This window comes from Vidua chalybeata, chromosome 11 (genome assembly GCF_026979565.1).
Source record: "Vidua chalybeata isolate OUT-0048 chromosome 11, bVidCha1 merged haplotype, whole genome shotgun sequence".
NCBI lineage: Eukaryota > Metazoa > Chordata > Aves > Passeriformes > Viduidae > Vidua > Vidua chalybeata.
In genome coordinates, this window is record NC_071540.1 from 3,762,550 (window position 1) to 4,050,907 (window position 288,358).

At 40.3% G+C, this 288,358-nt stretch overlaps 2 protein-coding genes and 1 pseudogene across 2 annotated transcripts; 1 reads left to right on the forward strand and 2 right to left on the reverse strand.

Annotated features, from left to right (window-relative positions):
• Positions 1-49,094: 49,094 nt before the first annotated feature.
• On the reverse strand, positions 49,095-50,415 carry LOC128793664 (peptidyl-prolyl cis-trans isomerase-like 4; annotated as a pseudogene).
• Positions 50,416-69,054: 18,639 nt separating this feature from the next.
• On the reverse strand, positions 69,055-70,136 carry LOC128793755 (translation initiation factor IF-2-like). The gene is made up of 2 exons (XM_053953168.1): positions 69,657-70,136; positions 69,055-69,196 (listed from the first exon to the last, which is right to left on the reverse strand). The coding sequence occupies exons 1-2, from the start codon at positions 70,134-70,136 to the stop codon at positions 69,146-69,148; spliced, it is 531 nt and encodes a 176-aa protein (XP_053809143.1). The 3' UTR covers positions 69,055-69,145.
• A 15,684-nt stretch (positions 70,137-85,820) lies between these two features.
• On the forward strand, positions 85,821-224,870 carry CDH8 (cadherin 8). The gene is made up of 11 exons (XM_053952997.1): positions 85,821-86,126; positions 125,886-126,180; positions 143,840-143,959; positions 157,155-157,322; positions 161,010-161,197; positions 163,884-164,137; positions 171,704-171,840; positions 190,404-190,525; positions 197,479-197,596; positions 221,026-221,277; positions 222,811-224,870. Exons 1-11 carry the CDS (start codon positions 85,875-85,877, stop codon positions 223,302-223,304), a joined length of 2,400 nt encoding a protein of 799 aa, XP_053808972.1. The 5' UTR covers positions 85,821-85,874; the 3' UTR covers positions 223,305-224,870.
• The last annotated feature ends 63,488 nt before the right edge of the window (positions 224,871-288,358 follow it).

A 288,358-nucleotide genomic window follows, 5' to 3' on the forward strand; every position in this document is an offset into this window, starting at 1 on the left:
TTCATCTGACATTTTTCCTCTCCTTAGTTTTTATGATTCTCTGTTCTTTCCAGGACAGTAAGTAGGAATAATTAATTGCTCAATTTCTTTGCTGGATATTCAAATAATTACTCACTATATATGTGGCAGAACAAATATCTCATCATTAGTACACTTTTTAAATTTTTTTTTGGGGTGTGTGTGCTCATTGTCAAGATAGACAAGAAAGGTGAAAGGGTTTATTTTATTTTATTTTTTACCCCCATCTTGACTTTCATGCAAAAAAAAAAAAAAAAGATTGTGAAACACGGGCAGATTATTTTCTCTGAGAGTTAGAGAGCTAATGACATTTTATGATTTTCAAAATCAAAGTTTCTCGCTCCCATGGTGTTATGGCAACACAAGATAATTGTGACTTGTTATTCAAGGGCCAGAATGTACTTACAGTCTCTTCCTTGGGTTTCCTCCATAAACTAAAACTCTTCTGAAACAGCCACTTCAAAATTTTGATTATTGCTGATACCTTACCAACTGAACCAGAATAAAAATCAAAATTGCCATTAGTACAGTAATTTCAGCCTCTTTTACAATAAGCATTTTTAGTGCTCCAGTTCTGACAAATAAAAACAGCAGTGCAGGTGGATAAAAGCTTTTGATGCAACTCTTCTCACAAAGGGAGATGTTTTTGAACACACTTTTAATCAAATCAGAATCAACAATAATTTTTTTAATGACTTTGTGGTTTGAGTGATATATCAAAGTATGTAAAACAATACTAATCTCTGACATGAATAATAACAATCACTTTAGGGAGGATAATTTACATTCTTTTGGGGAATGTGTAAATCCAGGTGGAAAAATCTACAGAAAAATTAACCAAACAGGTTGTTCTAACATGTCAGATAGTCTGTGTGAATGAAGTACTTGCTTTCAAAGATAATTGTGTCTATAAAGAAAAAAAAATCCCTTTTTTTAGGATTTATAATAGAATTATAGTCCTTATTGAATGCTAAAAGCAGACTTATGTTTGTGAGAATATGTTTAAATATATACTACAGTTCTAGGCTGAAACCTTATATTTTTCTGTTGGGAGCCTGAGAGACTGGCAAACAAAAGGATTGAAATAAGTTTTATTTTCCTATTTCTGCTGCTCCTGAATGGGGTAATGCTGTCAGCAGAGATAATAACACCTTTAAATGAGTTGGAATTTATTTGGTTCACAAAACCATATGGGAAGATTGACAGCATCTCAAACAGCAGCAGTCAGGGAGGATGTGGCTGCAGTATTGACAGAAGTGATTTTTCAGGTAATGACTTCTGTGATTAAGTTCCCTGAAGCACACCCTGCCTGCCGTGGGCATTTACTGGATATTGTCACCCTTCTGTGGCACACAAGAGATTCCCCTTTTCCAGAAGCAGGATCAATAGGATTAGGGGATTTGTGCTCAAAGCTTGCCTGTGGCTCCCTGTTAAGCAGGTCGTGTGCTTTATTGCTGCCTTTGACTGGCTTCCTGCACTGTGCCATGGTATTAATCACCTAAATAATATTCCTCCAGCCTGCTGGCTTGGGCAGGGTTTTTAGTAGTAAAAAAATATTGTATTTAAACAAGAGTCAGAAGTCAGACTCTGAAACTCTTGTTTAGAATTTTAAATAGCCTGCTCCTCAGGATTTCTGAGTCCTCTTCATGTTTCCTAGAAGCTGGAGATACTCACAATTACTTGTTTTCTTGTGAGAAAGAAATTGAGTTCTGTCGGAGTTCTGTGGAGGAGCTGCTGCCTCTGTGTGTCAGTCAGGGTGGGTGTGCACAGCCAGAGGGGTGACCCAGCCAAGCAGAGTCCTCCAGGAATGCTCTTGGCAGCTCCTCCAGCACCCATCCCACCCAACACTCCTTGGGCAAGCCAGGTCTGCTTTGCAAGACACGATTTGCATGAGCTGGTAAAGCCTGACTTGTGTGCTCCAGTTTAATGGGCTTCCACTGAAGTGTGGTGGTTGGATTTTTATCCCTGCTCGTTGTTCTTGCTGGTCCCCTGGGCTGGGATAAAACCACAACAAAAAAAAGGTGATTATGAAGGGGGCTGAGGAATCAAGTCCTTTGCAGAGCCCTACACGAGGCACACAAAATGCCAGCTTTGAATGATGGCACATAACGTTTCACTGCCCCATTCAACAGCTAGCAAAGAATACTGCTGTTTATCCTCCCTACTTGAATCTAATTTATAACTCTTGTTCCATGTGTACCCTTCTTTGGAGGGAGAGACACACAGCTCCATCATCCTGCACATGGAGGGGTTTGTGGAAGGGCAGGGGGGTCAGCTAAACCTGGATCTGGACATACCGGGACACCCCCATCCCTACAGAAAGGAAAAGAGGGGGGAAAGGTAATTTTGTTACTTGTGAGGTAAATTTTTCAAAGGTTTCCTGCTGAGGAGTTAAAAAAAATAAAAAAAGAAAAAAGCAGCTTACCTGTAGCTTTGCAATTGAGTAGTTCATTACAGAGCTAATTAGATTAAGTGCTTGATCAGTGATGGGTAAAATATGTCAGAACTTATCTGAGCACTGGTTTAAGAAAAGGCTTATCCTTCTCCTCCAATGGAACAGAAATAGACTCCAAAGCAGAATGAGCTGTTTCTCAGGAGAATTTGGCTTCAGAAGTTCACTATTAGGGAAAGAAATTTAACTCAAGTTTATTGTTTTGGAGCTGCATTAGTGGGCATGAATTAAGCTTTGCCATGCTACCCATGGAAAGGAAAAAGCACAAAAAGGAGCCCAGGAGGACAAGGACTGCATAGGACAGTTTTGTAGAAACTCAGTGTGTGTAGATTTGAATAGTTGGGACTTGAGCAGAGACAGGTAATAGTGGCTGAAATTGCAATAGGAATGGACATTGGTGCTAGCTCAGTGAAAATAAATGTACTGGAAAAACCGGGCACGAGAAAAATCCTGGGTATATATACATCCTCAGCTATTTTATAGAGGACAAAAGGACAGAGGAGCCATTGAGGGGAGTGAGTTATCTGTCTGCTAAAGGATTAAAGTTTCCCTGATGTTCCTTGTCTAGCAAACTGCAATGACTTTTGCAATGATACTGTTCAACTGCAAAAATGGTCAGCTAAAGAGAGGAAAAACATTTTTCCTAAAATTTTCATTGAGATACTTAATGAGAATCTTTAAGGTTACTTTTTAAAGGACACAATCAACAATTTTGGAAATGAGAGACCATTTTGGAAAAAAATTAAAGAATTTTATATTCACAATTGAGTACAGATATTCATCCAGGGAATTACACAGAATAGATTACAGGTTGCAAATACTTTTCTAATTAATTCTCTGTTAATTACCTGATGCCCAAGTTGAATGGATGATTTCATTTGTGCTACAACACCAGCAGTGATGGTCAAATTAAAATTTAGCACCATGAAATAAGTAATATTGATTGGAAGGTGTAAACAGGAAGTAACACTGATAATAATCAGGTATTTTTAAAGTGATTATTATCTTTGATTGGGAAAAAATTGCTATAAATATTGGGAGAAAAAACAGAACTTGTGGAGCACATGTATGGCTTGACCTGATTCAAAATCTATTCCTAGATCCAGATGTGAATAAATAGAGATATAAAATTTCACTGCATAAATTAGGAGGAAAGATAAGGAGAATATTCATTTTTTATATATGAGTACTAGCTAAGAAAGTTTAAGCTTGGATGCAGCAAAGAAAGTTTGAGTTTGGATACAAAAAGTCATAGCCATGTTTATCAGCTATTATAGTGAGAAAATCTGTGGAACTTATTATTTAATTATGGATCATCTGGACCCATTTATCAAAGAGAAAGCACTGCAAAATATTTTATAAGTTCTTCTTTTGAAGAGCATTAAGTGGGAAATCCCTCACTGAAATTTACCAGAGCATTTACGAAATCACTTTATATATACAACGAAAATATTCCAAAGATTACTGTAATTCAACCCAAAAATACAGAGGACAAATCAGTAAGTTGTAAACTGTGAGCAGCTCTGGATCCCAGTGACAGAGGACAAATATGAGCAGGAAGATTTTGGGAATTAGAGGTCTAAATGCAGGTGCAGGGAAGATCAGGTTCCCTGATTTCCATTAGAAACTATTTGAAAGCAGAAATGTGTTGTAAGGCAAAGAAATACGGTCAGGAAACAAGTCCCAGGCAGGGTGGTCAATGCAAGGAGCAGGACAGAACAACAATCTACCAGAGAGGAGGTTGTGTCCCACTTTATTCATGAATAATGTTGAAAAAGTTGATGTTTTAGTTGAGAGAAGCCTGGAAAAGTTCAGGTGATAGGGCAAAAAGGAACCTAAATATAAATGTCTGCAAAACTTCTTTGGAAATGTAAAAAGACAAACCTTCCTGTGAATTTAATGGGCGCTTTTATTTTCTGCCATAAAGGGTTTTTTAGCTCAAAATCAGAAAATAACTCTTCTTTTTGAAAGATAGTATCCATCTAAAATAGGGAAATGTTTGAAGGGTGTGAATCAAACCCAGAGATTTTTATTCTTTAAACTTGAAAACTCGTTCTCTGAGTTATGCTTGTTGCTTTACAGTATAAGTAACAAAACTAATTCAGAAAAGAAAAATAGATCTCATCTGAGTATAGATTTTTGCCTATCATTAATCTTTATTTAATTTATTAATATATTTTTACAGAAATAAACATCATTACACTTCTGATAAATACTATTTATGTTATTGTGGGAAGAGAGTTAAAAGTAATAAATCGAAAGAAGATAAAGTAAAAATGAAAAATTCTTCTCAAAGTGAAGGCAAAATGTAGTAGCACCAACATTTTTACTCTTAGATTTTTTTCTGTGAGGTGAAGTCACTGATCATTACACACAAGTAACAAAAGGGAGAGATGTGGTTCAAATACCTATTTGAAGCCAATAATTTACAGATGTATTCAGTGCCACTTTCTTGGTAAATCCAAGCACAAAGAGCACGAAGGAAGGTTATTTTTGATTTGCCATTCATTGTTCTCAGATTAACTTCCTCTCTCTTTCCTTGGACAGTCCCATTCCTGTGAAGTTTGTTTTTTTTTGACTGGAATTTTTCCCCATAGTGTCCTGACAGAGGTGTAAGAGAGCAAAAAAGAAATTTAATCTGAGACACTTCTGTCTCCTGTGTTGAGGAGCAGAAATACAACCCTGAATAGTTTTTTCCCCATTGCTGGACCATTAATTGAAAAATTTTGATACATAAACAGAGAGATAACAAAAAGAAAAGAAACTCTGTGATTAATCTTCTTAGAGTAATAATCTTCTGCGTTTCCAGGTCTTTTCTATTTAACATTTGATCAGGGACGCTCCAAACTGCTTTTCTTGTTACTTCTCTACATTTCATATTTATTTTCCATAGCTGTCACCATTTTTTCCACTAATTCTGCTACAGTCTCACATGTGTTATGTTTGTGTCCATGGAAATGACTGTAAAATATTAGACAAAAGGTGGTTTTCTCCTAACAAAAAAAGATGATATTTTTTCTTAAAAGAATATTGTGTCTCTGTCAATTTCATTTACTTATCTTAGTGACTCCAGAATGTTCTAAAAGCTCAAGCACCATTTCACATTGCAAAAGAAATTTGTGTTCCTAAGAGACAATCCTGAAGGAACATGCGGAATGGAAAACAACCAATTTAAACATTAATTCAGTTCCTTCAAAATCCAGTCTTGAAATTCCAGATCTTTTTCTCCATCCCTTCATTAGCAGAGAGGTCACACAGCAGTTGAGTAGGCAGCTTTTGCCTATAGACATTTTACAGCTTTAAATGTGCATGTTACTAAAAGCTCCTTAAATTAATTAATATATGAATGAATTAATTAATAGGATGTTCAAGCTAGATTTCGGTACCCAAGTAATTTAAGAACCTTTTCATCCACTTCCACTTAAATGTTTTAAAATCCAGGACTTGTCAGCTTTGTCCCCAGTCATTTTACTGAAGCTGTTTATCTAAATCTTATTATTCATATTTCTGCAGGGTTGTTTCCTGTCATCCTAAATACATTTTGTCTCCATAGTCATCACTTTTTGCAGCATTCCTGGGACAGACCTTAAGCACTGGGGATGTACCTCTGTGAAGGTTTTGCTCACATTTTCACTAGAAATTGTGCTCAACATCAAACAGAAAAAAAATTTCTCTAATTACCAAGGAGAAGTTGTAGGTACTTTGCTTATAAATTGCAATTCCATGCTTTTAAGTTCTGCTTCTGGTTCTAGGTGAGGACATGAGCCTTAGAAGTTTTAAAATCATAATTATACTAGAAATTCTGTAAGTAACTTCTGTTTGATAAGACACCTTTATATTGGATTTGAAGTGCTTTTTGTGAAGAGTAGTACTAAAAATATGCAAACAAACAAGCAATATCTCCTACCCTTTCATTTTATTTTGTAATTATTTTTGGAGTAGCAAATAACAGGCCTTTTTTTTCCCCTCACAAAAAATCATAGCATTAATCATGGTGTAGAAATTCCTACAAGGTGTGGCACCTGTGAGGAAGATGGGAAATGCAGCAGCAGCTGTGCACAAACCCCCAAAGCCTGTAGAAATTATGCTCTGTTATAAAATACATAAATCTATGAGTAAAAACACCATTTTTTCTCACTAATAAAAACACCATTTTTTCTCAGAAAAAAGCGTTTCAGTGATCCTGCATTTCCCATAGACCTGAGTTTCAGGTGAAAGTAGCAGTGGAAGAGGAGAAATAAATCACCACAACAACCTTTTGCTGAGACAATTAGCAGGCTGGGCATGACTCATTGAATAGTGTGAGATAATTAATTTTTATTAGAGGCAGGGGATTTCATACAAAATAAGAATAACATTGCAGCTGAATGGTTGGACTCAGCGTGTTTCTGTAACTTGTACAAAAGGGTATCCAGTGATTTTTAAATAGTTTTTTTAATGTATATAAGGAAAAGGATCACAGGCAGAGGGAAGAACTGTTGTAAAATCATGGAATGGTCTGGGTTGGAATGAACCTCTTTGATCACACCCTTCCAGTCCCCTGTTGTGGGCAGGGACAGCTTTCCCTGGATCAGGTTGCTCAGAGCTTCATTCAACCTGCCCTTGAACCCTTCCAGGAGTCCATGGTACTCCTTCATTTTATACACATCTAAACACATACGTGTGTATATACATACACACATACAGACACATACATATATATACATACATATACATATAGACACACACACACACATATATATATATACACACACACATACACAAAAGCATTAACAGATACACATGGAGTGAAAAATCACAGGGCTCATGGCCTCACTGACCCCCAGGCAGAAATCCCCTGAGGTTTTTTTGAGCGACAGGATTTCACTCCAGCAATATAATTCTTCCAAATTGCATTTGAGTTTTACTCTTGTGCTTTGCCTCCTTACTGAACGCTGTAAAAGTGCAACAGCAAAGATGAAACACCAGAAATCACCTTTTGCTCTAACATCAGAGTCAGATTTTGTTCAGATGTGTCACAAATACCAATTTCCATCCCCTCCCAGGTCTCAGAAATGGCTCTGGAAGAGCACACAAAGTGTCTTGGAGCCTTCCCACACTTTCCAAGCTGGGCTGGCCCTGGTAAAATACACAGCATTTTAGTAGAACTTAAAAGAATTTTAGAACTAGACTCCATTAATGTTACCTACCTGTTTGAAATATATGCTTTTAGTCTTATCATCAAGAGCTGTACCCAACTGTTTTTGTATTTCTACCAGGGAAAATGTGATTGTCATAGTAATTATGGCATAAAACCTTTAAAATTTATGTACTTTTTACAACTTTTGTAATCATCTAAAAGGGCATTTTCTGCAAGCCAAAGCAGAGTCAAATCTTACCATGTGAATATTCTGGGATACACCTTTATGTTCCAGGGTTTTTTTTTTTTCTTTGTTTGTGTTTTTTTTTTTTTTTAATTTAACGTAGTTACTTTAATATGTTACTTTAATAATCCCACCCACACATTCAGCAGAAGCTCTAAACAAATTAGATTAACATTTATAAAATAATACTTTAAAAGCCCTACTGGAATCTAACACAGTTATAGAATAATTTATGGGAAAGGGAGTAGTTACCAGGCTCTTATGCATTTGAGCAGCTAATTATGAGTTATCTGTAAAACTGGGAAATACTTTTTTTTAATTTGAAGTTATTTAACTTTATGAAGTTATGTTCTTAAATAACATCAAAAGTAGAACTTGTCCAATTTTTGTCATCAGTATTTAATATCTGCAAATCTGTGCAGTGGTCAGAGCTACAGATAAGACTTTCCTGTAGGGATTTAATGTAGTTTCACTAACAGACATTTATCTCTACCATATGTTAGACAAATAGGAAAATGCTGCTATATTTCCATTTCTTTCCCAAGGGTAGCCATTTTAAAGATTTATTCTCCACCACCTACCTCTTTTATTGTGTTCATGCTGAAAAAAAATCTTATTCCTTCTTCTGACTGTGTTCAACCCAATCAGTGTCAGTACACCCATCCCATAAGATCTCAAAAACTGTATAGGATGGACAGAATATCAATTATATCTTAGTTAAGATAATAAAAAAATGAAAATATTCAAATGTTAATATCAAGCCTTAATTATTTAGAGGGAGAAGTTAGGAACAGTACCTCTTTACTTCCATCTAAATACTCCCCTTGAAGAAGACAAAGGATTCTGAAAGCTTTATAAATAATAACAAAGGAAATGGAATATACAGGACTTGTGCATGGTTTCCTCACAGTAATTGCTACAGCTAATTAATCAAATCACATTAGTAGAGCCGTTGCTGATTTCCTCCTAAGGTGGTGGTGAGTGTTCCCCTGGCTCCATGAGTGCTTTTGGCATGGCACGCAGCAGCCAGGGAATGGTGCTCTTGTGTCACAGCTTATCCCTCCTTTGATGCTGTGCTGGGTGACCTGGGGAAGCTGCTCTGAATTCCCTCGAGGAGAAGAGGGAAACATCCCCCAGCAAAGCTAAAGCCAGAGAGATCCCTGACCATTACCTTCACAGGCCAAGCAGCCTCATGGACAATTCATTTATTATTAATTAAAGAAGATGTAGGTGGTAAGAAGCAGAGGCAAACCCAAAAATAGTTTTCCCCACCTCCTTTTCCCAGGCTCTATTTCAGTCCTTCATTCCCAGCTCCTGGAGTGCCTCCAGGCCATTGCCTCAGAGGGGCTGTGGTCTCTCCAGGGCTGCTGCTGCTTCCTCCTGCACCTTCCCCAGCTCCAGCACAGATCCTTCTGCATGCTGCAGTTCCTCCAGGACAAACCTGCTCTGATTTGGGACTGCAGCTCCTCCAGGACACATCCACTTCCCTGGGATGCAGTGTGGGTGTCTCTCCAGTGACTCTTTTCACATGCAGCAGGTAAATGTTGTGCCACAACAATCCTGTGCCCAGGCTGCAGGAAAATCCACTCCAGCACTGGGAACATTCTCTCCTGCACCTTATTCCCACCTCAGTGCCCACAGGATTGTTTATTTCCTTGCTTTTCAAGTGCTTTTTCACTTTTCTTAGCTGGATTTTCCCAGAGACATCACTGCCTTTGTTACTGTCCCAGCTGTGACACCTCAATGGTGTCATCAGATGGATGTCATGGATGGTGCTATTTCTCCTGGGAATGCTGGGGTGGTTTAAACATTTTGGGGAAGCTTAAAATTCCTCTGGTACATCAGCTCAAATAGTCTAGAGCTTCAAGGTTTTTGAAGGCTGTAACTTGTGGTTTAAAAAGGTAAAAATTATCTTTGATTCTTGTGTAATTGTAGTGATTTGAGTCTGTGTTGGTAGCTGGTCTTTCCTGCTGTAGATTTGATTAACAGGAAGAAGTAGGGTTTATTTTATAAGTGGTACTTCATGATTTTATCAATTCACATCTTTTCAATTTCAAAAGGCTTGAAAGCAACATTGTATTGTAGCATCTTATTAAATTGTAGTCCCTTAGCAATGCTTTTATATGAATGCTGATTCCACCTAATAGCTAAAGGCAAGACTGGTAGCCAGGAACCAGCAGTGAGGAGATTCAGGTGTGGGAAAGCTTTGTTAGACAATTTCTCACCTGAGGAGGGGCCTGGGCTGTCAGACAACATCATAGTTGAAGCATTTGCTTATCTGCTTTTAGGAGAGAATATACTTTGTTGGGACCAAAATGACTTTTTTATTATTATTTTTATTCTTACCATTGGCTGTTTCAGTAATAATGCTGTTTTCCACGTAACATTTGCCTTGTTATTCCTCCCCCCCCTCACAAAATTTCCCAGCAGTGTCCCTAATTGCCTCCTGACTTTCCTGGTGTGGCCCTTCACACACTCCTATAGACAGCATGGCTCATGGAGCTTAATGAGACTAAGTTCATTAAATTAATCCTAGTAATTAACAAACTTGCTGCTTACTTCTCAGTTGTCTAATTTGTGACACTCTTGGTAATTGGTTTCCACTGGAAGCAGAATTGCATCCAAAAAACCTATAAAGGTGAAAAATAAATTCATCTTCATTACAATTATAGTATTGAATTTAAAGGCTTTTGCTGATGCCTCTTGACTTAGAAATGTGGGGGGTTTTCCCCCAAGGAAAAGAAACCAATAAGGAGAGAGTTCACTACAGGAGCTTTGCTTCCTATACACCTGTGTCTGGAATAGCTTTTGGATATACTACAATTCCCTGAGTCCTTCTGATCCATTAGAATATCCCTTTGGGCTCTATGGGAAGACCAAGTGGAGAGGATGGGAGGCAGTCCATAACTCCATCAGCAACTTGATCAGTTCTGAAGGTAGCAGTGAAACTCAATCCTGTCACATCTGGAGCTGAGACTAAACTCGTACCAGACTGGCAGCTTTCTCCTCAAAGTAAATGCTGGGAAAACACCTGAGGAAAAAAAAAAACCAAAACACCATCTTCTTTCTCTTCTCACACCATACATGTAATATTGCAGTGGTGGGGCTGACTGTTGCTAAAGCAAATTTCTTGCTGCTGAACTGCAGCTCCTGACCCTGAAGTATCCAAATGTTTGTTCTGTGAGCTGTGGATCTCACCTGGGGTGCCCTGACCAGCTGCTTCTGAAAACCTGGGACTGTGCAGCAGGGATAAATTCATGGAATAGGAAAGCAGTGGGGACCAGGAGTGCACTGCTGAAGGAGCTGATGATGCAGAGACAGGATGGCCTGTCCAGGGCACCAGGCAGGATGAGCAGTTGTGATAACTGCACTTTGTATGGACACCTGACACTAAAAAAAACCAAAAATCAAAAAAAAATCCCCAACCCACTATGTTGTCAAATGAAGTTCAGCTTAAAATAACTTCTCTAAAGTTTAGGTTGCTAAGTGTAAGGTGGTTTTGTCCAATGTCCTGCTCCCAAAATAAAACATAGCTTTAACTGCAGAATAAGGAAGGGTAAGGAGATTTGTCTGATTATACAATGGCAGAGAAGTTAGGGTGATATCTTCTCCTGCAGATGTGAATTTAGTTTTAACTTTCCTATTGGGTGAGTGATATAACCATTTTGTCTGTCCCAGCATTATTGCAATTAGTATTTGTCCACTGAAGAGATTCATGGTGCTTTTAAGGAGGTGGTCTAAATCACCTGATCTAAAATCTTTAGAAGTGGCCATTTCTGCCTGGATTTTCAGCTTTACGGGTTTGCAAATCAGTGGTCTGCATGTGAAACAGAGTGGTTTTGGGGTTTTTTTGAACCTAATTTAATTCAGCTTTCCCAAGGGGATTCTGCTAATGATGATCTAATTCATACTAGGATGCCTGGCTCTAAGGCAGGCTGTTTTTCTGCTTAAAAGCCAACAGGAGGGAATGCTCTATGTGAGGCAGAGAGTGGCTGAAAGCAGCATAGATCAAACTAAAAAGAGAAAACTTCTAGAAAGAAACACTTCTTCCTGAAAAATTGTAATTAATCACAGAATCATTTGGGTTGAAGAGATCTCCAAGGTCATCCAGCCCGATGCCCACCCTGTCCCCAGCCCAGAGCACTGAGTGCCACCTCCAGCCCTTCCTGGGACACCTCCAGGGATGGGCACTCCAAACCTCCCTGGGCAGCCCCTGCCAAGGCCTGAGCACCCTTTCAATAGAGAAATTTTTCTTGAAATTAAAAAACCCAAAACAACAACAAAGTAAAAAACAACAAAAAACTCCAAACAACTGAGACATGTAACCAACTGCCTCTTTTTTTCTCTCAAAGTTTGTAAATCCCCACAGCCTGACTTGTTTGTGCTGCCTGGAGCTGCTGGTCTGTGAGAACTCAAACTGTGGTTCACACTGTTGTGTTATGAGCTCTTCTGCTTCCATCTGGTTTTTATGGCTTTTGATTTCACTAGTTGAGAGGCATCACACCTTTCCAATTTCCTTGATTAGCTGCAGTTAGAAAGTTCTGAATGTGTGTCTATTTGTAATCTTCAATGATTGACTTCAGGCAAAATGTTTATTTTTATTGTGTGAGTAACTGAGATCAAAATTATTCTTCCATTGTTTGCACTCATCCAGGTGCTTTCTTTCATTTAAAAAAATGAAGTGGTTAAAAAAAAAAAAAAAGAACTCAAACCCTTTGTGTGTGAACATGTGCTGCATTTCTGATTTCCTACTTCAGAAAAATCCAGAAGCAATCCTCACATTTAAAGACTTGGAAACCCTTGTTGCAATTTTGCAGCTAAGATTTACCTCAGTGGTTTTGAGAATGTTCTTAGGCATTAAAATTTGCAAATTTGCAATTTCTAAGATTCATGTGGGTTATTTTTGTTTGTTTGTTTTGGTTGGTTTTTTGGTGGTTTTTTTTTTTTTTTCCTTTTTTAAATTTCTAAGTGCTGAAGAAAGGCAGTAAGTACAGTGGTAAATGTAAGGGGAATTGAGATGCGACGGTAATGGAAGCATTTCAGACCCAACTTCAGTTATTCCAGTAGTAGAAATTAAAAAGTTTGTGTAAGTTTTCTAGGCAACTTTGCAATGAAGAGTTGTAAAGTAAATGGTCTGGATCTGCTTGGTATAAACTCTGTTTATGAATCAAAATTGAGATTTTGTATGCAAAGTAAAGAAATCACTGCAGGGACAATAGAAAACTTAGTACTTAATGGTACTTGCTGAAACGTGGTATCAGCTTTGAGTGATATTGGGAAGCAAATAAAAAGTGTCTGGGGAGCAAATAAACAAAAATAAAATTACAAGTAAAGGAAATTGTAATATCCTTGGAAAACTGTGGAGTAGCTACTCCAGGTGGATAACTGCCTTTCTGAAGGGGTGGCTGGATGGACACACCAGGAGTGGGAAGTGCAGTCTCTGTGCTCTCGTAGAGAGCCTGGTTTGCAGTCCAGGGACTGGGATCCGCTCTGCACAATGGGAATGCAAATCCATGCTGACAACAACACAGCCAGGGAAAAGTATGAGCTTGAAATGCTTTTAATTAGAATGCAAGAATTAATTTGCCAGTAGAGGGACCTGTGGAATTTTGCTGTGATCATTGTGCAAGAAAGAAAGAACTGCTGAGGGAGGCTCCTGTTTAGGGAAGCAGAGCAATGTTGTATCTGCTCTGAAAAATGAAATGTCTCTGTTTCCTTTTACCCTATTTTTGTGGCTATTATGTTTTGATTGAACTGAAATCTTAATAACTGATGAATAAACTGTTAAATAGAAGAGTGAAATTAGCATCAGCCTTTTAATCTGGATGATTGGTTTAAGATTAAGTCATTAAAATCGTAGTTGGTAAAAGTAATTTATTCTGCAATGCATTATGTAATCAATAACAATAAGGGATTTTGTGAAGTCATTCTTTTCCTGAGTAAAATGTGTTTAAATCCACTTTTTAAAATTATTATTTAAGATCTATTTATTGCTATTCATGTTCCTTATCCTTGCACAAGGTCCCTACTTTGTGCAAGCTCACAAACAAGAATCCAGCCCTCAGTTAAGTGTCAGATTTAGTAGTCAGAGGAATAAAACTTGCGACTCCAGAATCACCTCTCCTGTAATGATTTACTCATAATTCTGAACAATTTATTTAAAAAACCTACAAAAAACCCCAAAACACACCACCTCTTATATTGTAATTCATTTGCCTGGTATGAAGCAAAAAGATATGAATTGCATTTTCAAGATGAAAGGATTACTTACTGAGATGATTGGGCATATTACTCTCAATTTAAATCAAGTATGTGTTCAATAAGCCTGAATTGCAGCAGGTTCTTGTTCTAGAGAATATGGAAGAGAGACTGGAATTTCCTGAAGGCTGTGCTGGAGTGTGATTGGGTAATGATGATCAGTATTGATCTAAAAGCCTGACACATGTTTATATATTTTTTCAATGACATGAAGACAATTTTGATACTGAGGAGAAGGAAAAATTGAAACTGTACACGTTATATGGTGTTTCTCAGTAAATTAGCAGATAGTTTTGAGTTTTCTATGAACAGAGCTGTACATATCCTGAAAGCTCTTTCAGACATGAAGAAAAGAACTCAGCAAAGTCTCTTTTCTGTTATGTGTTTGTCCCACAAGACCTTTGGCTTCATGTGAAATGAGAGCTGCAGGTCATACACAGAGCTGCTTGCTGACCTAAGATAATTGTCCCTGCCATGCTTGATACTTCTCTGCCAGTATCAAATGCAAAAAAAAAAACCTTGGTGTAGACAGAGTAGTTCTTTTCATAGCAAACTGAGCTGATTTTGTGTTTGCTTGGTATAGGTCAAGAGCAGAGACACAGCTGTTGTGGCTGGGGTGGTGAGAAGCAGCTCACCCATGCTCCTGCAGCACTTTTCTGTGCATTATCTGGCACTTGTTGAATTGCTTGGCATTTTCAAGTCGTTCTATTTGATGGCCAAACAAAAAGAAATTGTGAAAGATAGGTGTTCTTTTTTTTTGTGTTAAACTTGTGGTAGCAGCTTGTGTGCTGCAGTGGTGAAGGAGGTGATGAGAAACAGAGAACCAAAAAGCAACCATTGCTGACCCATTTATTTTGGGTAGAGTTCACAGAATCACAGAATGGCTTGGGTTGGGAGGGACCTTCTAGCCCACCCAGTGCCACCCCAGCCATGGCAGGGACACCTCCCACTGTCCCAGGCTGCTCCCAGCCCCAGTGTCCAGCCTGGCCTTGGGCACTGCCAGGGATCCAGGGGCAGCCCCAGCTGCTCTGGGCACCCTGTGCCAGGGCCTGCCCACCCTGCCAGGGAACAATTCCTAATTCCCAAGATCCCATCCAGCCCTGCCCTCTGGCACTGGGAGCCATTCCCTGGCTCCTGTCCCTCCAGCCCTTGTCCCAAAACCCTTTCCAGCTCTCCTGGATCCCCTTTAGACCCTGGAGACAACTCTAAGGTCTCCCAGGAGCCTTCTCTTGTCCAGACTGTCTTCTGCAGTTGTAAATTTGGAGTAATGCATGAAGTTCTCATACGCTTTCTTAGTGGTTGAAAAGCAGGAATTTATTTCCTATCTCTTATATATTTAACCACTTTCCAAGATACCCCTTTATACTATGTGTGTTTTTTCAGTTCCATGATTCCTAAATCCTGATATTTTCTTGTGCCGTGACCAAGTCACAATATCTACTGGGAGTGCCACTTCTCTGGGGTTAGCACTACAAAACCAAGTTTTATTTAAAGCAACAGAGCCTGGAAGTTGATTCTTTGTGTTGTTTCAAATTTTCCTTGCTCCTTGAAAGAAAATAAATGTTGGTCACAATACTGTTTTGTCTTGGTAGCCTTTGTATTTTCTCTTGTATCTTGAAACCTCACAGGCTCAGCTCTTCCTAGGAAAATGTAATAATTCTGCAGTGTTCCCCACTGCAAAAGCTGTCAAACCAAGACATTTTTTCATGATTCAGATTGTGTGCATGTGTCGACACTGAAAATATGAAAATATTATTCAACACCTTTGTTTATATTGGACCTGTCTTGAAACATATGTTAAGTCATGTTGGTTTAATCCTGCGTTCCCCTTTCCCAATGGATTTAGATAAAACATGAAAGGCAAAATGGTGATGAGGAGAAGTGACAAAAAGCCTGAATTTCTCCTGATTTCTATATTTGTGCTTTTTTCTGTGCCAATTTCAGGTTAAGGCGTGTTGTACCAGCCTTCCATCCCTCTGAGTGTTAAAAGGAAGATCTCCATTATGTGCTGTCACAAAACCTTTTTTTAAAGGCAAATCTTTCAACATATTTGAGATAGGGGAAGAGGATAAAACAGTACAAAAAACTCTCCAAGTTGCAAATGAACCTACCTGCCAAAACAAAGCTGATGACAAAATTGAAGCATTTGAAAAGACAAGGAGCATTGAAAACAACATAAAGCTCCCTCAGAAGGTGGAGATATTTTTAGTTTGGGGTGGTGGGGTAGAGACAGCCTTTGGTTTCTGATATGATTGATCTGAAAATTTCTAATCAGTGGAAAATATTCTACTGAGTTTTGTGCATATTTAATGGCTGCTTACAGAAAATGGAGAACATGAGCATGTGCTTCTCTTTTCTGCTTGTGGATATTTTCAAGCTTTGTTGGGATTTTTGGGTTTTATGATCACTTGGGAGTGATTGAGTTCATGGTTTGATTTCCACCCTCTGCCAGCAGACTAGTTTGTACAGGTTTTGAATGTCCAAACAACTTTCTGAAGCTACTCCATGGGGCTCAGAGTAATTTACCTCATGGCTCAGTCTTGACATAAGAATGCCCATGTGATTTGCTGACCTTTATCTCATACCTCAATGCCAGACCCTTTTTCCCCCCTTATCTTGCTTCATGTCTCTGTGGAGTGAATATTTTCTGGCAAGGTGAATAAGGCTCTGTAGTGCTAAAACACACTAAGATTGCAGTGTGTTCTCTTTTCTCAATAATGATTTCTCTTTGTATACATTTGTATTTTTATATGAAAAAGGCACATAGAGAAAGTATCTTTTATTTCTTGCATTAAAGGATGAACAAAGCAAACAAGTGGAAAAGAAAGTGAGATATAGCCAAGTATTATGTTACTCCTTTCTCTTGTTTACTGAATTGGTGTTTGCTCTGAGAGAAGATGTCTCCCTGCAGAGTCCAGTGCCTTTCTCCAAGTTTGAATTGTTTGAGGCAAACAAGTGGGTTTTTCTTTTTCTTTTGCTTCTTACACAAAGGCAATAACTAATTCAGTTAATCAATGTGTGCTATCCTTTGAGAAGGGCTTGGAGATGAAATTTTTAGATGCATTTTGATGTAAAGACTTGTGCAATTCTTTTTTTTTTTTTTTTTTATTATTTTAATAATAGAAATAGTGTAGGTGAGTTTAAGCAGACTTCATAAGTGCATGGTGAGGCCAGAGGTGTTCCAGGTAGATCTCAGGTTTTGGAGATACTCTTTTCAAAATCAGCCTTCACATACTTGAAACCTTTGATGGTGAGCATTTAGCAGTGATACCATTATTTCAGAATGAGGTTCACAAGGTGCTTGCATATAAACTTCAGTTTGGAAGATTACCTGGCAATATGACATAAGAATAGAATATCTCAGTTCTGTGCTCTGAAACTCAGAAGACTGCAGATACTTTAAGTGGTTATTGCTTAATGATAGCTGTTGACTTACAGGAACAACAGAATTACAGTCAGCTGTAGAATTAAATATAAATTCCTGCATCCTGGAATGCTGTAACTTGTACACTAAGGAGTTACTGCTTCTGTAGTTTTTAGCTGTTCATTTGTTTGAATGGTCTCTTGCTGGTCTGTAACCAATTTCTTCATCTCTTAATGCAGAATGGAAGCAGTAACAGTAATGTTCATGTGATACTTGGGGATAAATTGAAAGAGCAGTGCCAGCAGGAGCTACTCTCTAATCCACTGGTATTCTTTTAGACCCAGAATGTGACAATTTCTTTGTCCTAGATTGCATTTCCAGCAGGAGAGACAACTCCAACTCTGTGGCATGGTTTCCTCTCTCTGAAGAATGTGTGTCCTACCCTGTTTGTGTCTGGGGGGGATGTGATTTATGCAACCAGTAGCTGGTTTCAGCACCACAGAACAACTCTTTTAGAGTGAGTCAGATTATTTATGTGTTGTGGTAACATTGCTTATATCTCTGCCTGGTGACTTCTGCTCCAATTTATGTCACTGCAGAAAGCATCTGGTTGTTCTTTCAGTTCCCTGACAGTTTAGGTTTGGGTTTCACACTCTGCTTGCACTGTTTTCACATTTCTGCCTTCTCTGGCTGACTGTTGTTATAAATCAACGTTTGGTCAATTTGTCTCCCACTCTGTCTCAAGGCTCCCCTAGATGCATGTTGACAGTCCAAAATGGTTTCTTCAGGCTGACCCAAATGGTTGCTGCTTGCATGTAGAACAAATTAACTTCTGCCTCCCCAGGACGAGAAAGGATTAAATGGACAAATTAAACCCAGGCTATATTTATCAGATAAGTGCTACAGGAAATTCCTGCAATCCTTGCAGTGCTTTAGTGCCCTGTGCTTCACTGAACCCCAAAGTCCCTGGTAGTTGTCACAGTGGAAAGTGTCACCACCATGGTTCTGCCAAAGGAATGGTTGCTTCATTAAAAGTTTTGGATCAGGAAACAGAGTCAGCTCACTGGAGATGAACAAATAAAGTACAAATGTCAGAATGACCATTTCTTAGAGAGTAACAGGTTGTGAAACTCCAGTGCTACTTGCGAATTTGACACCTCCCCTATGGAGCTGGGCTGGGAGAGCTGGGGCTGCTCAGCCTGGACAGGAGAAGTTGTGTGGAAACCCCACAGCCCCTTCCAGGGTCTGAGGGGCTGAAGGGAAACCAGAGAGGGACAATTCCTCAGGAACTGCAGTGCCAGGACACAGGGAATGGCTCCCAGTGCCAGAGGGCAGGGCTGGATGGGATGTTGGGAATTAGGAATTGTTCCCTGTGAGGGTGGGCAGGCCCTGGCACAGGGTGCCCAGAGCAGCTGGGGCTGCCCCTGGATCCCTGGCAGTGCCCAAGGCCAGGCTGGACACTGGGGCTGGGAGCAGCCTGGGACAGTGGGAGGTGTCCCTGCCATGGCAGGGGTGGCACTGGATGGGCTTTAAGGTCTCCTCCAACCCACACCATTCCATGATTCTATGACACACCTGGATGCAGTGCAGATTTTTAATAATGGTGAAATGGTTTGTGGGTGACATTGTTCTTACTTCAAGGAAGAAAGCTGCAGAAACACTTTTGAGCCCTACAAACTCTCATGAAGTGAGTGAAGGCTGTGAATGCAATTTGCAAACAAGTGAATTACCTGCTTTGCCAAAAGATGAGCTCTAAGCAAAGCCTTGTGTATTTACTCTCAAGTAAAATGAATGCTTTCATCTGGCACATTGAGCCTATTTTAGTTGCTCTGGCTGTACAAACTCTGTAAGCTGTTTTTAAGTCTGCTTAGGGAGAAGGTAGGAAAAATTCACCACAGTTTTGATGAAATCAAATTAAAAATTCATGGAAGTAAAGCACTGTTCTGCCTGATCCAGTAAGAGACAAGTTTGGGAAATAAAAAAGCATTAGGAGATGCAGAAACCTCTGGTGCATTATTTTATTTAATTTTAAATGTAACTTGTCTATTTTGTGATGATATTATCACTTGCCTCTTGAATACAGTAATTCTCAGAGGAATAATCTTCCCTCCTACACTGCTGATGTAGGAATGTGCTGTATTTGATGATCAACAAGAGTATATTCCATAAAGGGCTTTAAGCCAGTAGTGCTTGGGGGAAAGAGAGATTGTATCAGTAGCAAATCAATACTTTCTTTTTCTATTCGTGGAACATACATATTTGTGCTAGATAAATACAGCACTGCCTAGCTCTGTTTAGTTTGCTTACCTGCACAAATTCCAGACACCACATCTGCATTTTTGGCATCATCATCTCACAAATCTATTCACAAAAGACAGCCATACTACTAGGGTGGGGTTTTTTAACATTCACTTTTGTACCTTGGAAGAAGGCATGGGCTGGAAAAGAATAGAGAACTAATAATAAACCTTTGTTAAATTAGCTGTTAGTGTGGAATTATCAAGGAAAGTTAAATATCCCTCACAGGAAGAATTTAGCTTTTTCAGTGGGATACCTCATGGATGTGTGCTTTAAGCCAGAACAAGGCAGGAGCACTATGAGACTAATTTGCAGCATAGGAACTCAATTAAAATGAGAAAAAATACAACAGTATGAAAATGGAATGGTGTGATGAACAAGTGCAAATTGTATCTCCAGTTTCATGTATTTTGATAATTACAGTTTCTTGACAAAGTCTCTGTACTTCCAGCAGTGTGTCAGGCAATTTACAGCAGGAGAGAAGGTCAAGTTCACTGAAAGTCCAAGTGTGGTCTCACATAATTCCAGCAGAAATAAATCAAGTTCCCAAGAAGTTTGTTGCTGCCCAAACATATGCTGAAGTTTGCAGACGAGAACTGATCATTAGATGGGCAATATTTTGGGAACTGGGCACCTTGGTATGAGATTCACAAGCAGCAGATGCCCTGAGCTGGGAGCTGGAGGGGCAGGAATGTGACCAGGAGTGCTGGGCATGGAGGTCTGCAGAGCATGGCTCAGTCCCAGTTCAGGGCCCCTGGGCTGCAGGGAGGAGAGGAGAGGTTTTGGTCACACAGCACAGGAGTTCAGGGTCTGGTGCTTTGTTCTGCCCATGCTCAGCAGTGCCAACATTTTCATAAAACACACCTGGGATCCAGGACTCCTCTCTTGGAGTGGCTGTCTAAGCAACAGGAGACTTCCAAACTTCTAATTAAAACAGCAACTACCACTCCATGGAGCCATCAGTGGGGAGAGGGGATGCACTGCTGCTGCCACTGCAGAAGGGCACAGAAGGAGGGTGCTGTGGCCTTCTGTGAGTGCAGATTTTTTTCAGTTGCTTAAGTTCTATGTCCCACTTTAAATATTAATGATCTCCATGCAAATGCTTGATATGGCTGTAATTCCTAGGATGTAAATGGTAGCCTAAAGGAATAGATTTTATAAAGTACTGGGAAATTGCTCTGCATTATGTTCAGAGGAGCATTATGTAATGGAAGCAGTACTTTAAAAATTGTGCTTTCCTCTCAAAATGGAGAAGTGTTGGGAAACCTTTATTGTCCAAAGAGTTTAGTGCCTGAGAATTCCAAGAATATCCATTCTGGATCTTGTAATAAGTATTATCCTAGTCTGCCATGGGAATGTGGCAACTTCAGCTACAGTAAATGAAGAGCATTGTCTGAGTGCTGTAAGTGGATTGGATTTAAAATGGTTAGATTGTGGCTTTGTCAGGCAGAGAAAAAGGACAGCTTCTCACTGAGATAGCTGTTGAACTGAATAGTCCTTTGGAGATAAGGCATCAATAACTTTCTCTTAATCTTAGTTGAGCTTAATCAAACACCTCACTTATCAGACTTAGCTGCTCTCAGGTAAAAGCCTCCTTATCTGGCATTCACAGGGTTTTATAGGAAGTTAGTTAACATCAAAAGGTGCAGATTTTGAGCATGACAAAGTCACCTCTACTCCCCAGAACACAAGCAATCACACTGCTCCCAACCAGGAAAAGCAGCTCAATCTGAAACTTAAAAGGTTCCAGTCACAATTGGGAAATTTTTCTTTATTAATAATGATAATGGCTGGGAGTTTTGTTCTTTAGAGCTGTTGTGCTCCTGAACAGAATAGCACCAGGTTATATGAGCAAAGAGAGTTGTAATCCTTCTTGCTTGGGAAAATAAGAAATCTACAGGGCAGCAAAAACGACATAAATTTACATTGTTGAAAGATTATTTTTATAATAATTCAGTACAATAATGGGTGATACTAGAGGGCCTCCAATGCCAATTAAGTTCTATATAGCAAACCAACTGTTCATTTTCTTTGTCTGATGCATCTCTATCTCTGAGTTTTCACTTATTGCACATGCCAGCCCACGAAGCAGAGGAGGGCTGCCTTTGTTCTGATTCTGCTAATTTTGGTTAGAACAGTGTCCTTTTCTTTTGTGAGTAAATACCCTGAGAAGATCCAGAGGCAGGATGTTGTTTGCTAAATGGCAAAAGAGATATGAGAGGAAAGATGAAATCCAGAAAGGGAATTGACTTGGCACTGATGTAAAGTAATAGGGGTGATATGAAAGTCTAGGGGAAATGTTTCATTTCAAAAGATAAAAAGCATTATGAAGATTTCAAAGACCTGGACTGCTACTGAACTGTATCTGGTGAAAGAAGAGTGTGAACTATTAAGCATTTGAAATGTTTTGTTCATATGGGAATTCATTTGAAATTGTTGTTGATTTTATTATGCAGTTCATGTTAATGGATATTTGACTGTAAGGTTGATTATTAATGAAGGACAAATGAAATCTATGCTTAATGTTATGCCATAGTATGTCACCTTGAAACTTTAATTGTAAAAATTCAGTGGGGCCAGACTTGATCAGTATTTCAATTGAGAGCCACGAGGCAGATGAAGTAGGGCTGTGACAGGGCCCTGAACAGTTCATTGCAATTCCTGCCACCTTTAGAAATGCGGGCAGAATGGCTGCAGCCTTTCATGAGAGAATATTATATTAAGATGGAGAAGAAAGTAACCAAACCAACCCACAAACCACTTCGGAGGCTTTGGTTGGCCACCAATCAAAAAAAAACAGTGTAACACCTTCTATAATAAACAGGTTTTTTTGCAGTCTTGCTGGCTGCAATATTTATTTCAATCTATTCTGAGAGTGCTGAATGGTTGTTTTGTTTCATTCTGTGATCTACAAGTACAAATTTTTCAAAATTCTAAGGGTCCCTTAGAAAATATTTTGCAATGGTGCAGAAATACTCATTGGAGTGGGCCAGGACTTTGTGTATATCCATGGGGCTGTTAAGGGTGGAGCTCTTTGGTAATTTGTTTTTTATTTTCTGATAGAAAACATTGGTTTTTCAGAAGTGTTTCACTGAATATAAAATGTTAGCTCTAGGATGGGGTTACTTTGAGAACTAAGGAAAAGCAGCCTTTATTCCCTTTCCACAATCCCAAAGCACAGCTGCTGTCAGTCACTCAGCGCTGGGATTGCCCCCTTGCTCCCACAGGCAATCCTGCACAGTGGGAGCCCAGGAGCCTCTGTTATAGGATCCATGGTTGGAGGTGATGGGGACTGGGGGAGCAGAGCTGCAGAACGCCCCAGCTGCTTTAGGGGCCCTGTCCCCCAGCCCAGGGGCTGTTTTGGGGGCTGTGTCAGGAGCCTGGCTGCAGGGAAATAAACCCAGGTTTGCAGCTGGAATGTCACAGTGCCACGCTGTGGTGGTTTGTAAGATCGATCATAGGCAGGAAACTCATGTGAGGACCCCTGAAACCAGGGGACAGGGCTCTGTACCTCGCTAATCACTGCTGTGACAGCTCTGCACAAGGCTGATACCTGGGAATTTTGCCAGCATGGCTGTTTGCCTCCTGCTTTTCTTCTGCATTTCACTGAAACCAGCACTTGGCTTTGGGAGGTTTTTATTTCCTTGTGAGTAATTTGCTCTGAAGTCAGCAGAGGGGAATATCAGGAGAAACAACATAAATTCAGTAGTCTTCAGTTTGTTCTTGTTTTCATTTTTTTTTCTAAAGAAAAATAAGTATCATTTGCTTTAGTCAGGCTCTAGATGTAACCTGTATATTTAATATAATCTATTATTCATTAAACAATTCTTCAGGTTGATTGTTCAAAAATATATCTGTCATTAGAGCATCAGATGGGTTCTCCTACGTGATCCCTGTGTAACTGTTCATCCTCAGAAATCCTTTTCTGATCTCATCTGTCTCTCAACTCAATGTGCTTGGGAAATTAAAACCCTGCACAAAATCAAAGAAATAAGCAGGGAGGGAAGGACAAACCTTCTATTTTCCTTGTCTGTGCCCCTGAAACAGCACAGGGCTCACCCTGGAAAAAGCAAGAGAAGTCATACTAAAGTCATACATATTTGAACTTCCAAATCTCCAGTCTGATTTCTTCAGCTGCAAGTAAAAAGCAGTGGAAAGCAAGTGCATTGTTGTGTTGTTTGTGGAACAGCTCCTTGGATGTTGGGCATACAAATTTCAAATCTTTTGAATTGTGGCAGTTTGCAGAGTTCTAAAAGGTAGAAAGTAAAAGAAACATAGTCAGGAGTATACAGTGTCTAAAGCAGAGCTAGAATGAGAATTAGGATTTCACCCTTCCACTTCCACACATGAGAAGAGATTTCTTAATAGTGTCGGGCCTGAATATTTTTTCATGAGTTGAGGAGAACCATTTAAATTCATTGAAGTTTTAAATAAGATTTTTAATGAACAAATCAACAGTCCTTTGTGACACGGGCTACTACTGCAACCTTCAGAATTGAGCTATATGGCCTTAACACAGGTTAGGCATCCTGCTTGTAATTAAGATTATAGAAGCCTTCTCAAGTTATAATTACAATGCACCATTGCAGTCACTGTTGTCTTTTTTGCATTCCCTGCTACCAGCAGCACATATGTGACTTGGCATTTAACATGTGCATTGTTCACATTATATCACATTAGTAAGGTCAGTGCACCTGAGGGGGAAGGAGCTCTTGCACAGTTTTCCCCCTCTCTGCTCCTGCCCGTGTCACAGCAAAGGCTCCACAGGTCTCTGTGCTGGTATCTCTGGGCTTTCTTCTGCCAGATGGTTGGGTTGTAAGTGTGAGGTCTCATTTCTTATTCTTCTTTTTTTTTTTTTTTTTTTTCCATCCTTTGGTATATCTTTAATTCTGGAGAGTTTGTTAAATCTGAGTGCAGCAGGTATAATTTTCTCATTAAATCAAAGGACAAGGTCATTATATGTTAAAAGGAGGAAATAACTAGTTCACACATGCTATCTTGACAAAAATATGAGCTGAGCAATTCTGTACTGACCTTTCAATATCATTCAAAATTAAATTCCATATGCACTCTGCTACTGTCTTCTGTTCTGCCGCTATGATGCTAGAATGGATTTTAGAAAAAATATAAATGGGAACTGTTTCTTTATAACTATTCCATTGGAGTCGCTTGGCCCTGATTTCTATTTGTCCATATTTAACATTTTAATGTAACTCACACATGGTCTCACTGTGTCGATCATGGCAACATCAGGTAGTTTCTAACTGCAATAAAAACCACTGTGATCTTTTGCATGCACTACTGTCTCCAGAAATACAGGCCTGGATATGCTTAAGAGTAACAAGTGGAAGGACTTACATCATTAAATACTGTAGAAAAGACATTAATATAGATTTGTAGTCATAAAATGAATTGGTCTGTCTCGGTGGCAGGAAGCAATTTCTGCAGGGTGTAATTCTAAACACAAAAGAACATTGCTACAAAGGTGCTGTGAAGACACAGAGCAGTAACAGATAAGCCCCCAGAGTACACATTTACTAGAGGAGTATTAGAGTGATTTGAGAATGAAGAAAAGGAATAGTAACACTCAGGGCTGCAGTGTTCACATCTGTGAATATGCTTAATTGTTTTATTGCAGCGCTTTAAATGTGGTGCCTGACAAATAGGACTCTGTAAGATGCCTCCTTCTCCTGAGGCCTTAGGATGGAGGTGTTTCTGTTTGCTAGCAGGAGTGTCTTGTGTGAGCCAATAATTTATGAAAAGGCTTGGAAACTGCTAAGAGAGGCAGGTACTTTGTGAGGAAAGCTTTGTCTGGCTCTGCTTTCAGAACGCGGTGCAGCTGGCTTGTAATACTTCCTGTGGTCCTGGAAAACAGCAGAACATTGCTAAATATTTGGGGCTTGGGTAGGGATAATGATGACTGTAAGCTTTCTGTGCCTAAAATGGAAGCATTGAGGCCAGAGAGTGTGTTGGATAAGTGGGTAATATTTTATTGAAGCCTCTTGACCAAGACTTGCTCTGATGGTGATGAAATTAGAGATGGGTAAGAAAGTGCTTCATCTTAATGTGGGTTGGCTTTGGAAACTCCAAATGAAAGGTTTTTACAGAAGGAGAACAAACTTTGCCAAGGTTGAGGGTAAAATATTAAACAGCAACAGGAGTGCCATGTTCAGATGGTTCTGCTCTGTTCCAGATTAATGTCCTGACCTTTGTATTTTATTAGTCTGGGATATCTCCATATCTTTCTGGGCTTGACCAGAGACCTTTTCCAGCACAGTGCTGTAGTTGATCTATTCTCAGCCTTTTGTCTACTGTGGCTAAAAATAGTTGAGTTGAGCTAGTCAGGAGTTTGGCTGTTTCAAATACAGACAAAGAGGGTGACTTGCCAAACTGGAGGGAGCACAATGAAATAGTTTCAGTTTGAAGTTGAGTTCATGCTTTTGCTTTAAGATAAGAAATTCCTGAACTGAGAAGGCAGATACAACTTCCACTTTAAGAAAGAACACAAGGAAAGGTCAAAACAATTTAGAAGAGATTTGTCTCTTCAAATAAGGCAAGTAGTTATGTTGTTTTAAAAAGGGAAATGAAACCGTCATTGTGGAGGACTTATTCATGTAAAACAGATTAAAATATGCATTCATAATATGTAAATATAGAGTCAATTAATATGAAGCTTTTTTACAGTGTAAGTGATTGTAACCTGCCAGTGTCCTCTGGGACGACTTTGAAACTGAAATGCTTCTTCTCTATAGTCCTAGTTAACAACAATCAATAAACAGTAAACATAAAGCAGTCTGTTGCCAAGTGAGCAGTGTCTGAATAGGACAGTTTAATTTTCAACAGATGAGCAGAATTTACCAGGAGCATATAGGCTCAGGAGCCTGGTATGCATTCCAGGACCAATTCCAGTAGGCAACAGAAAGAGTAAAATTCAGAAAGGATTAAAATCTGTGGGTTTGGTCTGACTCCTGTCTGGTTCCCTCAGATTTCAACACTTACACCCCTGTGAAGTCAAGATGAAGAGGGCATAAAAATTCTGAAGCATTTATTTCCCACTTCCAGTTTGATCTTTTCTTTGATCCTTGAAAGATTCTGTCAAAGCAGGACAGCTGGAATCTGTCAGGAGGCCTATTGGAGAAGGAGGTCGTGGTGTGTCAATTTAGCAAAGGTGACATCTCTCCCCTGCAAAAGATGGTTCTGCTCACAGCCTGGGAAAGAGGTGCCGAGGGAAGAGGCCAAACTCATTGCATCTCTCACTGTTGCCACAACTCCCTGTAAGCCTGGTGCTGTCAGGAATGCTCAAGTCATAGTAAAGAGATAACATTATTTTTACTTCAAATTATACAAGGGGATGTCTGAATATTTTTCCCTTGAACAGGTGCAGTGTTACTGGATAATTAAATGATACCATGTGACACAGTGTTTTAAATGGTCATGCTCTGCTCCCCTTTTCTAAAATTCAGTCTTTTGGAAGTCATAGAATCCTAGAATATCCTCAATTTGGAGGGACCCACAGGGATCATCGACCCAGCTCCTGTCCCTGCCCAGACCCCCCAACAATCCCCCCTGTGCATCCCTGGTGTCCAAACACTCCTGGAGTTCTGGCAGCCTCGGGGTCGTGCCCATTCCCTGGGGAGCCTGGGCAGTGCCAGCACCCTCTGGGGAAGCAGAACCTTCCCCTGATGTCCAACCTAACCCTGCCTGGCCCAGCTCCAGCAACAGCAACCCTCTGATCCTGTTTCCAGTGACAGGATCCAAGGGAACAGCTCAAAGCTGTGTCTCCTATATGAAGTCTCCTTATAGGAACACAGATAAGAAGGTATTTGGCCATTTTTACCTGTGATCTGCTTGTGTACAACATCCTGTTCATTTCTCTGATTTTCACTTGGCACATGATCCTTGGAGTATTCATCACTGCATCTTTAATTGCATTAATCCAAGTTGCAAATAGATACGTGTTGCTGGTGGTGCAGAGGTTGGCTCAGCTAAGTACAAAACTTAATTTTAAGTAGATTGCAGAGGGTTTTGCACATTTGGTATGTTCAGCTTTTGAAAGCAGTTTCTGCTGAAAGTCTGGCTACTTAAAATTCAAGCACTCTGCAACTAAGGAACTCCAAAAAGAGGTAATGAACCATAAATTATTGCCGTTAGATATTTAATACTCAATCAGTATGTGCTCTCTCATGCATATCCCACTGGCATTGCATTTATTCTGACAGTGTGGTACTGGTTCAATTACTTTGCTCATTTACAATAAAAGATTAATGAAAAGAGGTATATTTTAGTTCACAGAGATTAATTGCATCCCTTACTTTCCCTACTCTAGAAATATTCAACCCATAATCCTGATAGCTTTTTCGTCAACAAGTACATGGAAAATTAATAGACTTCCTTCTGCTGGAATTCTCAGTAGGCTTGCAGATACAAACATCCAGGGAAAAGCTGACTGAAAGTTGGCTTTCTGGTATGGAGGAATTAATTTACCTCCTCTCCCTCATTCTTTCTCTTTCCTTTGCTCTTGAATCCATTCTGATGACACTTTGAATTAGCCAGATGAAAAACAGGTTTGTGCAGTAAGTGTTGAAACCAGCACATCCTTTGTCTTATGTCATCCAACTAAAACTTGTGGTGTCTTTCACTTCTGATGTGTGCCCAATGACCATTGTGAGGGGGGATGGACATTCCAAGAGCTTACTAGGGTGTTAATGCCTTATCAAATTTAACAGCCTTTATATTTGCAGAGTAACTGCCAAGGTTACTTATAAAACTGATTTTTAATCTTGCTATGAATGTAGTTGCTACTTGTTTTAAAAAAAAGGTGTGCTGTTGACATGTAGGAAGAGAAAAATATTTTGCTTTATTTTAGAGGGTTTCTGTTTACATTAAGGAGAAAGTGAATCTAAGAACAGGCAATAACTGCAATATCACAAGAAAACACATATCACAAGAAAACATACCAGTGGCTATCATTTATAACAATACAAATTGAGGTTTACATGCAAGCTGCAGAGCCCTAAGGTAGATCTTCAGCACTAAAATTATAGCAGGGCAGATTTTAGAAGGGATTGCTTTGAGTTCAGCTTAGATAAACATCCAGAAGTTCAGAACTTATCACAAACTTCTAAGCCTGCTAACCTTACAAAATTAAAAGGGAAATCTGATGAAAGGAATCATTCTTGCAATATTATGGCACTTGTGGATCTGCCCATTACTGGAAACTATTAGTGGTACAAAAAGGGATAAAATATTTAAATATTTTAAACCTTTGACATTGGTATAAAAATAGATGTACACTTTGAATATGTATCTAGTACATGCACATATTTGTCTCTCTATGGTTTTATAGAAAAGGCTCTTGGAACTACTTTTGAAAATGCTTCCTGGAAATCCTTCTCTAAAGCTACAGTAAAATATGTAACAGCCAGCTAAAAGTCTACATCCAGCTCAACCTCAAAATGCAGTTTTATGCATTATTATCCTTTTTAATCTGTACTATTTTCCATCTTATTAAAGCTCAGCATTAATTCAGAGTGAGCCCCGCAGACTGAGGGAGTGGAACAGAAGCTGAACTAGTTTTTGGTGGGGTAGCACAACTTCTGGGGCAGTTGGGACTGAGATGAATGAAGAAGCACAACTTCAGGGAGTCCACATCCTCTGTGGTCACTGCACAGGTAGATTTGCCTCTTCCACGGGCTGAACAAAGATATGGATAAAATATTCAGCTTTAGATCGTTCATATCTTACTAATGAGGACTTTAGAGGTCTGTGGGAATCCATCTGGAGTGGGGCCTGTGCCTCCCTCTTCAAACTTGTCTCACTAGCACTGGGCAGGATCAGGAATTCTGAGCCCTGAGCTTGAAAAGGAGGGTTAAACCACACATGTGTGCAAGTTCTGAAGAGCTGAGTGGAGACGATGTTACTTAATCCACTGTGCTGTCATTCTATGATGCTGTGCTTCATTTTGCTCCCCTTGCTAGGCATGGGGATCTTTCTGGAAAGGGCTTCACTGGGGGATAAACCTTCTTTGGCTGCTCTTCATGACAGGCTGGGTTTATTTCTTTGTTTTAATGAGAACTGAATAGTTTGCTGGTACCTACACCTGATTTAGAAAACCAGCAAAACACTGCTGCTGTATATAGTTATTCCTGTGTGAAAATTGTGTTTTAAATCTGAATAATTTAGCTTATTTCATGTCTGTCTATGCATACTTTTTCTTTGAATGCTGGATGAGTCTATATTTAATTTCTGATCTTTCTACTAGCAGATTTTTTAATTTAATAATACAATAATATGCTTTAGAGCTGTCTGTAATTACTTGGAAGATATGACTTCTCTTTGTGTAAGTTATATGTCTGTAATTAAAAGAAGATCTGGCACATATATCTCCAGTTAATAATACTCATGATAATAGAAAACTTGTGTCGATTTTAATAGGAAACAACTTTTTAATTTGCTTTTATTGAATCCTGTGTAAATTGACACAAAACTATTTCCCTCCCATTGCACAGTATTTCTTAAGGAGAAAATTTGATAAAAAAGACAGTTTTAAGTTCTGCATAGTCCTGCTTTAAGCACCTTAGCAGAATGTCCCAGGGGGCTGTGCCCAGTCGTTGGGTTTCTCTGCAGGAAGATAATGCAGCATCTGAAATCAGAAGTTGGTTGCATGTTTTTGCTCAAGTCAAAACTTGTAATGCTGAAGAATCACTTGTTGCTTAACCTTGCAGACACGAGAGATGCACATACAGCTCAAATTTTGACCTTCAACCTTTTGCACAGAGGTGGATTTTTAGATGTTTGTTATCAGTGTGTCCCTCTCCACAGACTGAGCAATGAGCTGGGAGCCTGAGAGTAAGAGCTGGTGGATTTAAATCCCCTGTGGCAGAGAACAGACCTGAGATAAGGATGGAGATCCAAGTCCAGTGTGAAAGCAGAAACTGCAAGCGGGAAAGCAGATTGTAGAGGCTTTTCTACAACATCACTCATTTTCCTGACAAATATCATAAAATTATAGAATGGCCTGGCTTGGAAGGGACTGTGTAAATCAACTTCCACCCCTGCCATGGCAGGGACACCTCCCACTGTCCCAGGCTGCTCCAGCCCCAGTGTCCAGCCTGGCCTTGGGCACTGCCAGGGATCCAGGGGCAGCCCCAGCTGCTCTGGGCACCCTGTGCCAGGGCCTGCCCACCCTCACAGGGAACAATTCCTAATTCCCAGTGCCCTCTGGCACTGGGAGCCATTCCCTGGGTCCTGTCCCTCCAGCCCTTGGCAATTGTCTCTCTCCATCTTTCCTGCAGCTCCTTCAGGCCCTGCAAGGCCACCCTGAGCTCAGCCCAAAGCTTCTCCTGTGCAGGTGAGCAATGCCAGCTGTGCCAGCCTTTCCTGCCAGCAGAGCTGCTCCATCCCTCTGCTCCTCCTGGAGCCTCCTCTGGGCTCTGTGCAGCAGCCCCAGGTCCCTCCTGTGCTGGCCAGGCTGGGGCAGCTCTGCAGGTGGCTCTCAGCTGAGGGCAGAGGGGCACAATCCCCTCCCCTGCTGCCCGGGCCGGGCCCAGCCCAGGGCAGGGTTGGGCTGGCGGCTCTCGGGGCCGGGCAGGGCCGGCTCTGCCCCGCGGCTCCCCCAGGGCTCTCCCGGGGCTGCTCCGGCTGCTCAGCCCCAGCCTGGATGGATCCCGGGGGCTGCCCCGGCCCAGGTGCAGCCCCAGCGCTCGGCCTTGGCAAAGCTCAGCAGATTCCCAGGGAATTCCCGCTTCTGGAGCTTGTCCAGGTCCCTCAGGAATGTCCCTGCCCCCTCAGCTCTGTGTCACCTGCAAACCTGCTGAGGGTGCAACTCAATCCCCTCATCTTTTCTGCCTTCAAGCCTTTAGGACCATGTGAGGAGAATATTTTGATGAAAATCCTTTTTGTGGCTCCTGCACTACCAAACAGTGAGGAGTTACCCACACAGTGAAACTCCAGTTCATGTGGCTGTCGTGGCCCTTTCCACACTGTTGGAGAGTGGAATGACTGGATCTTGGTTCAATCTAACTCTGCACTTTTGTTCTGCTGCCCCAGTCTGATCCCCAGCTGGTTCTACATGAATATTCATATCTCTGTGCCTCTGTTTCATACCAGAGAAGGACCTGGTGGTCTCTAATTTGAAAATGTAATTATTCTTCAAGCAGTGGTCTTGCAGAGACACCCCTTAAACTAAATTTCACAATTTATCAAGTCTTACAGGCTTGTATAGTTACACAACCAATTAATTCAGTGTGGTATTAAAGATAAGAGCAAAGGATATTTGAGGGGGACAAGACATAATAACTGGGTTTGGTAATCTTGTCTCACTTTTTCTCTACTCTGTCTTTTGTCTTCCATCAGAGACCACATCTTAAATAATAGTATTTTAAATCTCCTTGAAACTCTTCCAAAACTGCTGCAAAACTCTGTATTTTTCTTCATCTTAAATCTTAACTAAATCTTTATCTAAAATTTTGGACAGATAATTTTCCACAGTCCTCATTAAATAAATCAAAGCATCTGTTTCTTTAGCATTTGATTTTCTTTCTGTTGCAGTCAGAGATGGACCAGCCAAGGGAGAATAGAAGAGCATTGATCTCTTTTCTTCCACTTGGCTGAGTAAGATCTCTGGTGATGTTTGTTTCTAGGACATAATTCAAAAGTTCAGGAAAATCAAAAGTCTTCCCATTTGCTTCAGAAAGCTTTGAATATGGCTTATAGAAGATAATTACACATTTATTTTTTGTGCATGTACATAAATATTAAAGCCAGAAAATATCTGTATAGAATCTTGCTTAATTAAAAATTGGCTTATACAGATATTGATTCTTTCGCTCAGTAGAAGCAAAACCAATGCCAAGAGTGAAATGATGACGTGTCTTGGGGGGGGGAATATTCTAGCAGAGCACATTATATCAAGTAAGTAAAAAGTAATGTGGAATAAGAAACAGGGCCTGATGTGCTGAGTTCTTTCAATGAACTAGAATGCTGACTCAGATTGTACAGAATCTTAATTATTTTTTTGGAGTGGGAGGAAGATCAGCTTAGTACTAAAAAGTGTAATCATATGTAGCTCTGCTCTACCTTTAACAAAGTAAGACAAGATAAATTTTAGTCATTTTACTTAAAATTAAATTCTGTTGAAATTTAGTGTCTTATCTTTATTAGTGCAGTATTTTAAGTCGGAGCAACTCTCTGAATGACTTTGTGAGCCAGAACAAGCAGAAATCAATCACTGAATTAATAGCTGTATATAAGAGTGGTTCTTAGTGTTTTCGCAGAACTGTTCTCCTTTTACAATGTCTTTTTTCCCCTGGAGTGAATAGGGAAGGACGTGCTTGAATGCATCTGCATCAAGTCTGTTTTAACATTTTCCTAAATCTGTTGGATCCTCATCCTGCTCCCTCCATACCCTGACACTGCCCAACTCCATGACAATAAATGAAGTAGGTAAGGTTGTAGAAGGGTTTTATGATGGAGGCTGTTGGATCCTCAGGAAATTCTGTCCTGAGAGGGAAGAGCAGGCACAGTCTGAGCTGCAAAGCTTAAAAATACTTAAAATAAATCATAAAGGGGTGAGGGAAAGGTCTAGAAGCTTAAAAGGTAATGTAGGTCAAGCTTAGGTATCTTGTTCCAAAATCAGGCTGCAGTGCTTCCATGACCAGCCTTTCCATGGATGAGATCCTGGAGTTCTCAAAATTGGTCTTATTTGGATTTTAACCAATTTCTTAACTTTTTACTATTGTTTTTTATCCTCCAAAAGTAATAACTAAGGATGGTAAAATGGATTACCATTGGGGAAATTCACAGATGCTTCATTAACTGGATTCTCTTTTACACACAAACAATGCATCTGAATCTCCATATCTTCAGAGATTTTCTTGTGTTCAGTTTCATCTCCTTGTGAGGAAAAGATGGAGTTTTGTTGCCTGAATCTTCTGTTTAAAAATGTTACTGGAAAAGCAGAATATACTGGCTGTTCCATTACCTGTTGTGTATTGCTTTTTATCATCAAAACTGTTGGAAACCATGATTTTAAAAAGCTTACATGAGACAAAACCCCAAAAATATCCCCAAAACAAACCCAAAACCTCAGAATTTTTGGTAGACAGTGTTTATTAGCTGAAGAGTAAGCATTGTTACCAAAATACCAAGCAAGTTGTTATCGGTCACTATCTTAACAAAAATATAATCAGGTGAGAAAGATTATCAGGAATTAATATCTTTTGCCTTTTATCACAAATTATTTAGTATTTGATTATGTGAAAAAAGCTTAACATCTTTTATTAGCTGAACCTTCTGGAAAGAAAGCCAAACACAACAATACTGTTTGGATAACTTGTTCTACATAGCAGCAATTCTTTGTGGATAAATTTAATTATACCTAAAGAGCTGTCATTAACTAGGTGATGATTTCAAGGAAAAGTACACAGCCATCCTCACTACGGGGAATTATATCTGTTTGTTCTTCTTGCAGCAGTAAGAAACACCGAAATATATTAAATTAGGCTCTAAAAGCAGTTCTTTGTGGCATGCCTTACCCTGCTATATGCTCTGGCCTGTCTGAGAGCCCAAACACTGACTCAAATGCTCCTTTGGGAACATTTTCCTCGTGAAGGTAACATGGATGTGATCAGCAGTTCAACTAGACCCCCTGGTTTGTTGTTCAAATTAAGAAAAGGACAAAGCTCTCTGTGTTTGAGGGGGACCCTTTTATAAAAGGTGTCTTATGTGTATCCCATTGCAGCCAAGGCCAATGTTGCTGCTACAAAGCTGACTTGAATGGAGCTTAGTTTGAAAGTAATAAGGACTAAACAAAACTATTTACTGTAAGCCCAGGACATTTGGTAAAAGTGATGGTTCTGTTGGATGAACAGGAGAAAAGCAAAGCTCTTGGAGTTCCTTTTTTTGTTTGGTCTTTGTCAGAATATTATTTTATTCAGTATCTGTTAAATGACCATTTATTAGCCATCAGGTTTTGCACTTAGTCAGCTGCTCAGGTGTTCTATTCAGCCTCTGATCCCACTGACCTTCTTCTTGATCTTCTCAGCACCCGTGTGTGGAAGACAATGCTTTAGAAGGCTTACTGTGTCTTCCTCTAAAGGAGTTCTGCACTGTAATTTATAGTCGTTAGGATTACACTTAGAGGGTAAAAATCCCCAAAGTTCCTGAATAACACTCACTTTGTTTTGTGGCTCTGGGGAGGAGTTAACTGCCAAATACTAGTTAGTCCAAAAACTAGTTGGTTTGAAGCACAAGAATAAAAGCAGCCAGGAGGTGTAGAGGCTTTCCCCTAAAAAATGAAAAGAAAAAAAGGGATGGGGAGTACGTAAGAGAGTGGGGGGGTCTGCAGAGAGGAGAGTCAGGTCACTGTAAATGGGGGATGTGCTTCTGGGCAGAGTGGTCAGAGTCACACCTGGAGAGAGGCAGAACAATTCTATGAAAGCTTATGGCACTATTGACAGTTACCAAATGTATTTCAGCATAGGACATGATGTGAATACAGCTGAAATGACCAGCTGGTGCATTTATAATCCTTGAACCTTTTGGGTTTATCCTCTTCCAAACTCTAGTGATTTCCCTTCTCTGAATTGTTTTTTCTTTGCAATCTCTATCTCACTCTAGGGTTCTCTATTCAAAGCATAAAATGAAAGAGTGGAAAAAAGGAAACTGAATCATTTCACAAGAAATTTATTGCAGATAGCAATTTAGTAGACTCATTATCCTACTGTGAGGAAAATATAGTAGAATCCTAAGAAAACCGACACAATAGAAATGCAGTGAATATACCCAGGGATTGAATAGACAATTTCATAATTTCTCAGTTCAGGTTAATAAAGATCGTAATTCATTTTGCTCTAACAGAATGTATTAAGTAAATGTTAAATGCTAATTAGTATCCTGCTATTGAGAAAGCAAGAAATATATCACAAGAGATAAGTTCAAACTGGTAGAAATTGTTAAGTTTCTGGGTAATTGGGAATGGTATAATGAAGGTCTTGGCAGAAGCCTCAGTAGCAAAAAGGTTAAAAATGCTGGCAAGAATTTTCCAAGCAAGTCTAGTTACAAAATATATCCAGTGCTGAGAGAAAGATGGAGAAAGGATGCTTTTACATTTTCAATATATATTTTAAGACTGCAGCAAACAAACATGAAAGGCAGTTTCAGCATTGCCAGTGCTATTAACACAGCTTTCTTGATTGCAGCAGTTTAATGTATGCTGTTTCCTGATGGGTCCCTCCCTATATCCCCACTAAACACCTGTTTTGAAATGCAAAGACACTCTTGTAAGTGGAGTCAACAGAGCTGGTCAAAACCAGTGAAAAGAGAGTCATTTTGTTGGACAAATTCTGAGGCTACAAAAATCAATAATATTTCTGACAGTGCATTTAGATATATGCTTATCTCTGTGGTATATCTCAGCTTTTGGCTCAATGTGAGGTATTTCTGCCATGGATGTGCAGGTCATGCAGTAAACTCTGGAGTCCTGAAGTGGATTGTGTTTGTTGGGCAGCTTTGACAGCCTAATCTGTGCTCTCCCAAATCTGTGCTCTCCCCGCATTGCAGGAGCAGTAATTCTAATCTAGCAGTTGAAGGGATCAGTAGTGCATCAATTTATTCTTAAAGGAGACATTTCAGAGAATCATAAACTGGTTTGGTTTGAAAGGGATCTTAAAATAAGCTCATTCCACTGTCCCAGGCTGCTCCAGCCCCAGTGTCCAGCCTGGCCTTGGGCACTGCCAGGGATCCAGGAGCAGCCCCAGCTGCTCTGGGCACCCTGTGCCAGGGCCTGCCCACCCTGCCAGGGAACAATTCCTAATTGCCCACCCAGCCCTGCCCTCTGGCACTGGGAGCCATTCCCTGGCTCCTGTCCCTCCAGCCCTTGGCAATTGTCTCTCTCCATCTTTCCTGCAGCTCCTTCAGGCCCTGCAAAGGCCACCCTGAGCTCAGCCCAAAGCTTCTCCTGTGCAGGTGAGCAATGCCAGCTGTGCCAGCCTTTCCTGCCAGCAGAGCTGCTCCATCCCTCTGATCACCACTTCAAGTTGCTATCCATGCCATAGCAATTATAAGCTGGTATGTGCTTTTAAATTTACCTTTGGGAGTTTCTATTCAGCAAAGTAAAATAGCTTTACTTCTAGTTCCCAGCTCCTCTAGCCATGTGCATGTGATCATTGCCCTAAACCCTTTCCTATCACGTATTCTGACTTATAGCCCAAAAACTTGGGCATTTGATGCTTCCTGATTTGCAGGGGTACCACCTGCAAATCTAATTTCAGGCTTGTGGTGAGCAAAGGACTGCTCGTGTTCCTTCAAGGATTTCACTTTAGTGCTCGACAGGCTACATCCACGCGATTGTTTGCTTAAACTCTGCATTTGACTGACCTTTTTCAGCCTGCGGATGGTCTGGAGAGTGCTGAAGAGATAACTTAGTGATACAGAAAGCAAACTGTAGGAGTGCAGTCTGATGTCTAATAAAACTGACAAAGTAGGCAAAAAGTGGATGCTCTTCCTCAGCTCATTATTAAAAAAATGAACAGATGACCTTAATCTTTCCTCTGTCTAGAAGAAAAATGTGTTCTTATAGTTAGTTATGTTAACTACTTGCCAGAGTCACTTTGTACCATCCAAAGACCTTGTAAACCTTTCCTAAACTGAGCTATTGAAATACACTTTTAGATAGACTTCCTGTAATGGATTTGTATTTGTACTGCTGATGCATTCAAGAGAAGTTATTGAGTCCTTCAGTGCCTCTTTACCCATTCACTCAAACACTGCCGTAGAAAGGGTTTTCCAGGGCTAATGCTGTATTTTCTGTGAATATATTTTTATAAACTCATTAAAATTACTTTTTATGTGAGTGCTCCTCTTTGGAGATGAGATTTTAAAAGGTCTCCTGCTTGAGAACGGCAGGGAGAAAAATAAAAACTATTTAACAGTGCACCAGCTTTGGCTCTTTTCTGTACAATAAAGCATTACAGAAATGAGGAAAACTTGTACCAAATCAGGTGCTTCAGCATGTGAGATGGGGTGCTGTATGTGACAAAAATGTGGGGATACTTACTGTTGTTGCTGTGCTGCTGCAGAATTAAGGATCTAATTTTAATTGAATTTCCATGTAATGATGACTTCAACAGTAATTTACTAACTTTAATTAAAATACTTTCCAGCTAATCTTTGGACATTATCCCTTTAATTATAAAAGGCATCTGTTATATTAATAGCCTTGGAGACTGCCTTATTTGCTTTAAAATGTAGGTGCATGTACAATTAAACTTTTGCCATGTTTCACTGTGTTCTGGGCAGGATCAGTGACCATTATGCATTACAAGGTTTACAGAGCTGTGATAATGAAGCAAATTTGTGCTGAAAACCTGTACTTCAAGGGAGTATTAAAGCTCATTAATTTCATTAGCTGAATGTGTCTTTTTCAACATAATTTTAAAGAAATCTTGCAACCCATGTGAGAATACTCTGGCACTGCAGAATGGACCAATTTGTTTAATAGCTCTGACTTCATGGCAAATAAACATTTTCACATGATTAGTCTAATAGTGTGCTAAGACGGGGTTTTCTTTCAAAGTTTGGCATTTTCTCTTTTGCATATTTCTTTACTGCATTCAGGAGTGCCATGTTATATTCTACATCATTAGGAACCAGCAGAATCTCAAGAAATGATATTGCTTGGTACAGAACAAATGAAGCTCAGAGTTGCACAGAGCAGGCTGGAGCAAAGCTGTAATCTAGGATGGGAGGACAAATCAAATGTGTGGCTGAGGAGCCTGGCGTTGGCTGCTTTCAGCTCAGCTCTTGTGCTACTCTTGCAGCTCTTTTAGGCTTCAGTTGTTGTGTTTACCATGGATATGCATGGAAAATTCCAGTCTTGTGGAACTGCTGTTCTAGTCCAACATCTTTCTTCTGAGCTCTGAGCTCTTATGTTTCCTGAAGTAAGAGAAGACCACAGCTCTTTACACCTTTTTTTGGGGGGGGTTTCTTCAGTAGCTGGGAAGGATACACAGCACGGAGAAAGGAAAGCAAAGCTGTTTGTTTTGCAGAGAGAGTTGGTTGAAGAGAGCTTGAAAGTGCACAGTTGTAGGACAGAAGACATTGAGGGTGTCAGAGGAGTTTGTGGGGAATTTCAGGAGTGAAGTAGACTGAGCAAGGATGGCCTTGAGGTGTCTCTGCCTCTGTTCAGTGTGAGGTGGTGCAAACAGGACCGAGTCCTTGGAGAGGGAAGGATTCTCCCTTCCACTGTTGGAGTGGGCAGAGGACAGGGTCACTCGTACCTGTTTGGATCAGCTCTAAGCACCTTCCTGGGCATTGTTTCGGGAGACCACCTACTAGGCACCCACTCAAAAGAGAAATTTGCCTTTTTCTAATGAACCCATTTCCACACTGGTATGATGAAAATCCTAGAATGCCAGGTTAGAAGGGACTTCAAGGATCATCTGGTCCAACCTTTCCTGGCAGAAGCAAAAGTTGCTTTGTGTTTTTGAGGATGCTCTCTTCTGTGCTATGGGGTTGGCTCTGTCCAGCTGCCACACTGGGGGATATCAGAGCTGACTCCTCTTGAAGGCTGTCTCCAGGTTTATGTGGGTGTCAGGCTTTGGTTTATCTTCTCAAGAGTCTTGTGCCAACAATGAAAGATGGTTCTCTAAAGGATGAGGTTGTGGCATCTGCTCTGGAAGGAGGAGCAGCCCAGGCTCCAACACTGTGTCCAGCATCCCACTGAAGGTGTTGTTATTGTCAGGATGCTGATAAAAGATACCAGAATTTCACCTGAGTCAGTCTCCCAGAGATTGTACAGCCTCAGCCACTTAAGCAGTTCTGTTACTTTACTGTTATTCCAAGAAATACTTGTTTTACTAAAACAACATTCTATTGGTGATATTAAGTGCTGCAATTAAGGACTGAAGGTGTCTAAATATTCTTTCTTTGACAATGCACTATTGCATAAATATTTTCCCTTCTTTTTTTCTTTAATGCGAGTGAGATTTAAGTGTTTGGTGCTCTAAATTTAAAAAATCTCTATAACCCACTGTGTAGCTAAAAGTACTTATTAGAAATTGTTGCCTTCATATCTTCCACATCTTAATGTTTATTTACATTAAGAGCTAAAACCAGAGAAACCCCTCCTGTTAAAGTCATGACAGATTAGTCTGAAAGAGATGAATCTTGCAGTGATAATATAGTCCAAATAAGAAGTGCTTTGCTGTGAGCTGAAGAACTCTATCCACTCAGTTACTAAAAATGTACTCCCCACAAATAAACACAACTCATTACTTTTAGACAAGTCCCATATTTGTTCTGTATTTAAGGAAGCAATTGAAATAACAACTTGATCATTATAATGATCATAATTCATCCTAAGATTGGTTTAGCTAATATTAACTCTAAGCCTCCTTCCGTAGCTGTTGTTCATCTGGAGTAAGACCCTTCTGTACTGTCTGAATTCTGGTTCAGTTTCTGACAGATCATTCTCCCTGCTGGCTGTGAGGTTTGGTACTGTGGATTGCCAGAGATGTCCTTTTCTTATCTGCATAGTTGCTATTCTTTCTCAATAGGCAGAAGATAAAAAATTCAGGAGAGCTTAAAAGTTTCAACTGTTTCTAAAGCAAGGTAAAAGTTTGGTTTGCAATTATGAAAAATAAGTTTAAACATGATCCTATATTTAATCCTATCAAATAACGGCAGTATATTTTTTCATAAAAATTATAGAACGGTTATTGCTTTTATCTCAAGAGGGCAAATGAAGGAGTAAAGACAGGGAAACTGCAGCCCCTATTATTTTCCTTAGTGCTGCATTCATTCCACACACAGAGCAGAGCACCAGTTACAGAAAGGACAAACATCTTGACACAAGGTGTAAGGAGCAGCCAAAACTGAGATGAGTGAGGAAAGCCTTCATCAAGAGCTATGCTGGCAACTCCTGGTGCTCACCCAGAAGACTATTCTGAAATTTTGGTTCTTTCCTTAATCGGTATCTTGAGACCCCAAGGGTTTTGTGTAAATCTTGTGTCCTGGCTGAGAAGGGTTTGCATTCCAATACCTTTTCCCTGAACTGCACTGTTTACCTGTTTTTGTTGGAATGTAGGTGTGATTGGGCTTTTTCCCTTCTTTTCCAGATTTGTCTGCTCTAAACTACAACAGAGCATTTCCCCTGATTTACACAGCCAGGAGAAATTCTCAACCAGAAAGCAATTGTTGTTAATTAGTATCACACTGCCTTAAAGAAGAGTTGTTGAGTCTTTTAATTTTGCATAGTTGATTTTATTTTAATGTCCCTGCAGACTGCTTTCTCCATGAAGTTTAATGATGTTAATGATAGTAAAGTCATTTGCAATTACTGTGATACAACTTTGGTTAAGACAAGCTAAAAGGAGAATTGAGCTAGAAACTGGTGATCCTCTCCTTATTCAGTAGTTACTTTTATTAGCTAACCTAGTTGCAAGGTATCTATGAATGACTTGAGGTAGTAAGTTTGGATATTTACCTAAAATTAATCAATCTCTTGACCTTTCTGACACAGACAATATTTCACAGTGGTAAAACTGTGGGCCAGGCTCTCTGCTTCACTTCAATTGATTTGACCTCACTGGAGTCTATTAGTTCTGCTGCTTCAAAGTGACTTCAAGTCCCATTATCTTCCATGGAAATATTCATCCATGTCCTGATCTGTTTTGAATAGAAACCCACTTGGCACAAGAAAGATCATGTGCCACCCTCTCTCTCATGTTTCATAATTTTGTTTCTGAAGATCTTAACACTGCTTCTATTGCAGTATTCCAAAATTTTTGTTATGAATAGTCTATACTTTGAAGGAGGACAGAGGTGAAAATACAAGGCAGCATATGTTATATTTGCATTCTTTTTAATGTTCAGACTTCTTTTGACTACAAAATGAAATGACAGGGTTTCCGCACACTGTGGCTATTTGTAGAAATAATGTTGTCTACACTTACAGTGATAGAAAACCAGAGAGAAACAGCTCTCTGAAGTTGTTGAAGATAAAAATAGAAGTTTTTTTTCAATCTGACTGCAAGGTCTTGCTGGTGTCCTTACCCATGATTATGCTGTTTCTTCTACAATGCTGATATTAAACTTGGGGTTGTGTGGTATCTCGCTAACTTCTAATTGCTCTATCTTTAATGGAGTGTTACTTATTAGGTCTTGCTCTTGATCTTTTAAAAATTATCTGTTTAAACCATCTCAAATGCAGTTCTTTTCAAGACTGAAATAGAAGAGGACAGATTTATCCTATTAATGCTTAACTCTTGCACGCTACCTCCAGTTGGTGACACGGCTGATTAAACGTCATGCATTATCTAGTGGGAATGACTCCTCACTCTCTCTGAATGTCTTGTTCTCTGTCACCACCTCCAACTTGCTGATACTCAGCACTGTGAGGCTACTTTTTTTCTGCCTTTTTTTTTTCTTTAAGCCATAGCGTAACCTGAGGTTACAGATGAGCCTTTTTGTGTAAAATGGCTCATTCCTTCAAGAATTAAGAAATTCTGACTGTTCTGATATAGAACTCTGTTCTGTGATAATCATCTTGCCTTTGGGATTTCCAGAGGTTTTGGTTTTATAAAAATCAATCATGTAGTAGACATTTTTATGTCAGACTTAGCTGAATAGTCATTAGTTGTTTAAAAAATCATAGAATCATGGAATCATAGGAGGATTTGGGTTGGAAGGATCCTTAAAATCATCAAATTTCATTCCCCTGCCATAGGCAGGGACACCTTCCACTATCCCAGGCTGCTCCAAGCCCCATCTAACCTGGCCTTGGACATTTCCAGGGATGGAGCAACCACAGAGCACTTCCTGTGAATTTGGTGTAATCTGGCCTGGTGCAAGGGATTCATAAAAAGACCCATTAATTCAACAGCTGACTGAATAAAGTATGGAATTAATCTATTTTTTTTTCAGCCTGCATATATCTTAATTTGAAAATCTTTCTGGTTCTTCCAACCTTGGCAAGGTGAAAGGCACTGCCTCATGTTTCTTCAAAAAGCAAAAATGGGACATTTGCTTTTGACTTCCAATGTTATAGAGTTTTGAACAAACTGCATTGATATCTTCTTAATTTAGAAATATTATACACCACATATTTTTGAATTACTCTGGGTTTTAATAAGCAATCCTACAGTGGCTTTTAATTAAAAAAAAAAGCTTTTCTTTTGTCACTGAGGGCCACTTTGATAATCCACACCCATCAGATGGGATCAGCTGGACAACACAGCCCTGCTGTGTTCTGCTGCAGGTATATGTGGGACGGAGGCCTAAAGCAGAAAAAACAAATGCTGGATACTCAAGGAACATGGTCATAGCATGGGAAGTGAGAAGGGGACACTGGACGCTTAAAATTAGGTGGGCTTTTAGGAGAAATAAACTCAAAAGCTGAAGGCCCTTGATTAAAAACAAGCAGTGTGAAGAGATTTCAAGATTATTCCAAGACAAATATCTCTTGAATATCCTGTGACAATTCTATATGATGCTTTTCCTTTGAATTAGCTTCCCGATCCAACCACTTTTTCCTTCCAAAGGTCCAGCAAAGCATCTAAAATAATTTGCAGTCAACTATTCTGAGTTGTATAAATATTTGATGACATAAACTCCTGTGGGTGCTGCAATAATTATACAAATTGTAATGCTAATCCGTGGTATCAATAATGCCTTTGGAGAAAATAGCATTATATACTTCAGTCCCAGAGAATAATAACAATATTAACGCAGCGCTGACACTTGGCAGCACTGCCTCTCCAGCCTGTGTTCACTTGGCAATTGGAATTGCAAAGAAGCAGGGAAAGCAGACATTTCTGGCTGCAGTTCTGCTTCCAGAGTGGCAGAAAGAATTTGGCATTTAATGATATGCAAAGTGTTGTTCCTGTTTTATTGTAGTATACTATACATGCCTTGGAGCATGACTTAGAGTAATTTAACAACTGGAATAACAGGCATTTGGGAAGAAACTAATTTCATAGGAAGGTAGATCACAGACATTAGGCTTGTTCATAAAAATGTTGCCTTGTCATGCTTTGTGACGTTGCACCTCAAGCTAGAAAGAGGATGTGGGGGGCAGCATCCCTCAGTTCAGACTGGATGATCCACTTGAGAAAACACCATTACTAGTGGATGTAAACATGGTCCCTAACCTTTACAGACCCACATCAAAGATCAAAAGGTTGCATTTTTTCTTAATTTTTCTCTGGCTGTCAGTTTGGACTCCTGCACAGGTTTTCCTGTGGCTGCCCCATCCCTGGCAGTGTCTGAGGCCAGGCTAGATGGGCTCTGAATAACCCGAGACAGTGGAAGGTAGGGGGTGGAATGGGGTGGGCTTTAAGGAGGTCCCTTCCAACCCAAATCGTTCTGTGAGATCCCAGCCTGGCTGAGGCTGGAAGGGCCCACAGGAGCTCCTCTGGTGGCACCTCCCTGCTCCAGCAGGGCCATCCCAGAGCACAGGGCACAGCAGTGTGTCCGTGGGGCTCTGCAATATCCCCAGGGAGGAGACTCCACAGCCTCTCTGCACCATCTGCTCAGGGCTGGCACTGCCCAGGGCAGCAGTTCTGCCTCCTGGGCAGGGGCAGCTCCTGGGCTCAGGCCCTGCCCGGGGCTCTGGGGCCATCGCTGGGCCTGGAGCAGAGCCTGGGGCTGCTCTGCCCTCCCTGCAGGATGGATGCTGCCAGGTGAATTCCATCTGGCCTTGTGGGTGTCTAACTGGTCATTAACCATTGTCCCCTGGGTTATGGGGGCTGGAACAAGACGATTTTTAAGGTCCCTTCCAGCGCAGGGTGGTCTGTGATTCCATGGGGGCTTCACTCAGTCACCAAGCTCCAGCTCTGGGATCTGGGTATCCTGGGCTTTGGTATTAAAGAGTGAGGCAAACAAGGCATGAAGGAGCTCAGCTTTTCCCTCATCCCATAACACTGTCCTGCCCTCTGCATCCAGGAAAGGATGGCATCTTCCTTTTGTTGCCAATGCATTATACAATGTTCATTGTCTTTACCTGCAGTGGCCAAATTAAGTTTCAGTTTAGCTTTGGCCCTTTCAGTTTTTTCCCTCTATAACCCCTCAACATCCTTTTAATCCCTCCAAGGTACTTGCTACTCCTCCAAAGATGATAGATTCTCTTTTCTTTCCCTGAGTTCCAGCCTGAGTTCTCTATTTAAGGAGTTTCCAGGCTGCAATTACAGTCTTTTTCCTTGACCAAATATATATTATGGAGCTCTAAATGATTATATAAAATACCTTTCTGTGAGATGCTTATGTATCCTTATTTAATGAATAGAATAACCATATAATATAGGGGGAAAATAATTTGGAAAAATCAATATAACCAGCCTTCAATCACTGGACTTTATAATGTTTTGATATGACTATCTTGCTTTAAAAAACCCCACATATTTCCTAAATCAAGTAAGAAATCAAGACTGAAAGTGTTGTATTCTTGCCATTTCTGTGTTTCTATGAAGACTTCACTGTGTCTGACGAGGTAATAGAAAAATGCAGTAGGAGATGGGTGTTATATCCTATCCTTAATTTTGTTACAGTTACCATTTTTGGTGAATATTAATTCAGTTCTATGTGACACGTCTCCTGAAACATTAGAATTCAATGATATACTGAAATTCAGAATAGAACATGCCAATGTTCATTTGAGGCCTGTTTTTCATATTCCAGTCAGTTGAATAAAAGAGATCACTTAGGAAATGTTTTAGGTGAAATTATAGAACAGTTTTCTATGTGTTCATGCTAAAAGTTGGGTTTAATTTCAGCTGTGGTGGTGGCCTACAAATTTCATATTTTAGAGGCTTTTTTCCACTTTAGTTCTTAAAATTTGTGTATTAGCAAGTGATCCTTTTTGCTGCATTTTTAGCAACTAATTGCTGATCAAAGAAATATAAAACCCTAAACATCAAAAGTGCTTCTCAAGGGTTTACAAATCTCTGCATTCTTCTATATCACAGAATATACTGGCTAGTTTGGAGTATGCTGCATATTATTTTGGGGGTGGAAGCCTTCAATCACTTAAACAATAAGAGATTTACTTGTAATTTCTATTATTCTGTATTATATTAGCTTTTCCATTTTTCCATCAGAGCCATCTGGAAGGTCGATGGCAATAAAGACATTGAGTATAATTATAGTAATTCAGACCCAAAAAAAGAAAAAAAATTGTTAAAAATTCTAGTATACTAGAAAAAAATTCTAGAAACTTTCAGTTTCTGAAAAAGAAAAACAGCACAACTGACTGAAAGAACAATAAATGGACCAGAGAAGTCAGATAAACATCAGTGCTGAATGCTGGGTCTCTCCCTGGACCTGGCAGTAACTGGACATGTCCATGCAGCAGAATTTTACAGGATCTATTTTTTAATAAATCACAGATAGATCTTTTATATTCATTAGTGCTCCTCTCTTCAGGAATTTTACTGCAGTAAGAAAATCTGAACATCCCCAAATAATGGAACATTTATCAAAGCTGTAGGTGTGAAGGAGCATGGCAGCAGTGTGGGGATGTGTGTTTGTAGGTGTGGCTTGATGGAAAGCACTGGGATCCTCAGGAGTGGTGGTGCCCTACCAATGAGGAAGTGAAGTGTTTGTCAGGACAAAGCCTGGCTAACTGCTAGAATCATGGAATCTCAGAATGGTTTGGTTGGAAGGGACCTTAAAAATCATCCAGTGCCACCCCTGTCATGGCAGGGACACCTTCCACTGTCCCAGGCTGCTCCCAGCCCCAGTGTCCAGCCTGGCCTTGGGCACTGCCAGGGATCCAGGGGCAGCCCCAGCTGCTCTGGGCACCCTGTGCCAGGGCCTGCCCACCCTCACAGGGAACAATTCACACAGAATTCACAGAATGACCAGGTTGGAAGAGACCTTCAAGATCATCGATTCCAATCCAGCCCCAACACCTCAACTAAACCATGGCACCCAGTGCCATGTCCTGTCTGTTTTTAAACACATCCAGGGGTGGTGACTCCACCACCTCCCCAGGCAGCCATTCCAGAACTTTATCACTCTTTCCATTAAAAACATTTTCCTAATATCCAACCTATATTTGCCTTGATGCACCTTGAGACTGTGTCCTCTGGTTCTGTCAGTGCTGCCTGGAGAAAGAGACCAACCCTACCTGACTGCAACCACCTTTCAGGGAGTTGTAGAGAGTGATAAGGAAGTTGTAAAGCGTGATAAGGATTCCAGTTCCTTTCCAGTATCCCATCTAACCCTGCCCTCTGGCAGTGGGAAGCCATTCCCCCTTGCCCTGGCACTCTATTCCTTGCAAATAGCTTCTGTTCGTCTTTCCCATAGCTCCTTCAGGTAAATCCTGGGATCATCTGTTTGCTGTACATGTGCGGCCTTCACTGTTAGAATCTCAAACAGATCTCAAAAGAGTTTTCAGTCACCTCTGCTTTCTAAGGTTTTTCAGTGAAAATCCCCTAAAATCCTATGTCTGCTACCAAAGTCATGGTATTGTGATGATTTCTTGTGTACTGGCCATGACACTGCATCTCTGAAAGCATATCTAATCAAAAAGCTACCATGCATGGAAGAGAAAAGAACACCTATTTCAATGGCCAGGTGAGATCTCAAGGTCTGACCCTCTGATCTCCTCTCCCTTTTGACAAAGTTCAGATGTAGTCTCTGCACTGATTCCTTTGACTTTTCTGCTCTTTTTAACTCTTTCCTTGCTTTCTTCCCACTGGACACAATCTAGCATGTCTTCTGCTCCTGTTATTAATCACTGCTGGTCCTTTCAGATTGTGATAAAATCATAGAGTATCCTGAGTTGGAAGGGACCCACAAGGATCATCGAATACAACTCCTGGGCCTGCACAGTACACGTCATTATTCTTCCTTTCTCACCTAATCTACAGGATTCCCACTTTTTTCCCCCTTTCCCCCCCCACTTCCTGCTAGAGATTCATCCCAGTGTTGTGGTTATTGGGTTTTTAATTTACTCTGTATTTGCCAATTTTAACTTTTGGATGCTTTTTTTTTTTTTTTTCTCCCTGCTCTCCTGCCATGGTGACACAAGCATAGGGAAGAGTGAGCTGCACCCTTGGGGGTTTGCAGAGCTTTGGTGTTTCCTATGTGTAGATGGTGGGAGAGCTGTGTTGTCTCCACTTGCAGTAACATTTCATTCAGGAGAAACATGGTTTAAACCAAATTATGACAAGCCATCACTTCACACTCATGGAACAATAAAGGAGATAACAACGATGTCTGGGGAGAGGATCTGCTGCCAAACCCTTCTGAGGAGGGTTTGTGACCCTTCTGTGGTGGTCTGTGACCACCTGCCATCAGCTCCTGTGAAGCACAAGAGTCCCACATTGTGTTTCTGAACACAGAGAGCGTGGGGTGGCCCAGATGTAACAGGTGCAGATTTTTAGTAGGTCTGTGGTTTCTCCATAATTATTCAAGGTCATGGCATGGAATTCTGCATAAATTAACTACATGGCTTTTCCCTTCCTGTTGCTCCTGTCCTGGAAAGTGATGTTAAACTCCTCATTGATCTGTGTGGGAGCTCAGCTGGACTAGCTCCAAAATGCTCTTCAAAGTCCTACTAGTTCTCCCCACACTTTGATTTATCCAGTCTATTCTAAAGGGCAATTTCAATCCCTAATGGAAGCCATCGGTATTTTCAAATGAGGCACCTTTTAAAATGTGGAAATAGCTTGGAGAATAATTCCTGGTAAAGTAAACGTTGAGTGTTAGCTTTTTGTTGTTGCTGTGCAGAAAAATACAGTTTTGCTTGGGGTCGATAAGAGATTGAAAAGTGTGGGTAATAATAAAAGCTGAAGTGGGAGTTACTTTAATAATGGGATGTCATGTGTAAGCCTATGAAATAAACAGTAATTATCACATTTGAGAAGCGACTCTGTTAGAATTCACATTGCTCTTGACAGCTTCATCTGTACATCAAGCCTTTCTGGAATATGCATTTTCTTGTTCCTAATGAGCAAACAAATGAAACAGGAATTCTTACCCTGATAGAAGGTGTTGATTTCAACAAAACCTAAACAAAAAACTAGATAAAAGAGAGCCAGAGCAGCAGACTGGAGGATTAATTCTTGCTAACACATTTTGCTTTTACAGAGCAAGATAAAAAACAGAACTGTAGTTTTATTATTTATGGTTTTCCCCCATCTTTTATATGGCACATGTTGAAAGGAGTGGGCTTTATGTATTGCAGTAGTGGATTCAGAATAAACTTTGTAGATTTTGCAAAGACACAGTAACATCTCTTGATTGTGAATCATAAATTTGGGTGCCATAAACAGGTAAAAGAATTATGAAAGAAAGTTAAATTTATTATTTTAGTTCCCCTCTGTCTTTTCCTTGTCCTTCATCTGTACTTGTCTTTTTGACTGCTGTAAGTGTTATCTCTCTCCTGAGAACAGCTGCGGCTCTGTGTCTTTCTCACCCTTGGTCCTCTCCCTACAGCGTTCTTCATGCTTTCAGTCAGAATCCTTAGATTTTTTGTTCCTCTTGTCATCATCTTCATCTTCAGAGTGGTGGTGCTTTTTCTTCTTCTGTTTTTTAGCCAAGTGTGACTGACTTGTGTGAGACTCTTTATCCTCATCTGGCACGAGGTTGTACTTGGTATCTTGCTTTGGTTTTGGAGTAAATTTCAAAGGTTTGTCATGTTCCTTCTCATAGTTCTTGAAATCTTCCTTGGTAGCTTTCCTTCCATCCACCTTTTCCCTTCCGTTTGATCTTTGCAAAGACTGGCTAAAATCCACATGTATCTGTCTATCCTCTATTAGCACATTGTCCATTTTGAGGTAGGCTTTCTCACAGGCTTCCTCCTTTTCAAACTTATTGAAAGCATAACAAAGAGATTCACCATCCAAGTCTTCCAGTCTCAGATCATTTCACAACTTTTAATGGGACCAAATAATGAAAATATTATCTCCAGCTCTCACCTGTGGTTACAGGATTCAGTTTACAAACAAACAGCACATTTTGTGGTGACTTGATGCCTGCATGTGGTAAGTCTCCCATTTCTAGAAGAATGACACGAGTTTTTGCTTCTTCTTCTGCCTGAACTTCTTCTATTTCGTCTGCAGACTGTCCTGTCAAGTCCTCAATTTCTTCATCTGCTCCTATTCTGCCGCTGTCGAGCTGTTCCTTTGTAGGATCTGGTGAGCGATCAGGAACACACAAGCCAGGTGGATCGTCAAAGGAATAATCTAAAATTACTGTATGATTTATCCTGATATCTTGATATGGGATAAAATCTTTATCTACAAAGGTTTCATTAATTGTCTTCAGTACATCCATCCTTCTGTCACTTCTCCAAGTACTGTATGTACACCATCAAGGTAATCCAGGTTTTCCCCTGTGGTAAAAAGGAACTGTGATCCATGCTGATCACTTCCATTGTTCACCATTGACACAGTTTCCTTCTTCTTGTGCTTGATTCTGGGCACCTTTCCTGCCTCAAAAAATCTGGCTTGATCACCATACAGTTGACAAAATATGGATTCCCCTCCACAGGCAGTTTCCTTGGGGTCACCAGTGTGTGTAATAAAATCCTGCTGTACATTATAAATAAGAGAATAGTTGTAGTGCTTGACTTTGCAGAGCTTCAGGAAATTCAGACAAGTGCAGGTGTGCTCCTCCGTGTACAGGTTGCCCACCGTGGTCTCCAGCAGCACCGCCATGGCCGCACGCACCCAGCCCGCGGCTCTCCCCTTCTCCCAAGATTATTTGATTATTATCAGTTTTGAGTTCTTAACTAAGTCCTATAACCTTGGATTTTATTTGCAGCAGTTCTTTAAAGTTTAGAAATAATTAGCTCATGGGAAAAAAAATTACTGCTCAAGCAGACAAAGTTGTTTTAATCATGCACCTGTTTTATTGCCACAACTCTAGAAATTTATATATCTAAAAGTGTTTGCAGCGAGTAATCTTTAATCTTTTGTTATACCTGAATCTACATTACATAAACTTATAATGGATTTTTCACACCCTTTTTAATCTCTCCAGAAAAATAATTCTGTTCACAGATTGTCTGCAGATTTATTTTTAATAAGATTAAGCAAAGTTAAGGTCCAATATTGTCAGATTTGAGTAATACTAACATATGTTCTGTTAATTTGATTAAGGATGAGTTATCTTCAGTTGATTTTGTTAAGTTAATCTCTGTTAATTTGAGTGTTACTGAGTTTGGACAATATCCAGTTTAATTGTTCTTCACTTTAAGTTATTTCCTGTTCTATTCCAGTTTTATTGAGATTTATTTTTAGTTCTGTTATGTTTTTATTTAGTGCAAATTAAGTGTTGGTAAAATTACGTAAAGTTCAGCCCCAGTATTGTTAGATTTGGAGTAATGTTAAGTTACAATTTGATATCCTTTTAGGGCTGAGTTCTATTAAGTACATTTTGTTCCGACAAAATTAATTTCTACCAAGTTTGAGTGTTGTTTAATCTGAGTTATTGTAGATTTTGTTAATGTCTTGGTTTGAAAGACAGGTGTCTGCTAAGGAAGAGCACGTAAGGCATACCACATGGGTGGATTCACTACGCCACGTGTTTTTTCTTAATTTTTTTTTGTTTGTTGAGGAAATATATCTTCAGTGAAAGTGAATTCAGTGCACTGACTTCATTCAGAGGGATGTTAATGGCAAAGCCATTGATTTGGACATCAGCAGGATTACAGACTTCTCTACAGTTTGTCTGAATTTAGCCTTGTGTCCATGGGCATGCTCTGGTGCCAAGGAAAAGGGGAGATGTGGTGTCCAACAGGGCAGAAAAGGGGCTCAGTGCTCAGAGAGCAGGCAAGGGAGGAGCAGCAAAGGGCAGGAGCAGCGCTGGCTGAGCCCTGCACCGTGCTGTGGGCAGAGGAGCCCCTTGGCTGGGCAGGCCAGCCCCTGGCACACCCGAGTGCCACCCATGGCAGGGCTGATTCCAATGTCCTGCCTGCCCACGGTACCTGGGGAAGTGGCAGCAGCACACCCTGGTTCCCAAACCTGTTTGTCACCCTGCTCAGCACAAATGGATGTTAAATTAATCCCAGTGACAGCCTGGCGCTGGCAGTCTGGGCTGTCACTGGTGTCACCCTGGGGTGGGGGTCTCAGAGCCTCCAGCCAGCCCCAGGGCTGCTCTGGCAGCACTGAGGGAACAACTATTGCAAAGAGTCCTCAATTCCCTGGCATTTGCACTACAGACCAAAGCCTTGCTGCAGCAGACATCCATGAATAAGGATAGTGTTTGGGCCAAACGTCTGATGCGGAGCTGACACGAGAGGTGTTTCCTTGAAGCAGCAGGGCACAGGTGCAGCAGGGCAGAGGTGCAGCAGGGCACAGGTGCAGCAGGGCACAGGTGCCAGCAGCGCAGGCTGCAGCTCCATCAGCTGCAATCTGAGTGCAGCACCACAGCCATTCATTTCCCCCCATCGGCCTGGCCACTTCTAGAGAGGGAGGTGCAGTCAGATGTTCCCACTCCTGCAATGTGGCACTGTGTGCTGAGGGAGGGGACCAGGGCCAAGCAGTGCAGGTGGCACGAGAGGCTGTAAAACCCCAGAGGCATCTTCCTGGGCACGGTTTGAGCAATCCTCTGAGGGAGGATCCAGATTTGAAATCTGAGGAATCTGGGGAGTTTATCTTCAGCAGTCAGGGAATGTGCAGTGGCAGGTGACTAGTTTGGGTTTCCTGCTGTGCTGACACAGCTCCCAGGCACTGGAACATGGTCTGCAGCTCCCTGGGCATGTTTCCACCAGTGAAGTGTTTTAATCTATTTGATAGTGCCTTCATACAGCATTATTTTTGTTGTGGAGGTTTCCCTTGTGGTGATGATGATGCAAAACACCTTAAAGCCAGGGCAGGTTACACATAAGAAGTGTGTGGCTGTAGGAGAGTGATGTACTGTGGAAGCCTGGAAGGAACAATCACACAGGACTGAAACACTCTCCTGAATATACTATATACTGAGCTCATGGATTTTTTTTTTTTTTTTTTTTTTTGTGGTTTGTGTCAACCCCCATTCCTACTCAAAGGTTTTTAATGTTCCAGAGAGCCAAATACAAAGGCAGAAAGGAGAAGAAAATCAAGGGGACAAATTAGCTGTGGTTTTGAAAGGATTAAATGAGGAAACAGAATGAATGCTTGGCCACTATTCCTAGTATGATATACTAGGAATCTTATGTCCAATTCTTGTGTTCAAGTTCAACTCTCTTAGCTTTGAAAAACCTCATAAAGGCAGAAATCTCACCTGGCTGTGGGCTGGGAGGAGCCTGTAATTTGTATGCAGTTTGTGCTGGTTCATTGTTGCACATAAGTATTTGCACTTTAGCCATGGAATAAAATCTCTTCAAAAATAGTTGTGATAAATCAGTAGCAGAAGACAGGACAGCACTGAACCCTAAGGATTAGGAATATCTTGGCTACTCCACACCGTGTCAGGCAGTCAGGTCTGGGCTCTGGTTGTGCATTCTTTTCACAGGTTCCATTCTCACTCCAGTCTAGAGCCAACTGGATCACAAAACTGGGAAACTCTGATATTTTCTGTAGCAAATATCAAAGGCACATCTACAGGTGGGATGGAGAAGTGATTGAGAGCAGCCCTGGGGAGAAGAGAACAGGGTTAGATGGGATCTTGGGAATTAGGAATTGTTCCCTGGCAGGGTGGGCAGGCCCTGGCACAGGGTGCCCAGAGCAGCTGGGGCTGCCCCTGGATCCCTGGCAGTGCCCAAGGCCAGGCTGGACACTGGGGCTGGGAGCAGCCTGGGACAGTGGGAGGTGTCCCTGCCATGGCTGGGGTGGAATGGCCTCTTCCAAACCATTCTGGGATTCTGTGATTCTAATTCCAGTGGAAGACGTTTATTTTCCAAATGTCTTCTTTTCAGCTGTTCACAGATAATGAAGGCACCTGTCTCTGGTGTTTGCATTTCTTTTCAGTCAATGTAATACCTATTCTTTGCTTCCTCCTTTTTAAAAGCAAGGATCATCCCATATATGGTGGTGCTATAGCTCTGCAGTAAATTTTACCTGACTTCACAAACCCATGGGACTTAGTTTGCATTTGAAGGAGAGGTGCTAGTTTTTCCTTTTAAAAATTAACATTCAGAGATGTAAATATTATTTATCAATGCCCTGCTGTGTTGAGAATAACATTAATATATGACATAGCTTTAACTAAGCCAAGATTTCTATCTGGTAATTATTTTTTTCTTTCCCACCTGAATTTTTCTGTCCCTCACAGAGAAAATGCTTTGTATTATACAATGGAGTTTAAAAAGCCACAAACTGATTTAGATTTGTGGTGCATAATTTCTAGTCGTTTTTATGTATATTAATGTTAAATCATGTTCTTGATTTCCATAAATGACCCACATACCATGCCAAATTTCTTCCACGTTTTAAAAAGCCCTGGGTTTTGATGAACAAAAATTGATAGGTATGAGATGAACAAAAGAATACTGATGACACATAATATAAGCCTTGATCTAAAGTTGTGAACTTGTCAGATGATCTGCCAAAAATGGATTATTTTCTGAAAGTTGAAATATGGCTGAGAAGCCTGCTGGCCATTATTCAAAGCCTTTAATTTATTACATTGATGCTGTTAGACAAGTGATAATCATAGGCTTTAATTTCCTGCAGAATTGGGCATAGGTGTAGAATGCTTTATATCACTTAATATGCAAAAAACCCCTCAGATCAGAGAATGGAATTTCTATCTGTGTCACTACAGGTTGTCTAATCTGACACAGATTGGTATTAATACACTACATAAAACTGGAATTTTCCTGGACCTCTGGTATTTCTTTGCATTCTTGATGTTCACATTTTCAAAAAATATGCAAGTTCATGTCCATCTTCAGTATTATACAAACTGTAGTAATTTGCTTCATTAAATGCCCTCTAATTTTCCTCTGCATTCAAAATACTCGTGTTCTTTACTCCAGCTGGATTGTTGAGATCTGTGGTGGGTTGCACCAATCATAAACTTGTTGATTCTGTTGTCTTTTTCTGCAGTTAATAGTAACCCAGAGCACTGTTCCCAACGTGACAGTCATCCAGCACAGATAATTGTATTTTTGCTATAGGATTTTAGATTCTGTTTCTGTAGTTTTGCCTTCTTTTGCAAGAGATAAAAAGACACTTGGTCCCCAGGGCATGGCTCCCCTGGCCCTGCCAAGTGCCTGAGCAGCTGAATGGAACTGATAATCTTTGGCATTTACCAATAGGCTAATTTTACTCAGCTACATATAGGGCTCCAAGAACAATAGGTTTCCAAAGATTTTAATTTTTTTAAGGTTTTTGTGAAAAATATTTCATTTGCAAATTGTTTTAAGCTTAGCACCTTACTTCAAAGCAGCTTTTTCCCTCTGCATGTTTACAGAAAATTTTCCATTTCCTTCCTGTGTGTTTTTTCTCTTTTTATTTTTTTTTAATTAAATATTCCTTACAACATGGAGATGATACTAGAAATATTTAACCAAAAGTGTAAATTCAGCCTGGAGAAGAGGTGGTTTCTTAATTGTGGTCCCTGTAGAACCTACAGGAAAGATGGAGAGAGACAATTGACAAGAGATGGAGTGCCAGGACAAGGGGGAATGGCTCCCACTGCCAGAGGGCAGGGTTATGTTGGATTTTGGGAAGGAATTGTTCCCTGTGAGGGTGGGGAGGGATTCCATGAGCGTAACAATTTCATTGTCTTTAATTTATATTACTCAAGAATCTAACACAGTATCCTAGCAAGTGAAACATTTTTCCACTTAATGTGTGTTTTTGTGGACTGAGAGTATAAAAGGATCTGACTTCAGGTTGTACAATAGAACAGGCTATGTCTGTTTGTGAGTAAAAACTAATGTTTTGCATTTTAACAGGGAAGGAAATGAACAGTGGCACTAAAACCACATCTGCCAGAGCAAAGCCTAGTGGCAAAAGTTACCTCTTGTTACAGTGATGACAGTATCCAGATGTCACACAGTTAGGGGCATTTGCTAAAATCTTTTTGAAGTAGGAACACCTGTGACCGTCAAAAGTGATAAATATTAGATAATAAAATGCATTCCTGGTGTAACCAACACAGTCAGGGACAGAGCAATCACATTTCCTCCACCTCCCTTCAAAATGCTTGCCTCTGTTTATTCCTATTTACATAGTGCTGAATCTTTAAAGGGCCTCCTACTTTGCTTTTTTGCAGCTGTTTCATATATAACATGTACTATTGCATGGTTTCTCATGTGCTTTCCTGGGGGGCCTCTAGGGGGGAGTTTTGTGTGTGGGGTTTTTTTTTGTTGTTGCTTGGTTGTTGTTGTTTTTAGATTGATATTCCAAATAAAGGAATAAAGTTCAACTGTCTGGAGTTTCCAGTTGGGGTAACCACTGGGAACTGAGGGTGTGTTTTTCTGTGCATCTGCACATTTGCTTGGGGCCTGCTGGGTGTTGCCCCATTAAAAGTAATGAAATTGGATGCACACATTGCCATGAGCGACATTTAAGCACAAGCACTTGAAATGTCATTCTGTGGGCTTTGCTGTCCTCACTTTCAGTGAATCTGAAGCAGAGTTTGAGGCTATTGTGGAAAGAGAGCCTACAGCACACCTGAGTTCTTTATTCATTTGAAGATGGCCTCACCTAAAGTAAAAAAAAAATCCCAAAAGAAGACAACAAATCCATTTGTTTTGCAGTGGCCCATAAAAGCTTGCCCTGTTGCAATCCCTCCTTCTGGAGAGTTACCTGGAGCCATTCCTAGATTGGATTTGCTTTGCTCCCTCCGTACAGCTTTGAAGCTGCTGGTAACTCCCTCTGTTCTCCAAAACAGCAAAGAGGGCAGTACAACACCATCCTCTTGCATGGAGGAGAATGTTGTGTTCTGTAACTGCACTGCTTTCAAATGTGCATGTTCAATTCCAAAAGAATATTTAAGGTATCCTCTGAGTATCTGTGTCTAAATGGAAATGGATGCAATTCTGCATTTCAGGGGAAAAAAAATATGATTACACCTTTAGTTTTTGAATAAAAATGAAATTACTTTAGTCCTTGCAGTATCAAAATCCACTGTTTCTGTTTGACGCATCGATAGTGACCTCTGGGGTTGCTGTTCTGCTTCTCAAGGGGATTTTGTCTCTGCTCCTTTGGCTGGACTCCAGGTTTGGATGACAATTTCAAGGTTACAGTTTGTTTATTTTTTTATCCAGAGACAGGGGAGATCAATCCTAATCTATAGAGAGACTGAATCTCAAATGCCACAGTGCCAGAGGCTTGACCCTCAGAAGTGCTGAGCACTCGGAGCTCGCGGGCTGTCGTGTGGCACCTCAGGGGTCACTCCTGCCCCTGCCACCGTCTGCTGTGCCCTGGGAACTGAATTAGTCTCTCACTTTCAGAGCTGAGGATTTACTGCCAATGGACTCAGCTGAATCTTGTCTTTCCAAGTAAAGCAGATAGTGGCATTCACGAGTTTCTCTTCATTCTCAAAGGTAATGTTTGAGGTTTACTGGTTGTTTTCCTTTTATTCTCAGACTGTTTTCCACTAGTCTGTTCTGCTCTTGCATGCTGTGATCCTTTGTTTTCTATGTGAGCTCTGAAATATAAGAAAACCAGGCTACTGGTTCAGGCAGCAGCTCCTTTTTTAGGAACTAACCTTTGGTCTTTGGTGGACTTGAGGCAGTGCTGAAGAACAGAGGGCACTGCTGTTCTGGGTGTTGTCACTACCAGTAAAGAGAAACACAGACAAACTGATTCATTTCTTTCTACTTCAGATTAATCCTGAGAACATTTTCCTGTGGTCACCCAAGTGGAGGTCTCCCTCCATCTCCCTGGTGCTCGGTGACCTTTAGCAGTCCCAAAAGGAGGCTCAGTGCTGGTGACAGCTTGGAGATGTCAGCAGAACCTGAGTGAAAATATCCCAGCACAGCACTTCTCCAGGATGACTGAAATCCTATTTTTGGAGACGATAACATCATAACCTTTTAATTTTCCTTTCTATTTTTTTCTGGGTGACAGATTGACAAGCCTAGTGGATGAGGCTGTCTATTCATAGAGCAGGTTTGGCGTGGGCAGCAGCCCCGATTGTTCCCCACACTGTCCTGCTGGTGTCAGCCCTGACCTCGGGAGCTGCTCTGAGCCCAGGGCTGCAGACAGCAGTCCAGAGCCCTTCTCCTGCCCAGCCTGCCCAGGTGACTGATGCTCAGTGCCAGAGCAGAAGTGGCTCTGCAGAGCCTACAGCTCCTCCCAGACATTGCACTGATCACCCACCAGCCGAGCTGCTCCGGGCTGGTACTTCCAAACAACCATCTGAATTCCTGCCCCAGCCAATCTTTTTCGTTCTGTCTCCAGTCTTTCACACTCTTAACCACTGCTGCACTTCAGATGGCATAATTAAAATCTAGGAGCAGAATGTGGGTCTTCCCTCATGCAAAATTATTTTAAGTATTACTAATATAGTCAAAGAAATAAGAAAATATCATTTTACAAGTTGTTGTTTATTTAATGTTTCCTTAATATAGACAGCAGGTGATGAAAAAGATGTGCCATAAGTTAACCTTTGCAGTTTATTTTTCTCTTTGATCAGTAGCTCCCCTTCTCTAATCCTTATTTTCAGTGCTGATGTTAGCACCATCTCCATGTGTTGTATGTGAAAGAGAACGCTTCCTGATAATGAAGATATTAGTCAGACAATTACCAGAATTGCTGCTTCTGAGTGTTTTACTATAGAAGTGTCAGGGGAGGGGGGGGAGGTGCTTGCAGCAAGAGATTGTGCACAAGGAGAGTGATTCTGCTGTCCCTGCTCTTGCTGGTGGGGATTCTCATCCACCGCCCCTGAGAATGAACAGCAATAAAGAATATCCAGAACCAAGATAGGATAATATCTAATCATTTCCTGAACAGACAAAGAAAGTTTTGGGGCGAATTAGGGCGAATTTAGAAGGGTATTACTATCTCAGCTTTAATGATATGATACTTTATATTAATTTAAAATTCCTCAACTTCAAAATATTCTTGTGGCCTCCACTCTCAGCCCACACAAAGCTGCTAAGACAAGGTACCTTTCCAGGCTAGAAAGAGCCATCAGTGAGCAGCACACAATAGATATCAAAGACATCCCACTTCTGAAGGTATCATTAATACCAGTGCAGAACAAAGTGCACTGCAGCTTTTCATACCTCATCAGAAAGAAAACCACAGTCAATCCCACCTTGCCTAGCTGAGAAGGAGGAAGGGATGTATGCTTTCTAAGGTTTCTCAAGGATGAGCACAAATTATGTCTGTTCAGGCACTGTTACTTGGCTTTCTGTTTGCTTATGGATCACTCCAGTTATTCCTTTAGGAAATAAAGCATTATACTGTCAGTCTTCAAAAATATGTATTGTTAACATTAGCTTCACTTTACATTAAACATTTGAATTATATATGAGACAGCTCAGGGTAAGGGTGTGCACTGAACTGTGGCGTGGAGACTGGAAGTCTGTGTGAAGGCACTTTCAGAGAGCTCTGTGTGAAGACCCTACACCTGGCCAAGCATGTCTGGGCTCAACCACAAAGGAAATGATAAACCCTGTCTTAGTCTCAGTGGCAGCAGAAGGAAGGTTTGCAAACCTCTCACTGAACCCTCTGCGCACGTGGGTATGGTTTGGGAGGACAGAGCCTGGGGATGGTGCTGGGAGCCACCCAGTAACCCTGAAGTGAAAAGGAAAGGCAGAACTGCCATGGGAAAGCTCCCTCAGCTGGGTGGCTCCAGCCCTCCTGTCTCTGCTGGCAGCATTTTCACATTTTCCCTGCCAGCCCAAACACAGAGGATGAGGCAGGGGCCCTTCAGAACGTGCTGAGGTAGATCCCTGAGGCACACCCAGGTGAAATCTTGGTGGGGGCACAGCTAGAAGTGGTTGCCACGGAATTTCCCACATTCCCTTCCCCTTGCTGGGCTGTACCTGTGCCTAGGCAGACTCCTTTGCTCCACATTTCAGTGGTGAGCCATTTGGACCCACAGTATGTATTTTATTCCTCATTTGTTCTGCAGATTAAGCTTTTTATTTGTGAGCATAGTGTCACTTTTCACTATTCTGTACCCTGCCAGGCAGAAACAGGTGCCTTATTTGTGGAAACTTTAAAGCACAGTAATACATAACACCAGTGGAAGCTCTCATGTTATTCCTACAGCCTCTTCAGCCTTCGTTAAATGATAGGCTATGACACTGCTTTTTGTTTGTTTGGTTGGTTGTTTTTTTGGTAACTTTTCCAAATAAATTTCCTGGAAATAAGGTATGACATTATTAGGCAGGTACTAAGTGAAGTGAAGTGAAAGCTCAGTGCTTGTTTGCTTTGTAGCATTGTTTTACTTGTGCAGTGAAAAGACAAAAATACTGTGGCAATGTGAGTGGCAGCTACACATAATGGAATGTGTGTTTATCCCTGCTTATGTTTGCAGCATCAGGAGTGTTAATTAGAAGGCTCTATCTCCTGTGCAATCCTAGCTGCCATATGTAAATAAATGTTACCTAGTCTGAGGTGAGTTATCCCATGTGTAAACAAGCAAACCAGACTTAGTTCAAACTTTTTGATAATTCACAAGATTATTCTTTCCCTAAGACTTGATTTGTATGATTCTTTAATATTCTGCACGGTATTTGGACTGCATAATGGCAGTACTCCTGCCAGCAACCCTATGCATCTGTCTATCAAAAAATAACATTTCTGTAATTACAGGATGGGTGATGATGGGTACAGGGGAGGGGAACACTGAGGGACAGCAGGAACACAAACATAGCAGCAAAACACACAATCTACAGAAGTTAGAGGAACATTACAGAAATAAACAAAAACTTGTGGCAATTAGATCAGAGTAAGTATTACTGTGGTAAACAGAAAGAATGGTTTGACTGCAAAAAGCAGAGTAACTAAACAGAATTTTGTGTGCTTGCAAATGTAGAGAATTTCCACTAAAGCATCATTAAACTGTAGCCTCTGATAAATCTGAAACGCTGATGAGTTAGATTTGGTTTGTCACTGTTTGCCATTTGATTTTAATCAGCGTTTCTGTGAGTGCATGCAAAACCTGGCTTTTCAGGGGAAAGCTGAGACAGGCAGACTCCCTGGATGTGGGGTTTGTGTGCACAGCCAAGGCAGAAATGGGGACTGGAACACACTGAAGAAACAGAAACTGCTTTGAAGTGCCATATTTGGAGGGGAATATTAAAAGTTGTTGGAGCTATGCTAGGAAAAGAAACTTCTTTCTGGTAGGAGTGTAACATTGTGGGCTGAATTTGGGGTTGATTCAGAAGCTTTTTGCTTTAACTCTTCTGCTGTTTGTAGAATAATTAGAAAACTCTAGAGACATGAGGTGAGTTGAGCTAATGTTGAGAAAAGAATCTGTGACATGTCCAGAGGGATGATGGGGGGATTGTAGCCCTTGTGCCCCCCAATCCTTTGCTATCCAATTGACCCTTTCTGGTGTCTGCAAGGTGTGGATTTCCTGAGGATTCCCTGGAAGTTTCCAAGTGCTGCTTTCACCCCTGTGTCCTGTCAGGGATGAGTTAGATGCTTAATGGAACAAACATGGACTGAGACAAGGTTTATTTGTGCTGGAATAACTCAAGTTCATCAGCATAGAGAGAGCCAAGCTAGACCTAAAAAAGAAGATAATAATTGAAGAAAAATACCAGCCCATTGAAGCAGGGAGCTGAGGCTTGTGGAAGATTGTTCTCTCCTGAGAGCTGACCTTGAGCTGAAGAGGTAACGGCTCCTTTCTCATTTTCTCTGTATTTGCATGGTTATAAAAAAAAAAAACAACTTCCTTTTTTTCCCTGTATCTTAAAGGCATTTTACTAATGTAATAAATAGAAAAGAAATATGTTAAATAAAAACATTTATTAGAGGACATAGTTTTAAATATTTAATGATATAATTAAGTCTTATTAATGTAATGGTCTTTATTCTTCAGTTTAAAAATTCACAAGGTTAATTTCCCTTTCATCTTTATTATGCAATGTTTGCCACAATTATTTGTTATATATTCTTATAAATATTTGATGAATATTAGAGATTTTAATTTAAATAAAAATATAGGTCATGTTTTACCATAGTGTTACTCCAGTGTTAAGCTGGAATTAGTGAAATTAGAACAGGAGTAAGTCAGGCCTTGCTATTCCTCCAGTTATTCCAGAGTTGGCTTCTTTGACTGGAGTGATCCATGGAAAACACACCTTTTACCACTCTCTCTGCACTTCTAAAGGCCTGCAGAGAAGCTGAGGGTCAGCAAGCTGTGGATCAGTCACATCATTTCCATGTTGTCTCCTCTGGGGGACATTATTTGCATCATCTCAGTCTCAAGTACTTATGCACTTGATTTTACTGCATTTGACAATAAAGAGCACCTGTCAGCATTGGTAAATGAATTTAGAATGTATTTCAGGAGGTATTTACTTGATTCATTAAATTACTGACATTAAAACCAGTTGTTCTGAGTACCATGATTCTCCCTCTATATGCTCTGCCTGTTTAGGTCCTTATGAAGAAGGAAGGTCCTTCAGCATGGAGTCCTGTGCATTTAAATGATTGATATTCTCCTTCTTTAGCAGTATTTCTTCCATATGCACCAGAAATATTTTAGGGGACATTGATGCTTTATTTTACCACAGTATTACGATTTTTTTTAAGATCAGTCTGCCAAACTACAATGTCAGCAGCTGCTGAAAAAAATCACTTTATGGGCAATATGTTGACTTGCCTTCTTAATTAAATAAAAAAAAAAAAAAAACCAAAGCAGAACTCTTTAGAGAAAAATACTTTGAAATAAGCATATTCTCCTAATCTGTCACTGCATTCAGAATGGAAAAACAAACACCATTTGAGCTAGCAGCCAAATTTCAGCTTGTGCTGCTGTTAGATTTGCATGATGAGGTGTGCAAAAGTACCTTTCAGCCAGTTGCTTCAGGTGGCTCGTGCTGAAACCTGGGCTTGTGCTATTTTTGTGTTTGGGCTTGGGTTACTTTCCCTCCTGTTAGCAAGCACAGCTCCCTTTGCATCGCTTGCCTGCTGTAATTGTCACCTCCCATGGACCTGAGATCTGCTATTCTCCAGATAAGGAAGGCTCTTCATGGAGAGCTGGGCTAAACTAAAGGGATTTATTGTCTTCAGGACAGAGGTGGCAGAATGCTGTCCACTTTTAAGGTATCCATTTTACGGCAAGAAGCTGCCCTTGCCACTGACTGGCTTTCTGTTGCATCCCGGAGTTTGGGTTTAGATGAGGGTTTTTAATTTATGTTAAAATAAGTCAAGTGCTGTAATCCCGCGTTTCCCCCGCGTTGTTCCCCCCCGCGGTTTCTGCCCCCATGTTGCCTGCTGCCGGATCTTCCCCCTGTGCCGCTCCTGTAACCACCCTGCCGTCCGGCCCCGGGAAACCCCGTGCTGGCCACCCCGAGCCACACGATCCCGCTCAGCCCAAGGCTCGGTGCCCGCCCCTGCGGGGTTCTCTGGTTGGTCGCTGTTGCTGGCGTCACCGCCACGGCAGCCGCCCCTATTGGCCGGCAGGCCGTGGATCCTCTCGCCCCGCCCCTCCATAAAGCCCTATCCCGCCGGCACGCAGGCGCCATTTGCTCCCATGCGAGTGCCGGGAGCGGTCGCGTCTTTCCATCGAACCGCGCCATACGTGACCAATAAACCGTTCCTGCCAAGCACGGAGTAAATGGACAAATTCCTTCCTCTTTGCTGGGTCCCTAGCGCACGGCAACAGCGGCTGGCCAGCCCACGCACCCGAGACACGGAGCTGTGTCCGGGAACCCGCGGCAGCAAACCCCGGCAGCACGTGGAAGCTACGCCACAGCTGGGCGTGCAGCGGGGAGAGCAAAAACCAGCGCCGCAGCTTTCCTCTTTCCTCTGCTCTCCTGGTGCCCAGAGCAGGTGTATGTATTTGCTGCTGCTGTGAGAGCAGTCCACTCTCATCCCTGCAGTGATGAGGGCTGAGCACACCTGGGGAAGCTGACTCAAATCTGATGGAAATGAAGGCAGTTTATTTGCCCGGATCCCTGCCAAAACCTGTCTAACCCTGATGTACTTTAGCTTTCAATTATGAGAGCATCTATTCCAGCATTGTTTCTGGAATAACTCTTGCTGTTGTGCTGCTGGCAGCATTGTGCCTGGGTGCAGTGTGGCTCTTAAAATAGAGCATTATGTGTTACAAAACCATGTATTGGCAAAGTGCGGTGCTTTGCTCTGTCCTGTCTGCCTCCTATGGATGTTAAACTGCACCAGAACTGTGTGTTCTCTGCAGAATGCACGAGGAACAGTAAAAGGAACAAAAATTAACCTTCAGCAGAGCCAAGCTGGCAAACGGGAAGCAATAGTGTGGGCTTCTCTCGGCACCTCACTTGGAAACCACAACTCTGCCACCACAGCCCAGCTCAGAGGTAGTGATGATGACTCTTTCCACTTATAGGAAGTCCTACTGATTTTACAACTCATAAAAGATTCAATTCTCTCACCCTGTGTAGCATATCCCTATTATAGGCAACCATTTCATCTCTCCTGGGATCCACCCATCCCTCTTACCTCAGCTTTCAGAAGTCCATTAAAAATCTGTTTTGTTTAGAGTATTCTTAAGCTTGCTATTATCTTGGAATTTTATGGTAAATCCTGTTTGAAATTGAATACTTGAGGTCAGAGCACAGTGAAATGAGGAATGGGGAAAAACTCTTCAATGGTTTCCCCCAAAGTGAGCTCATTTGTGCAGTGGAGAAAGTTATGTGGGGAACTCAGGTGTTAAGTCTGCTTTTTAAATGCAGAGGAGCCCTTAGAAATAAGCTTAAATAAGTTAAACTTATTTAAAGTTATTATTTAAACTTATTTATAAGTTAAACTCCCTCTTGCTTCCTCATAGCTTTTCATTCTTTGCTCTTGGAGCTGCAGCTGGTAATTTTACCTCTCCACACTTTTACCTCCCCACATCTCACTTCTCCTCCTCTCACTGTTCTTTGGTGTCAGGCAGCTGCTGCACAGAACCTGCTCTCGCTGGCAGACACGGCTGGATTTGTCCAGCCAGGTGATGTCAGAATTTTGAGGGAGAACATCAGGATCACAGGACAGATGAGAACATACAGAACTTATTATATGTGTGCCCCACTCATTATTTTATTTATATTCATATACATTTCCCTGTTTTCTAAACTACAGACAAAGAGTACTTTTAAAAGACCCTAGAAACATAATTAGGGCATTTGTTGTTAAACTTGTTCTAGGGTCATGTTTTGTTGATGAATTTCCTTTTGCAGAGAGAAGACTGTAGTTTTGGTTCTGATAACACTAAAACTGTTTGTACTTTCACATGTGCACAATGCCCAAAAGAATTATTGGCCTTTATTTTACTTATGCCTCTGAGAATAAAAATCTGACAGCAACAGGAGTGATTTGATTTTGCATGGAGGAGATAATTCATTTATAGCCACACAATTAATGCAGTGAACATTGAATTTCTCTTTCCTCTCGAAGAAAAGCAGTGTTACATATTACTTTGGGATTTAGGAGACTAGCTGTTAGGAAAAAAAGGAGAAAAAAACTTATTTTAACCTGCTTAATTACTGCACACTAGAGGGCACTTGAGGTAGAGCAAACAATATTTGCACAGCTCTTGCAACTGAGCCAGCTCCTGATGCTCACAAGGCAGAGTGAAAACCCACAGCGAAAGATTAACTTCCCAAATTGCATCCTGTACAACTTGCACTAATGTACAAAAAAAAAAAAAAAAAAAAAAAATTAATGGTTGAATGCCTTGCTGGATATAATTTCCTTTTGTCTTTCTCCTAGTGTTTGATATACTAAAGGAATAATTGTTTTTCTAACAGCCAACCTGACAGCAACTAGTCAAAATTGCAAACAGTGCCTGAGGAATAATAAAACCTGATAATGCATTGTTATTTTTATGCACTCCGTAATATCACTGGTGCAAAAGGTACACAAATTAGTAGTTGGGGGAGTTATATTTTATAATCTCTGGAGAGTGGAAGCGGCTCAGGGCTAGTTGTGTTTTATGGTGCTAAATGAAGTGTTTGGGGATGGCAATGGATGTGCTAAGGGCCCACGAGCCCAGGGCTGCTGTTGGGCTAAACTTTTGTTTCTGTCTGACAGAACAGACTTTTCCTTGGGCTGGAGGAGGAATTTAAATGGTTCTAGGAATATGTCTGTCCAGTCAAAGCAAAAGTAACTTCAAAACCAATGCATCTGTTTCTCCTCACATCTCAAGTAACAAGGGACTGGAGTTGGATTAGATGCTGTTCTCAGAAGGCCCAGACTCAAAAGCAAGGATTTTTGCGTGGTTGAGAATCACTTCTGTCACTTATGGCTGCTGCTGCTCTTTCTTCAGTGGGGCTTTCCAAGCTTTCTGTTCCAGTGTTGGATATTGATTTTTAACCATGTGTGATCTCTGAAGGAACCTGGCATTCCTTTGCAAACCCTCACTCCAGTCTCTCAGGGTTTCTAGCCTTGCCTGTTAAAATGTAAACATGAATTTCTTTCAGAGGGGAAAAAAATTGAAACCAAGCCTACCCCAACCCTGTACCTTTATCTCAGAAGCTGCTTGTATCATTTTTCCTTGTTTTAATCTACAGGATCACTTGTAAGCATTATATAATGGATTTTTTTTCAAGTTACAGATGTCTTCAGTGACTTCCCAAACACAGGAGATCATTATTTTTCCTGATAACCAACTTGTGATAACTGTATGCAAGCAGGTTTTAAAGGTTGCAAGACAGTGATAAGAACCTATGTTCTAAAGGTAATTACGTCTGTGTGCTGGCACAGGGAGCTGATAAAAGTGCATATTTTATTCAGAAATGTTCTGGACTTAAGCTAAACCTTCTTGTTTCTTCTTATTTCATGGAATGTCAATTCTAGCATACAAAGCAAATTAAATTAAGGAATAATCTCTCATGTAATTTGAGCAAAAGGTGCCAATGATGTAGAATGGGTATTGTCTAAGAAAACAGCATTTAATGTGTTTAAAGCTTTAATGCAACAATGGCAGGTGATGCCACTAGTCCATAAACTTGCTTTAGTAACTTTCAAATCAGTTATTAATTTCTTATTACTTTGAAGTGGCATTTTAGTGGCAATCCCTGTAAGCAAAAGTAGCTTGCAGTAAAGTCATTTATCTTGATCGAGCAATTCACTCTGGACTCATTAATTGCATTTAATTTTGGATCAGGCCCCATTTCACGTATTAAAAACTGAAATCAGCTGTGAGGGAAATATCTCACTGGTAGGTGATCTGATGGGAATAAAATGTGAATAGGAGGAATTAGCACAGTAGTTTCTTTCCCCCCCACCCAAGCCCTGGCCTTGGTATTGTTATTTAAATGAGATAACCCCAAACTCTGACTCCAGCAGTAACCCTGGCAAGGCTGTGCAGTGACTGAGTTGCCCCTGAAGAGCTCATTCCAAGCCACTCCTACTGAATATTTTTAAGCAGTAAGGTCTAAACTTTCTGTCTTCAGGAAACAGGTGATTGCACTGCTGAGGAACAAAGAATTAAATTATGATCAAGAACTGTTTTCGCAAAAATGTGAAAGTGAGAAAAGATGGTGGAATTCCATTATGCCACATATTTTAGGTGACAGATACTTCCTGTCTGTCTATGTATGGGAAGTCACGTTGGAGTTTTAATCCTTCTTACTCATACAAGCAAAGCAATATAGAAGTAAATCTCCCAGTTCTCTTCCAAGCTGAGGTTAATTTTTTCCCAATTCTCCTGTCACAACCAGTCAAAAAACCCAGACAAAAACAACCCCAAAAAACGAAAACCCACCTAAAAGAAAAAAACAATCACACAACCCCCCCACAAAAACCCAACCAAACAAAAAAAAAAGTAACTGAAAGATATCACAAATCCAAAATGAAAAATAACCCCAAAATAACAAAACCAACAACAAACCCATACCACAAGCCAATACTATTCGTAAATAGTCTGGTTTGTTGTTTTTTTTTCCCCCGATCCCAAAATTTAATATGAAAAAGTGCATTCCAGTTTCATCCAGGGTGGGATTCAATCATATGCATTTTGCAGATGACTTCTTTCTTCAGTACAGTCATTAAACCAAAAATCTTCATCCCATTGCAACTGGAGTCAGAGCTGCTTTTTGCTTAACAAATGAAATGGGCATTTAGAAAATAGAGGAATAATCTTCCTTATGATATTTATTTAAGAGCGAACAATTTCTAGCCAGCATATTCATCAGTGTAATGCAGTAGTGTGTCTATATATATATATCTCACTCTGATAAATATCATTAAATCATTTCATCTGGATAGGATGCAGAAAGTTGCAAATGTTCCTTTGCTGTTCCAAGCTTATTTTTACATTAATTTTGATCTATACAGTTCTTCCTGTCAAGATTTACTCCATCATCTGAAAGGCTTTCCAGCAGGGGAATCCATGGCTGGCATAATCCATTTTAACAAGACACTTACCATCCTCTCCCACAACCTGAAGATGAAAGAGCACAGCTTTTGCCCTGATAATTTCCAATTGCAAGAAAGGTCACGTAGAACAAATGGCACAAGTCAAAGGTTGAAATCAAAACAAAAAACTCAACTTTTAAGCTGCACTTGGAGGTACAGCCTCTACCATTAGCTTTCTTCCCACACACAACTGTGCTGCCTATTTAAAGCAAGGACATAAGGGTTCTTTTCAGGAGCAACTTTTATTCTTGGTTGCTTCCTTTAGGTGTTTTTAATGGAAATTAAAACAAGGTGTGCAACCACTCTTTCTGAAATCTAAAAGAAGTTTAAAAACCGGCATTAATTCCCAGGAGTAAAGCCAGGTTGAGCATCCTCACACTTTCCTTGTGACAAGATCTGTATTTTCACTGCTGTTGTTCAGCTGGTAGAACGATGGGGGAGAAAAATACTCTTTGCCTCAGCAGAACCCCAGGTAAAAGGAAACCACATTTCTGATCTTATCTACTGCACTGCCAAGTGTTTTGTATTTCCCTCAAGGCTCTCTGCCTGCTTCAAGTATTGTGTATTTTCATATCCATCCTCCTCCAAGCAATCCTCCCAGGCTCACAGCTCAGAAAGTAAGCGCTTGGGCTGAGGGAAACAAAGTGATAGTTAGATGTTTCTTCATTGACCTTGAAAAATGGCACATTCTGGGTGCATTTTGCTACACTCCCATGAGTCTGAGACTTGTCAGAAGGAGGATTTGTGCAAGAAGAAATGCACCTGTGATCTGCACTAGCTTGCATTTAGTCAAGATAAAGTCGAGCAGGTAAGAGCTACACATGGAGGGTCTCATGTGCTGTCTTACACGTGTGCATGCACTCACAGGATCAGCATGGAAAATAAGATTAACAATCATGGAACTAAATTATATGGTATTCTTACTGTATAGCAGAGTATTAGGGACCACTTTCTGCAGTCCTAGGTAGATCTTCAACAGAGTAGTCATCTTATCTTTTGCTCAAGGTGGAGAGGTTTGCAGGTGCTCTGAAAGCGGTTCAAATGACCAGCCCTTTAAAAATAAAGTTGAGCAATGAACCTGCTTCATTTATTAAACTTCCCCAACAGCAGCAGCTCCGTGTGGTAGCAGCCCTCCATTTGAAGAGTCCCTGCCTGCACCTGGCCATGTCTGCACCTTGTGCTCTTACCCCTTCCCTTGGGGCAAACATCGGACTTGGAGGATTCAGAGCTAGGATGTATTATTACAAACAATACATTTCATCTGCTAACAGATAATGCATGCAACGTGACCAGGAGAAAAGCTGGATGGCTGAGGCAGGTGGGCAGGGGATGGCAGTGGCCTGTCCCTCGCGGCTTGCTGGCCCTGCTCTTTGTCTGCCTCGGACGGGACGAGCCCCCCTCGAGCTCCGTAAAGCCAAAGGCAGGTGGCGATGCCCAGTGCTGCGCTCCCGGAGCCTGCATGCAGCGCTCCAGCAGCCGGGGCTGTGCGGGATGCCGGCGCTGTGGCTCACCGAGAGGATTCGGGGACGGGGCGGGGGTCGAGGACTTCCTGCGCGGTGCTGCCTCCATGCAGCTCCCGCTGCGCGGAGCTCGCCCGGCGCTGCCCTGGGGCTGCTCCGCGCAGCGCCCGAGGCCACCGAGGCTGCGGAGAACCTGGAACCGCCCGCAGCTGCCGGGGGCGTGTTGGCAAAAGCGTTTTTCAAGGATGCCCTCCCTGTCCCCAGGGCGCCCGCCCGCAGCGCTGTCGCACGCAGCCGAGCGGCTGCCCGCGGCCCGTCGGGGCGCTGCCGCATCCAGCCCGCATCCCTCTCCGGGCGGGCATCACCCCGAAGGACGGGGCAGGGAGGAAGAGGGGGGCTCCTCCTCGCCGACGCTCCGGGCACTTCCCAGCCCCGGCGGGCGCGTCTCCGGTGGCCCCGCTCCGGGCCCGACCCCCCCGCCCCGGCTCCGCCCGGTGCCCACCCCCGCTCGCCCTCCCTCCCTGCCCGCATCCCTCCCTCCCTCCCTCCCTCCGTCGCTCCCGGCCGGCCGGAGGAGATGCCCCGGCGCGGAGTTGGCGGCCCGGGCGCCCGGCAGGAGCGCGGGGAGCGAGCGGCGCCGCCGGCCCTGGAAAAGTTGCGTGCCTGCCGGGGGGAAGGCGGGCAGCGGAGGGAGGGGGAAAACCACCACCCCAAAGTGCTTCCACCAATTTCCCAGCGCTAGACCTGCCTCCGAGATCAGCCCAATAAGAGCTGTCAGGGGAGGCTCCCGGCTCACTTTTCCACATCGCTTCACAGTTACGTTCGGCAGGCAGGCACGGCAGCGCGCTCAGCCCCGGAATTAGCGGATTGATTTGGAATATCCCCGCTTTCCTGGAGACGTGCGGCTGCCGCTGGCTCGTGCGAAGGGAGAAATTAATAACTGCACGCCAGCAGGCAGGCACAGAGAGCCGGGAAGCCCAGCAACCAGCGGCTCCGCCAGCATCGGCAGCCTCGGAAAGCACGAGAGGAAAAGCTGGAGCACCCTGCCTGTTCCCAGGCACCGGCTGATGGCTTTTTACCTCACCCTTTCAATCCGCGCGTGAAGTGGCTGCGGGCGAGCGGCTCCCTTGCTCCTTGGAGGAGTGAGTATTCATTTTATTCAGACAATTTGTGGCTGGCTGCCTGGCAGAGGGCTCTCGCTCCGTGGGTTTCTGGCTGACTTGGGCTCTGCGTGCGTGCAAGGCGCGCTGGGCGAGCGCCTTCCTCGTCCGTAGGTGCGGTTAAATTGGACTGAACTGGGGTCCCTCATTAAGTCGGATGTTTCCAAATTGCCGATAATGGAAATGTGGGGTGCTTGTTAGCATTTTTTATTATCATTATTATTCTCTCGGGAGAAGAAGTGGTGGCAATTGTATTTGTCTTCCCGCTTGTTGGTCTTTTTTGGGGGGAGGTTTATTTTCCCTTCCCTTCTGCAACCCTCCTTTAAAGAATCAGGAGGACTTTGGATCACAGAGGTTTCTAAGGCTGGCGAACCCGTTTCTTCTCCTTGTTTTCTTATTTAGTACAGTACGTCTCTGGGCTCTTTCACTGTGTTGTGAATAGATGCAGGGTTGCATTCATGCATTGAAATAGATCGCCGTTTTCGTGCTGAGAATAAAAATCACCCACCAGCCAGATATGTCAATGAGGGAGGAGGAGGCTGGAAGAACCTTGAGGGGGGGAAATCCCCCCGATTTATTATCACCTTCCCTCACCACAGAGCTTTGCACCCCCTAAGTAAGTAAGTAAATAAGTGGCAATGGCTTCGTAGCTTCCTTTCCTACTTTGAGAGAAATACTGCTCTTGAAAGCTGCGAGGGGAATGAATCTGTAGCCATAAGTAGCCAGGAGTCATGCCTGTCCCACAAGTTGTTTTCCTTCCCATCCTTTGGCTGACTAAACAGAGGATGCACCCAGCTGAAACTTGGGAGAGGGAGAAAGGCCCTCAGCCCCAGCCGCTGGTTTGCTGCCGAGGCTCCCAGAGCAGAAACGCGGGAGCCTGCAGCCCCCTGAAGCTGCTGTGCCGCTAAACGCTTCGTCTTCTCTTTGAGGAAGGCAGAGGAGGAACACATCCTTCTATTCTGCCTGGCTCCGGTCTCTGCTGGCTGGCAGCATCCCAGCCGGAGCCCCGAGCCGCCAGCCAGCGTCCCTGCTCGGCAGCACCAGCGCCGGGCTTGCCTGGGAGGCGCTGCAAGGCTTCAGCACAGGAGCCTGGGGCAGCTCCTGCCTGGCTGATACACGAGAGTTTCATTCAAATCCTTATTTAGGCTCTGCCTGCCGCCATGAAGGTGACACCACTTAACACAGGCAGGAATTCCTCGGCGGTTCGTTCAGTCGTGTCTTGAATTTCTCTCCATTCAAACACTTTGCGTTTCGTAGCAGACTAAATCGAGTGGAATCAATCCAAGCTGGCATTTAAGGGCGCTGCACAGACCCGCTGGCGTTGCCAACAGGTATCAAACTGTAGGCCGGCTCTCCCTTTCAGACAGGCACAAACGCTCTCCGTTTCGTGCAGACGGGTCTGGCTCTTCTCTCTGAGCGGGGAAGAAACACTCACACAGCTTTTACAAAGGCTGACACCTGGGAACGGCCAGCTTGAGCGCATCGACGGCTGGCCCGCTGTGGCGCTGGCTATCGCGGACAGGTGTTTTTTGGGAGGTGCTGATGGCAAGAACTCAAATAGCGACAACTGTTTATTGTTTCAAACGTAACGTGTCAGCGCTTAATGGCACGGGAGTTAGCTGCTGCTCACTTCAGCTTCAATTAAAGAACAGAGCTGATAACTACCAAAGCTATAGATCAAGAATCCTCTTCACTTCATTCATCCTCTTTTGGAAATTCTTCAAGAGTTTCTCTGCAACTAGGATAAGGGGAACTATGCAGCGCTCTTGTATGAGTGATATTTCCCCTCTATGTTCAATGCTAGACTGCTGTGAACAAGTAGAGACTTCACAATAGGCTTCTCAGTGCATACAAGTAAATAATAAAAAAAATCAGAGGAGTGGAAAGTGACTCTCCTGTACATTTTACCTGTCTTAAACAAGATGATGAATCTTCGGGAAGAAGTTAGTATTTGGCATGCCCGTGAAATGAGCAAATTTCACACCCATAAAATCTGATACCATCAGAACCCAAAAGCTCTCTGTGGTGTCACCTCCAGTCTGATTGTATGGATGGTTGTGACAGAAGAACCCTAGGAAGGGAAGTGATTATTACATGGTATTTTCATCCTTTAAGCCTTATTGTTCCCCCTCAGTGCTTACAGAAGGAGCACAGCTTTCTGGTAGCTTCCCCCTAAGCTATTTATTAAGTCCCTTCTTTTTCCAAACTTGCATCCTGGCTGTGGAGGACTTTGATTTCCATCCTTAGTTGTAAGCTGAGGGCCTTCAGTGTCCTTGGAGATTGAGGCATTTCATGTAAGTTGGTTCTTAAATTATCCAGGTGAACAATTTGTTAACTGGACAGGCTGCTAGCCAAGAAACTAACTTTGGATATTTTCTTCAATATGAAAAAATCAATAACACTCCGTATGTCTGCTTAACAAATGCAGTTGGTTTTAATAAGAAGTATGGCTGTATATGACAGCTACTCCTTTTATGCCTTTCCTTAAAAATAAACCAAGTTCTAACCTCTGCGAGGTGAGGTAGAATCCTCCTTAGATGAAGCCTCTCAGTGCTTTTTGAATGGTATTTAGTCATTCCCATCAGCTCCTGCTACTGGGGTCCAAAAAAGAGTTGTAAAGGGGGAAGTAGTCCCACAATCAGATTTTAATTCACTTTTTTGCAAAATTTGTTCTCTTTTAAATTTTTGTCATTTCTGAGCCTCAGGTTTTTTCCGATAACATTGCACCTTTATAAAATCAATTTAATCGATCCCTGGGCACTTTATTTGCACCGCTCTTAACATATGATTCATTGTCTTGTCTGAAAAAAAATCCTCCCTTCTTCAGGATGTAGAACCATTTCAAGGGAGAACTCACAGTCAGCCATGGACATAAATTTAGGTCTGTTAGCCCCTGAAGCTCTTTTTCTTTCTATTTCCTCTCATAGAGTTGCAGATTTCATCTTTTAAATCTTTGCTTAGGAGCACCATTCCCACAGACTTTAGCTGGGACTTTTCTGGACGTTTATTGAAAACAGGGGCCTGGACCCCTTCCACTTGACTCTTGGTACGCACAGATGATTTGATTTCCAAAACCTGAGGGATGTTAAAGAGAGAGAAATACTGATTTCTGAGGTTATGGACAAGTAGGGATGTGAACGTGTCCTGTAATTTCTTGGAACTGTGTATTTCCAAGTGATGATTGTGCATGTTTTGTGACAGAAAGCGACTGCTCATGCAGGTATTTTTATAAATCCCCCATACCTACCATATCTCAGCAGTATTCCTTTTCCATTTTAATATTATTAAAGCCTGATCTACTATTAATACAATTGTATGCTTGTAGTATACACTAAAGTGGTATCATAAGAGTCTTTCATCTATGAGTATAAAATAATAAAACCTAAATTCTTTCAATGGGAGGCAAATGCTACGGCAATTTCAGCTTGGAGCATTTTAAGCATCATTGCTACCATAAGATCACATCAATAGAATTAATTTAGATCATGGAAACTCAACATTTTTCTTAGTGTTGTTGCCATAGAAAAGGTGGCTCACTTCAGAGCTTTCTGAACATAACCATTTGAGCAGTAGACAGACAGAGAACAAAATAAGGTCCAATTTGAGATTACAAATGTGTGTCTATATATATACACACACATTTATTTTCCTCTCCTTTGTTCTAGAATCTGTCCAGCATGTTTCTCATTTTGTCAACCACGTAAATAATATCAACTCAGTGGCATTTCAACTGCATGAATAAAATTTTGTTCCCAAAATACATTGGGTACTGATGGTTACCCAGAGCAGCAAGTGCAAGCTGAAAAGAAAAGATTTATCTGTGAAGCAGTTCAGTTACCAACAGATAGTCTTTTACCTGGAGTCAGACTTTATAAAAATCTGATTTCCACCTGCCTCAGCCATGAGAGCAACCTTTATCCATGGGTAGGTTGCAGTGAGAGCACTCACAGAATTGATCTGCCAAGGTGTTGATCATGATGTGTCTTGTGGAAATCATTTGAAATTATTCATCACGAGAATGATGAGCACCCTGGCTCCGATTTGAGATTAGCAATGTCTCTCAGTCCCAGATCTGGGAAGGGAGAGCTCCCATGGGAGGTGTCTCCCGTATCCTGTGGTGCCCAAGCCCTAGACAAGCTCACAGAGGCGTTTCTCGGTGTGTCTTTGCAGCAGCTATGGAAGTTCAAAACATTATGAAAACAGTCTTGGCAGTCCCTAGTTCACAGTTTCAGCTTTCGTGTACATTCACCCAAAGTGGTTTTTTCCAGGGAAGCAATGCTCAGCCTCGTTTGACAACTCCCATTTACACCCATTTCCTTTGCAGTCACTGATGATCAGAATCATATGCACATATTTTATGTTTTATAAACATATAAATATAAAACTTATAAATATTTTTACATATATATTATTTCGAATGCGACAGCAAATGGAGTGCACGCACTCAAGAGGAAGCGCAATTCTCTAATTGAATTTTGCAACACTTCAGATGTGAATCTCTCTTATGGATTAAATGTAACAGCTATGATTGACTTAAGTAACAGAGTATCAAAACTTAATGTCACTGAAGTTTAGATCGTGTACATTCTGGTCTCTGACCTTTATTTTTGTGTGTTTCCAAAAGTTAAATGAAAACAAATGAAGGGGGGGGGGGGCGGGAACCCCACAAAAATCTCAGCTTGGAACTCCAGAAGAAATAAGTTTAACATTGGAGAGCCCTAATTCTTTCCAAACAACTCATCTAAATTGATGGTAGAAGTGCCATCAAATTCAGTAATGCAAGATTGGAAACCTTCACGTCTAATTTCACATATCTCAGCAGAGATTTGAGGTTTTCTGAAGCCATACTGTATAGAGTTAGAAAAGTCCAGGTATGTTCAGAGTTTTCCTCTTCAAAGATTTTTTTAATGCACACACACACTCATGCATATGGCTGAAGAGTTTATGTAGCTTTCACTAAGTCATGATATCCAGTCATAATTTAAAATCTTAATCTAATCGGAATACATGTCAGGAAAACATGTGGGTTTTTCCTTAAGTATTTATATTTTATTTAATTCTGTAGAGAATACACAATATTCGTTAAACAAGGATATGAAAGTTCTGTTGTACATATTTATGTATTACAAAAAAAAATGCTGAAAAAGAAGCCCAGAAAGCAAGATATTTATGTCCCCCATTAATATTTAAAGATTTTTTTTTTCAGGAAGTCCGGGATAAGCACATCCCAGCTGCTGAAAGTCTCCTGATAAACAATGCCCCAGGCAGAGCACGGTTAGCACCTCATTCTCAGTCGCAGGCCAATCTGTTTGCTTGTTTAGGAGCTCTGCATGTTGAGCACGAGTCGCCTTTGTCCCTTCTCTCGCGGCAGTGCCGGAGGTCCCAGATGCTGGAATTCACCTCCGAGGAGGGAGCGAGGCTGTGCCAGCTGCGGCCGCCCCGGCGCACGGGTGCGCTCTGTGCAACGCGCTCCTGCTTCGGGCACAGGAAAACCGCTTTAATCGCTGCACAGAGAGGATAAAGATTACTTCAGATCGCTCCTTCCTCTTGCTATAGGATGAAAACAGTGCTGATGCAACTGTTTGTCTTCTCTTTAAGTTTTTGGATCACTGTGGAAGCCTTGTCTGTCTCTCCGTTTTGAACCTGCATCAGGAGATGATGTTCTGACACACATCAGTGGAGTGTCTGACTCCCAGAAACCCAAACCTTTCTTTTTGCCTAAGTAGAAGAAGTTGAAAGGGAAGGTTTCAATTTCCTTTTGTTCCTCTGTAGAGATAAAATAGCTGTATTGCCACTTTAATACCTATGGCTTTAGTATCAGCTGTCATGGAAAAAAAAAAAAAATCCACACACACATATTAAAAAAAAAAAACAAAACAACAACACAAAAAAAAAAAAAACCCAACCCAATCAAACAAAAAATCCACCCAACCAACCAAAATCAAAATGACCTTAAAATATTTTAAACACTTATTTCATTAGGGAGGAAATTTCACCTTCAGCTGCAAACTTTGTAGCACACGCTGTCTCTTTGTCCTGTACCTGAGCATCTGTAGCACACTGGAAGTCCAGAGCACTGCACAGAGCAAGGAATAATAAAGAATAAAAATAGTTTGAAGGTTCTAACAACACCCTTGGTGTGTTTCTTTAAAAGCATTCTGGTTCCATAAAGTAGTGGCTGCTTCTGGAAAGATTGACAGTTTTACATTAAAAAAATCTGAGCTGTGACAGCTTTAAAGTTGCCCCATATTGATTTTACTATCGAAGAGTAACAAAAATAAGAAATTCTATTGATACTAAGGGGAGTTGTACAAAAAGCATATCACTGGGTCAAGATACTCTTTTGTGGTCTGGTGTTTTTAAGAAGGAATTACCTGATAGTAAATATTTGTCAAAAATTATAAAAAAATATATTTAGCTAGTCACATAGACTTTGTAGAGATGATAAAGTGCCATGTTAAGCAGGCACAGAATAACAACTAATTTATAATAATAATAATAATAATAATAATAATGGAGATATATTTCAGTGTGGTGGATGTTGTCATTTTCTCTCTATCCCAAAGCCTCAGTGAAGCTGTGACAGATAAGGACCTATATCCTAAAACAGCCTCATCTCCACTCCAGAACACCAAGTTATGATGCTTCCCAGTTAAAGCAGCCAAGTAAGGGAAAGAAGGCAGAGGAATTTATCTTAGAAAAGCTTTTCTAAACCTTCTTTCTGTCTGCCTCTGTAACAGACCCCCTAAAACAGAAGTAACCTGTTTTTGGTAATGCTAATCTTCTAGATAGATTAATAAATCCTTCAGTAATTATTAGAGCTCTAAGTGTTGAAGAAACTGTTGCATTTCTGTAGCTGCATGTCCATATTTTCCCAGTGCATGGATTCCCTCAGCTACATCTGATGCAGACGTTAACAGTGTGCCTAAACCAGTCTTTAGCATTTGACACAAGCTCAGGAAGTCACTTAATAACCTAAAGAGCTGTGCAGAAGTCTTCAAAGAGTAGCAGAGTATGACTAAGCTTAAAAAGATAAAGTGACATATCTTTGCCCACTGAATTACTCCGTGTGTGGGCAGGGCAGAGCACCTAAGACAAAAGCAGGAGAAAGGTGGTGCCTGTTGCCATTGCTGCTGAAATAAATAATGCTTTAGGAATCTGCTTTTGATTTCCCAGGCAGCCATAAGTAAATTGCCACGAGTAGTACATCAAAATGAACTCGGACAATGGATTTGCACTTGGATTGGCAGGAAGCTCTGACAGCACCAAGGATTTTGTGTAACATTTCCCAGCTCATTTCCCTCCCTGTGCAATTTCAGGTGCGTGGCCGAGGGAAAGGATGTGTGGATAATGCTTTAATGCTTTTCTGTGTTACAGCTAACTCCAGGTGACGTAACAGTCCCTTAAAATCACTGTTAGTGAAATCTGCTGCAGCTACCTGGGGTCATTCTGGTTTGCAGCAGTGCCTGGGCCATGCCTGGCTGGAGTGTGGCTGCTGGCTCTGTGTGTGTCCAGCCCCTCTCCAGGGCACTGGGCTGTGCTGGTCACAGGAGTTCTCTCCTGATGGAGCCTGCTCTCAGACCAGCACATCTCGGGGAGAGGTTTCTGTCCCTAAAACCTGCCAGCATCAGTGAATAAAACCATGGCAGGTTACCATGACTGGATAGCAGGAGTCCATTCAACATTTATTTCAGTAGTTTTCCGTCCCTAATTGCCTGTTTCTCCTCTTCTCCTAAAGTTTTCCTCCGTTCAATTTTGTTGATTCAACTATTTCTCTGCTTTCTGAAGTACATAGTGAAAGTTCATGTGCTTTTTGTCAGCACAGTTCTCAAAACTTCCTGTTGTCCTATAGTTGATGGGTTCTTTAGTTCTGCAACGATCTGGGTAAGTCTTGAGGGAAAAGACTTTTTGGAACAAGATTTTGTTGCAAATTGTGTTTGTTAACCCACATTTCACTGGCCTGTCTTACAGTGTTGATTGCAAATAGCACAACTGCAGGGACAGTAAACTGCAGTGGAGAAGGAATGGGAATGGAGACCAATTATTGGGAACATGTAGCTTGCATGTTGTGGGGGCTGAGGGGGGGGTAAGAGCCTCTTAAATGAAAATTGCTCTTGGTGGAATTATAGCATAAGCAATGGCAAGGCCCAGCTCTGTCAAAATGATTTGGTTTTAAAAACGCCTTACTATTAAAGGCGTTTAAGTTAACAAGATCATTGTGACAGAACTGGGTTAGGGAGTGACTGCACACAGTTCTGCTGGCAGATAAGAGGCAGGAGAGCCTAGCCAGGGCATGCAAGTGGCACTTTGCAGTGGGCACTGTGAGCAGGATCTGAGCCACTGCCATGGCAGCGTGGCTGATTACAGCCTCACTCCCTCCTCATCTTGCTCTTAGGTGGAGAACTGCCTCTTAATTTGACTGTTTTGTGAGTAAGTGAGTAATCTTTACACAAACAAAAAATCCTCTGAGGAATAAGCGTTATTATTTATGGCAAGAAGTATTCATTCCTTTGCAGAGGAAAACATGAGCCTGCTGCCTTATCCAAGGTGATTTAAATCAAGTTCAGGTACAATTTAATAGATACGTACTGGAAACAGGATGAGTGTGGAGCTGAGTTAGGCAGGAAAGGATGACATGCTTATTTGTTGGATATGGTGTTTTGATAGTTCTTTTCTGATGGAATTTACTTTTGTTCTGCTTTAATGGCAAATTAAAAACCACAGTTCTCTTGTAAGTGAGAGGGATGGAGCAGCTCTGCTGGCAGGAAAGGCTGGCACAGCTGGCATTGCTCACCTGCACAGGAGAAGCTTTGGGCTGAGCTCAGGGTGGCCTTGCAGGGCCTGAAGGAGCCCCAGGAAAGATGGAGAGGGACAATTGCCAAGGGCTGGAGGGACAGGAGCCAGGGAATGGCTCCCAGTGCCAGAGGGCAGGGCTGGATGGATCTTGGGAATTAGGAATTGTTCCCTGTGAGGGTGGGCATGCCCTGGCACAGGGTGCCCAGAGCAGCTGTGGCTGCCCCTGGATCCCTGGCAGTGCCCAAGGCCAGGCTGGACACTGGGGCTGGGAGCAGCCTGGGACAGTGGAAGGTGTCCCTGCCATGGCAGGGGTGGCACTGGATGGGCTTTTAAGGTCCCTTCCAACCCAACCCACTCTGGGATTCTATGAAAAGAGTAAGAAGAATTCCTACAAGTGGGACTGGAGCATTAAGGCCTTTCATTTCTGTTACTGAAAACATAAGGCTCTGTTGTGCTGCCAAGCAGGGATGAGTGAGGCAAAGATAATCACTCTGCCCACTGTGGGAAGGCTTTGCATCCTTTTGCTGCTTTTGGTGGGAAAGAACCTTCTCTGAGTCCTTGAGAAAGGGGACAAGGAAGCAAAAGTTGTAGTGTAGGCAATAGTTAGAGAGGTAAGAACAAATGTAAAAAGTTTAAGAAAGAAGAACAGTGTGTAGGAAAAAAAAAAAAAAACAACAACCCTGTAAAATCAACAGATATTCCACACCTGTAGAGACAAAAAAAAATGGTAAGAAATGGCACTGGCTGGCATTCTCTAGGTGGTCATTAAATGAAGGCCTCTCATCAATTATTTGAGGTTTCTTGTATTGTAATGAGGATTTGCTTATATTAAATTAGCATCTAAGATAGAAATTAGGTATTTAATGTACAAAATATAGTGAATCCTGAAAATTCTACAAAAAAAAACCCTTTTCGGCAAAAATAATCAGGTTTTCTTTTGGTATCTCTGGAGTAACTCATTTAAAGAAAGCAGTACCCAAGGGTTTTGTTTTACCTTAAAAACAGTTGTTTAGTAACTCATAAAATTCATCACAATGAAATAGTGAGGTCAAAGGGCTGAGATGCTGCAAATCATCACTGCAAATAAAATAATGAAAAAACTTTGCTGCAGTTCTTAAGACAACTGTCCATGTCTCTAGTGTGGAGAAACACTAGAGTGGCTCTAAAATATTTTGAACTGAGATCACGGTGTGAATCAATGCACTGGCATTGTAATAAAGTGGTTTATTTGACCAGATGAATATTCTATGCCTAAAAAAAAAAAAAATTGTTAAAGCTTTTTATGATCTTACTTTGCTTCTTCTTCAATGGGAAGTTTATACCTTCAACTACTTTTATTAAGTTTATTAATCTTTTTAACAAATTCCAGTGGTCACCTTTTAAAGCTACAAGATTATTTTAAAATGATTGTAGTGAAATAAATTCTGTCAGAAGCACTTTCCTCCACTCATGCACAAAATGAGCCCTATATCTCTGTAAGTGTCCACTGGCACACCTGGCTCTAACTCCGTGCAAGGCAGGAACTCCCAGCTGTGACCTGCATAGATCTGAGCTCCAGAACAGGTCCCAGTGTGTATGCCAGTGTTTGCTGAAGCTGGGTGCTGGTTATGTCCTCCTGTTAGGTTATAAACCTCTTTGTAATCACCTTGTGCTGTACCTGTACAAGACTTACACACTACATGGCTGAGTTTTATGAGTAGAGTTCCAAGATGCAAGTTCCTGGGAACAGAATAATATTTTTCTAAAACTCCATCAGCACACAGAGTGCAAAACAAACCATTCAGCTTCATCTGTACTTCTCTACAGGATGTGCATAGAGAACAAAATTTATGAATACAGTCTTAAGTTTTTGAAAACATAAGGCTGTTGTTTGAATCTCTGCTCCATGACATAGTGGAGCATTTTCTTTCATCTATTTGCTACATTAAAGACATTCTTTATATTTTAAATATCACTTTCTCCTCTCAGGCACGAATGGAGAACTAAAGCTGTTTTGTAAACAGCTTTGCTGGATTAGAGTTGATCTGGAGTTGTATATACCCGGCAGTGTACAGGGAAACCATGCAGAAGATCACTGAAGTTTTGTTTAAGGCAACAGCCCAAGGCCATCTGAACATGTGGAGATTAAAAGCAAAAATTATACTTTTATCAACACAAGCAAAATCTTGATGAAGGTGGAGCACTGCCTCCAGCCCTGGGCCAGCAGAGGAGGGACCTGGAGCTGCTGCACAGAGCCCAGAGGAGGCTCCAGGAGGAGCAGAGGGATGGAGCAGCTCTGCTGGCAGGAAAGGCTGGCACAGCTGGCATTGCTCACCTGCACAGGAGAAGCTTTGGGCTGAGCTCAGGGTGGCCTTGCAGGGCCTGAAGGAGCCCCAGGAAAGATGGAGAGAGACAATTGCCAAGGGCTGGAGGGACAGGAGCCAGGGAATGGCTCCCAGTGCCAGAGGGCAGGGCTGGATGGGATCTTGGGAATTAGGAATTGTTTCCTGTGAGGGTGGGCATGCCCTGGCACAGGGTGCCCAGAGCAGCTGTGGCTGCCCCTGGATCCCTGGCAGTGCCCAAGGCCAGGCTGGACACTGGGGCTGGGAGCACCTGGGACAGTGGGAGGTGTCCCTGCCATGGCAGGGGTGGCACTGGATGATCTCTAAGGTGCCTTCCAACCCAAACCATTCTGTGTTTCCATGATTCTGTGAAATACCCTCTTGAAGGGCCACATGCTTCTCTTCTTTTTGTTGCTTAGAAAAAAGTCATTCTGGCTTCACTGGAATAATTTTGCTGTCATTCCATACTCACCACTGCTGTAGACCATGGCATAACATAAGAAGGGAAAGTGCTGCTGTGCCTTACCTTCTGGTCTTCCTTGATTTCCAAGTCTACCTTTACATGTGGCTTTTAAAGTTATCATAGCCTGCTTCAAGAGCCCTGTCATCCCCTCCTACACATCTAACCCAGAGGACTGCAATTTGATTGCAAGGCACTTCTCAATTTTCCTATTAACCAATGTGTAAATCCTGGGCCACATATTTAAAATGCCTTCCATCAGCTCCCAGCCACATACATGGTGTTCTGCTCCCAGGAATGGGGCAGAAAAGTAATTTCCAAGTTTGGTAAAGAAATCTGAGGGCAATCCCACCCCCATGCATTGCATAAAGCATATGCCCTAGTCACTGACAGAGCCTGAATGAGAGTCTGTTTCTCAAATAACTCTTACAAGGCTCCTGTAGTCCAGGTTGAGCTGTGGAGAGCTTTATCCAGCTCGATGGCTCCACACTGGTCACATGCTTCTGCAGGACTGGGACATGCCAAAGTCCCATTGGGTTTTTTCCCAAAATCTCCCAGCTTTGTGTGCTCTGAGCTTGTGTAACTGTGCTCCTCACGGGGCTGTTTCACTGAGGGGGGTTTCATGGCACGGTGCGTGCATTGTGAATATTTCTGATTGTGCTTTGGACTCGTTTGCCTTAAGGCATTGCTGAACACACAGCTACCATGAGGACAGCCCAGTCACAGTGAATCTTCTGTATTAGTGTGAGTGGATGGGACCTCAGTTTGATTGGAGTAAATGAAGAGTAACAAGCAGGAAGTCTGGGGGAGGAACCGAGGAGGGATGCACTGAAATGAACTTAATGCTTTCTAAGGATTGAGAGTGGCAGTGTGAAAACCAAATATCCTGTTCTTTCTTCAACCAAAAATGGTTCTGAGAGCGTCATATTGTTTTATCTCATTTATTTCATTTCTTTTAGAAGGTAGGCTGTGGAGATTAATTAGGAATTGTTTTCAAAAAGCTTCTTGAATATGAAAGGAAGTGCTTTATTATTATTTGGTCCTGTTGATAAAAAGAACTATATCAACTTGTGCTGGAAGTGTAAGGAAGTCAGTCATGCCTGCTTGGGTCCTTTTCTCTGAGGGGTTTTTGGGATTTATATACAAAGTGGTTTTTCACCCAGAAATAGTCACTCTAAAAAGAGAAGAGTACATTACATCTTGCTCTGTTCAAGCCCTAAAAAAGACCCTTATGTTGTGTTTTCAGATTTCTGCCCCCCCATTTTGAATTTAATCCTGGGTGTTGTTTGAAGATGATGTCTCTTGCTTCATTTTACAGTGGTTCTATTTCTCCTGTGTTTTGATTCTTGCTCCATTGAAGAAATCAGAAAAATCTGTGTCCTGGCAGGCACAGGCACCCACTCATCCAGTCAGATATAAAGAGGATCCCATTAGAGCAAAACCAATCACTTTGACTGAAATTTGGCTGTTTCTCTCTTTCAATGCATTCTACCTCCAAACATTTCCCTGGAAATCTCTGTTTAACATGTGCCAGAAAGCAGCAGCAGCAGTAAACTCCATTTAATTCCCTGGACTGAAGAGGCTTTTCAGAGGGTGACTGATGCATCCCATCATTAGGCTGTTTGCTCCTTTTCCTTTTCTGGGATTGAGGGAATGTCAAGACATTTAAAGCTTCTCACTTCTCTCACATTTTCCCCAAAACTTCCTCACAAGAGCTTGCTGTATTCTCTGATTCTGTTATTTCCACCCCAGCTGGCAGTGAGGCCTATAAAGCTCCAGTTTCTCCTGTAATGGATATTCTCCTCATTCTGGATGCATTGTCAAAGCACTGCACTATTAGCTCACCATTCTTCCATGCTGCTTGAGAGATTGAGTTTCACTTTGGTAGCAGATCCTCTCCCCTTCTAACAAGACAAGTTTCTCACAGTTTCAGGTTTTCATGCAACAGATTTCACAGTTGCTTTGGCAATTACTGAAGTTTAAAAATAATACTTTCTACATTGTTTGCTTTTAAAAGAACAGCTGACTTTTACTGGTCATGTAAAAGCTGTACTGCATGTTTTATGCCGTAAGTGTGTATGAACCTTAAAAAAGAACAACAAACCACCCCTACTTCCCCTCCCCCCCCCAAAAAACCAACAAACAACTAAGCTCTCAGGATTTTCATAAACATGCAACACTAGGGATTAATCTTAAAGTAGATAAAAACCAGCCTAAAACACAGTGTAAGCTTAAGAATAGGTGTTCCTACTCTCTTGTATATAGTGGTTTCTCCTGAGATTGTTTGGATGTGAATCAAAGAAAATGTATCAAGACTCTTTTCAGGTAATTCCATAACCCTGTAATGCAGCCCATCTCTCTGTGCCACATCCCATCCAGTTTTCCATGTGATCTGTGGCTGCATTTCTGGGTTTGCCCATCCCTCTGGCACCAGCCCTGCTATGTTAACTTGCCTTTCCATTTCAAGGAATATTTACTCGGAGATGAAACGTGGTGTGACCTTTTAGTACATCAAAGGGTGGGCAAGGAAAGAAAGACAAAATGCTCCCAAGTGTCCATCTAGGAAAATGTCTTTGAAATGAAACACGACTGTGTGCTTTCTCTGAAAGTGAAGGAGAGCCAGTGACACCTGTAGTGCAGATGTGCATAAATGAGTTCCTTGAGGTCCTGCTAGTGGTCTGGTTTGGGACTCATGGATTTCACAGATGATTTAGCAGGGCTGTTTCTGCTGGGCTGTGAAGGGTTTGCTGGGCAGTGGTGCTGCTGAGAGGTGATGGCTGAACAGACAATGGGCTGCTGGAGCCTTGTACACTCAGGAGTTAGTTTGTTTTTTTTTTTTTTTTTCTTGTGGAGGAAAGGAACATGAGAATGCAAGAACGTTATTTTGATTTGCTTGTGTGACAGAATATGTGCTTGTAGTTGACCACATTAACAGTGCAGGGTAGTGACAAGGTTGGCAGCTGCTTCAGACCCTCAGATGAACTGCAAGATCCCAGAACAGTCTGGGTTGGGAGGGACCTTCAAGATCCTCCATTTCCATCTCCCTGCCACTGGCAGGGACACCTTCCACTAGACCAGGTTGCTGCAAACCCCATCCAGTTCTTAGGCCTGAATAATTTCCTAAGTGCGTGTAATCATTTATCTGGGTCTTCTCTCGGTGTTTCAGGCAATGAAAGAATACACAGAATCAATTGAACTATGCAATAATATTATGAACTACAAATTTAAACCCTAACATGGCTTATTTATGATATAAAAGTAAATAAGATGTTTCAGAGTGCTTTCCTAAGCTCTTTAGTCAGTGATTTGAACTTTCTTTTTTTCTTTCCCCCACCAGGAATCTTTAATGACTGGAAAACTCAATGGATCATGTTTTTCTCATCTAAGCTATTTTTACATTGACTGTGCTGTAAACACATGGAGGAGCTGTAAGTAAATGTTCTGTACTGCGTGATGAATTGGATTGCTACAGTCTGGAGGAAAGCAAAATAATAATTTCATTTCTGTGGTGATTTGCGTAGCTTGTGGTACAATGCCAGAAAGACTAACGGAAATGCTTATGGATACGTGGACTCCATTAATAATATTATGGATTACTGTCCTTCCTTCCATTTATATGGCTCCAATGAATCAATCTCAAGTACTACCAAGTGGATCCAGTACAGGACTAAAAAGACTAAATGAAGAACAAAAAATTTTGCACCGTTCCAAGAGAGGCTGGGTTTGGAATCAAATGTTTGTATTGGAAGAATTTTCTGGACCTGAACCAATCCTAGTTGGCCGGGTAAGGCAAGATTTGGGTTTTTTTTCTCTGAATGTATAAATGTGTGACATGAGAAGGTCCTCAGCCATTCAGACTCTTCTAAGGAGTTTCAGACTGAGGTGCTTTGTGATTCCAAAATAGTTCTCTAATATCCATAGATTTGTGCTTTAAATGTACCTGATTGTAAGGACATGATTTCCTAGTTAGCTAACCTGCTATTTCCAACAAAAAAAAAATGCATATTCCATTTGTCAAAAAGCCCCACAAGCGCATTCACATCCTTTCTTTTGTATCATTAGTCACCACTCCTTACTTCTGTCAGCTGAAGAATTTTACCAAAGCAGCTCTTTGCAATATAGTCCTGTGCATTCCTAAAGATTGTTACACCTATAGGTCATTTTCTGTCTCCAGTCTGATGAATCAAGTTGTTTATGCTCTGAGGATTTTTAAAAAACAAGAACCAAAAAGGAAAGTGGGGACTGTACAGCAAATTATGAGGTCCTAGTTTATATGGAGGTCTATGCACATATATGGAATTACATTATTGCCACAGATTTTGTAATTGAATGTCAAAGTCAGGAAGATAACACAGGGCACATTATCATATTTTTCAGTGTCACAGCTTTTCTGCTGCCCTAAAGCTTTGCTTGTTGCCGTGCATTAGCTTATTCTGTAGCTCAGGGTGTTACCTCCAGTTAGTGAATCAGCCTTGCACTTGTATGAGCCATCTGTATCCATCAGGGATGAATTACCCTCAGAATTATTCTTAGAAAAGAATGATCTGTTCATAAGTGCATGTTTGGCAGTGAGCAGGTATAAATACCTTAATTGTTTATCACTAAAGTTCAATTCCCACTGAAGAACCAAGTGCATTGTTGTCTTACTAGCTGTCTACTGAGGTTGAGTAAAAAAAAAAATCTAGACAAACTATGGATAACAGTTAATTTCATGGTAATCTTGGAATTTCCATGGATAAATGAATAGCATATAGTATAATATAGGGACTGTCAATAGCTCTATTCAATTATTGAAGAGAACACAGATCAAGTGCATTTCCAAATCTTCCCTAGTGTAGCCACTTTCCAGGTGAGACTCAGGGTCAGGAGGTGTAATGAGCTTTCTATCCAGGGACTTTTGGTGCTGTGTCAATTTACATTTATATCAGGTATTGGTATCTGTTCTCATTTGTTTCTCTGGGGTTAGTAACATATTTCAGTTTCACAGAGACAGCAATGTGCATATTTCACATCTTAAAATGTTTTATTCAACCCATTCTTTCTGGAATATTTTACTTGAGCTTTTAAAATTATTTTGAGTAGCTGGGGAGAATCCTGGGTTTGTACATTGTGGTATTTTGATTTTCAGGGTATATCCAGGTCTAAATATTTCTACTATTTTAAGGGTTTTTTAGGTGGTTATAATATCCTGAATTGTTTGAGTCATTGGTGAATAGAAGTGGGTAGGTTAAACTAAGCCAAACCAAGGAAGACATTATCCCATCTTCTTCTGGCATTTTAAATAGAATTAGCTAAAATGCTGTGACAATCTATTTGTTGAGGCTGCTGCATAATTAAAACACTGCATGTTATAGACGGAAATGAGCAAGAAGCAAAGTTTGTTCCCATAGGGAGGAATTTTTGGTTTATTCATTAGAACAACATAGAATATTTTTGGAATTCTTCTCTCTATTTTTTCTCCCTCTCCAGAAAAATCATCCATATTTCTGACTTAGTTTTCTTTCCTAAGGCTTGTGAGTATTAAGAGTGCTTTCAGGCTGGTGGGCAGCCAGTGGGAGCAGAGGTACTCCACAGCTTTCAGAGCTGCTCTTAATCCTTCCTGACTGGAAAGCAGAGACTCCCTCAATTATACTTCTTGGCAATCCTTCCCAAAACTTAAGGGTGTACAGAATGTCACAAGCAAAATGCTTTCCTTTTCTGTGAAGTTGGGCTGTGGTTTGTCCTCTGTCACCCTCATTGGTTTCTTATCCGCTGCAATTTAAAAATAACCTCCTTTTCAGAACTCGCAGTAGGTTTGCACTTACCTGGTTCCTCCTCCTGGCTTTTCCACTTACACTCTTCCTCCAGCCTTGTGAGGTTTTTCCCTGGCAAAGGATTTGCACACCTGGGGTATCTCCTTCATTCTGGGACTTTATTGACTATTTTTCTGCCCTATGACTTACCTCGATTTTCTTTTTTCCTCTTTTGCCAGACTTTGAATGAAGGACACTCAGTAAAACAGGATATAGCGAGTGCAGAGAGGCTTAACATTGTGGAGAGAGTGATATCAAATGTCTGCCCCATTTTTGCTGCATTTTCTGGATGGAAATGTGCTTTTGTCCTGTTATAGAGTCAGTATTGTTTGCTATGTGCTTTTTACATGTTGAAAGTTCTTGTATAATCTTCAAACAAATCTTTTATTTGGTGGTTAATTGCTTCAAAGAAAACATTCTAGAAGCAAATCTAATTATGTAGATCTTTGTTGCAATTTTTGTCTCTACACTGTTGTAGAGTGTGCCTGGTGCTTTTCATAGTCATGTGCGTTTTGTACAAACATTTAATTAGGTGCTTTGGAGAATAAATACAAAAATAAGTTTTGCACAAACAGAAACAATACACACACAAGCAGAATTTGTTTTATGTTCTCAAATGGACCTTCAAAACCCACTGAAAATTCAGCTCTTAAGAACTGCTGAGAATAGAACTGATACTTAAGTAATGGTTTTTGTGTTAGTGGGTGGAAAGGCACTGAGTAGAAGCATTTGGTTCTAATGGAATTGATGGAATTTATCAGCAAAATAAAACTGAAAACTGAGATTAATTTTATAGGGTACAAACAGAACACAAATCACTTTGCAAATAAAAGCCTGAATGCAGAGTCTGTGAGTTCCTCCTGTTGGTTCAAAGGGTCTCATACCAAAGTTTGTGAAGTGCAGGGAAATTTAGCAAGACAGGATTACCGAGGTCTGTGGTATCTTTTATTAAACTGCTCAGTTTTTCCAGGGGAAACAGCTTCCAGACATAAAGACTTTTCTCTGGAGTTTTAAGTGTTGCAATGCAACTGCACACACTTCAGAAGTGCTTGTTCATTGCTGTTCTGCATGGATATAGAGTAATAAATGCATTCCCAGTGTATTTGCTCTAATAAAGGAAGTAAACTGTGGTGAGACTAATAGGAGGAATTAATGTGAACACCTTTGAAAGTGTGGTGTCTTTCTTCAATGACTCAAGTAAAGGACCGGAGCAAATCTTTTGCTTTCATTCTTGAACCTCTTAGAATGAATCTGGGCAATATGCACTTTTAATGCCAGTTTTTGTCATTATGTTTGGTAGGATCAAGCTCAAAGTGAGCAACTCTACTCGAGTTCACACATCTGTAAAGAAGTGCTTTCTGAATTTATGAGATTTCCAATAAAAAGCCACAATTATTCTAGGTTTTAACTTATTTTTGGGGGGCTATATTCATATGGCATTTATTTTGCCACATGGTATTTTCATAGAATCATGGACTAGAATATCCTGTATTGGAAGGGATCCATCAGGATCATCCAGTCCAGCTCCTGTCCCTGCCCAGATGCCCAGCAATCCCCCCTGAGCTCTGGCAGCCTTGGGGCCGTGCCCATTCCCTGGGGAGCCTGGGCAGTGCCAGCACCCTCTGGGGGAAGACCCTTTCCCTGATATTCAGCATAAGCATCCCCTGGCACAGCTTCATGCTCTCTGTCCCTCCTTTGGACATTCTCTTTATGCTTTATACCATTCTTATTAAATTCTATATCATCTGATTCATTCTATATTATTCTGATTTATATTATTCTTACTAAAGTAAGTCCCATAATATTTTGATCTGCACATGTAAAAATCTATATGTGCATTTTGAGAAACCTGCAAAGTAACCTTTTTTGTGTTCATGCAACACACATCAAATGAGTTTGGGTTTATTCCCACCAATAGAATACCGAGTGACAGATTTGCAAATACCCTTTTGTACTTCATTCCTTTTTTTTCCCCTTCACCCACAGAAGCAGGTACATACTTTGCAAAGCTTCTGTGTCTCCTTTAGAAGCCTCCCCATCCTGCACAGTGCTGTCAGCAGCTAGCAGCCTCCCTGTGGCTGACAACCTCATTCAAGTGTAGAGTGATATGTCTTGTGACACTGCATGCTGTCCCTCTGGACTTGATTAGTTAGGTAGAACTTCCACTTGCTATACACTGCTGCATCTTCTCCATCTCCTCTGCATGCTCTTACAGCACCACGGCAGATGTGCTGTGAAATCTGGGCTCTAGCAAATGCCACTGTTCTTTCACAGGAGACAGCCTCCGAATTCACAATGACATAGGTAATAAAGTGAAAAAGCATGAGGAAGCTGCTTTTGGGGTACTGCAGCTCCTGTTTTATGGAGCATGTGTTGTTCATGATGCTTTAAACGGGTTAGGACCTGGTTTAATAGAAGTTTTTAAGCAAAACTCTGGGATAGTCAATGTAATAGCAGTTGTTTTTAATTAGACTTATAGAATGTGCTCAGTTAGGAGGGATGCACAAGGATCATCCAAGTGCACCTTCTGTCCCTGCCCAGACCCCCCAACAATCCCCCCTGGGCATCCCTGGCAGCGCTGTCCAAACACTCCTGGAGCTCTGGCAGCCTCGGGGCCGTGCCCATTCCCTGGGAGCCTGGGCAGTGCCAGCACCCTTCCTGTGTCATCTCTCCAGCTTTTTGTTCCAGCCTGTCCATACACTCAGGGTGCTCCATCCATGCTGCAGAATCTGTCACTTGTTTGGCTTTGTTAAACCTCACAAAGCGTGGGGAGAACGAAAGAGGCAATGAAGGCCACAAAAGTTGTTTGTTTGTGTTTATGTTCTCTGGCTTACTGCTAAATGAATCCAAATTTAGGTCAGACACAAAAATCCACCAGCAGTCACTCAAGTTGGTGCTGTCTGTGTCCCACCACTCCACTGGCAATACTTCCCAGGTTGTCTCAGAATCTCCCCCAGACTTTTTTGATTTCCCTGTTTCCAGTCCCAAAAAAATATTGCCTGTTTTGTCTGTGATGAGAGATTTGGGAAGTGAGCGTGGCAGGGAAGAGCAGCCCCTGTGGCACATCTATGCCTGGTCACCATCTGGAGAAGGTGCTCTGAAAATCCTGGATGGGAGGAAACCAGTGAGACTGTATTGGTGAGGCTCAGAAAGCAAGGCCAGGTTGTGGTGAGCTCAAGGAGCTTTTCCATCCATGACTGCTTCTGACTTCCCTGGTTTGTGTCTTTTCACTCTGTTCAATGCAGATTTTCTTGTATGGTATGTGGGATGAGGGAGCTGGGCAACTTTTGCTGTTTGGAGCAACAGAGATTTTCCCCTTGATGTCTGGGGCTTGGGTTCAGGGCTGTAGAGGAGAAACAATTTTCCTGTAGGAGGAGCAGTGGACAGGCATCCTGTTCTCACATCAAGTGCTTCAGGCTGAGCTGCTGTAAAACCCAAACCTGGAAATGCAGAGAGCACTTATAAAGTGCTTGGAGCTGTATGTTCTACATTATCCATGCTCTGTGCAATCCTTGATTTCTTCACCAACATGCATTTTCTATCTTCACCAGGAAGTGGTAAAACGTTACTTGTTTAAAATCATGACTAGTTCTGTTGAAGCACAAGTGATGCAAACAGGTGAAATAAATAAGGTTTTAATTAAGCAAGTTCCTTCCTCACGTTTTGCTTTTCATTCCCGCCCTGAGCTTGTGATTATGATGGCTGCCTAAAAATACTCTGTACTCAAGTGATGCAAACCAGAAATGTATATAACTAAGGCTAGCAGTATTTTGAGGAATGTATTAAATGTTGTTTCAGTGAGTGAAAAAAAAATCCTTGTGACTTGTAGGAGTAGCAATGTCCTGGCATGTTTCATAGGATTTAGCATAATCCTACATTAATGTTTTGGTAGAGTTTTCACAGAACAGCAATCACAACACCATATTAAATAGATTCTACTATGTTTTTTCTAATACACACTTGTATGTTTTTCTATGATTTAAATGCATGCCATAAAATATTCAGTATCTGAAATGCTGCAAAGTCAACATTGCCTTCTGAGCCTTAGATTTTTGTTGTTGTTTTGCAACCATAATTACACACTAATTTTCCTGCTTAAGTTTAATAAATTCCCAGAAGCTGAAATGTATCAATTATTTTGTTACTGTATTCTTTATGAAAAATATGAATTCCCCCTGCCTTTTGTGTGCTTGAAAGGGAAGAGGTGACTGTGTACTGCACAGAATGCTCCAGTTGGCATCGTCTCAATCAGCTTAGTAAGCAGGAGTAGAACTAGCTAAGAAAAACTCTCTGTAATTAAATGTTACTGCAAAGAAAATAAACATAGCAGGCAACATTTTATAGAAGTCTGTTAAAAGTTTTGGTTTTAAAAAAAAATATTCCTGAGCCTGCACAACTTTCATCTGTTTCTTTTTTAACTGAGAACAAGAAGAAATTTCAATATAAAGCATAAATTTAAGCAAGAACAGTTTGACTGACCCAACAGTGTCTACATTTTCTACTACAGTGTAAAAAAAAAATTTGCTGATTTCTCTAAGATTTAAGAAACAAGACATATCTCCAGACACTGAAAATCTCATTTCTGTATATTTCTGGGAGTATTACTGAATACAGTTGAACACTTTCATACTCCTTCATCTCCAGCCTGGGGCATGATATAACCACAATTTAAGCAGAGACACAACTTAAACCCCTTGAACATCAGCTATAGAACAGGACTTGTAATAACTTCAAAGAGGCTTTTTATCAGTTACTTATGAATCCAGCATCTTAAAGGGTCAAACTGCAAAACACCAGGCACCTCCTCAGCTGCCTGTATTTTCTTTCATGCAGTAGGAAAATGTCTATGATGTGAAGAATAAATTAGAAGTTGGGCAGGGGTTTTGCTGGTTTTGTTTGTTTATTTTTTGTTTTGTTCTCTTTGGGATTGGTGTTTTTTTTTAAATTTCCTTTTTTTAAAATAAAACCGGATGGTATATGTTACTCTAGCATTATTCACTTAAATTTCTTGGTCATGTTTTTCTAGAGCCACAAAAATTTCTGGTATTCTGAAAAAAAGAGCAGCTAATATTGAGCATTTTGTTTGTAAAGAATTAGAAGCTTGTGTGCTTTTCAATATATTGATCTGAAAACTTTATCTTCCTCTCGGTGAAATGTTGGCTGCATGCAAAATGCTGAAGTGACACTATGAAAAATTGAGTTGAGTTTTTCCCATGATATTCTGAGATGCTCTATGATTGTTTAGTCTTTCCAACATTGCTTCAGTAAATGGTTTTCAATTTCTACCTGTAGGGCTCACCCCTCGTGCTGTCAGGATGCTTCAGTTCCAGCTGTCAATTTAACTACCAATTAGTGCCAATTGTGAGGGGAGTTTTTTGCTAAAAGTTTGTCCTTGCTGAACTTGACAAGCATATTTCCCATCCATCCATGAGCTCTCAGGTAGCTGTGATTTCCCAAAAGTGCTGGGATGTGTCTTTCAACCAATAAAGTGAAAGGGAAATTTTATTGTTCTCAGGTCCAGATAGGATATTCCTCAATGTGCCATGGACATTGGCATGTGACAAAAACATTAATTTTGTATTAAAATGAGAGAATCCTTTGGTGGCTTTAGGCTTCCAGTAAGAGCTGTGGAGCTCAAGTGGGTGATACCTCATGAACTGAGCCACACCTAAGAAAGGCTTTGTAGCTGCTGGGCAGCACTGTCTTTTTTGGATGTAATAAATGTACAATCACAGGAATCACAAGAAAAATAAGTTTTTGAGTGCAAATAATGAGAGTGAGTTTGCATAAATCTTGTTTCTTGAAAGTTCTGTTTTAAAAGTTGGGTTTTCTTCCTATTCTGGTAAAGTCAAAAAAGAAAAAGGGAGCCAGAGTGTGTGTGGTGCAACAGACCAAGGAATTCACAGCTGAGGGTCTTTTGTTTGGTGTTTGGCTTTTTGGTTTTGGTTGTGGGTTTTTTATTTGACAAAGCCAGGGATGTTGATGTTTGGCAAGTCAGTTTCATTGCAGAAATAATTTGCTAAAAATAAATATTTTAGGCAGCATTTAAAGGCAACTATTATTTGCAAGCAATGTGTGAGGCATGTAGAATTGTAAAATAAATGCAGATAATTTTCCTAAAGATATTTAGGCAAATATTAATATGTTTGAATAGCCTCTCGGTGCTCCCCGAGGAACACCTGTAGTGATACAGAGTACTTCATAACTTTCCTTTTTCCTGGGGACTCCCTGTTAGTGTAAAAATTCCCCTGCAAGGATTTCTTTTAAAGCCTTTATTTTACAGCAGTCATGCCAGCAGCTAAGCAAAAGTAAGCGTAGCTCTCCCTGGAGACTGTCAATGGCATTCCTGAATTAACCGCAGGAATCATTAGGAGCCACAGAAGACATCCCTTTCCTTGCTCCGGGCCCTGAGCTCAGTAACTGCTTCCCACCCAGCCCCTGGTGAGCAGAGGCAAAGCTGAGGTTTGTTCCAGCCCAGGAATGTGCTGGAATAAAAGGCTGGCTCACAGAGCATCCCTGGAGGTGAGCAGAGCGCTGCAGGCGCAGCCGGCAAAAGGGATTTCAGAGCAGTTCAGCGGCCCCAGCCGTTTGCTGGTTTCCATCCAGAAGCCACATTAGCTAATCCTCCTTTCCCTGGCCGAGGGAACCACGTGTGTGCAGTAGGGGCACTGCTGCCGGGGAGAAAAGGGGATTTTGGTATGGGCAGAACCGGTGGTGGGCACCCAGCTGTGCAGCACACGGGGCACAGAGGGGCTGAACCAAACCACACCTCTTCCAGCCCGATGTTTTCTAAGGCCATCGTGCCACAAGCATCATCAGGATCTATTTAACATTTTATTTTGACATGTTGTACACCCAACGCAAGCAGTAAGGATTTTAAAACAAATGGGCAAAACCACTGTATGATTTTTTTTTTCACTTAGTTTGGGATAATTGGCAGCAGAATTGGTGCAGCATGAACCTGTGAATTAAAGCATGATGCAAAAGGCTCAGAATCTCCTAGTGCTCACCTCAGAGAGCTTATTAAAAATCTGCTGTTTTTATAGAATAAAGTTTCTAAATGGAATTGCTGACATACTTGCTCTCTTGCTATTCCCTTTTCAGTCTTATTGCCTTTTTTCTAAATTTTAAATTGCCTGTTTTTCAGGCCACCTGTTCTCTAATTATTATGCAGCCTATAGCATTTCACATAGACCACTGGCACACTTTGCAATTCCTGGTGTTGTCCTGCCGTACTGACAAGAAAATACAATGTCCAGAGGCAAAGGGAAAATGCTTGTACTTCTTTCTTCACATAAAATCGTCTGAAACAAGACTTAGTGCCAACACAATATTTCCAACTTGTTCATTTATTTCTGCTAATTAATGGGTCTTGATTATGCTGTTGGCTATCCCACATGAACTGACAGCAAGTGCTCTAAATGTACAAGGGCTTTTTATTGAGTTTTCATATGAACAAATGGGAGTTATTTTAATCATTTAAATCACATATCAGGATTTTACTTGGTCTGTAAGACCAAATTTAAACTATGGGTTTTTTTAAAGAAATCTCAATGTAAAACTGCTTTTTGTACAATTTTAAAAAATGTTGCACATATCCTCAAAGCACCCTCACCATGAGGACTGGTGCACCAAGAAGCAGTAAATGTGAAAGCTGTTAATGCTGCCATTTATATCAAGAAATTTTGGCTAAAATTTCAATCCATTTTGTTGAGTAGGAGACAATTCCAGCCTCAAAGCTGTTGCTGACTAATTGAGATATGTCATTTATTAATAACTGAAATGAGAGATAATAACTGAAATATGAGTATACTTCAATACGTTGAATATACTGGCCCAGTGGAGTTACCACAGCTCAAAATTAAGGAAAGAAAATGGACAATACTAAATTGTCAGGAAACATTAGGCTCCTTTTTCTGTGCAGAAAGCAATGGCACTGATCATTCCATTACATAATTATTTTGTAATTGATCTGAATTCTGCCCTTCCAAAAGACCACCTGCTTATTCCTGTCTATCACTGATAAGCCAAGGACTGCATGGAACTGAGCAGTCTGGATGCAAGACCAAATATTTGGATTTTTAAGGGGATTTTTCAGCAAATGTTTCTATCTAAATCAAATGCATTCTGCACAAATCCTGTTGTAGGCAATTCTCTGAGGGGGACAGACTGATGGATAGTAAAGCAAAACTTTGCTCTGTCAGGCTGGAGGTCACTCCTGAGAGAGTAGGTTCATTGCAGTGCTTTGAATGGGGGATGAAATGCATGTGTTTTACACTCACAGAGTGAGAAAAACCATAGCATGGCTGAAGCAGGATTTATCCCACAGACATCAGCTATTCAGAATCAGGAATACATCTGTAATTCTTGCTGAACAACTGGGTAAGACAGGAGATACTTTTCCAACTCTAAACCAGGCTCTGTTTTCCAGTTTCACTAGGCATCCAGTCCATCCTAATGTATTTAATGTAAAGTCTAAAATACAATTTATGCAGGGTCTGGTGGAGCCAGGGTGGTGAAACAAAGAGAACTGACTACAGTGAGATGAAAACTGGTGTGTGAGCGGGTTGGTAGGTGTGTAAGGGAATATTGAAGGGATTTTTGTTAAGGGGGACCACAATAACCAGTAGGGCAGGGGTTTCATTAGAGAAACTGTGGCTCTTTCTGGCATGAAGTAAGTGTAGGAGCACAAGAAAATCACTTCTACTTGTCAGGTAGAATGGCCACCCTGAGCTCAGCCCAAAGCTTCTCCTGTGCAGGTGAGCAATGCCAGCTGTGCCAGCCTTTCCTGCCAGCAGAGCTGCTCCATCCCTCTGCTCCTCCTGGAGCCTCCTCTGGGCTCTGTGCAGCAGCTCCAGGTCCCTCCTGTGCTGGCCAGGCTGGGGCAGCTCTGCAGGTGGCTCTCAGCTGAGGGCAGAGGGGCACAATCCCCTCCCCTGCTGCCCATGCTGGGAGATCAGCCCAGGGTGAAGTTTCGTAGAAAGGTTTGGTTGGAAGGGAACTTAAAGCCCATCCAGTGCCACCCCTGCCACTGGCAGGGACACCTCCCACAGTGCCAGGCTGCTCCCAGCCCCAGTGTCCAGCCTGGCCTTGGGCACTGCCAGGGATCCAGGGGCAGCCCCAGCTGCTCTGGGCACCCTGTGCCAGGGCCTGCCCACCCTGCCAGGGAATAAATTTTTTCCTAATATGCAATCTAAACCTAAATGCATCAGTCTGAAGCCATTCCCCCTTGTCCTGTCTCTCCAGGCTCCTGTAAATAGTCTCTCCCCATCCTTCTTGTGGGCTTCCTTCAGGCACTGCAAGTCCTGTAGATTGATCCCTGTAATGTTTGTGACCTTTTCCATTCTTTTAGAAATGCTGCTGAACTTTTCTCTAGTGTCTGTGCCTTCATCCTCAATGCAGCAGGATTTGGAGCTGAAAGGGAAAGAGGAAAAAAAAAAAGAGAATGCACTGAAGGTAATTTTGCACGTGGTACCATGTTCTGCTTTGCAATAAGAAAAGATTTGCAGCCACTCAGAAATCCTTTATTTTATAATCTCCCCTATTGATCACACCTGTATTGAAATCCTGAGCGCGGGAGCTCAAACATTCTTTGCTTCTCAGAAATAATTGGGTTATCGTTTATTTCATCAGAGTATCAAAAAGGGGTAATGAGACATCCTTTAATCTTTAAAAGTGTTTTGTCATTGTGTGCCTTACCAACAGAACACTGGTCTGGATCCTTTGGAAGTGCAGATTGCTCATTAGGAATGCGTGCAATGAAATAGTTTAAGAGAGGGCATGTTCATCCTGTGTATTTCTAAATCTCCACTATTTTCAATTGACTCTTCATATGAAACATTTCTTGTTAAGGCTGTTTGGAGAGGCATAAAGTGTTTTGTGTACTAAATCAAAGCTGCTATGGTTTCACTTATAGGAATTAATGATGGGCCATGTAAGTAGAAAAGGTATTGTTGTGTATAACCTGTCACAGCCAAACTGGGGAAAGGTTTGTCCTTGCTACTGTTCTGGCCTTCTATTACAAAGAGCAGGAAGAACAGTCAATAACCACTTATTAATGATTTTCTCTGTCCTTTATTGTAGCTTCAGGTACATTAGGCTCTCAGTAATTATCTCATTCATAATCCTCCGTAACAAGTAATACTTTCTGCATCTTGTGAAGCATAATTGGAAAATATTTTCTTTGGATGTACACTATTTCTATCCTCTCTTTAATATAACTTACCCAAGAGTATCTTGCCAAGGAAAAATGAGCAAGCATAATTTTATACAGGTAATCAAATCTCTCAAATGTTGGCACATTTTCCTTTATCTCCATGGGACCAAAAGCCAACCTTCAAATAGACCTAGGCATTAAAGGGGAGAATTTCAGCACACAATTAGAACTCAAATAAGCTTGTACAAGGCAGCTTGAACAGAAGTGCTATTTTGAGTTATTAGTACTGTATTTCTACTACAGAATATTCCATTTGATTAATACAGAACTGCAAGGGAACATATATACACACACACTATATTAGTCTAAGTGCATGTGTTGTGTCTTTGTGTATATATAGATATGTCTAATACATTATTTAAACACTGGCTTATAGCAGGAGTTTACAGCTTTCTAAATAGTTCTATTTTTGCCCACTTAGAACTCCAAACCACATCTTGATGCAGGTTTTATCTTACTGTGCTGAGCAAAATAAATGTGAGGGGGAGGGAAATAAAGAAAGAAATCAGCATGTCTTTAGATTCCTTTCAGTTGCAATACCCAGCAGAACAGTTAATTTATTCCAAACTTTCTGACATAAATCACGCTGAAGGGGAGACAAGGAAGCCCTAAGGGACTGCAGATACAAAGCTCAGGACTGGTTTCAGGCTGAGCAGACACTTTAATCTGTGCTGGACCTACAATGAAACCTTTCAGCCTCCGTTTTTGTTGTGGAATTGAACATTCTCATTTCTATTCTCACTTATTTCAGTATCAAGGGCTCTGGTGACTACAGAACCCAGGGAAAGATGATACTGAGAGAGCATTTGAGTCCCCAGCTGTAAATAATTCACCAGGATTCTGTAGTGTAGTGTATAACCCAGCAAGATAGCTGCCATGTTCACTGCGCTTAAGCTAAAGGAGACTCTAGATGGCTCAGGGAAGATTTTTTTTTTTCTCTATTCTAGCTTAAAAGTTCTGCTTGACTTGAGTTTCATATTTAAATGCAGCAGTTGGTAATTCAGAATTTTATGGTGTGAATATGCCCATTCTTCAAGACCAGCTTCTGGATGATTTTAAATTCCATTTTCAGTTAGCTAGTTTATTCCACGGCTGTCCCATGTAAAGTCTGCTGATTGAGGTCAGAATTTGTTTTTTATGTGCTTGGGTCAAGATTTTTCTATTTCGCATTACCATGAAAATATCCACTGAGTTCTTCCAGTTATAACACTTGAATTCTAAGATAATATGCTTAGTGAGCCTTTTGTTAATTATTGCCTTAATTCACTGGAAAAACATTGGTAAAAATGGGATATTCAGAATTGGCTTTTTAAATCTGGTGCAAGTATGATTTAAAAAAACCCAAAAAACCCAAGAAAGACCAAAAGCCCTCAATACAGAAATTATATTTTTAGCCTGAGTTAAAACAGCAATGGAGATGAGGTGACTTGGTAATAGTTTTGATAATCTGCTGGGTTTATTGATGGAACAAGCTCAGATCACCTGTCTCTGTCTGGAATTTAAGCAAAGGTAGAAAGCACGTGTAACACGGCTTTGGTTTTGACCATATCCTGAGTCAGGCTCGTAGCTCAGGCCAGTATTCTTTCCCCAGAGGAGCAAGAACCTTCTTCCAAGGTCTCCTGACAGTCTGAGGTGGCTCTGTTCTGAAAATTCTTACCTTTGCACAGCAAAATTGAACATCGTGAGCAGAACTAAGACCAGGGATAAAGAGGAAAGTGTAACTGGGAAGGGAATTCAGAAGGGTGGGAGCAGCTGTTCAGCTTTCTGTCCTGCGGAGAGGAATTTCAAATACCTGCCTAATTATATGGTCCAAACAAAGATTGTGGACATTGTCAGCCAATTCCTGATTCTCTGGAGGTTGGCTGTGGAACTCTGTCCATCAGGCTCTCTGTGAGAGGGTGTGGCTGGTTTTACACCCCAGTGATGTAGAAGGCTCACGTTGGTGCAAAGTGATGGCTGGCAGCTCTTTCCCAGCCTTGGACAAAGGCATTTTGTTGTTTCAGAGCTAGAGAGAATCCAGGTAGAGTAGCTGAAGCTGCTGGTGGATTTCTAGGTCTTTGTGACTCTCAGAAGTCATCTGCCAATGTCCAGATTAGTGCTAGAGCTGACCTCACCTGGACCTGTGAGCTAAATGACCTGGGCGTTGCTTAGGAAATCGAATTTTGTCATCCTCTGATGGCACTTCTTCTTTGTAGGTGAGATGACCTCTAACACTCCTTATTTCCTCTCAATATTCTTTGAACTACACCTCAGACTATTTTATATATAGGTGATCTTAACATTAGTCAGTGTTTCCTGTGAAGCTTGCAAAGTGTTTGAGCCTGTCTGTAAATCAGGCACTGCAGATAAAAGAATGTGTATTTGCACATTTTGTCAGGTCTTGGGGTTGGATCATGTGTTCAGCTTTTAAAACACAAATTTAAAATAATGAAAAGCGCCCCCCTTAGAATGTAGACAGTGCAAAGGCCTCAGCAGGGAAGTCACAGGGATGGCACATTCCCTGGCATGAGTCAGAACATATGCAGTGCCATCTCTCTAAGGAGCTGCTGGGTGAGCTTGTACAAGTTCTGCATTATTTGCTGAGCTAGAAATGGTACCATGCACCTTTTCCAGCTGCATTGTGCCTCCCTGCTACCGAAATGAGCTTCCACAAACTTCAGTGTATTTGACATTTTTGTTGTGTTTTGTATCCTTTTGTCCTGTAAAACATTGTCCTTTGCACATTCAATTCCTTGCTCAGGGTCAGCTTCAAAAGGTTCAAGAACTTAGTGGAGCACTTCTGTGGTAATACAGGAAACCTTTGCTCCTCATACTTATTTTTCTCCTTCTCTGCATCGCTTTATGCTGATAAGGGAACTGAAGTTTGAGAGAGATAATTTTTTTAAAAAAATCCTTTGCCATTTATTTTCAATTTGTCCAAGTGCAGCATATCTGTGCTGACTTCATGTTCAGTATTATCATTAGGACAACTTAGGGAGTGGGGAGAATGGATTGTGGGAATAGCAAAAAGGAAGATTACAAAGGAATTAATCTTTATTTTTACTTAAAAAAGAAAAAAAGACCAGCTGTTCATTGTTATTTAAGACACTGGTCAGCCTCACAAATGGATGAGACTTCCTTTGTTGGAAATAGAAATTTCAGAAAATTAGTTTCTTTCTAAACTTAGGAGATTAATATTTGAGCTGAATAGAGACTCTGTGCTGTTGTATTTGTTTGTTTGAGACATCCATTGTTCTTGGAATTCTCTTGGAGCTCAGTGAACATTTGCATTACAACAAATACCTTTTATTACCAAGACTTTGACACAGCTGGGCAGGTCTGGAGCGGGGAACTTGCTGCTTCTCTGTTCCTCTTAGTATTCATCTTAATTCATCACACTGGGTTCATGTGGCATAAAAATGGGATGCACTTCACTGAAAATATGTGAATTTATCCTCAGAAATATGCAGTTGTGTGTACCCTGAGATGAGAGAGTCACTTTTAGTATCTATATTGGCTTTTCAAGCAGCAATAAAGGAAACTCTGCAATAATAACTGAGCACTTATGACTGGCAAACACACTCCTGCAGCTCAGAACTGGAATATGAATGGGCACCACAGGAGGTTTGCCCATTTCTGATGAAAACAGTTTTAACAGCATGAATTTATGAATCTACTCAGTGCAAATGAGAGTTTATTATGCTGAGGGTCCAAAAACGATGCTTCATTTATTAAATTAATACAAAAATGGTATTCAGATAGTGTTGGAGAGTTTTGTAGACCTTCCTGAATATCAGATCTGAGGCTGAAATCATTGACTTGGGTTATGGGAGGTAATGGAAAACAGGACAAGCTGCCAAAAACTTCCTATTCTTTGCTTGATTGAAATGAATGTGTATTTGGAACAGCACCTGTCACAGTTTCCCAATCTGTGCACTAGAGAAAATGGTGCTTGCCCATTTTGAAATTTCTGGATTTGTTTAATGAAAGCTTTCTGTAATTTTTTTTCTCTATAAAAAAGCTTTTGCCCTTTTCAGATTATTCCTCCACCACATGGGTCAGCTGCAGTTATTGCTGCAAGATTTGAAGCATTGACAACTACTGTAGTACAGTCTGAAGTAGCTTCAAATTTTGATGGGTATGGCAGAATTCATAACATAAAATTCAGGCAAATTTGATACCTAGTGCCACATAACTGTGAGTCTTATTGCCAGATTTGGATATCTAGTCTGCCAGCTGCACTGTGCACTGCCCAGCTCATTCAAACCATATGCCTTGAGCAAACAATCAGCAAAGTGTGTTAAAAGCTCTGAGAAGTACCACATTAGCCATACGTCAGCCAGCTGCATGTCCTGCCCTATTAATTTCAATAAAAGCTTACCCCTTCAAAACTGATTTTGTGACTTCTTTGATCTAAAAATATGGCTTAAATAAAATCTGTGCATCTGCAGTTAGGTTTACAGCAAAAAAAAAAATCATTCTATCTTCAAAATAATATTGAAATTTTGGTTTGGTTTTAAAAGTTTCCCTAGAGACAGAAGAATCCATTACAAGTTTCCCTGTAGCTGGAAAGGAAACAGTCACTCATGAGCACCCTGAAGCCATTTGTAGCACATATTCTTCATACTCTTGAGGGACTCTTGCCCAGAGTAGAATACTCAGTCTTGTGCCATAAGAAAAATGAAAAATGTATGCATTGTTTTTTCTCCCTTTTGTTGGATTTAGCTGATGCTCACTCTGCTGGCGTCACTACCCCGAGGCTGTTTGCAAGAGTGAGTCAAGAATACACTGGTAGTAATAAACATGTAAACTGTGCATTTGTATGGCTCCCTACATCTCTGAGGCACTGCTTTGTCTCTGCACCTCTGTATGTTTGTTTTATGTGCCCTGGTTATAATGGATTCTCTGGTGTTTACGTTTATGCAGCCATGGATTGTTATTATCTCACATTAGAAGAAGGGGTGAATATGAAAAAAAAAGAGCAGTGCTGTTGTGACAGGTACAACATACTTTCTCAGGGCCCAGGGTACTATTATTTTGGATTCAGTTTTGTGGAGTTTAAAAACCAAGAACAATGCATATTAATACAAATGTTACAGCATCTCTGAGCAGGAATGAAATATTTTGTTCCAAGCTGTCTTAGCTAAACAAAAAAGGGTAGCAAGTATATTGTGAATGAAACATTTTCATTGCTGATTTTTACCTACATAGTCTTCTTCTTTGATCCTCTGAAATATTTTTTCAAGAGAAACCAATGTTGCAAGGGCTGAGGCAGAACAGCTAGTAGCCTACTGGGGTTAGTTGTCTGCTCTCCAGAGTGATCACAGTTAAGCCAGCGTGAGGAATAATTAGGCAGGTAAATTCAATCTACTTTCTATCAGTCATACTGATTTATACCATTATTAATATCACCCTGCAATGGTAGGGGGAAAAAATCTTTAAATATTAGGGGTAGTAGAGAATCTGACAGACTTTTATTGTTTTGACTGGAACATCAGTGCCCAGGAAAGGCTGAGGGAGCTGGGGTTGCTCAGCCTGGAGAGGAGCCCCAGCTGAGAGGGACCTCAGCCCTGTCTGTCCCTGTCTGTCTGTCCCTGTGCGTCCCTGTCTGTCCCTGTGTGTCCCTGTCTGTCCCTGTGTGTCCTGTCTGTCCCTGTCTGTCTGTCCCTGTGCGTCCCTGTGTGTCCCTGTCTGTCCCTGTCTGTCCCTGTGTGTCCCTGTGTGTCCTGTCTATCCCTGTCTGTCCCTGTGTGTCCTGTCTGTCCCTGTCTGTCTGTCCCTGTGTGCAGGAGGGCAGAGCAGCCCCAGGCTCTGCTCCAGGCCCAGCGATGGCCCCAGAGCCCCGGGCAGGGCCTGAGCCCAGGAGCTGCCCCTGCCCAGGAGGCAGAACTGCTGCCCTGGGCAGTGCCAGCCCTGAGCAGATGGTGCAGAGAGGCTGTGGAGTCTCCTCCCTGGGGATATTGCAGAGCCCCACGGACACACTGCTGTGCCCTGTGCTCTGGGATGGCCCTGCTGGAGCAGGGAGGTGCCACCAGAGGAGCTCCTGTGGGTCCTTCCAGCCTCAGCCAGGCTGGGGTTGTGTTTTATTTCTCTCTTGATCTATGAAAGTTCTCACAGTAAAGCCAAATGACAAGGACACAGTTCTACTCCTCAGGCCTTAGACTGTGTGCAATAGATGTAACACACCATTGTTTATCCTTTGTTTCTGCTCATCTCATCTCGTCACAGACCTTTAATGACTTTATTGGGTAGTTTATCGACTCAGCTTCCAGTTTCCTTTTTCCTTCCATCTGAGGTCATTGCAGACAGAATACATCTTGAATTGGCACAAGGTATCTCCTGTTCTACATAGTTTAAAATTACTAAAGCTCCTCCTTTGTGCAGTAGCTCTGATAGCTGGTCTCCTCCAAATTCTGGTCCCTAGGATTAACAATGTCAAACATAGTTTAAGACAGTGTCAAATTCTTGGAGCTTTACTCTACTTGCAGTGGAAGTGGCTTAAAATCCACCAGCCTTTTACCAGGCCTTGACTGTGGCTATGAAGTCTTAAGACAGGTCTGCAGAGAGACAATAACTGATAAAAATACATGTTTATAAAGGTTGCTTCAAGGTTGGGGGTGTGGCTCCCTGCAGAAGAATTCCTCCAGTGTTAAACTGATACTACACTGGATGACAGCCAACAAGCTCTGAGCTTGCTCTTAAAAACCTGGAGCTGGAGATCTTTCAGAGAATACATCTGTATTGCTAATTTGCACCTTGAAGGAGGAAATTGGCTGGAGAGTTGGTGAGAATGAATAAATTGATTCACAGTGGGTTGACAACTCCCTGTGTCTGACTTTCTGTGAAACATCTGTGGGTGATGCCACCACAAAATTTGACTGCTGGCTTGCAAGCTGGTCTACTATCAATATGTGATTAAAAACCTGTTGCTCAGATATATGAACTGGATTCGTGGCACTGTTTTCCAGATTACTTTGTCTAGCTTTGAATGGGTGATAAAGGGGCTGGAGCAGAGCAAGGAAAAACCTCCTTCTTCAAAAAATGTCATCTCTGCCAACTCTCATAGATGTTCAAGCAGAGTAATGCAGCAGAAAATCAAGCCCACATCTGAAAGTAATGATTTATCCTGAAAATATTTTTCTTTATAAAAAGTTTTCTTTTTACAGTTTTAGTGAGAAAAATAATGAAGATGAGTAAGTTTTAGCAAGTATTGCAAGGTGAAATTTCTAACAGCTAAATCATTAAATGCACTCATTTGTAAACATCAGTGATGAAGATGACAAGTTGTATAGATCACAATTCTTCTCTTCTTGTCATGAGGAGTAGTGATTTATTATTTGAGTAATCATGCAGCACAATACAGGATTTAGCTTCCCCAAGAAAACGATTTGCAATGTTTATGAATGTATGGATGTATTAGTATTTCATTAGAAAATTATGAACTCAGAAAAAAAATTATTAGTTTCTAAATTGTGATGCTTGTACACTGAATAAAGCTATAATGTAAACCAGACATGGCAGGCCTGTGAATCAAATGCTCCTGCACATCATATATTAAAGATTTTCCTGATTTGTGTCTGCTGTAGACAAAGAATACTCATGTTTGTGCCACTTTAATCCATGATGAAGGTGCAGCATGTATTCAGAAAAATGTCCTTATGCTGAGCACACGTAGTAAGTTTTTTTCATCCTGAGAATTGTCCAGTTTCATACAAAGATTAAATGAGACAAGAGACTCAGATGTCCTAGCAGTCTACACTTGGTGCTGAAGAATGAATGGATTAAATATATGAAATTCTTAGCTAGTCTCTTTCTGCAAAGGAAAACATAACATTATGCAATTACACAGTATGGGCATTTAAATTTATTCAGCCCTTGTAGAATCTGCCTGTGGCGTCTTTTTCCCCCCAAACAGACATTATTGTAGGTTTATTCTGAGAAGCAATTTGCCATATCACAGCTGGTCATCAGTGAGGCATTGTAGGCCTAATTCCATGGCTGGCCCTCAGTGAGGCGTTGTGGTTCCCTCGTGCTGCTCCGTGCCAGGACACACTCGGCTCTTACTGCAGTGAGGAGTGTTGGATGTAGATTTGTTGGGAGCACAAGCTGCAAGTTTGTTTTTTCAGGCTAAAGGGAAGGACTATTAACCACAAACTCTAGAGCCTCTGATTTTATAATTGGAAATCAATTGGGCAAAGCCTAGTTTTGCATATGCGACCTCTTCCTGTGACTGTATCCCAGAATAGTTTTCTCCTGAAATGATTTGCTTAACAATTTTACATTACCAGCTAATCTACTTGCAAAATCAGTTTGAAATACTAAATTACCTGTGTGCTTTTGGTGACCACATAGAAAAAATTTTAACCAGCGTGGAATTATCTGAATGGTGTTTTTTTGGTAATTTACATTTTAATCTCATTGTTCATTTGCTTTAATTAAAAGCCATCACAAAAGTTATTGGCACTGTGGAGTTGCAGTGACTTTGGTAAGGGCACAGTGGGGTTGATTACATCTGGAGTTTATATTGTTCTCTTGTGTCCAAAGAGGGTAAAATGCAGCTCGAGTGTGTTAGGCCAGACTTTGCTAAAAGACTTTTACTCAACTGGTTTGGCCACCATGGGCCTGTGTGGTGGTGTAGACTCATTTCTGTCCTGATTACCCTGGTGTTTGGGAATGCTCGGGTGGCAGGGATATAGCATTTCCTATTGTTATACTGCCTGTTATTATTTCTCTGCTAGTGTGCACAGAGAGCTGTTTAGCTTTCTGAAAAGAAGGTGCCTGGCCAGTGCATTTAATACCAATGACCTTCAGATGCAGGGCTGGGGGAACAGGACCCAAAATCTGTTTTGTTTCCTGGAAAGTGAACTACACAAACTGTTATAGGTGACAAGTTCCACAGGGGCCAGCGTGGGGCAAGGGTTATTTAATATCTTCATTAAGATATTAATGAAGATATTCTATAATGATATTATGGAATGGGTGGATTAGATCAGAGATTAGGAAGAAGTGAGGGTGGGCAGGCCCTGGCACAGGGTGCCCAGAGCAGCTGGGGCTGCCCCTGGATCCCTGGCAGTGCCCAAGGCCAGGCTGGACAGTGGGGCTGGGAGCACCTGGGACAGTGGGAGGTGTCCCTGCCACTATTGGTTTTTCCTGTATTTACAGTGATTGATCTTATACAAACATATCAACATATAAAATGTGTTGCTGTTCTGGTTAATTTTATGTTGGAAATAGAAAGCTCTTTCCATGTTAAAGGGCAAATTCCTAATTATTAATCAGTAATTTTTTTTATTTTTAATTTGCAATAATTAATTTATTGTGGTGGTAGCAATTTATATGCCGGGAAGCAGGAATGAAGAAATAATCGATTGGGTTTTCTCTTTTTGCCTGAAGTCTCATTATTTGTGCAAGTTTATTATTTACTACCCCAGAGTAGTGCTGTTGCAAAATGTGCAAGAATATTTCAGATTTGTTGTATGATAGGGCTGAATTGAATAGAATTGGATCTAAGTAACTGCAGATGTGGCTGGTTTCATCTTTATCAGCTTATCCAAGCTTCTGCACTTAAAGGCTTCTGTCAGTTCAAAGCACAGGCACTGCTTGGTTGAACAGAGCTAAACTATGGTAGCACTTCTTAGCCTTTCAAAAATAATTCTAATTTTAATTCAAACATATGTACTACAGAACGTGGAGGAGTTTAGATATGCATCAATTAAAAATTCCTTTCCGTTTTTATAATATAAGGAAGCACAAAAAAAAGGAAACATATCAAAGCTCTTGAAGTTTAATTTTAGTTTTTTCAAAAAAGGCATCTTTTTTCCATGTGAACAAATGCAATTGAGTTCTTTCCCCATTGCCTTGCTTAAAATAAAAAAAAAATCACTAAAATATAAATCGAGATTTAGCATCAAAGAGCAATTTTGTCAATACAGGCATTTGGGGAGATTCTTAGAATGTTGGAATAATTATAACATTGGATTTCTGTTCAGCTTAGGGATAGACAAAAATTTTCTACTCCAGACCATACTGAGATAATCTAAGTGCATTTCTGCTTTTGAAAGGATGGCAGAGCCTCCAAGTGCAGCAGGGTTAAAATGACTTTTTTTTTTTTTTTTTTTTTTTTTTTGCCTTGGGTTTTGGTTTGTTTGCATCTCCAATTTTGATAGTTTTTATTTCAGCTGGACATTGTGGCACATTCAGAGCAGAGCTGAATCTTTTGATTGCATTTTTCTCAAGGGGAAGAAATATGGGGCAGATATGGATTGTAAATTGATCTCTTCAAAAAGGGCACCAAATTTATGGCTGGAGGTTTTCACAGCAAGAGCAAATTCAGCCAAATTCATTTGCTAGTGAAATATATTGAAAACAATCCCAGAAAAGGCTGTGCACAGAAATGGCTGGGTTTGTGCATCAAAACTTGTAATCCAAAGTCCTTTGGCCAAGGTAGGGTCTGTGAAAGTTAAGCAGGAAGAAATTATTAGGAAGAGTCTGTTAAAGAACTAAGGAGATCTCAGGTCTAATAATTTCTTTTCCCTTCCCCAAACTCAGTCCATCAGCTTTCACACTCCTGTGTATTTGCAATTTATGAAAACTTGACTTGACCCTTCATGATATCCTATATAAGGTGAGAATATGTTTTGAAAATTTAATACTCCCATCTCTGGAAAAAAATAAGCAGCTGGATCCCCTGTAGTGTTTATGCACTCAGCCTGGGGTGATGAGAGCCAAGGGATTATGTCCAGGAAGCTGCATGTGGTGCCTTGAGATCAATGCTTGACCCTGAGGAAGGGACCCTTCATCCACACCAGCCCTGTCCCCATCCCTGTGCTGCAGCACCGTCCTCGTCACAAATCGGAGAAAGCAGCAGGATGTTCCCTTATGTGCCCCAAATGATGAGGGGAAAAAAAGGCACACAAAAGAAAAAAAAAAAAAGGAAAAAAAAAAAAAAAGGGAGAAAACAAAACTTGAGAGATTGGTTTGAACATGTGAGGCCTTGACACGGTGGGGTGACCCTGTCACTTGGCAGTTTCCGAGCACAGATTGACTCCAATTGTGCCCGTCCTTCCCCGAGCCTCCTGCACTGTGCTCCATGTTCCTTGGCACCTGACAACGTGGCTATTGATTTCTAGAGATGTTTTCTGGGAGAAAATTATTGCCTTCACAAGTGAGATTTCTCTGTGCTCATCGTGGATTGCTGAGGAACTGGAAGGGACTCCTGTCACTGGGAATGATGTAATGTAATTTAGGGGGCGACAATATGGGGATGTTTGTCATCCTGTGATGCAGCTCAAAGATTTTCATTATAAACTACAGAAAAAGTAACAATTTAAAGGTCTTTCTAAATCCTGCACAAGGAGTTTCAGTAGGTATTCTATACGTGGAATTTACTCCAGTCTTAACTCTTCCTGCTGGGATTATTTATTCAAATTGTGCAGAAAGATGCTGAGTCATAGTTGTGACTTTTTTTCACAGAACACACACAACACACAATTTTGTTTGATAAGATATACTAATAGGAGATATCTTGATATGAACAACTCAGGAGCATAATCTAAGATGTTATTTTAGAGATAAATTAGTATGCACTAGATAAATGATTAGAATGTGGTTATTTACCTTCTGTTAATTTGAAGTCAGGTGACAACAGGCTCAATGTGAGTGACCAGTGGTGCTGCAGCAAAGAAAGCCAGCAAGGGCATCACCAGCAGAGATAGAGTCATTATCCCTTTCCTGGATAATGTTGGGAGTGTTGGGCTCAGTTTTGGTCTCTGCTATGCCAAAAAGAGGTGGACAGGCTGGAGAGGGCCCAGAGAAGGGCCACAAAGGTAATCCAAGGGCTGGGAAGTTGCCATACAGGGAAAGGCTGGGAGGACTGAGTTCAGCCTTCAAAGAGGAAGGGTTAGGGGTGAACTTATCACTGTGTTCCAGTATTTAAATGGCAGCTGCAAGGAAGATCTTAGAACCATGGATCAGCCTGAGTTGGAAGGGACTACAAAGACTATCCTGTTCCACCCCAGTCATGGCAGGGACACCTCCCACTGTCCCAGGCTGCTCCCAGCCCCAGTGTCCAGCCTGACCTTGGGCACTGCCAGGGATCCAGGGGCAGCCCCAGCTGCTCTGGGCACCCTGTGCCAGGGCCTGCCCATCCTGCCAGGGAACAATTCCTTCCTAATCTCTAATCCTACCCTGTCAATTTGAAACCATTCCCTTTTTTGACCAGGAGTCACATGGAAAAGATGAGGGGTAATGGTAAAAGTTCCTTGTGGTGAGATTCCAAGTAAACATGAGATGGATAGTTTACACAATGTGAACAAGCAGCCATTGGAATAATCTCCCCAGGGAAGTGGTGGATTCCCCAGCACTGGGTATTTCTCAGATTCAGCTGCACAGGCTGCTGGGCCATCTGTCTAGACCATGCTTTCCCCATGCTCTGGCCAATAAAGGTTGAACCAGATGATCTTTGAGGTCCCTTCCATCCTGGTGTTCTGAGATTCCATGAAGTGTTTAAAGCACTCAATAAAATGAATATTTGCTGTCCACCCCTGAGTCGAATGCCAATTCTTGTTTATAACATTATAAAGTTAAAAAGAAAGTCCGATAATTGTCTCCAGCAGACTCATTTGCATTATTTCCTCCTAGTAATTACATGAACAATGGGGATTCTCTACCTAAGAGCAAAATACATGTTGATCTGTATGTGCTGAAATATAATCACAGCAAATGTGTTTTAATTATGTGCAGAAGTAAAGGCACGGCAGAAGTCTGCTCTAATATCTACAGAATGAGTCATCACCTAAAAGGACTAAAACATTAAAATAAAGCTGGTTCTAATAAGGAAAATAATTAAATTATGATAAACAAATGAAATGAAATTGCTTTATTTTTGTTGGAAGGGAAAGATTTAATTGGAGGATTTGTGTAGGCAGTAGGGATGGCTTTGCTTTTAAAGGAAATAAGAATTTAATTCTCCTAGAACTTGAATGCTGTTTCTGAGATGAATGACAGATTTCCATTTCATGTGCAATTGAAAAGTTGAGGAGAAAAGATACTTTTGTGTCATTCAAAATACAAACTCTTAAAATACAAAAAAATGTTTTGGGGTAAGCATAGTATTTTAATTAGATGAAAATGAGACCCTGTACATGATAACAAATAAAATTAATTTAAAAGGAAACATTCTGTTTACATTTTAAACATACTGAAAAAGAGAAACACTTTAGAATAATAAAATTAATGCACATACAGGTATAAAAAGCTTCTCAATGAAAATAACATTGCTTGTCAATGAAAAATAACATTGAAGAAAACAACATGTTGAGAAAAAATACTGCCTTGGTCCTTCTCTAAACTCTTTTTTTCCTAAATGAACTTTTTAGTAATATGATGATTGGTGTCACTGAATCATTATTCCTGTCCAGAAAAACAAATAGGTGAAAAAAAAATCTATGCAGCTCCAAGGATAAGGCTGGTATTTTGGGGGTGTCTCCTTGGTAGTTTGAGCAGCCATCCTTAGGACCTTTAAGTGCTCAGTTTGTTCTGAGTGTTGGGCCTCCATTTCTGTGCGAGTTCCCCCAGCAGTGGAGTGGGCAGATGATATGATTTTTGCTTAGCAGTGGAGGTGCTCTCTTGGTTACTGTGGTGACAGGTGTGGCACATTTGGAGTGATGTCCCTGTATTCAGATCTGGATGTTGATATCGTCCCCTTGATTGCAGGAACACAAATAAAAGGGTTGTTCTGCTCTCTGGGAAGCTGGGAGTGAATTGCTGCTGCTCAGGATGATCGCTCAGCTCTGCACCCCAGGCTGGATGACATGGCCACTCTGGTGATGACTCTCTTTGCTTGGACTATCAATATAAAGTGTCACTTCTAGAAGAGAATCAAGCCAGAAGAGAGCTTTAGCCACAGGCAGGGAGAAGAAACTAGCTTGGCAGTAAGATTCAAGGCAGAATAAATAAAGTCTGAGAGTAATCTTAGCAAAAAAATACAGTCACTATTGAATAGAATGTGATCCAAGTCAGGTATTATTTCTTGGGGAAAAAAAACCAAAAACAAACCAACAACTTAGAGGCTCCATATCCATCTCTTCTGCAGTCAGAGAAGGTATTGAAATCCATGTTATCTCTGCCAGCTTGTGGCCTGCCTTACAGAATGTAATTCTTTGTGTTCTCCTTGGTTTTAACCAGCTTTTCTTTCATGCAGATTTCCTGGGAAAAGTTCCCATCAAGCAACTCCCTCATCCCTCTGATGGTGAGGGATTGCTTCTCCAGCGCTTCTCCACAGGCCTAAAAATTCAGTAATTGTCAAGAGATTCGGGCAGGAAATGGAAAGAAATGTAATTATCAAATGTAAAACTCTCCAGGTAACCCTTGGAGTGAATATTTTCCCAAGCATTCCTGGATTGTTTGGGCATTTTTCCTCTTTGTGCAGACTGTGGTTTGTTTGGTTTTTATTAAAAAAGAAAAAAAAAAAGGGAAAAAGGAAAAAGAAAAAGGAAAAAGGTCCAACCATCTTGTAATCAATAAACTGGCATCTGGAAGTTAAATATTCTCAGCTTCATTTTCTGTGGCAAGATTTAAATTGCCTAACATTCCTGTAACTTTTTTCTCCATGTGTTTTAGGAGCCATATGCTTGGTATTTATTTTCTTTTGTTTCTTCCTGCTTTGCCATGTATTTACCCCAGATATGTCTATTTCTTAGTTGTTTTCAGCATCCAAACTGGCTGATATTTGGCCTTTGAGTTTCACTACCAGTGTCCCTTTGGAACTACATTTCAGCAGATAGAAGAAAGCTGAGATATGAGGATTATTTTTTTTTCTTGTGACAGTATAGCATAATTTAGCTGGAGGCTTTTTACATTTTTCTCTATTATCCATCACCTAATCTGCATAACCTCATTCCTTTTTATTAGTAAGGGACAGATGTTAGACTTGTAACTATTTAACTCTTATACAAAAATTATTTTTAAGGGATGAAAAGTAAGTAAGTACACTGCATGGAATACAATTTCACTACAATTTTTCATTTTGCTTTAAAAATATAGATTATTTTTAGATCTAGAGAATGGTTAGAATTAATGGGATGTTCCCCTGAACTGTTAGAACTGGACTTAGTAGAGACCAGAGTAGCAAACAGCAAGCAAGGTTTAAAAAGTTCCAGGTCAGCTGTAAGAAATCCCAGGTATTCACGGATCTGGTGGCACTGGATCTTTAAATGGGGATTTCCACCCATCCCTATGGATACTACAGTCTCCACAAATGGGGTCCATCTGTAAGGGGCTGCTCGTGTAACAATTGAAACCTAAGAATTTTCTGGGCTTTCTGGATTCTTTCACAGACCTGGGCCTGTTTGTTAAACCTGTATATCAATAATATCTGAAACTAAAGCAGAATATATTACTGGCCCAGGAACTCTGGTTTTCTTATGGATTTCTCTCCTATTATTGGGAATGTCAGTGCTGCAGTCCCACAGATTAGCTGTGTGTTTTCCCTTGGGTTTTGTGCTGGTTAGAAGCACAGGGTTTCATTCAACCTAATTATTTTGTCTTGAAAATAATGTTTGAGCTCGTTGTAGCACTGCATTCACACTTCCTCATCACACAGCCAGGAAAGGAAAGGAGACTGGAGAACTCAGGGGGTTTCCCTGCTCAGCCCCCTCGCCAGCACTGCTGCTATGCACCAGTCAGGAGAACATGATGGCTCAAAGCATTCCTGTCCTCCTGCCTTTTCCTGAGAGCAGCTACCAGTTAGAGCAGTTGGCACAGCTGAGACAGGCAACTCTGGGCCAGCTGGTAAACACACACCGAAACACAGACCACTGGGGAGGTATTTAAATAGCCCAGCAGCTTTAGTGTGGGTGGAAGAAGAATTTGGTTTAATGCTGGTGATTGTGACTTCTGACTGGCCATGGTTCCAGCATGTCTCAAAACAGAGTTAACCTTTGATATGAGCAAAGATATGTTTGTTAACTCCATCAGCTTTTGTGTCAGAATATTCCTGACAAGGCTGACCAACAGTGCATTTGACACTGCTGATATTTTGTTGAAGAACTTCATGCAGCAGATTATCTTTTCAGTTAACTTTGCCATCAATGTCCATTTACATACCCAATAATCCCATCTCCATAGGCAAACAAAACATTCCATCTCCTATATCCTGAGTAAATGTAAAAAGGCAGCTTTACTGACTTGATAAATAATCTCAAACATTTTACTTTACTTCAGGGTCTTGCTATTTTCAACACTTTATTATCTGCCAGTCAGATAATTGTTAATCTCATTATTTGTCTCATTTGTATGGAATTCAGTTACACCTCTATTAGTTATCAGAAAAAGTATAAAAAATAAACTTGTAGGCCAGTGGTAAACTCTGATTTTAATTGGGCTATAAATTGTGGAGTCATAATATGAATTAATAACTAGATGTTAGTTGTGAAGGGTTTTTTTTTAAAGGGGACGTCTTTGCTTCTGTATCATTCTTATAAGTCTTTGTGCTTCTCATAGAGTTTTGTCCCTTCAAATCTGAGACAGAGACTCCTACTCAGGTGTTCACATCAGTCCCTAAAACCAATCAAATTAAAAAAAAAATCATCTCAGGACTAGAAATTTGTGAAGACATTCAGCTCTATTTACCCATGAGTTTGACTCATACTGAATCCATAGGTGGCAAGTGTAGAAATTAGCCAATGTCTTAGAAAGTTGTTTTTTTTTTTTTAATTATGTATTTTGCGTTCATTCTTCCTTGAATGAACCTTCCCTGGTTTAGAAACAGGGAAGGGCAAAAAGCCCCATTTGCTATTTCCCCATCAAGAGAGGAGGCTGAGGTAAGCTGGGGAAGGATGTAGCACACAATAGAGGAGTCCTTGTGACAGCAAGGACCTCTATGTGATATTGCAGTACAAGTAATTAATAACCATTATTTACAGCTCAGCACCGACTGCAGTTGTCCCCTGCCCGGCTGCCATTTGGTGCTCTCAGCAGATTTCCCTCAGGAACTTCAGATGAAATAGCAGGAACCTTCATAAGATATTTGGATTTTGTTTCATTCTTGTATCCAGGGTATTATTTAAGAAGTCAACTTCACTTAGTATTGTACCTCTTCCTCATCTTTTTAAAGGTGGCTTTTTGTGGGCTTTTTATCCTGAGCACATATTTTATTAGAGAAACCTCGGCAAAGTCCTTGGAGACCTTAGAAGTTCTCCCTCATGTAGCTGTTTCCCTTTTGTTGTTCCTTTTATGGAATTTATGTTCTCCAGTGGGCAGCCTAGTGATCAGTTCTTTGAAGGAGGGGGAACACACGTCCTGTGTGTTTGAAAGGTCCTCAGAAATCATTATTTAGCCCTATATACCTCAAGTGCTGCCCCAGCCTGGCCAGCACAGGAGGGACCTGGAGCTGCTGCACAGAGCCCAGAGGAGGCTCCAGGAGGAGCAGAGGGATGGAGCAGCTCTGCTGGCAGGAAAGGCTGGCACAGCTGGCATTGCTCACCTGCACAGGAGAAGCTTTGGGCTGAGCTCAGGGTGGCCTTGCAGGGCCTGAAGGAGCCCCAGGAAAGATGGAGAGAGACAATTGCCAAGGGCTGGAGGGACAGGAGCCAGGGAATGGCTCCCAGTGTCAGAGGGCAGGGCTGGATGGGATCTTGGGAATTAGGAATTGTTCCCTGTGAGGGTGGGCAGGCCCTGGCACAGGGTGCCCAGAGCAGCTGGGGCTGCCCCTGGATCCCTGGCAGTGCCCAAGGCCAGGCTGGACACTGGGGCTGGGAGCAGCCTGGGACAGTGGGAGGTGTCCCTGCCATGAGGGGTGGCACTGGATGGGTTTTAAGGCCTCTCCCAACCCTGTGATTCTTTGCCTCCTGTCTTTACCATAGTGAGCATCCTTTCCTTCCTCCCCAGCAGAGGGGAATGCAGGACAGCTGCTCACCCTGCTCTTCCCGTGAGGAGCATTAGGGACAGCAGGGAACAGCTGAATGGGGACAGGGCCATATGGGGTTTTGGCTATTCCGTGCTCACAGAGTGCTACGAGCTCCCCCCAGCTTGTGTGGGCAGAGCAAACCAACAGTGATTCAGCCATCATTAAATTAGTACAGATGTCTCCTGCAGCCTCCCACAGGAGTCTTTCCATGAGCTCAGACAATTTGGATAAAGGTCTAGACTAAATCATTGCTAAGTCTATATGGATTCTGGCTGGTTTGAGATTGACATATGTTACACACTTCCAGCTTCTGGGATACTGATTTGTATACAAGTTGGCTGTATCCATGCTGAGCCAGAGCTTCTTTTTTGATGGGATGCTGACCCCAGATTTTGGGTGTTTGGAATCACAGGTAGCTCAGGTGCTTATAGCAAATGACATACATACTCTGAACAGTTCCCACACTTATAATTATAGCACTGCTAATTTTGCTTCCTTTGAAACAAATTAGGTTATCTGATGTGTCAGAAAAGGGTGATAATTGTCCCTGAGACTGAAGTTTCCAAATGTCCTGGGCAGGGGACTGCAGGGCTCAATACAAGTTGCTAGAGGATCAGAGGTAATTCATCCCTAGGAATGAAGCCCTGCTGGAGCAGGCACAGTGGTTTATTTCTGCATATTTAATACTGTAGATGTGTAATGGTTTATGCATCCTCTCCCCGTTCAATTCTTCCAGAAAAGCATTAACAAAGGCAGAAGCTATGATCTTTCTCTAGTGGTTTAAGGAATATTTCAAATTTAATGGTGTCGCAAATTGATCGCATTATGAGAGACATAACCTTTGTGAGTGAGTTTGTAAGAAATTCACAGGAATGCATGACTTAGTGGAAATGCATGGGAAATTACATTAGGAAGCTTTGAAAACCACACAAGTGATGAGGCAAATAACTCCTTGTGAAACTGCATGAAATGATAATAACTAGTTTCAACCAGGTTGCTCCAAATAACTTACAATTCTGCATGAGTTATCCCTAATAAACATCTAACTGCAAGAAAAGAGGGAAAATAATCAAATTAGCCTCATGTTACATCTATTCATTCTGATGTATGACACTCTGGTGTTGCTACGTAATTGCAAACAGAGCAGCTCTGAAGAGCTGGTTCTGGTTTGTTTGACATCTCATAAGGAGTTTGTTTTGTAGCATTTCCTAGTTGTGTTTATTGTCACGTTCTAAGTAATTTGAAAGATATTTCAAGTAAGAAAAAATTGCTACTGCACCCCTGTGAACAGTTCACAGGTTAGTGTAAGTGCACTAGAAATCAGTCATATTCTCACCTGTAAGTAGATAGTTTATAAGAGAAGCAATATGTAAGTACCCACAATTTAATTTTTCAGCTCTCTTTATTTCACTGTTACCTTCTCAACAGCTTTCAATTTTAGCTCAAGCTGGCTGCAGAGCTGATGTTTATATTTCTGCACTGTAGCTGTGTTTGACAGCCAATTGCTAGAGAAGAGCTTTCTATTTGCACTGCCAGCTTTACACATTATGTGGTTTTAGATAGTACTTACTTCTTTTTTCAGACACTGAAGAATGTTAAGCATTAATCTTAAATTTGAAAAATTACCTTAAAAAAAAAGTATTTTACTGCTTTCAAGCCGGTTTTATTAAATATTATTAGCAGAAGGCATCCTGCATGGATTTGAAATTCTTTTATTAAAAAGGAAAACGGGTTAAATATATTATCTCTGGGACCCTCCCAGTCATTTTGAGCAAAACATGAGAAGAAGCCAGGCTGGTGAAAGCAGCTGAAAGCAGGCCCTTGGGGGATTTTAAAATCATGCCAACTAAATATGCTAAAATAAATAGAAATTTGACCACTCTGGCCTGTTGTACTTTTCTGTGCCTCGGCTGATCTAGGCTCTAAGCTTGTCTAATTTGGCAGATTTTGTAAGCAGCCTTCAAATTACTGCTGTGCCTACGTAGTGATTAACTTTTTTATTCCTCTTCTGCAATCCAAAGACTATGTGTTCTGAGCTATGGCTTTGACATTCACTTGAGGAAATCATTTCAACAACACAAAGAGGTCTTGGTGCTCAACTGCACTGAACTCTGGGCGTGAGAATGAAGCCTGGCAAGTTCTAATAAGCTTTTAAGGAGGAAAGGAAAAATACAGCTCAAACAACATGGGAGAAAAGCTCAGAACATGGTGAATAAGATGATGATGATTAAATGAACAACAGAGTAGGATTTGGGATGTGGGAACTGCTGAGCTTCTGGCTAGCCTGTGGAATGAGAATTCCTATAGCTTATGGTTTTGTACAGCCAACTCCATATTTTATCTATATTGAGGATGGAGCATCAAGTTAGCCTCTGCTGGCAATAAAATTGACAGCCCAAAGGGAAGAGCCCTCTGAAGTCATTCCTGGAGGCTTCACAAGCCTTACATGTAGCAAAAAACTGTAGCATAGTTTGTGTCCAAGACTGACAAGCTGGAGGAGGGAGTAAATAGCTTTGCTGCTCTTTCACTGAGTTGGGAAGAGAGTGACAAGTGCAGGAGGAGGCACTGTTAATTATAATGCCTGAAGCACTGGAATTGTTAATGTAAGAGCTTGACCCCAAACAGTGGGAGATGACAGACACGTTTTTTCCCCCATAAAGACACAAAAGAGGGAATGTGTTTTACAAGACTAAAGCCGCATGCAATTTTTGAGTCTCTCTATGCCCAGCTCTCAGATCTCCTGTGGTGAACCACTGTTCACTGTAGATGAAATAATAGGGAAGTAAATGAGATGGGAAAGGACTCCTCTTTGGCAGCGTGACACAACTTCATATCATGCTTCCAAGTGTAAGGAACAGTTGGGTTAAAAAAATCCAGAGCTGCTTACAGGAGCGGTGTGTGCTGGAACAGGGGAAAGGAACAGCAGTCTGGGTTCAGAAATAGTTGCATGAACTCCCAGCTGGGCAGAGAGCCAGCTACAAAAAGGTGCCAGCCATCGGAGGCCACTTGACACGGGACACTTGGGCGTTGAGGAGCTGCGGGACGCGGGGACTGGAGGCGTCAGGCCAAGCTGCGGTGGGACAGGGTCAGGTGTGGCACGGCGTTCTCAGGACAGAAGGGAAGACAGATGGTATTCCCAAATGGAAAGGGCCAAGGCCAGAGCTAGGGAAACAGAAAGCTTTAGCTATCATCTGGCTTACCATAAGGACTCAGAAACAGCAAGGTATGTAAGCAATACGTGCAGGAAAGATCAGCCTGAGAGTGGTTTAGGTGGGAACAAAGCACCTTGTCCTTGTCACCATCACAACCACGGGTGGGGCTGGGGAGCTGGGGAAGGCTTTGCATCTGGGGTGTGGTTTCCTCCTTCCTAGGCTATTCCCCTGGCAGGGGGAACACAACTGTGAAACAGCTCCAGAAATACCTAAAAATTCTAATTGCAAATTCATATAGAGACTAACTGGAGATAAATGCATGAAGCTGTCTAAGAATGGCTTGAGTAGTCCCACGGTCTGGATGTTTTTTCCTAATGTGGATCTTTGTGAGACTGAATGTGGGTTTATCTCTTCCTCCCACCTGTAAAAACAAGTAGAGCTGTATTTTTTTTCTCCCAAGACATTAAACAAAATTAAAGATTGTTAATTCAGCCTGGTGAGGAAGGCAATACATGATACAGAAAGAACCAATGACACTGTGACCAGGAAGGACTTAGATGAAGATTCAGGCAGGTTCCTGAGCTCTTTCCTTACATTAGCTGGCCATAATCAGTGGATTAAAATAACCTGACTGTTAGAACCCAGGCTTGTCTGCAGTTTTCAAACAGCAGTTCACTCCAGTGTACTCTGGGATGATACCAAAAGGTAAGCAATGAAAAGTCATTTGTGCACAGTTGCAGCGTAAAAATATACAGAGACAAAATTAGCAAATCAAATAGAATAAAAAAAAGCAGTAGCAAAGAATAAACAGAAACATAAAAGAAGCTATCTGGAATCAAAGATACTCAAATGACATGGTAGGAAACTGAGGCAGACAAAAGCAGAGATTACACCCTTAAATGAAATTGTTAGGGATATTATTGCTTTAATTGCCTTTGAATCCGGTTATGAAACTGCATCTGAGAAGTGTGAGCAGTAATGGTTTTTGACAGTTACTCCAGAGGCTTCAACTTACATGATTCCTGGATCTTAAATGGAACCTTTGCCATCCACGGACACGTCTGTTTCCCTTCTGAAAGTGTTCCACGGACTGATGTTATGTCAAGACCATCAGCTCTGTGCCCCAATTTGTCATTACCCTGAATAATAATGCAGAATATTTGATTCTCCTCTTCCCCATGGTGCACTTATAATTACCATTACTAAAGATGGGACTAGCCTATTCATGGAGAAAATGAAAGATTGAAATTTTAAATTGAAATCAAATTCACTTTATTAATTCTGTGTTGTGGGCAAGCAAATCAAATCTATTTATAATAGTTTAATTAGGAATGACTCTTTAAACCGTGGGTCAACAATAAACACGTTCATTGTCCATGATGTGTCAGAGCACATCAACAATACACAGAAAAACTTCTGTAACTCCTAAAGAGGTTCATGTTTTTAGGGAAAAAACATCCCTGCAAAGCCATGTACAGAAAGAAACACTTGAAGAGTAAGGTGCATTACAGTTTCTGAAAGCATTTTGAAGCCCAGCTTACAGTTTTGATATATATAAAAAATGGTTGTAAAAGTCACTAAAACCCTTCCATACTTTCACAGAATGAGTGAGAGCTTCTTAGAAGCCAGCAGTTTCAGAAAAGAGTCATAAAAAGCTGAAAATTCCATCTCAAAGTCCATTAAATGGGGTCTGCCTCATAAATGAGGAATTTTATTGCAAGGCAAAGGTAAAAAATAGAGGAAGAACCTGAAATATTAGGACAGTGCTGGTGTGTTTTGTCGGTGAAACATCAGGTGAAAATCAGTGAGGCACCCTTAAAAGAAAAGAATCCAGAGTTGGGACAGGGAAGGATTATGCAAATTTTAAAATGAAGTTTTAAGGGCAGATTATTCCTTTTCCCTTGAAACAAGTATGGGGTAATTCCCTTGTAATTACACGGGGATGAATTAATTACTTTCTAACAAACTCAAATAAAAACTTGACTACATAATACCGCCTTCTCTTGCCTTAATTAAAAATGTCCAGGAGCATTTTCATAATGCGTAGATTCTCCCCCTCCACTTCCCCACATGAAATATCTCTATATTTATGTTTTTTTTTACTGATACAAGGAAATTGGGATTACAGATCCTCCCACTGATGAGGGATCTATTATGGGCTGTTGTGGATCAAGCTGTGCATCAGCACCACACACCTGAGAGGGCTGGAAGTGGCCATTCCTCCTGCAGAGGAAAACCAACAGCTTTCTGCTCATCTGGGCATGGCCCAGCCCCAAGTGCAGGATGCACTCTCCTGATGGTGAACACATGGAATTCTTTGTGCTGAGCAACCTGTTGTTTTGGCTGCCATGGGTTTGCCAGGTAGCTGAGTGAGAGCAGGTGAGACAGCTCCCATCTGCAGAGGAGACTCGTGAATCTGCTCAGAATTGCAAAGGAGCTTCACCAACCTCGCTCCCAGCCTTTGTCCATGCATTAAATCCCTGGCTGCAAATGCAGTTTGGAGCCAAGGACTTGCTAAGAAAACCTTGTTTAAAATATGCTGAACAAAGGGTTATGGAATAGGAAAATTTAATAACAGTCCCACACTCCTGGCGTTGTGTTTGACTGCAGAATAACACTTTTGCATCTGCAGAATATAGAGGCTCTTAGAATAAGTTTAATCTCTGCAGTTTCTCTGCCATGGATTTTAATTATACATGTTTGCAATGTATATACCTGAAAGACTATAAATGCATTTTATACCCTTGGATAGTGTGTTGGCAAGACTTTTAGATGTGCATTGGTCATTAGTGAAAATAATGTTAATTTTGTAGCAGCACCCTGCGTGTGCTGTTCCTGTCAGTCCAGGCTTCATTGATTATCATCTGTATTATCAGATAGAGCAGCAAAGGAATTAATAAAGACTAGAAATTGCTCTAGTCTGAGGGTTCATTTGGAATGAAGGTAATTTTTCAGAGAAAAAAAAATGATCTGAGGCTACAGGGGAGCTATTAGTAAGGTATTAATACAGGGCATCTGCATCATCATTAAAACTCAGAGCTGCTCCAAAGTCACTCCTGTCTCCATAAATCCAGGCATGAACTGGGTGATGGACTTGCATCTGCTGCTTTAAGAGAGAGAGGTGTGTGGATTTATAGTCCCTCAGGCAGGGCAGAGATGGAGGAAGATGATTTCACTTCCTTTGAAGTCTAATGAAGTGAATCTCACATAATGGAAGTGATTTTACCTCTCTCTGAACAAGATGAGGTTCTCCAGTAAATGTGTTTGTTTTGGGGTGCTCTCTGGCAGTGGGACACTGGGGCAGATACAGACATTTCCTGTTTTAAGCAGAAATTCTTGTTGCATCTGGATGTTGCTCTGAAAAAGGTCAGCTTTCAAGTATAGGTGCAGCAAATAAAGCTGCAGATGTGGAAAGCAGTTTCATATTTACATTTGTGAGGCTTTTTGAGCTGAAAGCACTATTCATTTCTAATGTTCATTATGCCCTTCTATCATTCACCTAGATCCTATATAATTATGTGTTTAATGATCTTCCCCCTTCACACGAACACAGCTTGCTGAGGCTTGACTCTTGCAGTAAATTATCATTCATGTCTGGAAGAAGACAGGAAATATTACTTGGAAAAAATGCTGTGCTATCTGACTTAAGATTTCAGTCTGTGATATAACTTTGTAGTAGGTGATGATGACTTAAATCTAAACAATAAAATTATTTTGGAGAAGTGGCTCTTCAGGTAATTTGTTATAATATTTTGATATTAGAGTGTAAGGACTTCAAAACCCAGAAAAACTATTTAAATTATTTAAGTCAGTTTGGATGCTCCCTATAGATTGTAGCAAATGCCACATTTATGTCTCGGGTTGTTTTTTTTTTTTTATTAAAGGACTAAAAAAAAAGAAAAAAAAATATTGCCACTATAAATCTTTGGGTAAAAAACTGATCTTCCACTCATCAGACTTCGTTTCAACTTTAATGTTATAAAATGCTCCTATCTCTTGTACTTTGTTTAATGTTTAGCCCTTCACCTTGTAGTGTTTCAAATAGCAATACTTGAATAGCAAATAGCAATTCTTGCTTTTGATACATTGGAATTTAACTTATTAGAGGAAACAATTAATGGCAGTCATAGATATTTTTATCATTTTAACTGTTGGTATATCACTAGAACTGCAAAGGTTTTATAGCCCTGCATGAATATCTACCAGAACTGATTTATGAGCTGTTGGATATTATGGGTAAAACCTGAGATTGCACAGACAGTCTCTCTTACTTATTAGCAAACAGCAAATTCTAGAATGTTTAAGCCTTCTCAAATGTCCGTGGGGGATATCTGGTTTATTCTTAAAAGTTGGGATTTTAGCTTTTTATTGTGTGGCTGAGATGTTCCCAGTTCCTCTGCTGAGCTGTGGGTGTCCAGACAATGCTGTGATATTACATCACTCCAACTCAGCTCTGAATATGCTGCCAAAACCTTCATATGCAATGTTAATGCCATATAGATTTTATTCAGGGAGAAAACAGATGCTTAAATTATAAACAATCTGTTTCAAACACAGATTCTGGATTGATCTTTACAGGCTCTGGGGCCCTGAAAATAAGGGTCATAAGGAGAATAATCTTAAAGGCAAAAGGAGTTGTGTTAACTTTCTGTGCAGACCAAACTGTGACACCAACCAAGAGGAGAGGGCAATGGCTCAGTAAATGAGGCTGGTTGTCCTCAAGCAGGAGCTGATGGCAAGTGCAAAAAGAAAACCAGATTGAACTTTTGGAAAAGGGACTCAGCTGTCACTTGACATCTCTGTGTACGTTCCTGTGGGCTGGGTAGGAAGAGTGAACTGGGTTGAGTCATGCATATTCACAGCTAAAGTGCTCTGAAAAAGTTGTTAAAACAATGGTGGTGTAATAAAATGCTGCCCAGCAAAACAGAGAGGATAAGTTTACACCTCGTGTGGTTCGTGGGAGTTGTGCCATTATTGCAGAGCAGGGAATGCACTGGTGGCCAGGATTTTGTATCTGTAACAAACCAGACCAACATGGAAATCAGCCCTGGCTGTGCTGTCCACTGTGCTCGTTGCAACAGACAGAGCCTTGGGTTTCCTGAGCTCTTGAACAGCTCAATTCCTGAACAGGTGAGCTGTAGATACAACTGTTTGTGACCAACTGTGGACACAAGGACCTGCAGAGCCACTTGTGACATAAGAATCTCCTGTGGTTTGGCCATAGCTGGTGTTACAAGGCTTTTTTCCACACTATTTTAATATCCTTATGCCAGCTCTTATTCTAAATGATGCTGCTGCCTGGCACTGGCAACCCCTGCTATCAATTGAGAGTAAAATGCATAACCAGCAACAGCTTCTGTGGAGCTGTCTGCACAGAATGAGCAAACAGGAAAAAGTCTTTAGTGCTGCTTGTAACTCATGCTGCAACCTAAGCAAGTTGTACATATTTCCTTCAGACTGTCTTTTGTGAGGCAGAGATAAATAATAATAGATGCAAGTTACATTTTTAATGATGTTATTCACTTCTTATTGATCATATTGAGTGTGTTAGACCTAACAGTAAACAGAATTTAAACCCCTATTACTGTGTATTCAAGTTATTATCCTGTATTTTTGAATGTGTTGACAGTGATACATATGATCCAACCAATTCACACTCTCACAACTTAAAAATTATTGGAGATAATCTGATATTCAATATTTGGCTGTGAGCCTACAAAAAATCAATGGAAGTCCTTTGTCCCCAGGTTTTTAATTAATAAAAACATTAAAAATAATGAATATATTTCTCATACTGCTTCAGTTTATTATAATTCTCTCTTGTTTTTTGAAAAGCCAAGTACAAATGTAATACAATTTTTTTCCTGATGGGCCTTTGAGGAGAATGGGAAGATGTGTGCAAGGGTTCTTCTACCAGGGCACATACTTTTAGAATAAAGATCTTAGAATCTTTTAAGTTCTGCAAAGATCTGAGTTGTGATAGTCTTCTTAATTTCTGTGACTGCTGTCTGTGACAAGATTCCATAGATGCCAGTGTTCAACCATTTCCAGTCACCTGGAAATAAGCTGAAAGCAATAACTAAAAAAAGAAGTTAGATTAAAATATGTGTTATGGTTAACCCTTCCCTCACCCTGTGATCTAATAGGTTAAGGACGTTTTGTACTTGTTCATTTGGGCTGATAATGGTTCTGAAGGCATTTCCATTTTAGAGTGGGATTTAAAAAATATATAACAGTGGCTTTTTAAATAGAAAGTCTAATTATGCCTATGATTGCATCCATTTTTGATTAGTATGCATACAAATCCCTGCTCTCTGTGTGTATTCAAGCTGAGATGTGGATCACTGGTGCTGGGATTGAAGCACAAAGGATCAGCTGACAAAATGTATAGTTAGACCAAAGCAAAAAAAAAAAAAAAAACAAAACCCAAAATTCTGTGTGTACATTTTTTTTTCGTCTCTAAAATGCCTTTTTTTTTTCCTCTTTCCCCCCTTTTTAGCTACACACAGACCTGGACCCTGGCAGCAGCAAAATCAAGTATATTCTGTCAGGAGATGGAGCTGGAACCATCTTTGTGATCAACGACAAGACTGGAGACATCCACGCCATGAAAAGGCTGGACCGGGAGGAGAAGGCTGAGTACACTCTCACAGCCCAGGCAGTGGACAGGGACACAAACCAGCCCCTGGAGCCCCCCTCAGAATTCATCATCAAGGTTCAGGACATCAATGACAACGCTCCTGAGTTTGTAGAGGGCCCCTACCACGCCACGGTGCCAGAAATGTCTGTTGTGGGTACGTATGTGTGAACAGCCCAGCCCCTCCCTGCTCACAGCTTGGGCTGTGCCAGGAGGCTGTTGAGTTGGTGATGAATAATAAGGTATTTATTATGTTGTTAGCATTCATTTGCATGTTTCAAATCTTTTCTTGGCCGGAGCTTTCATCTGCAGCACAATAGTCGAGTCCCTCAGTAGTAAGGAAATTATTAACAGCTGTATTAATGTCTCTTTGTCCAACAACACTTTAATGGGCTAAATTTATATTTCCCTTCTGACATTGCAGTTAGAGAATTGTTATTGAGAAGGATTTATCAAGATTTGCTCCAGCATGATGCTCTAATCCTATTGATAGTTTGTTGATGTTTAATTATCTGTTTGTTGTTTTCCTACACTTGCAGGACATTGATACATACTTATTTGTTTTCCTCTAAGTGCAACTGTAATCAGGCAAAAACAGTGAAATGAAAGATGCTGTGTCTGGGAATTGATGGTTAGCTTGTAGAGTGGACTTAACCAATTAGCCACAGGATTTGCATGGATGATGGAAGGGAAAAGCAGAGAAAGCTGTGGAAAAAGATGGTGGAAAGGGAAATTAACTGTGTGAACACAGAAAAGAGAAAGGAGAAGAACATAATCTTCTTAATATATTTTACTTATATTTATTCATTTTGTCGGATTAGTGTGAGTCTATTTCCTCATGGATTAACATATTAGAATCTTTTCTGCATAGTTTGTCCCTGTGTTTGCAAGTGAACGTCCTTAGAGAGGCAGATATTGACACTCCTCAGGACACACATCGAGTGCAGCTCATCTTCAGCTGTCACTGAAGCCAAGGGAAGGAAACCCACCAAAACAAGAGAATCCATTTCAGGGCAATATGAGAATTCAGCATAAGCAAAGGCATCAAAATCTGGCCATGAAATGCAGAGGAAATTCTACTGCATTTTAGTGTTAGGTTGAGGATAATGTGCTTTTCAGTGATTTGTCTACATCTGTCAAAGCAAGGTAATTGAAGGAGTGCCAAGACACTTTGTGGAATGAAGCAACATCCTATCACAAAGTTTCAAAAACACCACTCTCTCTGGTTTGGAGAGAGTTTGTTTAGCTAAAAGGAGGAGGAATGTGAGGAGCCAGAACCATCCTCTCACTCAGAGCACAGAGAATTGCACCGAGTCACTGTCAAATACAAGTGTGAGTGCTGACTGCATGGTCATACCTGAGGCTTCATCTTTTAAATCAACTCTGCTCCAACAGATTTTCAAATCTTCATTGTGCCAAAAATGATATGCGAATTTTTGAGCCTGCATTTCAATTCTTTTCTAGACCATAGCTTTTATATGTTGAGTTACTTTTAATTATACAGCAGCACAAATATAATGTGGACCTGCTTTCAGAAGATATTTCAGCCAAGCTCTAGGTGAGCAAATGACTTAATTAAATAAAATGAGAACAGAAGACCAAACCAAAACAAAACAGTGTGGGAGAAGGAGAAAGGAAAATTGAATGCTGTCACTTCTTATGTAAATGGCATTTATGTAGTATTCTAGGAGAAAAAATAGAAAGATATATGCAAGAAAAGATGGCTTCTGATCACAAAGCCTATATAAAAATAATTTATATCTGTGCATATTTATAATCTGTGATAAAGACACGGCCCCTATCCAAGCACTATTCACTGTAAAGAAGAAGAGAAAAAGGAAAAAAAAAACAAAACTGAAAACTTTGAGGGGAAACTAATCAGGAGATGAATAAAAATCTAGGAAAATTGTTAACATGAGGTTTAAAAATGGTAAGTGCAATGAGAGTAAGGGAATAAAAGAGAATAAAAGATGAAATAATAGTGAAAGAGAGGTAAAGTAAAAATGGAGAAAGAATGAAAGAGGAGGGAAAAAATGTGAAGAAAGGTAATGAGAGATGAATTATAAGTTAAAACTTCATCTAGGAAAACTTATAGAGGATTGTAGTAGAAATGACCAATGGCTGGATGTAGTTTAGGGAATAGCAAAAGGGGATGGCTCTACAGGAAAATGTTTCATCTGTTCCCCCAGCATGTTGGGGAAAAGAGAGACACTGAACTGCCTCTGAAATGATGAAGTTCCACATTCTTGTGGTTTGTTAGGCTGCATGAAAGAGTTTTGTCCAAAAGCAAGTGTGTTCTAACAACAAAAATGGTTGTTACCATTACTAAAACAACCTATATTGTAGAGATTTGCAATAGATCGTCTGCCAGGTCGGAGGTTTATTACTGTAACTCTGAGAGTTTTGCACATTTATCCCTTAGGATCCCTGGCCCTTCCAGGTGTTTTACAGGACATTCCTAGGGGTGCAGGTTTCTAAGCTGCTGCTCTACAGAAGCACCAACGTGCACTCCAGCTCTTTTGTTGAGAAACAAAATCTATTTTTCTGCTGTTGTTTCAATACTCAGAGAATGTTCCTGATTGCATTACGTGGGGCATGAGTGAGTGTGAAGTCTGTGAAGTAGAGGCAGTGGAATCTGTGTCTTAATCTCTGATGGAACCAAATGTCAGGGCTGGAAAGTGGAATATGAGAGTGTTACCCTTCATTAATTTTGCTGTTACTATTTCCTTCTGCTTTCTTCTCTTCATCCACAGGTAGCAACATCAAGAGATGAAGGAAAAGATTCTCTGTAAATTATTTCTGGTTTTTTGAAGGTTTTTTTTTTACATCTCTTAAAATTAGATTAACTCTTCTGTAATGTGTACCAAAAAAAAAAAAAAATGTCTCCTTTCAAAGTTCAAGGAATTTTTACTTTCCCCCTGCTAAGAGAATTTCACTACCATTATCCACTTACTTAATTCCCTTAAAGAGATCTCCACCCACTGCCAATTTCTTGCTTTGACTTTTGTACAACACATGCATCACTAGGCAGTATTCTTACTCAGGATAAAACAAAGTTCTGCTGAACCTTTTCTTTCCTCAAATGCTTATATCAATTTTCTGCTCTGAAGCAGAAGAGGAACTCATATGCTCTCTATATATAGTGCTTATGTAATGAGGATGCAGTACAAGGCATTTTATTTTTGGGCCTCAGGGGAAGGCAATGCATGAAATACGGATGAAGGCTTTAACCTTTCATTGTTCTAAGGTTCTAAGACGATGCAGTTTTTCTAATTGGGAGCCTTAGACCTGGTCTTATGTTCCTGACTAGAACATAACAATGTGAGGTGTTATTTTGACAATCTAGAACTGGAATGAAACACTATGGGGATGTGAAAACCAGTTTCAAACTGACAGAGAGCAGGTTTAGATTAGAGATGAGGAAGGAATTGTTCCCTGGGAGGGTGGGCAGGCCCTGGCACAGGGTGCCCAGAGCAGCTGGGGCTGCCCCTGGATCCCTGGCAGTGCCCAAGGCCAGGCTGGACACTGGGGCTGGGAGCAGCCTGGGACAGTGGGAGGTGTCCCTGCCATGGCAGGGGTGGCACTGGATGATATTTAGGGCCCCTTCCACCCCAGCTGTGGGATTGTGTCCCTACCTGCAGCATGTGCCAGCCCATGTGGGGCTCTGTGTGTGTGCCAGCATCCAGGAGCCACACACAGCCACAGCTTCCCTGCTTGGTTTTTATTCTGTGTTTCGGTGCTCTCTGGAAAATCCTGCTTCCCTGCTGAAACAAAAGGATTTGCATGGCTCTCCTCCCACTCCTGGTGCAAAGAGGATCAGTATTACCCGGAGCTCTCTCCGGGAGGAGTGCTGCTCACTTCTCAGCTGTCTGTGCAGAACACACTCCCACACACGCGCTCGCTGCCGGCCGCGGCACTGCGCTCAGTGTTATTCTGAAATCATTTCTTTCTCTCTTTGAGCAAAAACACCAGCGCATTCCAGAAAAAACAAAAAGTTTTGAGAACTAAATTGAATTTTTTTTACTGTAATTCCCACATAATCTACCATAGTGAGCCCTGCTCCCCACCTCCAGAAATGAAGAATTTGCTTGTGAAAGCTAATAGTGTATATGGAGAATATGTTCTTTGCTGAAACTGTGCACTTCAGTATTTGAATTATGATATTAATTTTCTTAAAGAATTAAAGATCAAAAAGTGAAATCTGTGGAATTACTTCATTATGGCAAGTATTACAAATAGGAAATAATATATTTTTTTCTGTAAATCTTGTTTAATCACTTTTAAACATAAAAGGGTACACTGGAGTAGAAACTCAGCTAAAACCTTAGAAAGAAAAGAATTTATCTGTGCTTCTGGAAGTAAAAACCCCAAGACTCTATTTTTTTGCCTCCCCATTTGTCTGTGAGCTCTGTATCTATGTCTGCAACGAAGACAGAATATTATGTAAATGAATGAGCAAGCTTAGAAGATCCATAAGGGCAATTGGAACAAGTTCTGTGGCTTATTTAAAGAAAAAAGAAAAAAAAAAAGAAAGAGAAGAGGAAAAAAAAACCCCACACCTTCCCTTGAGTATGTTCTGTTTCTGTGTTACCTTCTCAGCTACACGCAGATTCATTAATTCCCTAAAACACGTGCAGAGGTGGTCATGGGAGCCAAGGTGGATATTGTCTCTGAGTTTTGGGATCCCTTTTTCAGGAGAGGAATGAGGAGTGAAATCTCTTGATTTTGCTCTCAGCAAAGCCAGGAGTCATGACAGCATTGTCATGTTGAAAGACAGGAGACGACTGAAGCAGAGTGACAAACGTGTTGGTGAAATAAAAAAGGACACAGATGGAAAAAGAACAAAAGCCATAAGGGAAGAGAATGCTCTCATAGTTTGCCTGAATTAAGGTAAACAGACAAAATTTAATAATTTCCAAATATTAAGGCTTCTCCTGACAGTCATAAAAAATACACACAGTGGGATTCAGTCTGACATTGCTCTAGAAATGCTTTTGCCTTTACCACTTGAAAATAGTAACAATATGGAAAAGCTTAGAATAATATTTTTTTTTTTTTTGTCCTTAAATGCTTCCATGAAAGGTCTTTACTGGAAAGGGTTTAGGCTTTCAGTTGAGTCAGAATATCAATTTTCAGTTTTGGCACAAGCTCATCTACTTAGGAATGCTTTCCCTTGAATCAAGGTTTGCCCTTGATTACGCCACTGCACATAAGAAAGGCTATAGCTATAATCTTTTTCTTTTCTTTTCTTTTTTTTTTTTTTTTTTTTAAGCAGAACAGAGTTCTTTAGTCCAGCCAGGTGTATTAGGACCACTCTACATAGTGCAACTTTGTTTTCCAGTTCTCCCAAAGATATTCACTCTCTTCCACTTACAAATGTTTTGCAGAAGGACAAAATCTGCTCCATATGAAATCAACACGCAACATCTGACATGAATAGTGATAAGATAACTTGACAAATCACAAAGTTGTGATAAAAACCTGACTTGAAGTGTTGTCAAGATCAACCACACTGTCTTGCTGGGGTTTTTATTATTGATTTTTAAGGCACTGAGCATGACTGTTAAATCAATGATAGTTTGTCACAAAAATGTGGAATAAGGGGACTACAGCACTGCGGTCAAGTACACATTAACCCAAAGGGTAAATGCAAAGGCAGTGCAAAAGCTAAGGGGAAAACCAACAGATGTTGTAAAATATGGCAACAGTGTAACAGCTGTTAAAAAAAAAAGTATATTTTCATGTTTTGTTCCTCCACTTATTTCTCTTGTGCATAATCACACACAGGAGCTGTGGCACTGAGGAGTTTTATGTGAGATTTCTTTGGTGAGTGTGTGTGTGTGTTTAAAATGGTCACACACAACCTTCATGAAGGGCTCAGGGCATTCAACACCAGGGCTGGCTGGCTGTTCCTTAACCTGACTGGCTGTTGAGCCTTGAGAAAACACAGTTCTGAGCACCTGCTGCTATTTTTGTACTTTTTTTTTCTCATGAGGTTGGATCAAAAATATCATTATCTTTCTTACTGTTCTTACATAGTCATTATGAGCTCGAGGACCATGATGGAATTAATACTCTTTAGGAGTTTATAGGTTGATCCTTTAGTTATCCCCCTCTATATTGTCCTATTGTACTAAACCAGATAATTAGCAATACAGAACTACCAACATCTGTGAGATTGCTCCAAGTAGTTTGTGCCCATGGCAGGAAGTTCATGAGTGTGGAGGTTCTGAAGGCACTGTTTGGCCCTTAGGAGCAAGGCCTGACTTTCCTGTGCAAGGTGTGGAGCTATTGATATGTGCTGGTTTCTGAGACAAACACTGCTTTTCTTCCTCTCCATTCACTGGCAGCAATTTGTCACAAATTGTCCATTTTTTTGCACACATGCATTCCCTTGGCACGAAGGAAAGTTGTGCAGATGACACATAGAGAAGATAAACTCTGCAGGAAAAATCTGCTGGGATCAGAACTGAAGACATAGTTCCTTATGGAGTTCTTCCAAATAGAGAAATTCATCTTTCCGTGATGTTCCAGTTTTGGGATGAGGACAGACAGAGCTGTCACATGTTGATCATGTGATGGCAGAGCAGAGGAAATTTTGGCAGTCTAAGGTGAATGTCCTGTGTACCTACAAGAATCTGTCCTACTGTGGTTTTTCCTCTTAACTCCTAGTCACAAACATCTTGTTGCAGATATTCTACTTCTGAAATCCTTTGTGGTCGCCTCCATTTGTACATATCAAATGCATCATCGTGTTTGTGTTCTGTCACTGTGTGAAAATAACTCTCTGACTCAGGTTTCTGATGCATTCTCTTCTGGTTACAAGTTTAAATCTATTCTCAGCATGGATTTTTCACAATTTCCCCAAATGTAAAATTTTGAAGGAAAAAAAGCTGTTTCAAAGAGTCGTATGGTTTGGTTTTGCAGGCTTTGAAGTTGTGTTATCTCATTTTTCTAAGCAGCTTGGCTGGTGACATGAGCCCATTTGCTGGCCAGGGGATGATGCCTAAATGGAAAACAGAGGGATGAGAGGAAGTGGAGCAGCACAGGTTCCTGCCAGACTGATGCTCTGTGAAATGCCACAGAACTGGTCTGGAGCATAATCTCACCTTTCCCAATCACAGGAAATGTAGACAAGGTCTCACCACAAGGTAGAAAGTTCTAGGTCAGAAAATTAAGTTCAGTGTGGTAATATTTTCGCAGAAACTTTGAGTACTGTAATTTCTATTCCTCTGCTAGCAAGAAGACTTGGCTTTGGAACACCAGGGACCAATACTCCTCAAATTCTTCATTAAGTGGCCTGTGTTAGACATCTCCCTGATGGACACACTTGATATTTGCCAAAATGAGATGCAATTCAGAATCCTTATTTTTTTTTTCCTGGCACTGGTCATTCCCCACCCTGCCCTGATGACACCTCTGTCGTTGGTTAAGTGCTGAATCTGCAGCTCTTGTTTTTCTGTGAAAAGAGCTCACAACTGCCTGTGGAGCTGCTGTCAGCACGGCTTCCTCAGGAATCAGCCCTGGAGCTGCTGGGCAGCTGATTCAGCTGTGCCCCTCCCTGGGGCCCAGAAGGGCTCTGCTGCCATTTGTTGTCCCCGCAGTGGCCTGGGGGGACAATATTTCAGACCCTGCTTTTGCACCCTGGGTTACAGCTGCTGGCACTCCAGGCTTCACTCTCCCAAACAAAGCCAGCAGAGCATCAAGGCTGTGAGATGATATCAGCCACTTTCTGTTCTTACCACACAAAGTCATAAATGAAAGAATTTCTGCAGTAAACAGCCTAGGCTGCTTTATTATTTATTTCTATTTTTTTACAATACACCTGAGCATAACCTGAAACTTCCATTGGAATCAACAAGACTTACAGTACCTTTTTTTCTGCTTGGTAATACAGTGTACAGTGATCATCCAATTTTACTGCCTTTGCCTGGGGACTTCACAGAATGAATGCTGATGAAATAGTCAATTGATTAGAGACAAGCAGTCTTTCAAAAAGTCCTGAACAGAAGAGGAGCTATTTCCCACTTCTCTCACAAATATCAATTAATATTCTATAGTGAGGTGATACCTAAAGGGAGAGTAAAAAAAATAGCATGAAAGGAAAACATAATTCTTTAAGCCAAACATAAAATATATTTTACCCTTCTGCTATTGCCTGTGATATTTCAAACCGTGTACTAATCCTAACAAACAGCCACCCAGGGGAATTTGCAAAGGAATACCTGCAGGCTCTCTAATGGCACCATCTCATAAGTTGTAGCAAGAAAGAACTACCAGCCTTAAAGCTGAAAAGGAAGAAGGTCCCTTCTTGTTAGATCCGCACAGATAAACCCAGGTAACATCAGCCAGGATAATTGCCAGGGAGGAATCCATATCCCTAAATCTGAATATGTATTTATGTTGTAAACTATTTCTGATTCCAAAATGTTATGTTAAAGAGGCAGCATCAGAGTTCCAAAACAATTAGCTTAGGCAGACAAGAAATGGTAAAATATGCAGTTGATTAGATTTCCCAGCCACGCTTCCCCCAGCCTCATTATACAGCTGCGAGGTGCGGAGCTGCCAGCTCGCTCCGCTCCCTGCATGTTCACACAGCCTTTTTCTCCAGGCATAGCCAGCTCCTCTCGTACTTCTGCAGTCACACATTTGCATACAATATGTTTTTCCCATTTCCTTCATGTCAGAACCCAAGGTGTCCCTCAGACACTCTTGGATGTTCTGGGTCCAGGGCAGAAGCCTCTGAGACCCTGGCAGGCAGCCAGAAACCCCTGTGGTTTTGAATTTGACCCATGGAACAATTTACCAGCTTTACAGGAAGAACAAGAAATCACAAAAGTTTAGATATTATAATAGAAGTAATCACAAAGTAAAAGGTAGGATTTTTGAGTGCTTGTACAGAGGGGTCTGAGTTTTGTACATGGGGGTCAGAGGTTCTAAGATGGAGGGATTTGGGCGTGCCCTGTCCTCCTTCTTTCTCCTTCCTATCCCCCATGTTCTTGGTAGTGTTGGCACTCACAGATTGGTTTAGAGTAGAAAGCCACTGTTCAATATAGGTAATAGGCATTGGGGAAAAACGATAAACATTTAATAGGTAATGTGTGATATAAAAGATGGCACCAGCCCCTTGGGCGGGGGAGACGAAGACGAAGGGAGATGGAGAGAGATGCAGAGGGAGAAGGAGTCAGGGACAATGTCAGGGAGTCTGTGTGCCTTGAGATAACATGCAATAAACTGCCTTGAGACCAGACGACTGAAGACTACTGAGTCTTTCTTTGAAGGCACAGGTTAGAAGAGAGACTTTACCACCACCCGGAGTCACCCCAATCTGGGGGAGATTCCGACACCCTCACATGATAAAAAGTCCTTAAAATGGCACATGAGCAATCTGCACAAACCTTGTTGTGTTACATGTGGCAGGTCATGCATTTGTGCAGAGGTTTTGACTCAAGCAGGTACTGCATGACATTAACATTCTTTAAAGGTTTCATTAGCCTCCTAAAGTATCTATTCCAGCATTGAGAAATGTGTAACATTTGGGAGAAACTGTCTGGATACCTCTTCTGCTTATGGAGCTAAATATCACTTAAAGGTATGAAAGGATTCTTTTCCTGTTGGAACCAAGAAACAGCTTCTTGCATTTTCTTGCATGTTACTACATAATTTATTATAGACCAAGCTGTTAAGAGTCTTCTAGATTCTTTCATTAAGCCAGATTTTTAGGTGCTAAAACTTTTGGTTTAGATTACCAATGCCTTAGGGCAGCATCTGCAATTTCCTATAGGTCTGTAAAGTACTGAAAAATCTCTCTTTCTGTGCATTTCAGTGAGATTACAGTCAACTACTTATATAAAATAAAGTGGCAAAACAAGCAAGTAATGTTTTGTCACTCATGTTTAATATTAAAAACAAAATATGAACTGTATCACTTGCAGTTTATTTCAGAAAGTGTTTACAGGTGTCCATATGAGTATATAAGCACGCACAGGTGTTTAGACAGGGATACGTACAAGAGGAAATGGCCTTAAAGTGTTCCAGGGGAGATTCAGGGTGGACAGCAGCAGGAATTTCTGCATGGAAAGGGTGCTCAGGCCTTGGCAGGGGCTGCCCAGGGAGGTTTGGAGTGCCCATCCCTGGAGGTGTCCCAGGAAGGGCTGGAGGTGGCACTCAGTGCTCTGGGCTGGGGACAGGGTGGGCAGTGGGCACAGCTGGGACTCCATGGGCTGGGAGGGCTTTTCCAACCCCAGTGGTTCTATGATTCTGGGATTCTATGACAGAATTTAATGTAAACAAACCTGAAATTCTTGCAAGGTTCTCCTTGTCCTGTTTGTGGAGTGTCAGTGTCACACACTTGCAGTGGAGGGCTGAAATTAGAGACTGGGGTGGCCTGTTTTGGGTACATCCACAAAAGAGAGGACTCACAGGACTGAAGTTTAGTCATTCACATTAGCTGGCCAATTTCATTTCTGTTCCTCTCTGGTCAGGCAAAAAAGGAGGATTCCAGGAGAGGATGATTCTGTCTTCCTCCCTCAGGTAGAGCAGGCAGCTGGTGCAGCAAGGTATCTAATTTAGCCAGTTGAGCCTAAAACTGAGTTGTGTGAATAACCCTCTTTTCCTTCTTCCTTACCTTAATCATCATAAACAAGATCATGACAGCATCACACTATTTCACTACTTAGAGTCAAATAAATTACAGCTGGGAAAGACAAATTACCCTATTAGTTAATCTTCCTGTCTTTCTAGGGTTTTCCCTTAGAATACATTATTCCAGCATCCTGTGCAAGAGAGTGAACTCTTCACTGAGGAGGATTCTGTTATTTCCCTTGGGAAGCTATTCCTCCTTGTGCAATTTCTCATTGCAAGGAAGCTTTTGTTGTTTTTCTCTTTGCAGAAGATAAAGAGAAGTCTTGTATCTGTGTATTTATGTGGTTCTCATCACCAACATACCAGTATTACACCTGTAACTTACACAAATTTTCTTTCTCATTTCTGCATCTAGAAATTATTGCATATTGGATTCTGCCATGGAAACAGCAGAGTGCATGCTGGCCTTCCTGTTTCTCCAGCCTGGCAAGCACAAGTTGCCCATTTTTCCCTCAGTGGACTGTTCTGACCTGTATCTCTATCCTTTACCTTTGCTTAGGGTGTCATCTATTGCCTCATTCATTAAGGGTCCACTGGACACTTAAAAAGAATAATTTTTTTTTTCATGCTTTCCTCTAAGTGTGGGAAGATTTGAAACACTCTCCCAAGCCCTCTGTCCCCAAAGCAGTCCTTGGCATTTTCTGTGGTTCCAAGGTCCTGTGGGCTCTGTAGGTCAGGCAGCAGCAGCACCATGTGCTGGCAGCATTGCTTCCAGGGGGATTTACATCCTCTCCTCACAGAATCATGAAATCATGGAATTCCTGGCTTGGGAAGGATCCTCAAGGATCATTGAGTCCAACAAGCTCCTTGTCTCTCTCCTGTTTGTGTTTGTCTTTCCTGGTACTTGGCTCTTGGGGTCTCTGGCAGAGAACTTTCCTGCCCTGTGGGATCTGATCCACACATTGGACCCCCAGAGCTTTGGCAATGAATTAGCTGTTAATAATAATAAAATTACATTCAAATACGGGTGCAGGAGGTGAAATAATAACATATGATCTGCAAAAGAGCCCTTAAACACTCATGCAAAATTCCCACAATTTGTGTATGTATTTGTATATCTGCATGAACACCAAGATATGCAATGATATTTTATGTGGGTAATTTGCATATGTTAACAAGTTCTGTAGTGCTTTAAACAGATTCCTATTTCATGTACATTTTCTGTATTTGGTTAGCGAAACCTCTAATTCATAGGTTTTGTGTTTAGAAATGGTCTCATGCAATAAAGCAGGGTGATAAGGCTTAAAACGATGTTTTTGCATTTAAAAAATGAGCAACAATGAAAAACAAATAAGAATAAGTTTCTTCAGCTTTGAGGCAGTCATAATTTACATGTCAAGAAGTTATGCAGGTTTTTATGAGATTATTGCAGTTTTATTCAATAAAAAATTGTTACCATGACAACAACTGTCATGCTACCTGTGAGATTATAGCAAAGAAGGACAGTGAAGAAAAGGCTTCATTTTGGAAAGAATGCTTATCTGACCTGCTGGCTACAAACAATGGTTTGTGTGACCACCCCTGGCTGCAGGGCTTCCATCAGCCCGACTCCAAAGCTAGCTGAAGGATTGAAGCATAGGATGTTCTTAGGAAAACAAAAGAGTTGACAAATAATGGTGAAGCTTTGTCATGCAAATACTCTCCTACTACCCCATCAGGCTGGTAATCAGATCTTCAAAATGAAATGGAGAATTCATCCTGTCAAGGTTTGGGAAGATTAGGAGAGAAAGAGTGTGTGAGACCAAAAAAAGCATCAGGAAAGAAAAGAAAATAAAAGAAAAAAAAAAAAGAAAAAATAATTCCCAGAAGTCCCTGGAACGATGAGAAAACATGGTCCCACCAGGTTTCATTATGGTCATGTTATTTATTTTTACCAGCCATTACAATCTTTCAACAAAATGGTTGTTCACTGAATATGGATTCATGTAAATTCTTGGCACCAACTATGCATTACCTCCTCTAGAACATTCAAATTTGATTTTTTGGAATTTTTTTTTTCTCAGTACGCACATTTCACTGCCATACCAAAAGAATTTGCTTTCCTACTCCCTGTGGCAGCATACGCATTTTTCTTTCTGACTAATGTGCAGAATCTGTACCCTGACTTGCACATAAAAACACAGCCAAAACAACAGAAAAGCACTGGCTGAGCACACACATCTTATTTTTTATGATGGTTTTTAATCTTAGTTTGCCAGCAAACACAGGCTTTCTTACCTAGCCATATAAAAATAGTCCTGTTGTTAATTGTGTATCTGATTGCTGGCCTGCCAGAGTAAAACAATCTGACACTGACAGAGTAAAACAATCAGCAATGGCTAATGGTTAAAGCACATTAGAAGTGTTCACTAATTAAAATCTGTTGAATCTCTGTGCAGTCTGTATTTACAGTGGGTAAATCCATATTTAAGGGTCATTAGCATTGCAAAAGTGTACCTGAGGAAAAAACACACAAAGTTTTTTAACAGAACATCTTAAAATTTGCCTCGTCACTCTCAAAAAAAAGGGTTTGGTTTACATAGGGCAACAATAGGTACATAAAGCAAAAAGAAACAGTGATTATGTTGTTGGGCCAGATTATATAAAACTGCAATTTTATTGTAATTAGGACAACAGTGACTTGGACTACAATAGTGGCTTTCTTATAAAAATGGCACCATTTCAAATTTATAGTCTCTGGCTAAATGAGTTTGTTGTAGCATTGACAAAGAAACAAACACAAGCCAAATGCAGTCAAAATTGAACACAAACAGAAACCTTAGCAGTTTATTTGCTGAGCAGAACCCAGAATGTTGTTTTTCCAAGAGCATTTACTTAATAAATGCCCTTCCCTGCAAACTTTCGGCTTTTTCAATGCAAAATCTTTTTATCTTTAAAATTTTAAGTGCATTATGCTTGCAAAAAATATTTATATACATGTAGTTTATAACTGCAGTGTCAGTAATGGAGTAAAATCCTGCTTAAATATTGGTAATCCAAAGCTTGGACAGTTCTGGTGTGGAGGTTGGCTAAAAAACAGCCATGGTGACTGTGAGTTCCTTTTTTCTGCATTGCTTTTCACCATCAGGAATCTCTCAGTTCTTCAAAACTTATTTTTGCCCAGGTTCTGTCACCTGTGGGAGTGGGATTGGTTGCTTCATGTGAACTCTCAGCATATGGCAGGGGAACCAGGGCAGCACTGACTTAGCAACATCACCTGCAGCTGCAGAGGGGACAGGGTGTGCTCCTAAATATACTGATTATTGCCAGTGTGAGCAACATAATGTGGTGTGTTTTACACCTGCAGAAAATTTGACTCAAGGCATAAAGCAAAAAAAAAAAAATCATCAAATTAAAGGTGATAAAATTTAAACTATGCCAAAGCTTAACTAATTTCAGTAGTGGAAGCAATTTCTTTAATTTCTGTTTCATGATCACTCACATCTTCCCTAAACAATTTTCATCAGTAAGATTGTTGGGAAAAAATTATTGGATTTGACAGGCCTCAGAAGTGTGTGATGGTTGGAAATGAAGTGCTAAGTGGCAGAAACTGGCTGGGGAAGAAATGGATTTCTAGGAGGCAGGAGATGATTTTAGTTGTCCATTCCCTTCATTAATTTTATTAGGTGAGATTATAATCACAATTCAAGTGACCTGTAAGGGAAAGAAAAAGAAGATTATGCCTTTCCCCCTGCCTTATGTGTACTGTAACTGGAAATACTGACACACATGTTACCCATGTATTTTTAATACATTTATAAACTTCAGTTGAACTTGGCGTCTCTCTGAATTATTTTATATCACAAGAAGAAAACCTTGGTAGTTTAGCATCAGGATTAGAAGCAATGTTAGACACTGATTAACTCTTTTTATTAGGGTGTATTCAACTTTAGTATCTAATGAGCACTTAGGATAAAGAATGTGCTTATCAAAGAATCAGCATATCCATTCAAGCCTGGGAATCTTGAAATAAATATCTATAGAAAGTCCTCAGGAATTCTCAAGTGAAGTAAGATAAGAATAGAAATTATATATCAACTCTTTGTAAACAAGCAATGTAATTATTTCTGAAGGCCTTTGAAATGAGAGCCAGCTAGGAAAATCAAACACAATCTCCAAGAAGTCAACAGTTTTATTTCTTTATTTTCCTTTGTATATAAAATATATAATGGAAACAAAATGAAACAGTCTCGATAAAATACTCCAACTAAAATTTTCACTTTGTGATGAGCCTTATCTTTTTCCAGCCCTGTCCCATTGTATGATGTCCTGCACAAACCTCTTCTGTCTTAGATTACAAACCACCAGTTTTATGATAGCAGCCACAGAAATGAACACATCGCCTGCTACATCAGCCTGAATCCAGCTGAAGGAAGCTCTGAGCCTGCATTCATGGCTGGTGCCACCCTGGGACAGCAGCCCTGGGCTGCAGGGAGCCTGGGGGATGTGCTGGGATGAGCTGGGTTGTGCTGGGATGTGCTGGGATGGTGGGACTCAGCTCCAGAGAGGGGAGTACAGCTGTGGTGAGGGATGATTGTGTGTGGGAACAGCAGAAAGAGCCCTGCTAATGGGTGTGAGTACAAAAGGTGAGTCAACAGAACTTCAGGGGGAAAATGATGCCTCAGGTTTTAGCTTTTCTATTTTTCAGATTCTGTACTGCTTTAATGTGTAGTTCTGAGCTTCATATTAGGGGATGGTGAGCTCTCTGCACAGAGCAGGCAGACAAAACAAATCCTTCTCTAGCTGGGGACCAAGGACAACCGATCCAGATCTCAGGCCAAGAGCATAAACAACGTGGACTGAAGAGAGAAAAACAAGAAGGGTGGGACTTCATGGGCTAAAGCTGGAATTGGACAATTAACTCCAATATGCAGATGGGCCAGAACTGATCAAAGCGAGAGACCTTGTGAGCGGTCGTCCATTCTGTGACCCTTTTGGCTCACCTTGGCTGTAGCCCTGGCTGGGCTCTTGTGCTGCCCAAGGTGGATCCAGTGAGGCCTTTTAGCAAATCCCTGCTTTATTCTGTAACTCTGTCCAGCCTCTGTTCTAGGGCAGCCTCTCAAGGCATCAAACATGTGAGACAATCCCATCAGCTACAGCTCCTCAAGCCTTGTAACTCCTGTGGCCAAGCCACCACGAGGCCTTTTGTCACTCTTTTCCTGACACATCCACACTCAAGCTTCCTGCAAACTCCCTCGTTGTTGTTCCCTGTTTTCTGCAGCCTGTGCCATGGCCTCTGAGTGTGCCCAGGGCTGCTTCCCTCTTCCTTTCTAGGAGGACACTGGGGATATCTCCTGTAGGCTGAGGCTGCTGGACTTGCCACAGGGCTGGGCCCCATAAGTGTCACTTGTCCCCTTTATCATTTCCACTCACAGCTGTCAGGAGTTGTCTGCTACTGTCTGGTTGCTGTCACTGGGCAGACAATAAATTTCTGATCTTAATTCCTTACAAACTAACCACCAAACTGGGGATGAACTCCATTTCTCAGGCCCTGTGACAGGTTAAAAACTATTCTGTTGAAGCTTAGGTGTAAGATCACCTTTCAGCGTCAGATACAGTTAAGTTTCAAACATGAACAGTTTGCATATTCGTAAAACAGGTTCAGCAAGCATCTGTCAAAGAGAGATGTGACATAATATTCCTTTTCCATGGGATGTGCACAGCTGCAGGACTCCTCTGGCCCCTGCTGAGCCCAGGAGAGATGCTCCCTTTGCTGATATTCTCCCATTCTATAAGGATGGATAAATTTACACAAAAAATAAATGAGCAATGCTGGCCAAAGCCATTTTTTTTTCTCTAGTGAGATGTATTTCTGCAACCCACATTCCCTTCACTGAGAATTGTCCCATTAGTTCCACATGGCAAACCTGCCACAACTTCAGTCCCTGCAGAACACGTGCTCCCAAAGAGAGGTGTTCTCCATCCTCCCAAATCCTGCCCTCCCAAAGCCTTGCCCCACATCTTACCCTGGTGTTTGAAGTGGCCAGGTGGGAAAGAGTGAAATGGCAGCTCTTGGGTCACATGCAAATTGTATCTGGATATGCAAACATTTCTGTAAATAATTTACGTGTGCTGTAACCCACAAATTGTATCTGGATATATGAACATTTCTCTAAATAATTTACGTGTGCTGTAACCCACAAAACTGCCATGCAGGGAGAGAGGAAAAGGGAGCACAGGGCAAGGAGCAAGGCTGTGCTAAAGGGATCTCCTTCTCTCTGCTCTGCTGTCCTGAAGGGCCATGGGATCAGGATTCACAGCACACACAGAGAAGGAACAGGGGGCTATTTTTATTAGCATATCCAGAAAGGGTGATTTTTGGTGGGTGCTGTAATTATTTTCCTTTCTGAACATAATTCAGCCCTTAACCTTTCTCCTTCTCTTGCTTTTTCTCCCTCTGTAGATATTGTCTTTATTGTCAGCCTAATTAACACCATCATACTTTTATGTCAGCCAAAAAAACCCCTCTCTGCAGCAACCTTAATGCAACCAACTGAATTCCATTTTGCTTCTTACAGAAATGGCAAATGCTATGTTGTCTAAGAAATAAAAAGGGTAATTTCCTTTTTTTTTTTTTCTATTTATTTTTGTCAGAGTATGGAATTTATAACTCTGGCTGAACAATGGCCCCCTGAGTGGCAGAGACTCATTTCAGAGACAATTGTTGTTGTCCCAACTCTGTCATTGTGGCCACATCAAATCATTATCATGGCTGCAAGCCAAGGAAAGAAAAAAGAACCCTTTTTATTATTGTTTTTCTATCTGGTCTCTGTAACTTGGCAAAGTTCTTTGGAATATGAATTTGCAAGTCTTAAATGCAACATATTATACTGTATTATTAACCTTGTATTTTGTATCCCTTTGATATGATTCCTTTGCAAATGCTTGAAGTCTACACAGACCTATTGGGTAGCTTTAAATGCATTCTACAAAGAAACTTTAAATAATACAGATACTAGAAGGGCTTTTATTTTACCCAGAAATTCAGGCTGCTGGCACATACCAGCTTGAAGGAAAATGTTTTGTTTCTGTTCCACAAGTAATATTTTAACTGGTTACTGATATTTTCCCTTCTTTTATTATTGTTATACAGCTCCCAAGGAAATGAATTTTTGTTTCAAATTAGTTTTTGAATAAGATATGCTAATATCTAGTGAGTGTAAACATTAATTGTGTGTATTCTTTCTATTTAGGCACCTTTGTTACTAAAGTAACAGCTACAGATGCAGATGATCCAGTGTATGGAAATAGTGCCAAGCTGGTTTATAGCATTCTGGAAGGACAGCCTTACTTTTCTATTGAGCCCCATACAGGTAGGTGACTCTGAACAGCAACCCCTGGCTTAGGAAATCACCTCAGCTTGCTCCAGGGGAGGCTTAGATTGGGGAATTGGGGAAAATTTCTTCACAGGAAGGGCTGTGCAGCGCTGGCACAGCTGCCCAGGCAGTGGTGGGCAGGGCCCATCCTGGAGGGATTTAAAGCTGTGTGGATGTGGCACCTGGAGCCATGGATCAGGTGGGCTTGGCACTGCTGGGGAATGCTTGGGCTTGGTGTTGCAGAGGCTTTTTCCAACCTGGAGCAATTCTCTGGTTATATTTGCAGAGGTGACCATCCCCTGCCTCCTGTATCAGGACTAGTGTGGCCAGCAGGAGCAGGGAGGTCATCCTTCCCCTGTGCTGGGCACTGGTGAGGCCACACCTGGAGTGCCGTGTCCAGTTCTGGCCCCTCAATTTGGGAAGGACATTGAGATGCTTGAACATGTCCAGAGGAGGCAACAAGGCTGGTGAGGGGCTTGGAACACAAACCCTGTGAGGAACAGCTGAGGGAGCTGGGGGTGCTCAGCCTGGAGAAAAGGAGACTCAGGTGACCTTGGCACTCTCCACAGCTCCTGAAAGGTGGCTGTGGCCAGGTGGGGCTGGGCTCTTTCTCCAGGCAGCACTGACAGAACCAGAGGACACAGTCTCAAGGTGCATCAAGGGAAATATAGGTTGGATATTAGGAAGAAGGTTTTTTACAGAAAGAGTGATAAAGTTCTGGAATGGCTGCCCGGGGAGGTGGTGGAGTCACCATCCCTGGATGTGTTTAACAAAGCCTGGATGTGGCACTGGGTGCCAGGGTTTAGTTGAGGGGTTGGGGCTGGGTTGGACTCGATGATCTTGAAGGTCTCTTCCAACCCAGTGATTCTGTGATTCTGTGATTCTGTGTATCTCATCACCCAAGTGTAACTCAGGTCTCACTCAGAGTTCCTCAGAGTTTGATCTTGGGGAAAAACCCAGGAAAAACAGGAATTAATGGTGATGGGGTGATGGTGATGGCAATGTCACAGAAATTACTGGAGCAACTGAAGGCAGAGGAGGAGCCGTGTGACAAAACTGCTCAGGGAATGCAGGGCTTGGCCTGAGGGCTTTGAGGAGCACAATGTGATGTTCAACATGAGCCTACAGCATTCCCAGCTAAAGTACAGTTTAGCTTGGGAATTTCAGTGAATGTATTTTATGTTTTCACTGAAAATTCTTTTTCTTTCTTGATTGGTTGGATCAATTTGGGGAGAGAAAGAGCATCAATCATGAGTGTTGATGTGAAGTTTTATTAGCATGTATTTAGGGTAACTTTATTTCTCTGTGGTTTTGTAGTCTTGAAAGTCATCTGAAAGAAGTGCCAAAAAATCCATTCCCTCTTGTTTTCTGTACATAGGTTGTCCATACAGCTAATTCATTTAGTTCATTCTTTATGTGTAAAAAGCAAATTTTAAGGTGATTTGATCATATGTCTAATATTCTGTCACCTGTTACTAGAAATCCTTTTTAATCACTGTAAGTGAAGCAGTTGTGATCTCCCAAGGAGAAGAAAACTAACACTCTTTTTAAAACATACAAATATCCACCTAAACTTATACAGCTGTATAGCAGTAAAACAGGAGAAAAAATTATTGTCCTTGTGCAGAGTAGCAAAACTATAAAATAAATGCTCAGAAATTATTAAAGGATGATTTTGATAGATTAAATGAACTCAGTTTTCTCATCAACATTAAACACAGTACTCCTGTAATCTTTAAAAGCTAGAATTTCTTGAAATCTTTCTGATTAGATTGCATGGAAAAAATTATTTCCCATTCCTAGAAATGCCCTAACTTTATGGGACTTTATGTAAATAGTGTGCCTCAATAAATATTAATGGATTAGTCCAAAGTAGGTTTTTCTGGTTGAAGGACAGCTATCCTAAATGTGAAAGGGATCTCTGGAATGTGATTCAGCCTTTTATTTTTACACTGCACGTAAAATAGAGGTTTACAGAGAAAAATTCTAGCACAGTACAATGGAAAAAGAGCAGCTTGTTCCAAAAATAAATGTGTTAAGGGAGTGTTTATTAGTGAAGGCCCTTAGTTCCTGTGGCTCATTTGTCACAATCAAATGGAAATATAACTCTGAACAGACCTCTGACCATCAAGTATCTAAATATACTGTTTGGTTTCTTAAATATTACAAATTATTGCACGCAGTAATGACTTGTGTGAGCTGTCTTAATTAGAGGGGAATTGACTGTAGGGTTTTTCTCAGTTTCTAGTTAGGAAAGTTAGTGCCTTTGCATGGGAACATGTCAACCTTCCTAAAGGAGCTGAGAAGTGCATTCTCCACCTACACAGAAGATTTTCTTTCACAGAAATATGGCCTGAAAGAAATATTCCAAATGTTAAAAAATACTTCATTTTACTTAGTTTTCTTATTTGTATTGCATTAAACCCTTATGCTCAATCCAAAGAAGTAACTATTTCTCACCTCGGAAAGTGATTGCTGTTATCATGAAAGCCTCTCGGTGAACTAGAAAATCAGGGTTTTTCTCCTGTTTCACTGGCATTAATTGCCCCCTCCTTCCTTCATTTCCAGCTACAAATATTCCTTTGCAGAGCAGTTCAGTTACCATGAAAATGGCATGTTAGTGTCTAAGGGGAATTTATTGACAAAGAATTCAACTGCGGCCGCAGTCCCTAAGTGGCTTCATCTAATGGAGCAGCTTCTAAGTGAATAAATGTTTTCAGATCCCCCATTTTTCTAGATCTGTGGAGGACATCAATTATATTCTTTAATTCACTGCAACTGGCTGAGTTTCTGTGCTGAGGCTGTTCCCTGTTTCTTTGCCATCCCTGTGTAGTGCCCTTCATCTGAGGTGGAATCACCATCCTGCTCTCACCAAACAGCACACTTCTGTTTGTTTAGGGTATATAAAATATAAATATACATGAAAGTTTAATCGTTGATCAAACCAGATGCAGGTAGTTATGTAGCAACTGCAGCCACATATACAGGGTGAAAAAGATTGCTCTAAACCAAAATGTCCAAAGCAAATACAAAGTGTGCAGATGTTTGTTTCTTTCTATTTGTCCAATCTTTGCAATGTGAACCATCACAACTCTCAGCAGCTAAGCCAGGAAAACACATTATCTTGTAGTCCTCAGGACCCTCAGGGGAGGTTTTCATGTGGGAAGGTGTTTGGATACTGTTGTGACAGTGTACAAATTAAAGCACAGCAGGTATAGCAGTGTATCACCCCAAACAAATCAAACCTGAGGATGATCCTGCAAGTGTGGTACATATTTTAGGGTCTGAGGGTTGTTTGGGATTTTTTGGGGGTGTGAGAGAATGTGGATGTGTGTATAGCTGCATTTTCTCTGTGGTTATACTTCACTAGTGCCCTGATAAGTTGAAAGCCTTTTCAGTTAATTTGAAACAGAATTGTTTCTGAGCACACATTTTGTGTCTTCCCCTAAATGGAATCAGCATTTCAAGAAATGGGCTGTGTGAGAGTGATCCACTCCAGAATGTAAATATTTTCTGTCATTCATAGGAGTGTATCAAGTGTTATCAAAAGTATAGCTATTGAGAGCTGATCTGTTTACAGTTTTTCTAGATTACTGGCCTTTTATCCTGTTTCTTAGAAACCAAGAGTAAATGTGGATCTGTGCAGCTACCAACACCAGGGCAGTACTGCCTGTAATTTTCGATTTTCCTGGCTCAGAGTAAGGATTGTCTGACCTTCCTGCTCGGTTTTAATGGCAGGTGGAGAGTGAACCATGAGGAATGATCCCAACCATGCCTCCTGATTCCTCTGCCTCCGGAACCCTCAGAGCAAAAAGAGAGAGCAGAGGAGCAGGCTGTGGCTTTGTGCCTGTGCTAAGGAGGGGCTGTCACACCTGAGGGTAACTGGGAGGGAAGCAGGTGTTTATTTCCTGCATTTTGGTTCCTCCTGCCTTGGCAAGAGCTGGATGTGCCCTTATCTGAATCACTCTCAGCTGGAACCCACATTACTCAACCTCCTCACTGAAACAATTCTATAAAGCTGGGCACTAAGAAACAAGTGCTGGTGAGTGACCCATAAAACAATAATTTCCCATTACCTGAGATGAAAAATGCATATATTGCTGCAGTTCTAGTTTGCAAGTTCTTCTGTAAGAGTTATAGACACGTGAAAGGAGGTAATTTGGAAGTTATTTTACACTCAGTGCTCAGAATGGGTCTTAAGGTAAATGCTTTTTTGATGGCTTGTTCTGAATATTTTTTGCTTTTTGTAGGTGAATTTTATTATGACCACTGCTTTGTTGGATAGAGGGAGGATATAATTAATACATGACAAATATACAGATTTAGATTTTTTTTTTTCTGTGAGAGCCAAAACTTGCAATGTTATGGCATCAGATTAGTAACAAAACTCATGGTGGGTAGAAATATATTCCTTATATCATTATGGCTCCATCTCAGTAAGTGATGCCAGGCTCCCTGCTTGGTGTGTTTTAGTTACAAAGGTACACGAGCTGTATGGATTCTCTCATAATCTCAATGATGACAATACAAATGCTGGGAAAGGGGGTTCCTTAAGACTGCTAAAAGTAGCTGGAGTACACTTCTCACTTTTAAGCTTTTTCAAGGATATTAAATCATGACTGTCAGCTTTAAAATAAGATTATCATAATGAAATGTAATATGAAGTGACACTGTGTTCTACAATATAGGGATGGCAGAAGAAATACATTTTCAGCTATGTCTGACTTATTTACATTTCACGTGAACTTAAATAATGTCACTCCTACACATACCTGAAATGTAGTTACGTGAACAAGGCAAATTACAGCAAAGCCCTACTGCACTGGAAAGCACGTGGGATTAGTGGAGCACAAACACTTAATTTGGCTGAAAAAGAACAGCTTTTAAGCACTGCCATCTTGGATATGGGCATTTGGTACAAAGCCAAGGCTTAAGGAGGTACAGCAGAGATGGATGGAAGAGTCAGCAGACTCAGAAAGATGGAGCCTCTCCTAATAGAACATGGATATCTCTGGAGAGTGGATAATTGTGGGGTTTTCCCCTATACCTGGTTTAACTTTCAGTTGGAAGAGCGCATGCTTTAAACAGCAGAGTTTTTAATTTAATGTGTGGCCCTCTCTGGTCCACAGTGCTGAATCCCTGAAATGCAAACATAAATGAATAGGCCTAGGAGGAATGGAAACTTCACTCAACACAAGACATCTTTTATTTTAATTTGCAGTCTTGCCTGCATTAGGACCTTATGATAGAGTCCAGCAGAATGAAAACAAGTAAGGGAGTAAGAGGGAATAAACCAGCACCTTTTCAGTTACAGATATAGTTGTGATGTTCAGGCTGTTTCTTCTATCTGGTTGTTAATGTCCAATTCATTCCCAGTGGTACAAGGTGCCCTCAGAATATTGTGTGCAGGGCTGATAAGAGCTGTCATCATAAGAAAAAAAAAAAAACCACTGCTGAGATACTGAGAAAGTTCAAAGCAGGGTAGCTAAGGTCAGGAGAATGTTACTTATAATGGAAGATTGATTGAACTAAATTTGTATAAACTGGATCAGAGGTGATTAAAGAAGGATATGAAATCACTGCACAAATATTTGAGAGGTCTTAATAAAAGACACAGGGACTGTTTTTGTAATTACTCATGATACAATGACAAGGAAGGAAGCACTTCAAGCTAGAAAGAAATGGGGAAACAGTTTTGGTCCAGGGGGAGGAATCTACTACTGTAAGGGGAAAGTAGTGAGCTGCTAGGAACAGAACTCACTCGTGTTCAACAGAGCCTTCCTAAATAGTTCAGCTTCTAAATACTTTAGATCTAAACCCTCATGGGATTAGTGTAGAGAAAGTACTTGTTAGACATGAGTCAGAGCGTGGATTGAGCTGCTGCTTTCCAGCTCATTTTATTGACTACTGCTGCTGCCATGGCTGTGCCAGTTATTGCAGATTTAACGTTAGGTAAACTCCTAACTGAAATAATAAAAAGAGGCATGAGCTGGGATGGGTGAGTGTTGCTCTGCTTTAGCAATAGGGGTGTAGAAACTCCTTTTCATAGAATTGTAGTACCACAGAATCAGAGTGGTTTGGGTTGGAAGGGATCTTAAAGCTCATGTCATTCCATCCCTGCCATGGCAGGGGCACCTTCCCCTAGAAGAAGGCAGGTGTGTGCAGGAGCATTCAGGTCCATGGAGCCCAGAGAGGAGCATTCCCAGGGCAGCAGTGTGGATCCAGCTCATTCCCAGAGCAGCAGAGTGGTTCAGGAGCATTCCCAGGGCAGCAGTGTGGTTCCAGCTCATTCCCAGGGCAGCAGTGTGGTTCCAGCTCATTCCCAGGGCAGCAGTGTGGTTCCAGCTGCATTCCCAGGGCAGCAGTGTGGATCCAGCTCATTCCCAGGGCAGCAGTGTGGATCCAGCTCATTCCCAGGGCAGCAGTGTGGTTCCAGCTCATTCCCAGGGCAGCAGTGTGGATCCAGCCCACTCAAGGGCTCCTGGAGCACACCGCTGCTCGCTGCCTTTGCGGCGCTGGGGCGCAGTTCTGGAAGCAGAGTCTGTTTTCACACTGCTGGGAGTCTTTTCATGTCTTTGTGTACCAAATAGTCCGTGCAACCCGAGGAGTGGTGTCAAGGTGTTTGTACCGAGGTGTTTGGTGGCCCTGTGAGTTGTCTTGGTGACAGCCCATTAGGAGAGGGCTGGGCTGACACAGAGCCAGGGCAGAGCTCCGTCAGTCCTGCAGCCCTGGCTCGTTAGCCACAAGGATAAGGTGCAGCTATTATGGATCAGGGATTTAGGACTGGGCCCTTCAGTAGCACCAAGAGCTGTCCTTGCTGATTAATAAAATAAGTGTAAAATCGCTGCAGAGACGTTTGGGAACAGTTCTGCTGGTCTGCAGCTGGTAAAGCTGAGTGGCTTAAGATCAAGGCAGATTGACATTTTGGAAAGAAGCGATTTCTGCTTGTTGAGTTTATCAAATAATAGCAGTAACAAAAAAAGCTGATCCCACATATATTTCTTGCATTTCAGAGCAATAGCTCTATCATTTTAGAAAGATCGCGAGGTACTTTGAACTTGACTGTTCCTCATGCTGAGTAGAAAAACGGGCAACATATCTAAATAATGTGCTTCAAGGGCCTGAATTAGAGAGAGGAATTTGAACTACACAGCTGGAGCTAGAAAGCACCTGAAAAAGAATCCAAGGCTACTTTCTGTAAAGTGTCTGGTGTAATCACAGCTATTAGATTGCTACAAATAAAATCCTAAGGAAACAAGGTCGTAAATGCAGTGCCAAATGTTTATTTACTGAATTTGTTCTCGGCTGGTGAGAGAGTGATCCTTTCACCATGCCAGTGAAAGGGTCCCAGGGAAAAGGGAACAGCTGGTAAGTAGAGCTGAAAGCTTTGAGCCCATTCTCTAAAACCCAGAGACAAGTTCACTTGAATTAAAAAGGCAACATTACAATAGGTGTTACCCATCGTCATCTCCTACAGGACATACTTCTAGCAGAGTGCACATAGAGAAAGGCAGGTAATTCCACATGCAGTAAGAAACCTGCAGGGTCTATTTAAGAATAAAAACAAGGGCAGAAACTGCAAAAATTGTAGTAATATGGCCTGGAAGAGAAAAGACAATAAATCCTAGATTAAAAGCCCCAAATTAATAAAACCAGATTCAATCTTGACCTCTCTGTTTACCAAAAAATGCCATTTTCCCCATACACTTTCTAAAAATAAACATTAGAATAAAATACATACACTCTTAGATTCTCTATTGAAAATACCAAAATGGCACAGAAATGTAAAATGTAATGTAGCATTTGGTTTTTTAGCTAGTCATTATTTTTACTGTGTTTAATGTCTTTGATTTGAAATATATCTAGATCTGAATGTAGTTCATACAACTCCTGTAATTAATAACTTTTATAGAAAGTTAGGCAGCCTTGCTAGTGATTGCAGATATGTTTCCTGTCTTGCTTAGAAATGAAACAAGAAATTAGAAGATTTTATGATAATTCTTATTAAGGAGATTATGATAAAGGTAAATAAAATTAAAAATAGTGGATCAGTATTCCTGTATCACATCATCAAACAAAATTTTTTTTAAAGTTTGAGTCAAGGTAGTTATGATTTACTCATTTTAAAAAAATTGTGGCACAGGTTTTCCACAGATCTCCAGGTAAGCCTTTTTTATGGACTGCTAAAACATCACTGAAGTTGCTGTGCTTCATGGGAATACAAAGAATGCCACTCATTCTCATTTCAGAGCATTCAGAAATGCTCTGAAGAAATTGCAAGATTGATTTTCAGGAATTTGGGTCCTAAGTGGCTGTTATATTTAATAAGAATCTCCACCAAGATTCTAGCATGGAAGGAAGATCAAAGCAATTACTTAGCTCTTGCAAAATGAAGTAGGGAAAGTTCCAAAGTATCAAAGTATGCAAGTTGAAATAGCAGGAAGTCCTCAACAAAGCGTGTGTGAGATGAATGGGATGCTTGAGAAAGGCTTTTCAGGGCCAGGTTCCAATTTTGCATAGTGCTTGCTTGGTTTTGTTCCATGTGCTCAATTATTATTATGTATAGTTTTATAGCATTATGATAAAGAGATCCTTAAAAAATGGAGACAAAAGTGAAAGCCAGGTCCTTCTTTCTGTTGCTTTTTTTGCTTCTTTCTTTTCATGAGCTGCAGCCTCTGCCACTTTGCTTCCCTTCCCCTGGACTTTTTCAGAGTGAGATGTGGATATTCTTCCAAATGGGTTTTTGAATGTAGTCCCCAGGGGTGCATTTTAACTGATTCAAGTTGTGAGGCAGATTGTGCAAATTGCTCAATGTGTGCAGTCAGGACCACTGCAAAAGTAAATCCCCTTCTGCAGCTACTTTATTTGCAGTGGGACTGCGATGGCTGTTCAGGAAAAGCAACTCAATCAAAAAAAAATTGATTGACCTCAATAGTTGGAGGTTTCATCCTTGGGAGGAATAGTTTGCTCCTTGACTTCTTTACCTTCCAAGCTGTTTCCTGATCTTTTCAGCTTGAGGGAGAGGATCTGTAGGAAAATTCTGGGGGGTGTTCAGTGGTTGTACCACATGTCTGTGAACGTTTTCATGGCAGCAAGGTTTGGGAATTATTTCAGGCTTCAAGGACACAAAGTCTTGACATAGACATTATGGAGAGAAGGAACCTCGAGTGAGAATTCAGTGAGTGCCATTGACCCCAAAAAGAATGAGACTTTCCCTTCCCATTCTTGGCAGATGGTTGACTGATACATTCTTAAAAACTTGCAGGAATGGGAACACTGCAAATTCTACAGGCAGCTTTTTGTGGGTACTCCCCTAATGTTCAACTAAAATCTCTCTTGGTGCAGCTGAAACCCATTTTGGGATCATATTTTAGGCCCATTATTTCTTCTCTTATCCCCAGTGGAAAAGGAGAGTAGTTCTCAGTAATTTTCACATATTTGGCTGTAAAGGCTTTCCTTATACTTCCCTGACTATATAAATCAATATTTTTCAAAACGGGACCCACTGTTCCAGCTGCAGCCTTACCTGTGTGAGTGCACTGGAAAGATTATTCCACACTTCTTCCACATAACATACTAACTAATGTAGCAGGAAATGCTTGAGCACTTTTATCAGCAAGTTGCTGTTGTCTCACATTCAGCTCATTTTGACTCCACGTTCTCTTCTGTCTTGTGAGTCATCTGCTCTATTGTAATTGGGAAGTTAATTGTTTCCCTCACACAAAATGCTTTTTGCTTGCCAAATTGAGTTGCATCCTGCTATTTTAGACTCTCCAAATTGTGAAAATTGTTTTGAACTCTAATCCTGTTCTTCCTGTACTTGCAATGGCTCCCAACTTTGTGTCATCTGAAAGGCTTGATAAGTTGTCCCTGCCTTCTGGCTTTCAGGAAATATTGAATGATTCTAGAAGCAGAACCACCCATGAACCACGTCATCCATCTCTCCACTTGACAGTAAGCCATTGATAACTGTTCTGAATACAATCTTTCAACAGGCATCTACCTGCCTTACATTAGTTTATGGTAATTCTCTCGCTTTTGAACGACTCCTGTTTGGCACATCTCCTTCTCATCCATCACTGCATGCTGAAAGTGATTATGATTTTATTCTCCATTTGTTTCTGGGTTGAACTGAAGCAGAGCAGGTTGAATGCTCAGTGAGTTAATGTTCTGTGTGCTGGGTGTGTGTTGTTTGGTGAGCCTGGACTGTGTTCTAAAAATATACAGTTGGTTTCAGTGCTTCCTGCAAGCCTGGCCTGAGGACTGGTGAATAAAGCAAAAGAGCAAATAAATATCCTTGAGATTCTATATGCAGAACTCTCTTAGCCTGTATTTGTCTTGATCATGATAGATGAGGATGGAGCTTTTTGGTGTTTAGAAATTTGCCTCCTAAGAGGTATCAACACTTCCCTGTTGCTGACCTCAGCTCTATAGATTCTGAATGTAGTGGTAACAATCAGCCCATGTAATTTGGATAGATTTGGTTCTTAAAAACCTTCAGTTCCTCTTACAGTAAATTAAACAGTAAACTTCTTTTTAGCCTTTTATTGTGTTTGAAATTGAAACTTGACTTTGACTCAGCTTCTGGCAGTGGTTTATAGTCTGTGACAGTGGATATGTATAAAACTGTTGAAACAACAGCTTGTGTTAGTACCTTTATAGAGAAAAAGAAACCCAAAAATTTGTATGCCTTAAAAGCCAAAATTTTAATTTTTATTTTGGCACTTCTAAAGGTATTTAATCTGCCTGATATATTTCAAACCATAGGCAAGGGCTAAACTGTTCAATACATCAAGAGACAAATTAAAATACCTGTCTGGGAAAAAACATCAATTTAGTGAAATAATTGACTTTTCTCCGTGCAAACTGCAGAATACAAAATATGGCATCTCATACAACTCATCTGTAGGCTAGAGTGAACTATGTAAATTAGGTTAAAAAAATCCAACAAACGTAGAAACTCTGCCTAAAAAATAATGGAGATAAAGTACAGTATGCTTAATGCAAGCCCTATTGAAATAAGGGTTCATTGATATTTGGATCTGCTATATTAGTGAAAAAAAATGAATGTAAACCAAATTCTGATAGCCTAGGTTTGCATTAGCATGCTTTTTATGAGTCATTTCACTTATAACAATAGACTTATTTGCAGAATACATCATTATTATTCATCAATTGTAAGCCAGTCAGTCCAAACAAGCCACAACTGTCAGATGCTTTTAGAATTAAGCATCATTTACTTTCCTTATCCAGGCTGCCATGGAGGAAATGACCCTGCTCTTTCACTGACTGTATTTTGCACCTATCAAATCTGATAAATGGGGTTTATTGTTCCCCTGCTTTCACTCAGAAAACTTAACACAAGCATTTTCTTTCAGTGTGTGGCAGAATAATGTGGGCTCCCTCCTGAGGCACTTTCACCTGCTGGGCCATTGGCCTTGAGGCTCCAAATCCCACTTACTGTGGGCTTTTTATTGCCTGTGCTGGAATGAAAACTCACTAATTGAGAGTTTTCCTGTCCCTCTGCTCATGTTCCTTTGTCACCTGCTGCAGGTGACCCTTCCTTGGCAGAGGGTTGGACCTGCTGATCTCCAGAGGTCCCTTCCAACCCCAGCCCTCCTGTGGCTCTGAGTTCCTCAGGAACAAGAGATTTCTCTGCCTCAGCTGCTGCAGACGTAAGGCAGAGGTTTCATTTTCCTACAGAATTATAAAATATGTGAGGCAACAACAAAAAACATTTCATGGAAAAAAATTACAAGCGTGTAGGTTCCAAGCCTGCTCTCATGTTATATTTGGTGGTTTATGGAGGAAGTGTATTGTTTTATTATAAATGCCTTACACCCCCTTGCTCTTAGTGTGGTCCCCAGCCATGAAAAGACAGTCTGATGAGGTTCTTAGTATTATATTGTTAAAGATAAATGGATATTTCATAAATATTAGCATTTTCTTTATAATTTGTAAATTTTAGAATTTACTAAATGGCATCTGTATTAATGCAACGAGACTATTTCTTTAGTCTACATGAATAGGTAATCTCAGCATTTCACTCAGAGTGTCATTTCTAAAAAGCTTGGTTAGTACAACCTGTGCCAGACAAAAGATTAAGAGATAGATGAAGCCTCCACAGCTATTCCAATCCCAACAAAGAAAGCAAAACTAAAACAAAGATTTGTTGAATTACTTCAATGTCTGCAAGGAAACATTACTTCCTTTTTAATGGATTAAAAAAAGCCATATTTCAATGGAATATTTTGAATTGTTTTCCCTAAGTTTAGTGGAGCTTCTTTAGTCTGTAATGATCTTATGATGATGGTGGACTTTACTAAACTGCAGTGAGCACTATTTAAATTTACCTTTAAACATTTAGTATTACACTTTGAATACATATTGTGAATGTAATAGCACATTACAGATGGAAAATTTTTGGAAAGAAAAAAGGATTTGATTATTTCTTCTACTACATGTCCCTGAAATCTCTAGGAGTTTACAGTGGATCTGGCCCTGGAATTAACCAAACTCTCCATTGTTGATGTTGCCTTCAGCCCACTGACATTTTAGAGTTTGGTATACAGCAAATCATTGAACTTCTCTAGGTTTAAAAGCTTCTAACCTGATAAAGTAGGTGATGGCAGCTTCCTGAGGTTGTTCCACAGGTGACTCCCCTTGAGCAGAGTGGAGTCTTTCTCAAGTTTAGGCACTCAGTTTAAGACTTAAGAGAACAGCTGTAGCCTGAAACATACACAAGAGCAGATTAAGTAGTGGGTTTGGATTTAAATTATTTTAAACAATCTGAACAAATGTGGTTAACAGTGTTCACAAAGTCAGCTTTCTATGTGGTTGTCTTCTATTTGGGAATTCTGTGGGGAAAAGATGGATTTCTGTGGGAGGTAGGGCAGAAACCACAAAGTTTGTCAGGAATAAAATGAAAAAGAAATATGTATCAGAGCTATGATTGATTCTTGGGTTTTGAACCACAGTTTCAGCGCACTTCTAATTAAATCAAGGTAAGTGACCTCTAATACAATTTTCTCAAAATCTCAAATTCTTTTTCATCCTTTGTATTAAGAGGCAACCTAACTGGACCTTTGACATTTTTTATATACCAATATTTGCATGTATCCATAAAAACAACTGAAAACTGAATTTGTATCTGTGCCTGATTGTTTCTTCCCCCCCCCCCCCCCCATTGTAGCTATAATTAAAACAGCTCTTCCCAACATGGACAGAGAAGCCAAAGAAGAATATTTTGTGGTCATCCAAGCAAAGGACATGGGAGGACATATGGGTGGACTCTCTGGAACTACAACAGTGACAATTACTCTCAGTGATGTGAATGACAATCCTCCTAAGTTTGCACAGAGTAAGTTGCACATTATATGTGTGTGTGTTCCTATTTGAGAAGCTGTTGTGTTTCTCTTTTTTTTTTTCTTTTTTTAATCAAGTATTTTTTTTATCTTCACATTGCCTGGGTTTTTAATGTAATTTAAAAGATGTAATTGTGACTAGAAAAAGGTTAATCATCCTCTGCCTGATTAAGAGCTTAGGAAAGAGGGAGTTATGTCCACAACAGTTCTCTGCCTTCCTTGTTACCCCTCTGACATCCACCCAAAAGGGCCTGGAGCCTGCTGAAAACATTCATTTCCTCTCAGTGCAGTTGTTTCTGTGTGCTTTGTTGATTCCATCTCATTCAGACAAGTGACACCACCAGTAAAAGACACATATAACAGATAAAAGGAATAAAAGCCTTGACTAATTAGGCAATAGTGAAGAAAACAAAGGAGATAAGTCTGAATCTAGATAATTGTTGATCTTTAATTCAAAATCCATATTTTCTACTGTGGTTCCAATGGGTATCTTGCTGAGCTAGGTTAAAATGATTTGGCATCCTGCTGAGATTCTCTGCAAGCTTTGTAGTCTATTTCCAAGATGAAGACAAAAAAGAAAAAAAAGAGGAAGAAAAGCATAATGACTGGATTGATTTTATTTGGAGTGTGTGCAACCTAATACACTATTAGAAACGTAGCATTTTATCCAGCTTCTTCTGGAAAATTAAAGTTAAAAGTTTTTTGAGGCTGCATCTAGATTTTGCATCATTTTTGTTTTCTTAGAAGTATGGTTTTCTAAAACGTTGCTCAGGGACCCCGCGTAAAGTTAATTTTTTTCCATCTATGGATGACTTCAACTCCACTTTTGGCCTCTTCTGAGGACACAGAGTAAAATTGGTTTGTCCTAGTGCTCAGCATATGATAAATCTGCTTCTGTAGCCTGTAGAAAATGTACATAGAAATGGAGAGAGAAATCTAATACAAATAAGCAGAGGCAAAATCTTATTTTCAAAATATATATTTTATTACCTCATCTTAGTGGTTTTTAACAGATAAGCACTCTGCACAATAAAAGGTTTTCTCTCATAAAGTAGGAAATGCATTAATTTTTTACTTTGTGTCCCGTTGCATTGCCTTTCCCTGTGTGTTAGTGTTTTCCAAGAATTTCCCTAACAATGCCATGTCTAGAGATGAACTCTATCACCAGCCTGCAGAGGGATGTCTCTTTTATTCCTGCAGTGTCCTGTGGCTCCAACTCAGGGAGCACAGCCCTGCCTTTGCCAGCTTACCTGCCTTTTATATTGTCCAGCACTGCCTCAGAAAGCCTTTGGCTGCCAATATGGCAAAAATCTGACCCGAAAATCAGCAGCACTGCTGGTCCAAACTGGGGGCAGGCAGCCCAGGAGCACAGCATGTGAAACTGGGGGGTGAAACTGCCCTTTCCCAGTGCTTTTGGGCACAGTGGCACACTGACTGGGGGCACCAGCAAGGCTGCATCCTTATCCCCTGGAATACATTTGCTCCTGGATGAGTTTTCCTGCGGCAATGAAAAGGGTGCTGCCTCTGAAGCTGTTACAGCCCCTGCAGGATTTGAACTTCCCCCTGGGAATAACCACTGACCATTAATGCAAATTCTTTAGGGAAAAACCCTGCTTGTTTTATCACTGGGTATTATGTATTTATTGCTTTAATGATGAGCCATAGTAACGTTAGAGCTGGGTGTTATTACAAATTCTGCCTTTTATAAGGCAGCATTTTGAGCTGGCTGCCCAGCACCACAGATTAGCCATGACTCTGCCCTTGGACAAGAGCTGAGCAAGTCTGATTTTTTTTTTTTACACTGTTGAAGCACAGTTTGCATTTGGCTGGAAAGGAAAATAAGAAAGGATCAAACTTACAATAAGCCTAGCCAGAATGAAATCGAAATTCATAAGATGTAATACATGCTGCTTGCACAATAAATGGTAATGAGCTCGGGAAACAGGGTGTTAGATCGAGTTATTGTTTCCAGGCAGGACAGAAATGTATATTTATGGTTTGATTTCAGAGCGTTAGCCTCCTGGGTTTTAGAAATGAAAAAGATGAACTTTCACTACTTCTGTGATCTCTCTGAAATAATTTTAGAGGCGTTTTATAAGTCACTGAAGTTTTTAACCTGGCAGTTTACCACAGAATTGTAATGAGAGGAACTGTGCACTGCTGTGGAAGCCCAGGGCTTTCAGAGATGCCCAGTGTGGATATTTTGGTCAGCTCAGCACCACGACACAATTCATAATTCTGGAGAGGAATTTGTGTAAAAGAGTAAGCTGCATGATAATTTTTAATTTTTTCTTAATATTTTGTAAACTATTTTAATAAATCTGAGAGCAAAATTTCAACTTAACAATGCAATCAGCTGTGCCTGGAGATTCAGACCGCAAAGTGTGGACAGCAGCGTAAGTGATGAATGTTTAATTTAATCTCCCAAGACAATTCATTGCTTTGGCTGCTCATTGTTTTTGAGCCATTATGGATATTCTGAGGAATCTTGATGATCTCCAAATTATCTCTAATAATGTAGCCTAGGAACATTAAAAACAAGTCACTTTGGGACTTCATTGTGTAGGTAATACATGTATTTATGAATTCCTCAGTTGCCTTCCTATTTGCAGCTGTTGCTACTGCAATCACCTACAACAGGCAAAGCAACAACTCCAGAACATTGTTTTTGGCAAACTATTACCTGCACTTAACAGATTGTCTTAGAACAGCAGGGAGGACAGAGAAGAACAAGGCCAGGATCCTGTGTCAAAAACTGTTTTAATGGTCTCTTCTATTATCCTTGGATTCTTTTTGTCTATTTTAACTCCTGAGCAGCATTTTGTTTGATTAGACCATGCATTAACCTTAACTTCAGTAAGAGTCAATTATAAAGAGGTAGAAATATAAGGACTCTAGAAGGAATTGTGGGTATAAAATGCTTATCTTCTGTTTTTTAAAGTACTGTTAAGAGCAGGGAGATACAAAAGAAAATGGGTATTTTGGATTTTGCCTTAAAAAAAATTCTACCTAAAATGATGTATCTAAAAAGATTTTTGATGCTTTTTAGCTTGAAAGGTTTGAAGCAGGTGTAACAAAAAAGAAAATGTTAACAATTTGAGTTGCAATTACAAATGGATTTTAATGTAACTCTGCAACAAACAGTGAACACAGTAATGATTACTATGAAAAGTTGTTGTTTCCAGTAAAAAAAAAAAAAGGGAGTTTCCTTGAATGTTTCCTGTTTAGTTTCTTAGGACAAAAGAGAGGTGAAAGAGTTTAAACAAACAAACTCAAATTACATTTTAAAAAGTAGTAAAGATTTAAAGTTACGTAGAAAATTTTTTTGTGGAGTAAAAGCAAAAGTTTCTTGGTTGAATTGTAACTCCTCGTCAATAAAATATCTGTATAAAAAGGTAAGTTCTGCAGTGTTGAAAGGAGCTCAATATTTGTGTTTGCCAACACAAAACATCCCTGCAAGGCAGAAGGAGGAGACTGCTGGAATGGAAAGGACACTCACCTGCAGTAAAGTGAATATTGTGCGAGGACCATGCTGTGCTGCCTTCAGTCAATAACTTGTGGAAATGGGGCTTGGATCAGTTGCTCATCTCAAGAGTTGGTGTTGGGGACGTGTAAACATTGAAGAGCACACAGGGGACATTGGGACCAGCTGTAATGTTCAGTCTTTTCCTCTTATTTGTAAGGTCTCTATCACTTCTCAGTAATGGAAGATGTTGCTCTTGGTGAACCAATAGGAAGGGTGAAAGCAAATGACCTGGATATTGGAGAAAATGCTAAATCATCCTATGACATTATTGAAGGAGATGGAATGGATGTATTTGAGATTACTACGGATGCCCAAACTCAGGATGGCATTATTAGAGTGAGAAAGGTAAATGATATCTCTGTTAAAAACATAAATGTTCATTGTACATGCAACTACCCAGCCAGACTTGGCTCTGTGAGAAGATGCTGGATTTCCAGGGATTCTCTCATCTATGGATGAGGTGTCAAGCCAGTGGAGAGATGAAAAGGGGTGTACTGGCCATGTTCCTCTGAATTTTCATAGAGAAAATTGACCACTGGGGAGACATCCACGGGTGCTGGAAATGTTAATCTTATCCCGGCTGCCATGTGGTCACATCATGCAGGTTTTGCTTCCTTGGACCCAAAGGAGAAGGGAAGATTAAATTCCATTGTGGTGGTGGTTTAAACTTCTGAAAAATCTTGGCTGAGTATTCATCAAACAACTTCTCTCAATGATTTGATTTCCTGTGTAGCTGTTTAGAGAAAAATAAATCACAGTGCATTAATTAAATTACCTGATATGTGAGAGCTTAGTCTTCTACCTTTTTCTCATGTTGAACTGTCTTCACTCAATGAACAGGGATTTCAGTGAATTTTATTAAGGAGATCAGTAGTTTCACATGAGAAATGCCAAATTTGGGCCCTAAAGAAAACCATGTTACCTCTTCTATGCTTTTACAGTCTTGATGTGTGTAAGGTGGGGTATTTGCATGTACACAACAAAAACACCACCCACTTACGTACAGAAATATGGGGAGAGGCAGCATAGAACACAACTCCTCTAGTAAAGCCAGAGAAATGTTAATTGCAGATTTATTTGTCATTATTTTCCGGGGAAGGAGAAAAAGCTGTTCCTCATGCTGTGTTCTGAAAAAGGATATTAATATAATTTATAGCAGTGGCAGAGGGTTTTAACTGCGTAGCACAGATCATTCTAAATGAATCTTTGTTTATAAAAAACAAAAGTAAGCAAAACCCAAACCATGATATTCCAGTGAGAAAAGGTGACTCCAATGAGCACAGGTAATTAATATTCCACAGGTACCTGTCATTAAAGAGGTCAGGCAGATTGCCTGTCAAAACTTTGTGTTTTCTCTTTCTCAGTGAGTAGGTCAGCACTGTAGATTTATAATAAACTGATGCATATTTATCTAAATTTACATTTGTTTTTCTAAAGAGAAAATTATGATATACATCCCAGCTCTTCCTTACTGTTATTTATTGTATGCTGTGGCCTCTCTTGTAAGCTGAGGCAATTAGCCTTTTGCCCCAGTTCCCTTGGCTTTATTTCATAACTGAATCTCAACCATAATGTTGTTTCATATTTTCATTTTGACAGCAATAATAATTTTGGTTCTACTCCAGTAGATGATGTATGGAGGGTACTGCTCACCAACAGATTTTCTTCAGCATAAAATCATGGGCTTTAGACAATGCTGAGTAAATTTTCAATATGATATTCTGATTAGGCATGACTAAATGTATTGGGGTGCTGTCATTTCTGTAAAGCATATGAAAAGCAATTGAAAAAGTGCTACAGGAGCCATGATTGGCAAATTGTGAATATGCTGATTTATAAATCCCCATTCATAATTTCAAAAGCATACTAATTTAAGAGGTGCAAAAGAAGCAAGATTTTCTTGTGTTTACTAGAATTTGTGAGAAAGAGCAAATCCCATTAGAGCTTGATTCATACCTGAAAAAAATCAACAGGATTTGAAGATATACATACTGAAGGCTTTGACAGACTTCCTGCAGATTCCTGTTTGTGCTCTTGCTGGTATTTGCATTACAGATTCAGAGTGTCTATGTCCTCTTCTTTTTATCCCTGAGACATTATAATGCAAATCTTAATATATTTCCAATGCTTGCCAATTTGCATCTTTGAAATTTGAATCGTTGTGAGACACAAGAGAATTATGAAGTGAATATACTGATGTGCTTCAAGACACAAACTGGAATCTCCCATAATGAAAAAGTCTAACACTCAAAAGTGTCACAGATTTGGGGTTTATTTGGTGTTTCAGTCCCTTAAATCCACTGAGTTTTCATCTTTTATGAGTTAATATAGGACTGTAAAATAGTAAAAAGCAGTGGTAACATGGCAGGTATATTGATAGAATAAAGTAATTTGTTTTGTAATTCTGTCTGTGGGAAAAAAAAAAAAAGAGAAAAGATACAGAAGTAGAAATTGCTACAGTTTTAAGAAATTCCTGAGAGAGGTCTACCTCATTTACTCCTATAAACGGAAATACAGAGGTACTTGTAGTGCAAGAATATTGAAGTACCTTCTCATATGATTAGCTCTACATTTTGCTTCTCCTGTCCAACAAATAATAATTTCTAGTTCTTTGCATTTCTCACATTGTTCTGAAGTAATAAAATATTTATTCTTTGTGGGGCCAGTGGAATTTATTTTCTTATCTCCAGCCAGTAAAGCACTGATGAAGTGCATTATTGTTATGCAACTCGTGTCATCCCAAACAAATTTGTTGTGTTTGTCTGATATGTAATTGTAATGGTGTAATTCATGAGAGGGAATATTTCAGTAAATTTCTTGTGAAAAACAAGGAAACAGTGCTGTTTTCTCCGAGGCTGGTAAATAAACAGATATCAGTATGTATCTAGAAAATCTGGAGGTTGGGTTTCTGGCAGAGGGAAAACTCATTCTGTGTGCTTAAAAATGCACATAACTCCCATCCATCAGCATTGCGATCACTTGTTCTCTGTGGCCATCAGTAAATGACATTTATCTTGGTCCTTCTCAACAGCCACTGGACTTTGAGACCAAAAAGTCCTACACCCTGAAGGTGGAGGCAGCCAACATTCACATCGACCCTCGCTTCCTCAGCGGGGGCCCCTTCAAGGACACAGCAACCGTGAAGATCGTGGTGGAGGATGCTGATGAGCCCCCAGTCTTCTCCTCACCCACTTACCTTCTGGAAGTACATGAAAATGCTGCTCTCAACTCCGTGCTGGGGCAGGTGACAGCCCATGATCCCGACGTGTCTTCCAGCCCTATAAGGTAGGGCTGCTTGAAAGTGTTCTTTGGGAGTGCTACTGGCTGACCCCAAGTGTATTTCCCCACTCACTGTGTGACTGTTTTCCTGCTGTTCTGTTTCTGGGAAAATGCCTGGGTAGGATTTGGTTTATGATGTTAGATTTATCAGTTCAGATCATTTTCAAAGTCCCCAAAATGCTCCTTGCCATAGGAGTAGTCTTATGAAACAGAGAAATGCAGTGAAAATAAGAAATATGAGTGGTTCTTATGAGAAATGAGGTTGGATGGGGTTGAATCATCAGAGAGTATCTCTGCAGTGAATTTAAATAATCCAGTAGTGTCTGCACTAACAATATTGAGTTTGTGCCATGCAGTTGTAAGGTTGTCAAAACATATTTTGTATTCCTTTGTCTAAACCCATTCCTGGTTTAAAGATACAAAGTCACAGATGATTATGCCCATATGACTTCTGCATCTTCAGTTTATAATATTTTCCCTTTTTGATTTAATTTGAACAAAATCTTTTATTCCAGTTGGATCAGATCAGTGGGTTTTATCTAATTTGATGAGCACACATGTTCCTCTCCTCTTTGGTAGTGATTGGATGGTGTGGTGAGTGTTCCAAAGCACATTCTGCTCTGTGTAGTACTGCCTGCTAAAAGCATTAGGAAAACCAACACTAAAAAGTGAAATTCATAGCAAAAGTATATGTGGAGAGAGTCTATTTAATAGTTATCATCACTGTGCATTGCTGCCTCAGGGAATTTAGGCCAGGCAGCATCAGGAGGATGAGAGGATGATGTCAGCTGTTATAATCCATCATTTTCTATCACTATAATTTCCTAATCATTGTCACTTCCATCAGGTTTTTTGCAGAGCTGGACTTTAAACCTTTATGTAGAGGCCCTGCCTGACACATATCATAATATAGTATCTTAAGAATTAGAAATTCAGAATTTCCAACACATTTGGATGCTTTAGGACTTGTGTTTGAAGATGTTGGAGAGTATGTTTGAGTTTTACACAACTTCCTTCTGAGGGGCAGCTCTGATCTCTCTTCCCTGGGCCAGGGACAGCACCCAGGGAACAGCTGGAGATCAGGGGAAGGTTCTGCTTCCCCAGAGGTGCTGGCACTGCCCAGGCTCCCCAGGGAATGGGCACGGCCCCGAGGCTGCCAGAGCTCCAGGGATGCACAGGGGGGATTGCTGGGGGGGTCTGGGCAGGGCCAGGAGTCAAACTTGATTATGGGATTTTTTTAAAGGAGTTTTGAATGAGTTAGAGATGGGACCTCTGAGATTTTTAGATGATGCGGTTTATTTTTCTTATCTTCTACATAAACAAGAAAGGTGAATTCAGCTCACAACTTCACTGTGTGGTTCAGAAGGTCACAAGACCTTTAGTTGCAAGACCTTTTAAAGATTTATTGACCATTAAAACACTGCCAACAAGGATATTTATGTTTTTGACCCAATCCTTAAATATTTCATCTTATGGACTCATGCTACAGCGTGAGCTTTCTCAGCCAATCATGTTGTGACACACAAACCTACAGTGCTGCATTCTAAACTCCTTCTTTTATTTTTTCTGTATCTTAAACTCTAAAACTCTAAACTTTACTTAGCTTAATGTGTCTCTGCTTTACACTATAAATCCACATCCTTACTTCTGTCACCTAAGTTTGGAGGCCTTTTCCAAGGTCTCAGATCAAATCCTGTGTTTAATGCTAAGCTTTGCCTTACAGGCCCAAAGTTCTGAGAGTTCCTTCCATTTCAGATTCCAACACTCAGTAATCCTTGTGGGTCCCTTCCCACTCAGGATATCCTCTGATTCTATGATTCTCATTTCTAAATCAGACTCAAAAGCAGATAAACACAGCATCAGCTACCATAGATTCCTAAACAAAAATACCATATAATGGCAGGGTTCAATCTGTCACAGTTGAAGCAGTGGCCCCATCCCTAATTTTTTTGCTGCTGCCCACTGGTGTCTGTGAAAAAGACAAAAAAGGTCCCCTGAAAGGAGTGTGAGACCAGCCATGGTGACAGCAAGTGGGCTCTCTTCCCTGCATTCCAGCTCCACAGCAACCTCTCTCTCAATGGAACCCCAGGTCCTTCCCTCTGCCCTGCTCTGCTTTGCTCTTGGCTGGGTCCTGGCTCCTCTGCCCCATCCCCTCTGCTCCTCATCCCAGCCTGCTCCACCCCTGCTTCCCTTTTACCTTGGCTGCTTTTCCACTCTTGTTCTGCTGCCCTGGAATTTTTTTTCTCACCTGCCTCAAACTCTTAATAATTCAGACATTTCACAAACCTACCTCTGATCTAAAACTTAGCCTTTTTATTCTGTCCAAGCCCAAAAAATGGATCTGAGTAAAAGATTTACCTAGTTCCCACTTTTTCATCATTTTATAAATCAAAAGACCTTCAAACTTATACTTTAAACACTTACTTTGTGTTTGTAAACTGAATTAGAATGTTATTGCTCATCAGGTCATATAAAAACACTTAGCACACATGAAACAGAGCTGGCCAAAATTAGTTAATTTTTTTTTAAAAAGGTAATTTATGATTTATATATTTTCTTTAAATATAGATACTTTATAACATTTAATATTTTCTAAAATATTGGCTTAATAGCTAATTAAGGAACATACAGAGCCCAAGTTTCTGGGCAACTTTTTTGCTCTTGTTTGCTTTCCTGATTAATTTCAATTTATCTGGGAGAACTCTAGAAAGCTCAGATTCTTCAGGGTTTTTTTTTGCATTTTTTTGCATAAAAATATCTTAAAGACAGAAAAAATTTCAAGTTAGTAATTCTATTATTAAAAGAGGGGAAAATACTAGTTGGAGACAAGTAGGGAGCAGAATACAATTCCTTTCTTTCCAATTTGGAACAAAATAGGAAGCTGGCAGGTTCTAACAGAAACATATTCAAGCACTGGTTTTATTGATTGGAATGTACATTTCAGATGTTTCTTCTGTTATTGCATCATGCATATGATGCAGATTTTATGCATTTTTTCTATGATACCAAAAATATCACACTTCAGTTAAAAATCTGAAAAAGTACAAGAAGCTGTTCTAAAACTGATGGACTGTTTTAATGTTAGTGTTGCCTGGCCTTTTTAAAATCCCTTTTTTTTTCCTTCAAAACAGAATTTTATCAGGCAACAAAGAATTGTATTTCAAGGAAATTACATTTTTTCAATAGATATCTGTTCTATCAATATTTAGCTTAGACAGAGCTACTGTGTACATTTGTTATAAAAAGCCAGGCAGCACAAACAAAATATGAATCACCTTCTGTGCTCCCAATAGCACGTCTGCTTTGCATTAGTCTGATACACAAAGGCTCCACACATTCAGAGGAGTGCAGTGCCACAAATGAAATCAAACTTGGATATCTCTGAACGTGGGAAGAGTCTGATAATTGAGTCAAAGGATAAAATGTTAAAGAATTTAGAAAAGTTATTATAAACTACGGCCTGGAAAGAAGCTTGTGGTCTTAGGGAAAGGTGTCCCTGCCCAAGGCAGAGGCTGGAATGAGATGACCTTTAAGGTCCTTTCCAACCTAGATTATTGTATTACTTTCTTCTTTTTTTTTTTTTTTTTTTTTTTTCTTTTTTTTTTTTTTAAGGAAAAATAATTCATCCTAATTCCTAACCAAATCACCAGTAGTTTGTTTTTAATGCTTGCTTAGAAAATATAAAGCATTGTCTGAACTTTCTCTCACTTGATCTGAAGGCACAAAGCCTCTCATAGTTTTACAAGCATATGTATAGATGGATTTTTGGGGCTGTCCTGTGCAGACCCAGGAGCTGGAACTCGATGATCCTTGTGGGTTAGAATATTCTGTGATTCTATGATGTTTCTTCTAATTTATCAGCTTTAAAATATGCAACACAAGGTCTTTTTGATCCTTAGTTGCCATTGTGCAGTGCATGCTGCTTAAGGGCTTCCTATTTTTAAGGCTGATGGTGAAAAAGCTTTACAGAGTCAGGTAATAATTGTAAATAATTGTAGTTTGTTGTGTTCCATCCCATAAATCCAGGATTTAGTGTCAGGACCACATCTGGATGCATGCCTGTCTTTTGGGAAAGGGCCCAGTGAGTCCAGCTCAGCTGTGAGGCTCTGCTGTGGCTGGTGTGGGCAGGGTGGCACATCCTGGGAACAGCTCTAGCCTGGGAAGATCATCCCCTGCTGGCCCACAGCTGTGGCCTCCAGCAGTGCCCTGCTCCTGGTGTTACTTCATAACCATGCTCTCTTCATCTGCAGTGAGTTATCTTGGATAAAGCATGATCCAGGCACATAGCAAAAAGCATGAGCCATAATGTTTCTTCTATACTGCAAGTGCCCTCCTATAAATCACTGCCCTTCAGTGGCTTTCTCTGTGGAGAGATAAAATTCAGTGGAAAAGGTTTTCCCCATTTCTTTTGGCAGAAATTTCATCTTTGGCAGCAGTTGATCATTTTCTTAATTCACAGCAGGCCTTAAAAACCCAGACCCAATATTTTGTGCCTCCCCAATGGTGCAGTTGTTTTTCTGTCACTAAGTACCCTGTCCAGTCAGGCTGGCATTAATAAAAATGGAGATTTACCACTCCTGGGGTGTCAGTGCTGGCATTCAAATCTCAGCAGGAGCAGCAAAAAAAGGATTTCTGCTCCTATTTACATTGGTGCAAATAAGGAGTAGATCAAATAAAGTCATAACAGCAACAGTGCAAGAGCAGGACTGAGAATCCTTTCCAGGCTTCTGTTAAACCACTCTGGGGTTGTTCCTATAATTGCCATAGCAGACTCATAAACTAACCCAAACTTCCCAGTAACCTGTACTGGCTTTAGATATTATTTCCCATGATATTATTTTCTCATTTTTAGAGAAATATATGTTTTATGTATGTTTTATGGATCTGACAATGCATTCCCATTAAAAAGAGTTACAACACCATTATCATGAAAAGGAAACTGCAAATGTATCCTTAGTTTTCCCAGGTTTATGACACTGCAGATTTTATTTTTTGGTTTTGTAACAAATATTTATCATATTAAAATCAGGAGAGGGCTTTACCTCTTTGTTGTCTTGCAAAGACACACAACTTATGTTAAAAATGTTTCCTCTTGAATTGCTGGGTTTGTGTTGTGAGTAAATACTGCTGGGATAAGATTAAATGTGATATAATAAACTCACAGATGTGTCACTCCCTCTTTTATAACTTCAAAACCTGCATGGCAGGAAGGCTGTGAGTGGAAGTTTAAGGAAGGATTGGTCCTTAGAGAAAAACTGTCTTTCCTCAGTGGAATTTATGTCAACCCCAGGCTGACTAAACACTGAATACCATATGAGCATTTCACATTTTATTTTGTTTGTGGACTGGGAAAACTTCTTATATGTTTCGTATCAGTAGAGTTCTTTCATCATCATTACCTAAAACTTGAAAATGAAAAGACAGTTATAAGTGATGACTTCTTAAAAAGAGCTAATTGCTGTCTTTTCTGGTATTTTCCTGAGTGAAACCTTAAACCTGTGGAAGGCTGTAAGGTATTTTTTTACTAACTTCACTAGTACCAGAATTTTACTTCTAATACTTTAATTGGAACTAGGGAGACATCAGAATACAGTTAAGATCCACTTTCAAAAATGATTGCCTGAAGTTAAGTACCTACAGCTTTATTCTTCCACACAAGTGACCTGATTTTCAGAAATGCTGAGTTTAGTGCAGTTCCCATTAAACCACTGAGAACTGAGTATGTGGAGCTCATGAGAAAATCAGTTTACTTAAATGTCCAAACACACATGCATGTGTGTTTGGCACAGATATTTGGAATTTGACTTCATATTTTTCTGGTACTCTTCTTACCAAACTAGTTATTTTTCAATGAGTAGAACTAGTTCTTCTCAGAGTTTCAAACAAAACAAGTAAATATCTAACAAATCCCATTTCGTAGTTAAGCTGAGGTTTTCCCTCTTAAATCCATTACTAGTTAAGTACTTAAGCAGAGTGATCAGGTTAGTGTTGAACTCTGGCAATGCAGTATTTAAACACTTAAACTTTGAGATTTTGATAAGTTTTCATCATTTAGAGCTCTTTTTGAAAGTGAGCTGTATCTTACAGAATGCATTGCACAAATAATCTAATTGCAATGTAACTTTCATTCTAAATAGGAGAATATCTGATACTGAAATAAAAAAAAAAGAACACAATAATCCTAAGCTTTGAAATCAGATGCTAATGCTGTGTTTATTAAAATCGATTGTGTTGGCTGGAATGAGTTGGAGTTCATTGGAATATATTTATTGTAGTGAATAAAGGGACCTCCAAATCAGAATATTTTTTGGAAATTGCTTCTGCTAAAGCACAAACCAGAATGGAATAGCTGATTTTCAGATAACAATGCCATTCTCACTGTAGTAAAATGTGTTCTTTTACTTTTATTGTGGTATTTTAACAATGTGCTTGCAAAAGGTAGAAAAGTGATGAGAAAGTGACAGTCTGGAGTCACTTTTCTGGCCACTCCATAAGGTAATTGAGTGTGATACCTTATTCTAACTCACCTAACTATTGTGCCTTGCTGTAATGCAGAACAGATGTAAAAACTGCCAGTGCATGCTGGTAGCTTCTCTAATACACAGACACAAAGGCTTAAAAGGCTTTTGTATAAATCCACAATTAGGATTCAGTAAAACCCCTTGAAGTCAATTTCTGTTAAACCATATCAATAGTTTATCACTCAACTCCCTCTTTCCCTACCTTTCCTGTCAAGATACTGAAGGCTCAATTTTGTAATTTAGTTTCTTTTTGCGAGTAATTCATTAATAAAATAACTGTGCAAATGGACAAACACAAAAGCTTTCTGGAGATCTGGACCTGAGCTTTAAATCATCATCCTGCTTAATCACCATTGGAGCAATCCACTGCAGCTCTGGCTCCCTGCTTGGGCTGCAGAATTTACCTGGACATTCACAATTGCAAACTCTGACTACCTGTCAGATGGAACTTGTTTGGTTAAAAATCAATGATGTCAGCCCATAAAAGAATCAAGCCTCCAGCATTTGCAGTGTTTTATAGGAAAAAATGGTGATTCACTGTGCTCTGCCCATGGAGCTGCTTGAACCATAAGCAAATAATAATGTGCTTGGTGAATCGTTCATGCTTCGTTAATCTGAAATTTATTGGTAAAATAATATTATTCATCCCCTTTTTAAAATAACCACAAAGCCCACCACTTTTGTTGCTTAATAGATTACTGTTGAAATTATCATCAGTTACTGTGAAATACCATAGAAGCTGTCCAATAAACGTGATGGATTGTGTAATTAACTCTTGATCAGCACCGTTTTTCAGAGATGCTACCCAGTGAACCTGAGGGCACTTTACGACCTTCACACTGGGTATACAGCTAATTACTCCTTGGGCAATAATTATTAAGTTTTTTTAGCCTCAGTTTGTCATTTTGTCTTCTAAATTATTATGCTATTGAGCTTCTCAATCCATTTGGCTATAAAACTGCAGCTCTCAGAGGGCTGCCTAAATTGTCTCTGTGACTGTATGGATTACACCAACTTCATTAAGTAGATTACAGGGATGTCTGTTTTGCAGGTTTTCCATTGATCGCCACACTGACCTTGAGAGACAGTTCAACATCAATGCAGAGGATGGGAAAATAACTCTGGCAACACCCCTGGACAGAGAAACCAGCACATGGCACAACATCACTATTGTAGCCACTGAAACCAGTAAGTGTTTGAGTTCTCTGGCTGTTCTGATGGATTTATAGTTGAATTTGACAGGCTGTGCAGTGGAAACTTTATGTAATTCAGTAAAATAAAATGTATTGGGTGTTCAAGTTAGAGAATTTTGGAAATAAAGCTTAATTTTTGTGCAAGCTCCATTTCTTTTAGTTTTCACAACAGCATTTTTTTTTCCAGTGAATATGGCAATAGATATTCTGAAGTGGTAGATGAGTACAAATGTACAGGCTATGCAGGGTAAACGTTAAAAAATGGTTTAAAAAGCCCAAACTAAAGCCTTATAATTAGCTCTATTAAGACAGAAAAAATTAAGGCTTTGCTATTGTAGAAGTAAATTGAAGGCTCAACCCAGACATTCTTAATTCTGAGTGCTATTATGTTTCAGAGCCATAAATGATTAAGCGCAGGGGTAATGTTGCATGAAAGTAGTGCTGTTGGATACATATGGATGAGTTTACTCACACCCAACTCTCAACAAGAGCCTGCATTGTTCAGGTCCACAGAGCCCTGGTGGCTGCTCTGCACACGTGAGTCAGGAGAGCTGCCCTGCCTGGCAATATGGGTCAGAGATTTTAATCAAGGAGAATTCTTAATTAATTTGGAGCTGCTGACAAGATCACACGCGACAGCGTAATTTATTATTCATATTAGCACTGTATTTTAGACAATGCATTCCACACAAGCGTGTTGAGGCAAAGGAGCAGGTGGGGAAGGTGGGGCTGCCGCCCCGTGTGGTGTCCTGACCTGGAACACAAACCCTGGGACGCTCTCTGTTCTGCACTCAGTGTACAGCAGAACCCATTTGTGCCAGCACTGGAGGAATATCTGTCTGCAGAGCTTGGTGGCCAGTGCTGCTCACTCCTGCACGGAGAGAACTGCCTGGTGCCATGCTTGCTTGTCCCCAGATCTCTGCTTTGAAGGATACAGCATTATAGTACTGAGCATTTGAAGCTCAGTTTTGTAGTGCTACAGCCATGAACATAATAAATTGGGGGATAAAATATGCTTATTTGGCCCATTTTTGTTGTCCAATATCTTTCCTGTGGTACTTGTCAGCAATGAAGATAGACAGGGAAGACTGATTCAGTGATCAGAACCCGAATTTATTGAGGACTACCAATGCTTATATACTGTTTTAGGGAGACTAGTAATGTTTACTACAATGATTAGGTTAAAATCACATGCACAAACTTATGCATGTTACAATATCTCTTGCTTGCAGAGTATAATGAAATTCTCTTTTTTTCCAGTAAACCAGTCTGATTGAATCTTCTTTTAGAAGTTCTCTTTGCTCTTGCCAAGGCATCCTGTTATCAAATCTCTTATGCTAACCAGGTCCAAAGTCCATCATCTGTCTTGTGTCCCAATATCACAACAGTACTTGTTTTCAAAACCAAACCTATTAGGAATCCGTGACACATGGGAAAGATGGGTCTGGGTGTGAACTGAGCTCCCAACTTCCAATCCTTGTACCCTGTGCTCCTCTGGCCCACCTCAGTAATTTGGGGATTTCATTGCCAGTAGTGCCAACAGTGCCCTGTCACTGTGTCATCTTGCAGGCAAACAATACTTTGATAAATTAGCAGAAATAATTTAAACTTCTCTGCTTGCAGGGAAGCCAAGCCACAGGGAAGCACATGAGGAAAGAAAGGAAGGTGTGGTTTCATCAGGCATACTTTTTCCACTTCTTATCTAACCAGTTAATAATTTTAATGTTTTCAAAGGAAAAATATATAAAATGTCCATACTAATTTTCTCAGTTGATGAGATTTACCAACAGCATGGAAAGCAGAATTGTTAGTTTATGATCCAACACTCTCAGACATTGGAATAGTAAGATGTAGAGTGAAGTCGTTTTACAATTTGTTTTCTCCAAAAAGTCAAAAAGGAACAAGAGGAATAATTTTGCAAGACACTCCTCCAGTTCATTTTTATATCTCCTTTACATGTGTGTGTCAGAGCAAAACTGCCAGAAGTGCACTTTACTAAGCCACACAAGCATGAAGTCTGCGTGTTACATTTTCAGTTTTCTGAAACTTAATTATGCTCAAGAATTTTGTAAGAAATCAGCCTTGTCATTAGACTTCATAGGAGCCTCAGCATCTACTGCTATTGTAAAATTGCCTCTTATCAGACTGGCTATGACAATAATAATGCCAATCTTGTTCTGAGCATTTGTGTTCCTGCTGATGGCTTATTTTTGCATTCCTAATATAATTATTTGACATTTACATAAAACAAGTGCTTAATTTCATAGACTACTGTCTTTGCTTATTTAAGTGAAATTATTTTTAAGCTCCTCAAGCAGAAATTAAATTTGCTTATAGAACTGTCAAACAGGGGAAAATGGGCATTTTTAGATTTTTTTTCCAAGACAGTAATAGACAAAATCTCTGTTGTAAAATAACAGAAATCTGTTGGAGGCAGACACAAGCAGCAAATGCAAGTGCAAAGTGTGTCATTACAATGCCTTCAGTGACAGTCTTATTAATGGACTGCTGATCTCTCACAGGAAAATAAATTTGTGGGAATTATTCGTGCAGGAACATTTCCTCTTCCTGGGCTGGCTGCTTCCCAAGGTTGTGCAAGGCTCTCCTCTCCATCTGCAGGGCAATGACCAAGCCATTTAACTGCCATTAAATTTGCTTACTACTCATAAGCCATCATACTGGATTTTTATTTCTTGATTCCCAGCATGGTAAATCCTAGATCATATGAATTTGCCCTAATTTAGCAACACTTTCATAGATAAACACCAACTTTTGACAAGCCATAATTCACTATTTCAGACTTTGTAATGGTAAGGTACCTGCATCTAAATTTGTGCTCTAAGCTGATTTAATTTTTGGCAGTTTCCTGCCATGACAAAGTTATTTATTTGTATCATCCCTCAGCCACTGTCTCAGGTAGGAATATTCCAAGGCAGGATTGGTGTGGCTGAATGAAGCGTTACTGCTTCTGCATTTTCACTTGAAATGGGGGTGAAGATCCTCAGGCTCAGAATCTTTTGAAAAGTGATCAGATTTAAAATGTGTGTGGATAACTTTAAACATTTTTAATCTTAATGCTTCAAAATATTAATTTAACTCTTTCATGTCTAGCAAAACAAGGCGGAGGAAAGTGTGAGCCAGTGGGGAATGTGATTCTTCTACATGGATTTGACAGGCAAAAGATGAGTTTGGGGTTGTTTTGTGGGATTTTTGTAGGGTTTTTCATTTGGTTGGGTTTTTATTTAGAAGAAAGACATTTTCTGTTCTCATTCATAGGCAAGTGTCTGGCCAGTACTTGTTCAGACATAATTCTTGCTCTTGGTGACAAATAGCATTACCATTGTATTCTGAGACTTGTGCAAAGTGAGACATTTTGGATGGTGCTGTTCCCTCCTTTACTTTCCCATTGCTGACAGACTCTTTTGAAGGCGTTTCTAGTTTTCTGCAGCCTTTGTTTTCAGGGAGTTATACTGGCCAGCAAGATTAAAGAACAGCTGCCTTGAGTGGCTGTCCCTCTCATTTTTGCCCAGACTTTTGTTTTGCCTTTACATTCTGGTTCCTGAAATGCTCGGCCAGTGCACAGGGCTTTTGGCTCCTGCTAAAATCCCAGTAACCATGGTGCATTCTGCTTGTGTTGAGGGACACACCTGGTGCAGTTGCTTGGTTTGCAAGCTGCAGGTTGAGCTCTGGGTGGGAGCTCAGAGAGACAGGAGGATGTGACCTGTGACCCTTTGCATGCTAAGGGATCCAATGACCAGCTGGGTGAGGGACACCCAGAGTCAGGGCAGGAGCCCAGGGCTCAGGAAGAAGAGGCAAAGCTTCCCTGTGCTCAGGCTGTGAAGGGATGAGAGCTCAGGGATAAAAGTCTTTGTGAGGTCCCTCCTCAGAGGCACAGGCTCAGGCTGTGGCTGTGTTACTGTGCTGGGAATAAATGGCTTTATGGAACGAGAGATCTGAGACTCTACTGAGGAGAACCTGGGCTGGAACCAGTGAGGAAACCTGCTCTGGCTGTGAGTGGGGTGTGGGGAGTCAAGAGGGGACCTGGAGCTGCTGCTGGGTCCCAGCAGTGACAATGTAGGGTGGTGGGAGTGTGCCTGACAGAGAGTCCCATGAATGGGCACACTGGGAGGTTCCCTTTATTAGCTGCAGGGCCACAAGAGTGAATTCTTTAATCTTATTGTAGTTACTAGAGAATAAACCAAGCAAAGAGCCATCTGTGGAAAAGAATGAACTGAATGAGATTAACACGGTATGGATGATGTTTAGGTGATACAGGTGATGTTTAGGTGCTGGTTTCAATATTTCAGATGTAACTGTACGTTTAGTTATATGTTTTCCTTTAAACTCCTTCTGCAGCTTTGGTCCACTCAACTGCTACCCTTAAATTTGTCTGCTCCTAAATATCTTTTGCACATTTTTTCTATTGTGTGATTTCTTACATCTCTTTCTTATGGATTCAAATTAATTTTTGCTTCTTTGTTGCTTAACTTTTATCCTCGTCTCCTCTGTGCTGATGAATTCTGCCATATGGATTTTCAAGAGAAGATAATATTAGAAAGAACCTTGACATCTTTGAAAGATACATCTGAAATGCAGGCTTAGGGTGTGCAGAAGAAATACACTCATGGCAAGGGCAAGACTCAAAGCTATTGAACTTGTGAATTGATTCTTAAATTTTCTTTCTACATTGCCATTCACTAAGTTTACCCTGCTGAATGGAAAGGAGCAGGAATATCAAGGTGATGACAGGCTGGAGGAAGCAGGTCCACTGGCAAAATGATTCCTTGAGAATGAACCTTTGTGCTCTGTGCATATAAAGGGTGAACGTTGTCACTGACTCTGGGCTTTAAACACTGACCTAATGAGATTTCTCATTAGTTTGTGGTGTAGCTGAGATTTACATGAGCTTAAAGCTGTAGCCAAGGTTGGGAGGTTTATTTTAAATTTAAATTCTTGAGAGAGGGTTGAATGTTAGACTTGCTCTGTAAGTCAGGGATGATAGTGCTGCTCATGTGTTTGAGCTCTCTGGAGCTGTATCCTGAACAGGAAAGGAATCTGGGGGCATGTGCAAGGATTTTTGACAGCCTGAATTGCAGTGCAGTAAGAATGAATGATTAAATTACAGACTTCTCTTTTGGTGCATCTTTTTTTATGTGTACAAAAGCTCATCACATCTTTGGTTCTTTGCTACTTGCTTGAAATGAATTTTTTACCATTCAGTAAAATCTGGTGAAGTCAGGATCCTAAAAGTCAGATGCGATCCCATTCTCCTGAACCTGCATATACATTTTTTCACTGTGTAGGTTACAATTATAGCTGTAACTCTTGCTCCCATTGACATGCTTGGGTTGCTGGCATTAACTGGCTGCCACTTTTGCTGGGCAGTGAAGCAGAGCAGGGTTCAGGCTGGGCTTAACCTCCTCAGTATTCTCCCAGTTTCTTGCACAGGTTTGCCAGCACTTACCACGTTACGTGTTGTCAGTGCTAGTCAGAGGAAAAGAAAATCAAATAGCCATGACTTATTTATTAGATCATTTTTCCTACAGATTCTGAATGGAGCTCAGAATCACTGATCATTCAAGGGATCAGATTGCCAGACACGGATAAGGCATGTAATAATTAAACTCTGTCCTCTTTCTGCCTCCAGCTCCATGGATTTCCATTTTCTAATGGCTGGAACAGCCACCTTGCAGACAATTCCTAGCACACTCACAATGTGGGCCATTGTTATTAGGGAAATGCCCATCATTGCTGGTTAATTGATATAACAACAGCAGTAATAAATGGAGAAGTGGTGCAGTTTGAAACGAAAGCAAAACATCTCAGAGAAACTGGTTTAACTTAGCCTAGAAAGAAAATTATTAGCAATAGAATTTGACTGCACAACATTCCTCTGATTTAAATATGAATATCCTGATATTTGCATATTCATCCCTCCAAAACTGAAGCTGAGATCTGTTTGAGATACAGGATTCTAGTGAATTCTTTGGAAACAAAATATACTGCAATGCCTTCATTATTAGCAATGCTTATCTGAAATTCTCTTTTGAAAAAGTGAGGTAATTTTTCCCCCAGAATATGTGTATTACACAGTTCAGCTTCCTTGAATGACACCATAGATTTCAACAAGTAAAGACTTCTAAATATATTCCACTTGGTCGGCTCAGATTTGTGACAAACACATCAATAAATAACAGAAAGCCTGGCTCATTATCTCTAAAGACAGCTAAATGATGATCCCTTTAAAATCCCCAAGCTGGCTTTCACTCCGTGTAGCGCTGAGTGGAGTACTCAAGGTTTATATTTTCCTCTGAGCTGTATTATGATTATTTGCAGCACTGGATTCTTCTCTCTCTTAGGCTGGATATTAGGAAGAAATTAATTGTTCCCTGTGAGGGTGGGCAGGCCCTGGCACAGGGTGCCCAGAGCAGCTGGGGCTGCCCCTGGATCCCTGGCAGTGCCCAAGGCCAGGCTGGACACTGGGGCTGGGAGCAGCCTGGGACAGTGGAAGGTGTCCCTGCCATGGCTGGGGTGGAAGAAAATTATTTTTAGGTCCTTCCAACCAAACCACTCTGGGATCCTGTGGTCCTCACACTCTGCACATCACACCCACAGACACGCAACAGAGCAGTCCACTGGGGAATTCCAAAGCCAGTGCCTGGAACAGGCCTGTGGCCTGGAGCAGTGCTTTTAGCCAAGGTTTAAATCACTGAATGAAGGGTTTTAATGGAATTACTGCTGTCCTTATTCTGCAGGCACTGCAGTCACAGAGATGTTATTTTCATTGGACTGACTGCTTGACCAAAGGGTTCTTGGCACTCAGCCCCATGTGCCAAGCAAGCAGCACTCCCCTGGCAGCCTCAGCCCCCTGCCCAAGGGCTGGGCAAAGCACCAGAACTGCCACAACAAGTAGAAATTTTCCTGAATAATTATTCAAAGCAAGAAGTGAAAATCTAGACAAGATCTTGAAATGTAAATGGAGGTTTGACCACAATAAATATTTTCCAGGCTCAGAGCAGAGGCATCTCAAGGACAAAGCTGTGGGCTCTGACACAGGTAATTACCCACACCAATGGCATTCTTTGGAAATGAAGAAGTATGAGGCAATTTTGTCACCTAATGGGAAAGGGCATAAAGCCAGAAAGGCTCTATATGGTTTACCGAGAGCATAAATAGAGTAATTGAATCATCACGCAGCACATGCACTGCTAAAGTTATCTATAGTGTGTATGCCTTTAAAAAATGCAAGGACACTAATTAAAAAGGAAGAGAGACATATTTCTTCAGAACAAGCCTTCAGCTACAATGTACTTTTTAATGCCATGAATACCTTTGCTTTCATTATGCTTTCATTTATTTAATTTTATTTAGGCTTTTATGGTGAAAATAACTATAGGCATTATTAGCAATAATTCTAACATTTTAGAGAGTTACTTTGGTACATCATATAATTATCTCTAACTTAGGGCTGAGTCAATTTCAGTAAGTTTGAGAAAAAAAGAGGGAAATAAGCCTTTATGGAGGTTTAAACAAGAGAAGCTCAGGAATATTAACCTTTTCTGCTTGACCCTTTTTGCTCTGGTTTACTGGAACTCAAACTATATAATCCATCATTTTCACACTAAAACACAGAATTTGCTAAGGTGCTTTTTATCCTTTTGCACATAACTAGAGGGTTACACAGAGCTCCTCAGATCCTAAAGGGTCATGGAAGGTTTGCCATTGGGCAGTGGAGCGCTGGTGCATCTTGTCAAGGCAGTTTGCAGTTCTCAACTGTGAAAGTGTGCTCAAACATAGCACAGATTTTCCCATTAGTGTTTCACACAGCTCAAGAATAGCAGAAGAGGTGATCCACATGGATAATAGCGTGGGAGTGGCCATATTATGAGGAAATACAAATGGGAAAGGAGTGTGCTTGTGAAACAATCTCTGTGTGAAGTGGCTTTAGTAGTTCAGGAGCAAGAACTAAAATTCAGATATGGAGTAGAAGTTGGAGGCCTCTGATTCCAGAGGGAGGCAGCTGTGAATAAAGCATCTATGTAATTCAGTTAAAAAAAAAAACAAAAAAACCACACACACACAAAAAAAAACCCACAAAAAAAAACCCAAAACAAAACAAAAAAAAACCCCAAAAATCCACACCACAACTAAAAAAGGTCAAAGAAAGTAGTGAACATCATTATGACAAGGAAAAGGAGAGAGATTTGCAGTAACAGTCTAAATGATACTTTTGTTTTCTGGGCATTAAAAATCCAGGCTGGACATCCGAGTTCTAGATTGGCAAATATTCATTTTGTAAAATTGTACAGGAGTTGGAACACTGTTCAAAGCTTAAAACACAAAAGGTTGGGGCATTGGGTGGTGTTTTAGAAGGAAATAAGATTTCCTGGAGCATAAAGCAGGGAAGGATTCAAGTAAGGAGTACAAGCAGAAATGTACATGACTAATTAGTGCACAGAATATTTATTAGTTTGAGGAAATTTAGAGGCTGACCATATAGATATATAGCTGATATATATATATATATATGCTAATACATGTTATATTAGCAAAGTGCATCTTTACCCTGGTCACCTAGCAACTGCCCACTGCACTTTGAACATTTGAATTAGAAGTTCTAAAGAAAATAAGATTAATCTTAGAAATACTGTGTGGAATTCACCTCATTTGAGAACCTGAGTTCAGTTCTGAGCAGATTGGGACTGTCTGAAATCTTCACTGGTTTTTCTGCATGAGAGCAGGGCAGAGTAGGGGTTTGTAACTCAGTATAATTTCAGTCAATCTTCTTAAGGCACATTTCTGTCTGGAATAAAGACTGAGCAGGTTGCTCTGAGCTTCTGGCAAAGGTGCAGGGCAGGAAAGAATGGAACTATTTTGTGTCTGGAAAACAAAGGAGATGGTCTTTTTAAAGGTGCATTCTGATGTGCTGGAGAGGTCTTTTTTGCTTATTGCTGAAGGTAAGCAAGTAAGAAGGTTTGATGCTGAACTCCTACAACCCGATTAATATCCAGGATATCCAGCAATATTCTATCAGTGAAGGAAACATAAGATTAATTGAATTGCACTGTTAAGAAAATCAGTCTCAGAAAGCAATATGAGCTCTAAAAGTAATGACATTTAAACGCTTCTATAATAAATTCTGCTTTAATAAAAATCCTTATTAAAGCATTTTGATGCTTTGTCTATGAGTAAGGGAGGGATTTTATTTGAGCTATAAATTATTTTACTTCAATCATGAAATCATTTCAAATAAAACCCCCCAAATATTCCAGACAACTTGTCCTCAATCAGTCTGCTTATTGTTGTTATTATTGCTGCTAGTCATTAGAAAATTTCATAGCTAATTATAATTGACAATAAGACCTTGCCTATCTAAGTCAATATTTTTATAAGATTTTAATATGCATGAGGTATTAGCGTATTAATAATATAATTGCTCTAAAGTGTGGGACAGATTCCTGACTGTTTTATGGCAGCACAACTCCCTTGGTTAAGCTGGAATTGAGAAACACAGCACCGAATCATGTCCTGGTACATTTGTTGTGTCATAAATTTTTTTTCTGTCAATTTCTTTTCCTGCCTGTCCACTGCCTTATTTTTAAGTCCAATTCTTTTCTGTTGTTCAAGGACACCATATTATTTTCTGGATTTTTTCACCTTATAATATTTAGAAATTAAAACCTGTTACTTCCTCACAAAGATTTAAGGCATTACACTGCCTCAGAAAATCTGGAATCCTAATTAGCCTTGTGGTGCTTTGATCCACAAAAGTACAGATCCAGTGGCATTTCATCACACTGTTATTATTTTAGAGTGTATAATGAAAGTATCAGAAAGATGACCTGAGGTTCTTTGTTTTCCTAACTTTTTTCCTTCCTAGTGGTGCTTGCCACAAGGAAATGGAAAACCTTAGCTCAAAATCTTTTAGTATCCTCTTTTCTGAAATGCTGGGTCTGTAGAGCAATGCTTCCTTTTGGAGATGCTTCCAGAGATCACAAGTGTTGTTTTTCTATTGTTCAATCTTGAAGTTAGGCATCATTTTTCCATTTGCTTCATGTTTGATTTGCATTGGACTTTTGCACAAAAATTTAACTGTAAAACTTCAAATATTTCTAGATTGCCATTTCTTGTAGTTGTTAATAAGTGCACTGCTAGTAAGCACTAAAACTTTAGCTGTATTTTTAATTTTGCAGTTGTAATGATTCCCCACTTCAGTACATAGCACAGCTAATTTACTGAGTGTGACAAAACTGCAAACTTCCTCCTGACTTGTGTCCTCGTTAGAGATAAATAAGGCTCAATTAGACAATGCTTTATGACAAATACAGGTTGTTTTCTGCCAGAAGTTGTTTCAGTTTGGTCTCTGGATAGATGTGTGGGTGGAAGGATATTGGCAGTGTTGGGTTTTTTTATTGTTTTCCCTTAAGGATTTCCTTAGCATCAGTGAACAAACTGGAATTGCTTCATTGTCATAAACCTGATATGACTTTAGCAGCTTCCAATACAACCCCTCTCAAGCAGTTCTACTAATACTTTATTTTGAATTATGTATTTGTTTATTCATATTGATGCGTCACATATATCTTTATTATGTGTCACTGTGAATATAAACCTCACTGTGGTCAGAATTAGATATGCAGAGCAGCCTCTAAGGACATGCTGTTTGCATCCAGAGCATGTCAAGAGACAAGGACACGTAATTCTTACTCAAATATTGCAAAGATGTTGCAATTTCTGATTGGGATGCCCATTCCAACTCTTTCCAAATTTCATCCCATCCATTTGTTCCCATTGCTTTCATTGCTCATTTTTCTCTCCTCCTGCATATTCCATGCATTCACAAAAAAACCCCGGATCACTGAAAAGCCCTCCCAGCCCATGGAGTCCCAGCTGTGCCCACTGCCCACCCTGTCCCCAGCCCAGAGCACTGAGTGCCACCTCCAGCCCTTCCTGGGACACCTCCAGGGATGGGCACTCCAAACCTCCCTGGGCAGCCCCTGCCAAGGCCTGAGCACCCTTTCCATGCAGAAATTCCTGCTGCTGTCCACCCTGAGCCTGCCCTGGCCCAGCCTGAGGCCGTTCCCTCTCCTCCTGTCCCTGTTCCCTGGGAGCACAGCCCGACCCCCCCGGCTGTCCCCTCCTGGCAGGAGTTGTGCAGAGCCAGAAGGGCCCCCCTGAGCCTCCTTTTCTCCAGGCTGAGCCCCTTCCCAGCTCCCTCAGCCCCTCCTGGGGCTCCAGCCCCTTCCCCAGCTCATTCCTTTCCCTGGCCACGCTCTGGCCCCTCCAGGGCTCTCGTGGCCATGACGGGCCCAGAGCTGGCCACAGCCCTGGAGGTGCCTCAGCAGGGCCAGCACAGGGGACGGGCCCTGCCCTGGGCCTGCTGCCACCCAGGGCTGGCACAGCCCAGGTGCCCCTGGGCTCTGGCACAGCTGGGTTTGTGTCCAGCCCCTGGCACAGCACCCCCAGGGCCTTTCCCAGCAGCAGCTTTCAGCCCCTCTGCCCCAGCCCAGCCCCATGGGCTTGGGGGGACCCCAGGGCAGGACCTGGCACTTGGCCCTGTTGTCCCTCAGCCCATGGATCCAGCCTGTCCCGATCCCTCTGCAGAGCCTTCCTGCCCTCCAGCAGATCCACACTCCCACCCAGCCTGATGTTATCTCCAAATTGACTGAGGATGCCCCAAATTCCCTCATCCAGACCATCCACAGAGGTCCTGACCAGGACTGGTCCCAGCACTAAGCTCTGGGGGACACCCTTGGTGCCTGGCACCATTTCCCATTTCTGGGTCAGGCCATCAGCCAGTTTCTCATCCAGAGAAGGTGTACCTGTCCAAGCCATGGGCAGCAGCATCTCCAGAATGCCATGGCAGCCTCCAAATCCCTCTCTGATGCAATAGGTGTGTCCCATGCAATCAGCACTTGTGTTATCCAGTACAGGGAGCATCTCCTGTCTCTTCTAGCATTTGCTCTTTGGAGCTCATGACACTGAATAGCAAGTGGTGACACCAAGGTGTAGTTTTCAAAACATACACGTTGGGTCTAAAGACAAATCACCATTCAGAGTCATTCGGAATAACCAGAAAGCCTTGAGTTTTGGTGTTGTTGAGTTTTTGGAAGGATGGCATGAGGTGTGGGGGTTGTCTTTGCTTCCCAATCCCCTCCAGCCCCAAGGTAGATTTGAATTTCTTTCAGCATCCTCCACTCCCTCCAGGACAAACTTAGAGCTCGCTCAGTGTGGCCCATATTCTCATTCTCATTGCAGCAGAGGATAACTTCTCTCTTATCATGCACAGCTAAATCTAAATAGAACAGGATCTTTTGATTTTCCCTTATAGCCAGGGTTATGGTAGAAGAGGCCCTTTTCACTCTTGTGAACTACATTTGAAGGGATGTTTTGCTTTTCTGATCTAGTCTCTCCTTTCCAAGCCCTTTTGATCTGTCTGTGCAGTCAGACAAGGCAATATAATGCAAATACACCAAGCAAAATAAGATACTTCTGCAGAAAATTACAAACCTTTCCCAGTTTTGCAAATGGATCTTACAATTCACAGAGTATCAGAGGTAATTACAGAGTAACTATTTATGAAGCTGCTGAATAACTGCATGGCTTCATGACATGAAAAATAGCAGAGAGGTTGCATGTGAATGTCAAATTACAGCCTGACCTCAGATAAGCAAAATGAGGGCTAACTGATTCTATCAGAGTGCATTGTACCTGTAAGAAAGGAATAGGCTCCCTTTTAAAATTTTATTATCAAGTTTTATAAATCAGTGTTGATCCTTTGAAGTTAACCAAGTATCCGGTTGAAATCCCTGTTTTAATTTAAAGTATATATTTTTTTTGAATCCTAAATTATTTCAAATGTAGTAAATAATTCAGTGGCAAGCAAAGAGCTGAGTGCAGGGCTAGGTGGAATATCACTTATAAAAAAAAAATTGGTCTTTTTGCAGGCATGTCTCCATTTTCTGCATAATTTAGGTAATTGATTCAGAATCTGATCGGTGCTAGGTTATACGAAATAATTTTCATGTCTTATGTGCACTTATGTACCAAAAAAAAAAAAAAAAAAAAAATCCCACAGAAAAAGAAAGTGAGTGAAAACAGGACCTGAAGGATATGGTGTATTGGTGTATTTAATTAACATTTTCTGCCACGGTGTGTGCACGTATCAAAGAAATTTCAATCTTTATTTTTTGTTTTGGTATTTTCAGCAACCTGAAAATAAAATCAGTCCTTTAGTCCCAAGTGATACATCTCATATATTGAAGAAAGTTAGGTGGCCTTCCCAAGTCACATCTTTACAGCTGGAGTTGCTGAACTTTGGGAACCTCTTAACTCCAAATTCAGCTTTGAAGAGGTGGACGATATTAAGCTACTTCTTGGTTAAACTTGTGACAGTCGCTCAGTGAGGAAATAGAAATAGAGCATAACAAAGCTTTGCTCTTGCCTCATTCATCCTTCTGGAGCCCACAACACAATAAACCCAGGGAGCTGGAGAAAGGAGACGAAACTTCTCAACTCCGTTATTATTTTTCTCCCAAAGAATGACTGAAGGAACAAACCTGAGAAATATGTTCCACATCCTTTCCCTTCTGCACCCCTCCCACACACATGTACACACAGACACTCGCCACAATCTGTGCTGCTCCGGCGAGTTCCATGTGCTAAAGAAATACAAATTGAATAATAATTAGGAGGCCGTGTTTGTTTCTTGTCTTAGCACCTGGTACAGGAACTGTAAGTACTAAGTCCTGATATGTTTACATTGCTATTTCAATAATCCACGACTTCTCATCCTTTAAAAAGACAATCATTTCAATGGGGAATCTAAATCTTCCTGCTGAACAGTTCTGTCTGGGTTTTTAGTTTGTTTGTTTGAGTTTTGTCCTAGCTCAGAAATAGCTTGTGTTCTGGTATTTTTAAGAGAAATGCTGGCAATTACTGCTGTCTTCCTGACAATTTTGGAGAGGGTTTCAGGCACTCAGCCTCTCTTGAATCAGATCATTACCCAACGCTGCAGACAAACAAGCCCAGTATTTGCTGCACTATGTGATTTCTAGAGTTAAGCTTCAACATAAATAAAACCTCTGTTTCACAATAGCATCTGTGTATCTAAGGATTCTTTAAGTCAGATTTGTTAGTTTTGTATGACAGAAAAAATGTTATAAGCTGTGGCATTCTAGAAGTAAAGGATTGCCTAAAGAAAACAACAACATAAACTGCAACAGGAGAAAAAACTTATCCTGAGGATTATCTTAATAAAGTCATCAGATAAAACTTTGATAAAGTCAGGGGGATTGGATCTGTTAAAATACAACTTAATAAGTTTGAAACATAAGGGATGTAAACCAAGTGCTGTTTTTTATGAAGTCAGTGATTCAGATTTTGTTTTGATTTCTTTGTTAGAACTAGGTCTTCCTTTACATCTAATTTAAAATATAATTATTGTAGAAATTTCCTTGAATCAGAGAAGCATGAAATAACCATTTCCAAACCATGTGGTGGTGGTGATGATGATGATGATGATAATAATAATAATAATAATAATAATAATAATGAGTTATTGAAATGAGTTATTTTCTAGGAATCTACTTTCTATTCATATAGATAAATTTTAGGTAAAATACAAGACAGCTAATGATTTTTTATAGAGAATGTTGAAGTGATTTTGGATTATTTAATTACCTAAAGGAAAACTGAACTAAACTGGATTTCTTCAGTTTAAATAAATTATAAACTTCATTTTGGGACACAATAATTCCCTTTATCTCAAAAAGCATTTTATCAGTCAAGGGAAGACGGGGAAAGTGTTTTAAGCAAATTTATGAAACCTTTAAGTGTTTATGGGATTTGAAAAGCTGTATTTTATTTTGTTAATTGTAGTATAAGACCAAAAATTATATTTAAAAGCTCTAGTTACTCCTAGAAAGTCTTGCTGTGTGCAGTAACAATGTTGACAACACTCAGTGCTTTGTAATACAAATTTCCTACAATACAGATACATCTCAGTTACGTAGGATTTTTTCCAGGGAGGATGAAAAGTGTTGATCACAATAACAAGTGGTAAAGCATGGGACTGTAGCCTCCAAAAGTTCAGGTTTGGAGAACTAAGTTGCTTGATAATGTTTGTTTGGTTTTTTGTTTGTTTGCTTTAATTTGCCTTTGGTTATTTGATCTGCCTCATCATTTTGGTTTCAAATTCTACAGTGTTTTTAAACCCTGAGTCAGTTTCAGTGGGTTACTCAGAGGAGTACCAGCAAGTCGGGCATTTCAAGCATTTAATGTCCCAGTAGAGTCTTTCTCCCAGAGAGAAAACAGAAGAGCTTTTTAGGTGCTTATGACCCTTGCAAACCTTTCAATGTGCATTTCTAAACCCAGGTGGATTTTCCGTAATTTTTGGAAGTTTATTTATCAACCCAAACTAAGTTCCACTACTTATGTTGCATTGATTCTTCCTTTCCTTGGATCTGTCTAGATGCTCCTTTCTGTGTGTATGATGCTCCTTTCTGTGCTCATCTGGATCTCACTGCTGGAGTTCAGAAATGTTCTCTGCTCATCTAGACACAGAGTGGCATCCTCAGATGGCCAACTAAGTCCTTCTGTGCACCTCTTGCTTGAACAGACTTTTATTTAACTAGACTAGTAGAAATTTTCTCAATATTTTTCAATCTTGCATCTCAGAGCATTAAATTTTCAAACAAATCTGATGTTTCTCAAGTGACAGCCGTAATGATACTTTTATATTGCAAAATTCAAGATAGGTATTTTTAAACTGTGCATCACAATACCTACTGGTGCTAAAGCTTTTAAAAATCTGCTTAGTTCCTTAAAGAGTCTCTAACTTCACCTTTTTTAATGATTTTGCATAAAATAACAGATTGGAAGTTAAGCAGTCAGTCTAGCTGTCTACCTGGTTCATGCAAGAAGGTTCAGTCTCCCTTAAATCTTCTGACTGAGGGGTTTATTGGGCAAAAACCCAAACTAAACAAAAACCCACACAGTAATTAAACTCAGTTCTGTTCTTAGTTTAGAAAGAACTGACTGTCCATTCATACAAATGAGGAAAAGTTCCGAACGTTGAATACTAACCAGTGAGACACCCAACGGCCTCAAGGGCAGTGACCATGCAGCTGGGGCAGGTTGTGACCAGCCTGGATGCACTCCAATCCCTTCCTACTCCCAGCCCAAGCATTTGGGGCATTGCCAGCAGATCTGGGTTTAAGCTTGGCCATCCTCTGTACGTGTTTCAGCACCGAGAGTCTGCAGACGTGAAACGTATGGAGATGAACAGATGGAACTGTTCCATCCTGACAGCGTTTTCAACCTGGGTTTGCTTAGTGAGGACTCACTAATGTGTTTGAATGGGTGTGCTCAGGGTGGAGGAAAACACTTAGCACAAAGTGGAATTTCCCCGGGAAGTTTGGGATGACAAAATAATGCAGTGTATTCAGAGTAGTGGGCAGTACAAGCTGTAGATACATTTTCCTCTCCCATCTCTCTCTCTTTCTCAACAACAAATTTCACCATAGTCACAGGAACCCTAAAAGGCAGTGGATATCCCCTTGTTTGGAGATTTCCAAACCAGCTAGGCCTCTCTTGTGTTTAGTAAATTAATTTTTTAAATGAATTCTCATCAAGTTTCTAATTATAATATCTTTAAATTTAATGTTTGTATTTCTGATGAAAGACAAACATTTTGGGGGCAGTCACAAGGGACATGAATAATTTCTTTAGAAGCTTATCTAATTAATTACATTTCTCTGTAATGTCTTTAAAATTTGAACTGCCATCATTTCATTAATTTAGATAAAAGTAAATCTTTAGTGTTTAAATATGACACTAGTGCTGAGAATTCTGATAAGCTTGAGATTCATTGTCTGTATTTTTATTAAGTGAAGATTAAAAAAGTGTTTAAAATGTTTGGAATTCATGATTTGCATATTAGGTTTTATTTGGTTTCAAATACATTATTATTTTATGGCCTCACCTGTTGGTAAGTTCCTCTCACCTGTTGGTAAGTAAGATCATAAGATGCAAAGTAACATAAATATTGCTCATATAATATTTTGGTGGGTGTTTCTTTTTCTTCTGTAATATGTTTCTTTCCATATAAAAACTGTTGGCTCCTTACGATGGAAAACATTTACATTCTGTTGTGTGGTGATCTTCCATGTCCTATCCAGGAGGAATTTTGATATTTCAGACAATCTCAGAAATACAAAGCCTTTTATAGCACTGGTATATTTGAGTTTGTGTTTTTAAAGTTGTTATTTTATGTCATTTTAATGTCAGTAGAACAATTGACATTTGCACATTTAGATTTCTGGGTAGAGCCTCCCAACTTGTGGATGTCTTTAGGACACAAGGAGGAAAAAGGGCTGTAAGATGTCAGGTTTGAATAGGTCACAACAGAATTAACTCTGATGGAAACCACAAAACCCACAGTGTATATGGTGATGCTGCCTTTATTAATCTCTGTCATTTGTAGAGCTGCTACCAGTTGGTCCCTGAGCACTGGTGGAACCTGATCTTCTTGTACATTGTAGTTATGTGTACCAAGAAGTGCACTGAATATTGAGATTTGTCATTACTGATGATACAAATGAAGTAGAATACCATGATTGGAAAATAATATTCACTGGGAGATGGACTTTGACACTGGGTTTGAGGTACCTGTGGAGATGTGCTTGTGCTGTGGAACAGTTTATCAAACTCTCCAAATCAGCTGGTGACCTCAGTTTAAACTGAATTAATGGGCTTGCTCCTTGGGGAAAAATAATTTAAAATATTTATAAGTAGTCTCTGAGCAAGTTAATGATGCTGAATTGAGGGAAAGACACAGGCAGCTGCCTCTGAAAGCTATTCAAAGTAGATGCAAACTGTTGGTTTGGCTTTTCTTGCCTTACAACTCATTCTACTCTTCACAGTGATAAACAATTTTATGCAAAATAGCTCTATATTATAAATAATGAGTTGTTACTTCAATGAAAAAAGAAGTTCACAGGTCACAGTTTTGGTCCGTGGTAGATGATCAAAGTGCTTTAATAGTCCAAATTACTGTCTAGTTTTGCCCCTGTCAGTCTCCCATCCATCTTTTTCCCAATGTGGGTCAGTACTTTAACTGTGTTTGCAATGAAGAAATAATAGATGTGCAGTCCGAACAATTAATGGAGTAAAATGCGCTGTTCTTTGCCAAAGATAAACAAAGAAATAAATCTCTGCCGTTTGCAGCCTTCCCTTTTCCATATGTAATGGATTTTATCAATAAAACAATACAAACTTCATCAAAGAAAAATCTTACCAATTTAGACCAAGAAAGGTCTTCATTGGGCTAATCTCCAACAAATGCTGTTTGCAACAGGGATCTATTTATTCTTTTCAGCCACAAAGCCCTGGCCATCCTTCTTCAGCTGCCGCTCCAACTCCACGATCCGTTGCAGATGAGGCAGCCCAGTTAAGCAAGGCCAGGAGACAGGAAGAGCACGGTCACAGTGCCAGCACTGCTGTATTTAGTTCCCAATTAAATATGCTTACCTTGGGTACTTTGGTTTCTTTCCATAGGGAACCACAGCCAGGTGTCCCGGGTGCCTGTTGCTATCAAAGTTCTCGATGTGAACGACAATGCCCCTGAGTTTGCATCAGAGCACGAGGCCTTCCTGTGTGAGAATGGCAAGCCTGGACAAGTGAGTATCCCAGGTTTTATATGGTGTGAGACTGGGCTTTCTCCCTGTCACCTTATGTCGTCTTTATCCCCAAAATGGGTGCCCATGTGTTCGTGCTCACAGCTCTTAGCATTAACTTAAGATAAACCCATGATCACTTTCTGTGGAATGTCTTCTATAATTAAATAAACTTTTTTTTCCCTTAAGGTATAGTTTTAAATTAAAGGTGACTATTTTGGGACAATATCCTGAAAAAATTGTGGGTGTCTTTAAGCTCTCAATGTCACACTCTGTGTGATGGAGCTTAGAACTCAAGTTCATGTGTGTTAGTAGGTGAAAGTATAATCCAACCTGAATTCCAGTTCAGTTATTGACCTGCATTGCAGCTGCTCCCAGGTATAATTTAGAATAAGCAGTTAAAGCAATAAACCCATTTCCCCTTGACCTTATCTCCGTTATAATCTCTATTCAGTTCTTACTTTTCTATGACAGTTGGGAAAAAAATAAGACAGCAAACCAGAACTTGATGGAAAGTGAAGTAAATTGTAATTGTGTTTGAAGACGGTGTTGGAGAAGGGAAGTTCAAGTTTTCATTATATTAAAAAAATATATAAAATGTTATTACCTTCTTCATTTAATGAAGAAAAGCTTGGTGAAGAAACTCACACAGTACTTGCCAACATGAGGTAAACAACAACATGTCAGAAGCAGGATTTAAACTGTTTAGTCTTTTTCAAAGAAATGAAGCAGAGTAAAGCAGAGAGGCAAGAACATCTCATATGCCACCTAAATGACAAGGTGAAGACTCAAGAATATGCACAGACATTTAGAAAGTAATGCAGTGTAAATGAGATGTAAGTTTTGTCCAGCCAGAGAAACATTGGGTGTGACAACAATTCGATGTTTTTAAACTTTGCAATTTATTTCTAGATTGTGACATTTTATGTAAATAAACAGCAGCTGACAGCATGACATGGCTTGTTAATCCAACTATTCCTGTGTCTCATGTGGGTGTTAGACATTAAATTCACTGTTCTCCAAAGACAGTTACCTGACAATAGAGTTAGAAGTTATTTTCTCTTTAGTAGCATTAAATGACAACCTATATAGCAGTGTATGACAACCCAGCTCTGCATACAGGATTGGATTGTATTGTTGCAGAGGATGATTTGACTTCTAGCACCCCTTTTTGTTTAGTAAAATGGTGTCAAAAATGTGCCACTTAAGGAATGAGAATTCTCTCTATCCACTGCAGAGATGTGCCCTTATGAGCAGACAGTCATGTTACTGTTGGCAATTCAGTTCTTTTAGCTCACTGTGGATTTCTGTTTAGCTCAGGGTGGGTTTCTGATGCTGAGTAGTTGCATTTTCCAGGATGGATTAAATCTTAATGACTATGCCTATATCCAGGACTCAGTGAGCTTCCCTAAAATCAGAAAGTTCTGTTGTACAGTGTTTTCTGACTGTACTTATCTAGGTATTCCTATTGAATTTCAGGTGGTTTAAGAGATGGTGAAAAATTTCACATTTCATTTTGGAATAAAACAATAAATGAGATGATTAAGAGTCAGCAGGTAAAAGAGGCTTTTGTTTAAGCACTTACAGAAAACTTTCATTAAAGCATGATATTCTTTATCTACCATTACTTCTTACACTCTTGATCTGATGGCAGATGTCATTCTTGAGCATGAATCCTCGTGTGAACTTTACAGATGGGTATTAAATATTTGGCTGCCAGCATGGATGACGTGGCACTGATCCTGCAATTTATTCAGTGTTTAAACAAATAACACTACTGGAACAGTAACCAGTCCAGAATAATCACCAAGGTTAGGTTCTGAATTGAAGTTGTCATTCAAAAATCATCAGCTCCTGTAAAGATTTTAGTAACTCCACTGCCTTATTGTATTTTCTTATGCTTATTTCTATATTCAAGTTTTTGAAGAAATCCTATTAATAAGTCAGGAGGTAGAATTCAAGAAACTACATATATCTCAGTTATGAAATAGGTGATATGAGAAAGATACCACTAGTAGCAAAAGCCTAATTTGGATGGTTGTCCAAAGCTTAAACTCAAATGTTACACGTGCAGAAAAGGTGCAATTGTCTTAAGGTATTCCTGTCTGTTGACATTTGCAGTTCCACTTAAATCTAAGTTTAAATCAAATTTAATTTACCATAAAAGAGATTATATTTGAACTATTGGTAAAACCTTATGTGCAGCCACTAAATACATTGCATCATCTATTCCAGTTCACTTTCTAAGTGTTCTGTTTTGGGTTCTGATATAATTGCAGTAGCAAGTACAGCTGCTAGTGAGGTGACACAGTGGATTAAAAACTCTTGATGTGTAATGCTGCCAGATGCATTTTCCTTGCCTTGACCTACCTCTGAGTAAAGGTACCACAGGCTGTTAGGAGAGGAAAGGGAGGGAGAAGGAAATCTATTTTTTATGCATGTATTTCTGTGCTCCTCTCACATTTTTACACACAACAGAGAGTTGCCAGAAATGTTTTATATCAGTTTTAGGAGGAAAAAAACCCAAACAAACCCCAAAAATTTGAAAGTACTGCTACAGTACCTCTAAGTTAGCCACAAATCAGCTCTTGCCTTTTCCTATTATTCCTTTTTGTTTTGCAAAATTCCAATTACTAAAACCAGAACATTCATGGTTTGCTGACTATAGCTGTGCTGTTGGTTGTTCTCCAGCACAGTAAAATTATTTTCCTGTAGACCTAGAACAGAACTTGTGTAATATTGAGTAAGAAAAGTGCCTCACTCACTGTTCTCCAGTCCATGCTCAGACTTTTCCAGAGAAGTGCTGTTTGCTGGAAACAAAGCTACAAAATTTTCAGTTGAATAGTACAGACAGAGATATATGAGAGCTGAAGCCAGCTTTAAACTGGAGCAATAGAAAAATGAGTACAGTGCTCTTCCAGCCTCCCACAATTTGTCTCTATTTTATTCACTTCTCCTTCTAGATTGTTTTTCTTTCTAATGGGTGAAATCTTCAGGTAGATCTTTGCCTGTTCAGCTAGAGCCATCCCTTTATTGCCAGAACCTGCATTTGACTCTTCAGAGTTAAAATTGCTCTGTAGTGACTCTACTCTTGACAGTGTTTTGAGTCTGCAAAATATGCAGAAATAACCATGAACAGCAATGGGACTGCAAAAGCTTTTCCAGAGTTGGAAGATAAGACTCATTAAAATCAGAAAAGTGTTTATTAGTGATGAGGACCCATTCTAAGTGAGGTTAAGGAGTTGCATTACAGGAACAGTCTTTTAAACAGTGTCATGTACTAAAATTGCACATAGATAGTTATGATGTGTTGAAAATAACTTTATTTTTCTATTTATCCTTGTATTAATTATTTCAGGCACATGTGTCTTTGTAGAACTGCAATACAATCCTACAAATTAGAAAGTCAAGTTGTCCTAGGGGACCATTTAACTATTCATTGCAATCCAGTGCTGTCTGCTAAACAAAATATGCTGATTTGCTAAGTTTCTGCTAAATGTATGTACAGAATCAAATGCATGCATGAAGTATTAATACAAGATCAAAGTTGGAATTTTACATGTAAGAATTTCAGAACTTTCAAGACTGAGCAGCCAAAGGGTTATTAACTTTCACTGCATATGTAATAAAAAAAAAAGTCAGTTCTTATTTTCTTTATGACAAATATTGCCCAATTTCTGTATAGTGGAACATTTTCGGGGTGCATGTTGTTACCAGAAAAGGAAAGATATCTGTAGTGGGCAAGAGGCCAGGGGCACCTGGGCTGTGCCAGCCATGGTGTGGCCACAGGACCAAGGCAGGGCCCGTCCCCTGTGCTGGCCCTGCTGAGGCACCTCCAGGGCTGTGGCCAGCTCTGGGCCCGTCATGGCCACGAGAGCCCTGGAGGGGCCGGAGCGTGGCCAGGGAAGGGAATGAGCTGGGGAAGGGGCTGGAGCCCCAGGAGGGGCTGAGGGAGCTGGGAAGGGGCTCAGCCTGGAGAAAAGGAGGCTCAGGGGGGCCCTTCTGGCTCTGCACAACTCCTGCCAGGAGGGGACAGCCGGGGGGGTCGGGCTGTGCTCCCAGGGAACAGGGACAGGAGGAGAGGGAACGGCCTCAGGCTGGGCCAGGGCAGGCTCAGGGTGGACAGCAGCAGGAATTTCTGCATGGAAAGGGTGCTCAGGCCTTGGCAGGGGCTGCCCAGGGAGGTTTGGAGTGCCCATCCCTGGAGGTGTCCCAGGAAGGGCTGGAGGTGGCACTCAGTGCTCTGGGCTGGGGACAAGGTGGGCATCGGGCACAGCTGGGACTCCATGGGCTGGGAGGGCTTTTCCAACCCCAGTGGTTCTGTGACTCTGTGATTTTGTGATTCTCAACCATGTTGTGAGCCGCAAATTAAGAGCTGGAGAATTACCTCAGTCGTATTCCATTGCGTGAGCACGCAACATGGAGTAGTAAAATATGCCTGTCAGCACACTAATAAAAACTTGGAAATGAGAATTAGTGGACTTTTCTGACCCCTGTGGAGTAAAAGATACCACAGTTTAATATTGCTGCATATATATTATGTTTTTTGTTGTGGGTTTTTTTTTAAGACCTTATCTTAATGCAAACACACAAAGAAATAAGGTTGCTATGGGAACTCTAACTCTTAATTCTGTGATCTGTGCATGTAACACAACAAATGTAATATTGCACTAAGCCTGTCTTTTGCATATAATTTTTGGTGCATTTTCAGAAAAAGAAGTATTTTGTAAACAATGTAGGGAATGGATGGAATACCAGTACATACAAAATATTATAACAATCTGATAAACTGCACCTGTTATGTGCACTTGCCCTTCCAGATTTCACTGTGTCATTATCCTTTTTCCCTATTGCTTTCCCATTCTATCAGTGTTTGAAAAATTGAACAGCCATAAAATATATATCTGTCTAAATATATCTGCTTGTTCAGGAGCCCAGCCCAAACTGCACTTCCCTATGATGATGAATTACTGCTACCTGCTCCAGCCCTGGGCACATCACAGTGGGTGCTTTAGTGCCTGACACCTCTGCAAAGAGAAAGCTGAAAATGCTTCCCATCTGCAAATGGCTCCAGCTCTCCACTGGGACAGACAGAGGCTACTTAGATATTTTTCCACTGTTTATTTGTTTTCCCAATTTAGGATCCGTTATTCAGCTATTAAATTGGAGACCTACCTCTTAAAGTAAAAAAAGAAAGAACTGAATTAGGCCTATTTTTTTTTTTGTCCATCTCTTCTAATACATTTGTTTGAAATACTGTCAAGGTTTCCACCTTGATAGATGCAGTTATCAAAAAACTCCCCTAATTATGTGGTATTTAAGCAATCTATTTTTTTTCAGTAGATTTTTGATAATAATAATGATAAAACTGACCTATCCAGAATATGATTAGGCTAGGAATTAATTGTCTCACATTGCATCCTAAGTTGGGCTGTCCTACAAATAGCACTACTTGCTCAAACATTTCTTTACATACATAATTTCAAATATTATGCTTTGGTGTTGATCCTTGTGATTATCTAGTAAGATTTTGTTCTTTCTTTGACTCTTGAAGAACATAAATATGATTTTGACTATTTTCATATATGTAACATATACAGACTGATAGTCCTTGTGATTAAACCAGAATAAATTGTTAATTATTGTCATTTTCTTAGGGAAACATGGAAATTTTAAAATAAAAGGCTATCAATTTGGATAGCATCAACCCCTGCTTCCATTTTTCACTCTATACTTTAAGATTTTTAGTGATTCCTAATTTGAATTTAATTGTGCAAGAAATTATTGGTGCTTTGCTTTAGACATTGCAAATAAATACATAAGACAATTGGTATTGGATTCAATGGACATGGAAAAGGTCAATAATTCTAATTAAATTTCTTATGAACCTCATCTAGCATGAGCTAAGTTGCCCTGAAAGCCAGATCTGAGGGTGGAATCTGGATCCACGGCTGGTTTTGTTTCTGTTTCTCTGGAAAACCTTTGGAATCAAAAGCAAGTGCATCCAATATTTTAAAATTCCCAACAAAACAAAACCATCACAAAGAAACCAAAAATATCAAACAAAAAACCTTGAACCTCCTGGTTATTTTAAAATTATTCCTTTCATAGTTCTGTGCAACTTTGTATGATTTGAAGATGATCAGCTGCAGTACCTGAGTAATGTAAAAGGTAAAAATTGTAAATGGACGTAAATCCACTTCAGACTCTGCAGTTGGTCATGTAATTCATATGAGGTACTTCATACAAAGTTACTTGATTATTCAAAGTTATCCAAACTATCCAAAACAGTCTTCTCACCTAATTATCTTGCATTATTCTAGGAATCATTAATTAATAATGATGTTATTAAAAAACAAACAAGCATATCTTCCTAGTACAGGAATAACTGAGGTTTTATTAGAATTAAGGGGAAAAACATACAGCCCTCAATATATTCTATTTTTTTCTTTTTTTTCTTTTTGATTTTTTCTCATCCAAAATTTCACATGCAAATTAATTTAAAAAAATAATAACAATTCTATGAAGTGAAATGTGGGGTGGGGGAAGGAGAAAGGATTAAAGGTATATTATATATCCAAGTCCAGTGAGAAGTGTGGTCGTGTAAATGAAAGCTTGCCGTAGGCAATATGAGTGTTTCTGAAGCACAATTTTCCTTTTTTTGTTGAATAATAATTTATTACTTGTCTAAATCAGCAGCAGCATCTGCTGGCCTCTCTTACCTGTCTCTTCTTATTTGCTTGCTCTTTGTTCTGGAAACATTTTAAAAGGGGCAGATACAACTCCTCTTCCCAAGGTTTTTAGTCTAAGGTCCATAAAAGCCTTGCAGAGTTATAAATTATCTTTTTAAATCTGGCATGGAGAGAAATGAAATGTGTCCAAGAAATACAATTTTTTTTTCAACACTGTCTGCTTATCAGGAGTGTGAAAACTTAATGAGCCCATTTATGTTGCAGGTAATTCAGATTGTCAGTGCTGTTGACAAGGATGATCCTAAAAATGGGCATTACTTCCTGTACAGCCTTCTTCCTGAAATGGTCAACAACCCAAATTTCACCATCAAGAAAAATGAAGGTAAATAGAACAAATATAAAGTGTGTATCTCAACAAATTACTTTGAAATTGTTTTGATTTCCAATTACTTTACCAGTGTGTTCTTTGTGCAATTAAAATGTAAATAATCTGCTGAATGGTACCTTCATTTAAGCTATTTTCAATAACTTTACAGTAGATAAGAAAAAAGTAAAATGAATGTGGAATTTAGATCCAGAAGACAGGTCTCTGGCTTAAATAAAATGAAAGGATGGATTTACTGCCTGTATTATTCCTATTAATTTGAAATTCCAGAGATATGGTGTAAGATGAAAATCTGAAACTATGTTGTTAAATAAATGTTGACTCCTACATTGACTGTTTATGGATGGGAACATAAAATTAAGTATCTACTAAATCTCCCAAAGCAAGCACCTTTTCAGCCTGTTTGTTGTGTTTATAAAGGTTCCAAAGTATTTTGGTGAGGAACTTTTGCTAGAAAGAGAAATCCCTTAGGTCAGCAAAGCCCAGAAGGGCACTTTGAGTCCCTGTGCTTTGGAGCAGTTCTGGAAGGGCAAAATGTCATTTTGCAGGGCTGTAGAAGGGACCATTCACGTGTGATGGAAAAAAAAGACCCATTTAATATTGTTGGGCAATAAATTTATACTGATCCTATTCTTTGGCACACAGATCAGTTTGAAGGTCGGGTGAGAGAAAGAGCTAGGACTGATCCCAAGAATGCTATAAAGTGTGCTTGATGTGATTGTACTTACTTGAATATTCAGCAAAGTTGTTCTATCTTGGCTCTTTTTAATAAAGCACACTCTGCCAGGAATTCTCGTCAAATTCAGTTACTTATTTGAAATTGTTAGAAAGTAAAGCCCTGTTTAGTCCATTACTAATAGGAATGTGGAAGATGAATGTGTGTGCTGTATGTGCAGGGGTATAAAAGCAATACATGAAACGTAAATTAAAGAGGAAATGCTGTTTGCATTTTTTATTCTATCTGTTCCAACCTAGAAGCATGATGATACTGTTTTGCTAAATGACACTGCACCTAAATTCTTAAATCTGCTTAAATGTATCCTATATTTTCCTTTTCTTTAGATGTGTTTTTCTCTTCTAGCATTCACAAAGTGCGTCTCTACTTGTATCTCTATTTTCTTGTAGTAAATGAGTCTCTGTGTGTTTTCTGGAGAAGATAAAACAAATCTCTTCAAAATGCATTTCATAATCATCAGCAGTGTAACACAAATTGAATTAAGCATCCTAAATGTGAGGTGGTTTGCTTGGCACAGCATGACAAAGTAAAAAAGATCTTAGCATTTCTCTTCATGTTTAAATACTGAGCTCACGTTGCTAATTATCCTTGTCCTTCCAATCTGTTACCTAGTTAAGACCCACTCCTGCTCCTACTCACAGACAATGGCAAAATGAGCTGAGGAGGAGTGAGGAAACTTTCTATGTAACAAGGTTTAGAAAAATAAATCTAATTTTGTTACATCATTGCCACTCAGTTTTATGCAATTTTTAATGTGTTTGAATCAGTTAAATGTGAAAATCCTCTTAAAACAACCACCTGAAATCTCTTGAAATTGAAAAATCAGCTTGAAAAGACTTTTCTGATTTAATCCTCTAGTATCCAATAATAAAATCCCAACTATGCATGCCATCCTTGTCTATCAAGTTTGCTCAGTCAGGGGTGCAGTGCACGGTTGATGTTAGGACATGATCTCCCACAGGAAGCAAATACTCCTGTCAGAGCCAAAATCAGGGTATAATTTGGCTGAGGTGAGTTTTATGTCCTTTAAACATCATAGATCTTCAGTAAGTCTTTATTTAGTTATGCCACTTAAACAATGAACTTGACCATGACTTTGTCTTGAATATATCTGCCAGATAAGCATGAGTGATTATTCTTGTCGAAAGACACCAATATCTCTAAAAAAAACCTGAATTCACAAGTGAAATTTCTCCTTTTTTTTTGTGTTACTGAGTGTCTGGGCTGTCCATAACCAAGCTGGTGCGGTGTGGAACTGTAAGGAAATGCCTGTAACAAACCCTCCTTTCCTTTCTGGAGGTCAGATCAATGCTCAACACAGTAAAGCTTGGAGCAGAAAAACATTCCCTCACACTGGTGGCCAAAATCCTTGACACCTTCCTGACTGTGTCCTCAGCCTCAATTTCCTCCCAGATTAATTAATTCCTGCCAAATTAATTCTTCAAGGCAGCAGAAACCTGATGGCTGCTGAAGATATGCTGTCTACATGTGAATACCACACAGGGACTGCATTTTCTCAGGAAGCCTCCTGTAGAAACCAAATTTTTACTTGCTAGAATTAGTGCTTTTCTTTATTTAAATAATTTTGAATACCTCCCCTTTCTTCAAAATTCTCTTGAGGGTTGAGATAAACATAAGGACTGCTCCTCAAGAAATGATATTGCCCCTTTGGATTCTCTTGTGCTTTAGGTAACCGTGTGGCATTTGGCTACCACGTAATGATGACATTGAATGTGGTGACATTGGTATGCCAACAGTGCAGTTTGGCACCTGCCAGGAGAAAAAGCTGCAGTGTCCTCTTTCTGTACCTCCTGCCAAAGAATACATAAGATGTCTGTGATTTGGAATATTCCCTTCCTGTGTAGAACATAAGCACAACCATTAATCAATTTAGCTTGTTGCACACAGGCTGATTCTGTTGTTAAAACCTTCCAAATTACCCTAAGGCAAGTTCCCATGATAGTCAGTAATTAACTGTGCTGCTGACATGCACTGCAAATATTATGATTGGCCATGTTGTTGAGAAATGTGTTTAACTAAGTGACACAACAGGTATCTTCATCAGGAACCACACAAAAAAAAAAAAAAGCAAAAAAAAAAAAAAAAAAAAAAACCCAAAAAACAAAACCAAAACCAAAAAAACTCAAAACACTTCTCAGAAAATTTTATTACATATATAGAAGTTATGCTGTGCTCCCAGCAGAATCTGTGCCTTGAAATGGTGCACTGGTGTTCTTAATTTGCTTGGTTTGTTGAATTTCCATATTAATTTCCATATTAATTTTCCCATATTAATTTATTGATTTTTTCATATTATTTTTCCATATTAATTTCCATATTATGAATTTCCATATTCCTTCTGTAGACAAGATACCCAAAACTGTAGAGGCTGTGGTGCCTTTCTGATGTAAATAATGTAAAAAATGTAAATTTAAATGCTATCATCCATCTCACAGAATATCTGTAGATCATCTCTTAGCCATCTTTATTTTTATCTCTCCTGATGCTTTTCTTGTGTCCTTTTCTGAGCTCAGATGTCCATTACTGGGTGGGGTTTGTAGGTTTAGTGCTTGGGTTCCTGGGCAGTGTGTGATAATCCGAATCCAGGCAATCATGCCCTCTCAAGTTGTAATCAAGGCACGCTGAGCACTTGGATGCCAGGTGCAAAAACCTTTATATCCCTCTCAAGAGAAATAGCAGAGTTATATAAAAAAATATAAGAAGTTAATGCTACATGAAAATCATGTCATGTTTTCTGTGTTAGACCTGTGACTAAACCTGTGACTGTGTGACATAACAAGTCCCTGACTGCACAAACTCCTGACTGAATCTCTGGGCACTTTTCACGTGCTTTTGTGCTGGGTTTTCTGCACAGGAGCAGAAGCAGGAAAAAATGAGAATTGGTGTTTTGTGCGGTGTGTCTGAGAAACTTTGAACCAGAAAAACCTCACATTTCAGATGAAAATATCTCATGTTTAGACAAGTGTTGATGCACTCTAGCAATGTGTTGTAGACTGACTGAAATTAACCCTTCCAAAAACACTGTAGGCTCATAAATGACAAAAAACTGACAGGAATTTAGACAACTGATGAGGATTTTGTACTGTCATGGCATCAGAAAACTGAAATGAGACTTCTGGAAATGGAATTGGAATTTGTTGACAGCCTTTTTTTCCAGATGAATGGTCTTTACAGAGCGTTACCTAAAATCCAGTGCCAGTACATGGGTCTCCTGCTGCATCCCAAACAACCCTCTCACAGCAGTACCTGTTTTCAGCATTGAATCCTTCAGGTTCCCTTGGATTGTTCAAGTGAGAACTGAATTCTGTGATAGGAGCATTTTCACACATGCAAACATTTTGATATGCTGCCAATGCAATTTTTACTGTCAAAAACTACCAAACACGTCTTTGCCATAAAGAGACCCAAAGTTTTCCCACAAGAAGCTGCCATTGCTATTCCATTTTTTCTGATGCCAGAATCTGTTTCCTAATGGAATAAACCCCAAATTGAACGTTCTACAGTGCCTTTGGATGCAGTAATTCTTCTGACAGGAGAAATGGTGCATCTTTCCTGGATAAATGGGATATTCCATACTTATAGGGTTTATGTAGCAGAGCAGTCCTGGGGTTGCCTGGCCCGTTTGCAGGGCTTACCTTTGGGTTAAGAACCTTCCTGGCATGAGCTCATATTCCTGCAGAAATCCAATAGCCTGATTTGGCTCCTAATAGGCTGATTATCAATGATCAGCCTCCTCTCTTCTCAAATATTTAGTGTCCATCTGGCAAGTTGAGCTCTGTATTTGGTCCTGATTCTAATGAGTGCATAGTAAAATGTTTTGGGTTTTTTCTTTTTTTTAATTGAAGCATTATATATCCACCTGAGTGATGAACTGTTCTGTTGGTTCTCTCTAACAAACTTAATATTTATTCTCTGCCATGCTTAGTCTATTATATCTATGATACAAATAACAGCTCCAAGAGTGATCATGCTTAAATTCCCATTTCTTTTGTTCTTTCCTTCAAGTTAAATCTTGCTTACGTCCTCCTTGTGCTGCCTTGAAAGTGCAGGCACTGTGTCAGGTGTTTTAAAGGAAATGGCCTGGTATAATCACTTCAATCACTGCCTTGCATGCCTTTGTATATAATGGATTATTTTATATTTCACCACCTCTTTACCATTAAAACCCAAATATTTCTAAACTTTCACAATAGCTGAGGAAAACAATTACATGCAAGCACTTTTAGATATCCCAAATAATAAGACAAATTATTATAACTTTTTTTTGTTAAAGTACTTCTCTGTCACTGTGATTTTAATACAATAAAACCCGGATTTTTCCTCAGCTTTTTTCATCAAAGTATTTTAGGAGCATCTGTCAAATACATACCTGGAGGGTGAGTCTTTTGTTCCCACCAGAGTACCTCTCATGTGTTAAAATAAGTCTTTCCCTGAAACAGTTTCTTTTGGCATTTCTGGATAAGTCTCTCTGCCATTGTCTCAGCTGCCAGCTGAAGCTCCTTCTGTGTTTTTGATTGACTTTTTTCTCCAAATATATCCCTCAGAGAGCTCTGAGGTGACTCCCCTGTTTCATTGCTCTCCTTCCACTTTGCCCAATTTCAAAGTTGACCCCCTGACCCCAGGTACAAATTGCCAAAGCAAGGACATCATTAAACCCATCATTTCTGGGTGGATGTGCAGTGAACATCCAGAATCACAGCACCCAAAGAGTGCCTTGGATGTGAGCAGCACATCCTCACACATTGCTGCAGTTTCAGGCAATTTTGGGAAGCTTTGTGGCCCAGCTGCCACATGCCAGAGGGTGTTCCACAATGGCACTGCTCGAGGGAAAGCACATGCTTATGTATTTCTAATGGGTTTAATTATCATCCTCATTTCTTTTATATATCAGTAATTAGACTTTCAAACTCCAAAACGTTCCAAATCACATCCTTGTTAGTGGTTTTCTTCAAATTAAGTGATGTGTTCAGTCTTGCATCTTATAAGTTATTATTTTTCTACCATCTGTCAATATTAGTGGTATGGAATAGCATTCAGGAGATGGAAAGGAATATGAGCATAATCCAAGGAAAAGCATTGATCAACATCTCTTAATAGATGTGGGTTTGTCACCAGAAATCACAAGGAATACTTGCATAACAAGGTGCAGGCAGTGTGAAAGGAGCAGTTAAAAATAAAGCATTGCAATGTATTAAAAAATAACAAACACCAAGTACCCTATTATCTGGCACTTGTGTGTCAGGATCTGCCATCCACAGGCACACATCATGTTTCTCCAGGAGTGTTCATAGTGTGAAAAAAGTATTATAAATATCATACTATCAGTCTTTTTCTCAGCATGGCATTTAAACTGGAGTTGTTAAATAGCAAAGTTCAACATTTTTATAGCCTGTGCATGCCAGAAGACCCTCAGTTTATTGATTTTTTTAATGAATAATAGAGTTAATAATGAAATTGCTAATACAAAATTATTGAAATATTTCCTTTGTAGCGTGGTTGAAAGATTTTGTTCAATAAGTTCCTTTTTTCGCTTCTATTAGAAATTGTAAGTTAAAGAAATTAAAACAAAGCATAAAGATGTTATTTTGCTGAGTAGGAAGGTCTAAATATTACCAAAACAAATAATGTGATAGTTAAGGTAACTAAGTTCTATGAAACATTTTAATTTTGTGAATTAAGAATAATTTGGCCTTTTTTTTTTCCTGGAAAATACTTAATTATATTTTGGATGCATACTTGCCTTTCTCAGCTAAAAACAAAATGCGATTTACAGGCCTGAAGTAACACAGTCTGGGCTGCAAGTTATCCTAAACTGCTGAGCCCCCTTTTAAGAATTGTGTCTCTGGTGTGCTTTGCTCTGCTGGTGGAAAGTGCGTCAGGATCACGGTGGGGCTGGGAGGGGACCTGGGGACACTGTGCTGCCACACCTCCCTCACTGTGGCAGCAGGCAGGGACACCACAGAAAGGACAGGACTGATTCAAGCTTCCACTCCATTAGTATGCAAAAAGTGATGTTCAGCCAGTGCAAACAGCTTTGCTGGAGCGAGTGGCTGTGCGTTGGGTGGCAAGTCCCTGAAATAATTCATGCAGTTCCCTCTTTATTATACTCAGGTTCCTTTACCTTTGGTCCTTAGACAATTCACCTGCCTGAAACTGCTTTGGATCAGAAAACATGCTAGATCATCCTTTGTGAGAAAAGTAATCAATTTTCTTATTTGCATATCTGACAATTCTAAGATGTAATGTCACCCTGTGAAGTAAGACTGTGCCTAAGAACTGAAAGAGAGGAGCCCTTTCTCAGTGACAAGTGATGAGCTACAGAAGGAGGAAATCAGTGTTATACATCCTGAGATTATTCTCAAATTCTAGAAGATTTGGTAGAATTCCAAGTTAATGGTAATATTCCCAAGGGAGTCCAATACATTCCAGTAGTGCTGAGAGGTTCTGTCTTGCCAGGCAGTGGATGAATTTCCATTTTCACTGTATGATTTTACATTGCAGTTGAAGTGACATATCTGACTCCTGTCTACTACTCCTAGCAAGGCTACACTTTTCCCTGGTATTGCAGTGTTAGTCCCACCTAGCTGAGAATGCTGGTGACAATATTCTCAGTGTCTTTCTGCTGATAACTTTCTGCTTCCTTTCCCCCTTCTTTCTTTACTATAATCACTATCAGCTGTGTTCTCTTATTCCCTGAAGTTCTGTTTTGCCTTGATGTTGACTATCAGTTGAGTGAGATTTGAAACAACTTCCCTGGCAGGGATGGCTGTGGTGTTGTTTTCTGAAGTGATTGCATTAATGTAGATGGGAAGCCAGCATTTTTCCACTCCAATCCTTTGTCCTTCACTGACACCTGCTTCTGCTGTCTTTCCCAGCTTTCTTCTTGCATGCAGATCACTGCTCTTTCCAGACTCCTTTCTGATTAGAACCACAAGCCAGGTGAAGAGTCAGTGCAGTTCTTCTGCAAACACTTTTTATCCCTGTCTGGGTGATTTAAGCTCCTCACAATGGTTATGTGCTTTTCACCACTTCAATAGGCTAAAGAGGTGACTCCTTCTTGGTGCACACAGCTGAAACAGAGAACTAGGATCAGCTCTTCAGAGGCTAACTCAGCTGCCAGCTCCTCCACGCTGCGACCCTTCTGTCTGTTCTGTCCACCTGAATCCTTATTCACTCCTCTCCTGTATTCAGGATGCAGGACTCCAGACAGATTCCCTCTCTCCTCCGCCCTAAGCCAGAGGTGATCCATCAAGTCTTCACTGGACTGGACAGGCCAAGCTGATGGATGAACCAGCAAGGAGGGGGCCATCTGGTAAGCTGATTGTCCTCTTGCAAGCATCTCCAGCTCCTCTTCAGCCCTGCTGTGCTCCCCAGCACATCTGTACTTTTTGCAGTTTTGCACTGGCAAAGTGTTTCCTGGGAGCTTCTGTTCCAAATGCTGTATAACCTTTCTTTCAGTTTAGCTCTGTGGTGACAACTTCTTTCCAAGCCTCCCAAATGCAAACTTTCAGACAGCTACAGAGGATTTGTATATGCACATTGGAAAATCAGACTAATTCCCACAGCATCCCATCCTTTCAAAGACTGCCTTTTTTGTGGTCATTTGTATCAACCACAATTAGAGAGTTATTGCAGAGCATTAGTGTAAACATGACCCAGCTCCAAACAGCTTTCAGTGGGAGTGATGAGACCCAGCTAATCCCAAATACATGCAGCCTGCCATTATGCATACATGACTAAAGAGACTTTTACTTCACTCGTTCTTAATTTATTATTTGTGCTGCTAGCAACAGAATGTTGCCAAGATGTCAATTATGTTTCATTTTATAAATCAAACTAATTGAGAACCAGATGCAATCTGAGTGAAAAAGATCTGAGGTCAGTGTTGTGCACCATATGCACGACAGTGCTTACTCATGATGAGGGAATGGATTGGACAGCTGTGAATTTTCCTGCTGTAGGAGTTTCATCAAGCTCAGTAGTGTAACGTCCTTAGCTCTCTTTTCCCAGTTTATTGCATTAATTTTATAATAAATCTAGAGAAGAGTGAATAGGGGATAAAAGGTTGTGAAAACAAAACAGGAGAGCAAAAGAATTTGGTCAGTAAGTTAGCTTGAAAATCTGTCTGGTTTAATAATATCATGGAACATGGATGAAAGAAATAGCAGAGAAGAACAAATTGAATCTTCAGTGTGACTTAATTTCAGACACATAATGGGAAAATAGACATTAAATCAAGGTCTCAAGACTGAACTGCTTAGCAGGCAGAAGGGTTGTGTTCTTACTGAGTGCAAAACTTCTACACTAGCAGCAGTAAGATCTGAAGTACCAGCTCCTTGGAATTTAACCACGGGCAGGGCCTGAGCCCAGGAGCTGCCCCTGCCCAGGAGGCAGAACTGCTGCCCTGGGCAGTGCCCAGCCCTGAGCAGATGGTGCAGAGAGGCTGTGGAGTCTCCTCCCTGGGGATATTGCAGAGCCCCACGGACACACTGCTGTGCCCTGTGCTCTGGGATGGCCCTGCTGGAGCAGGGAGGTGCCACCAGAGGAGCTCCAGTGGGTCCTTCCAGCCTCAGCCATGCTGGGATTCTGTGAAATGTTGCTCCACCAGCCTTTGATCAAAGGTTCCCTAAGTGTTCTAACATAACTCCTTAAAAACTCACAGCATGATTATTATACTCTAGGACTTTAGAATATTTCATAGTAGTATTTATAGCTAAGTGAATATATAATATTTGGAGATACATCTCCAGATTTTTAATCAGCTACCTGCTGAAAGAGTTAAGAGACTTCTAAGTACCACTTCTGGCTTGATGGGTACATTTGGTTCCTCCAGGTTTTCTGCAAAAAGCAATTTCTGTGATGGAAATGTTCATGGATATATGCACAGACTATGTTTGATTTCCTGGAAATGGGTTTAATTCTGAGTAGGAGGAATGATGTCCTGAGGCCAAAGGTTCTGGTAGAACCTCTGCCCCATCACCACCTCAATATATTGCCCAGCAGAGTCATATTGCATCTAAGAAGTTCTTCTGAGTTTACGTCATGGTTAGCTTTTATTTTGGTTCGACTATTTGGATTTTATCCCTAATTACCTGATTGGTCCTGTCCTTCCCCTTCCCCTTCCTCTTCCCCTTCCCCTTCCCCTTCCCCTTCCCTTCCTCCTTCCTTTTAATTTTTTTCTTTTTCCCTTCTCTCCTTCCCTCCCTCTTTTTAAATTTCTTGGTTGCTCTCATTATGGAATATCTCTTTGTTTTATCGTATCCTAAATGCAGACTGTTGAGGAGGAATTAATTTAGTAGTTGCTCTAATTGCACTTTTGTCAATTAATGAGAAACTAGATAGGAGTTCTCATTTTAAACTTTTAGTTGCAGTAAAGATTAAAAGACCACCAACACTGTTCTACTAGAGGAAGAATAAACAGGCTAAAAGTGAAAAAAAATTAAGCAGGAATCATGACCTACTAACTGTTAATTTTTCCTTTGATTAAGAAAAATCTCCTTTTGTCATTATATCAGACTAGTTGCACGTGGATGCTCCATTAAAAAATAGAAGGTATTGATTTTTAACGCTTAGCCTTAAGGCTTATCTGATTAATTATTACACAACTGACAGTATAATGTGAGTTTAAAAGGCTCAGATCATGTTCTAATTTGTATCTTGTTTTGAACCAATGCAACAAGTGTTTTACACAAGGAAGGAGTTACTGCTGGAATCACAGTCATTGTTCCTGCAGGGTGACCACATCATTGATTATTATGTGAATTCTGTGTCTCTGCATTTTCCTGAACCTGTCTGGTGTGCTCAAATGAGTTTATATTTTATATTTTACATACCCCTTTATTTCTTCCTTACTCATTTTGGGGAGGTGACTGTTTAAGAACAGGTTGTATTTCTCTGTCACAGCAAATAAAGCAGTGACACACTGAAGGAAACAGGAGATTTTTTTTCATGATTTTTCACTACAGCTTCTGACATCAACCTTTGGAGAACAAAGGAGACAAAACTTTTTCTGGGTGGAGGAGGTTTATACCACTTAGGCTATTTTCCCATCAACTCCTGATTTTGTAATTTTTATGGGTGATTTTGTTGTAAAATATGTCACTTTGTTGGTCTTCATTTAATTCTGTCTAATTAGGATGTACTTTATTTGGCAAGCAGCCAGTAATTAGCGACATATTTATGTAATTATTAGCATGTAATATTTATATAATAAATCTGCCTAGAAGGCAATCCATTCAGAGGGCAGGGAAGAGGTAGAATACATGATTTGACTGAACACAGAGATCTTACACACTGAGCCAAACACAGCAAAGAAATAAAATGCATCAGTTGACCTGTCTAGTCTGGGGAGAGCGTTTGCATATCCTAAAATGATAGGATGTGCACACTTGGTAATCAGCACTGATTAGAGAGGGAGTGAAGACGGGCCCCTGTTTGAAGTGAGATAATAAGGCAGCTTGTTAGGGAGAGATAAATAGAACTTGAAGAAAAGGACCAGATGTCTGCTTGATGGCACTGAAGAGGAAGAGCTCGTGGGGTCCTCCAAAGGTAACTGATGGATGCGGGGCCGATTGCAGGAATCAGAGAAGCAGTGGGAGCTGTCTGCCCATGTTCAGAGAGCACAGGCTGAGCCCCCAGCCTGGCCTGACTAACCCTGGGCTCAGACTAGCAAACTCCGCTCTGGCTATGGGCTAAGGACTGTGTTCCTGCCTAAACAGTAACTGTAACTCTGTAGGATTGGGGTTTTTTCTAATCTGACTCTAAGAGCTAAATCAGGAATGAAGTCCTTGTGGTGGAGTTTTGAGTAGAGTTTGGTGTTGAAGTCATAAACCTTAAAAAGCTACAGTAATCTCTGAATGCTGATGAAAGTTCTCTGTTCTGTTCTAAGAATATTGGCTGTCTTGAACATGAACACTGAATTTTTTCTTCTCTTTTAATGACATAATAATTTCACATTGCTTTCATAAACACAGGTAAAGCTTTCTGGCTTTGTTTGTGCTGCTATGAAACTCTCATTCAGTCTAACCTAAAACTGAAGCTTAAATATAGCTTGTTGGAAATAATAAAAAACAAAACTAATTCATGTAGGCTTTTCCAACTTGTTGCTCCCTAACCTTGCTTAGTTGGGTCCTGTCACTTTCCATAACCTTTTCATCCATTATGTGTGACCTTCCTGTAAACTATGCAGTGTTCCCCCAGCGAACATTAAGACCTTGTGATCTCAGAGCACTCTACAGGAGTGATGGATTTTTGATTGAGGAATTGTTCTGGAGTTTGGAACGCTTCTGTTTAGCTTGGCTATTATGAATTTGGTAAAACATTTAATGTCTGTGCTGCCGTTGTGCTGTGCAAACGCTGCAGAGCTGTGAGCAGTGGGGCTGGTAAAGGCTGAGAATTTCAGGAGTGCTCTAAGGGAGAGATATTTTGGATTCTTCTGGAAGTCCCAGACAGGAAACATGAGGAATGCGCTCGTCAGGGGAGGAGATGGTGGAGCCCATCTGATGGCAGCTAGAATCTTCGATATGAGCTGCAACACTGAATACAGAGGGAGATAGTTGAGACTCAGTTCTACCCCTGACATCTCCTTCTGTATCATCTTTATCTAATCCACATTGTTATGGCTTCTTTGTACTAAGATTTGCTATTTCTAAATGAAAAAAAATTATGACAAATCAACTTTTTCTTGTTTTGTGCCTTTTTTGTGCTAACAGGCAAGATCAAAAGATGTAGTTGCTAAAAACTTTATAGAGTTCTAATACAGTCTGTCTAGCAGAACCACTTGCTTCAAAAATTCATGTATAGACCATAGCTTTTTCTAAACTAAAATGATTTTTCTTAAATTTTTTTTTTTTTTTTCCAGTAAGGAAACATAAGTTTGTCAGAATATCTACTGGGGTTTTTCTGCTCACCTTTATATATATTTTTTACATGTTTTTTAAACTTTATATGTTTTTTCTTCATGATCACAGAGGTCTTTTTGGCATATTGAGATGTATTTTCCTCTGCCAGTAGAATCCCCATCTCTTCTAATATTTTTATGTGATCATGCTTTGTATTTTTATTGCAGCTTTTGCCTAAACACTTCACTTGTACTTTATCAGACTCTTCATCACAAATTAGAAGACAACAAGGAACCATTTGCAAGGTGTTCTCTCAGCTTACAGATTCTTTATATATTTATACCTGATAACTTCTCTTCATGGGATGAAGAGAAACACTGAATATGATGTCTTTTGGTTTGTCACAGTTATATTTCAATTGTGAATACAAATATTTTACTATTTTTAGAAGTCCCATCCTTGGAGATATTCAGAAGCCAGCTGGACGTGGTCCTGGGCTCTGGGTAGCTGTGGTGAGCAGGGTTGGAGCAGGTGACCTCTGGAGGTCCCTTCCAACCTCACTCATCCTGTGATTCCATGAGAACTCTAAACAACTTCTGAACTGGTGCTGTAGTTTCATATATTCATAATACATGAACATATATATTCATAATATTCACCCATATGAGCACTGACTTGGTAACATCTCTGTGGTGAGGCAGAATTCAAGTGCTGACATCTTTCTCTGGCTGCTTCTTTCCAAGTTCTGTGTTGTGTCACATCATGGAGAGAGCAAAGGCAGGGTCTTGCAGTGTGTCCTGGGCTTTGAATCTAAATTCAGATGTGTGTGTGTTCCTGCTGTGATTCTCCATAATCCAGCTGTGTATCCCAGTCTGGAACCTGTGGCTATTCCATGTTTTTTCCATGTTTTTTTAATGTTTGCATGCTGTCCAGAAACATTCCAAAGAGTATCTGGGATGTTTCATTTGAAAACTTTTTCAAGCTATATGTTTTCCACTCTATAGATGGGTAATTGGTATTTTTTCACTCACTGGAATTCCTTCTCTGGATGCCTTTTGCTCTTCCCTGCATTTCAAAAGGCCATGAGTTTTCCCCATGGGAATCACATTCTGAGAGGTGTGCATGTAATAAGGCATCCTGTGAATCCTTTGGGTGTGAGACAGAGGTCTGAATTACTGCCATTAATGGCCTGGTGATAACAAATTGTTATTGTTATATGTAATCTGCATATCAGAATGTCTTCCCAAAGTCATTATCATGCTGCCTGTGTGCCCAGGGGCAATGTTACACCATAACATTTCAGTCTTTCAAATTACAAAAAGCTAATATAACTCTTGATGACATTTACAAAAATGTATAATGGCACTCCTTTCAGGGCTCTCACAGATATTGTTCTCAGGGAACTTCAAGGGAGTTCTGCGTGTATAAGAACTGCAGGATCTGGCACTTTTTACAATGAAAGACACATTTTTTTTCTTCAGTGGCACTAGCTCAAGAAAATGTTAAGTCAGAATTGTTTTTAATTTATTTTCTGACTTAAAATACCCAGGCCAACGTAAGCTGTATTTAACTTTCAGTGCTCTTTGGCAGAGAGTCCACATTCTAAATTTCTTTTCATAGGAAGTTGTTATGTCAGAGTTATAAACCTCTGAAAATTGGCATTTTGTAATGGAAGTGCTGACAAGACCTTTATTACACCAGTACCAAAAGGCAACGTTCCAATAAATGCTGGTTGCTGTTTTTATAGTCTGCTGGTTGCTTTCTGCTGCTGTATTTCAAAGTGGACATTATGTAAAAAGTAAGTGGCATAATAGAAATACATTGGTAGGGCTGGAATTTGGCTTTTACTGTTGCAACAAATCTTCAATATGGTTGATAGATCTGATTACAGATTTAGTTTTTAAGGGCTGGTGTATGATTTACTGGTAAATTGTTTTAAATCCCTACCAAGCCCCTGTGTACATTCAGCACAGAATTGGGATGGAAAAGGTGATTATCATGGCATGGAGAAGTGGATGTTAAATTACTTAAATGGCAAGAACACATCACATTCTAGTAGAACCTGAAAGGTTCCTACTTAAGTTTTATGGTTTTTCCTGTGATAGTGACAGTTTACATTGTAGAAAGAAAGATTCACTTCAAACATCCATGATTGTCTTCGTAGTCTCGAGGTCTGTGAACTTTTCCAGACCTAGAAGTCACTGATAGAAGAACTGGAGGATGTGTTGAAGTGAGGAAGGTGAAGAACATGGGCAAGAATTCTTGGAGCTTTTCCATCACCTTCCAAAATCACTCTGAATTTCACTGAACCCAGTGGAGATTCAGCTCTACACAGAAGAGAACATGTGTGTAACGTTTAAAGCTGTAGCTGTCACGGTGGCCTAAGGGGCTCAGATCCCTGTCTGCCACCAGCTTCTCCTCCCACACTGCATTTGTTAAGTAGGTATTCATAGAAAGATTGAGAATCCATTATCCCTCCAAAGAAAAGCAGATGGCACAGCCTTGGGATATCTTGACTTTTCTATTTATCCTTGAAGCATTTTTGTTAGAATCTGGTAATATAGTACTGGAAAGTTCTTGGTTCAAATGCAAAATATAGGCATTATTTTATCAAAGTGCTGTAAAACACCGTATCACTTTCTGAAACTTTTTGGTTAAAATAACAACAGAATAGAATTAACTAGAATATGTAGATTTCAAAAATGATCCATCAGTCTATGCAAATTGCTGTGTTAATAATGTATTTTTAATGCTGAGCACATTTGACAGCCATTTCATCTCTTTTTCTAAAGCAGAGCTTGGCAACCTGCATTAATTCTTACACTTTACAGATGTACCATTCAATGCACGTGCCATGCAGTGATGTGATCTGAATGAAGCAAAGCGTGTCAAAGCAGTGGTATTATTAGTAAACAGCTTTGTGACTGGCTGCTGGGATACAGGAGAGAAAAGGAGGGGCAAAAGCCAGTGCTGGTTGAGCACATCTCACACCCTCACTGGCCTGGATTGCTTCCCATTATGGGAGTGTCAAGCCCAAGTGGCACCAGGGTTGGGAAGAGATGAACTGACAAACCAGAGTGAGTGAGGTTCAGCAGATGTGCTGGGTGCAGTTCAGACAAGGTGGAGCTTAAACAGACCCAGAACCCAAAATTTCCTGCTTTGACTTGCTCTATGCGTCTGTAAATTAAAAAGAGAGAGAAAGGTACCATGTCCTAATTATTTCTCTACTCTATTAACAATAAAACTGGTATTATTTCAGACTCAATGTGTTCTACATCATTATTTCTTCAGCAGGGATTTTCTGTCCTTTCTTCAATGAGTTAAAACCAAGGTACAAAATACAAGAGTTGCTGCTAGACTGCAAGGGACCGTAGAGTTATGTTTGATTATAGCTCTGCTGGCCTAAAGGTCACAGGAAAGTTTTAGAATACTTAAGAGACAATTATCTAAAGTTCAGACTTTTCCAAAGGAATAGAACTAGAAATTATACAGACTATTATCTAAAGTTCACATTTTCAAAGGAAAAAAGTAGGAGGAAATGCTTATTCATCATCACTTTGCTGTTAATTTGTCTGGCTTTTTTTTTTTTTTCCCTCCTGTCAAGAATTTATTTACTACAAATTCTGTATTACACAGTAGCACTAACATAATTATTCCCCTTTCCAAGAAATTTTAACATATGAAAATGATGTATACACGATTAAATATTACTTTGCTCATGATTCAAAATTCCCAGCAGTACTTTTTATTTCTGCAAAGGACTACATGGAAATGTATTTAGGTTTTTTTTTATTCATTAGTTGATTCAGCTGCTCAGTTCTGGCATAAACTGTTATTATTTAAGCCAAATGGTAAAGAGGAGAAAATAATCAAAGATACAAAATATGTGACATTTTCCAATTATTCTTCTACCAATATATTTTCTCACATGAAATACTTTTTCTTTCCCTGTGTTCTTATAGGTGTTTTAAGGGATTGCAGATACCTCAGGCCTATAAATAAACCAAAATCATTTAAGTGTTTGTTAATTTGTCATAGGAATGCTTTGTGAATAGCCATTAAATATGCTGATATGGAATGCAACTTGCTATGGGGCAGGAAAGAGAATTTGATCAATCAGCTGAATTTTTATGACAAAAAGTTTTTTTCCTTTGAACCTGATGTCTGCTATCAAATTTGATAGCAATCATCAATCTGCTTTTTTGAAGACCTCACAAATTTTTGACATATATAAAAAGCAGGTCACTTTGAAATGCCTGTGGATGCTTCACTGCCAGTATGGTTTGACCATCATAAATCAGCAAAAATATACTGTAAAAAATGGCCTCTCTTTATTTTCAGATGATTTTGTAAGCCTTCTGTTTGAATAGAACATTTATGCCTTTACCATACAGATTAAACAAAGGGTCCTTTTTCCTGTAAACTGCTGCTCGAGAGGATTTTCTTTGAGACAGTCATCAAGGAAGGCCTGGTACAGCTGTAAAAATACACACGACACAGTTTTATATTTAGATATATTAAAATACATACATATATATGTTATCATAAAAATGTATTTTTTATAAATACAGCCATGTTGAAAGCACTAAGTTTAAACATGAAACAAAATTGTTATAGCAGTTCTAATGAACAAATAGGTTATTTTTTCAGCTACTACCTATTACCAAATTTATAACATACAAACTTATAATTGTATCCTTTTAATCAAATATTCCTTTAAATTTGTTGCAGCCTAAGGCATGGAAAAAAAAAAAAAACAACTGTCTTACATGGATGTTTCTCATAAAGAATTTTAAATTCATTATTTTGGAAGCAGGAAACTGATATTTCCCACTTGTACTAAAGTGGAGCCTGAAACAAATAAATCAGTTTTCCAGCTCAGGGCCCATTTGTGAGCAGTGGCTTTTTAAAAGGTGAGCATGGATGAGGGTGTGCTTGGAGTTGTCACTGCTGGTTCTTGTGGTGGATCAGAAAGGAGATCAGGACTATTCTTTCCCAGGGATTTTGTAATTGCAAAAGGAAAAAAGAGACATTTCAAAACAAGAGAGCACACGTGGCACTGTGGGCAGTGACTTGTCGGGGCTGCAGTCACTGGGTTTTTCCTGCAGTGCAATCCTACCAATCTAAAAAGGTGTTATTTGTAAATCTCTTTGTAGAACGGAAATATGACTGGGAAAATATTCAAAAAGAATACTGATTAAGGTGACTTATACAGTGACTTTTTGAGACACCTCTGTGTCTCTTGACAGTTTTATACTCAGGCTCTAAAAAGGGGATTGGAATCTTCCTATCATCAATCCATTTCTCTGTCATTAGGTTTGACTTCTGAAGAAAAACAAAAATACTAATGTTTGAAAGGATCTTTTAAAAAAATCTGTGTTTGACATTGTAAGGTTTCCACTAGTGAATATTAACTATTACAAGAGGCATATGCATATTAATTATGGTTATTAATGGTTATACAAAGCTGAAATGGCATCAGCGTTCTCTTGAATGTTCTTTTCTAGTGCCTTTGCAGCTGGTTGCTGAGTGTTCTAGAGCTCACATTCCTTCAAATGTCATGTGCTCTGGTTTTCTGCTAGTTTCCACTGAAACCTTGATGATAATAATTCAATTGCTCAGTTATTTCAAGTTTGGGGGTTTTATTTAAGAATAGATGTTACTTTTGAATAGAGATTGGAGATGAATGAGCTGTCCCTGTCTTTTCCTTATCAGAAAGAGCAGGGAGTGTCACAGTAAGGATATCCCTGCTGCTCTTCTACTTAGAAGAGTAGAAGAGAAGAAACTCTTCTCAAAAAAACTCTATTTTACAGAGAATCTGAGCTTTAAAAATGTACACAGAATGATAGCTCTAATAAACAGGAAGAACCATATATTTCTGTCATTCTGCTGTTTCCAGCTGCAGTTTCCAATTAAAATTCCTTCTTCACATAAATAATATATCCAGCATAGATAACAACTTCTACCACCAAGTCCTTAATATCATTAATTATTTGATCTTTCTGAGGACATTATAAAAGGGATAAAAAAAGAAAGGCAGAATTCTGTAGGTGTAAGGTGGCACAGCAGGGAACTCCGCTGATCTCAACATATTAGAGACTGCAAGGGAATTAAAGAATTGCAATAAAGTGTGCAGAGAAAATGACTTAGATGCAAACTCACTGCTGATTTTTACTTCTGTTATTTTATTGTCTGGTTTAAAATTGCAAGATGCATTCTTGCACAAAGTGGGAGATAAAGGGGTTGACTCCTGCCTGCTAATTTGACATCCTGATTGCTGTTGATGCCATTCAAGTCACTCGTGTCTAGAAAATCCAGAAGTAGCTTTGTATTAAAATGATTGCATTTACATATTCTCAAAATCGTTCATCCAAGAGCCTCAAAAGAGATCTGGGAGATTTGAGAAGAGCTGGGGAATCTGCAGAAAGCACTTGGCCCTGTGGTAATTGCTATGGTTATGCAAACTACCTTTGTCTAGAAACCACACTGGACATCTTTAAAAGACCTTCTGCATTGTCATCCTGTGTTCCTGCTGTGAGGGAGATATTCCCAAAACAGTCTCTTTTATGGTTATTTCAAGAATCTGCTTGTAAATTACAGAGACTCAGAGTCAGCCAGGGAGCTGAGCCACCAGGTTTTTTAATGTGTAAAAAAAGGCAGAAGTGAGCTCCATCTCTGAGCTGTACCTGTGCATGCCCAGAGCTGTGCTTCTCTGACCTGACACTGATGCTATGAGAGTTATTAAGATCTTACACCATTCCTGAAGCCTGCAGGACAGGATGCAGCTCCTGGTCCATCCTGGGTGGCTGCTGCATCACCAGGGAGAGGGGATTTCATAGTGCTCAGGCATTTCCATGAACTTCTCCAGCCCCTTCCCCACTGAGAAGGGCACAGAATTCTGGGAGAATTCTGATGGAGAATGTCAAAGCCCCTCCTGGATGTGCCTCCCTGGCTGGAGGAACACTCTCAGTGGCTCTTTGCCTGTGGCAGACAGCTCAGAGCGTTGTGAGCAGAGAGTTTTGGGGTTTTTCTGCATGTGCTTTTCCTTGTTTTGCTAAAAGTACCATGAATAAATAAAGAACCCGAGCAGCGCTGTAATGAAGGATCAGTGGGTTAATTGGGAAGATGAGGGAAGGTGATTGTCCCCTCTCCTGCTGAGCACCTGCTGCCAAGTTCATTCATGCAGCAGTGCTGGAGGCTGTTCCTGAAGGAGGCTCCTTCTGGAATGTCCAGAAAGGAGAAAGCAAATCACATAAATTGAGTCTATTGCTGATCAGCTGCCAGGATTTATCTTCAAGTTCTAGGAACCAACTAAATGTCAACCCAGGGAGTCATTGTTCTTCACTCAAGAGCCACATCTCCAGCAACACCAAGGTATATTTATTTTAAGACATAGCAATGAAGGGGAAAGAATTTATTGCTAAACAAAATTCCTAAGTCAAATGGAGGACTTGCCACTCATTGGCAAAACAATTTGGTCATTTTATTTTGCTTTTTCTATGTTCTACTTGTCTGCTTTTCTTTTCTTTCCAGGCATAACATATTCACTTTTAGTCAAACATTGTTTCTAACAAAAAACAACCAACCAAAAAAAAACCTCAACTAAAAAAAAATAAAAAAAAAAACCAACAAAAAAAACAACCCCCAAAACCACAAAAAAAAAACCAAAAAACAAAAAAACCAAGAAAACAAAAACAAACAAATAAAAAAACCCAACCAAACAAGCAAGCAAGCCATCTGTAAGAAAAGAAAGTTATTCTCTTCTCATTGTTTGACATCTCTTCTGAATAGTTCTGACTGTCCAGGCATTGCAACTTATTTTGCACTTAACTAACAGTTAATACCCCAAATATCTTGCATCTCTGAGCTTGAATTGATAACCATGGTGGTTATCAATTCCAACCAGGAATCAAGAAACCAGGTGGCTTCTTACACTCAACAAAGCTTCACTGATGAACACTTTATTTTCTTCATCTCTCCTCCCTCTCACTTTTTCTGCCCCCTTCTCTTTAGAGTGCATCCTTCCTTTTTTTACTCCGTTATGCTCTGGTTTTGACTTATTAGAATTTTCTGCAGCAGACAGGATGGCAGTGAGTGTCTCAGGAGGATGGAAGGGATCTGAAGCTGTTCCCAACAAGTATAGCTTCTCTTTTTCAGTTCTTCCTAAAGCAGGTGCCTTCCCTCTTTTGCATATCTGTAAAGAGCAGGGCTGTTGGGCTCAGTAATCAATCCTGTGCTCCAGCTTGGGCAGAGAAGGACTGCAGCAGGTTCACAGGAAGGAACAGGCTGTATCAGTACAGATTTTAGAGCACTGTGCTATAGAACTGTAAAAGTCTCTGGAGTTCCAAATAAATGACTACAGATGTGACACCTCTGAGTGGGATTTGTCTCAAAGAAAGAGCTGGAAATTGAGCACCACCTAGTTATTTTCTCTTTTGAAAGGTTAAAGTAAAAGGATTAAGAATGCAGCTTATGCTAGGATATTTTTAATTTTGCAGGAGAATGACAGCAGATAGATGAATTTATTTTCCAGTATTTCAAAACAAGGAGGGGTGCTGAGGGAGAAAAGAAGGCTATCAGATCAAAAAAAGGAACTTTTGCACATCACGTAGTCACTCTTTCTTTGGTAAAGCTCCACACACCCATATTCAGGGAAACTGAGCTACAAGACTATTTTCCCACCATAACTTTTCCCTTTTTTTCCTGCAGAGAACAAGGAAGTGGTTTAACTTGCACACGTGTGTTAACACCTCTGGCACACCCAAGCAAGGAGAAGTGCAGGTTTTGTTCACTTCCAAATGTGTGTTAATTATTGCCTTCAAACACACGTGACTTTTCCACTGCAGCACACTGGCACATGTGACACTGGGTGTCATCAGGGACTTTGGTCCTATTTGAGTTGTCAGAATTCTTAAGAGCTTATACCTGAAATTTGTCTTCAGTAAACACATATGCTTCCTTTCATTTTAAAAAAGGGCACAAGGAAGAACTAGACTATTTATTTAGCTCCAGGGTGCCATCAGTTTTGATGTGACTGTTTCCAACTGGAATAGATAAAACCTCAGGATTCCTGTGGGGGGGAAAAAACTTATTAGGAATACTTTTTGTTCTGCAAAGTGACCATATTTATTCTGCTTTATGAAGGAGTTAATTTTTAGATTGACCTTCACGTGTTGCATAATCTGAATTTATGAAAAATGCTGAAATGGTTACATCATCTGCAATATAAATTATAGTAAGAACCTCTCTAGGCCAAGTAAATGTGATTGGTAGGTGATTTTCTTATAGAAAATTATAGAATCACAGAATGTTTGTGTGGGAAGGGACCTGATCTTCAGGAGAAGCCTATTGTCATATGAGCACTCCTAGTGTTTTCTTTCCTTCCATGGAATGACATTTAGCATTGCATGTGTCCATTTTAGAGCATAAAATATCAGGAGGCTTTCTTTTGTTCATGATGCATCAGGAAAATGAACCTCAACTCCTTCTTCCAAACAAGATGTGCAGCTTTATTTTTAAATTGTCATTGGATCCCCCGGCAAGACTCACACACAAACACATACATTCCTCTTCTCTGTGCCTCTGAATCTTTTTATTAAAGAAAATACAAACAGCCCACTAGTGGAAGTCAACATGCACTGTTATTATAATTCCTAATATTGAATTATTATTTTATTCCACAGAATAAAGCAGTTAAAAGTTAGAGAATGTTTAAGTATATAAAGAAATCAGAATTTTCTGCCGATTTGACATGCCACTAATCATGGTTTATACCTGAGCACTATGACACATACAAGATTATTGATATCTGATATGTGTGTGTTTATAACTGTCTAGAATCTGTAATTTTTATAACTATGCAAATTAAAATCTGTATGATTACCCCATGAAAAATCAACTTGTATTCATTTGGTGAACTGAGAACTGAGTAACTCTTAGAGATTTCACTGTGTAACTGTATGGCTGTGTAGGATGCCATGCAGTCAGATGCCTCTTTATATTTCTAAAATTAACTTTCTACATATGTGTGCAGAGGTAAGATGTCCTAGACTCATTTCTTGTCTGCCTTCATGGGAGATAAAGCCTGGTTTGCTCTCTTGTCTTCATTGAGGTCAAATAAATATTTAGATCTCTTAAAATTAGCCCCACAACTTTGAATGCGTTTAGCTTTTCTTTTGTCTTTATATAAAAAGGAAAAATCTTTTATAGCAGAAGAAATTGTGTAGTTTGTGGTTGTAAGGCAAGGAAGATTTGTGTTAATTGGTGAATATGCTTTAAGTCTGGGTTTCTTTAACATTTCATTTCTCTCTTGTTTTACTGGCTGGATTTTTATGACTGTGTGACTTGAAAAAAAGTGGTGAATCATGATTGGAATATATCTGTAGAGCTGTATGCAGAGGAGAAATAAGGGATCATGATCTTCTTATCACACAAGGAAATGCATATATTGCACTTCTTGAGGCAGCTGGACAGAAAGGGGAGGCATTTCCGTGCCACGTGCTGCTGACACGAGGAGATCATGAAATGTTTGCACTGAGGCTCCTGAAGGCACTGAGGAAGAGCTGAGACACTGCCATTTTCACAGATTTCACAGAATCACTGGGTTGGGAGAGACCTTCAAGAACATCGAGTCCAACCCAGCCCCAACCCCTCAACTAAACCCTGGCACCCAGTGCCACATCCAGGCTTTGTTAAACACCTCCAGGGATGGTGACTCCACCACCTCCCCGGGCAGCCATTCCAGAACTTTATCACTCTTTCTGTGAAAAACGTTTTCCTAGTTTCCAACCTAAATTTCCCTTGACGCATCTTGAGCTTTTGCCTTGCAGATAACACGCTGAGCATCCTGGCCAAGCACAGCGGCTTCAGCCGGCAGAAGCAGGAGGTGTACCTGCTGCCCATCGTCATCAGCGACAGCGGCACGCCGCCCATGAGCAGCACGGGCACGCTGACCATCCGCGTGTGCGGCTGCAGCAGCGACGGCACCGTGCAGTCCTGCAACGCCGAGGCCTACGTGCTGCCCATCGGGCTCAGCATGGGCGCCCTCATCGCCATCCTGGCCTGCATCATCCTGCTGCTCGGTGGGTGCTCTGGCACGGCCTGCATCACCTTCGCAAATCCCCTGGGCCTGCGGGCTCGGAGGAGGTGTGGCAGTCAGAGAGGAGGAGGGACGGTCCAGTCCAACACCACGTGCAGCAGCACTGACAGTGCTGGCAGCACTCAATCCCTCATGTGCTGAGGGCTGGACAGAAGCAGAGGGAGCAAAGTCCTGCTCTGAAGTAGTCACACACACGAGTTACAGAATAAACAGGTGTGGAATGGGAAACTGAAAATCACATCGGGGTTTTGAGCAGCAAGGTGAACACAGTGTGGACTACACCTGATAGAAAATTGTATATTCTAAGACTTGTATGAATTGTGGAATCATAGAATGTCCTGAGTTGGAAGGGACCCACAGGGATCATTGACCCAGCCCCTGTCCCTGCCCGGACCCCCCAGCAATCCCCCCCGTCCATCCCTGGTGTCCAAACACTCCTGGAGCTCTGGCAGCCTCGGGGCCGTGCCCATTCCCTGGGGAGCCTGGGCAGTGCCAGCACCCTCTGGGGAAGCAGAACCTTCCCCTGATGTCCAGCTTGACCCTGCTCTGCCCAGCTCCAGCCACTCCCTGGGTGCTGTCCCTGGCCCAGAGCAGAGCTCAGAGCTGCCCCTGCAGCCCCTCTGCTGCAGCTGGCCCAGCCCAGTGCCCTCAGCCTCTCCTCGGGTGGCCCCTGCAGGCCCTTCCCCAGCCTGGGCTCCCTCCTTTGGATGCCTTCTTATAGCTTTATTTCTTTCTATTTTATATATATTTATATTTGTATATTTCTATTAGGAGTTTATTCTGGATTGTAATGGCACAAGAGACACTAAAGATTTACAAGATAAGCACTGTGGTATATTTTAATAAAACATACAACATTTGTGTACAACATCAAGCAAGTGAGGGAGAGAACAATGAGAGTCCTATTCCTGCACTTTGCAGCTTCACTTTGTGACTGAGATTTACATCAGTAACTGAGGTTTAAGCAATAAACTGCAAAACCAAGCATAACCCATCTAGAATTTTTTATGCATCTGTTCATGATTCTGAAATTGAGCTGAGCTCTTTCTGTCTCATTTATTTTCTCACTCTCTTTTAGTTATATAATAGCAGTGTCTTGCAACAGGTAGAAAAAACACTGATTTCATTCTCCCATTAGGGCTATGTTTTCAGAAAAACACCCTCTAATTTTTGAAAGCACCATCGCTAATGTAGATCATTATAGACTATGTGAATAATGATAGCCTGACTTCACTTCCAAAGGGAAAACTCGAGGCTTGAAATTAGGAGTATGGGAAATCTTATTGCTTCTATAAAATTGAGCTTCAGATGTAAATATGAGCTGATAATCAAAGACTAGATGACTAATCAGAGCTTCTGATCCAATTTCCTTCATGTGAATAGGTCTTTCAGCTTTTCACCCTTATTACTCCCAATCCCACAAAAAGCAGCCTCTCACCTTCCCCAGCTGCACTCACCATGTGGTGTTTGGTTTGGAAATGTTTTGCCTAATCAGCTTGTGGTGCTCTCTTTGCAGTCATTGTGGTGCTGTTTGTGACACTAAGAAGACATAAGAATGAGCCTCTGATCATCAAAGATGATGAAGATGTGAGGGAGAATATCATTCGCTACGACGACGAAGGAGGTGGAGAGGAAGACACAGAAGCTTTTGACATTGCGACTTTGCAAAATCCAGATGGAATTAATGGATTTTTGCCTCGTAAGGATATTAAGCCTGATCTTCAATTTATGCCCAGGCAGGGTCTTGCACCTGTTCCTAATGGTGTTGATGTTGACGAATTTATTAATGTAAGGCTTCATGAAGCTGATAATGACCCCACAGCTCCGCCATATGACTCTATCCAGATTTATGGCTATGAAGGAAAGGGGTCAGCGGCCGGTTCCCTTAGCTCCTTGGAGTCCTCCACATCAGACTCAGACCAGAATTTTGACTACCTCAGTGAATGGGGTCCTCGCTTTAAAAGACTCGGAGAACTTTACTCAGTCGGAGAAAGTGACAAAGAAACTTGACAGTGGATTACAAACTTTTTCCCTCTTGACTTAATGATCATGTAATATTCTAGGGCCACTGCTGTTAGTTAAAACTAATGTGGCTTTTTGTTTTAGAGGCAAGTTTAGCGCCAGTCATCTATAAAATCAACTACATTGTAATGTTGAACCAAAAAAAAAAAAAAAGTATATGTTAGGAGGTTAAGTCTTGTGGAGTGTGAAGTAAAGTATGTGGAGTGTCTAGAAGTCTTTGGATATTTGATATTCACTTGACCACTCTGAAGATGAAGATTTGGATCTTTGATTATCTTCAGTGAATTGAAAAGAACAAAAAAGAAATTGGTGCTCTCTTAGGAAATGGACTTGCAGGGATTTACTGTTGAACAGTAGCTCCTGCCCAGTATGTGTAAAGCTAAAGGTTTGTTTCTGCATTGCCAACAAAGATCCCGCCACAGAAATGTTCAAAGCAATATCTTGGTCTTCTTAGCAATGCTGAGCAGAAATAGCATTGCCAATTCCTACTGGCTCCTACTGTGCAGTGACCATCCATTGTACATACAGTAATTGTTGGCCACGCAACCACAGACTGAGTATCATCTTTAAATATTGTGTCAAGCCTTAAAATATTCACATGTTCTTAATCCATTCCAGTGATGGGTAATAAATGCTAATGTGTAGAGATTCAAAGGCAGGGCTGCAAAACCTTGCTTCACAAAAGGATCTTTTTTTCTAGAAGAAGGATCAACCCTGTGCTTCGTCTTCTGAAAGAAAAAACTGTGAAATGGGATGGACTTACATAAATGAAAGAATTGCTGATTTTATTGCTAAAGATCGAATTTATTTGTTCAATCTTTGAAATAAATATTTTATTGATGTCCATTACTGCTTTTATTTATTGACTAATAATCTATAGTGTAAGATTATGAAGAAAACTAAATTATATCAGTTAGATTTTTTTTTTCTATGTATAATGAATGTTTCATACATGTACATTTTGAAAAGAAAAATGACAAATTGTTGCAGGTTAAAGCAGTTCCCTGTCCATTTGCAGTAGCTGAATTTTAAGAGAATGCTGGCAGGAATTAAACATTGCCAGAGAAAACTTTTGACAGTTTTATATCTTCTTCATAAATCTAGTACCTGGTGTTTTTAATACAAGCACAAACAGCTGGAAGTAAACTGGTTCATGTGAATATTTAAACTATAGACTTTTAGAAATCCACACATAACACAGTACAGTAAAAAAACCATGCTTATAGTTCTCCACTGTATTAGAGCAGGAACCAGTGTGTACATAATTTTACTGCTTCTGTTATTAGCATTTTTTTCTATAATATTCATAGTGATGCACCAGGGCTCTTGCACACAGAGAAAGAACACTAGAAGCTGCAAGCATACTCAATTTGTAATGCAAACTTGCCATTTAGAAGTAGCAATTGTATAAGAAAACTACGTATTACATGCAAATCATTTTAATTTTCTACTTTGTTTTGAAGCTATATTATCATTTGTTTATTTACTCCATGTATTGTATTCAGAGAAACTCCTGTATTGTTTCCTACTTTGTGAAATATATTTTTATAAATACTTTTCTTGTTATTGCTTTTCTTTCAGGTTTACCTGGGCACTGCAGAAATGAATCTGCCAGAATAACTACATAGTTTTTTGAGGAATGTAGTTTCTTCAAAATAATTTATTTATTAGTTGAATACAGACAAAATAAAAAAAAAAGAAAAAGAAAAAAGGAGAATATTTGAAACCATTTTTGACAGTGATTGCAGAATTTTGACAGTGATGGTAGCACAGGAGTTATGAGTGTCTGATTCACTGCACCATGCTGAAAAATAACCTCACATGATTTTTGTTTAAGCATTCCTGATTAAAACAACCCACTGACTTGAAGTTCCTCAATAACACTTATTCTGCAAACAAAGAATTCTTAACACATCACCCCCAATTTTGCTTGTATTTCAGATGGTAACACAGACTTTGCTTTAGCTGCAGTGCGACTTGGTTTAATGACTGTAGTCTGTAGGCAATTAATACATTAATACCACCTTGATATATATTATAGAGATTTTATTGAAATTCATTAAGTACCCAATAGATTTAAGTTACACTGCAGTAAAACAAAAATGCTTTTGAATAATTAAATCTAAAACTTTTGGCAAAACACTGATCTAAACAGTGAAGTCCTCTAAGAGTAGGAAAGGAGATATCCTGGAGATTTCAATGAAACCAAACTTATTTCTGTAACTCACTACAAGAAAAACCAAACACACTCTTACTCATCACTTGCTCTGGGTGCCAGGCTGTTCTGAGCTGCCATGGCAGATCCAACACCAGCTTAAACAGGAAAGGGATTGGGAACTGAGCCAGTTTCTGGGTACATCCCAGTGCTGGGAGCCAGGGAAGGTGCTGTGAACATGGATCATGGCATTGGCTGGGGCCACCTCAGCGTTCAGGGCAAGGCACTCTGTGAGTGAGAGGCTACACTGGAGAGTTTAGCAGAGCTTTCCTGTAGGAAAACTCACAAATGGAAAACCTTTTGATTGCCTTTCTGATTGAAAGTTCCATCTGAGACCACGACAGTGCATTCAGTAATAAGATTTCCAGGAAAAAATCCCATCACTGGCCCTGTAGGAGAGGCAAAGCATGACAGAAATCTCATCATTGTCAGTCAAAAAGAGATGGGAGTCACTACTGCTGGGCAGAGCTTGAAATTGGGCATTTCTACAGCTTTTAAACAGGAATGGCTACAATGCAAAGGGGAGAAAAAGAATTAATGAATTTCTGACCTGTCAATAGAGATGTGCTGTTTCTTGTGTCATTGCCTCCCCACTGAAGTGAAATGATTAATTCTGCAAACTAATTCCATGTAATCTGAATATAAAATTTATACCAATACATGTTAGAGGGTTAAATGGCAATCATTCAGTTTTCCAGTACTTCTTTTTTGATAATTAACTCAGCATAGAATTATTTTGGGTAACAGTATGTAGAGGGATTAGATCATACTGTTCTACATTTCACATCTAGATTTAGATATATTAGCGACGCTCTTTTTAAGCATGTAAACGTGTAATTCATCTTTTTCAACAACATTTAATTAGCAACTGCCTCATTGCAAGTGACAAGGAAAATGCATTAAATTAGAATTATTAATACTGATAAATTTGAGAAGTAAATACTCAAAATCTTTTACAAGTGCCAAGTGCCTTAGAGACCCATTGATCCTGGCCTGCCTTCATCTGGCTGTGCCTCACATCGTTTGTCACAACCACTGAAGTAAATCATGGCACCCATGAGAGCTGGAATTCTGCACACATTGTAAGGACACAAAATTCAGCTCAGGCATTTCAACACAAAAGCACTGTGAAGGAAATGTGTGTACATGTTTATTAAATATAACTCGGATGGCTGGAGGTCCTCAGTGTGTCCTGTCCTTTACAGCAGCTGAAAGCAGAGGCTGGTTGTGTGCTCTGACCTTGAAATCAGATCACAGCAAGCTCATTTAAATACATTTTTTACCTGTTATCATTACACCTTTTTGTCTATGATGACTTTGAAATGACTGTGAAATACAGAGGAGAGAAAATGGCTCAAGACTTTCATTTAAATCAGCAGTTGCTGATCACAGGAGAAACATTTAACACTATGGCAACTCCAAATCCCATCAGCTCTGTGGCAGCACAGCAGTGACAATTCTCAGTCTGGAGAGCAGACAGGATGTCTGCAAAATAGTCTGCTTGGAATAACTCTATTTGTACAGCTCTGCTAGAGATGGAGCTGCTGATTTTAATAGAAAGAGAAAAATAAATCAGCTCTACTACATCCATGCAGTTGCATCTACCTACAAATGTGTGTGGCAATTTTTTTAACAGCTTGCATGGTCATAGGATTCTAGAACTGGATAAATGGGTTTAGAAAGCTTCTCCAAGCTCTGTCTAGCAGGAGGAATTTTTGGCACTTTTCCTGTATCTGGCTTTCTTGGGATATAATTTCAGTCTGGTGGAGCTGTTTGGCTGTTTCTCCTCCTTTGCCTGCTCCTCTCTTCACCACATCTATCCTGAGCTGGAATACTGGGAGTATAGTGTCAGGAAGTTCATTAAGACCGTGTAGGTCTTTTTCAGCTGGTCAGTGTTCAGAGACTAGAAAATGCAGCTCACCCAAGACAGTGAGATTCACCAAGCTCCTTTCCTTCTATAGGGAAGACTGAACAGTCTGAGTTACTCATACGAATTTAAGTACTCATCCAGTATTTAAATTATGCTGAAAAATCTGAAGCTAATGATGGTGCTTTTTAATTAATAGAAAAACATAAATAATAGAAAAAAAATGTTCATTAGTGGCAGACATTCACAAGTGCTTCTGATCAAGAGAAGTGGGAAGTTCATCAAAAGTTCATCAGGACTGCAGTGCCAGGACACAGGGGATGGCTCCCAGTGCCAGAGGGCAGGGCTGGATGGGATCTTGGGAATTAGGAGTTGTTCCCTGTGAGGGTGGGCAGGCCCTGGCACAGGGTGCCCAGAGCAGCTGGGGCTGCCCCTGGATCCCTGGCAGTGCCCAAGGCCAGGCTGGACACTGGGGCTGGAGCAGCCTGGGACAGTGGGAGGTGTCCCTGCCATGGCAGGGGTGGGGTTGGATGAGCTCTAAGCCCCCTTCCAAACTGGGACATTTCTGGGATTCTGTGTAAAAATGTTGCTCGAAAAATTATTTTTCAGACTTGGAAAGTTTTTAGCAGCAGCAGGATGCTCTAGTAAATTGAAGCTTAGTAAAAATAAAAATGTAAAAAGTAAAAAGTGAGAGCATTCACTGTTATTAGAGTTTGCTTTCAGACTACAGCACGTGTCATTAGCAGAAAATAGAAAGTACTGATGGAGTGAGCAATGAAAGCTTTCTGTGCTCTATCATTCAGATAAGTTGGACTTGTATTATTTCTGCATTTGTATACTATTTGTGCAAGATAATATTCTGGCTTTGCAGAAGGTGGAAACCAATTTAACTTGCTGTATAATTCACAGTGATGGGTTTTGTAATCACACTGCAAAATGAGTCTAGCTGCTGTATTATACAATACTGATACTGGCTTATGTGCTGCAGAACCAGACCCTCTCCAACTAATGTCACAGTATTCAAAATGAGAAAATATAAAAGTCCTGACAATGCTTTTTGTGCAACTGCAACTAAGACATCTTCCAAAATGGCTAATAAAAGCAAGCAGAAGCTCAGCGTTGCTGGCAGAGCCTTGTAAATGTGCTCATTAGCATTGCAACACAACTATCTCTTCTTTTTTTGTTCTTCCTACCCCCCCCACATTGCAAACATTAAACCACTGAAATCAACAGCATGAAAATCTCAGCCTTCTCTTCAGAGGGGCTATGGAACAACTTGCAAAATTCCCTTTCTTCACCTGCCACCGTTTCTGGTGCCAGTTTGAGGAAGGTTTGTGAGACCACACACAGAGTGAAGGGATGAGTAGAGGTTGCCTGTTTTATTCCATGATTAGAGAAAGCATTTCTAGTACGGGGGCAGTAGTACCTTCCCCTGATATTTTCCTGGACACTCACAAAATACAAATTAAATCGAATACTGACAGCTCAAATTCCTGCTCATCAGGAGGTCCCAGGCCAACTATTTTGTGTAGATTCATGGAATGGGTGGGATTGGAAAGGACCCAAAAAAATCATTAATTTTCCACCCCCTGCCATGGGCAGGGACACCCTTCTCTATCCCAGGGTGCTCCAAGCCCTGTCCAACCTGGCTTGGACACTGCCAGAGATGCTCTTCCAATCTAAATAGAGACTTGTTCCATGGGGCTGATTTGTGAAGTCTGGAAGAAACAGCCAGAAAAGCAGCACTGGTAACTGGTGGTGGCAAAAAGATGGGTGAATCTGGACTGGGTTCTCATTTTGTATCTTGGGTCTTTGGGTTGGCCAAGCCCAGCCTTGATTTTTTTTACCTTCAAAATATTTACAGCAAAAAAAAGTAATTTCCCTGCCTTTCATAACAGCTTGCTTTTGAATTATAAAACAGGTCTTGTGGTTGGGGGGCCTTTTTGTCATTTCTTCCTTTGTTAGTGCAATGTTCCCTGATGGCAACATTGACACAGTTCATTCTGCCAAATTTCACAAGCTGGCAGTTTTACCAATGAATATGAAAACAAAAGATGTGCATTTTTATAACTAAAATATTATTTATATGATTGGGAGCAACAAAGCCAATTGAATCACCTTTAAAATAAACTCCACTTCCACATTTCCTGCCACAGATGGGATTGCTTTTGGACTCATTTTCAGATACTGATATACCAGTGCTGGGAGTTTTATATGCAAGGGATTACCACTTTAGACATTGCTGAGGAATATTTCCCATATTTTATAAAAGAAGAATATCATGACTTTAAGCCAGGAATACAGAAACAGGGTGTTTTACTTAAAATCACATGAACAAGTAGGATTCAGAGCTGAATTCCAAGTGTCTCAGGTGTGAGACAGGGCAGCTGGTTAGAGTTAAACTCCAGATTATTTTGGCAATTTGTGTGACCTCTTCCTTCCCACAGCCCAGTGCAGCTCTCAAGCCCGGGGTGATTCTGCAGGGCTTTGTCCCAGTCTGTGCCAGGGCAGGCTGGGGAAGGTGGCCAAGAGCCTGTCACCTCCAGAGGCACAGGTGGACCTTCTGGTCCTTGTCCCAAGATTTCACTGCCACTTCCTGCAGTGCCAGGTGTGAGCTGGCTGTGGCCACCCAGAATCTGTTGCAGCAAATAAAGGCAGGTTGGGTAAAATGTCATTGCAACACGGAGCAGGAGATACAATTAATCCTTGCAAAAAAAGATCAAGTATGAATCAGCAAATGCTGTAGGGATTTAATGGATATTTCCCAACCCTCTTATATCACATGAAACAGCAGCCATTCATTTTGTTCCATATAATTCTTCTTCCATAAATAAAAGTAACAGTAGATGACAAAGGGGCTTTATTTAGACTGCCATAAATGTCTGCTGCTTCTGTTTTCATCATTTACAAAAAAAACCCACTAAAAATTAGGGAATTATCAGCCCATGATTATACAGACCCAGTCCAATGTTTGATTTAAGCAGAAGTCTCCATTACTCTCTTCTTCCTGTCCCATCCTCATGAATGCTCTGGCTTAATTAATTAATTAAATTTAGTATTGTGTCTGCTCTTGTCCACGTGGCAATTCATTTGAGAGCTTTTTAAATCATAATCTAGTAAGATTCTGTCCTTTCAGGCAGTCTGCTAATATCAGAGAGGGAGGAAAAGTGTTATCTTACAAACCTGTGATTGCCTTAATAACTATTTCTCAAGTTTTCCCACAGCTTCTGTTTCTGAAAATATTTTATCACTTAAAAATGTATGAAAGGATTAGGTGAGTGGGGTTTTTTGCAATCCTAATGTGACACAAACAGAATCTAGTAATTTTGAGAATTTATTTCCCCTTATGCTTAGTGATGGGCAAACGAGCACATATTGATTGAAAACTTTTATTACCAAAACCAACTTACATTTGCAAAGAGAAAGAAAAAACATTCAAAATAAAAACAGAAAGATATGTTTTTCTAAATTTTCAGAATGATTCTGTCTAGTTTTAATTTTCATTTCCAGTCATATTTTCAGTGTATTTTATGGATTTTTTTCTGGCAACAAATGCCAGTCAAATACTGTCAGTCCTAGGAAAATAATTTGTATGAAGAGAAGGCACATTATTGCTGCAAGTGTTCATTTCATCATGGAATTTGATGGTCTGATACCAATTCAGTTTTTGGCGAGGAATTTTGGGAACTGTAGTCCTCATGGAGAGCTTGGATGCATTGATTTGTTAGAAGCTGGGTAAGGCAGTGAGAGGCCTGGTCCCACCCCATGCCAGGTGCAGGTGTGAAGGGTAATTTCTCTATTTCTGTTTGATGTTTCTGATTGCTTTTAGATGGTAGGTGAAGCACAGAGAACTCAGCAAGGCATGAAGTCAGGTACAATTCAATGCATCCTGGTCTATCCTGAGTCCTGCTCAGGTAAATGTGTGCCAACAATTTTCATATTTACTAAAAGAATTTCCCTTAAAAGCTGGAATTCAAAATTTTGAAGTGCTGATAAAATATTGTGTTCAATGCACTGGGTGTTACACATAAAACATTCAAACAAGTTTCTAGAAGTGATGAGGAGCTAATGAGGAAAAACGGCTACAGCTGAAAAAAGAAAAAGTAAAATAAATTATTGCTGTGAGTAGTTCACCTGCCTCAAAGGGTAGAAACTTCCCCTGTGCAGGGAACCAGAGTGAGATCTATTCCACACTTAATTAACACTTAAGCCCACAAAATATGGCCCTGTGCTCTGCAGTGATTTTCTCTGAGGATATGAGCACAGAGAATAAGTTTCAAACTTGCAGCTCTTGCCGTTCCTCTGGCAGTCTCATACATCACTGGAACTTTCCTGCCTGCACCCAGTGGCTTCACAACTCTGCTGTGCAGTGCAAGCTGGAAATGCTCAGAGTTGCACCAGGCAGCTGATGAAAATGCAAATAATGTACAGGAGCTGAAAGGGAGTGAACAGCTAAAACATAAGGTGCCACTTGTAATCCAATCTCTGTGCTGCAGTCTGGGGCTGAGTATAATTGGTTTTTGTGTCTATGCAGTAAGCCTCAAATCAGATTGGGAATGTAGTGATTTGTGGGATGAGTAGCAAAGCAGAAAGCAGCATAAACAAGAAGAAAAACCCTGATTTTTTTTCTTGAAAATACACTGTAAATGAGACATACTCATAAATATGAGTATAATATGAGTATGTGTGTGTAGGATGAGAGAGAATGACAAATTATCAACATTTTGAAAAAGATTCTCCAAACATGGGCATTTAAATCCCTGACATTCACCCTTTATAAAAAAGGACTGATAGGTCAGTTTATACAGTTCCCAAGCATTTCTAGTCTTGAGGGATAGCTCCTAGAAAATTTGTATATCTACTGAAGTTATTTTCTTCACTGCAACACAAACAACTTTGTTTTTTCTTGATATAAAGGAATCATCATCACAGTCACATGGTGTGAACCATAATATATGGCTGACAGTCTGACCATGCCTCAAACAGAATTTTGTGTTTCAGACTGCCTTTCACCCAGGGCTGAAAGAGAATCAAACATCTCACAGGAGCTCCTTCTGATGTTGCAGTGTTTTATCCCTCTGATTTGATGATATTTATACAAATCCTTTGTCTATTGCAAACTGAAGGAATGATATGTGAGGTGGACTTTTTTTAAAAGAATGAATCACTCTGACAGGTCTAATTCAGAAGCGAAGAAATAATTTTCATTCAGTTTGGTAGAATTTCACAACAATCAAAGAACATAATAATTTTTTTTCTTCTTGACTGTTTTATAGAACAAATGGATTTCTGTATCACCACTGATTTTCACGTGTATTAGGGAGAGAACCACAATAATCCTGATGATCTTATTATTGATGCTAAAAGAGAGCTGCATAACTCCAAGTTTTCCCTGAATTCAGAAGTTGAAGCCTGAATTTGATTGCAGCTGAATCCTTCACTCTGGTACACACTGTGGACAGCACTGACTGAGCTGGGGATTGCATCCCCTGCACAGCTGTCTGCAGGCACTGAGCATCCCCGAGTCCTGATGCCAAAGAATACTCTCCTATTTTCCTTAGAATCAGAGGAAAAATGCATTTTGAAAAAAGCTCCTGAGTCCTGCTTCCCTGCTGGTACAAGCTCTAAGCGATTCCAAACTTTGTAGTGGCTTCCTTCCCTCTGTGAGGCTGGAATGTCTTTCCAGGAAAAGCAGTGTCAAGGTCTGTGTATGGACATGGGATGCATTCCTGGAACTCTCTAGTTAGATGTAGCCTAAATAAGTTCAGCTATATCAGAAAGGGTTCTTCTGTATCCTCAGGGTAGGAATCAGAAAAACAGAAACTTCCACAGACATTGAAGAGTTTGATTTACAGCCTTGGAAGGAGCTTAGATTAATATAAAAATACAATACACAGATATTAAGCAGAAAAATTATAAACTTATGTTTCTATAGTTGTGAGTAAGAATATGCCTTTAAAAAGTGAAAAACTGGACTAATAAGATAATGAAGAATTTATAATGTAAGGGTGTAGTTATACAGAGTAACAAAGAGTTTAGAAGTTATAACAGAGGCCTATATGTACATGAGACAGAAGCCTATTAGACAAAAGTATCCTCAGTACAGCAGAAGTAAGTAAAAGTGATAAGTTAGAAAAACAAAATACACCTTGTGACAACTATCTATTAGACTACAGAAAGTTATATATTATCTTGTAACAAAGAACTTGTAACTGCTTTAAGCTATGGCCGACTGCTTGCTCCTCTAAAATCTCACAGCCTCTGAAACAAATATTTATCTGAGCAATAAATCGTTCTTAACCCAATGATAGTCCCATCCCTTCATTATTAGCAGTGATAATGATACTCAGGGGACCAGAGCAGGACAGTTTTGCTCTCTCACAGTAAAACAGAGCACAGTCCTAAGTGTAAATAAAGAAGGGCATTAGAACCCGAGCCACAGCAGGTGAAGATTAGAAATAAAATTTCTAGTCCCTTCCAAAATTAATCCCTCTTGACAGTTAAGGAAAAAGGACTTTCAGATCTTGCTTTGTAAAAAAAAAATGTGTTAAGCTTAAAGCAGATCTATGGGGCTATAAATAACTTGAATTTTTGAGTAGGAATTGTCATTGTAATACATGGATCAATAAAGAGGATTTATATAGTCCCCAAGCAGATACTTCAGAACAATGGTCCATTCCTCATTACCCTTTACTCTGAGCATGTCTCATTTTATGTGCTATCCTCTCAAAAAATATTCCTGACTGATGCCTGTGTGCTTTGCTGATGATGTTCCTGTGGAATGTGTTGCATGCCAAACCTTCACGTGGCCAGAAACAAAAAATTCACCCTCCTGCCAAGTCTCCTCTCCCATCTCTACTCTGGTTTCTGACAAGAAGGCAGATGTACTTTCCTGAGCTAAATACCATTTAGTCAGTTATCTTTTTACTTATCACCCCCTTGGTACTGAGATGAACTGTGTGTTCATCAGGTGTTTTGTGTTATCTTTGAGTCCTGGGTGATAAATGATTTTTAAACATACACCAATCATTTAAATGAAAATGTTATGTGCCAAAATAGTGTCCCTTTCAGGAACTGGGACTGTGTGAACAGATAACTGTGCAAGGAGAGCAGAAGATAAACTTGGTTTAAATGATAAAGTCTCTGGAAGAAAAAAAATTAAAATGTGACATTCAGGCTGGATGAATTCTGAAGTCCATCTCAAAAGTAAAGAAAGAATAAGGACAATTTGCTCTTGTATTGCCTGAGATAAGTGAATGGTAGGAGGGAAGGGGAAAAGGAGCAAATGATACTGGATTGGTGAGACAAAATAATGGGGGGTAAAAAATCACTGCTATTCACAAGAGGTTCCTCAAGCACTAATCTGGTTATTTACCTCCCTACTGAAGCAGAGAAAGAGCACATTAATAGTTTAATTAATAGCCAGGGTTTAGAGGCTCCAGCATTGCAAGGCCCTGTAACAATTTTTTCTTGGAGATTGGTTCCATCAAGAGTCAAAGTGAATTGAAGGTGAGCAATACTCTTCGCTCTGATGTATATTTTTGTAAGTTTCCATTGAGTAGTAGCTGGATGCATCTTTTTTTTTAGTTACCTGCACAACACCTCAGAGCTGTAACAAAGTGCTGTTTGACACCTTGCACAAATTAAATACCTGAAACTGAGACACTGAAGGAGCTGGACAGGGCTCCACAGAAAGTGTAATAAAGCAGGAACCTTAACCAAAAACCTGTGCATGTCCTGTAAGACCAGGAGAGATTTCTTCCCTATTTGTGTTAAAGCAGACAAGAGCTGGAACAATCCAACAGAACAGAGAAAGTGTAACAGAAAATAGCAGATTTTGTGTTTCTGTTGTTTGATTACTATTTCTGTGTTATCAGAGTTGGGATGTTGTTCAGCTGAAGTGCACAAGAACCTCTCACTGAGCCTTACCAGTGTGACCAACTAATAATTAATGATTTCTCAATATTCAGATAAGTGAGCTGCCTCTTTCCTTAGGAATATTTTAAATTAACCAGTCTGGAATTTCTCAGTTCAAAATCTGGATATTTTTGGGTCTGCAAATTAGTCTGCATGTCCCTGCACTCCTTAGAGGTTCCTCTGAGTGCAAAGGAAGGAGTGTGTGGGAAAGGTATTTCTGAGTAGTCCAAATGGGGATGGTAGTCTCAAGAGATGAAAAAATTACTCTGGTTTGCTTTTTGTACCAAAGGGATGCTCTGGATAATCAGTTAAAAAGCCTTTGAAATGAACCTTCAAAAACTTTAGACTCATCCCTCCCTCATAAAAGGCCTTTTTTCCATCACATCAGTGAGATGAAATGAAGATAAAGGTTGCTCTGTTTAAAATTATTTCCTTCTGACATTAGTTTGAATTTGGCTTTTTTTCCACTCTCCAGCAATCTCAGTGGAGATCATGTGGCACGAGCTGGTGTTCCTCTGCTCAGAAATTTTACATTTCAATGGTATGTTTGTATTCCTAGATCTAAGAAGATAAGTAGTGGTTTGAGCATGCCCTGAATCTGGAATGTGCTGTCCTGGAGTTAGGGAATAAATGTGCTCATCACAGGTTTGTTGTTGGTATTCCAGAGGGAGTTGTGGCTGGAGGAGAGGATTCTGGATGTCAATGCTGCTGAGCTGAGCCCTGCCCTGTGCTCAGTGGGAGTGCAGTGAATCCCTGGGTGGGGGGCACCTGCTGGGAGCCCACTCTGGAGTCCATTGGCACCCCTGGCAAGGCCCTGCTGGTCTGGAGGGGCTGCTCTAGCGTGGGGAGGTCTTGGGCAAATGGCCCTCATTGTCTGTGCTCAGCTGGGCTGGGAGGAGAAAACACAGGGGGTCTTGGGAAAAGTGGAGGGTGCGTCTTGTGGGAGGAAGTAACACATTCTGGGTGATACTGGGAGAAAGCTTGCAGGTTTCCCACTCAAATTCTTGATACCCAGTATGGTCTGTAACCCAGTAACAAGTCTGTTACTCCTCCTTTTCACTACAAATGATGCCTTAAGTTTTAGCTTTTATATTTTTCAGGTTCTGTACTGTTTTAGTGTGTGGGTCTGGGCTTCATATTAGGGGATGGTGAGCTCTCTCCACAGAGCAGGCAGACAAAACAAATCCTTCTCTAGCTGGGGACCAAGGACAACCGATCCAGATCTCAGGCCAAGAGCATAAACAACGTGGGCTGAGGAGAGAAAAACAAGAAGGGTGGGACTTCATGGGCTAAAGCTGGAATTGGACAATTAACTCCAATATGCAGATGGGCCAGAACTGATCAAAGCGAGAGACCTTGTGAGCGGTCGTCCATTCTGTGACCCTTTTGGCTCACCTTGGCTGTAGCCCTGGCTGGGCTCTTGTGCTGCCCAAGGTGGATCCAGTGAGGCCTTTTAGCAAATCCCTGCTTTATTCTGTAACTCTGTCCAGCCTCTGTTCTAGGGCAGCCTCTCAAAGCATCACAATGTGTGTGACAATGCTGAGGGTCATCAGGTGTGTCCCTCCTACATCCCCCCTCAACACACCCCCTCTCCCTTGGGATTGTCTCTGATAGGATGAATTGTCCTAAGATAAGAACACATGTGGGAATTGCAGGAGGAACTCTCTGATTGCTCAAATAATGAATATATTCCAGAGATGGGGAGCTGTGCTAATTGACTTTGGTGCACAGCAGCTTGCAAAAGGGTATAAAATGTTAGTGGAGGTTGGGCCAACTCGACAAACTGGTGTCCCAAGGTTGCAGGCAGATTCTGGGCGGATCCCCTCCTTGGCAGGGACCCCTGCAGGTTATGTCCAGGTCCAGCCTGACCATAGGGGACAATCCCTTTGGGATGGGTGAGTAAAGGCTCTCAAATTGTCACACAGGGAGGTAAAACCCCAAAGCAACTCCACAGGGGCTCTGTGCCTGTGCATTCTGCCAACTTCTTCATTCCCACCCAAACCCACTTCTGGTACCACCCTCTAGACCTGTTTCTATTAGAGACTGCACTGGCCATATTTCTTCACTGTATCAGCAATAAGTCTGATCATAATCCTCCACACAAGCAGTGCTGGATTTCTCATCCTGAGTGAGAGCCTTCTCTCCACTGCTCTGCTCCAGTGTGCCAGCTGTGACCCAAATAAACAGGGGGGCTTTCTGGACAATGTGATTTTTTCCCAACAGTCATGATCCAGAAGGCTTTAGGTAACAATACTCCATCCATCCCGATTCCCAACCGTTTCCTCCACCAGCGGGAATCTGCAGTCATTTCAGTGGGGTCATCCAGAGCCAGTGAAAGGAGCTGTCACTGGGTTTGCCTAACATCCTGCTCCTGCATTTCCACTGGACACTGACCCTGGTAATGTCTGTGCAGCAACCCCCATTAGCAATTCTGCTTTCATCTTGTTTGCTATTTTATTTGTCCTGGATGATAAAAGGTCCTAGCTATTTTTTCCTTCAGTTTTAGGGAAAAGCAGTAGGCCTGAGGAGAATGCAAATGAGTTCTGCTTTGCTTTTTGTGTTGATTATGGATAAAAGGATGAGATAATAGTAGTTCCATAAAAGATCAACATTCTTTAAAGGTATGACAGATTATGCATTCTTTGTTATCTAAATATTTCCTTCTCTGCATTCTCTGTGTTTTGAAAATAGCAAAAGTTATCAATCACCTGGAACTGTGTGATGTTTCCATGGCAGTTTAACAATTAGGTCTATTCACCAGGGGCCCTGATTAGTCCAATAAAATCCTTTGTGCAATTCTTTCAGACAGGATGTTACCCTGTGTTGCCAGCCTAAGAATAAAATAAAATTATTCTGGCCACAGGCACTTATTTTCTCATTGATACACAACACTTGAGCCTTAAATGCCTTTATTGTGTTCTTCTAGGCTTCTCAGGACAAGAGCCCATGGCCAGGAGAAGAGCCCTGTGAACAGTTTGCTGCATTTTGCCCGGTTCAGCTGCACATCCACATCTAAGACTGCCGTTTCTCCTGAGCTCTTGTAAGCCGAATTTAGGAGTGGAGTGATTAAATAATCTCAATTTATTAGATGGGTTCTTCTACCCACCGTCAGTGCGCTCCCAAATCTGCCACGTGATCCCCACCTTCACATGGCCTTGCCTTACAGGAGGAAGCCCCATCCCCACAGTTGTGATGTGAGGGAGGTTTCTGTCACCCTTCTGTTGATGTTCTCCTGTCCATCCGGGTGACATTGCTGAGCTCTGACATTTCTGTGGTAAGGGGCTGGTACAATTGATATGGGAAAAATTTCAGATTCACATTGGACAGCATAATAAATACAGTAAGGAAAATATTGTAAGTAATATAATTTTATGTGGGGCTGAGTGTTTGAAACTTTACAATTAAATTTTTCTTTGGGGATATTTTAAATCAAAAAACTGATGTTTACTTTGATTTCTTTGAAAAATTCTCCATTCCGTTACACTGAAAATTAATGGTGTCTATAGTGGATTAAGTACATTTGCCTCATTATTTCTTGACATCTTCCCCACAGTAGAAATTGGTGTGGTTTAGTTCTGTGTTAAGATGGTACAAGTCTGTGCTGTAGACTAAAAGCACATGAATCTTATGGGAGGGTTCATCCAGGTGATGCTATAGTATAAATGCCCTGGTATGCACTGGATACCATACCCTGCAATATTAGGTTAATGTTTGCAGAGTGGCAGAGCTGGCTTTTATTGAAAAACAGACAAAAATGAGATAGAGGGGCTTAAGAATGGGACATTAATCAAATGACTCATTCTTGTTGATGCTTTTTGTCTGTCAGTGCAGGATTCCAAAGTAAAAAAAACTTTAAAGTATTTGACTATTTCATTATTATTTTGTTAAATAATAACACAGAAGGGTATGGCACACAACTCAATATCCAGCATAAGCAGAACAGACAACTGGGAATACAAGCATCAGAAAGTCACCTTAGGACACACATCTGGTCTCAAAACTCTTGTCATCCTTACTTTTTTTTTATGCTCAAGCAGGCAGCTTTTGGGTTTTCTTCCTGTCAATTAATATGACCTCTCCACTTCTCTAAAATGCAGGGAAACCTGATGGAGTGTGAAGTTCTCATAAACAACTAGTCTGTGACTATACCCCAAGATAATCAATGCCAAGTAGATTGAAAATATAGTCATCCTCAGGGGGAACAGATGCTCAACCTACATCAAGAGACCTTGAATTCCTGAATACCCTGTTGAACCCTTAGAGATGGAAATGGGACATGCAGAGCACAGAGCTCTAATTAAGGTCTGTATATGCATAAATATAAAGATGAGGTATCTACCTACATGCAGCCTATAATTTCCTTCAGATTGACTGGTGAGTATCAGTGCTAATTTAAGTCTTTCTGAGAGTGTATGTTGTGTTTTCTGTGAACTGAACAGCAGAGGCTGACCTTTGAAAGTACCTTGAATTTTCAAATGTGTTCCCAGGAGCTGGAGCAGTGCCCAAAGTTATCTGGTGTAAAATCAGTGGACCATGACAAGTGGACCATGATTTTGAGCTTCATATGTAACCAATATTTTGATAAGAATAATCACAGCTACAAATGTTATGTCTTGTGGAGATGTTTTCCCTAGTAGCTATCAGGGGTTTACAAAGGCACTAAGGTATCTGTCAATATATTTGATGTATCTGAAATATTCTTACAGATCTGTCCATGGATTTCTTGATCAGATAGCTGGTTATGTCATCACCATGATTATCCCAAATGAATGTGCTGAAAATCATAATGTACTGCACAGTTCATTTACATTATTTAGTCTTACTGGATTAACTCAGATCAGTAATGCTTGTTATCTCCTGTATTGGTTAAATATTTCTCTTTTGGGTATACTGTTCAACATCAGCCAAGTATTACACGATTCAGGATGGACATTGGCACAAAAGCCCCAAATAATCTCTACACAGGGAAGAATGCTGGATTAATTTGGAGGCTTTTTTGCATGACTGCAGAAGAAAGAAAGAAACATGAGGATAGGTGCTGTGGTAGGTACTGAGAAAGTAGAAGGTGGTAGAAAGCATAATGTGTCACAGCAGCCTTGTACTTAATTTTGTGCTATTTTCAGACTACTGAGCACATAGATTTTGAAAATTAAATATTTTTACTGTGTTGACCATTTTAAAGTCAGCTCTGTTGTCCATACAATTTTGTCCTGTAGTGCACTAAGCTGCCTGAGATTCTTCTAGCAGCTCAATATTAAAAATGCAGGCAGCAGCAAAAAAATTCCTAATATAACACAAGCAAAACCTCTGTAAAACCTCCTTACCCCAATCACCTCACCTTGAGATGAGTTTTGGAATTGAACTTGATTTTAATGAACTGAAAAATTGAATGTTCACGTTCAGACCATGCTCACCTTTGATATTGTACTTGCTCACCAGATATTTTTCAGTGTATTCATCTCTCCCCACAGTTCATTGGAGAGTTCCATATCCATCAGCTGACTGCCTTGGTAGCAGCTCAGCCCAAGCTAACAATGTTTATCTCAAACACAAAACAATGGCAGAGTTCTTCCAGTAATGCAGATTTTTTTTTTTTTAATGTCTTGTCATGATATGCTCGAGTGTCAGTTTTCAGTTAGATGAAATGAAAATTATATCCTTAAGCAAACAATGGGGGATTCTGCCAGTGTGACCTTTAGGGTCAATCATCTCATTAGCAGTCAGCTTTTACAACTGCATGTTATTTATAAGAGAGGGATTTACAAGCTGTTGCTAAATAACAAATTAAATTGTCCATGAGCCATCGTCATCTGATAGAGAAATTCCCCGTGGGTAATAGGCTGCTGCTCTCTCAATGGGAAGTTTTGGAAAAATTTAATACAATTTATTTTTTGCCAGCATAACCTTTATAGGGAACAGTCCCTTTTTTATGATGACGGGAAACTGTGCCACCAGTGCAAACAGCTCCAGATGCAGAGTGAAATTCAACAGTCACAAACCACAAGCCTCATTTTAATGAATGCTCACAGGCATCTCTCTCATCTGCTAATTGTTTTCAATCAAATTTAAAATACCACAAATAGAGAGCAGCTCAGTAGTGCATTTACAGTCTCCATTAACTAACATTTTTTATTAAATATATTTTAAAAGCAATGATCTGAGAAGATAACTTTAGGAAGGGCTTGCATCTCTGCATTTTGAAAATACTACTATTGTTTTGAGTAAGCTGTCAGTTGGAGCATGATGTGATACAATAAAGAGATATGTTGTGACATCATACATCCAATGTTCTTGAAGATCAGAAAGGGCAGATTTCTGGTGTGTCTGATGGTGGTGCTTTACACTGACACATTTTTCTGTACAAGGACTTTAGTTACTCTCACAGGGACCCTCCATTTTGCATGTTTTGCTGTTTCTGCCTTAATCTTTCAGGTATGTCAGTCCTAAATATTAGTCTTCTAATACAAAGTCTGTTAATTGCTCTGTTTGCAATCAAATTTCTTTACTTTCAGAAGTCTTAAGTTCTTGTATTGTTGTGTGTTTGAACTTGCTTCACTTTTGTGCATTCTTTTTTAATATTATCCTTTAAAAAACTAAAACAAAAAAGCATCGTCTGGTCCTAATCTATCATTTTCCCTTGTTTCCAGACTTCATTTTTGATGGAGAAACACTGGTATCAAGACAAGTCCAAAGAAAAGCTTCTTCTCTAAGTCACTGTGCTTGTCCTGACCTCTCTTTAGACTGCACCTGGATAGGCAGAAAAGTGGAGAGCTGCATCCGGGGCTTCTGAGTTCCTCCCAGGCCACTGGTTCTGGAAAGAAACAGAAAGAAACAGAGTACAGTCAGGTACTTACTTAAAAACCATACAACCTCCCCCCCAGCTTTCCTACACTTTATTATTTAGCATATTAGAATTTGGCAGGTGGGCTAAGGGAGACTCATCCCTGATGCTGTAAATCAAAGCAAAACGATGCTCACTTTGCATAAGAACTAAATGCAATTTGTGATATCTGCCTTGATCTGTGCCACAGTCCAGTCAAGTCAGCCAGTCCTTGATAATTCACTTCCTCTATGACCTGAATCAATGTCAGACTAACTTCCCAAATATAATCAAAGCCAATGATTTTTTGAGAAGTCTGGTGACTCTGTAACAGATAACACCATCCCCAGCAGGCCTGCATGCTGGTATTCTGCTTAAATTCATGGTAAACATAGAAAAAATGCCCTGCAGGACATACAACATCACATAAAACTATTCTAATTTCTTACACAGCAGGAATGTAAACCTAGTTATTTGCAGAGAGAACTTTAGTCAGGATAGTGGCTCTAAAAAGGTCATGACTTTTTTCAAGGTTTCCATGAAAAGATGAATCTGAGTTTAGACTGGTGAGAAGCCTAAGAGAATATGGAATTTTCACCTCTAGAAGGGCATGGTCTGTGCCTACCTTCTGATATATTTATCATGGACTAGAAAATTGAACAAATTACCATGTTCCAAGCTGTGGCTGCCCCTGGATCCCTGGGAGTGTACAAGGCCATGTGGGACAGGGCTTGGAGCACCCTGGGACAGTGGAAGGTGTCCCTGCCCATGGCAGGGGGTGGCACTGTGTGAGTTTTAAGGTTTTTTCCAAACTGGGCCATTCTGTGATTCAATGTTTCTGTGATCAATTCGGAAGAGCTCTCAAACAGATTCAATTAAACAAACTGTTACTCAGCCAAAACTCACTATTAGATTTAGATTGGGTTTTTTTCCCCTCACATGTCTAAAGAAGAACATTGTCTAAAACTCACAGTTGGAGTTCGTGTTAAAGAAGGAATGATATTTAAGGACAGCTGAGAGCTTTTGGAAAAGAATTCAGCAGAAAAGAGCAAAATAATAATCATTACTTTAAACATATGCAAATGTTTTAGGAGTTAGGTATTCCACATTCTCCAGTGACAGTATTGTGTACTCCATGCTCAGCTCCAGAATCTGCACCTCAATGAAAGACTTCTGCCAGATCCTGGGTATCATCTACTGACATCACTCTGTCCCACGTGCTTAATTCAAGTCCCTCACAATCCCTCGAGTGGCTTCTGGTTTTTATTTCTGCTCCCCTGCCCAGCCAATGGCACGGCAAGCTGGGGTGTTTTGTTACGTGCGTCAGCAGCAGAATTGCAGCTGGGTTGCACTTGAGAACTTTTATTAGAAAGATGATGTATGAAGCAGAAGGAACACAGCTTGGCTTTCAGAGCCCAGACTGAGGCTGTTGCTCGAGCAGTTGGAGGAGTTTTTGACATGCAAATTTTGCATGGTTTTGGTACAAAGGCAAATGCTGGATGATAAAATCCGTGTCCCAGCATACACAATTTACAGTGTGCAGTCTGAGCCACACTTTGATAGGTGCACCAGGGCAAGGAGCCACACAGGGACTGTGACAGGGACATCAGTGTCTACAAACAGCTGAGCTGCAGCAATCCCTGTTGTGGCATTGACAGTGGCTGAACAGGGTGTAATAAGGAGCAATAGTGTGAAATGACCACATAAAAGGAAACACTTAAATCAAACATTTAGGAAAAAGAATCTTTAACAATGTTAAAATTACACAGCGGAAGTAGCTATTTTTAGAGATATTTGAAACATCACTCTGTGCTGCTCCAAAGTGTGATTTCACTTGACAAGGAGTTATGAAAGTTGAAGCTTCTTTACCCATTGTGTCTGTTTAGCAACATTCACTGATTTTCAGTGACAATAACTTGGTTTTATACCATGCAGTTCTTGTTGTGGGCAAGTAACAGAGGGAGAGAAAAAGATGAAGTTTGCTGGGCTTTGGTTAAAATTGGGAAAATTGGTGTTCTTTAGGGTAAGTTGACAGTGTCTTTTGGATTCCTGAAATAATATTGATATTTTAAGACTAATTTTGTAGTAATAGCAGCAGACACGTCACATGAAGTAAAGTGCAAAATTCAACCATATGGCTGCTCTAAGCAGAAGCAAAACTTTAAAGCTGTGCAGTAGAGAGTTACTGAGACTTGGTGTAAGAGGGTGCAAAAAACCAAGGGGTCTTTTTTTTGAGAAAAAACATCTTTAATTAAACTGCTGTTAGTATTACAGAGCCTCTGTTTGTAATCCAGCATGGTAGTAGCCTTTTGCTCTTGGTCTCATTTTGCCAGTCACAATGAAAAACGGAAAAAAATCCAAAGTTTGGAGTAGTATGGACATGCTGAAATCGGCACCAGATCCTTTCTATAAGAAACAATGACATTTGCATTCAGAGTTTCTTTTGTGTGATGAACTGTGATAACAGGTTTTTTATTATGAGCAGTCAATACTTGACATGCATGAACCACAAGAAAGCCATTTTTTATATATCTATTTATATACATATATGGTATGGTATAGCATTTAAAGTTGCAGTATATTGTGTTTAGCTTAGTTTAAGATAGATCAATAACACCTGCTGAATTTCTCAGTTTCCAAGGCACTTACTGGCATTGTGGCTAAGAAAATGAGTTCCCAATCACAATGTATATTCTTTTTTATCACTTAAGATAATTCCAGTTAAAGCAGCTTATGCACACTTTGAGAAATAGAATGTTAAAAGCATTTAAAGAGGATTCAAGGACAAAATTACTGAAATTCTGAAATCATGCTTAAAGGCCAAATTATCTACTATATATTAAACTTTTCAAAGTGTTTTAACTTTTCTCTTAGGTGATCATTTCACATATGTTAATTAGTCCTGGGGATGAACTCCCATGTCTTGCCACTTGTAAATCACAAATCCATGTATGGATCCATTGCTGTTTCACCTTGCTGGGTCTTTCCTGAGTGTGTTTGTCCCTCAAGAAAGGGGAACCGGCTGCCAGTCTGCCAAGCCCTGTGTCCTGGGTTGTCAGATAAGTGTGTATTCTATCACCATCCATTAGAGCTGGGCCAGTTCTCTTCTGTTCATTGGGCAGTTTTCTTTATCTCTCCCACAACCAATCCTCCCTCAGGAGATCTCTTCTGTTCATGGCCAGTGAGTGCCCCTGCATGGCTGAGAAAATTCCATCATCCCATGGGGAGATGCTCCGCCCAGGGGAGGAGCCAAGCATTCCTACCTGGATACAATCTGACCTTTTGGGACACCACAGCAGCCTTTGCCCACTGCATTCCCAGAGGAGCAGCTTTCTGCCCCACTGCATTCCCAGAGGAGCAGCTTTCTTCCCCACTGCATTCCCAGAGGGAGCCCAGGCCCATCTCCAGCAGCCCTGGAGCTTCAGAGGAAAACTCCAGCCTTGTCCAGGATCCTGCTCCAGCAGAAGCACAGCTGGCACTGCAGGAGGGCTGAGCCCCCATGGAATGGCACTGCTGCCACCATCCTGACCCACAGGCTGCCAAGGCTTGTTCTGACTATGGCAGTGTTTTTTTATTTTTGTTTGTACTATTGCATTTGTATTTTTAATTTTCCTAGTAAAGAACTGTCATTCCTACTCCGATATTTTTGCCTGAGAGCCTCTTAATTTCAAAATTATAATAATTTGGAGGGAGGGGGTTTACATTTTCCATGTCAAGGGAGGCTTCTGCCTTCCTTAGCAGACACCTGGTTTTGCAAACCAAGACACACTGCCTGCATTCAGAAAGTCTGACCGATGTTGGTTTGGGGGTTTTTCCCATTTCAAGCATTATTCCCAGTAATAATGAGTCTGTTTGCTGAATTAAACTGCCAATGGCACCCCTTGTGCAGTCTGGAGCTCTCTATAAGTGTTTGGAACCCACCAAAATATTTCCATCATGTACTGGCAGCAGCAGCCCTCACTTAACTCCAGACCATTTTGGCAATAGGAATAAACTTTTATCACTAATTAGACAGGACTGGGTCCATCTCTAGATGAGATGTGTTGAGGAGGAAGGTGCCATTCCATCCTGTCACTTTGCGGAGCAGGGCAGTGCTGGAAATAAGAGCTGACAGAACACTGCTCTCCCTGGTGTCTGGGCGCAGCACTCGATGCATCGCTGTGGAACAGCACCATTTGTTTGCAGTGCTGCAGCCAGCTCCCAGGCCAGCTGGCTCCTTTCCAAGGCATTTTGAATTACTTCTGGAAGATTGTGTAAGACATTCTGTCCAATGGTTTATTACTACAGAGATCTTGAGCCAGACCATCCTTTCAGAAACTTCATTTTTCCCTGTATTTTTTTGTATTTCAGTAAGGGGATCGGTCCTGAAGCCAATTTGCAAAACCTTCAGAGGAGCTCTTCTAAGAGGAAGAGAAAATCCTCCTCAGGCAGGCAGGGACTATAGGATCCCCATCTCTTGTCGCGTTTGTTGTCTTCTTTCTTACACTTTCTAGAAATATTTCTTTACTCATTTGATAATGATTTGTCTTATGGTACTGAAAAAAGGAATAAAATAAATGAGAACACTGAAATTCATTGTGGTGAACTTGATTTCTTTTAAACCTGCCCAGCTCCTAGGTGGCACTGAGAGCTGTGTGTAGCCTTTTGGGGTTCAGACCTCAATTCCATTCCTTTGCCTGAACTCTTTGCCAAGACTTTTCTCCTCTTTCCTCAGTCTTCTCTTCCCCAAAATATGAATAATGAAAATGACCTTTGTAAATCACTTTATCACTCTGCTAAAAAGCATAAGTTGAAATGATTTTATTTTCTTTTTTGCTAGGCTTTAAAAAAAAAAAAAAAAAAAAAAGGAGCCCAGAAATTAGTACTGAAGCATAAGGGGAGGGTGGGAGGACTGTGACATTTTAAAGCATTCTTCCCATGCAAGATGCACTAAACAAGATTGTCCTTTTGGGGTTAGTCTGATCGCTGAGGTTCCTTCATATTAATTAAAAGAAAGGAGTGTTGTTTCTCTCCTAGCAATGTCTCATCTTTCCTTTTTTTTCTGTAAAAATAGCAGAACAGAACCTGGATCTGTTTGGTATTGAGCAAGTTCTGGTGTTGGAGGGTTTTTTTCAGTGCTTTGGTGGGTCATTGTTCAGAAAGATGCCAATGTTTTCTTGCATTGCTGAGAAAAAGAAATAACAGACTGGATAATTTTTAGCTTTCTATTTTTTCTAAAAATGTAATGTCATAACTCTTCCATTTCCATGTTTTCTACTTCCTGTTATGTCTAAAAGAATGAGTCAGAGAAATGGAAACAGAGCTGCTGTAAATAATTTAAAAGTGGTCTGAGAATAGCTAACCATTACTTCTGGTGATGCTGCTTGTGATGGTTACACAATGATAAGATTATCAAAAGGACTGTGGGAGACAGAAAAATGGAAAGGATGCATTAAGTCATGTAGTCATTTTTGCTACTGTGGAATTATACCTTACATTACTTTTACTAATGGCTTGTCTGGCTAACTTTAAAAAGTTTGAGAAAATGGATTTCCAGTATTTCTTTAATATTATCCCTATACCTCTTGCTTGCATGACAAGACTTTTTTCTTATTATTGTTTCATCCTATTATTATCTTAGAGCTGGTTTGTTCTGCTAAAAACTCTCCAGGTTAAAACAGTGATTGCTTCATAGAAGTGATGAAAAAAATCAGATTTGTTGTGTAACAAAAAAAGTCACAACACATTTTCATTAAAATGACAGCATTTCATAAAAGTGAGTGAACTGACTGAATAAATGTCTTTACTACTTTTCTTTCTCACCTTTTCTGCTTTGGCTTCATCCTTCCCACCACTGAGAGTAAAGTAGGATCCATAGCCCAGAAACTGGAACTTTTGTTCAGCGAAACAATTTCTGTTTTTCTATGAAAGTAGAATGTCACCATATTTGTCCCAAATACTGTCTAAATAGTGAAAAGATAAGATAGTTTTTAAATTTTTTTTTGTTGTTAGTAACCCTCAACAGCTTGTGTAACCTCAATTCAGTAAAAGTTTGATACTGAGCCTGAGGATGGGATAGAATTTACTTCTTCTTACTTGTTTTAGAAGGCTAACATCATAAAATGCAATTAAAAATTAATTTATTCTAATTTGATAATCGATTTCACAGTTTCTTTTCAGACTTTGGCTTTGCCATAAACCACTAAATGCTGAGGAACTGTAAAGATCAAGTTTTACCACAATGGGAGGATAAGACTTTCCAGACTGAAATTTCAGAAAAGAGCGACCACCTCAAAACTAAGCTTTCCTGTTTGCTTTTCTCCTGTTAACACTGTTTTCATAAGAGATTTTAATCCTTAACTCTGACAGAGAAAATGTCTGGAATTAGAGATATAAATGGCTTAGGGATACCAATAAGCATTGGGAAATTTTTCCTTCTGTGTTGCCTGCCAAAAGAGAACACTGGATATTTCCCATTTGGCTTCCCTTTAATTAGCTGACTTCATTGTAACTACACAATTACCTATCTATTAGTACTTCTTAAGCCCTGCTAATTTTCAGGAAAAGTCTACCTGTGAAATGGAGCCCCTGTTTCTGGTCCTACACTGAGCTCTCTTCTCTGGCTCTGAACTGCTCCACTGCAGGGACACGAGCAGGAGGTGACTTGCCAGGGTGACCCCCAGAGCTGTGTGTTTGCCCAGTGACACAAACAGTGACACAAATAGTGACAGAAATGTGGTGTCCTGGCTGGCTGAAGGCTGACCCAGCTGGGAGCAGCTCAGGGCATGGAGGAACAGCCAAGACATTTCCTCACCCCTGAGCCACCTCTGCCTGATCAACCCCAGGAACATCTCCTGCACCAGTACATGGGACAAAAACCATTCCTTTCATTTGAGGTTTGAAATTCCTCAGCTTTCATCAGTTCCATGTTTCCACCCAATGCTGTACTGATCTTTTATCACCACTCTTGCTGTTCCAATGGCAAAAGCAGCTGGGCAGCCTCCCTTCCTTCACAGCCTATTGAGCCTGTGTCTAATGGGCAAATATAAACTGGGACTGATGCCTTGGAAATCCCTCTAAGTTTCACTTAGAGGTTGAGTAGTTACAATCCCCTGAAGTGGCCTGTAATTTAACCCTAACAGCTGCTGATTTTCAGCTGACTTCTCTCTTTATCCCCCTCTGGACTATTTTTTTTCATGGATTCAAATAAAAGCTTTAAATCTTGGACAGAATTGGCCATTTGTTGTTGCTGCTGGATCTTTCAGCAGGATGGAATCTACCTCAGGGAAAGACATAGTCACCTCTCACTAAAGTTTTCTGACATTGTTCTCTACAAGAAACTACTTCTATTTGGGTTTGACTTCAGCAAGTTTCAATTATAAAAGTTAACATGTTTCCAGCTTGGATGTTTTTCTGCTTTTGGGGTTGAGAGTGGCAGACAAGACAGGACAGTTGTTTATGAAGCAGCTACCAAAGTGGGTCTTGGTTTTGCCTGTGTTGAGGGACAAAAGGCAATTTTTCCTTTGCAAGTATTGTGTTTTTTGCATGTGGACTGGATATTTTTCTCCTTTCTTGGTTAGGAGATGCCATTGGAATATTAATATATGTGTGACTTTTTTCTAAATTAAAATTTCTGATAAATACCTTAGGGTCTAAACAGGCTTTTACACATTGAGATGTTCTGCCTAGATGATAATTCTGTTAAATTTCCATGTTTGATTCTACCAAGCACATAGCTTTTCATCCTCATTTGAGATTTGAGGGGTCAAAGTTTTACCCCTTCCAATGCTTCATTTTCAGTGCTGTGCTGTCAGCTTAATTTAACGCGAAGTAAACTGATGAAACCATAGATTGAGGGGTCACAGAAAAAAAAAAATCAATATTGTCAATATTCAAGTAGGTTTTCATAACTCCCTACAGCCTCTGCTTTCTACTCCTTTCTGCTCCCTCTGTGCTTCCAAAGGATAACAGATTGTTTCTTACTTTAGGTACTGTTACAGATGGCAGTTTAAGGAATTTGGCCAAAACTGACCCCCTTGGAGTTCAGGTTTTGTCCAGCAGTGGAGGAAAAGGGTCCTTGACTACACCTACAGGCAGCCTCTCAGCTTTTTGGGGATGTTTAAGTAATCACCAAGTGGTGGAACCAAGACTTTTGCCTCTTGTTAGTGAACACTTACAGAGCAGTTACACTGTTAATGCACATTGAGTCTGTGTTTTTATTTTAAAACACTTACAAATGTAATCTGAAATACTTGTGTTTTAGCTGGAGGGGGTAGGGAGGAATATATAGTTGTTTCATATCCATGGCAACTCCTATTTTTTTATTACTCATTAAAAAGAAAATTTGCAATTCTTTAAGCTCTTGTAAAAAAAATGTTTGAAACAAAGACTCTTTGTTTTGTATTAAAAAAATATTCTGCTTGTTAAAACATTGAAGTAGTTCTTTCTTTTTAAAATAAAGAGAAAAATTATTATGGAAGATGAAATACTTTAAAGCAGTATCTTTCTCGTTTCAGTTCAACAGCATTAAATATTTCAATGCTGTGTAACTCCCAGTATATTTATTTTTTATGCTGGGGAAGTGAGGCCTATCCCTTTTTAGGGAATCAGTTGTGAACTTTGGTTTGCTTCCAACTGCTGATAAAATCCTACTTTTTCTATTTTTTAAATTATTTTTTCCCTCTGAGATACATGTCCCAGATATTAACTGCTCTGTATATACCTTTTTCACATTTAAGAGGTGAAACTAATATAGTGCTTCAGCCCTAGCATGCATTTTATGGAAAGAAAGGAACGCTTCATCTTTTGGGTTTGTTTTCTTTTGTTTGGTTGGGTTTTGGTTTAGTTTTGGTTTTTTTGGGGGGGAGGGTAGGGGGTTGAAAAGAGAGGAATTACTATATATTAAAAAAATAGATCAAACCCTGTTATAGTCAAGCACCAAAATGAGATTCTTTTTCATGTAGGCTCAAGTACACAAAATATGGAATTAATCATAGCAATGCTCTTTGAGTAAGATTGGATTTTCATCAAATTTAGAACGAGCAGGAGATGGAAGGGACAGAGTTAGTTGTAGTCTCCATTATTACCATATTGCAGGGGTGTGTATGGACTGGGAATAACCTGGGTTTAAGGTCTGCAGCAGTGCCCTCAGGGCACCTCCAAGCTGCCTTTCCTGGTGACCAGTCTCCAGGCTGGGCACAGAGGTTTAATTTCCATCAGCCTTGCCACGTTTTCCATGAAGAGTGATTCCAAAACATTGCTCAGGCCCTGTTCCACCTGTGGGAAAAGTGACTGATCCCACCGTGGGAGCTGCTGAAGGAATGATGCTCCAAAGAGTGGCATTTGCTGTGCTACACTGTCGTTTTTGTCTGCAGGGAAGGGATAGGTGTGGGGTCAAACAGATGATGCAGAATTGGTGCTTTGAGAAAAGAAAATACAGATTTCTTCTGTTTAATGGATTCCTGTCTTCTCTCAGACAGGGAGTGGCTGGGCTGAGCCCATACAGGTTAAAGGATTTGCTATTACATGGGGTTTTTTGTAAGGTGTTGTGAGCAACAGTATAATTCTGCATTTTTTTTTTTTTTTACTAAGAAAAAGTTTTTTTATTTTTTTTTTTTTTTTGTAAAGTGAAAAATTTTGACAGAAACATTTAGGTTTTGCTTAATTTTCCTTTTGCACTGTGTTAGGCTCCATTGGTTTGGAGTGATGGCTGATGGAAACCTCCTGGAGGAACAGAGAACCAGCTGCCAGAGAGCTGCTGTGCAAGGTTCAAGGGGCTGCAGGTGTGGTGGGAACAGTGCCACTGGAGCTGATCATGAGAGAGGGAAAGCCAGCCAGCCTGGCCAGGGACAGCCCAGGAGCTGCACGTGGATGCAGAGGGTCAGGAACAAGCTGCAGCTGAGGGAATCTTCAAATGAGCAGCTCCAAGCCAGCAAGTGGGGCCTGGCCTGGCGGGATGCAGGCGGTAAGGAAATAGTCATATTAATTTATTAGTGAAAAAAGAATGCAGCCACAGTTTCTTTAATAGTTGATGAAACTGGTCTTGAAGCTTTGCTGTCCTTTCTGTTGTGTCGTGTCAGTGGCTTTTGTATTATCCAGGTTGCTGGTTTTAGGCTCATTGTTGGAAGCTATCTGGGAGAGGGCACTTGAGACCATGAGGTATAAATTTTTATAAATGTGTTGGTCAATTTTTGACAGCTGAGAGCTGCAGCCTAAAATTTACACATAAATTGGAATAAAAGTTACAGCAGACCCAGCCACGTTACACATTCCATAGGAAGAAGTTGTGTGATCTCTACTTTATATCTGTAATTAGTTGTGTGATGCATTAGAATTACTGGGATTCAAAGAGCCAGTTGTGACTATTCTTCCCAAATAGCTGTATTTGGTGCAGGGGGAGGGGAGGAGAACTCTTTATTTCAGAACCTCTGAAGTTCTTGAAGTGCAGGACGTTTTCTTTGGGTCAATTGATTATTGACATCAGAAATTCCCGTTTCTCAGATGGGGAACTGGAACAAGGCCTGCTTGGTGAGAACAAAGGCTGTTCTATTACAGTGGATTATTACACTTGCAAACCTAATTATCCCCTCTGGGACTCAGCACAGGCCTAATGCAGCTTGGATTATGGAGGCAGGTTCTTACTTTCAACTTTGTTCAATGGATTTCTGACAAGTCTGGTCTTACAGATGATTAAATTTCAGTACAATGATTAGAGAGTTTTCTGCAAAGGAATCACTGGAATTTTTGGAGGTTGGAATGGGACAGCTCTTCTCTTTTACCTGAGCTTTGCTTGGGCTTTTTTCCCCCCCTTTTATTTTTATTCAGCGGAAAAAAGTAGGATTTTCTTTTCAAGCAGAGCTATCCTTCAGGTCTGGGATGAGAGAGATGATTGATGTCCTGGGTAACTACAAACTGTATAAGGCTTATGTTTGAGGAATTAAATTGTCATAAGTAAGTAGTGACTGAGCAATATCATTGCCATATCTAGAATTAGCCTGGTGAGCAGCTGAATGTCACTGAGGGTGTCCCCAGGGCTGTCAGTGGAGGTGTAACAGGGTGTGGGTGGGTTCTGGAGCTCCAGTGATAAAGTCACTTCATCCAGCTTTAGGTGTTTGCATTAGCTGATTGTTACTAAAGCTTCTAAAGGATGAAAGTGTACCAAATTTCCCAGAGGAGGACAATACATTAGAGGAAAAAAAAAAAAAAAAAGGATTTTATTGAAATCTAAATCCTAAGCCTCAAAAACTTACTTCTGAAGTATTAACAGTGTAAACACCTGTCCTTTTTCCAGGCTCTACTTGCCACTAAATGCATATTTTTATAACCCTAATTCCAGCTACATATAAAAATTATCATGTTTTTTAAGATTTTCTGCACTTACGTTACCTCATTCTTGTAATGAAAGTAGGAGCACTTGCAGTTAGGCCTGCAAACACCAATACTAGAAAATTCATGAGGGTTTGTCTTGAAGAATTGCAGGATACCTTATCATGAGCACCCTTGTACAGAAGCCTTTCTTGTGGGCTTGCTTAGGTAGACCTCCTTGTATACTTTTGTCCCTTAAGAAGGGTTTTAATAATTTGTTAGCCTATCCTATTTTCTCTGAAATGTAAATGACTGTCATTTATTTGAGGCAGACATCTCAAAAAAAGAAAAATAAAAAGGAAAGAAAGTGGCATGTAGATTAAGGAATGATTGGGAGGAAGAGGTACATGAGGTGGCTGGGTTTTTTTTAGGCTTTATTTCTGTATGAAACTAGGCTAAAATATCTTTCCTTAAATTTGAGATGCTGTCCATAAGCTACATGTTTTCTACACTGAAAGATGAAAAAGCTCCATTGCCTTACAAACAGCTATTAGACAGTCACAATATTTTTTTTTTTTTTGTTGCCTGCAAATAATCATTCAGGTAATAATTTACTGAACACAGTAAGAATTCGTTATGCATAAAACTGATTAAAAAATTAAATTGAGCTATCATACATTAATAAGATCATTGTTACTGTAGTTTGGCATTGCTAAGAACCAAATGAACTGTACTCTGTGAATGTTATAAATATATAGTCTGGACACAAATATTGGCTGTCCAAGTGTGTTGTGCTCTCTGTGGGGTTGTATATTGAAAAATCACTGCAGGTAGGGAAAGAAACACCCAGGAAAATAGCTGAGAGTTCTGACTGCACTGCTCCTGGTATCTTATCAGTGGCTATGGACTATTGGCAGAACTGAATGATTTAGGAAAGGGCTTTATGCACAGCAACATGAAAAGGGTATTCTGATCCTTAGCAGCCTTCTGAAAATAAAAACCTAAAACAAACCAATCTAAGGACAATGCACACAAACTCCAACCAAGCTGACTTTTCTTCTTCTGGGTGGCCTCCTGTGTGTATCCTCTATCCCTATTTGGTGTTCATCCACATCAGAATTCCTGAGAATCTCCCTATTTCTGTGCTAGATAAAGAAAACTACCAAATATTTTGCCTTCTGCTTACTGGTAATGATCTGATGAGTGAAACTCAAAACTGATTCTTTCAGAGAAGAAACATTTTCAATTATTTTTGAATGTTTGTACAGGATAGGTGGCTCTTGGCATGGGGATGTAAGGAAGTAGAGGAGACCAAGGTTTGCAATAACTTTTATTGGCCCAGCTGTGAGAGCTGGTAAAGATAAGATGAATTTTAGAGCCCATAAACCCTTCTCGGAGTCTGAAATAGAAACAGGGGGTTTCAAAGCTAAATACAAGTGGAGAGAGATTGCTGAGCTTGCCTGAGCTTTACAGAAAATATTCTATTGGTAGGATCCCTGCTGGATGGCAGCCTCGATGCTCAAGTGCACAGCAAGAGATTTGACTCCAGAGCTGGTATCTGTTACGTTTATTCCTCAAAAGAAACAAAAAAAGGTTTAATTTCTGTTTTGATGTGGAGCATGAAAATATGTGCAAGGATGTTTTTCAGACTCTTCAGTTAATAGTCACGTTACGCTATTTTTCCTCGTGAGAGTTTGTACAACTCAGACTAAAATAACTTGCACTGAATCTGTTCCTGTAAAACTGTTTAGTGTTTGGGCTTCATCTTTTGTTTTTGTGACTTTTTTTATTAAAGATCAGAATGAATACATTCGTACTGCAGAAAGATTTTTTGGAAAATATAAATGTATGTGTTGAAGTAGGTCTCAAACAAGTTATTAATTATAATTTCATGGTTTTTAATCTATTAAATTATTGTTTCTTAGGTAATGACAGTACTTTATTTGTTTACTTCTAAAATACAATTCTCAGTTGTTCAGTCACAGGCTACTTTCTCTGAAATACAATGGTAGTGGTAATTTGCTATAAAATGAGAAAGATCTAAGGGATTTTTTTTTTTTTTAAAGCAAACAACAAAACCAAAACCCAGTGATTTTGTAGCTAAGTACACAACAATCAGGAAGGTCTGGCCCTTCTGTGTGTCAGGTTCTCCCTGTGTTGAACACACTGTGAGATCAGCCCCAAGCCTGGCAGTGTTTAAATCATGCTCTAAGTGAACATTGGAATACTGCCTTGAGTATTTCATCCAAGCAAGGGCTGAATTGCAATATTTGCCTTTTCTGTGCTGTGGCTTGCCAAAGAATTTTGCACTTTGTCCTTGTGTAAAGTCATGGTGATGCCAGTGGACCGTGTGTGCTAAGCCCTGCAGAGTTGGGACTGTATTTAGAGCAGGTATCTGCTCTGTGTCTCCTGCTCTCTGATATTTGCCGTTGGAAGCATCAGTTCTGTTGGAATAGCAGCCCAACACTGAGTGTATCTGATAAGAATCTGCTTTTGTCTTAAGAAGGTGAAGATGTGGAAACTTTGGGCAAAATGTTCACCTTTTGATGGCTCTGTTTTTCACATCACCTGGCATTTCCTTGATGCCTTGAGAGGCTGCCCTAGAACAGAGGCTGGACAGAGCTAAAGAATAAAGTAGGGATTTATTAAAAGGCCTCAATGGATCCACCTTGGGCAGCACAAGAGCCCAGCCAGGGCTACAGCCAAGGTGAGCCAAAAGGGTCACAAAACGCACAACTGGTTGAAACTTAACTGTATCTGATGCTGAAAGGTGATCTCTACACCTAAGCTTCAACAGAATAGTTTTTAACCTGTCACAGGGCCTGAGAAATGGAGTTCATCCCCAGTTTGGTGGTTAGTTTGTAAGGAATTAAGATCAGAAATTTATTGTCTGCCCAGTGACAGCAACCAGACAGTAGCAGACAACTCCTGACAGCTGTGAGTGGAAATGATAAAGGGGACAGGTGACCCTTATGGTGCCCAGCTCTGTGGCAAGTCCAGCAGCCTCAGCCTACAGGAGATATCCTCAGTGTCCTCCTAGAAAGGAAGAGGGAAGCAGCCCTGGGCACACTCAGAGGCCATGGCACAGGCTGCAGAAAACAGGGAACAACAACGAGGGAGTTTGCAGGAAGCTTGAGTGTGGATGTGTCAGGAAAAGAGTGACAAAAGGCCTCGTGGTGGCTTGGCCACAGGAGTTACAAGGCTTGAGGAGCTGTAGCTGATGGGATTGTCTCACATGTTTGATGCCTTGAGAGGCTGCCCTAGAACAGAGACTGGACAGAGTTACAGAATAAAGCAGGGATTTGCTAAAAGGCCTCACTGGATCCACCTTGGGCAGCACAAGAGCCCAGCCAGGGCTACAGCCAAGGTGAGCCAAAAGGGTCACAGAATGGACGACCGCTCACAAGGTCTCTCGCTTTGATCAGTTCTGGCCCATCTGCATATTGGAGTTAATTGTCCAATTCCAGCTTTAGCCCATGAAGTCCCACCCTTCTTGTTTTTCTCTCTTCAGTCCACGTTGTTTATGCTCTTGGCCTGAGATCTGGATCGGTTGTCCTTGGTCCCCAGCTAGAGAAGGAATTGTTTTGTCTGCCTGCTCTGTGCAGAGAGCTCACCATCCCCTAATATGAAGCCCAGACCCACACACTAAAGCAGTACAGAATCTGAAAAATGTAAAAGTAAACCTGAGGCATCATTCTATATTGTCTTCAGTGAAGAGAAATTGATGGAATTCTCAAAAATCATCAGTGGGGCAGCTGAAGGCTTGATTCATGGATTTCACTGACTTAGGTTGATACCCATTCCTGTCTTGGAAATTATTTTGTTCAATTTAGTAGATTTCCATGTAGGTTGACCTGTCTGAGTCTTGCCAGTTTTTAACCTCTGTGCTTATTTGGTAATTTTGCCTGACGTGTTCAGCAGCTCAGAATGTTGGAGATACATTATCCACAGTTAAGGGTTTTTTGTGTCTTTGAAAGCTGCTTGGCTCTCTTCTTCCTTCAGCTGCATGTAAAACATTCCACAGATGATGTGGTGCCTCATTTCAGTGTTTGTGAGTCCAACTGGAACTCACCTGTTTAAAAGGTGCCCCCCTCTTAGGATGTTAGCAATATTTTCTAAATAATTGTAGTAGTTAAAGTGCAAGTACAATGTAATTAAGTAGAAATGTCACTTTATAGCATAGAAATTAACACAGAGGCAAAGCTCGCTCTCTGAAAAGAGCAGAGAGCATGAAATGCAGAGCTATTTAATTCAGTAGGAAGGGTTTACAACCCTCCCACTTTGAAATACAGAACAAAACTGTATTATTGGAATGGTAATACACAATACTTCTTAAAGCCAGAGGTGTCTAACCTTCTTTAAATATTCTTCAGAAGCAATCAGATGGCAAACACACATTTTCACAAAAGCAGTTTTTTCCACAAAGCAAGCAAGCTTTATAAAGCTGCTAAGCCTTATAAAATCTGTTATTTCTTGTGTCCTGTATACTCTAGGTGTTTTAGCTTTTAAAGTGATATTATCAGTTTAATTAAAAACTTATCAAAGCCTGCCTCTCACGCAGAAGCAATTCAGAAATTCCAAACACAAACATCTTACTGTGTAAATTAGACACTAGAATCATATCAAACTTTCAGGTATGTTAATTATTTAAGAAAAAATAAACCTCCCAGGCATTTAATGAACTAGATAACCAGAGTACCTTGTTGTTAAAGCTGGAAATGTCTTTGACCTCAGAGGGGATGGAAGCAGTAATCCCTTTGGTGCGAGTGAGCTTTGATTTTTGTACTTAACCATGTCTAGTAGCCTAAATCTTTTTTATAGAAGGTGATATTAATTATGGGCTGACATGACAAAAAGGCCATTGAGGCCTTCAGAAAGACTCATCAACATTTAGAGGACTTTAGATCAGGTTTTCTGTTAAGGCCTGAGCTTCTGTAATTCCATTTGAGAAAGAACATACTTTTTTCGTTGTGGTTAGATTGAGCATCAGAAATAGAACATGTTTTTTCCTATGAATATAATGGATGAAAAGTAAGATCATCTCATATCTATACTATTATATTCTTTTAATAAGGAATTTGGTTATGACTAAGTTTTAAAAAACAGTCCTTGTGGGGTTTTTTGTCTTTTCTTTTTTTTTAAGTTTTCTTTGAAGACCTTGTGTTGCTTGGATGAGTGCTGCAGTATGAGCTGATGCATTTGACTGAGCCAAATTTGCCAGGGTATACCTGCAGCAGAGCAGAGTCAGGCACTTTACTGACAGGTGATCAGTAACTCTACTATTTTAAAAAATGTCTATTTTGGGTAAGATTGTCACTGTTGCGTGGTGCTGCCAAGTCTTGGTGGGCGTAAGGTGAAAAATGAATTTTTTCTGTGCATTCTGGCATTCCAAACCACGTCAGGCCCTTGACAAGTATCTGAATGTCTCTCCTAGGGTCATTATGCCCTAGGTAGAACCTTAGTGTGCTGAAAACTCGTGGGAACAAAAGTCCTGTCTGGAACTTGCTAAAAAGGCAAAATCAGCTTTCAAATTTTGCCCCTTTAAAGTAAGTTGGTAACAATGGGTGGATGGGCATATGTGTCTATTTTAGCATGTCTATTTTCAAGGGACTAAAGTCATCTCAAGCCTTGCTTTGGATTATCTTATACAGGACTCCTAAGCATTGTTATTTATTGTGGCAAATTATCTAGACAATGTCAACAAGTACATAATTAAACCTTCCTCTCTTCCTTACATAGCTTCATATCTCAGAGTAAATTGGGGCAATATGATTTTAATAACTAGAATTTATACATTAAGCTGTATTTTTTTAGACTTGGCTGGATTATTTATTAAAAAACACTGCGTAAATAATGTGCATATTTTAGTGTTTAGAGTCCAGACAACAACCTGTATATAGATACTATTGGAATGCAATTTTTCAGAGAAAAATCTTATATTGGTATAAATTTCCATAGGCTTAGTGACTCATGGAATAACAGGTGTGCCCCAGATCAATATGTCTCCATGGTTTTTGTTTGGGGCTTGTTTGGTTTTATTTGTTCGGGGTTTTGTTTGTTTGATTTTGTTTGTTGGGGGGGGGGGAGGGTTGTGGGTTTTTTTTTCCTTTCTTTCTTTCATTTGCAATTTTTTGGGGTTTATAGGAAAGCTGGTAGGTGAAACTGAAGGCTTGCCTGCTTTCATATAAGAATGGAGTGTTTAGAAATTGAAATGCAGGATGTATGGAATCACTGAATTATTTTAAATTTTGAGTTATTTTGGAAAATTAAGGGATTTGTGGGTTTTTGGACATTTGAAGATTATGGATTTCTCAACATCCAATTGTAAACAATTATATAAGCAGGTGGAAACAATATAGGGAGTTCCTGTAATATCAATGCACTAAGTGTATGTTATATAACTCTCTGCTTTCATGATATTTCAGTTTTTAGTGGCTCAGAGTACGTCTAATCCCAGAGTAGATTGAAAGTTTACTGCTGTGTTTTTTGAGGTTTGTTAGGGTTTTTTTTTTTTTTGTAGGTTTTTTTATGCCTTTGATGTGTAACAAATTACTAATTCACTTTCAAAATAATCTCCTATATTTTTGCAAATCGTATCTAACTTTCTGATTAAGTATTTCTGTTAATACCAACTTTAGATAAGGGGATTGGATTTAGTGTGTCCAGAATCCTCTGGGGCCCATGGTTGCTGCTAGAGATATGTTGTGAACCTAAAAACAAGTTGTTTCACAGTTGAATTGTCTGGGTTTCAGCTGTACACCCAGGCAAGCTGAGTGGAGCTGAATTTCTTGGGGGGTTTGAAGCCTTTAGGTAATTGCATGCACAGTTCAGACCTCACAGCAAGCTGGGAGGGTGACAGGAGACTCTTCTTTATAGAATGGGTGTCAGGGCATAAAATTCCATTGTACAAAAAAGATATACTGATTAGATAGTTATTAGGATGGAATAATTTTGCCTGGGTCTAGGGCAGAACTGTTTTTTTTTTGCCATTCCTAGGAAATCCTAAGAATCAGAGGAAAACCATCGATACCAGAGATGCTGCAATGCCTTTATTTTTTTTAACACGTTCATTCTCAATATTTTTTCACCAACCCAGTCCCCTTGCCAACCTAATAGTACACTTTCACAGGGTGGGCAATTTTGACATTGCTGACGAAAACCCAAACACTTTCAGATTTGTAACAAAGGGTAGTTCCTAGCTAATATGCTCACACTCCCATTGTTGTTGCTCTAAAAGTGTGCTTTCTTTCACTGTGTGTTTTAAAATGAGCATGTGGTGTACTCTTGACTTGAATGGATGGTGGAGGAAGAAGAAAGGATTTTCCTAATGGTTTCAAAAAGAGCACTTGGTAAATAATTTATCATCATCAAGTGCCAGCTTTATCTGAAAGCTGACAGGTCTTTCTTTTATGATTCAGTGGTGTCTGTGCTGACCTGCTGTACACGCTGCTCGTCAGTGTTTTAAATCTGTTCTGGTGTTATCCAGCCCCTGTTACACTGATCCACTCCTTTTTATACTTTATAAAGCATCTGCTGATATTTATGAGGTGTGTGTTAGCAAATGTAAGAGTAAGTATTTTAAGGCTCATTAATATTTTAAGTACAGAAATACAGCTTCTGTATTTGCGTGTGTGGCAGACGTCTTGTTTTATGAGAACTGTAAGAAGTGATTTTGCTTATTGATTGACATTATCAGGCAGTCAGGCAGACACTCCAGCAGGTGGAATCACCTTTTTGTGTTGATGTCTGCCAGAAGTTAACAGCAAATGTGATGCCCTTTCTGCCAGTGAGAGCTAATGTGCACAGAGGTAATGGGTTTTAAAAATGCTGCAAACCTTAATGGTGCGAGATCAATATTCCTGCTGCTATGGGTAAAATGCTACTGCATATATTATTAAGACTTTCTTCAAAATTGAATTACTTGAAGCACTTTTGGACTGTTGGAGGATTCAGTATTTATCTTCACAATAAAATACTAATGGGCCTGTGTTTGGAGAAATAATATTAATATTTTTCCACTTGCTTGGAAATATGAAAACTTATTTTTTGAAAGTAGAGATGAACACAGCAATGCCCACAAATCTATCCATTTCCTTGCTACTGGGTAATGTTTGAGATTTGGGGAAAGTTAAATTAGCTGTTTGAGAAGCTGGACAATTTTCCAAGGATCACATATCTGCCTCTGTGTATTTTTGTCTCCTGGAAAGAGAATGAGGAGGAGAACCCTGGATTGTTCTCCCAGCAGAATGTTCATAACCTCAGTGCCAAGGGGACAGCTCCCCAGTGAGGCCTCAGGATGTCGGAGACCTCGGATATTTCCCAAGCCTCAGTGTTTGAATATTAATGTGTGTGGTGACTCTGAGGTTACGTGTGTTAAGTGCAAAGCATACAATAGCTCCTTGTAGTGAATCTTTTTTTTTTTTTCATTTCTTATCTCAAGAATGTTCTTGTGCATTGTGCAAATTATCCTGTCAAGATTTAACCTGGCTCATAGTACCTACTCCCATTTAACCATTTGTTTGGAATTAGTTTTCAGATATTTTCTGGGAGAAGAGTTTTGCCTTCCTGATGGTTTACCTGATGCAGCCAGGGGAAGCCAGTTAAAGTAAAAAAATGAGGTTTTTGACTGGTTGGACAATCATTGATTAAACAGGCTGGGTCAAAAAAAAAAAAAAAAAAAAAGAAAAAAAAAAAGGAGGGGGTAGCTTAAACATTTCAACAAGAAATAAACAAAACTGGCATTTCTTATCTCAAAATTTATATACAAATACATATTGCATAAACCTTCTATCAAACCTTAAAGATTCTCTACAGCTTTGACTCAGGTTGAATTGAGTTACCACTGAAACATATTACAAATCTGTAAATATTAATTGCAACGAAAAAGCTACTTCTTAGTGTTTGGTTGGTTTTGGTTTCCAGACCAGTAAAGCATTTCCATTGAAACGTTTCCCTCAGCCCCCTCCTGGGTTTTCCCACTTGCAGCAGGCAGCGTGCTGAACCTCCCTGGCAGGAGATGCTGACAGGAGCTGTGCCACGCTTGCAGCTTTACTGCTGGTTCCTGTGCTGTGGCTTTGCCCTTCTCCCAGCACTGTGGGGCTGTTTCCCTGTGCCACGGGAGAGACATCCAGCTCCAGCATGCTCTGCCTAACACATGGAAAATGAAATATTGTGGCATAAGCACACAGTCTACTTTCTACTCCTGGACAGATGGGCAAAATGATAATTCCCCAGAGCCTGAGCTGGGTGGCTGTGTTAGATCACTTGTCACAGTGAATGTATTCAGCGTTCCATAACATTGGCATAGTCTAACAGGAACAAGTATCAATGCACTCACTAATCCTCCCCAAACCTTTTAAACGCTGTCTTTACTGCAGGGGTTTGTTCAAACACATGAACAAATGTGACTTTGATGTGGACTGGTGGGAACAAAATAAAGCTTATGAAAAAATGAGATATAAATATTGTCATAAGGTGAGAAGCACATGGAGTTCATCCTGCTCAAAGCCATGCTTGGCATAGATCTACCAGATCTTCTGCCAGCTATTTTTTCTTTTTATGCTTTCCCCTCCAGTGCCAGTTGGGAAAATATAAAAACTCATTTTCTCAAGAGAAAAGGAAATAAATTTTCCCGTGTTTGTGTATATGCATGCACCCACATACATATGTGTGTGTATATACATATATCTAAAAACTGTATGTGTATCTGTATATGTTAAAAACTCTTTTTCCATGCAATAGGAAAAACTTTTAATAAAAATAGGAGACAAAAAAGGGGAAAAAATAGACTTGGAGCAAATGAGACATAGCATGCTAAATTATGACCATTTCATTATTTTTTACACTTGTGTTTGTCTATTTGCATAAGGTGTCTTGTAAATTATTTGCTAATTTAAAGTCTGATGTTTATAAGAGATAAATTAATGGCTAACTTAATTCCTGCAGTAGTCAGGCAGGAGAAGAGATGAGCCATGTTGGAAAATCATGAATTTAGTCCAGTATCCCTGTTTGTCTTCTCTTGTGTGCTTGCAAATGCATAAAAATGCAGTTAATATTGAACTATAATATGCACCTGTGTTTTATTGCAAATAATTTTAAATCATTGCACAGCAGTAGGAACTCATTCATGTTCAATATTTCAGTGGGACATGTTTTACAGTGATCTTTATTTACTTTATTTTTTTTTTTAAATGATTACTTTTTCTGCCGTGAGCAGTAAGAGTGTCACAACCCCAAACATTGTCAGCAGTTCTTTAGATGCAGGATCCTCAGTTCTCTGCTGGAGAATCAGAAGTTGTGCAGAGCATTCTTGTCTTGCACGAGCCACCCTCTCGCAGAGTCCCTGTCTCTTTTAAGAGGTGAGGAACTGCAAATAAAGATGGGTTTTCAGAAAGCTCCCCTCATCTGATGGGCCTGTGAATATATTTGTAATTATAATGAATCCAAATCTATGGCTTAAGCCTGAGAGGCAAATGGCAGAATTTCTGATAAAGAGGACTTAACAGTGACTGCAGGATATGTGATGCTGTGATGTAAATGGGAGAGTGGTACAGAATGCTGCATTTTCTGAATTAAGGAATATTTTGGGGTGTTGTTGACAGGTGTATCCAACTGAGTTCCTCTGGAGTTGCATCCAAGAAGGTTTAACAGCTGTGTCTGTGTTGATAACAAGCAAACCTGAATTACAGTGTAGAAAAAAACGTTGAAACTGTATCTTTAGTCAACATTTTGTAGGATAGCTTCCTTTCATATTTTGGGTGTAAAATACTTCAAGGTGATAATTCACTGTCCTCTCTAGCTTTAGATCAGGTCCTTGTAGGTAAGATGAGTAAGCACAGTAAATCTACTCACCGAAGGACCAGTTTCACTGTCCTTCAAGCTGCATTTACCTCAAGCTGTTGGCAATCCGAAAGGCTCTACAGGGAGCTTGGGCTAAAAATCCTGGACAGTGCAATGGACTCCTCAGAGTGACTGTGCTGACACCAACTCTTGTCATATGTGCACACCCACAAACCCTGAATAGCCCAGAATTGCTTTTTATGGTCACATAATTAAAATCTTACCCAAATATTTGTGCTCTCTGCTGTCAGAGTCTCATAGATAGGGACAGACCATTCCAGCCCTGGGCCAGCACAGGAGGGACCTGGAGCTGCTGCACAGAGCCCAGAGGAGGCTCCAGGAGGAGCAGAGGGATGGAGCAGCTCTGCTGGCAGGAAAGGCTGGCACAGCTGGCATTGCTCACCTGCACAGGAGAAGCTTTGGGCTGAGCTCAGGGTGGCCTTGCAGGGCCTGAAGGAGCCCCAGGAAAGATGGAGAGAGGCAATTGCCAAGGGCTGGAGGGACAGGAGCCAGGGAATGGCTCCCAGTGCCAGAGGGCAGGGCTGGATGGGATCTTGGGAATTAGGAATTGTTCCCTGGCAGGGTGCCATGGCAGGGACACCTCCCACTGTCCCAGGCTGCTCCCAGCCCCAGTGTCCAGCCTGGCCTTGGGCACTGCCAGAGATCCAGGGGCAGCCCCAGCTGCTCTGGGCACCCTGTGCCAGGGCCTGCCCACCCTGTTCTTCAATAGTTTTGCAGCTTGTTTTCTTGTTTTTTTTTTTTTTGTTTTTTTTTTTTTTTTTTTTTGTGTGTTTTTTTTTTGTGTGTTTTTGTTTTGTTTTGCTTTGTTTTCTGTTTTGTTTTCCTTTTTTTTATGAAGTCTGTACTTAACAAGTACTTGACCATTTGTGTGTTTTGTTGGAAGCTAAGTACCTTTTTCCCCTTCTTTTTAACATCTGCACTTTAAGTGCATTTTGATATGAATGTGTGAATAATAGAAAGCATGATTTCTCATATCTAGTGGCACTTTATCTGCAGAAAAGTGTTTAGTTTTCCTTGAATTTCTAACCCCACAACAAAGGTAAATGGTGCTTGCCTTTGTAACAAGTCTGTTTAAGCTGTAAATTCCCAAATTCTGAAAATTGCTTCCACTGCCTTGTTTTTGTATAGATACATCTTTCCTTCTTGAAGTGCTTTTCTGTGGGTGAGCTGTAAAGGCATATTTGTGTTGAGGTCACTGGCTGATGATAGACTTACACTTAGTTTTTCCATACACTTACAGATACTTTGTGTATAGGTAAAACTTTCAGAAGGTGGGGTTTAATTCTGGCAAATAGCTGGGACCAAAGTCTTTTCCTACAAAGGATGTGATTGCTTTCAGTTCACCCATCTGTGCTGAGTCTAATGCAGCTCTGCAGAGCAGGGTCCTGTCTCCTTGGGTTGTTTTGGAGGAGAATTTGCATTAAGTGAGTCAATCCTACATAAAGGACACTGAGTGCTTACAAAGCCATAACTATGTTACTGGTGTTTCAGCACCAAAATATTTGAGAGAAAGAAGGATTGTATCAGCCATCTGGAGGTTTTTCTGTCCTCCTGAGTGCTGCCTTTCCTTGCTCTAGGCACGAGTAGCTGGCATGCAGGGAAGAACCTCCTGTATAATTTCAAGGTGATGTTTGTAAATCATGTGGTAGTCCCTACATTTGGGTTCAGTTGCCCTACAGGACAGAGGGCAGCCAGGGATTTGCTGAGGGCCCTCAGCCCTGGCTGTCCCTGTGTGCAGGAGGGCAGAGCAGGCCCAGGCTCTGCTCCAGGCCCAGCGATGGCCCCAGAGCTGAAGCACGGACTCTTCAGCTAATTAAAGATGAAAAGTGGAATGTTTATTACAGCGCCGGGCACAAATGGAATAATTTCCAAAGGCATGTGCAAAGAATCACAGGCTCCAGCACTCTATTGATCTTAAAATGTCTTACATATTCATATAATGCCCAAAGTGCCTCATACATATTCATTAGCTAACCCCACCTACCCTGCTGCATATTAAAATGTCCTTCATGCCTGCGCAGTCTTTCACTTCACATGGGTCGGTGGGTTTGAAATGGGTCGGTGGGTTTGAAATGGGGCAATGGACTTCTGAGGTCACAGTAGCCCTTTACTTTTGCCTTGTTGGCAGGCTTGGGACCCCTTGGCCGTAGCTCAGGTTTTGGGACCCAGGTGCAGGCCATGGTCCTCTTCTTTTTCACAATTAGATCTGCATCCCATCCTGCGTCTTTAAACACAGTAAAGACAAATACATGATTTACACCTTAGCCTTAGCTACTCCATCCACTAATAATTAACTATCCCTTATTAATTCTGCTCTTCTTGCTATACTCTTAATTGTCTATATTCCCCCTAACTAAATCTAGCTAAACTTTTAACTCTTTCAGTTTCTTTAAAGCCTTGATTCAGGGCCCTGGGCAGGGCCTGAGCCCAGGAGCTGCCCCTGCCCAGGAGGCAGAACTGCTGCCCTGGGCAGTGCCAGCCCTGAGCAGATGGTGCAGAGAGGCTGTGGAGTCTCCTCCCTGGGGATATTGCAGAGCCCCACGGACACACTGCTGTGCCCTGTGCTCTGGGATGGCCCTGCTGGAGCAGGGAGGTGCCACCAGAGGAGCTCCTGTGGGCCCTTCCAGCCTTTTCCCACTCCAGGATTCTGTGAAGGGAGGTTCTCACCCAGCCCGAGGCTCTGCTGTTCTGATGTTTGCAGTTAGTGTTGCTTATTTGCAATTGGGATCAAAACTGTGGACAAATTCTCTTAATGCTTTTTCAGTGGCATTTGAGAAAACTGAATTTGGACACTGGTGGCTCACAGAGTCTGAAGCTGTACCCTGTGCCAGAAGTTGCATTTAAGTTTAGTTTAAAGCTTATTAGAATTGAGAAGTGGCTTTGTCAGAAGTGTTTCACTGCTCTAAACCAGTGGGATAACTGTGTTAACTCAAGAACAAAATGGATGGAACTGTGTGTAAACAGGAGGTGCAGAGCAACTGATTTCACCTTCACAGGACAACTTATAAATTTTGTAGCAGTTGACACAGAGCAATTCCGCTGTAAATTATTACTCTTGAGGCACCTCAGAAAGTTGCTCAGGATCTGATTATTCAAAAAATTTGCTTGTTGCCAGGATAACACGCTGGGTTTAGTCTTTGAATTTTATGTGCAGTAGCCGGTAAAATGCAACACGGATTTTGAAAATATTCTTCATATTTACCTCAGAAGTTGCATTAGAATGGTCTTGATTTCAATCACATATACTGGACATGTATTTTATGTGTGTAATAGCATTATTTGGACTTTCCTAGGGATGTCATGATTTGTTACACCAGGGGATCCAAAAATACAATGCTTGAGAAATTGAAGGGCCAGTGAAAACTCATTGGGGTAAATACAGAGCACTAATGAGGGTGTACTGCTGAACTCACATAGTGAATTTAGTGAAATTTCTTGTGCTATGTGCAAAAAATAAGATTTTCCTCTGCAACAGGAGGTTGGAAACTTACATTCAAAAATTATTATTTGCTATTGAAGACTTTTATGCAGATGAATTTAATGGATAGAATTCATAGCAATATAATGCTGTTCAGGTTTTAATGAACTGAAGAGCCTGATATTTAGAGGCTTTTGTATGAAGATTTCCCTTAAAGACTTCACCCTTGCAAGGAAATTTTAAGAGATTGGTGGAATTTGGTGTATAAGCTGGTAGTTAAGTGTGCAGTAATGGGACAGAGGAGAACTTTTGAGTGTTACTATTCAACTGAGTTCTCTGGAACTTGTATATCAGGAGCTTCTCCAGATACAGAGTTGAATTCTTGAGGCCCTGATATACAGTTTTTATTTATATCTGTACCTGAGGAGTTATGTCAAAGAAATATAACAGCCTGAACCTCCAGGCTGCTTCATCTCAGTCCCATCATTTCCTCCTGTTATAAAATCTGTCAGCTGGCATAACAAGGCATCTTAAAGCCAACTTTTACTTTATTTAAGCAACAGTCATTGATGTTAAACAGCCAGGTAGGGGAATGGAGTGTTTCTGGAAATTGTTTGCATACATAAAGCCTCTACACTGAATATTTCAAATGTGAGGAGGGGAAAAAATGAAAAGAAAAATATAGGCACAAAAGCATGTAAGGATAGGATGGCAGTGGAATGAGTCAGCAAATGTGATCCTGGTTACTCTAATTATGTAATGATAATGGCTGTCTAGAAATACAAGAACTTAATTGTTAGCAACAATTGCTTTGGTTTTGGGTTTTAGCAGCAGTTGGGTAGAGGCTGATACTGGTTTCTGTGCTATTAATAGTAATAACCAACTTCGTATGCCTTGGCTTTTATAGAGACCTAAAAGTGCTGTCATTATCCCCATTTCACAAAGACCAGTAAGAAATGTGAGTGGAGTGAGATATCAGTGTCACTGAGGTGTTACCCAGAGCCTGAAATGGAACTTTGAACTCCAAAGTCCCGTGTCTCTGCCTGCTGGGTTGTTCTGAAAGCGGTGGTGTTTGCATCTTGGAGGAGTAGAAATGTTTGTTTTCAGGGTTTGGTTTCTGTTGTGACTATCAGTAGTTTCCATATAAAACAATGATTGTCATAACTACAGTGTGTTATAGTAGCTCCCAAAATATGAAGCAATACAGGCTATGGAATGTTGGAAACATTTTTGTTGTATCTGGTGTTATTCCTAATTCACTTAAGGATCAGAGAAACCTCAGTGAGCTCAGTCATCAGAGCAAGGCATTGTAGTTATGATGGCACAGTGTCAGATGTATCACAAGGGAAAGGGATAACACAGGAAGACAAAAATAAATCAAAATACTCAAAGATTAAGAAGTCTGAATGTGAAGATCAAGAATGTCCAGAGTGAAGACACCATTTGTGTGCCTGAGATGTTGGGATCAAACTAAGCATTGTTATTGTATCCCTGAGAGTAAGCCAGAGCTTGGTCTGGGAGAAATCTTCCTAAACAGTTCTTTTGTCATGCTGGTCCCTTTAGCTGTAGTTTGTTATATGCTTGGTTGGGTTTTTAAGCTGTTTCTCAATGCAGGGGATGCACCATGGTGGTGAGGTGTTTGCAAGCAAGGACAGGCTCTTCCCCAGGCTTGGGGAATGAGGAGAACCCTGGCAGCTCTCACTGCTGAGCTCCTCAGAGAAGGAAAGGCTGCTGGAAGTTCTATCTTTGGTAGGTCTGGTTAGCTGCATGTGAGGCTGGGTACCGAGTTAAATGTTTTATTGGGCATATCTCATAGATGTTCACTGGCTTGTTTGGTTTTGGTTTTTTTTAAGACTTATTCCATTTCCATAGCATGTGCGTATTTTCTAGTGGGCTGCCAGGATTAAGGGAAAAAGATGCAAAATTTATTAAAAGCTATGGGGTTGATGCAAGGAGCCTTACACATATATCTACTTGCAGGCTAAATCTGAAACAGGGGTTGTGTCCAGACTTGTCCTTTTATCATATTTCTTACTCACTTAGTCCCTAAACTTAGGGGGCTTTTTTTCAAATACATAAGCAAGAAAATGATATTCAGCAATTTTAAAAAAAAATGTTGTAGATTGGGTTTTGGTTTTGAGTTTTTGGGTTTTTTTACAGAAATGGTATTATAAGGGAAAACAGGCATGAGAAATCATGTATATGTAATTTAAATAGTTAATAAAATTATGTTAATATAATTGAATAACACTGCTTACTCTGGATTCAGTGAGCAAACTCTTTGTTCAAAGAAGCATTATTGTGAACCCCAGAGAGCACATTTTGCTTTGGTGATTGAAAAGGTGGTGTTCTGATTTAAGGATTACAAACCTTCTGATATGTTTTTTTTTATGAATTATGGAAATTCTGATATGAATGTTTTATTTTTAATTTTTAATTTTTTATTTTTAATGTTTAGTGCAAGCATTGTTGTTTCTTGCCCTGTAAATTTTCCAGGACACACTGGTGACCAGGAATTCCATCCCTGGATGGAGAGAACAACGTGCTGCAGCTGCTGCCAGCTACGCGTTGCTCTCCCTACAGCTGGGAACAACTGCATTTCTCAGCAAGCAGTGATTAGCATTTTGAACTTGACAAGCACTTTCCTGTCTGAATACCAATGTTTGAATGATTGTTTTTGCCCAGCAAGGCATAAACAGCCATTGCATCTACAGCTTGTAGTTAGCTCCTCCTTGCTAGTAGCATTTGATCAAATACTGGCACACTTGATTATGTCTAATACAGTCTTTAAAAAATCTCCTCTGATTTATAGTTGTAGAAAAGAAATGTAGGTTTTTGTGTCTAAATATGCTTAATCAACTAATTCCAGGATGAAATGCTTGATGTCTGAAAGAGCATCCAGTGTCAGGTGTTGTGATCTAATATGTTGGTGGTTCATGCCAGTGCTCCCAGCTACATGCAAATTAACAGTATTCAAGTGTAACCACACAGCATTTATAGTCTACAGATTAGCATAGCCTGAGAAAAATCCAATTATCCTTTCCTTGCTTGTTTGCCTTCATTATATTTTTGTTTCAGGGTACCTCTTTTATTAAAATTTCAGAATTATTTAGAGAACTAAAATCAGGTTTATAAATAGCAAATGATAATACAAATCACCAGGCTGAAGTATGAGAGTGTTTTGTCTTTCTTTTCAGGAAAGGGAACATCTCACAAAGTCCCAGGGAGCAGGGGATCAGAAGTTAAGCTTTCCAATATGTTTATACTTTGCTGTAAAACAGGCTTAAACAAAAGCCAACTTATGCTCCTGGTCCCATTTTAACTGTTGGAGAAAAGCCTCCTGTCCTCCAGTCAGGGACAGAGCAGCTGTAGATCATTGTCTTGTGGAGAGCTGAAAATAACAGAGGGAGGTTTCATATAATTATAGAATAGGTTTGGGGCAGAAGGGACCTCCAGCACCATGTGGATCTGGTCTGCCAGAGTGGCCCCTGGAAGGCTGAACAGGGAAGTCTCCTTAACACCACTGTATCATGTCTGGTGAGGGTGTCCCATGTATCCAGGTGGCCAATGGCAGCCTCAAATGAACAGATTTGGTAGAAAGCTGGAGGGAGTTGGAATTGTAGCTCACATCCAGTTTGCTGCAAAAAATAAGAGCTTGGGCTGGTAGAGCTTCAGCTTCTGGGCAGGGCTTGCAAGTTGCCACATGCTGATGGGCCAAGCTGCCTCTCAAGCCAACTTCCAACTGGCCTGAAGGATTTGGGATTGTCCAAATACAGTGGAAACTGTTTAAGCAGAGAAAAATGATACCACTTCATGGAAGTGTCTCTAGATTGGTGTAAGCCAAATGCAGCCTTCTGTCCAGGAACTTTGTTGTTTATGGTTTTCATCTGTATCTGAGTCAATAGGAAGGAAAAATGTTTGGGAATCACTTAACAGGGAATGATGTTAATAGCAGTCAAATGAAATGGATTAATTTGCCAGTTGTTCAAGATAAGCCCCTGATCAGTGCCCTGTAGCTTTATTAGATAAATACAGGGAGATATGATTGTGACAGAGCTCCCCAGCTGTGAGCCTGGGGGTGAGAAGGAGCCATGTCACAGTAAAGAAACTGCTGAAGATGTTCAGTTATGGATACCTGTGAGGAATTTAAATTATTGATAGGAATATCCATCAGCAAAGAGGTCTTAGCCTGTACAGGTTACAGAGCATGTTGATAGCTGGTGGCAGAACATTGAGAGAGATGCTAGTGGGAGCCACAGGGGGACTGTGAGAACACCATGAAGTGTAAAAAACAAAAGGTGGTTTGAAAATTGCGTGAAGAACAAAAATATATTCGTGTGGTTTAACGGAGGAAAGGAAGGCGATTAGAAGTACAACAGAAGGGTGTTTTGGGGGACCATGGAAAGCAGGGATATTCAACTTTATATTTGCACATGCTTGAGCTTTTTCTTGAAGTGGGAAAGCCATTTACAAGGTCTCAGACAGCATTGGTGCTGCCTGGGGGGTACTCCGTAGAAATGTAGTGAAGCATGAATGCTCCCGGAGCCCTTGTGAAATGGAGCATCCTCATGGCATTAGAATTTGGTATTGTGAAGAAATCTTTCATCAACTTCAGGATGAAGTAAATGAGGGAGAAGTACTTAGCAAGAAAATTCAGAATTAACAGGGTGTTAAATTGCTGCCAAAGACCCTTGTGACACAAGTGACCAGGGAATGCATAATGTCCTTGCAGGGAAAAAGAGTTCAGCAGGTATAAAATGGATGTGGCCAGAGCATCTTTGCTGCTGCTTGGACTGTGTGTCTGCACTACAGTTTGTGTTTAAGCTATACATATAAGTTTGTGTGTTTTTCCACATTCTTCCTCTTTGAAAAGATTACATATCCACAATTTCACTTTAGAATGGAATTTTACAAAGAATCACAGAATGGTTGGGTTAGAAGGGACCTTAAAGGTCATCTCATTCCACCCCCCTACTATGGGCAGGGACACTTCACCTGGACCAGGTTGCTCAGAGTTCTTTCTGGCCATGCTCCCCTAGAGATTATTGGACCCCCTTTAAAAACACAAACACAACAACAACAACTAAACACCCCATATTCCTAAGTTATAAAACCAACCTCAAAAAAACATGTCCTACCCCTTTTTTATTGCACATCATGCTCTCCCCAAGTGATGAGGGTTTCCTTGGATCACCAGTAAATTGTTGCTCTGTAGTGAACAAGGGTCAGATGCATAAAACAGAATCCAAGCTGGTAATTCTATGCAGAAATCTAAGGGCCTTTAGTACATTGACCTCCTGTTTAATTTCTGTGCAGTACTAGGTGAGTATACCTTACAAATGTAAATGGTGTTAGTAAAGCTTCTCTTTGAGAGGAGTATAAAATACTGGGCTGGTAATTGATGAGATTGAATCCTTGGGGAGCAGGTGAGGGAGAGGTGGGGGGTGTAGGACAGAATAAATGAGCTGAGAATCCAAAACAGTTGCCAAAAACGTAATTATAGAATGTTTGAGGTGGTTGTGTAGAGAGTCTTAGTGGTGGAATAAGTAGGGAGCTATTTTCTCGACAGCTGAGCTGTTTGTGAAGAACTGGAAGGTGATGAAATTCAGGAGGCACTGGGAACCCTTGGGAATAACAAAGCACCAGGTGCTGTTAATGTCAGGTAGGAACTCCAAGAATTATCAGTTCGATTTTGTTAGCTTGGGGCAAAAAAAGCCATGGAATAGTGAGTAATGGCCATAATGAATTGAAGATAAGATTTTGATTGCACAGAGAAGAGCTGTTTATTTGCTAATACAGAAAGCAAGTGCCTGGAACTAACACAGGCCAAGTCTTGTCTCACCTCCTTGATGGAGTGACCACTGAGTCACCGCTGGGCAGGGAGTCACCACTCAGATGGAAAGGTGACAGCCTGTGCTGCTTGCTGCAGTGTGAGGATTCTTGATCTTTCTGAACTGCCATTTTCCAACTCATTTTACATCTCTTCACATCCGTGTTTTTCTCTTAACTACTACCCACTTGAAAGTTTTTGTTATTTGTTCCTTACTGGTGTAAAAATCTCCCGACTCTTTATTTTATGTGGGTTTTTTTTGGGGCTGGTTCAGCAGCAGTCTTATGCTTCAAAGCTGAGCAAGGGTCACAGAGCTGTGCTTTACAGAATTTGGTCATCTATTCAGGATAGTTAATCCTTATTAAAGTGGGTTGTAGTCCATCCATCTGCAAAACAAACTCAATGATGCCTTTGTTACTTTGCCCCCTCCTCCCTGCCAAGGATTTTCAGAATCATAGAGGAGCTTTGAGAAGTTTTGACGAAACACGATGATTGAATTAAGAAGTACAACAGCAGGCTAAATATAAGTAATACTAATTGCTCAAATCTAGGAGAAATTTTGTACCGGTTCATCTAAGCAGCAAAGGATTAATAATTCATATAAATCATAAAGGTTCAGTAAATCATGCATCAAGATCCCACCTGCTATTACATTTTCAGACATTATGAGTCAGCAGCTTTAGAACTGTAAGCATCAGAATTTCAAATATTAAATGTATTTTTAACACTGGTTAAGACTGCATAAGAAATTACAGAAGGTCACCCTTTTGAAAAATTTACCTGTGCATGTGTAATTTGATATATGTAACATAATCTATTATGTACATCAGGTTTGTATTGTGCAATTTTACTGCATTAAGTGCAGCACAAGCTGCATTTTATTTCACCTTCTCCCAAGAAAGTCACTGACTGAGAGTTGCATTTCCAGGGCAAAGATCTGCCTTTTGAGAAACTTCAAACACAGAAAAATCATTTTTACTAGATGTGTACAAGGCCAGGCCTCATTGAAGGCACAGCTTTTCTCACAACTTATCTTTAACTGAAAAAGAATTAAACAGTGTGATCATGAGTCTGGCATCTCAGCCAGAAAGGCCAGGTATTAGAGGGAAGAAGTCAGCCTATAAAATCAGATTATTTTTTCTCTTCCATTGGCTGTCAGTAATGATAATCAGGATATATCTGTACATATTAAGGTGTTTGTATTTACATAAGCTGTAATATGTCTCTGAAGACTTTTGAATTCTCTTCAAGGAAAAGGAAATTTGAACCAATAATCCTTTCTTAGAGAGGTCCGGTTTAACTTTTCACTGAAGATGTTAAACCCAAGGGCAGTTTATATAATGCTGTCTTTACATATGATTTCAGTCTTAAAGAATAATCTTAAATTTTTTTCACGCAAATTTTGACCTCTGTAATATTTGTGTATGATAGATTTGGAGTTAAAATCTATTTTGAATCATCACTTCATAGACTCATAGACTCATAGAACCACTGAGGCTGGAAAAGCCCTCCCAGGCCATGGAGTCCCAGCTGTGCCCGATGCCCACCCTGTCCCCAGCCCAGAGCACTGAGTGCCACCTCCAGCCCTTCCTGGGACACCTCCAGGGATGGGCACTCCAAACCTCCCTGGGCAGCCCCTGCCAAGGCCTGAGCACCCTTTCCATGCAGAAATTCCTGCTGCTGTCCACCCTGAGCCTGCCCTGGCCCAGCCTGAGGCCGTTCCCTCTCCTCCTGTCCCTGTTCCCTGGGAGCACAGCCCGACCCCCCCGGCTGTCCCCTCCTGGCAGGAGCTGTGCAGAGCCAGAAGGGCCCCCCTGAGCCTCCTTTTCTCCAGGCTCAGCCCCTTCCCAGCTCCCTCAGCCCCTCCTGGGGCTCCAGCCCCTTCCCCAGCTCATTCCCTTCCCTGGCCACGCTCCGGCCCCTCCAGGGCTCTCTGGCCAAGAGGGGTCCAGAACTGGACACAACACCCAGAATTACAGAATATTCTGCATTGGAAGGGACCCTCAAGGATCTTGAGGTGGCTCCCCAGTGCCTGGCACAGGGGGATGGTGTCTTCCCTGGTCATGAAGTAACATGACCAAAGATGACCCAGAAAACGAATTTGATGACAGGAAGTAACTTGGATTAAGATACTTGAGCAATTTAAGTACTTGGCTTTTAAAAAGAGGATAATAAAACCTCAAAATTTTCAAGATTTGAAGCTGCTCTTGCAGTGGCTTTGTCATGAGGTCTTCCTCTGATGCATCTCTAAGTAAAACTGAACAGGGACCAAGTGCTGTGCGTGGAAATTCATGCACATTGTGTGAAAAGTTTCCTAAGTGCTTCAAAACTGGGTACTGGCTCAGAGCTGGGAAAGTTACCAAAATGAATAGTGTGTTGAAGTGAATGCTAGGAGGCCCATTTCTTCAGAAAGCAATTATTTGGGAATATTTATAGTGACCAAGTGAGCAGGTGAGAGTACAGTCATTAAAATGTATTTAGATATTGCACTTCTGAATGTGTGGTTTGACACAGGGCAGCACAATTAATTTTTCCAGAAGCAAGGTGGAGGGAAGATGTCACATTTACTGTCCAAGAGCATCACTGTGCACTAAAGTACTTGTATGGCACTAAAAGCACTGCTCACATTGAGCCAGGTAAATGCTTCTGCTGGTGATGAAGAACAGTCAGTTATGCTACCTATAATAAAAACAAGTTAGTCTCCATAGGCAGAGATTGGCTTTATAAATCCATAGGAAGCAGCTCAGCGTTTCTCACGTTGTCAGGCAGTGTAAGGCTGGAAAAGGCAAACAGCAAAGCTCTCCCAAGGAGGGAAGCTTTGTGGCCAGCAGTAAATGGCAACACTGGGACACAGGCAGCTGTTAAGATGTGCTCTCAAACACTGAACTGCATTATTCATACTGACACTAACTAACAAGGACTGCTTCACACGCTGAAGGTACCAAGGCACAGCCACACAGCTGAGGTCCTCTTCAGAGGAATTCAAGGGACAACAAAGGAGTGATGCCCCGTAGAAAATAACTAGGGGAACTAAATAGTCTTGCTGCAGGAAAGGGATGCAACTCAAGGTTTTTTTGGGTTTGGTTTTTTTTTTTCCCAAGTGCTGAGGTGATTTGGGGAATACAAAAAGTGAAAAGTTCAGGCAAAAATTGACTTAAAGATTTTAATAGGAATTGTTAGCAGATGGGGAAAATGACCTTATGAGGAAGTGGTAGGATGGGAAGGAGGCTGTAAAAATATTTATAGTATTAAGCACAGCACAGAGCCATGAAGTAATGCTTAGGTTAATAAATACCTGTGTATTTACAATTGTCACCAGAAGGTTCTGTTGTATGAATTAGACAACAGGGAGAATCCATATACATTTTTATTTTAGTCACAACCTGAGCATTAATGAGTGTCATGAGAGGGGGAGGAATCCCCCTCCTAATTATGGTTTAGTGTGTTTGACTTCTGAGAAGAATCTCAATATTTTCAGTAATTTAGGTATATCCCTACTGCCTATGAGTAACAAATATTCATCATAACCAAAAATTCACTGAGGGTTGTGTTGACCTGTGGCATTTGCCAGTCGTTTTTCAGTCTGGTTAAAACTTAGGGATTGATTTATGATTAAATTTTTAATGACGACAGATATTATACATAAAATCAAAGAATGGAAGGTTTCCTTTAGCTCCAGTGCATGCACTGTGGCAATTCCTTTCTCAGGGTGCACACATGAACCTTTTTGTTGGAACACTGTGACATTACAAACTGACTTGTGCTCAGTGCTGGGAACTGTGGATGCACTGCTTGGGAACAGAGCTGAGGGCCTCTCCATAAGCAGGCAAAAGTGATGTGGAGTTTTTTTCACTTTATTTCAAAACATCGATTTTTTTTCATCTTCTAGTTTTAATGTTGCTGGGTTTAGATATGTGGGGGGGGTGGTTTTTTTGTTTTGTTTTTTTTTTAGTTGTAGTTAAATAAATGACTGAACTCAGGGAATGGTGATGCTTTTAGTAAGTACAAACAGCAATAGCTAGGTAGGAGGTTTATTTTATAAAATTACTGATACTTTCAGCACTGACTTGCTGTATAAAATCAGTTACTGTATCAGAACAAGTAAGAAGAGCTATTCTCCTTCTGGTTATACTTTTTCTTGTCTAAGGTCAAAACAGTGTTCAAACTAGAACCTTAATGAGTAATTGACCCTGGTCAGTAATTAATAAAAATAACTGACATGACTTGAATTATTTTCTGTGCAGAGATTCCAGTTGGTTCCACTTAAACTGGCAGATTATGCATTTTGATCTTATTTTCTTCCATGCTTAATCCTTAAAACCTTATACTGTGGTGGTTTAAGTTGTTTATCAAAGCAAACATCTCTGGAGCACAAGAGTTATGTAAGGATGAACTGTCTTGGTCTTCCAAATTTTACTTAACTATTCCACTTGATGAGTGGGAAGCATGTGAAAAAAGTAGGAAGGGCCCACTGTAGACTAGAGGTGTCACTCTGCTTTTAAAAATAATTTAGAATTATTCAGTTAAAGAAGTTGCCTATTTACAAATATAGTAGTGCGAGTACTTTCCAGTAGTGAGTTCCAGCTTCTTGAAGGCTTTTAGTGGGAATTCCCTCAAATAGGTCCCAGAAAATATTTGCAAAACCGTTCCTGTGAACTACAGCAACAGTTTTCTCCAGCATTCTGGAGCTGGGTTGATTCTGAACTAAGAGACCAGGCAACAGTTTCCAGGGAATCTTTGTTCATGCTCACGTGAAGCAGCTCACTCGTGATGATGAGTAGTGTGCACGTGAAAAATAGTTTTGTTTACATGGGTGGAAATTCATCACCTTCCTCAAAATGTACAGATTCTACAAACCCAACAAATTCGTCTGCTCTAGAAAATTTCCAGTAATCAGATGTAACTAAAAACTATGATAATGGTAATATGGTAAATAGTAAAAATGGTAATGTAGTGAGAGAGTATGGAACCAAAGCGTAGGACAACAAAGGAAATGGAAATATTTACTTTGTGCCTGACTGCTGTCATTGCAAAGTGCTGAAGCTCTCCTCCTCTTATTGATATAAAGCAATTTTACAAAAAAAATCCAAGATTGTAAGATAGGGGAACTTTATTCTCAGGTAAAAACCTGGAGATACTTTTTAATCTGGAGGAGGAGAGGAGAAAAGCAAAGCCTTCCATTGGGCTTGTAAATGGTATTTCCTGGGCAGAGCAGAAGCTGGTATTGACTCTCTTCATCTTGCTGATATTTGAATGAAATTCCTGCTGTTCTCAGGTGTGATTTTTGGAATGACCCAGTTTATGTTATCTTTTGTCTGAAAGAGCTCCTTTCATTCACTTTTCCTGTCTTCCAACAATCTCTTTGATGAAACTAGAGGCAAACTTAACCTGGATCACAGCACTGAGAGGGTCTGATGCCACAGACATCTTTAATATATCATTGAATAGATGATAAGGGAACATGAGGGAAGATTTTCAGTTTATATATATGGCCACACATGACCAGAGTAGTTCAAAGCTATCCAATATATTTGGTACTCCTTAAGCATCTAGAAGGTTCTGTTTATGCTACCAATTAATTTCTAATTTCTTTTGTTCTGTTTGAAGATTGGAAAAGTCTTCAAAGGGAAATTGTACTAGATTTGTCACTTTAAGTTAGGCTCTTACAATACTAGAAAATATAGCTTGGATTTTTTTATAAAGCCTTGGAAAAGTGTCTGTGAAGGCTGAAATCCAAAAGTGGCAGCCAGGAGGCTGCTTCTGTCTGTTACTTCTACAGTGGCTGCCTGAGAGATGCTCAGGAAGCCAAAGATCTTTTTGTTCTCTTAGGGTTCTATCTTTCACCAGTTTACTTGTTTTTTTAGCTATAGATTGATTTACAAACTGAGGGTGCTCAGAACTGGAAGCATTCTGTTCATTTTAGCACTGATTTAGTTTTATTTGGTATTCAGCAGTATGTAAAAGTAGGTTGGCCTGACAATACTTAAATAATTAGATATTATAGAGGTTTCCATACATATTACTTACTTTTACAGGAAAATAATGTATTGGTTGCCTTTATATTTAAAAGTTTTTCATTTGGTTGTAAAAGAAACCTTACAATATTGAAACTAGATGATCTTTAAGGTCTCTTCCAGCCTGAGCCATTTCATGATATGGATGAACATTGGTTAGTGAGGGCACTTTTAAGCAGATTATATGTTCTTTGAGCACTCAAACCCTACATTGAATGGATGTCCAGCTTGTTAAAGCTCATTACTAAATTGCTAAAACATACATTACATACAAGTGGAACAGATTATGTAGAATTCTATTGTTGCTAAAACAATGGTGGATTAATCACATAGGAACTCAATTATATCTTGTATTTTATAGATTTCTGCCTCGTATCATCAGTTCATGAATATTTGATATGCCAAGCATGCTTCATTGAAATAACTAATTACAAATGCTGTGATTTATTGAACAGACTTTACTGGAGTTTTAATAGAAATATCCATTCCAAAGTAATTTGAACACAGATTGTGTGTTTGCTTTTTAGAAATTCCATCCAGTATAATAAATTTGCTGCTTTAATTGCGTATTAACCTTTGAGAAATCATACCTCTGGGAAAGCCTCCTACTGGAATATACACTTTCTGAATTTGGTGGTGACACACTTGCAGGCAACTGCTGTGGCACAAAAGCATAATTTGCTTTTCTGATCATGCTGGATCCAGACCTTTTACTCTGTAGGCATTTGCATAAGGCCTCAAATTCTTACAAAGCTGCTTCAAGGCTGAGTTATGTGATAACATTTATCATCTGTTTATGAGCAGGGGGAAGAAGGCCTTAGCCTGCACCTGGGACCTAAATCTCATGGATTTTTTTTTTTGCTGGAAGCTGTCTTTTTTCAGGCTTCTTTAAAATTTTCAGATAAAACCTCTGTTTCAAATGGGGAAAAAAAATAATGTTGCATTTGAAATGAAAAGCACATGCACGTGGGAAAGAAGGAAACTCTGAAATCTTGACCAACATGTAGGACTCTGCTGTCTGGTACCTGGTTCTTGTGGCAAGGTAAAAGAGAAGCCCCAGCAGCAGGAATTGGAAGAGGGTTTCTGTTTAAAGACCAGGGGGCCTGGAAGTGACTTTGGAGAGAGCTCCTATCTCTTTGGCCTCTATTACAGGTAGTCTCAGTGGAAATTTGATGCTGCATTTGTGCCCTTGAAGGTCTGAAAGGTCTCTGACTCCTGTAACCTTGTGGAACTCAGGATTTAGATTGCTGCAAGATTGTTTCATTAAGTTTGGACATGGTGTTTGAGCAAAGTCCTCTTTTTTCTAGCTGGATAGAGACATGCTCAAATACTGCTTTTTATAAAATTTAATGGTGAAACTGCTGTTAATTGCAGTAATATACAAATTAAGCTTATTATAAAATTTACCATCACTGTGAGCAGACTTAAGTATTTTAATTCTTCCCCCACCTAACTGAATTGAGATAGTGCTGGTGTGTACCTGTACAGCACTCTGATTTGGGGCAGCAAATGGTGACTCTCGCAGGAGCAGACTTTTAGTAAAAAAAGAGAGAAAATATATTCAATTCATAAGGGGTTTGTTGGGGTTTTTGCTAAGTTCTTGACTGCAATTCCTGACAATATACACTGATTTTTGAGGGAGTCATCCAGACAGCCTGGAATGGTTTTTTATTTGTTTGTAGGTGTTAAGGTGTGCACTGATTAATTTTATAAGATTTAAATTTTTTTTTAACATGTTGCTGAAAGTTCACGGTTTTCCTCTGCTATTCTCATCTTCCCTCTTTTTTTTAACTATCAGGAAGGATGTTAGGAAAATAAATCCACAAACATCAGAGGTTTATGTCCAAAAAGGAGACAGAGGAGTCCTTCTACTTTATTTGAATAAAGGGAGAGACCATGGGCCATTAGCCTGGGGTCTCTCAAATTTTTGGAGGATGCAGCTTCCTTTCTATCCTCATTTCCCAGCTGCATTTCCCTTCTCTCTTTCCCCATTGGCTGAGGTACTTGAGAGGTACAGACTTCCTGATATGCCTGATACCGAAGATTTCCCTCTAATGTATAACCCTCCCTTTTAATTTTTAATTCTTATGGAATTTAGGGGGTTTCCCCATTGCTTCTTTCATCTCTCAATGTCTAATTTCATTTATCAGCAAACCTAAAGTTTATTTGTAAAAGCAAATATCTTTTTCCATTCATCAATCAGTGGAATCCTTCCCATTGTTTCTTTTTATCTCCCAGTGCTAGTTTTGTCTACCAGCAGACCCACAGTTTGTTTGTAAAGACAAATCCACTATTCCTCTCAAGGGCAGAACTGTCAATGAATTTACTGAACTAATTAGCCAAGGGGATGTGGAGAAGGGATGTTGTCATTAATGTATTTTACTCCTTCATTCTTCCTTTCTGATGAGTGAAAGGCACTTGGTGGGGCCTGAAGACAAGACATGAAAGATGCAACTACAAATATTGATATTAGATAGGACAAGTAGGTGTGAATGGTTCATTCTTTATACTTTCTGTAAGTAAAATTAAAAATAACAATAATAAAAAAATTAATTAAAGACTATTCAAGGACACATGAAAATCACTCTAAAATATCATAAGAAGGGGGACAAAAATTCAAAATATCAACCATATATGTTTATTGATACTGGTTATCCTGTGAGGATACACATTTGGAGACAGGTAAAATCGAGGTCAGCCATGTGTCCTGCCCATGAAATGGGGTGCATTTTGAGGAGGCAGAGAGGTGGAGGGGGAGCAGCTGAACAGGGGGATGTTAAAGGAGAAGGGGGATGCTGAAAGCTGCAGTCTGAGGTTTTCGCAGTGGATTTTCTGAACTATTATGTTCTGGTATATAAGTTAAATCTTTTGCATAATGTTTTGGTGCCAATCTCAGCCCCTTCTCAGTGTAAAAACTGGGTTATTGTGTCAGAAAGAAACAAAAGTAACATTGACTAAAGAATCTGCAAGCCTGTCCTTCTACTGTTATTAAATATATTTAATTAAGAGTAATGACAAAAAAACTTCATTTGATTGTTGATTGAAGGTTGTGCCTATTGTGGTAGAATACATAGAGATAAATCTACTTGGCATGTAATTAATTCAAACTAGAAAGGTGGTAGGTACATGACCACATTTCTATTGTTAGATTAGATTTCTGAGGATAATTAATTTAACCATTTAAATAGCATTTAACCACATATCTAAAACCTATGAGCTACTAAACTTGCTAATTAATTTGTTGCAAATATTTGTGAAATAATTAATAAATACCTAAAGACTTTTGATCAGTTTTTATGTTCAAGTGTTAACAAGTTTACTGTTGCTTAATATCATATAATTCTAGGTTACTCAAATGCAATGAAAGAATACTGTTAGCTGTTAAAATTTAGATCAGATGTCTGAAAATTTGTGTTTTCAAAGTTTTCTGAAAATTGATGGCCTGTGTAACCCCAAAGTGAAACAGTTGTGGGCTAAAGGGTGTGGCAAGAGGAGGCAGGAGAAGGTTGAACCATTGTTTTTGCAATAAAAGAGAAGGGGTCTCTTGTAGGATTGTTTTATTGTTCCTAGGACAGACATTGAGCAAGTTCACAAATGTTGGCAGTTCAAAACCCAAGATCTGGATTGTTTCTGTGAGAAAGAGCTGAAATGTGTGCACCCTGTCCCCTGGCAAAGGTGATTTCTGTTGGTGTGAGGTGCTCTGTGCCTCCTCTGGAATGTTCTCCTGACAGCTGTAACCTGGTGAGGTTTGTGCTGGAACTGCACTGCCTGCTCTGTGCTGGTCCTCTGGGGAGGAGGAGAGACCCTTCTGATCACTGAACTTTGGGCTCACCTCAGGTGAATGGCTCATAGCCTTTGTTTTCTTGACTATTCCATCAGTGTTAGTCAAAGTGGAATTGCTTGAGCCTCAGAGATCGATGAGGCCAGGATGTGACACAGCCTGACACACCTGGCAAAGCATGGAAACCTAATCTGAAGGCTTAGTTGAGAACTGGTCAGAGAGAAGGCTTAACTTGAAATGTTTTGGTTCAAAGATGAACTAAATCCACTCATCCTTCTTCATAACTTGTTGCAAACATTATATTCCATGATTCATTATATCCTGTCCAGCAAGAAATCCAATTTATAGATTCTATATTGACTTCTGCAGCAGTAAAGAAGCTCAATTATTTAGCTAATAGAAACATCTCTGTTTTGCCATCCTGTAATAGTGTCAGAGCAGCAAAGTTCATTAAAGCAACAAAGCAAACCTTTTGAAAAGGGAACATAAGACTAAATGAAAAAGATCTGTCAGATTGTGCGTGATTGGGTTTAAAGGCCAGATTCTTTTGATAATATTTTCTTTAAGCACTAGATTGTGTTTTCCCTCTTTGCCTTTTCCCACTTTTTTACTTGATAGTTGGCAATAGTACCTTCCTTACATGCTTTTGCAGCTTCATGGGTATTAACTTCCTAGTCTGAAAATCTCCAGATCTTTGTGTTTGCACTTATCTCATAAGTGGAGCGTGTGGTTCCAGTATGAGATGCCTCTGCAAAGGTTTTTAGCTTACTGTCAGCTGCTTGAAGAAATGCTAAGCAAGTTTAAAGGAAAAACAGTAACATGGTAAATGAGGCAAAATTAATTTTTCATTAGAAAGTTGTATAAAATGACCAGCTGAGCAGCAGAGCACAGATGATAAGTATCTCTCTGTGCTCCTGCATTAAATCTGTTGCTTAGAAGTTTTTTTGAGAGGCTTCTGTTGTACAGGTCACTGGAGATCCTGGTCAGGAGAACTCCATCACTGCCTTCCAGAGCAGGACCCTATTCCAGAACTTTTCTCAGTGCCAGGAGATTATCCAGCTGCAACTCAGTGTTAGCAGGGATTCAAGGCATAATGTCCCAAGAAATTTTAGGTTTTTCTAACATTTTCAGCAGCTTTGTGCTTTGGCTTTAGTTGTTGCAGACTTTTTTTAGATGAGCCTGGTAATGAAACACTTTTAAAATTTGAGAGATTTCTTTGCCGAGAGAAGGATATCAGTGTGTGAAATGCCTTTATTTTTATTTACTGCCTCGGGCAGTAAAGTAGAATTGCAGCTCTATGTTTTTTCCTTGATGGTTTGCATGCCACATCCTGAAAAATCTCCCTTAAGAGTGAGAAGTGGGAAGAGAGATTTGGCATCCTAGAACAGTTTCTTTCCTTTTGCTGGTATTTAAAGAAACTTCAGGTGGCACAGTGATATGTGCTGGGCCCTGCTATCACAGCAACATTTCAGCTGTAATGTTACATATTTGTTCTGTGTTTTGATGGGGGTTTTCTTACCCTGTAAATGTGGTGATTGGTTTGTACTTGGGTTCACCTGAGAATTGGACTCCCCCTCCTTAAGATCCACTTCCCTGCAGCAAGAAGCAGCACAAGGTGTGCATTGCCAGTGGCTCCTTGCACTGTGAGTAACTTTATTTCTGGTGGTAGAAGAAATGAAAATAAATGTTTGTGTGTGGATACAGTAATTTTTCTTTTGTTTTCCTAATTTTAGAGAAACACAGAATCATGGGATGGCCTGAGTGGAGAGAGACTTTAAAGCTCATTCCAAGCCCGTGCCATGGGCAGGGACACCTTCCACTAGAGCAGGTTGCTCCAAGCCCCATCCAACCTGGAAATGAAACTCTTCTGTACTTTAACAGAAAGACTGAGAGTGTGTATTATAACTAAGTACCAGTACTCCAACCTTTTACTTGTGGGATTCCAGGTTGTTATAAAATTTCTGCTAAAGACTGAGTTTTTAGGTGCAGTAATATTGTATTTCTTCCTTTCTGATCTTATTTATAATAAAATGAAGTTATGCTTAAATACTTTCAGTGAAAGGGAATATGAACATTTTTTTTGTAAGTTCGGAATACTGAGGATTTTTATTTTTATGTGGAAATTAAAGTCTTAGTAGCCAAAATTGCTACTGCATTCTATAGACTTCAGCAGAGAGTTGATTTATGTTATCCTTACATATCTTTAATTGCTGAGAATACACATTTTCCTTTAATCTTTTTTTAATCTTGCTTTTGTCCTTTCTCAAAGGTTGATTTTTTTTTTTACCTGCCCCAATTTTGTGTTCAACCCTCCTTTACACCCCTCCTCTCTTTTGTTAGCTGTATTCCATGTTGTCCACTTCCTGAACTGCTGTGATGCTCCTGTACTCTCCCTGCTGTATGAACTCTTAATGCACTGAAACAATGGACAGGCAATGATGGGCTAAAAGACATTTATAATATTTAGTGATTTCCAGATAAGAGCTGATGAAATTGCACCAGTGGAAGTTGAAAAACCAGAGAATAGTTGCTGTTTGGTGTGATGTCACTGCTGATGATAAAATAAGTGCTGGTATTGAGGCTTATTTTCAATCAGGAAATGCATAAGCAGTTGTGTTGTGGCTTTTCCTGGCTCCAGTGGCTTGCACTGTACACAGATCTTTTGAAATCTGCAAAGCAGAGAGGGGTGGTGCTCTCTGTAAACACCAGACAAACGCTTGATGCTGGATTTGGTGAAGGTCAGAGAACACTTTCATGTGTACATATATATGTAAATGCCAGTTCTCACACAGAAGGATGTAACTTAATCTGGCGCTCCAAAAATAGTAAGCTTTTGTGAAAGTGCTGTATTTTATATTTATTTCTGCATGTGGGACTGTGGTTTTGTGGGAGAATTAGCCAGGTCTCAAAGTAATTTGGCAGTCTCCTCGGAATTCTACCTCTAGAGCATGAAGGAGTTGGGATCCTTGGGTCAATCTAAAGCCATGTACATAACATGTACATTCCTGCCTTGGATATCTAATCCTAACATCAGCTCCAGAGCTCTCTGAGCATGGCTGATTTTTTTTTTTTTTTTTTTTTTTTTTTTAGCCTGAAAAATGCAGGGGTTAACATTGTCTAAAAATCTCTTTCTAGATGGAACCAATAAGGATTCTGACTAACAGGTTTTTGTTCTTAATTCAGTGCCATGTAAATTCAAGGTAACCAGGGAAACCAAGAGCTAGCTATCCTTAGATACTTTGCAGAGTGCTTTCTGGAAATAGTGTTCTCCAATCTGTCGTGATCAGTATTCTTTGAGAACACAATAAATGAAAATAACACAGGTAAGAAGCAAGAAGACAGAATCATCCTATTGTGCAAGTAATCATGCAGTGCTCAAAACTTATAATTTTGTTACAGATTTACTGGGGGCACTGGAAGATTACTAGATTGAAAAAAAAACCTGCTGAATGCATGGTAAAATAGGGTGTGTCACAAATTTGAGCAGTAGCACATGTGCCTGGAGAGATGCAAATAAAAATGCTCTTCATTAGGAATCAGCTTGATCCCTAAATTTAGGTGCAGTAACAAACATGCACTCTGTTTGTTTCCGTGGGTTTCCTCACACGTGTTGTTGCAGACTTTGCACATGAGAGCCAAAAGGGGCAGATGCTTCACTTTTTTCCTGGTACATGGAGTAGTAGAGCAGATCCTCCTGAATTTAGTGTGGCAGAAACTAGGGGCAGGTGTGGCCATGTGGGGTCTGGATAAGGAGGGCATGATGGATAATAAATACCCAAGGCAGGGACCCCATACAAATGATGTTGCTGACTTTACATCTCTGTGATGCTTTGTGGTCCCTGGGTGAGTAGAAGTGTGCTCTAGTGCAGGTAGATTTGTGCATGTAATAAAGTGGAAGCATTTGCTGTATCAGAAACACAGACATAAAGTGCACTCATGCTTAGATATTGATCTAAATTCAGATTCTACCTAATCAGTAATGCCAAGCCAGTAGTAACTTTGATTTATTTTTTTGAGGGTCTGGTATGTGATTAACAAATAAAAGAATAAGTCTTTACCTAATTTTGGAAACAAAATTTGTTTAATATATTATTTTTTGTTTAATATATTATTCCTGAACAGCCAGAGGGTTTTTTTTTCGTGGTGGACTTCAGGAATGGCCTTCACCATGTGCTTCTAGAACAATGGCACACTCACTTCTGGGATCTGACATTTAGATTTCCATCTCTCTGATATTAAGAGATATGTGCTGTACTGTCTCTAAAATTAATTGTGAATCCTATGAAGATATGTAGAAAATGTTTCAAAACAAATTAATAATGAATGACAAACCAAGCCAGATTTTTCATTTGTGGCTTGTATTCTTTCACCTCCAGAAAACTAGAAGCCATCAAAGAAAGCAAGCATTAGATTCTAATTTGGAGTGACTTATTGAAGGAAAATAATCACTAAAAAGCTCTAATGATATTTTTTGACAGCTCTCTAATTCTTACATGTTGCTAGTAAGTTGCATCAAGCTGGCTGAGAGCCCTGGCTCTCACCTAAGTCAAAGAAATGCATGGTCTGTGATCATTTAGAAGAAATGATGCCTTTAGAAACACAGCTGGAGATGGTTTTTGGTTGTTTTCTTGGGTTTTTTTTTTTTTTTGTTCTTGCAGCATGTGGTAGAATCACAGCTGCTGGTTCTGCCATTCATTCTGTTGCATCCATTACCCAACAGCAATAAAGAATAAGTAGGCAAAAATAGTGAGTCTTACTCATATTGTATTTGAAAGGAAAAATCCAATACAGCCCAGTGATTCAGTTCATTGTTTGTGTCTGTATGTGCCAATCAATGTCTTAGGTATGCCAAAATGAAGGGTTTATTCTTTCACTTTAAATTGCCTTCACTTGTGAAAAAATAAGGGGTTAAAAAGGGTCTGTGAAGTTAATTTCCCATGTGGAATTGCTGTAAATTATGACAGCAGTAAATGGGAAACAAGGTTTTTCATTAATCTAATATTAATGAAAGGCCACCTTCTCTCAGAGTCTTGCTAC

What these genes read in the sequence shown, in the direction of transcription:
- LOC128793755 (XM_053953168.1), bottom strand. Translation starts at nt 70,136, where the DNA reads ATGCGGGCAGGGAGGGAGGGCGAGCGGGGGTGGGCACCGGGCGGAGCC. An exon ending in CCCGTCCCCGAATCCTCTCG is followed by an intron (nt 69,197 to 69,656) that starts GTGAGCCACAGC and finishes TTATTTTTAAAG; the next exon opens with GGCTGGTCATTTGAACCGCT.
- CDH8 (XM_053952997.1), top strand. Translation starts at nt 85,875, where the DNA reads ATGCCAGAAAGACTAACGGAAATGCTTATGGATACGTGGACTCCATTA. An exon ending in GTGTCTTCCAGCCCTATAAG is followed by an intron (nt 164,138 to 171,703) that starts GTAGGGCTGCTT and finishes TCTGTTTTGCAG; the next exon opens with GTTTTCCATTGATCGCCACA. An exon ending in CACCATCAAGAAAAATGAAG is followed by an intron (nt 197,597 to 221,025) that starts GTAAATAGAACA and finishes TTTGCCTTGCAG; the next exon opens with ATAACACGCTGAGCATCCTG.